Below are 221731 nucleotides of genomic sequence, written 5' to 3'. Positions count from 1 at the left end.
GGCACCGGCACCGGAACCGGCACCGACACCGGCACTGAGACCGGCACTGACACCGGCACTGACACCGGCACCGCCGGGGGGGCCGGGCCAGGCCACGCGGGGCTGCCCCGCTCGCCGGCCCCGCGGGCACCGCGCAGCAGCCCCGGCGCGCTGAGCGCACCTGCGGGCCTGCCCCGATCGCGCCCAGGTGAGCCCGGCCCGGCCCGGCCCGGCCGCGCCGCCGCAGCCCCGGCACAGCCCCGGCACAGCCCCGGCCCCGGCTCCGCGCCCGCTGCCCCGGGGGAGCCGCCGCTGCCGCTGCTGCTGCTGGCGGGGGCGGCCGTGATTGCGGGGCCAGCGGGGACCCCCCTGCCCTTCCCTGCCCTGCCCGTGCCCTGCCCTCCCCGGCGGGCGCCGGCCCCGCCGCCGGACGGAGCGGCGCGGAGCGGAGCGGCGCGGAGCGGGCGGGGAGCGGGGGGAGTGGTTACGGGCTCCGGCGCGACACCCCCGGCCCCCCCGCCCCGCTCAGCCGCCCCTCTCCAAATAAATCAGCACCATGACTACTTCTGGGCATGGAACAAAGAGGATGCTCTCCCGGGGCCCCGCGCTGCTCCTGGCGCCGCTGCTGCTCCTGTGCCGAGGTAACCCCGGTCCCGCCGCCGCGACCCCGCCGCCGTGCTCCTGTTTGTCTGCTTTGCTTGTTGTGTCCGTTTCTGTGTTTGTTTGTAACAATTTGCGTTTATTTCATAGCTGCCCCCTCCCCCGGTGTTATTCGCGGCCGGTTCCCCCGTGGCAGCGCTCCCTCCCCGCTGCCCCCGGCGCTGCGGGTGCGGCGCGCTCCGGGCTCCGGCTCCGGGCGCACCGAGGAGTCCCCATCCAGCTCCGCTGCCCCTGTCCCCACGCGTGCCGCGGGCTCCCGGCCCCCTGCGCGAAGCCCGCCCGCCTGCTTCGGCCGCTGCCGATCTGGGGGCAAAAATGGGAAAAGTTTGGGCTTGCCGGAGCTCTGGGGGGTGGAGAAGGGTCGTGGGGTTTCCCACGGGGCGGCCGACCCCCGTTCCTCCCTGATGCTCCTCGCTCTTTCTGGCTGTCTGTGGGGCGGATGGGGGGAAAGATGTGCAGGAATTAAACCCTTTCGGTTTACAAAATACTTGTGCAACCTTTTTGCGCTGGATCCCGAGAAGGACGGGTTTCGCTGGGCTGGCGGCGAGCGGGGTCTGGCCCTTGATTGGGCTCAGGTGGGATTCCCTCATCACGGCCAGCTGCGAGGCAGCGCGCCCGGGCACGGAGCTCGGCTGGGAGATGCTCTTCCTCTGTTATTTTCTTTTTATTATTATTTTATTTTTTATTTCCCCCCAGCTGGACTTGGGAGCAGCGTTTCGGGTCCAGGTGCGGGTGTTTGCTGGGGAAGGGCTCGGCAGAGCGCTGCCCCTGGGAAAGTCTTTTGCAGGACTTCACTCCGGGCACGTTCTCCTCGGCGTGCTCCCGTGAGCTCCCTCGCAGGTGCTGCTGCTAATAAACAGGGCCTGTTAAAAGCAAATTAATTAAGGTGCATCGGTGCTGAAGTTGCTCGGGGATTCGTCTGCGCTTAGTGCTTTTCTCGGGACGGTGCTCGCGTTTGGCCGTGGCGAGGAGCTTGGGCTGCTGGGGAAACTTCGCGGGGGGTTTAGGAACACGCATAAATGCAAGGATTTTGGGTGAAAAAGGAGCGATCCATGGGAAGGGATAGCAGCTGTCGCTCTCGGGGAGGCCACAGGGAAGGCTTTGTGGTGGGGAAGCGTTTTAGGAAAGGTTCCTACAGGAAGAGCAGGAACGATTTGCCAGGAAGGAGGCACCAGCCTTGGGGACACACTGAGATGGACAGCAGGGGATCCTCGCTCTGCTCACCCCAAAAAGCACCGCTTGCCCCTGCCCTCCATCCGCCTCCCTGGCTGGGCTGCGTGCAGCACCTGGGGATCCTCCTGAGCAGGACACGGGCACTGGGCTGCAGAGTTTGGGGTGCGGACCGTGGGGACCGGGGCACCGAGCACAGGGCGCAGGGCATGGGCTGCCTGTGGGTCAGCCCTGCCCATGGAATGGTGGCTTTTTGTGGCCACTGCCATGCCCTGTGCTCCGTGCAGCTCTTCCTTTATCGAGGAGGGAGTTGGGCGCAGCAAAAGAGCAGGTTTCTGGTTTTTTAAAATCTTTTTTATTTATTGCTTTGACATATTAATGCTTATCTTTTCCCTCCTCCCGTCTCCTCCTGTGTGGGTAGCTACCATGGTGAGATCGGGCTGTGGGTGTAATTCTTCCAGCGCTCTGAGTGCTTAAACATATGGAAACCCACTTTGAAACAGTTTGTGGCTGCGAACCTACCGACGTATCCATCCATCCATCCCTGCCTCCCTCCCCGCTCGGTGTGCGCGTCAGGGGCTCGCAGTGCGCTCAGCCCGAGCTGCGAACACCGAGCGCGTTCCCCGCCCGCGCCTCTCTCCTCTCTCGGCCCTGGCATCCTCCTGCCTCTCCAGCGGAGCCTGTCCCACCCCTGCGGGCCTCGGCCGTGTCTGTGCGGGCAGAGGGGCTGCGGAATGGGGGACAGCTCCTCAGAGAGGGGCGAGCGGCGGCAGAGCCCGGGAACGCCTCCCTCGGGGCTGTGCCCATCTTCCCGCAGCTCGCTGGAATCCGAGCCGCTTTTCTCCTCTGGATTACAGGGGTTAACGAACCGCATCTCGGTTTGGGTTGTTGCAGACGGGAGAGACACCTGCATGAGTCATGCCGCGGTGCTGCCATCTCCGCAAAGCTGCCGGCTCCCGCAGACGCTCGCCTTGGGCTCTTGCCATTTTTCTCTATTTATTCGCCTTCGCTCCCTCCCTTCCCCCTTGCCGGGGCCGGCTGCGTTGCGGGGCCCGGCGCTGCACCAGGCTGGCTTTCTGCAGCCTCTCCCGAGCGGGTGGCGTTTGTTCTCCTGTCAGGCAGGTTCCCTGAATAGCCTTGTGCGGGTCCAATGAAGAGATGAGCGCTGCCCCGGCGCTCGGTGCGAGCAGAGGGAGTGCGTGTGCGCCTGGCAGCCGCGGGCCGCTCACGCTGAGCCCGAGGATGTCTCTGCCTGGCAGCGGGCCCCCGTTTGTTGCTGGCATCCAGGCAGGGTTTTGGCCGCCTTCCTCGCTGGCGGCGGCGGAGCTGTCTCCGAGGTGATATGAATAGGTATCCTGCGAGCGAGCTGGATGAGTTACCTGAATATTTTGTTTTCCTGCCCGGTGCTGTGTCACCGGCTCGCTCCGGTGCGGGAGCGCGGGGCAGGGACGGGGCGTGCGGAGCTCATCCAACAGCTCCTGTGGGATGATGCGCTGGGGCTGCTGTCAGCTGTGCGTGAGGAAGGACCCGCGATCGCTTTTAGATCTGGCTCCAGGGGGGCGTGGGAGGAGAGACATTATGCTTATTTTATTATGTGTCCCTGTATCACTCTACCTAATATGGAGACACTTTTTATTCAGAGGCTCTTTAGGAACAGAAATGAAAGACCTGCATTATCCAGTGTACAATAGATTTGCAGATCACGATCGTACAAACTGTTGAAATGTAGGTTATTTCCCCCAGATTAGTGCAGATCTCAACATTTTATACAATGACCGTTCAAACTGATGTGAAGTGGGGGATAGAGGGCTGGGGGAGAAGTCTGAAATTATTATAGTGCCTTTTGCTCCAGCATCCATTAGAGCAGAATATTTTAGATACCCTGATTTTACTTCCCATCAGCATAAATCTGGACAAGCTGCTCTGAAGCCAGTGGAGCTACTCTGGATTTATGCATTGCTGCTGTGATCGGCATTGGGCTCTCTGGGAATGCAGGAGGCAACTGTGTGACTTACCCTGCACAGCATTTTTCAATTCAAAATCTCCTGTCACTGCTGCTGCAGCCTCCTTTGTGTATTTGAAATGGGGAAGTCTCACTGGTTTTGGGTTTTGATTATTTTCTTCAACATGTGTGCCTTGGTCACAGAACTCTGTTCACTGACTCTGGCTGATCAATAGAGGCTTTTGTGGTTTGAATACCGAAATAGTTACATTAAAATATAAAAATCAATTAAATGCAATTAATTTGCTGTATTTTATAGCTGGGAATGGTAGTCACTCCCAGCCCTATTATCTCTGTGTTTAAGGCAGCTCAGTGTGGTGATGAAGGTACGAGCCCAGGAGCAGCTGCAGGGGGTCAGAACAGAGGGCTGCCAAGGCTGGGACAGGGTTTGTGCCTCAGGAAGGATTTTTTGGATGAAGGATGCATTCCTGAGCCAGAGATGGCTCCATTTGTTTAATTGCTGTGTTGGGTTTGCCGGCATGGATTTGGTTGCTCTTTGAGCCCGGGCAGCAGTTTGGAAGGTGCAGTCCCTGGGCAAGGACTCCCTTGTTTCAAAGTGCCTGCAGAGAGGAGTCTGTGCTCCAGGGAGGTGCACAGGGATTTGGGTTACACAGGGATTTGGGCTGTGCAGGGTTTCCCCTTGGTGCCACTGGGATGGAGATCCCACCCTGCTAACCCCACTGGGATGGAGATCCCACCCTGCTGACCCCACTGAGTTGGGATCCCCCTGCCCTTCTCCACAGCTCCTCAGAAACGTGTTTTGCAGCCAGGCTGCTCAGGGGGCCTGTGCTGGCTGTGTCCCTTTGCTGAAAGGAGGAGGAAAGGGTGCCATTACTCATGATTTTGGGTTGTGGCAGCTCATGCTGCTTGTCCTGACCTTGGTGGTTGATGCTGGTAGCAAGCACAGGTTTTGCTGTGATGGAGAGGTGAATTCATCATGCCCTGCGTCTCATGGAGGTGGCTGCAGACCTGTCCTGTCTCAGAGGAGCAAAGGGGAGCTGGCAGCCCCCTAAGTCCTGTGTGAAGCCAGCAAAACCAAGGTCTTCTGGCCTTAATAAACCTCTCAGTGAAAGAGAAGCCACCCCACCAAAATAAATACTGTCAGCTCAACAAACTCAACTCACTGACCTTGATTCCCCACTCTCTCCTTGCCTGTATATAACTGATGTTAGTTAATGGCAGGCGTGGCTTGGTTTGCTGGCACAGCTTTAGCTCCCAGCCCCGTTGGTGGCTCGCTGATGTGCTGGCACGTGGTGCCTGCCCAACTGTCAGATCCTCTCCACAAAGTGGCTGTGCAGTGAGAGCTACCATGTGCTGCTCTAGATGTCGTGGAAGATGCTTTGATTTGGTGCTGTCAGGAGTTCCCAGGGGCATTTCAGGGGAAGCAGTTCCCACGTGAGGATGGGCAGGCAGAAATTACAAAGCAAAGAGGTCCCTGGAGACAATTTACAGGGATTGCTCAGACAATTTACAGTGTCTGCCTTTCCCTGGGTATTCCCACTGCCCTCTGTGACGTGCAGGGCTGTGATGGGAGTAAAGCCAGGGCTCTGGAGTGTGTGTGTGGCTGAGCTCCTTGACTTTGTTTGGGCAGCACCTCACACAATCAGCTTTAGTCTCGGGTGCAAGGTAAATATTCACGTTTTTAACACGCTTCCCAAAAATTCTCTTGCAACACACTTTGAGCTGTTCTTTGTTTACATAAATGTTTGTCTCTGACAGCATTCAGAAGGCTTCATGAATTTATGATGTGCTCCAGATTAAAGCACACTTTTTCCCTTTTCTCTTCTTCCTTCTTTTTTCTCCCCAAAACCACTCTTTCCTCCCAAATTTTGGAGATGAAATGGCAGGAGGAATGCATATTTCAGCTGGCTACTGAGAGGCAATGTAAACACCATCTTTCATAGAAAATCAGTTTGTTCAAGTCCAAAAGCAGCCCAGCCTCTCCACTTGATCAATTTGCCTGTCATAGGAGATGATTTTAAAAGTGGTGATTATGTCCTATCTTGTCTCTTGCAACTTCAGGCAAGGAGAGAAAATGAAGTGTAGCATTTGATTTTAACTCTGTTTTTTTCCTGATATTTTTTTGGTGATGGTGGCAGTCAGAGAGCAAGCAAAGGGGTGCCCTGAGGGGTGAGGGACACCAGGAACAGAGGAGTTTGCACCAGGCTGCTGTCTGCTGAGTAAACTAATTGGAAACTGTATGTAAACCAGCTCTTGCTCATCTCACCGTGCCTGCACCAGCTGGCCCTCAGGAGCTGCCCTGCCCCATCCCTTCCCCTGCAGTGGCAGGAAATGGGATTTTAGGGACAAAGCTGCTAAATCCTGGGCAGAGGGTGCTCGGTGCTCTGTGGCTGCATGGCCACGTCCTCCAGCCTTGGGATGGTGCTGCCATCTGCTTAAAGGCTCTGCAAAAACCACAGGTCAGGTTATGGGGAGGGATGGTGTGAAACCACCCGTGCTGGGCAGCTCTAGCCTGGCATTGGTGATGGAAGGAGATGATGGAAAAAACTCCACTGATGCCATTCAAACTGGGCCAAGTGGAGAAGCAGGGATCAAACCCTCGTTCTGGCCTAGCCCAGGGGCTCAGCAAGCTCCAGAATTGGTGTTTGCAGCCCATGGGATGTGTGGGAGGTGCTGCCTCTGGCCAAGCCTGTGCTGAGCCCATTTATCCACACATACAATGTTGGGGAGTTCAGTTTTGGGCTGAGGGAGCCCTGGGGGGAACCAGCCTGAGGAGGAAAAGCATTTCTGCCAGAGAGGGGAGAAATGTCATCCTCATTACCCCAGAAATAAATTCCTTTAGAAGGATCGAGAGGTGCATGTATCTTTGGGTTTTTTGTTTGGCTTGTATGGAAACATTTCAAAAACAGATGGCAGAGCAGAGATTTATTTCCCATTAAGTGCAGAGGGCTGGTGCACAGGACCTTATCTGCTTGTGGGCCCTGTAATAAACCTGCCAGCAGGTGATTTAAATCCAGTTTTTCTGATTGGGAGAGTACTGAAAGGAACAGGGTTTATGTTACTTAGGAATTTTATGGCCAATGTTAGACTTTTAAGATGCAGGAATGATCAGGGCATGGCTCTGTAGCACCAGAGACGCTCATTTCTTTAATAAAGGATCCTCCCTGAGTCAGAAAAATGAACCATTTTCCATTATTTAGCAGCTGAGCTGCCGTTGCTGTTTGCATGAGTGACAGACGCAGCTCCTTTATATCTCACTTTAGGAGTTGTTGTCAATTAGCCACAGCTTTTGCTTAGCAGCAAGACTCTCGCCACAATGGGGAAGGAGGGCTGTCTAATGGATGCTGCAGCTCTTGAAACAAACATTCATGCTGCAGCTTCAAAAAAGGATGAAACTCACACCAAAAATAAGACAGAGCCCTGTGCCCTAAAAGGGAGCCCTTGAGCAGATGGAGCAGGGTTCTATGCAATAGGCAGTAATTAGAAACTCAGCAAAGGCTGGTAGCTGCTGACTGGTATTGGCACCCAGATTTCTGGTTGAAAAGGGAAAAATCCAAGAGGAGTTTTGGAAGGAGCTGGTCTGGATGTGTGTGTGGGGCAAGACCCTGGCCAGACTGAGCACCTGGTGTGGTGAAAGACAACAGCAATGAGCCCCCAGTGCCTCTGTCCCCGAGTCTGTGGGGCCACAGCATCTGAAATGTCCCTGGGGCACCCACAGGGCTGGCTGGGGGCAGCAGGGACTGATAGCACAAGGTCTGATTGTCTTTCACTGGGTGCAGGGAGGACACAACACGCACACAGTGGAACAGGCTTTTAAAAGGTTGCCAGAGGCACCCCGAGAGGATGCTAAGAGCTTTCTAGAAGCAGCAGAGCCCTTTCGGGGCAAGCTAAAGGTCAATGTATACCTCAGCCTCTCCAAATCCTGGGAATTAGAGCTGGAAAAGTTGGCAGATGAGCTGCCTTTGCCATCTCTGGAGGTTGGGTACAGCCTGTTCCTGAGCAGGGCTGGTTTTCAGGCACGCAGGGCTTGTGCTGCTTCCCTTGGCAGAGCTCTGCAGCCCAGCAGACCTCTCCTGTGTTCCGCCCACAGCTCTCCTTCTCTGCTTCATTCCATCATTTATGGGCTGGCCTGAGCTCCCCACCCTCCATCCCAACACCCATCCACAGCCAAACCCAGGCAAATCCATCCAACGGGGACAAATGGTTAAACACCGAGTGGGAGATGGCATGTAACTACCCAGCACGCAAATGCATTTCCAGCTGGAGGTTATTTGGAGAAGAGAGGGCAAGGACTTGAAGCACACGTGGTGATGAGCCATAGATTATGCTCTGAAAACACTCAGAAGGCAGTTCCAGTGGCACTATCTAATTCATCTCCCACTAAGACATTCTGCTCCAAGGTGTTGGGAAATAATGGAGTAGCTTAGATACTAACATTATTAAATCCTCATCTCTGACAGCTATGAGAATTAATATACAAAGGTTTCTTCTATTTTTTTTTTTTAATGCAGCACAGTTAGTCATTTCAGGTATTTTGCTTAGGAGTAGCCCACTGAAAGTTATTAGCATGAATATTGGTGCAAAAAGGCTCAACTCCATTAAAGAGGAGAAACAAGAGATAAACAGAAGATAGCATGAATTTTATTACGGTTGAGACATTTTGTTTCCTTTCAAATATTAATCGTTTGTCATTCTTTCACCTGTAGATCTCAAAGGGCTTTAGAGAAAAAGTGAAGCCATTGTCTGTCCTCTGCATTGTCCCCATGAGGTGCCCTGGGGCAGCAGCCCAAAGCCAGTGCTGAGGCTCTCTCTAAGGCATTGGCACTGCTTGGTTCTTGTGCTGTGTTTGATTTGCACCAGCCCATCACAATTTTTATGGGAAGGCATAAGCAGAAAGGAAGAGATGGAATTGTTGTTCTTTATTGCTGAAATCAAAGAGAGCCCTACAGAGGAGAGCCCAGATGGTGGTGCCCATCTCATCACCTCCTTGGTGTGGTGAAGCTGGACAGGCCATGGGGATTGGGGTATTTCCAGGGACTGCACTGAGGAGCTGTTCTCCAGACATGCCTTTTTAAACCCCAAATGTCCATGTTGTGCACCTTATTTCACTTATTACAGTGTCATAATGAGATTACTGGAGTCTGCTGTAAGCCCTGGGGGACAGATATCATCTCCTGGGTACAGCTTCAGCTGTGTCTTCTTGAAGGGTCCTGCTCATCCAGAGTTAAAGCCTCTCCCTCCCTTTCTAGGGAGCCCAACACATCAAACGTGTGAGAAGGCTTTATGGCACATAACCACATGGGGAAAGCCAAAGGGCAGTCATTGCTTTGGTTCCTGCACCGACCAGCAAACTCTCAGATGGTTCCTCAAGCTGCCCTGGGCCCTCCGTCCCCTCCTCAAAGGGCTGAGAGCTGGAGCAGCCCCAGCTCTAATTCATATCTGCCAAAATGCTCATCCCTTAGGTGTGTGGAATGTGGGAATTGGCGTGGCAGACTCCAGTCTGCGGGACTCCATCATCTGAGTTATTATCTCCAAAATGCAGTTCCCTCCTCAGTGGCAGTCTCCTATTGAAAGCACTCTCTTTCAGCAGGGCACTTGCATTTATTTACTGTGCAGCTTCTCCCATTAGTATAATCATTACTCCTTGGACTGGGTTTGAATTCAGAGCATCCCACTGTGGTACTTAAAGAATTAATTACAGTGATGAAAGAATTCCTCTAAAGACTTCTATGAATTGGTCTGGTTGAAGTGTTTTAGCTTTGCTTCAATTGGTGCAGCTCTTGTCAAAGGATGGTGAGAAAATGCATGGGTCAGTGATTTAGATGAGGCAAATTATGTTAGAAAAATTGATTTGATTTAGAAAGTGAGCTTTCAGATCACAGGGAATTGCCTGCTTCTTTCTCTGCCGTGCTGATTCTCCCTGAAGATGAGCAGAGGCAGATAATTCAGGGTTAAAGTAAGTGGCTCTTGTAAAAGGTTTGTCAGAGAGTGAGGAGAGATGGGCTGACACACATCTTTAGATAAACCATTATTGACCCATATATTGCTATCTGTGCATCAGCCGGAGTTACAGACGGATGGGAATGCTTATAAACACACTCAGGCAGTTCATGTGGCTCGCTGAAGAATTGAATCCTTGTTTTTAGGTTTGGCTTTTCTTTTTTCCTCCCCAGGAATGGTTTTCCCATGGAGCATACCTTCAGAGCTGGCACTGATCTGGCAATCAGTGCGCTGTGTGTCTGCCTCAGCCAGCCCTGCACTGCCTGGCTCTGTGCTTAGTCATTCCTGGGGCTGGCACTTTGCTTTTCCCGAGCTTTTTCACTTCCTCGGATCAAACTGAGCGTTTCCTCCTTCTGTCCCTTGTCTTCATCTTAAAGGGGCTGCGGTCCCTGGGCTGCAATGGGGTGATGCTCCATGGGTCAGGCAGTGTTCCCTCGGGGGATTGCTCCTACAAAGCACCTTCTGAACGAGCCGTTCCTTCCCTGCATGCTCGGGGGGTTTTCTGAGCTCTCCTCCTGGCCAGCTCTGTGCTGCCCATGGGAGTGATGGGCTGTGAGTGCAGGGGCTGCTGGCCAGGGACCCACATTGCTCCCACCATCCTGAGCTGCTCTGAGCAGGCTCTCTGTGTTGTCAGGGAAGCAGGGATGGAGCCTGGCAGCGTTTCAGTTTGCACTTTGTAAAATTTGTCTTTTAAAAAAAACAAGTTAAGGAGATGACTTTTGCCTAGCAGTGCTTTTTGTTTCTTTCTCACCTTGCAGAACCCTCTACATTGCAGATTGTTTGCTGGAATGCTGAGAGACCTCATTTTTGGTCTGTCTAGCACTGGTGGTACTTGTCTCCATAGCTCCAGCACCAGCAGCTCCCTTGGCATGGAAATGCAGGAGTGGGCTCTGCTGTGCCTGTGCCATTCCCTCTCCCAGGGTGGGCACGAGAGGGTGCAGAGCCCAGGGGCACCCACACAGTGGGGTCCAGCCTTTGTGTGCACCTTCCTGTGCTTGCAGAGAGCCTTTTCCATAGCCCAGCCTCAGGCTGGGAAGTGAGATGACAAGTGCAAGGAGAGAAATGATGCTGGGGAGAGCTGGAACGGAGCCTCCCGCCAGCAACTGAATTCAAGGCTGCAAAAAGAAGTTGCAAAAGTAGCAATCCATCTGTCCACTTAGTGGGAGAAGCCTAAGATCATTTCACAGTAATCAGCCCCCTGGTGTTCAAAAAAAACCCAACCAAAAATACTGCAGGTTTTTGCTTTACTGTGGCAGAATCTAAAGCAAATTAATGTTCTCAGAGGCTGGGAAGCTTCACCCCCCCTCTTTTTGACAAGTAGGGGCTGTTTCAAGCTAAAAATAATATAAGAAACAATAGAATATCTTTGGGTTTTTAGATAACCATATTTTTGCCATACATTTCAGAGATTTTCTGTCCTCACTGAAACTCTGTGGTTAATTTCCATCAGAGCTATTGGCAAGTGGGTGTTTTTGTGCAGGGTCAGCTGGGGGGTGAGCAGGGTCATCATCACTTGGCATGCTCCCAAGGCGATGCATTGTGCAGATGCACTGCCATGCTACAGCTCCTTGGCTCGATCAGTGTCTCCAATAAAAGCCACAATATTCAGGGATTTTCATTTGGTTGTAAAAACTTGCTCCAGGCACTACAAAGTTCAGGAATGTTTGTTTATTTATTTATTGTAATCTCATTATATTCTTCCTTTCCCCTTAACTGTGAGGGCATAGAGGAAACAGATTCCAAAGATGCCTCTTGATTCTTGCTTATTTGAATTGAGAAGCATTGAGTTGGAGGAAGATCATGGATTTCTGTCTCTGTGTGTGGAGACATTCATTCAGATTAAAGGAGAGGTGGCAAATGGGGAGGTTTGAACATGCCAAGCTTGAAGGTGACCACAAGGAGCCCTTCTTGCAAAGCACTACAGGAGCAAGATGTTGAGGGTGAGTGTTTGCTCATGCCAGGCGTGGGTGGCACACCCTGGAAGGATGTCCCTGCTGTCCCCCACCTTTGGTTTTGGGGTGGCTGGGGCTGTGGGGAGCAGAACTGCACCTGAGCCCACGTGTGAGGCGCAGCAGGACCCAGAGCTGCTGAAATGCAGCAGCTGCTTTGCTGCTGCACAACAATTCGTAATTAAAACACAACTTGCCATCCTGATTAGCTTAAGCATTTAAATTCATTTGCAACTTTTCTCCCCCCTGTATTGTGTAATTAGCAATGTGTGACGCTTACATTAGCTGAGTTAAAAGTTATAATGATTAATTTGCACATCAAAGCCTCCCCATGAATCAGCTGGTGCAGAGAGCTCCAGTGCCCACTGAACACATCCCTGCCTGCTCCAGGGGCACCAGGGAGGCTCCGGGAGCTGGTTCCTGGTGTTTCAGTCCTCCTGCAAGGCAGCAGTGTCCCTGTGCCCCCAGTCACTCCACAAATGACCCTGTGACCAGGATGTGGCCATGCCTTTCGAAGCCAGGCTGATGCATCCTGCAGCACCTGACTGACCATGCACCTGGGAGCACTTCAAAGTCATAGTGTGAAATTACTGCTGGTGGTTTTTGTGGATATAAACATTGCTCTGAAGTGTCTTGGCCAAATTCTGATTGTTTTTACCCAGGTTAATCTTTGACTATGAGTTTTGCCTGAAGGTTTTTCTAAGTCAGATTGGAGCTCTAACTAGTAAAGAACCTTGTTCAAGCAAGCCAAAACCAACAAGAAAACTACTATAAGCTAATTATAAAGAATGTCTTCTTTCTTTCTTATCTAGTCATAATATTGTCTTTCTTTCCACCTTCTGCTGAGCTGTGAAAATATTCTGCAAAATGATATTTTTGAGTAGATGGAAAAGTACACCCCTGTCAACAATATTTTTCTATTGTTCATCAGAGACAGGCTTCATAACAGAAGAGATCCGTGCTGGAAAAGTACATCAGCTGCAAACAGTTTATTCAAAGTCAGCTCAAATAGCAGGGAGGGTTTTTGAGTTCCTGCTCCAGCAGAATTTGAAATGCAGAATGCAGCTTCTAATATTTCAGAGACATGAATGGTGCAGGTCATAATAATGTATAGGTATTTTCACAAAGGACAGGTTTTCTGTTAAAGCTTCCAGTGGAAAAAGGTCTGGAGGAGTTAAAATATTTACCTCCTGTTTGAGTTCCTGTGTGAGGGTGCCATGAGTGCAAAATGAGTTCCCACCTCTTTTGGTCCCTGTACCTGTGTGTGTCCATGCACATGGGAGCACTGGCGCTGAGTTGGTGGGGTGTTAAATGTTTCACTTTTCCAACCATCAGTTTCAATTGAATTTCATAAGCCATTAAAGTTCTCTGCTGCTTCCTTTGCTCTTCCAGTCATGTGAGCTCCAGCCATTTAGCTGTGGGTCCTGAGGCATCATTGCTCTGTGGAGCAGCAAAAGCAAATTGGTTCCTGATGTAGAATCTTTTTATATATATGTATTTTTTTTCTTTTTTGATCTCTCTAAGTCACTGTGAGTGGTGTTACAGTGTTGGGCTGATGATGGGAATCTTCAAGCTTGGCTTTTTCTGGTCCAGTTCTGGTTCCCCCCCACAGCATCTTTGTAAAAGATTTTGTGCCTGGCTTGAATGGCAAAAACATAGAGGAAGAGTTGGGGTTTTTTTGTGCTGTTGTTTATATATTTATCTGTAGAATCATGGTGCAAAGATTGGACTGGGGCTTTGGGTTTCCTCCCTGTAGAAATGTTTATGAGGATGATAGTTATTTGGATCAAAAGAGATCTTTTGGCAGTCCTCTGACTTTGATTTGGTACTGGCAGTGCAACAAATAATGAAAAAGCAATCATTTCCCCTTCTCCCACTTTTATTCTCAGGATAAATGAATGGTTAAGATCTCTGTGCTCAAAAATAATTGCTCATGGCTCTTACAGAAAAAATGAAAATCCATAACACTCACCCGTTAAATGGATTATTTGATCTTTCCTGTTGGTTTGTGTTTTGCACTGCTGAGTGTCTTTGCTGCCAGTCTGAGGCTGAACTGGACAAAGCTGATGTTCAGGCTGTGCAGATTGAGTCTGGGGAAGGAAAAGCGGATAAGGAATTTTACTGCTTTGGGAAGCAGCTCCCATGGTGGGAGTTGAGCAGCGGGGATGCAGCAGGCTCTTGCTGTCAAGGTCCACTGGTAGAACTGTTCTGCACAGCATAAAGTTAAAGAATTTGACAGAATAAAGAATGAATGGGAAAAAAGAGTAACTTTAACTTGCCATGTGATTTTAAAGTAGCTCAAACATCAATAAATCAGAGTGTGTGTGGGTGATGGCTGGGACCTGCTGGGCAGTTCTCAGTGTGCTCCTCCTCCAGCTGCTGGGGCTGATGAACAGATGGAGGTGTCCACCAGTGCTGTGCCAGGCTTTCTCTTCCTTTCTCTCCTTGTTTCATGGCAGTGGATGTGAGGGTGAGCTGTCATATTTTACATTTTCCCTCCCAGCAGCCAAATGGTGCTGAGTGACCATTCCCATCCCCAGGACTGTGCACTGCCCCTTCCTGAGCTTTAACCTCCCATCCTTTCCAGCAAAGCCAGGCATGAAACATTAGGCTGAGCCTGTATTCTTTGTTTGGGCATAACTGCAGCAGTTCCTCTTTTTGTTTTTAAATCCTGCTAATTGGTGCTCTCAGCCTCAGCTCCAGCTTAATGAAGGCTGCTGTCTGGGAATCATCACAAACAGTTATGGAAATGCATTTAAATGCTTAAATCTGTTGTACTTCTCTCTTTATGGGCTTATTCCTTCAAAAAGCATAACTATGCCCAGGGTTCCTCCTGCCCAGGATGATTTCTCTCCGTGAGCCCTGTGCTGGGGCTCTGGCACGGAGGGGTACGCAGGAGGTTTGTGCCAAGGCAGAGAGGGAGCCCTTGTGCTGAGGGAGCAGCATTTTCAGTCTGTCTGCTCCAGATGGGGCCTTTGGATGCTGGGCATGAGAACTGAGAGAGCATCCAGAGGGGAGGAGAGCACCCTGCTCCTCTGACCTGCCCGAACATCATTGACTCAATCCAGTGAAAGGAATAGAGCTGCTGTGGCTGCGCTGCTCGTGTCCCTCTGTCTGGCAGTCAGTGCATGTCTGTCCTTCTGCTCTTCATGGTGAGAACCCTGCAGTTGCACAAGGTTTAAGCTAAAGCAAAGGAAAGGTCACATTGTGGGTTTTCCCATCAGGGCTGTGGTTGTAGCCACACATTCTCCAGCTCTGGAGAGGGGTGGGCCAGCTAGTCCTGGGGGGATTTGCACAAGGGTTTGTGGTTTCTCCAGAGGCAGGGGAGCAGCATGCAGTAAAACAAGGGCTTGTACTGCCATTTTTCACAAAACATGAGGTATTGTTTATTTCTGCTCTGGTTAGAGGGAGATGCAAGTGGTCCAATTCCTGTGTTTTAAGAACAACCTTCAGCCCATGTGATGGACAGGGAAGATGGGGAGAGACTGCTACAAGCCAAAAGCAGCAAACCCATGAAGCAGAGCCTGAGACAGCTTTAAAGCTATGAACATAATTACCTGAGGAGTCTGCCAAGGAACCAGATGCTGTAAATGAAAGAATAACTTCCATGGCTTGGCATCTGTCTGCGATCCAGGGAGAGGAGGAGAAGCAGGGAACTGCATGCAGGGCTGGGAAATGGTTCCTCCAGTTGCAAAATGAGCACCTTCAAAAATATTTTGTCTATACTGGCATTTTTGTAGGGAGGAGAGTGAACCTGTTGGAAAGGAGAGGAGAGGTCAATGTGCTTGTCTTGTGGGCAGTTTGACCGTGTTCTGCAGGTTGGATGTCAGTGTTATGTGGTTGGTTGGCTTCTGGGAAGATCTGGGTGCTGTGGCAGCTTAAGCAGGGGGTGATAAATGAGGAAGATGTGGCTGGGCTGAATTCTGAACCTTTTGGGACCCGTTTGTGCCCAGAACCCTACAGAGCACTCTGTTTTCCATGCATGGATGAGCTCAGTTGATATTTAAAATAAGTGGCTGCATGTGACTTGTTTGAGGTCAGGTCACTCTTGGCAGTGCTCTAGTTTCAAAAACCAAACTAGGAAGTTCCTGCTATTTCCCCCCCCCCCCCCCCCAATTTATTTTTACAATTACTGTTAAAATAATTGCAGTCCTAGCAAAGGTAAACAGCTGGGTTCTACATAATCAGTACATAAACAATATCCATCATTTCCATGGTACAAAACCTCTGGCACACAACATGTTCCTGAGGCTGCATCTTAGGGGAAAAATAGAAAACCTTTATGGGAAAGGGAGCAGAAAATCAGCTGGGGTCCTCGTGGATTGAGTACGTGTGGATATCAGCAGCAGTGCAGTCTCCTTTCTGCTTGTGCTGGAGCCAAACACCCCAGAAAAAGGTGCTGGTGACAGAGCTGCACATGGGGCACCTTCAGAGCCAAGTGAGTGGTGCTTCCTGGGCTGCAGAAACAGAACCTGCCTCTCCCAGCTGGGAAATAAAGGCAGGGAGCAGTGATGAGAGGTTACAGGGGAAGTTCTTGTGATTTCAGGCCAGGATAGCAGTGTTTTCAAACCAGGAAGAGGAACAAGAGCTTTGCTTGTGGGTTAGATTTACTAAAACAGGAAATTTTACTGTTTTAGTAACCTTATTTTTTACTCTTATTTGGCTGTAATCAGTAGAAAGTATGTTCAACATGCACCGTGGGTGCACAGGATGGGATGGACATGGCAGTGTGATGGAGGGCTTGGGAGTGGGGGACGTCACCAGCATCCCAAGGAGCCTGGCAGGGAGCAGGGAGGTGACTGGGGATGAACTCAAGCTGCTGCCTCTGCACACTTAAAACCTGCTCTATGTGCATCCTTGTAAGCAGCTGTGGTCATTTTCCCTCAAAATAACAAACCTTTTTTGCAAGAAGGAGTTGGGGCAGGCCTCTGTATTGCTGCAGCTTGGGGACACAGTCATGTGCCAGTCAGAGAGCCACATCATGTTGAGTGCTGAATGACTCTGCTTATTAATATAATAAACCAGAGGAGCACTGTCATGACAGTCTCTGCAGCGAGAATCCAGGGGGTTATTTTAACCACAGCACATTAAATCTTCCTGTCTCCTGAAAATTGCACCCTGGAGATATGGACTCAAGGATAGGAGGGGTAGGAACATTTAACAAGGGTTTGCAGGAGTTTTTATGCATATTGTGGTCTCCAGAACAGTGCTCTGCTGTCTGGGGTTTTATATCTTCCCATCACTGTAGTTAAGTTCCTCAGACATGGAAGGGAAACATTCTCTCTTTTATTTTCTTCTCCCTTCATTCTCAATTTTCAAGATGAAATTTTCTCTGCTGTAGCACTGCTACAAGACCTTTTCTTCAGATGTGCTATATGAAAACATGCTGTCATCCTCTCTGAAAGCTGTGAAGTGTGTGCATGTATATTCTGTGTAGGCACACACTACACAGAGATACATGTGTGTATACATAGGGTTTTTCCTCTCTCTCTCAGATAAAATAGGCTTTTCTATATCTTTAACAAAATCTGGGTGTTGAGAGCTGATGGAAGATAAAATTCTCACCAGAGTACCCTGATGGGCTCACAGCTGTATCTGCTGGGGTTGATCCAAGGGCACTCCTCCCCTGACTGGCATTTTGGTCCCTGGGTGCCTGGGTAGGGTCACCAGAGCCTTGGAGAAGATCTGCTGTGGGTCAGTTAATGGCCACAGCCCGGCTGCCTCTGTGAGAGCCCACAGAGAGATTTCTGTGCCTTCAGATGGCCCCAAGATCAGGGCTGGGGGCAGCACCTTCCGGGGGCTCCACTCCCAACAGGGAGGGAGGTTAAAGCAAAAAGGCAGGATTCTCAGGGACAGCAAGGTGAGGGGATCCCTGCTGATCCCCTCGAGGTGTTTTGTGTCTCTGTCTGCCAAATGCAGAGCACGCTGGGCTGGTCCTGGTTGCTGTGCTTGGGAGTGGAGCTGCAGCAGCTCAGTGTCTCCCCTTTGCCACCCTCTGGTGAAAAATGTGCCCACGTCTCCCTGGATTTCCTGTGTGCCGGCCTGACACACAAGCAGCTTTCCCTTCTCTTTTTCTAATCGTGGAGAGGGCTCAGCACACTGTCTGAAACAGCTTTTTTGCCTCAACAGGGAGGTTCCTTGAGGCAGTAATTGACTCTTTCTTTCAAGCAATGGCATTTTACCTGGGAAAGCAGCCAGTTGGTATTTTCAGCACAGCAGAATTCTGCCTTGCTTTGAAAGGAGCGGGTTCCAGATCCTCCTTGGGTTTTTTCCCCCCTTAGGATGATGTCATTTTACTTTGTGCACTCTCTGCCATGCTGCACAGTCTCTCCAGCTCCTTGGGAAACACTTCCATTAGACAGGCACTTAATTTTATAGGAGCAGCACCTGCAGGACCAACAGGTGAATAATCTGGAGTCCTCAGCTGCATCATGGGCAACTGAAATGTCCTTTAAGTGACCCTGAAAGGAAGGCTGAATTGGTAGTGATGGCTTTTTCTTTTCCATCAAGAATCATAGGATGAAATGTGTGATAACACAATTGAAAGTGAAGAAGATGCTGGATATAGGCAAGAAAACTGAAGAGACCGGGGGAGAAAGATTTCCAAAGCAGAAACAAACTGTTCTTCACTCTTAGTTTTCATGCCAATTTAACGTATTCATGAAAATTGCCCCAATTTAACTTCAGGGGAGAAAAGAAGCTACAGGGTTGCTGTAGCTAAAAGGCTGCATCCTGTTTTAGTAAGTTTGCTATACTTTAGATTTTTATCTAGAGGGGCTTTTTTATGGTACTTTCTACCAGCAGTTCTCCACACCTGTTTATTTTTAAAAAGCACTCTGCAAGCTGCAGGAAAAGGATGCTAAGCACAGTTATCCTTGTTCTGCAGGTAGAGGGACCTGGCAGGGATGTGCAGTAACTTTGGTCTGTGCCAGGGCCAGGAAAACAGATGAGCCTTTAGCTCCTGAATCCTGCTCAACACCACACAACCTTGCCTGGGGGTCATCCTGCAGTGTGGGACTGGGGCAGGAGTGCTGGGCTGAGCTGCTCATCCTGCTCAACCCAACCTTGGTTTATGTTCCTGCCCTTGAGTTCCCCTCTGTGACAAGAATGAAAGCAGTGGTGAATATTTTGGATTATGTACTCCTTGTATAGCAGAGGAGGAAACCTTGATAGAAACCTTGATAGACTTGGCTGCTTGTTGGTGCTTCCTCTGCAGGGTCTGTGCAGCCACCCAGCAAAGCAGGGCTGCTCCCTGCCCTCTCTGCAGGACAGCCCTGGGCCCACAGGGATGGGACATTGCTGGCATCTGGAGTGAGAGACTTTGCCAAGCCAGCAGCACCACCCCTGCCCGCCCATCCATCCATCCATCCATCCATCCATCCATCCATCCATCCATCCATCCATCCACCCACCCATCCATCATCCATCCATCCATCCATCCACCATCCATCCATCCACCCATCCATCCATCCATCCATCCACCCATCCACCCATCCATCCATCCATCCATCCATCCATCCATCCATCCATCCCTCATCCATCATCCACCCATCCACCCATCCATCCATCCATCCACCCATCCATCCACCATCCATCCATCATCCATCCATCCATCCATCATCCATCCATCCATCCACCCATCCACCCATCCATCCATCCATCCACCCATCCATCCATCCATCCATCCGTCCATCCATCCCTCATCCATCATCCACCCATCCACCCATCCATCCATCCATCCACCCATCCATCCATCATCCATCCATCCATCCATCCATCCATCCATCCATCCATCCATCCCTCATCCATCCATCCATCCATCCATCCATCCATCCATCCATCCATCCATCCACCATCCATCCATCCATCCATCCATCCATCCATCATCCATCCATCCCTCATCCATCCATCCATCCATCCATCCACCCATCCATCCATCCATCCATCCATCCATCCATCCATCCATCCATCCATCCATCCATCCATCCATCCATCCATCCCCAGCAGCTGCAGAAAGTAAGTGACCACAAATCACAGCCTGATTGGTTTTTTAGGAGGTTTTGATGCTTGAAATGCAGGGACAGTGTTTCCCTCCTGGTACCTGCAGGAACACGATGCTCTGCAATAAATTAGCAATGCTGCCCTGGAGACTGTAGTTTCTGGGTGTATGATATCCTCCTCAACATTTAAAAAAATACAAATCCTTAAGAAAAAGAATAATGCACTTCCAAAATTTTGTAACTTCCTTCTTGCAATGTGGTATTGCTGGAGTGACCAAGGTACAGGCACAGATCCTGCAGTGTGCTTAGGCACAGGCACCAAAGTTTGCAGAATATGGGTTATAGAGTTTAAGGTCTTTCAGTCCAAAGTTAGATCTTTTCCACCTTTGCAAATGTTTGTGATGTTGCATAAGGACTGTCTTTGAGTTTTACCAGCAGTTAACATGATCACACACTTCCATTTAAAGCAAAATCAGAGTGCCTCTTTCATATCTCTAAGAGAACTAAGAAAGCTTCTTCACAGCACTGCAGACAAATGGAGATTGACAGTTATTAGCTGATGGTCTAACTGCTCTGACAGGGTTTGATGCAGAGGGATTTTCAGTGATTGACTCTGAGCCATCCCTCGTGCCTGTTCCACAGGGAGGCTGAATCCACTCTGTCCCTGCTGACCATTGATTTGGTCCCCACTGGGCCTTTCTGGCTCCTGGGCAGTGGAGGTGCTGATAACTGAGCAAAGTGGGCAAGTTGCCCAGCAGAAACCTCCTGTTTGCAGCAGATGCTGAGAAGGGGACTGAGAAGCTGGTTTTTTCTCCATGGCCTTGTTTGGGGCCATTTGGAGGCAATACATAAATGGAAGGATTGTGTCATTCACATTGCTGGTCACTTTTAGCAATTATCAGCAGGAATTTAGCACCTAATCTGTGTCTAACAAATCAGAATGAAATCTTTAATTGAAGATTAAAGGACTTCATGTGAGAAGTAACTAAATATTAAACAACCTGCTCACCTGCTATTGCTTGGGTGTTCAGTGTCTCTCCTGTGTGAGGCAAGAGCTGCAGGTCAGAGCTCCCTTTATCCAAGTATGAGCAGCATCTGTGTGGATAAGGGTTTGGGCAGCAAGGCTGCCCCATCTGCAAGCACAGCTCACCCCCCAGCACTGCTGCAGAGCCCTGGCTGTCACTGCAGCCCTCCAACACGATGCTGTTTGTTTGTCACAGCTGTCAGGGCCTCTGCCAATCTCTGGTGCTGTTAATCCATCCCGAGTGCATCCTGAGCAAACCTTTCTGCTAGCTGGGAGGAATTTACTCTCTGCTGATACTTAGCAGCAGAAAGACAGGAAAAACAATTATTGATCACAAATGAGTGGGGCTGTGCCCAAGCCCTCTGATTCCCAGGCTGCTTTTTGTGTCTCTCTCTGGGCACAGTAAGCCTTGCATTGAAATCTGCCAACACCACCCACTGCTTCCTGCGACGCTCCGGAGAACTGGGAGTTAAATTTCCTTAACTCACATAGCAAAAGCAGAGCCCTTGTTTATTTTGCACGTCGTTTTGGTGCTGCTCCTCGTGCCAGTGTTGGGATTGCTGCTGCAATGTCTCTGCCTTGGGAGCAGGGCAGGGATGGGCACACGGGGATGGGCACACAGGGATGGGCACACAGGGATGGGCACACGGGGACATTGCCGAGCAGCCCAGCGGGAGCGCTGTGTGCCCCGCGCTGTCCCTGTCACACACCCGGCCCCTTTGTGCTCCCGATCCCGCAGCCCCATCGATGCCATCGATCCGGGGAGATTGCGGCCATCTGGAGTTAAGCAGGAAATGGCACTGCCTGTTGCTGGTGGCACGGGACTGACTGCTCTTCCCTGGGAATTGATGCTCATGGCTATTGATTGGAAAGCGCTTTGCATTGCGCTGAATGTCAGTCTAGTTAGTTCATAAATTTATGGGTGCCATTCTGCATTTGCCACAAACTTTCCTGCTTTCTGTCACTTTTTTTCAGGAGAGTTTGAAAAAAAAAGGCAACGTGATATGAACAAATGGAGATATGGGAGTAAGATCCTAGGTTTTAAATTTGCGTTTATTCTGTGTCTTGAAGAGCGGTGTTCAGCTACCTCTGCCTTCTAATTTTGCCTTTTAACGTGGTGTGAAGCCCAGGGAGACTTGTTAGATGTTGATATAATGATATTGGTAAAAGATTGGTATTTGGAAATGATTGTCAGATAACTTTGATTTTCCATGCACAAGTGCACAGTAAACACACACATTTATCTAATACTTTGGAGACAGCTTTAGTCTTTCAGATATACACTGGGTAATTGAAAACAAATGTTAGCTTCTCTTTAATAGTGCTCCACTCTAGTCACAGTGCAGTGTGACCGAGTTCTCATTTTAGTATTCTTCAGAGACATTTGAAGTATGCAGCTTCCTAAATCCGAGCTGACTTGGAGCTCTCTGCAAATGCATTATTGCAGCTGTTGGAGGAGAGTCTGTCGTGTTTGCTCCGCCAGGTAATGCCTGACCTGTTTGAATTGCATGCCCTCCTCGCAGCCGATAACTTTCTGGGCTGAAATTTGGTAAAAACTTCAGCAGAGGTTCCTGTGTGGCACTTCACAGCTTCTCCATGTGGGTACAGGGTCTGGCTGCCCCAGCAGGGCCACACTCCCTGCAGCAGGCACTGTTCTGTGCCAGTGTTGTGCAAGCAGCAGAGAAGGGGCTGCCCTGCCCTGGGAGCCAGGCTGGAGCTGCTGTGCCAGCACTGACCCTGCTCACCATGTCCCCAGGGGCTCCAGGTGCTCTCTCAGCAGCTTTGTTGGGGACAGCACCCCAGAGACAGCTTGGCCTGGCTCTGCAGTGAAGACCTATAGTAGGAGTCCTAGTAAATATCTGTATTGTATTTGAGTATCTGTACATTGCCTTGCCCTATATCTGCCTTGCCTTGCCCTGATAAGCCCCGGTTGTTCTTGATGGGCTGCAGCTGTGATGGCCTTAACTGGGCTGCAGCTGTAGCTAGTGAAGATAACTGGGATAAAAGGGGGTGGGCTTGGCCAGGTAGGGAGAGCCTGGAAGGAGCAACAAGCAGAAGTGTGTGCTGTGAAGAACTGCCCCCAAGAAACATCACCGAGAAGGTATGAGACTTTAGAAATATGTTTGTGACAGTATGGGACTTTAGAAATATGAAATATAACAAGGTAATAACAAAGATCCATCCCTGGGTTGTGTCCCATGGCTTTTCACAGGTAGCCAGAGACAGCAGTGCCTTTGCTTCCCTTGCATGTTGAACTGGGGCTGGGATGCTGGGGAGGAGCGTGCCACGTGTGGGATGGATCCTGTCTGACAGTTAGTCATCCTGAAGGGTGTTTGGTTCTCTGCTCAGTCGCTGCAGGGAGTGGGCTGCTTCAGAGGCAGTTTGTCCTGCTTTGACCTGGTGTCTGTGCCCAGGGGAGCAGGATCCCTGTGCTGGGTGGGGAGGGACAGCCTGGCCTTGCTCTGGACAGGGCTTTCCACCCCAGGGGTGCCCTCACCCAGCCCTGGAGCAGGGAAACATCCTGCCCTCCCCTGCCCTGTCAGCATGGGGATTTTCTCAGGGGGGAAGGGACCCTCAGACTCTGCTGAGTGGCCACCTCAATCCTCTCCAAAGCACAACAGGTTTGCTCTTGGCAGAATAAACCACTGCTGAACAATGGAACTAATGAAGAGATCTGAAGTGCATTTATCCTTTGAAAACTGAGTCTAAATATAGTGCTGTGGAGTTCAATATCTCTCTTCAAGACATTTAGATCAAATGTACCTATTCTGAGACTTCTACATTTTCTTTTTTTTTTTTTTTTTTTGTCTGTAAACCCAATGGCCTACCCTGGGAATTTAAATTCCAGTTGAGGTCCTTTGGACTCATGAATCACTTCCAGTCACAAAGGCACTGTAGTGCACTTGGGACGTGGTAATTATGTTCGTGTTCAGCAGGGCAAAGTAGAGCCCAGCTCACCTCCCTCCTATTGTAGCAGCTTTTGGTGCTGTCTTGGGAATAGTAGTAGTAATAATAAGAATAATAAAAGGGCTGCCACGAAAGCCAGGGAATCTGACTCAATGCACACAGGCAAGAGAGGCTGGGGAAGCAGCAGCCCTTCCCAAGTGCTCCCCTGCCAAGTCTTTACAGCCCTCAGCCTTTTTCTGGATGAGCTGGGGCCATGATCAAGCAGTGGCTTCTTTTGTGAGACGGCTGTATCCAGAAAGGCCATTCTCATACACTGAATAAAAATGGAAATTCGTCCCCAAACATCCACATTCATTTGTAAAACAGTTAAGAAATGAAAACTGTCAACACCTGAGACTGAGAGCCCATCTGGCCCCCTGAAAGAGCTCAATTTTCCCTTTGCTGATCTGGGCCAGGTATATAAATGTGGTTGACAAAACAGCAGCAGAGGTGCCTGGGCTCATTTCTGCTTGCATCCATCCACTAGAGACTTCTTTTTTAAGGATTTGCTAGGCTCCTGAATTGTCATCTTATCATAAAAAGGGAAATAAATCCTCCTGTTTTCCCTGTGCTGCCATTCTCCCCAGATCTGTGCCAGAACTGGGAAGTTCTCTGCCTGTTGTGGTCAAGTTTGGAAATCAACTTAACCCCTGCCTTGCCATGCACCCTTCTGAATTGAAGTGCTGAAGATTTGTTCTGTTTGTTCATTAAATAAAACTAGTAGAGAGAAGATCTCATTCAAATGCATTATTTTCCAAGAGTGACATATGCTGTTGACTCACACAAATATGTCTCCTCTGGAGAGTCCCTCGTATGAGAAATCTCAGCACTTCAACTTCAGTCCTTAATGAGAATTTTTCTTCTAGCATAGCTATTAAAGACTCCGATCTTAACTCTCAGAAAACCACAAAAGATGTCAAATTATACAAATCCAATATTTGATATGTTAATAACCAAAGAGGCTGCAAGAGGAGGAGTGAAAACACAACGTGAGGAGAGGCATTGCCTTCCTGGTGGTGTGCTTCCCCTGGCTGCTGTTTATTGCCACCGTGTTACCTTGGCAGCAGCTTCTGATGCATCCCTGGATAATAAGATGCACACACTAATATGACAAATGTGTGATGTACCAGAGCACGTACAGTGCATGCAGGTGAAATTAGCTGTATTTCTCTTTTTCCTTCTGGTACTCTGGAGGCTGTAAACTCCTCAGGAGTAATTTGCTGGCTGGTGTTGTCACGAGGGTGGTGTTTCTGTAGCACTGCCAGGATTTACCTCTGAGGGCTGTGTTCTGCTTCAAGGTGCAGCACTTGTGGTGTAGGAGCAGGAGTGGCATTTTCCCTTTTATTTCAGTGGACAACTAGCAGCTGTTGTGGCATGTGGTAATTGTGTTTTTCTTCCTCTGTGTCAAGGGAAAAAAACCTCTCTGAGGTGATATGTGATCAAGCCTTTGCTGTGCAGGGTGTGTAAGGAATGGATGACTTGGAAATCCCAAGTTTTGGGGTTTTTTTGACAGTCTTTTGAAAGATGCTCTGAATTGCCACATCACATGGTTTTCATACTTTGTTTCAGCAAAAAACAAAGTGTGTTGTGCAAAGTGTTTCCTCCCATCAATATGTGGAGCCAGGCCCTGAATGGAGGGATGGGGGCTTGATAAACTGGATTTATCTTGGTGGGCATGGGGACTAAACGAATCTGGAAGGTTTAAATCCTGACCCAAATCAACTTTTCTTCCTGCCGAGACAGTTCCCCTCTCCTAGCAGAGGCAATCACCCCGTCAGCTGGGCAGTTTGGAGCTGTCTGAGGTGCTGCTGCCAGGCCTGCTCCTCATGGGGCTGGTTCAGTGTCACGGTGATGCTTCTGAAGCTCCCAGCTGTATTTCTAGTGTTTTACTGGGTTCAACAGCACAGCAGTGGCAAAGGGCAGCACGAAACCAAAAACCCATTGCTGGTATGTGTGTAATTCCAGCTGGGTATTTATTTGTGCTCAGCAATGACACACTGCCTCCCTATTCCTCTGTACCCACCACGAGCCATTCCCTCCTGGCAGGAGGTGCTTCCTGCATGTATTTTATAAATCCTGGGTTATTCTGTGATGTCACTCACAGGGACAGTGGTAAATAATGGAGTTGGTGCTTTTCCCACAGGCAGGATTTTCCACATTGTGCCTCCAGCCTGATTTGAATTCCTCAGCTTGCACACGTCTCTGATCTGCCACCTGTACATTTCTCATGTTGCCCAACTTATTCCCAGTGAGCAGGAGTTTGAGTCCAGGAAAAATGCAGAATTTTGTCTCTCCAGTGCAAATGAGCATTGGGTGGAGATTGCCTTCTGGGATTGGTTAGGGATTAGTGGCTGTGTTTTTTTTAAAGCTTCCTTTAAAAAATTATATAAAAATTTGGATTTTCTTCTGGAAAATTTTATGGGAAGCAGAGAAAATAATAAATCTGCCAGGCTCTGCTCAGGGAAGTCTTCTCTCCCTGCACTCAAATATGGCAAAGCTTAGCTGCTGGCATTTCTGAGAATGAGTGCTGGATCTCCAAAAGCTCGTGTAGCTCTGGGATCAGCTCAGTCCTGCAGGATGCTGATTTTCCTTGCCTTGCTACCAGAGGATCCTTGCAATGTCCTCACAGATGCTCAAATGCTCCGTGTCATCAACCAGAATGTTTCAGGCTGATATTTTTTACTCCCATTGTGAGAAAGGAGAGGCTGCTTGGAGCTGAGGAGGGAGGCAGAGTGTGCCCAGATTTTGGTTTTTAGGGGTCTGAGGGCACAACGGTGCTCTGGTGGATATTTAGGTGGAACCCAGCTGTTTTCTGTGGCTGGCAATGGATGGGAAATCTTTGGGCATTTGATTTCAAGATGCTTTAGTTTGCTGCTCTTGTGGAGTTATGAAATACTGTAGAAATGCTGACAAATTAATGGCTTGGAAAACAAGCTTTCATAATGAAAATGTCAGAGTTTGGAGACCTGCTTGGTGGCTTGGGAGAGTCTGGTGGTTTTTTCCATTGATTGTGAAGGTGCTGGAATTTGGAGCTTTCCTCTGCAGTATTTTGTGGCACTTTATATACTTGGCATAACAAATCAGGTCAGTGCCTTCACTATCTGCTTGTGCAACGTGTAACTCCTTGGGACTGGAGGGCAACATTTAAAATTTGCACAGAAATTGGAATTTAGCTGTGAGGATTTGAGACACTTATTTTGCTGGGATTATGCTTCTGTTTATCAGCATCGGAAGGTATTTGAGAGACTTAAAAATTGAATTCTAGGTTTTGCATTAAAGAAAAAAAAAATCTGTTAGAATGAGTTTCTCTTTGGAGAAGTTGGATACTGAGTATAGATCTGACTCTCCTGTGTCTGCAGGAAGAGGATAAAGCATAAACCAAGCTTATTCTTGAAAGGCTCATAATAAAAAAAGAAATAAGAGTTTAAAAAAGTCTATTGGACTGCTTTGAATCAACAACACTGAATTGAGAGCTTCAGAAACTTTTAAGAACAGGTTGTGCTTGTTTCTTTTTATCTCTGTAAAAACTAAAACTTAAAAAAAGGAAAAAGTAGCCACTAATGAAAACATTGAGTCAACTGCTAACTATTATTTTCAATTAAACCATTTAGAGAGGAGCCTGTTGGAGCTGACTTGAAGAAGGATATTAATATTACATTGCTTTATAGCAATATCAGTTTTTGACCACAGAATCTGTTCTTTAGGCATTAAATACTGGGGAGAGCAAAGAAAGTGAAGATTCTGAATTACACAAAGCTGATAAAAATACATTTATGGTATGATCTTTCTCTGCTGGTGAGAGAGTAAATGCTAATTTACTCTTGCTGTCCAAACTGAGCTGGAGTAACAGGCACACCTGTGGTGAATGTTATGACCTTTTTGTTGTGCTGCTTGCTCCCTCCCACAGCTGGTAGTGTTTTGTGGCTCAGCAAAGCACTTTCCATTTACATAAAGACTTTTCAACTCCTCTCTTGAATATGTGATTCACTTTGGAGATGTGCAGTTGTCTAGCAGAGCAATGGCTGTTGCACTTAGTAATGTATTTTGAGATCTTTGAGGCTGGAAGATGCTATCAAACTCGATGATGTCTGTTACTTTAATTTTATGTTCTGCTCTATACAGTCCTGGAGCCTAATATATCTTCTATTCTGCTGGAGGGAACTGGCTTCTTTTTAAGCTTTTGCAGGCTGTTTCTGTTGTGCAGCGGAATTCAAATGAGGAATTACTCTGCTCTGTTCAGAAGAGAGAGAATCTTGTGTTAGGATGGAAAGCTGGGCAAGGCTCAGTGGCAGTAAAACCTGAGGGAAATATGTCCATGGCAGTTAGATATCTGCTGTAAGGTCCTGTGCATAGCTGGGAGTCTCATTCTGGGTCTTATAGAATTCAGGCCCCTTTCAGATAATTTGGTGTTCCTTCTAAACCAAAAGGTTTCTCTCCAATCCTCCTTCTCCACCATTCCTGGTGGTTCAAGCCTTGGCTTTGCACTGAAGAATAAGGGAAGGTTCTGTGCTCAGAGCCCTGTGCTGATGCCAGCCTTGGGGTGATGGATTTGTGCCTGAGCACTGTGCATTGATGAATATTGATCTCAGAAAAATGATGAGGGACCAAGGCTTGAGTGGTCTGTGTGTGTGGAATCAGCTGCAGTCTTATCTCAGTTTAACCGATTATTGGAGCTTTGTCTGCCTTGCAAGGCAGAACAAACTCTTATTGAGTTTGGTCTTTGATGGCAGTGCAGTTACCTGAGGGCAGAGCTGCAGTGTTACAGCCTCTGGATGTTTGCTGGCTCCTCCCTTCCCTCCTGCATGCTGCTCAAGGTGACTGACAAATCCACAGGCTTTCCTAATGAAATGTAGAAACTGTAAATCTGTCTTTTTTATTTTTCCCCCTCTCTGTTCTTTTTATCCAGTAGTAATTATTCCCCTTAGGATTGGCTGCATAATATTAAAGAATCTTTTCTTGTTGTGCAATTAGTTTCCAAAAGGCACATTCATCCTGGGCACCAGTCTTGTGCTGGGGAGGCCAGCAAAGACCTTGGCACTGCTGCTGGGGGGGCTACTTTTGAAGCCTTGCTGGTGAGGATGTGCCATGTACCCAGTCTGTCTCCCACCAGAAAAAGAAACCCACAAAAAAATATTGTGAAAATTTGTGCCTGGCTGCTCGCAGGTGATTTTTTAACCCCCATCTGCCCTGGGAAGTGCAGGTGTGCTCACATGGGATGAAGCAGCAGCATGGAAAAAAACCAAGCTCCAATAAGATATTTAAGCACCTAAACCCTCTTATGATCTTTAGCAAGCCTGTCTTGGTGAAGCCAAATTTACAGTATTTTACCAGAGTTGGACATGAGTCTGCTGATATCAAACTTGCGTGTTCAGCCCCAAATCCAGTTCCTCTCTGTTGCATCACTGGATGTGCAGCAGGGCGGGTGCTGGGTGTGAAGTTTTCTGTCCATTTGCTCCTTAAAAATTGGAATTTGTGCTCTGTGGAATTTGTACAAACCTTTCTGGGCCTCTGACTTACCTGGATTTAGTCTGGATGGACTGAAGACAGGAACTGCTGAGTGAATTTAGATGGATGTGCTTGAGTAATCAGGGCTGCTCTACCATTTTTAATAGGTTTAGAATGCTTGCAAGCTGTGGACTTGTTGCTTTTGTTGAGTGTATCCTATCTGTTGTAAAACAATCTAACCTTGTTTAAATAAATGCTGCAGAAAAGCAGCATTCCCAGAAAAGCTGGGAATAACCATTTTTTTTTGCTTTCAGCAAGCCTGCAGACACTGAGTGGGTCTTCTTTTCCAAAGCTGCAGCAGCAGTGATAGGTAGAAAAGTTCTTTTCAACTCTTCCTGTGGTCCATTCGGAAAAGCAAAATTACTAATGTTGTGTTTTTAAAGAGTTTTTACACTGGTGTTCAGCCCTGACCTAAAGTTTGGACTGTCAGCCATGGGAAAGAATATTTATTTAATAAGCCATCACTATCATGAAATCCCTCTGGACTTAAGGAAAAGTGTGCAGAATAGAAATTAAATGCAACAGAAGTAAACAGAAGTTTAATAAGATTCTATAGGAATTCCTGTACAAACCTAAGGAGTTTAATAGAAAAGGAGAGGTTATTTTTAATCATCCTCTGGAACTCTACAGCACGTTTTTAATTAAATTACCTAGGATGGATAGGAAAAAACCTAAGGAAAGATGACTAATTTCCTATTAACCTTTATTCAACTTTTTCATAAAGTGAATTAAGTTAATGACTCATTTCTGTGTGTGTTGTCCTGGTGAAAGCTCATGTTTACAAAGTTTAAACTGTCTCCAGTGTTTCCGGTCAGTCCTGTCCTTCCACCCCTCATTTGGTGATTCCCTGTCCCAGTGTGGGCACTCAATAGGAAGATGAATCTGTTAAAACAAGACTGCAGGATACTAAGCCATGCTCAAACTTTGATTTATTGTGGAACCATGAGAGTTTTTAGCTTTTTTTTTTCTTTATTCTGATTTGTGTGATTCTCCTGGGGAAGAGGAGATTCCTGAATTCCAGGTTCATCCTGACTGGTTTGAAATGGATGTCTAAAAGAACAACCTTGGTTCTGGCCATCAGCAACTCAAGAGTGGAGCCATATGGACCCTTTGGGTTTTTTCTTCTTTTTTTACCTTTTGTGGCCTTGTTGGATTTGATTTGCTGTGCTGCTTTAATAACTGTAAAATGCAGTAATTAAGGAAAACCTGAGAATGTCATCACCTTTTGGACACTGATAACTTTTTGCTAGGCTGGGTAAGGATTGCACTCACATGGGCCATTGGTCTCTTAAATGAAATTTCATCCTATTCTTTGAAAAAATGCTTTGATGTTTGCTTTAGTATGAGAGAAACCAAGCCCACAGGTGCCCCTTGAAAACAGCTTTATTAATTAATCCCACGTGGCTCATCAATGTTGCTGGTGTCTCCATTACTTACATGCAGAAATAAAGACAAATGGCTCTTGTTAATAGCCCCAGGAATGCATAAATCTCGCTTGTTTATGGAAGAAGGCAACACAAGGAGACATTACGTTACAAGGCTTTCTCGATTTATGGCCTCGCTGCCTATGCTGGCACAGATTTGGGTCAGGAATGTGGGGATGGGTGCAGAGTCCTGCTTTTATTTGCATTACCTGGAGATATTTCCATTTCCCACTGCAGCTTGGGGCTGGGAGATGCCTCAGCCACGGGATGGGGCTGGAGGAGGCAGCTGGGGTGTGGGAATCTCTGCTGGTTGTGTTTGTGGTGAGGGGGGTTTGGAGCCTCCATCCTCACAGGAGTGGGAAGGGACCCCTGTGCTTGCTGTGGGTCTCAGCTTGATGCCCTGTAAAACATCAGACTGTTTCCACAGCAAAGCAGTTTTGGTAGAAAGGCATTTCATCTTCTGGGCTTCCCACTCCTCCTCTTCTTCATGGCCTTTCCTGCATCGTGCCCCTGCCTAGTGCAGCTCATTTAACCTCACACAGGGTGTGCCTCATGCCACTGCAGAGATGGCAGTGGGGAGGATGTTCTGGAGCTTTCCAGGCTCCTGCTTGGAGCACGACACTTGCCCACATGAGCAGTGGTTTTGCTGAACTGAGTGGGAAAGCCTCTTCCTCTGGGATTGGGATTTATCCCTTCCCTGGGGCCTGTTCCTGCTCTCTGAGGGAAAACCTTCCTGACCCCTAGATTAAGTCTCCCAAACTGTAACTCGGACTGTCACTGCAGTTTTCCTGACAGATCCTCTTTTGGTATCCCTCCATCTGTTATTTATTGCACTTCAATTGAGCTGATTGTGCTCTCTCTGGTCCTTGCTGCCCTCTTACCACCTTCTCTCCTCCCTGCTGGGGCTCCCCAGTCCAACAGTGTCAACAGTACATAATTTCCTGAAAATATCTTGGGTTTTCAGCAGTCTCAGCTCACACCTCTCTTTGCCCTTCCATTTTAGCCCTGCTCATCTTTTATGGCTTGTCTTAGGAGAGCAGTGGTCCCTCTCTGGGCAGGAGCTGCCTGAGGGTGCTCACGAGGGCTGTGTTCACCATCTCACCAGAAGGATGGATTTTTCTGAAAGGGTGCAGATGGGTACTTTGGAAAACCCGTTTGATTGTCTGTCTAAGAAAATTTTGGTTTAATATTTCTCCACGACTGAGCATTGCCTTATGGAGTCAGACCTCCTGGAAATCCATCATGCACTGGGAGGGGACTGTGGCTGCTCGAGTCATTGATCCTTCCCCAAACAGTGCAGCAAGGAATTTCCTCTTAATTTTGAAGTAGAGGAACAAGCACTTTGTGTGGCTTGTTTTAACAGTTGATGTAATTAATTCTGCTCTTTTAGCTGGGGTTTGCTATTTTTATCAGCCCTGGACTTGCATACTGCTGTAGTAACAGCTCTGGGGCAGACCTCCTGTTCCTCCCAGTCCCGAGTGTGAGGTACAGCTCTAATTATATTTACAGTTAATTCACAGTTCAGCGAGCGGAGCTTGGGGCCAGTTTCACAAGTGCTTCACTCTGTTATCAAACTGCTAATAAATGTGGGGAGCCGTTGTGGGAGAGCACAGGCAGCAAAATCCTAACAAGAGTGAGAATTCGTGTGTTATAAACCCCATGCTCCAGCAGCTGATGGAAAGCAGAGCCCCACAGAAGGAGCACACAGGATATCACAGAGCATCAATCACATGAAAAGTGATTTACTTGGTGTGTAGGCTTTGCTGCTCCCTTCTGAATGTTTAATGGTTACTGAGGTATTTGGGTGGAGGAGAGCAGGAGATCCCTTGTGTTTTAAGTGATTAGACAGTGATCGAGAGAGGTGGGATAAGTTCTGCACAATGAACTTTTGGCTTTGAATTTCAGCGGGCATTTCCTCTCTGCGTGTCTCAACTCTCCAGTCCTAAAGCAGGATCATGATTGCAAGGTTAGGCTGCCATCCTCAGTCCTGCCTGGCTGTCCCCAAACCAGACTGAGGTGACTCCTGCAGCTGATGGCTCCCTCTCCTTTCCTGTAGTTGCACCTGGGCATGGCAGCTCCTCACTTGGGACCTGATTTTGTGCAACTGTTTTCAAAGCAAACTCTAGGAGCAAGGAATAATGGGAGAAGAGGAGGTTTGGATGGTGGAACACTTCTGTGCACATCTGCCTTCCCCATTGACTTAGCCAGCTTTAATCCCATCCCTGCAGACTGAGGTTTCTTCCTTCTTGTGTCTCCCCAAAGCTCTTGGTACACTCTTCCATTAGGTTTTCTGTTTTCCAGGCTCAGCAGTTGGAGCTGATGGGATTTCAGACCAAGCAATGCCAGGGCTGGCCTGGGGAGCTCCCTCAGGGGGTGCCTTTATTCTGAGTTCTGCTGTTGGGGCTGGGGTTAAATGTGAAATTTCACAACAAACCCCACAGCTGAGTCAGGTCACCAAAGGGGTTCATTTTGGTGTGGAAATATTTCCAGGCTAATGGAGAGTCCTGTGCACCAGTAAGGAAGAAGGTTGTGGTACAGCCTGGCCTTTGGCAAAACCATGAATTATTGATTTGTCTGACTAGGATAGTTGATATATAACATGGCTCTGTTTTGCCTTGCTTTCCTCCCAAGGATAGGCTGGGTATTGATTGGAATCATCTGTGTTTTCAAATGTCTTAGCCAGGCTGTAGGTGTTGAAGAGTTTTTCAGTGAGTACAACAAAATGTCAAAGTTATTTTGTGCATTAAGTCCTCTCCCTCAACTAAAAATTCCCTCCTGCCTCGACACTGTGGTGTAGATGTCGATGTTTATATTTAACTTTATTTTTAGACTACTGGACCAGATCAAAGAGAGAAATTGGACATAGGTAGTGGGCAAAAGCTGCCCATTAAGAGATATGGAAGTCGTGCAGCTTCTCTGCAGCAGGGCTATGCAGGAGGCTAAAGCCCTGTGGTAACTTATTTTCCCCCAAATCCACTCCTGGCTGCTTAGAGTGAGCATGTAATTTAGGTCAAATTGTGCAATGAGTGAAGAGCAGCCCCCTCTGTCCCTGCTTTTTGCCTTCTCAGTTGAGTTTCATTTTTCTCCCAAGGCTGTTTGGCATTTCCTGGGAAGCTGAAGGTGGTGTGTCCATGTGCAGCAGGTCTGTGTGTCCTGTGGTGATGGGGTGGGGTTATCCACTGTGCAGAACTGAACACCAGGCAGCTTTCCTGCATTTTGGGGTTATTTTTGTCTCTCACTAATACAGTAGCTGGCTTAGCTCGATAAAATAGCAAGGTCTAGTGGTAGGGAGGCACAAACACTGAATTCACCTTGTACAAAATTGCTGCTCTGTGTTTATATTTCCATGCTGGTTGCCAGCCATGGGTTCCCTACTAGGTTTTATCCAGTCATTATCTCTTGCACCTATTTTGGGTTTGGATTGGAGGCAGGGTTTCTTTGCCCTGCATGTGCTGACAGAGGAAGGGAGGGAGGCTGCCCCAGGTGCAGTGCTGTCCCATCTCTGGGAGCCCTGGCTGGTGCAGGTGTCCCCCTGTGAGTCAGGGCAGAGCTGGAGCTGGAGCAGCTGCTGTTGGAGTGCTCTGGCTGCAGGCAGCTGGTGGGGCTGGTCACCATGTGTTATTTCCCCATGGACCAGCTCTCAGCAGCTGTCAGAACGAGGAGTGACCTTTTTTCCTCTCTTTGCCTTTTTTTTTTTTTTTTTTTTAATAATTTTCTCTTCCTTTTTCTCCCCTAGCCTGCTCTAGAAGCAGATCACTGTAAGTCTCCAAAAGGATGGGGCTGGTATCAAGTGTATCACTAACTATAATTAGCTGTTACAGCAGGAATTATATTGGGAAGGCAAGTCCTGAGCCACTGAGTCCACACTATTATTTAAACTCTTTAGGTGCTTATGTTGCTCTTGAGAGTCAGACTTGAGCTCTTAAATCACTTTGAATCCTTTTGGACAAAACAGTTATTGGAGCTGAGGGCTTTTTTACAAGACCTTGTGTACGTGAGGTTTCCCTGTGATGCACAGAGGTATTTGTAGAGCTGTAGCTGATATGTTTTAGTGGAAGAGACATGGCAGTGATTAATAACTTGGTCAGCCCTTGCTGGCCCTTCCACTTCTGAGGCAGCAGAGAATGGAAAATGCTGTGCAGAGAGACATTTCCTCTGGGGTGCTGGGCTGGGAGTACCTGCTGAGGCTGGACAGAGCAGCATGTGAATGGTGTAATAATGTCATAACGCTGCTTAACCGAGGGGTTTGTGCACCTGCAAATAACAACGGTGCAGCTGAATGGAAGCTTGAGGTTGGGAGCTCTTCCCTGACTTCAGAGGTTCAAGCACACAGCTGAGCTCTTCAAGAAGCTCAGGTCTCTAATTGTGAAGCACCAGGACTGTCCTCATGTTGTTCCAGGTCACATACAGTGAGAGTGACCAGGTGTGACAGTGCAGGAGGGGACAGTGACCAGGTGTGACAGTGCCCAGGTGAGTGAGTGCTGGAGGGGACAGTGACCAGGTGTGTAAGTACTGGAGATGACAGTGACTGGGTGTGACAATGACCAGGTGTGTAAGTACTGGAGGTGACAGTGCTCAGGTGTGTGAGTGCTGGAGGGGACAATGACTGGGTGTGACAATGACCAGGTGTGTCAGTGACTGGGTGTGACAGTGCCCAGGTGTGTCAGTGTTGGAGATGACAGTGACTGGGTGTGACAATGACCAGGTGTGTCAGTGACTGGGTGTGACAATGACCAGGTGTGTCAGTGTTGGAGATGACAGTGACTGGGTGTGACAATGACCAGGTGTGTCAGTGTTGGAGATGACAATGACCGGGTGTGACAATGACCAGGTGTGTCAGTGCTGGAGGTGACAGTGCCCAGGTGTGTCAGTGTTGGAGATGACAGTGACTGGGTGTGACAGTGCCCAGGTGTGTGAGTGAAGGAGGGGACAGTGACTGGGTGTGACAATGACCACCAGGTGTGTCAGTGCTGGAGGGGACAATGACCAGGTGTGTCAGTGTTGGAGATGACAGTGACTGGGTGTGACAATGACCAGGTGTGTCAGTGCAGGAGGAGTCAGTGACTGGGTGTGACAGTGCCCAGGTGTGTGAGTGAAGGAGGGGACAGTGACTGGGTGTGACAATGACCACCAGGTGTGTCAGTGCTGGAGGGGACAATGACCAGGTGTGTCAGTGTTGGAGATGACAGTGACTGGGTGTGACAATGACCAGGTGTGTCAGTGTTGGAGATGACAATGACCGGGTGTGACAATGACCAGGTGTGTCAGTGCTGGAGGTGACAGTGCCCAGGTGTGTCAGTGTTGGAGATGACAGTGACTGGGTGTGACAATGACCAGGTGTGTCAGTGTTGGAGATGACAGTGACTGGGTGTGACAATGACCAGGTGTGTCAGTGACTGGGTGTGACAGTGCCCAGGTGTGTCAGTGTTGGAGATGACAGTGACTGGGTGTGACAATGACCAGGTGTGTCAGTGCTGGAGGCCACAGAGCTCCTTGGCATGGACAGAACTCAGCTGCAGGAGCTGCCTGCCCCAGCCCTGCCCCTGTGAAACCACAGTGGAGGAGAGTTCTGCATCAGAATTCCAGAGAACACGGATAATATCAGGGATTGTGGCCTCTATCAGTGGGTAGCAATTAAGGGGTGTCAAGATCATTAATGCATAATTAATCTTAATCTTTCTGCTGCTGTATGTACTTAACAAACTCACACAGAGGCAGGGATCCGTGGCCTCGCTTTGACACTCCAGATAATAGAGGCCAGCAATAAACCTGTTCACTGCATACTTCTGCTTTTCCTTGCAAGTAAATTCTGAGCTCAAGCAATTAAAAATTACCTTAAAAAATGATTGAGACCACACAAGGAAATGCAGCATTGTCTTTTGGGCTCTGCCTGCAATAGTTGTTTTCCTTTGAGCTGCTAATTGAGATGCAAGGTAGATCTTTGAAAGGAAATACACAAGTTTAATTTCTTGCTCATGTTTGTGAGCATTCCTGAGTTAGCAAATCACCAGGAAACTGGCTAAAAAGAAGTGATTTCTTAGCAAATGAATTGTTAATTATTGAGCTCCTGTAAATTCCTGTAATTTTAAAATCGTGTTGGCAACGGATCAAAAGAACATGTGGTGCCACAGTGTTAGAGTATTTTTATTTATATCTGATTCACAATTGTCTCCATGGCAATGTGAGAGATGAAGGCAGAGGAAAGAAATGAGTTATCACATTATTAAATGACCCAGTGGAAAAAAAATTAAGACATGTTAAGGATTAATTTTACATTATAGAGCTGCCTAGCAAGCCATTATCATTATAGTTAAGGATTTGTTAGCGTTTCTATTATAAACGTGTTTTTGAAGTGTTTAATACTGTTTCAATTTGCATCAGGTTGCAACTTTGCATACAGGTCCTCTGAAAAAGGAAATCTAATTTTAAAATGCACCAAGTAGAGCAGTTTATTAATTTTAGAACATTTCAGTGCTCTGTGTCTCATAGAGAGAGATTTCTCCACTCTAATGACTAAGTAATGGGTTTTCTTCCTTCAAAAAAGAAACCCCAGCCCCTCAATTGGGGAAGCAGCCTTTATTAGTTTTTTTTAGTGGAACTTGGGGCAAATCAGTGTATGGCTTTTGTAGAGGTGAACACAGCCCAGCTCTTTGCAAATTGAGCTTTTTCTGCCCTGCTTTTGTCAGAAGTATTGTCAGTAGATGTATGACTCAAATTGAACAAAGAACTGGTAAAAGTCTCTTGGAGGACAGAGGTTTTGTTTGTTTTGTGTGGGTTGGGGTTTTTTGCCCCTTGGCAGAGGGGGGGAAATGCTTTTCATTAGAGCACACAGCTTATGCAAAAATCCCCTGCTCCCGGTGGATTATTGCATAATGCACTATAGCATTTTCAAGCTTGGCTAACTGTGATTAGGAAGCTAAATGGAGGGAAAAAAGCAACAATTTCTGTTCTAAAGCCAAAGCTTATTTGTGCCTTTCACCAGCCAGAGTGCTGGTTCCCTGGCAGGGAAAGGCCAGAGGTGCCAGCATCTCCCAGCCAGGGCAGAGCTCCCCATCCACTGGGGTTTGGGGCATTTTCAGGGGTTTTGGGAGCTTTGGGTGCCCCAGCTGCAGCGTGGCAGTGCTGAGGGACAGTGTGTGTGTGGGGTGGGAGCTGCCTGCAGGACAGAGAATGATGGAAGTGCTTCTGGGGTTTAAAACAGAGGGAACAGATGAGGGAAGGCTTTATGGTACAGCCCATTTATCTTGAATTCCCAGAAAAATCTGTGAGGCTCTGCAGGGCTGGCTCCTGTCCATCTCCGTTCAATATTTTCATTATCAATCTGGGTAATGGAATGGAGAGTAGGTTTGTTAAACTGACAGGTGATGTAGAGTCAGGAGAGACTGCAGATGCTCGGGGAGGAAGAAGCAGAGTGCTTTCCTAAAATACTTCATTTCAGTCTGGGCAGATTGGAATGGTGATCTGAACAAGGGATGAAGGGGCAGGTGACAGCTTGGGGCAGGGATTGCAGCAGGGCAGGTGAGCAGCACTTCAGGCAGAGGGGCTCAGTGGGCTCTCGCAGCTCAGACATCAGCGTGGAATGGAATGACAAAAACCCCATTCTGCAGGGCTGGCATTGGGGAGGCTCAGTGGGGTGTGGGACACTGTGAGGGACTGGGAGCACTGACACCCTGTCTGTGAGGAATAGAGAGAGCACCTTCCATCAGATCTGCCATCTGAAAGCCATGCAGGGAGTCTGGCTGGCTGGGGTGACAACACACGGGGAGGAGTGCTGCTGCTCCAAGGGGATGCACTGGATATTCTGGGAACACACGGCCACTAAACCTTGGCTGGTAATTCCTCCAGCAGCTCTGCTGTCTGCCTGAGGTGTTTATGCAGAAAAAAGAAACAGTAATGCACTTTTTTTTGGTGGCTCACCCATTTTTTTAAGCTACTCTTCTGAGCACTGGCCTAACTTGACTCTTCTTAGTTTTCATTCAACTTTAATTTTAAAAGAAGTTATTAACAGGCCCACAGCACTGAGCAGGATGGAGCTAGCTGAATTCCCTCTATGAAATGCTACTTTACTTGATTAAGTCCAATGACATCTTTGCATTCAGCTAACTAGCTCTCGGCAGGTGATAGAATAACTAATCAGAGTAAAAACATCAGATGAAATGAAATATAGACTGTAAACACCATTCTAATTAGTAGCTTTATGGGACTCTGTCAGTGAATGATCATGGAAGAGATTTCTTGTTTTCCATCTTGAGAATATTTGGGTATTAGTCATGGCTGAATGCCTGTTTGTGTCTTCCTAGCTGGGATTTAGGGGATTTTAATCCTGGTTCTCTGTGCAGGCCCTGCTGTTAGGAAGTGCCAAGAGCTGTCCTTGGCCTCTCACTGACCTCTGGCTTTGTGACAAGCAAATGAAGCTGATGGAGGTGGCCTGGCTGTGGTGGTCCCAGTTTCTGGGCATGAGTGCCCAGTGCAGCAGTTTCATGGGGTTTATTTTGGGCACAGTTGGTTGTTCCTCTCTCTTTGGAGGCAGCTCAGCCGTGCTTCACTTTTGGAGCCAGCAGCCTTTGTCTTGGAAGTTCATCAAAGGTAATTGTCAGTAATTAAATTTCCAGCCTGGAAAAACCAGAATTTCTTGACTGCAGAATTTCTGCCTGTTATGCAAGCAGAAACATTTTTATACAAAACCCCCAAACACTTCACATCTCTGTCTGTATATATAGCCAGGAACAGGTGGCTGTGGCTGCACCCTGCATTTCAGAGCTAATGGCTCCTGAGCTGGGAGGGGATGCACCTCTGAGCACCAAAGGGCTGTGGCATCACCCTGAGGGGGTCTGGACAGCATCCCCTGTGCTGGGGCCCAGAAATTCCCTGGGTTGGGTGGGCAGTGGGAGAGGAGCATCCCCAGAGCTGGGGTGAGCTGGGAGAGCTGCCCTGGGGTGGCTGATTGCTGGAGGGGTGGAAGAGCAGGGGGTTGGTTTTTTAAAAGCCTTTCAGAAAGATGGAGAGGAGGAATGATTTCCATGACAACAATTCAGTTAGGGAGAGAAATGATGGCTCTTGGAGAGGGAATGTGAAGGGAAAGGTGTCACTGCTGTGAACCTGGAGGGGGCTTAGGGGAGAGCAGGAGGCAGAGCACAATCAAAACATTAAAACACAAAAGCATGATTATTGCTTGAGAAACAGCACTTTCCAAAGGAAATAGGGATGTGCAGCAAGGCCTTGGTGAGGAGGAGGAGGGCAGAGTCCTCCCAGCTGGTTCCTGGCTGTGGGAGAGTCCACACATCCATCCCCAGAGCCCCTGGCCTTCACTCCAGCGCTGATTTTGTCAGATGTGCAAGTGAAAACATCATCTCTGCTTCAGTGGGCATGGCTGGAGTCCATCTCTGAGTGCCCAGGCAGAACACAGTGTGCTCTCTGGCTTTGGGCTTTCTCCTCTTGCCCTGAAACCCTGTAGTTGTGCATGTGCCTTGTAGGTCCAGCAGTCTGCGTTCCTGCCTGCTGCACAAAGTCAGTTTCTAACTATTCTCTTTTCTTTTGTCACTCTTCATTAGCTGATTTTCTTCCTATATCCTTGTGGCTGATTTTCTTCCTACATCCTCCCTTTAATGCTGACTAGAAATGGCCTATCATCTCAAAATTTCTTGGACCTTGATTATGATTATTCTTTTTTCGGACACTATAATTTTGGGTGATATGTAGACTGGGAACCCTGCTTCTGGCACTGACACTGTCAATTTTGAAAAGTTTGCTTTGCCTAAAGAAGCCCATCCTAAGACAATGCTGATTAGCCAAAAAAACCTCAAACAACCCAGAAGCAAAATGTGAACAATATCTAAGCTAAACTTTGCAAAACCGACATTCATTGAGCTATTTGAATTCTATGCAGCCACAGCAGGCTTGGAAGACACTTGGATACATTTTCCAGCCATAAAGCAAACAGGTTGTCAACTTGAAAGGTACTTGGTTATTGCTGATAAAAGACGTGGCCAGTAAAAGGTAGGAAGATACACTGGGAATAAATAACAGAGTCCATAAACAGTCACTATTTGTTGTATGTCTTTGTAATGCAGTGTTTTTGTAGACAAGTGCACTGAAATTTCAACTTACCAGATAAAACCAAAAAAAAAAAAAAAGGGAAATAAATTGTGCTTGGGATGGGCGAGATAGTGCTGCGCAGGGTAATCACTCTCCTCCAGCAGCACCGTGGGTGTGTGTGGGCATGAGGTGCTGCCAAGGGCTGGGTCTGGCCAGCTCTGAGTGTCCCCCCAAGCCCCCTGCCATGGGCACACCCTGCCAGGGCCTCGGGCAGCAGGGGCTGCTTTGGGCTGGAGCTGATGCACTCAGAGCCCCCTTGCCAGGGCAGTGCTGGTGGCCCCGTGGCTGCTGTGCTGTGACCTGGGGCTGGACAGTGCCCCTGATGGAGGAGAGTGTTCCCTGTGCCTTTGGGAAGCCCAGGTGTCCGCCAGATACCATTCTAATGTTTGTATTCAGCACTGCCTTCCCCAGGCAGCTCCCCAGGGTCTGTCAGCAGCGTTTAACGCTGATGGTCATTAATGGTTTGGGCTGCCAGGATCCACGGGTCTGGGGATTGCCCCTGAATTATGGATTGGGAATCCTTCACCGTGGGTTTGGTGGGTGCTGCCGGGGAATAGTGCAGCCCACGCTGCCTTGGCCATCCCTGCTGCCTCTCCTTTTCTCTGGGGTCCCACCTGGGCATTGCTGGCTTGCAGCAGAGCAGGAGGCTCCTTGGGAAGGGAAATGCAGGGCTGTGATAAGAGCTGAGCTTGAGGCACCCCAAATCCTGCACCTGGGCTGCTGGGTGCAGGCTTTTCCTTGTTCCCGGCTTCTGCCTTGCCCCAGCTCTGGCCTTGAGCCCTGGTGCTCCATCCCCAGTGTGGTTGTACAGGGAACCCCAGTTCTCGAAATTTTTCGATTGCTGACTTACGTAACTGTCAGCTTGTGGGGGTTTTTGGTGTGTGTTTGATTTTTAAATGTCATCTTATGTGAAATAATTATGCTGCCTTAACTGAGGAGCAAACATTGCCCTGTGATAGAGTGAAAGCCCTGGATTGATGTGGGTTCTTCAGTGCAGTGTCTGCACACGATGGTGCCTGCCTTTTATTTGCACTTTGGCGCAATCCAGCAGTATCTGAAATGAATGCCAGAAGGAGAAGTCAGTGCATGGCTCCCCTTTTTTATTTTTAGCTGATATTTACACATGAGGAGGATTTCACAGGCCCCTCTGTCACAGCCTTGCACAAAATAATCTGCTCTGTAGTGGCTGTCTGTGGAGAGCTGCAGAGGAGGGCACACACCCATTTGGAGGGGCTGGTGTGCAGAAAGGGATCTGTGCAGGCTCCTGCATGTGGGACATCAGTGTCTTCCTCATTTGTAATTCAGGCTTTTTGGGGTAGAACAGAAAGGAAGGAGAGCAGAACCAGATGATTCATGTTGGAAATGCTCTTCAGTGTTGATGGGAAAAGCAAAATTGTGTGCATGAGGCATTGGGAGTTACTGATGAAGCACTTGGGCCTGACACAGTGTCCTGCTTCTCTTCCTTTAACAGATGATCTAGCTTTGGCTTCCTGACCTCTCTGGGTATTGGGATCCATCCATCTACTGGTTCCTACTCTGTTGCTGTTCTGAGTCTAGTCCCAGGTCAAAAAGTCCCAATAATCCTGGCAAGAGAGGAAGGCAGGAAGGCAGGATGCACTCTCACATTCCCCTGTACAGCTTAGCAGCGTTTTTCCAAGGGGTGGTGTTAAAAAGTGGATATGCTTTAAAAACAAGCACAGTGCTGAAGCCCCAGTTTAATTGCTGGGTACAGATGCTGCTTTTGATCCAAGCTAAACTTCTGAGCCAAGCTGAAGTTCTTACAGACAAGAGTTCGTGAAATTCTAAAGAGGAGGAAATCAGCATTAAAATAGCATTTGTAGAGAATCTTAAGCAAAATGTGCACTTTTCAGTGAAGGCCTTTGCATCATAAATTAGCAACATCTGTCCTCCTATTCTATATGTCATTTCCTCTCCAAATCCCCTCCAGAATCTGCCATTTTTCAGAAGTATTCTTGGATACATTGAACTGAGTTTGAAGATGCTTCATAAAATATGCATAAGCACTTGTCACTTGGATAATGCTTCTTAGTACTTTGCCATTTTGCTGTATTTTAACACATTAACCCTCCAAACATCCCTGATGCCCATGGTGAATATGGGCCAGTATCAGGATGAGACTACCCTGGGCTCAGGAAATACTGTAGGAAATGGGTGTGCAGTTGTGAGAAGTGGCTGCTCTGTTTGTTCAATCCATAGTGGTGACTGGTAAGACCTGAGAAATTCAGATTTCCTTACAGATAAGCTCTGAGATAGCTGGATTTTCCAGGGATGACATGAAGGAGGATAACCTCTTTTGTTCCCCACTGCTGAGGTGCTGCTGCTGTCCCAAAGGGCAGGTGAACTCCTTTGGTTGTTTCAGGTGCAGAGTGTGCTTTGGTGGAGAAACGGGGCTGGGAGGGAACATAAAGGATCATCCCGTGCATGTCCCTGTCCCAGGAGAGCTCAGCTCTACCCATGGAATTCCTCACAGACAGCCTGTCCTTGGGGTCTCCCTGTGATGAAGACCTTGTGGTGCTCCCAGGCAATCTGTTCCAGTCTTTCAGCAGGTAATACTGGAGAATAAAGTCCAATCTTGGAAAGCTTCTAAGTGTGAATGAAAACATGTAAAAATCAATACTGTGCTTTACAAGGAGAAAATAGGTGTGCGATGACACAGGAAAGAGATACCAGGCAGATTTAATGCCTGATCCAGGGGACCTTACTCAAGCAGAAATTTCATTTCATTCCTAAATTCTTTTACTTCTCTTTAAAGCATTTAATGGCCACTTGGTAGTGGTGCATCCTGTGCTTTGGGATGGACTGACTGACCTTTGGGCTGGTCATTATGAAACCACCAGGCTGGATTTGTGTGGATGGAAGCTGGCACCATGCTGGTGCTGAGCAGGACAGAGACTGCACATCCTCAGTCCCTGCAGGGATGATTTTCTCTGTGTTCCCCTGTACCCTCAGGAGTGCCCGGGCTTTGCTTGCCTCTGTTCTGCAGGTGGAATGGTTTGGAGGTGTCCCTGTGCTTCCCTGCTCCTTGGGCCATGCAGGACTGGGCAGACGTGCTCAGGAATTACACGGCAGGAGGGAGAAGGCAGCTCTGAGCTGCAGTGGAGAAAACAGGCTTTGCTTTCTGGAAAACGTGTTGCAACTACTGTAAATCACAGAAAAGAGGGCAGAAAACATGAAGTGTGTAATGAATGCGACACCCGTCACCGAAAGGTCAGCGGCTCCCTGCACAGGAGTAACGTGCATCAAAAATTAATGAGGCTCTCTAATTAGTTTGTTGTGGTGGAATTTTATTAACGAGACACAATCGATTTCTGGTTTCTGCTAAAAACATAATGAAGTGCAGTGAAAGCTGGTCTTCACAAATTCCTGCTGCTCATTGACAAAGTGACAAGAGCTGCAGGCGCTGTGGGAGGCGGCACAGGCACAGTCCCAGGGCTGGGGATGGAATTGCAGGGCTGTGCCAGGGCAGGGATCCCACCCCCAGTGCCCATCCCACTGCTGCCCCCCTCATGCACCCCTGTTCTGGGCCCTGGTGCTGTGAGAAACCCAAACTCCTGGGACTCAGCTCCCTGCTGTTGGGGATATCTTTATATTCAAGGTGATGCTTGGCTTATTTGTGCTGCAGGTTTTGCAATGTGTCTTGCTTAAGGAAAATTAACTTGTTTGGGTCTCGGTTGCTAGCTGTATATGCTGGAAACATTTTGATTAAATACTGAGGAAAGAATAAGATGAGACTGTTGATTAGTTAGAATTGAACTTTTTTCCTTTTACTCCTACACTCAGAAAAACCAGACATTTTTTTGTTTTTATTGTGGTCTATGTAATTAACTGCATGAATAAACATACAGCATTTCTGAAAACTAATACTCCTGAAAAATCCTCAGACACGTTCTGTTTAAAATACTGTAATCTCTGGTGAATCCTGCAGTTATTGATGTTCAATGGGACTCTAAGGCAGGAGTGTTACAGGGAAAGCAGGGTGAGCTTTATACCAGTCTGTACTGGTGTAAATAAACTGGTTGAGACAAACCCTGCTGGCAGTCCATGTCAGGATCCACTTCTCCTGATATGGAGAGACAAACCTGAAACAATTCAGCTCTGAGCCAAGAAGAAGAGGAAGCATGTTGCCTCCTCAGGGCCATTCTCCATACACAGACACCTCCTGGCCACGTGCTGGGGAGCTCCCTGGTGTGTGGACCTTGCCTTCCTGCGTGATAGTGCTTTAAATGTGATGGTAAATGTGAAGAACAACGTGATCTCTTCATGTGCAACCTCATACCCCAGCCAGATGTGGTTATACAAAAGTGCTGTGATTTTCCTGAGAATTGCTGTGCCAGGAGCTCTGTGGAGTCCCAATGTGTATGAATCCTTTATACTGCACGTTTTTAGTCTCCATAACTTCCTTGCAACTTGAGAATTCCTTTGGGTGCAGACTTTGGGAAGCCTTGCTGGCTGCCCACAGACAGGTGCATTTTCCCTTGCTGAGTTCCAGGAAGGTTTGTGCATCATCCTTGCTTTTGAAAGCAGGTCACTGATGAGCGCTCCAAGTGCCACTCTGTGACAGGTGGCCGCTGCTGAGGTTAAACCCAAGCTTTCCTGTGGTCCTGCATTAGCAACTTTGAGTGACAAGCTCCCCCTCCTGAGCTGATTCACCCTCCATCTCCGTGTTTCTGTCTGCCCAGCCCTGCACTGAGGGCCAGGAGGGTGACATCAAAAGGGAGGGTCCTTGTTACACTTGGCTGCCTGTAAATATTTGGCTCTAAGTTTCATCCAAAATTCAGTAGAGATGGTGAGGTTCAAAGGTGTGTTTAAAAGGGAACAGCTAGGAGTTTTTGCTTTTTATTAAGTGGGTCTTTATTTCTCTGTGATTTTTTTGGTTTTTCCAAGCTTGCAGTAGGCTTTTATAAGAATTCTTGAAAGTTGAGGCTCATGGAAGGGACTTGTATCAGATGGGATCTGGTGATGGGATTTTCCACATCAGGCAGCAGAGGATACTGGTCTGAACCCCTCTGCACAGAGCAGTATTTTCTTGTATTTGCAGTTCTTACACATTTTCTGTATGAGTAGAAGAACATCCCTTGAAGATTGGCCAGGAATAGATCTGGAATGGGCTGCCTTGGGGAGGCAGTCCTTCCTGTTGATTAATTTCTCATCCCACCTTGGTGATCCAAGTGTGCTTGTTGTGGATGAGAGGATGGGTGAGTAAAGATGGCAAAATAAGCTTTTTTGCCAGCAATGGATTTTGCAGTGTGAGATGCATTTGAGGCTATTATTCCCATGCCTGATTTCCCATTCTGGCTGAGACCTGAGCTTGTTCCTCAAGGAGGAAGGAAGGAACACAATTCCTTGCCATGAGACCCAGCTCTACCAGAACAGTGGTGGTGAGGCTGGCACAGGACAGGCTCTGCTTAACTGGCCTGACATTTGTCATCAGTCAGATGTTGACTTTTTTGCTCAGGCAGATGTTGAGGCCAGCAGATAAATATGCTGCCTGAGAAGTTATCTAAGTAAATTTTCCAGATCAAGGCACTGTGCAGAAGAGCCAAGAATAATTAATCTCAGAGTGCCTGGGAGAAGCAGCTGTTCTCCCAACACAGGGGGAGAAGCAGGGGAGGTGAGGAGGGTCCCAGGTACAAAGAGTGCAGCTCCTGGGGGAGGATGCTGGGCTGGAGCAACCTTTGAGGCAGGAAAGCTTTTCTACCTGACCCAGCTGGGTTAAGGGCAAGACACCCTCATCTCAGAGGAAAAATAAAGATTTCAAAGTGGCTTTTAGCTGTTTGTACCAATCATTGATGGCTTGGTGTTTTTTAAATGGAAATAGTGAGTTGTCAGTCTGTGTACAGTCACTTGTGCTCCTGCCACCTCCTCTTTGCTCACTGCTTCTCCATCACTCTCCTGGACTGCTGCCTCCTGCTTTTCCTTGGGAGTGTTTTTCCTGCCTCCTGCTGTCTCTCTTGTCCCTGTGCTGATTCACCAGGCCAAAGCTGTCAGCCTTGGAGGGTATCTGAGCTCAGGCTCCGTGTGTGCCTCTGTTGGCACGTTCCCTGTGGCCTCACTCTCACCATGGGTGTCTCAGGGATGGGTCCTTCCTTGGCATCCAAGCCAAGCCCTCCATTAGCACAGGTGGGAAGCACCTGCATTTCCTTCGGTCTCAGTGGGAGCTGTGAGTGTTCAGGCCCTTTGGAGAACAAGGAACTTTGTAAATGTGTGCACAAGTGTTGGATTTGATGCGCCTTCTAAGCGCTGGCATTTGAGATGTCTGATCTTGCTGCTGTGGGTTTGCCAGTAGGAATTAGTGTAGATGGAACTGGGATGGGACCAGTTTCCCACTGAGCCTAGGGTGTCTGGCTTGATGGATCCCAGATCCCTTGTTAATTCTGAGAACCAGTCTGGAGCAAAGTCCCACACCAATGTTTGTCTGAATCAAGATTCAACACCTGATGTCATGTTAGTAGATCCCTGGCAGTTGCTTCTGATAGATATCTGAAATGCTGATGTTCCAAATGAGCTCTATCCAAAGTGCTCATCCTGCAGCTGGAAGTTTCACCTCATAAATTCATTAATTGTCAGATCACTACCAAAATCATTACTTTTTACAATTTTTCCTGTATTTATTTAACATTTACTCTAGACTTGCACTTCTGATCCATTGTGGGTGCTTGTATTTTAAGTTCACATGCTACAGTGCAGCTCCTATCCCAGCTCTGAAGGAAAATATGGGACCAATTTTAATGACAATGTACAATTGTACTGGCATGTCCCAAAGCCTGGGGAAACCGGTCCATTAAAAAATAATGGAGTAGGAAGTCCTGGCATAAAGTAAAGCCTAGAGTGAAATTCCACAGCTTCATGGACTGTTAATTCTTTATTAGGTTTTCCTAAGACTGAGATAAAAGGCATTTTATCTTTTTTAAGGTTTGCATTAACATGTCATTGAGTTTTATAGATACATTGATCTTCATTTGGCTAATCGAGAAAGGGTACTAGAAATGTGTGTTAAATGCCAAAGCAAAGATAACTCTGTAACACTTCAAATTTTTGTGTTATTTTTATTTGTTAAGTTTTCTTCAGATACAGAACTGTGGTCAGTTGTGAAACTCCTCTCACTGTATATTTTTATTGGCTGTCCTGTCTAATTTTTTCTTTTTTCCCCTCTTTTAATCTGCCTTTGCTTTCAAGTTAATTTGGCAGTGAAATTGATGTGTGATCACTAAAAACTAACAGAGACAATTGACAAGATTTTTAGAAAGACTGTTGTGTCTGATGGATTCTTGCCTCTCTTGGCTGAGAGTCTTTTTACCCTGTGTTCCATCTGAGACGGAGCAGTGAAGTGTGTCTTTGGATTCAGAGACAAAAGCTGAGCCTCACTCATGTCAATATTGTTTTGAACAAAGATTACGGTGTTTATCTCCTTCCCCTAACAGTGGAATCTGGGTTTGGGGAGGCTGGAGGGACTGGGACTCCTCTCAGGGCTCCTCTCTGCTCTTTTTGGGTCAGAGGATTGTCGGTGATGGTGGGTGCCTGGCTGGGCTCGGGAGGCTGCGGCTCCTCCCGGGTGTTTAATTGTGCCTGTCTCCAGAGAAACTCGTCCCTCACACCAGCCTCACTGTGTGCATCTAACGAGGAACTCTCTGTGGATAAACTTTATTAACAGCTGTCATTGCTAATGAAGATTGTGCAGTGCTCGGTGTATGAAGGCACATGAGAGGGAAATGGAATGAAAAACTATTTTTGCCTTCTCTGTGTTGAAACTGTCCATCCTCCATCAGTTCTGCATGTGCATGAGGGAGGGCTGGGGGAAGCATTGGATTGTTGAGGCTCTCTGCAGCTGGAGAGGGCTCAGCCCCAGCTTGGGTTATTGTCCCCAGCCCCATCACATCTCAAGGCACCCTCCTTGACAAACAGGGAATGAATGAGTGGAGCTCTGAATCAAATCCCCGGAGCAGCCCTGGGGATGATCACCTTCCCAGCTCTCAGGGGGAAATCTTCCTCTCCTGCTCTAGAAAGCTCTGCAAGGACTTCACTGGCAGGGAATGGCACAGGCTGGGTGCTCTCAGAGATGGTTCCCTTCATGTCCAGGGTTTGTTCCATCCTCTCCTTGCCAACCACTCTTGCCAAGCCAAAGCATCAGAGCAGCTCAGATCTTACATCTCATCCTCAGCTCCCAGTCCTGCAGCCTCCAGCAAAGGCTTATTTTAGCACCAGCTGGCTCTGATCCCTTTGAACTCTCTGATATGAGATTAAATGTTAATTTATTACATATCATTATAGGATTATATGTTATCTCTAGGATAATGGAATCCAAATGTTAGAATAGCATGTTTGAGATTTAGTGCTTGTACACATTTCCCTCCACTCAGGAAACAAGAATAGCTAAAGGCACAAGACTGAACAAGAGGTGAATTAATCTCTGATCACAGCTAGCTGAGAGCTCAAGCTCTGGAAGAGTAAAACCAGAGGTTCATAATCTTTTTGCAGAGTTCAGAAGCAGAGGAGAAGTTGACTGAATTTTCTAAAAAATAAATAAGTATGAAGAAATTGTTATCTGCTTTGGCTGTTCCATGGGCAAAATCCCATGGATAAATTATGCAGTGAGAATGATGTGCTTGGCTTTAGATATAAATGCCAGACAAAGCAGAATGCTGAAGTGACCTGGATGCTGAATTTCTGCAGAATTTCATTCCCTGGGCTGTGGGTAGGTGAGCAGTACTGGATGTAATAAGATCTGACTTGAACTTGAGCTGCAGTGGTGATGTTTCCACACAGAGGTTTAGAGGTGATGCCACGAAGCAGAAGGTGAGCAGGGCTCTTTTGCTGTCCCTGTCACTGCCCATGATGGCATTTCCAAATGGGCAGATGCTGATGCTGAGCTGCACCCAAATGCTGTGCCCAGGCACGCTGGGCTGTGATAGTGATGTCCTGTGACTCTCATTCAATTTTATAATTTCCCTGTCATTGAGAAAAGAATTAGATCCAGCTTTTTGCCTTCTCCGGCAATCTCAAATCTGGTCTAATTTACTCCTCTTGACTCTTGGAGAGTTTGAAAATGCTGTCAGCTAAATGCTCATTATCTTTTATTGCATTAATACATTGACATGAGTGAACCACACAGCAAGTATGACCTCATCCAGATTTGGGTTTTGCTCAAGAGTTTTTATTCTTTGCCTGGAAGTTAATAATTGTCTGTGAGCAAGGTAACTGTACTTGGTGCCTCACAGCATGAAAGTCACAATAAGGTTTCACTCTACACACAAATATTTTGACAAGATCTCCTTGAACTGCCTCCTCCAGAGCTATTGGGAATTTTCATTGTGCTTAGAAAATCAAACTCTAAATTGTGAATTGGCAACAGAGAAACAAACACCCAAGAAGTCCTGGGTGAGGCTCTCTGCTGGCCCCAAGGAGTCATTCTCCACATGTGAGTGACAAGCTGCAGCCTTTGATTGCTGCAGTAACAGAAAAGTGCTACTGGGGGAGGGTTATTTTGTCCTTTCTGACAGCAGCTGCCGTAAATTTGTAAAATATGTCAAATGTGTATTCATAAAGTAAAATAATGCATTCAAGCATGAGAAATTATGCTTTGTCTGGTTCTGGGATGTGCTCGAGCAGGGCTGTTTCAAGAAGCAAGGGAGCAGGGGAGCAGGTCAGCAATCACACTTGGAATGCAAAGCTCTCCCACTCTGTAACAAATTAATGGAGTTGCTTGAGGCTGTTGTCATTCCAAAAATAAAATGTTGAATTAAGTAAAGAAATCTGAGACAAAATAGAAACTTTTGTTCTGGGTATTTTGGGCAGGGGAAAAGAAACAGGTTGTCGTTAGAAAGGAAGGATTCGCGTTCTCATGTGCTGTTCCTCGAGAGGCAGACATGAATTGATAACTCAGTGATGTCTGAGCTGCAGAACTCAGCCTGTGTGCTTGCTCCTGGGGCAGCCAGGGAGCACAGACTGCTCTGGAGTCTGCTTAGCACAATGGTGGTTACTGGTGAGAGCAATGCTAAGTGCAGGCTGAAGCCTGGGTTCAGAGCAAAAAGGTCCAGACATCTCTGAACTAATAGTGGGGAATCAGTAAAGCCACGGAGCTTTATTTAAAGCAGCTAAAAGGCTGCATGCCCTCACAGGTCTGTGTCCTGGAACTTTTGTATTTGTGCTTCAATTTCCCAGTGGGAAATCTCCCTGCTGTAGGCAGGCTGCACAACTTGGGATGATCTCTGTGTTTGCAGATGGGGACGCAGATCCTGCTGGAGGCAGCTGCACCTCTGGGCTTCACCTAAGGGAAGGATGACTTCTTTCCACAGACCTGAACAGTGCAAAGGCTGAAGCAGGAATTTACACCACTAACAGTGCCCCAAACCAGCGTGGGTAGTCGGTGATGCAGCAGGAATGGGGAGGGAGAGGAGAATTGCTGCCAGTGCTCAGGCTGTGGGCTCAGAGCTGCTGCCCCAGCTGCGTTTGGCTCTGGGTGCCTCTGCGCTGTTTCATCGTGGTCCCCAGCAGGGCACAAACTCCTCCTGGGACTGCAGCCCCAGTGGGATGTGGATGTGGGCTGTGAGACAGAGGATTTTCTCTGCATTCAGGACAGATCTGTGTTGTTAATAACTTTACAGGGGGTTTATTGTAAGCTGCTTTTGTGGTTTCACACAGCTCCCTGTGCCCGTCAGCTCGGAGCTCATTGCCTCCAAGAGCTTTGAATCAACAGGGTGGGGAATCCAGTGAAAGCCCATTGTTCTGGAGAAGGGCTTTGGACCAACCTGCCTGCTTTCTGACAGTGCCTCTGGACAAATTTTAATATCCTGTAATTGTCAGCTCATGCAAGGAATTTTCCAATATCTCAAAGAGAGATGCTTACATGGGGAGAATCACAAGTGCCCTAAAATGAAATACCTGTGTGACCCGTGGGTGCAGGGATGTAGGAAATCTGTAGAATGTAGAACTTCTCATTCCTTTCCTTCATTTTGGGTTTAGGTGTAACGCACAAGGCCACTGACTACAGTCACAAGCTGGGGCTTGTAAAGAGAAGCACAGCCAAAAATCTGTGTCCTCCAGAGGCTGAGGGATCAGCCCAAACCAGGGGAGAAATCATTGCCTAGAGGGAAAGTGGAAAATGCTGGAGCAGATTTAGGGAAGGATCCCTTTGAAATGACAAAATTGCTCCTTAAAATGGGAATGCAAGACATGCATTCAGCACTGTATTGCTTTGATTTAATGCTGAACTCAATGTGGAGCAATGGCAACCTGCCTTAGTGATTTGGGGAGCAAAATAGGCTTCCTGGAAATTCGGGAAGAGTTGTTGAGAGGGGCTTTGTGGTTCCTGGAAGGCAGCAGTGCCATGGTGTTGTGGGGTGCTGTTTGTACCAGCGCCCCTCGCTCCCTGCCCATCCTTTGGGGGTGAGGGCATCCACCCCAGTCCTTCCCTGCTGTGCCAGGGAGGAACTTTGTGAGAAATGGGGACTCACTTTGCTGTCCAACTGTGGCTGCTGAGATCAATATCTGCAGGCAGAGAGTGATTTTAATAAAGGGACTCTCTCCCAGCTTTGCTATCTCCATGACGGATAGACCCCAGCTCACATAAATCCTGCCCTTTCTCCTGTCAGTCTCTTGCCTTTGTGTGACTTGTAGGTGTTTTGACACAGAATACAAATATTTCACACTTAGCTAATGGTTTCGAGCACATATTTAAAAGATTTACTTTTTCAATCACCTGGTGCCTTTAGCGAATGTGTTTGCCTTGTGAAGCCTCTCTGTTATTTGGAGAATATATCCACACACTCCCATACGTGTATTCATTTTCTGTTGTTTATGAAATATCTCTGAGGGAAAATGAGTTTTTCTTTGGGTAATGGTAGGAAGCCCTCTCCTAACCTTCTTTTTAGCAATGAGAACCTCCAGTGGCCGTGACAAACCTTATTTCTCATGTGCTAGGGGGGATGCACAGGGCTTGTCAGTGCTGGCAGCTGCATTAGCAGCTGTTTCTCCTCTCCAGGTAACCAGAAGATTTTTCAGCACCCTCCCTGCTCTGAGTTGGGCAGCCAGAGCAGCTCTGGTGGTGCCTGCTCCTGTGGCCTGGGCTGTGCTGATCTGGAGACAGAAATTGTGTTCTGCAGGGAGGTGGCACAGGAGCCTCGCTGCTGGGGCCGCACGTGTGCCCTGCTGGGCATAAACACAGGGGATAAATGCAGGCTCTGTTCTGATCAACAATCTGGACCTCCTCCTTCCCACTAATAACACTGGGAACAATCATCTGCCCAGACAACACAAATAATGAGGTAGTGCCTTAACAAGGCAGCTCCTCAACCCTTTATAAGTGGAGCCTTGTTTCCTTGGAAAAGGATGAATCTCTGATCTGCTGCTCTAAGGGGTTTTATTTTCAGCTAAGTAAAAAGTCAGGGTAAACTTTGCTTATTTGTCTGATGCATTTGCCTCACCCCATTTTGTTTTCTGGACTGTCCTTGTTTAATGTTGTGGCCTCTTGTTTTGCAGCTGCTTTGGGGTCACCTGTGGGGTGTTGCAGGTGAGGGAAGGGAAATGGAGAGTGGCTGTGCCAGGTCAGGGCACAGCCCCACCTGCCCAGCAGCACCCAGAGGCAGGAGCCTGCAGGGGAGAGCAATCCCAGCCAGTGCTTCCCCAAAACGTGCTCTCAGCAGAGCTCCTGCACTGCCCAAGCCTGATTTGGGCAGCAATATTCCCTCTGGAGTCCAACACTTCACATTTTCCTTGGCAGCCTAATGGCAATTTTAAGCCTTTTTGTTTTTCTCCAGCTTTCCAAACTTTTGCTGATAGAGAACCCTGAATTAATCCTCAGGCCTTTTGGGTATTGGATTACACTCTGTCCCAGTCCTTTCTGTGACAGCAGTGCTGGAAGTGGCATGGGATGCTAATCCTTCTGTAGCTATTCACTCAGTCGGAGAGGAAAATGCATGAAAGCAAATTGCTAGTCCAAGCTAAATTTAGATTTATTCAGTTGGAGTTAATTATAATCTTTATTTAGTCCCAAGCGATGCCTTCTTATCATACACTTATTATAGCTGAGAAAATTAATTTTTATTCTACCATAAAGGTGAATGTAATAATCTGGGTTCAGGGAAGGGATTACTTTAATAAGATTTATAGGCAGCCTTTCAGACAGCACGGTATTATTACTATCTGTAGGTGGCCTTGCTGCACATATGTCTTTCAGTATGGGTGACTGTGCAAAATGCAGGCAAGCTCAAAACTCTGGAAAGCACCAGCTCAGAAACTTCACCATCCAACTGAATCTGTTATTGTGTTCCAGAGCACTTGCCTTGTTTGGAACATAATAACACAATTTATGGCTGAATGTGTGGCCTGATCAGAGGTTTCATTCATATGCATGGTTTAATTTTGCACTTAAAAATGTATTTTAGTATACAAAAGATTTATGAGGCCCGAGATGTGCTTTAAAGCTTTTTTGGAATCTTTTTTGCTGGGTAAACATAGGCATGTGGTTTCTCTATTACTCCAGCCCATAAAACCAGGTGCCTTAGTTAAACCCCACTGTACAAGGTTCAGAGGGAGCAATAAAAGCCTCTAAAATTTTGGGCAGCAGAAGTTTGACTCACACATTTGGAGATAAGGATGTGAGACATTGTCCCAAGCCAACAAAAGTTAATTAACCTCTCTTCAGTTTTAGATGTTTGGATTAAGTTGTTTTTTTTTTTTCTAATTGCATCTTTTTTCTTGTCTTTCCAAACAAGCTGCTGGTCCAGCAGTGTTTTGCAAAGCAAATCTCTGTCTCCACAAATGTGTAATCAAGATTGAATGGAAGGACTGTGAATTGGTTGCAAGCCCTCCATCAAGTTCTATCCTTACATCAAATTAGGATAAGAGGAAGAGTGAATAAGAAAAGCTTCAAGGGATTTTATCACATTTTCCTCAGACTATTATTTTTTATATCTTGACAGCTTTTTGTCTGACTTTTAATGTTAAAAATGTACTGGGAGCAGTTCTTAACTCTTCCTTGCAGTGTCATTTGTGTTTTCAAATTGCTCTGTTCCAGCTGGAAACTCTAATTGTCATTATGGCTCTTTTCCTGTGCAGTGGGGTTCACTGGGTAGCCAAGTCAGCAGTCAGTGACTGGGGCTTGCTTGTGAATGGAAGGCGATGGAATTTTTCCCGCTTCAGTTGGGTGATGGAATTTTACCCCTCAGGGCACTGTGGAGGGTTCTCCTCCTTTTGCTCATGAATGTAAAGCTGAGGAGATGAGTCACAGGATGGGCTGTGAGAGGAGGAAGCAAACAGTGCCATCCTCCTTTCCTGGCCGCCTGAGCGCATTCTGAGTGAGTCAGGGGGAGCACGGGGGGAGTTCACCCCCAGATCCTCACACAGCGCTCAGAGGGTGAATAAACCCGTAGCAGACTTGCACACTGCAATCATCCTCCTCCCTTCCTCCTGCCAGCCCCACGAGTCAGAGTTTTCCTTCCCAGCTGCGGCCAATTCACCTTGGGCAAACTCTCAAGGCAGCATCCCTGGCAGTCTGAGAGGAACTGACCCACACAGCTGGCCCAGAATGAAATATTCTCCTGTAATTTATGAGTTCCAGATTGGCTTTCCTCGCGTACACACCCTATTCTGGGGTGCAGTGTTTTCATTCAAGGCCAATGCCTGCAATTGCAGAACAAAATCATTATTATGAACAGAGCCATTTTTATAGTGGGATAATGTACATGTGTAGTTTGATCTTTATGGGGTTTCAGGGAGGGCTGGTGGGAGGGGCTGGTGATTTTTCTCCTGTACAGACAAGCCATTGATTGCCTTGTGAGTCATGGATAACATCACAGCACTTACTGGCACCACACTACTTGAAATGATTCCTCTTTTACAAAGAGGAGTGTCTGTATGAGCTCGCTCTACAGTTCTGATGATGCTGCAGGAAAGATGAATTTTAACATTTTCACAGTTTTTCCACAGGTGCAGGGTTGGCTTCTTGTTTGTTTTCAGAGAAAAAGGATATTGAAAGAGTTGCAATTTTAAACAGTTGTTGTTCCTTGCACCTTCAGCTTCAGAATTACTGATGGCTTATGGAAGACTTGGCTCCTGTTAAATAGTTTGCTAAAGCAGAGAGAATATTTAGATGTGAAATTTGGATTTATGTTCCATCAGGAGCTATTTTCCTTTTTAGCTAGAAAATGATGGTTTTAAAAGACTTTCCTCTTACTACATATTAAATAGATGCATTGTTGCTAACACTGACCTCCCACTGCCACCACTATCTTCCAACAGGATACTTGTACTTGTTTTGTTTCTTATTAAAAAGTATGAAATCTAAAAATTCAATAAGAATTCAATGAAATCTTGAGTTCCATGAATGGCAGAGTTTTGCTGCACAGTCTGTCCTGCAGCTGTGGCTTTGTTCCTCTTTCAGTCCTGTGCTGCTTTTTGTGGTGCCAGTCCAGGGTCAAGGGAGATTAAAACCAAGAATGGTGGATAATTTTATGATTAGATAAAAAATGCTCAAGAGAACAGAACAGGAGCTTTGTTTGAGGCCTGAGCTGGGCAGGGCAAGGACCAGGAAGGGGCACCTGTGATGCTCAGCACTGCATTGCCTGCTGCTTTCCTCCCTCTGTGCCTCAGAACATCACAGGGAGTTTTCTTTCCTGTGCTCTGAGTTGGCAGCGTGAGCTGGGCTGTGAGGATACTGCCCAGCTCTGGAGGGAAGGATTTTAACATAAAATTGCAGTGCTGATGCTTTACAAGCTGACCTGTTGCTCTAGGGGTCAGTAGCTCCTCAATCCGTGTGAGTGTCTTGGCAAAGCGCCTGCAGAGAATCTGTGAAAGGGAAAAGATTTTCCAAAATTCCGACTAAATATCTCAATTCACATCCCCCAGTGTGTTATCTGCACACGTCTCCCCTCAGCACCCCCAGTGCCCAGAGACTGTTCTGTCTGAGAAAGCTCTGGGGAGGCTCATTTGGTCTCCATTTACTTTTCCTCAGCTCTTGCTCCCTTTTGGTACCTAATTAGAACTAAGCCACGTTCTGCTCTAATGTTCTGCCCTCTTTGATCTTGCTGGAGTGCTTATTAAAGGAGCAGGTGATTTTTTCATGGCATTATTGCACACCAGAAAGCTCCAGATGTGTCTGGCTTCTGATTGTTGCTCTGAGGAGATTGATGCTTGGTGCTGATGTGCTGAATTAAAAAGGAGGGGTGCTGGCCTGCCATCGTATGAAGTATTTCTTTTTAGGTCTTCCTACAGCATCATAAAATGCTGCTAAATTCAGATATCATATTTTGTTGCAGGCTGGTTCTAGGACAAAGCCCAGCCCTGTCGACTGATGTTTATGGCTTCCCATATAAGCCTTCAGACAAAATTTGTATCTCATTTTGCTTGAGTTACAGCAGGATGATATCCCGGTCCTCACACCAGTTCTGAGCTGAGGCACTGAGAAGTTGCCACTGTAATGAAATGGAGGAAAGGGAGAAACATCCCTTTTAAACTTCCTGTAAATCACTGCTTGAGAGAGATAAAATATCTGCATAAAGCCTGTGTGGGAGTCCTGTAATGTAAACACAAATGCATTTAAGCCTTGTCTTGTTTCTGGTTTGTAACTGCCTCAGTGTTTAAATCTCCTCTGCAGGCCGGTGTGCCTTGGGAGGGGATTTAGCTCCTGCTCCAGGAATCAGAGGGCACTCTTGCTGCTCTGGCTCCTTGCTTATCTGCTTGGCTGCTTATCTGTATGGCTGTAAAGTTTTCATGTTGAATGCAACTTCTCAAAAGCATTGCTTTCAAATGGAGTTCAATTTATTTACAATTAATCCGGAAAGGGGCTTGTCTGCATTTGAATTTGTAGCACAGAAAAAATACTCCTCCTTCTATTCTGCCTCAGCTTTCCCAGGACGAAAGTTCACTTTCTGCTCCTGAGTTGGGAAGTTGCACAATGGCAGAACATGTCAAAGTGCCCTGTAAATAAACCACAGAGCAGAAATGGGGCTGCTAAAGCATCCCTTGGTGACTTTCTGCCCATCATCCACAGAGGGAGGGAAGATGTGGCAGGGAAGGACCAAGGTCAGTTTTCCTCATGAGAAAATCAGTTGTCCCATGTGTGATGCCACTGCCAGTTTCTCATTATCTGGGTTTCTGCATTTCACCATGGGCTGTGCTGGTGAGTTCCAGAGCTGGGCTGATGTTTATGATGAGAGCAAGGCAGGGCACATTTCCATTTGCCTGTGAAGCTGAGAGGAAGCCCTGACCTGATCCCCAGGTGCAGTGCTGAGAGAGGAGATTGCTGGCAGAGTGTTTCCTGCTGAGAATTTTTTTTTTGCTGCTTTTTGTATATTTTTTCATGTTTACTCATTCCCACAAAGAATATTTCAATGGCTGAAAAAACCTCCTTGACACAAGTAAATATACAGCAAAAGTTAAGGCAAAAGCATTGTGGTGAAATGAGAGGCATTTAAACGAGTGTAGATAATATCAGACTATCAAAAACAAATGACCAGAATTTCAACTGAGAACAAGAGTGGAGCAAAGTCAAATGGATGGGATTTGCCCTAGAATCTGTCTTTGATAAATGTAGGCTTTAAAAATACACAACCAGAAAAAAAATAGCTTAAATATTAGAGCTTTTATCTCTGCTAAGTCGTGGCTGCAGGAATCTGAGTCATCTGGCTTGAGCAGGTGTAATTGTTTGTGTGCTGTGTATCTGCTCTGGGCAGCCCTGACAAACAGTGAAATCACCACTCAGCTCCAGAGGGACAATGAGAGCTTTGACCTCAGGCTCTGTCACTGTGCCTTTGTTATCTCTGAGCGTTATGGAACTGCTGCATTTTAATTCCTTGGTTTCTGTTTGTTTCCTCTGAGCAGTCCCAGGAGCTCGGATTCACTGGCTTTTTGTTAGTTATGAATTGTTAGTTTGAAAGAGCCACTGTTTCTGGTAGGATCACAGCCCACACTGAATATACCTCACTATTAATTAGAGACCAGCCCAAACCCAAGATGTCTGTTTGATCCCTCCTTCCCTCTGGAATCCTTTCTTTCCTGGGAAAAATTGCTCAGTGCTGGCTGGAGGATTGACCATTGTGTTGTAGAGAAACTTCTGTGGTTTCCAAATGTGTTTTATTCTCCTCAGGAATTAAACCCAAAAATCCTTCTAAGTGTCTGAGATCCTTCTGTGTGTAAAGGATTTCTCCTTCTCTCAAGTTCACTCTTGCCTGTAAGTCCATCCCACTGAGATCTCAATCAAACCCCATATATTTTATCGTGAAAAGTTTTGGTTTCAAGAACATGAAGCTTTTATCAGGTTCTCACTAATCTCCAAGCTGCTGACCTGGCAGAATGGATTGGGAGTGATGCAGATGTTCAACCCCCGTTGCTTTGTGTGTTAGTGACGGTAGATTAAAGGAAATGTTCCATTTTTACTGCTTAAACTGTTCTGTTTTACTGCTACTAATATTCAATATGTCAGTTCCTTTGGCACATTGAAACATGGGCGAGGAGAAGCTGAAAGTTTGAGCTGATGATAAAAGGAAAAAACAAAATAGACTGCCAGTAAAAAGTTTGGGAAGTTAGTTTGGGATCTGGCCAATCGATCCTCTCTTGGTGGTACCAGTATCTGATTTTTTGATTCATGGCTTTAAGCAGATAACAGGCTGGGGAAGGTGGGAAGGGAGCTGCACAGCTGGTGCACTGCTCCAGCCTGAGCTGTGAACACGGGTGTTGTCCATGGTACCTGTGTCAGATTGTTCTGGAACTGTGGCCAGCAGGGCTGATCTCCTGCAATCCATTGCTTTTGTCAGAAGCTGAGGCCTTGCTAAGCAAACATCTGAGTTTTTTCTGTTTCCTTTTCTCTTTGGCTGCAGTGGTGGAGAGCCGAGGAGGGATCATGGACAGCATCCAGAGATTCTCCAACCTGCCAACCTATCTCCCTGCAAACCCCCACATCTCCAATGCTGATACTTTCTTCTTCCTCAAGGAAGCCAACCAGGATATCATGAGGAACTCCAGTTTGCAGTCCAGGGTGGATTCATTCTTTATATACAAAGCCAAACAGCCACCTGTCCTAAATGCCACGTACGGACCCTTTTCTGTTGAACAACCCGTTCCCTTGGACCTCATGCTGACTTCTGCATCTTTTGGTTTCACAAATAAATTCACTTTTAATTGGAAATTAAAATCCCACATAATCAACAGCTCAATCTATTCCAACAAACCCAAAATACAGACCCTGTTCTATATAGCAGGGAAGGACTGGGATGACTACGACTCCGAGGAGATGCTGCCTTGTGTGAAGATGTTTGCTTTCCTGGAGTCCAGAGAAGTGGTGGCCAGCTGCAGATTGACAGGCCACCTGGGATTATGTGTGGTGGAGCTGGAATTGTCTCCCAGCTGGTTCAGCTCCCCTCCACCCCTGCTTTCAGAGGAAACAGCCTCCCTGGAAGGGATTACTGTGGAGCTCTTCTATAAGATTTATGCAGTGGATGGGGAATGTTCTCCAGAGGATGCAAAATGGGAAAACAATATCCATGCAGGGGAAGAGAATGAGCACCAAGCTTTGTCAGCCATGGAGAGGATTGGTAGCATCGTTGTTTACCCAAATCAGGACAAATTAAAGCAGTCTTCGCTGAGGGTGGATGAAAATATCCTTATTCACTTACCACTCAGCCCGGTCAGAGAGGGGGACATTGTGACCTTCCATGTTTTCCTGGCTGATTACTCGCTAGCAGACCAGTTTGTATTAAGGTAAGAGAATTTTTTAAGTGTTGTATGCAAAACAAATATGAGCAAATCAAAACTGGGTGTAAATCTTTGGTTATATTTACTGTATTCATGAGAGAACTGCATTTCCTCTTCAACAGGTGAGAACTATAGATAGTCTGGAATTATCTGTGTGAATTATTACACTTTTTGGACCATGGGCATTGATTTTAAAGTATGGGCCATGAATGTTTGATTGATTATTTTTTAATTCTGTTTGCTTCTAGTTGTAACTCTGCCTATTAAATTCTGCCTCTGTAACTCAGCTAGGGTAACTGCTGCAATGTGTTTTGCTAAAGAGTTTGCAGGAGGGTTTTCTGTTTCTTTGGTGAAGTTCCCTCTGTTTTTATTGACTTTATCATCATCATCTTTCCAAAATGCATGGCCTACATCCTGCACAGGTCAAACGTGGTGAGAACTCTTGCTGCATTGTACAGAGGGGAGCTGAGAGCTGAGGAAATGAGCTCAGCCTGTGTAGGGATCCTTTGGCAGAGCCAGGATTTGGGGCTAAACTTTGCAAGTTGTCTTCAGTTTTCCTGTAAGATCAGCCCTTTCTGCTTCTTCAGGCTTTTGACTGCTAGTTTCATGGCCCATTTTTGTTTTAAGTTTGGGGACTCTCTGTTGACCTTTCCCTGTGAATCTGCCTGTAACAGGAGAACTCAGGCATTTCAAACCACCCCGAGGGTTAGTGCTGCGTATTTGTTCTGTCCTTAGCTGTCAGACTCCGGGCTCAGAGCTGCACAGGGACCAAATTCAGAGAGAAATGTGAGCCAAACTGGGGGAACAAAAGGGCCAAAAGGTAATTGGAAAGTGTCATCTGCTGTAAGGATGTGGGACTCTCAGGAAGGGGAAACCTCAGAGCAGATTGGTGCCTTACTTCCAACTTTTGATCCGAGAAGGATGGGAGCAGAACATGACAGAAATGCACTTTGGGGACAGATGTTGAGAAAACAGACAGCAAACCTTATGCAGCACTTTCAAATCATTCAGCATTTGTGAAATAGCACATGCATATTAATAAACTTAGAGATTGCTGCCTGAATAGGGACAAATGATTCACAGCACAGCGCTGCTAACGGGGGGAAAGTGTGACAAATATAATGGGGTTTAACCAAACTTGAAAAGGTTTGGATCAGGAAGGGGCTTCCTTTAAACACAACTTATTGGTGCTCTTTGTGGATTTAGTGTTTTTAATTTGTCAAACATGGATTTGGCCAGCATCCACCGGCAGTGGATGGCCTGGCCTGGCGGAGCAGCCGGGTTTCAGCAGGCGTGTATTGATCCTCGGTGCCATAGCACAGAGATTATAGAATTTGCCTAAGGCTCTGCAAGGATTTAACATCAGCTCTTAATTCGCAGGGTTTTGTTCTCTTCCCCACACCAGAGATAAAATTCCCAAGGTATTAGAGCCAGCCTAAGACGAGGATGTTTTCTTTCCACTGGAACTTCTAAAATAGCATTTACCTCGTGACAAATGGTGCAAGGGTTGAGTTTTGATATTTCTGCTGGCCAGGAAATAACAAAAAACTCCTTGCAGAGGCACTTCTGAAATGGTGTTTTTCAAAAGCAAAATAGGTCCTGAAGCACTGAGCAATAACTGAGCTGGGTTTTCGGGGGAGCAGAAACTGGGGGAGCAGGCAGATTCCAGGCTGGGGAGGCCCAGGATGACCCACAGGAGCCTGGCTGCTGCTGAGCCCTCACCTGTCCCACAGCCCATGGGGCGTGCATGGCCCCAGCTGCCAGCTGTTCTCCCAACATGTGGAACGTCCATCGCAGTGCTCCTGGGAAGGCAGTCAGGTTTCCATGGGGATTTCCTTCTCTGAAAAGTGCATGGAATCTGTTCATCCCCAGGAAATGCTTCTGGTACAATAAATCAGCATGTTTTACGTGCACAGAAATATTTCCTTGGAAAATTCACTGCTGGCTCTCTGTAGTCTAGCCTGTCTGGGCTTTTATTTGGCTTTGCTTGCACTGTGCTTTTCATCAGAGAAACTGAAAGTATTTTTATTTACCCTTCAGTTGGATGCTGAAAGTGAGGGGCAGAATGCAATTCTGCTGGTGGTTCGCCTGCCCTTTAGAATGGGAAGAGAACCTACAAGTGTTGCTGTGATTGTGTTGAATGATGTACGTTGGGTCCATGGAGAGATTTTCAGCTGAAGTTTACATGGAAGGCAGGGAATGATGCTGAGGGAAATACAAGCACTACAGTGCCTACATCTCATTTATGCAGCTTCCCTCACCAGCTTTCCCTGGTTTTCTGCTCAATGTTAATGTCTGTGAAAACCCAGAAGGTTCTTCTATACCTAGAATTTCTGTGTGTTATAGCCAGAGAAAAAGACATGGGAGTGAATGTTTGCCTTGGGAAATATATTTTTGCCTAATATAACTGATAGTTTTTAATCATATGTGTTGCAAGTGTAGCAGGGTCTGGCTCATATGAGAGGATAGATCAAACCCAAGTCATTCTCAGCACAGCCTTGAGCTCTGACAGGATGCAAAGGAGCAGATATGCTCAATTTTATGCACTTCTTTACTATTTCATGCTGTGTGGCATAGTGTTTTATTTTATGCTGGATTTTTCCTAGCAGAACTGACTTCAATTCTCATATGGGAGTTGATTCTTTTTTGTTTTGGTGAAATCTGTGATTCTTGCCCAAGCTGGGGAGCTGAGAAGCAGCTGGGAGCAGTTCCTGGCCTCAGCAATGTGCTGTGCTGAGAGACTCCCCCTGTCAGATCCCCATCCTCCAGCCCTGTCACTGCAGGGTGACACTGCAGCCTTTTTGTGAGCTCCAGCTCTCACTTCCAGCCCCTTCCATCACTCCTAACTGGCTTTGCTTGGCTTGAGCTTGGTTATTTTCATTCAGTAACTTGAATTTCAGGTGGGGCTGGAGCTCTATGGTGCTGTGTTTTAAATAAAATACATTTATTTCTTTTCCTACTGGAGTGCAGCCAGCGTGGCTTGGTGTCAGGGAAGGGCACGGATGTGTCAGGGGGCAGAATTTGGGGACAGAGTGTGCATTCAGTGCCTTTGCTGTGCCTTTGTTGACAGTGATCCGTACGTGTGTGATGAAATGCTTGTGACACTGGAGATTAATTTGTGGCCTTGCTGCTCTGGTCTGGACTGCAAAATTCACCATTTGGGAAGATAAATTTTGCCCATTATGTTTGGTGGTTTGTCACTAAGCACAGTTTGACTGTAAAGGTAGGTGAAATGGGCTATGTTTGCCATGATTAAACTCTTTTATGGCCACCTTGTTAAAAAAAATAAGGGTAAAAATGAAGGACAGGTTTGAGATGCCAGCAGGACTCATACATACGTCAGTGTCACAAATTTTCAGGGCTTTTTGTCCTTTGATGTGCTGGAGTATCTCTGTTTCCCTCTTCACTAACAAACTTAGATAAAATGTAGTAAATGGGAAAAGAAAAGATGGAAATCGTGACTACAGAAGGGGTAACAGCAACTTGAGTGCTAATTGCTAGACAGAAGAAGTCTCCTGATACATGGAGGAGTTATAAAAGAGACAGGAGAAAACAATTCCTGCTCAACTGGAAGAACAGAAATCTCATCTAATAGCACTGGGAATGGCTTCTATTGTTTCTGTGGTGTTTGTTATTATTTAACTCCATCTTGAGACTCAGAGGATGAATTGAAAAGAAAAATGGGAGTCAATTTGTACAGCAGGAGAACGTTTAATGAAATAAATGGACAATTGCCCCTTGGTTATAGGGAAGAAATGAGGACACTCTCTTTAGGAGTAAACAATGGATTTTTGGATTGTTCTCCAAGTCTCCCCATCTGAGCTGTCAGTGGGGATGTGCTGCCCCTGAAAGCTGAGCATTAGCAGCAAACATCACACACAAAATGTGGGTTTGCTGGCATCCCTCACCCTCCCCAACAGCAAGGAGCCATCCTTCTTTGTGCCTGCAAAGAATGGAGCTGGAAATGGGAGAAATTTCAGGGTAACAGCGAGGAAACAGGTCATGAACCCAATCCAAGGTGCTACACACACCAGGAGACCCTTCCTGACTGGTCTCACTAGGCAAAATGATATTAAGGATTTATATTAATAAACATATATCCATATGGAGGAGGTGATGTCTCCTGCTAAGGAATAAAAATTGCACAGACCATTAAAAGTGACTTACAAGGCTTCTGTGTTAATAATGAAAGATCTGGAGAAGTCTGAGCAGTCGTCTAGAAGGCCAGAAAAAGATCATTAAGAGGATGTCTCCTGCCAATAGCTGCCAAGAGCAAACAAGGGAGAGAAAACAGAAGGTTTTGGATCCGGAAATGCATAGAAAATGAGAGTACAGGCTGTGGGGAATGCAGCCTGGCTGCCTGTGAGGAGGAGGCTCCACATGGCCTTCATCCCTCCCAAGCAAGCTGCTGGGAATGGGGAGCTCTGTCACTGGGATTGTCACTGGGGAGAGAAAGAAATGATTCACTGGAACATCACTGCAGGATGAACATTCAGCAGAAATCAGTGTTGAGAAAGGAAAAAGAATATAAAAATGCTCTTCTGAAATCTGAAATGCTGGTTCAGATTTAGAAATAATCACAGAAATAAACCATTACTGGTGGATTTGGAATAATTTGGGTTTTAGTCCAAAATTTTAATAGACCCAGGATGAATGTTGAAATTTTTGGTTTCCCTTTCCTCTCTGAATGTACATGGAACTAAATGTAAATATGAAATAGTGATACGTAATGTTAATAAAAATATCAAGCACTGCTAAGTCTGGAAATGCCAGATCTGCCTGTGCAACCTTTCTGCAGTCCCCAAGTACTTCTGCACTATTTCATATTCCTCCAAGACAGATTCACACTGTTTCATTTTTCCAGATCTCCTGCTTCATTTGATGCCTATATTGTCTTCCTCCCACTACTTTCTTTTCTTTTTGTTACTGAATGGAAAGGGAGTAATATCCTTTCAGGACACTCCAATGAGGCCTGGGGGAGCTGTCACCAGAATGGATTTTTTGGCTTGAATGAGCCATTTCTATAAATCCTCTTTCAGAAAAGGTTGAAACATTCTTTTATTTTTCCTATTTCTGTTTGAGACCGGCTTGTGGCCCAGAAAAATTGGCTGCAGCTGATGAAAACCTGACATGATGGTATGGAGTAACAAATTTCACAAGGATGCTGTATGAAGTACTTAGACCTGAATCTCTCTTGGCTAAAGGGAAAAAGGATTTTTTTCCCTGGGAGCTGCTGGATCCATATCTATGAACCAGCCTGGAAATCATTGTGCCATCCTGGCAGCTTCTCTGTGCTCCTCACGTGCCTTAAGATAACCTCCTCTGCCCCAGAAACCACCCCCTCGTACTGCCTTAAAACCAGCTCAAAATGACAAGAAAAAATAACTCCTCCTTAGAGCTGGAGCAATTCTAAAAGCAGGGAATAAATGGCCCAGTGAGTCCTGGAAGAGCCTGCAAGACTACAGTCAATAAAGCTTTTTAATGGAATTTTAGATAAAGGTCAACTATGTGCTGCAATAATCAGCTGTCCATGATCACTGCTCAGCAGCTCCAGTGACAGAGGGAGGCCCTGGGAATTGTTGGGCATTGGCTTGGAAGCGCTTCCAGATGGGATTGCAGCCTTGTGGTGATAAAACAGGGCTTTAATTGAGATGTTTCCTGATGGAAATGCCTGTTTTCCTGCAGAAGGGGTCCTGGGCCTGCTGCTCTGTGACAAACCAGGCCCCTGGGCTGTGTGGAGGTGCTGGTAGGGCAGGGAGGATGGGGCAGGTCCTGGTGACTGTTCCCACTGTCTGCTCCTCCCTGGGCCTCCACAGCCTTGGCTCTCTTCTTCATGGGAGTGGGGAAATGTTTGTGAGAGTTGGAGGGGAGGGTGCATCAAAATGCAGAATTAATTACAAATATTTAGCCTGTGCGTGTATTCCACCAGTGTTTTTCACTGAAGAGTTTGCCAGTTATTTTTAATTTTGGTGCTTTGGGAATGTTTAATGTGAGTGTTAGAACACTGAGTACAGCTGGAATGAAACAAGGATCCACTTCCCACCGGAGAAGGTGTTTGGTTTGCCTTGAAAGCCTGCTTCTGCTTCCATTCAAGCCCTGAATTCCAGCACCTCAGCTATCTCATTCATCTGCACCTGGGAGCAGTAAGGATCTGGCAATGTCACATAAATTAATTGGCGTTTCTCACATCCAGAACCATAAAGTAGGAAATAAGAGAGGTGGTTGTTTTTATTTCAAGTTATTTGGTGTAAGAGCAGGTGTCTCGTGGCTGCTCTGTGAGTGGGGTCCTGGTGCTGTGTGTCACTGGTGGCTCTGCATCTTGTTTGACAAACAGGGATTGTGAGAGGAGCCCTGGCAGGTCCTTGTGTGCCCATGTCAGCAGGCACTGCTGTGCCCTGCAAGGGGAGGGATGTGTGTGAAGGTGCCAATGCACCACGTGCCCTGACACAAACTCTGCCTTGTTGATGGTAATGGAAAGAGATTTTACATTTCCAAATGGATCGGGCTCTACAAGCTGCTTGTAAGCCGAACCCCGTCTCCAGAAGCTTTGACATGACAGCTCCTGCTAATTAACTGCAGGCAGCTCCTGCAGAGCTCAGGGCCTGCTGCAGGGCCAGGTGTGGGTGTGCAGAGCACTGGGGCAGGGACAGGCTGTGCTTCACCCTCCCCTGTGCTGAGCCTGCCTGGGATGGGGCTGGGGACCCCAAAGGTTCAGCCTCTGCATCACAGGGACCCCAAAGTTCAGCCTCTGCAGCCAGCTCAGGGCATTGCCACTGCTCTCCTCCAGAACTTGCTTTTGCTGGGGGCTATCCTGTCTTACCTTTGCTGTGATTAATGTTGGTGCAGCTCTGAAATGGGAAGGGAAACCACAGAAGATGGAATTAGAAGCTGAGTTTTGCCTGTGAGCAGCCAGCTCTGAGTTGAGTTACCTCTGTTAATGAACACAAAGCTGCCTTGGGGTGACAAAACTGCTTAAATTCACAGTATCACAAAGGGCAATTTAATGTTTGTCTTACAGCTGTCTTGTTTTCCTTCATCCATTCCTTTTATTTTTTACCTTGTACTGAGGTTGGGAACACAGGTCAGCAAGGTTCCTGTCTGTGAGTGATCATTTCAAGTTTGGGGCACGCTGAGGCTCTCTGCAAACCGTGTGTCCTCGTAAACAAGTCCCTGGCGGGGAGCTTGGGGGGAGCCTTTGTTTTGGACAATATGCTGAGTAGTCCCTGCTTTGTGCTGCCAGACAATGATGGCATTGATCAGCTTCTTGTACAGCTCTTCATTAGCTGGCAGTGCAGTAAATCACAGTCTTGTTTAAACAAGTCAGACACAACAGTGATTCGCTCCTTGATGCAGTTACTTCTCCTTCTATTCATTACATTCACTCTAATGAATAGTATTAAAAGTAGAAAAATGCCACTACTTTGAAATTTCCTTTTTTCCTGAGATGTTTCAGGCCATGCATTGCTGTCATTTTATCCTGGTAAAAATGAGATTACTCTCCCGTGAAGCTGATGAAGTATTGCTTTGAGGGAGCACATTGATCTCAATTTCTTCACGCTCCCCCTGATGCAACAGAGAGTTGCTTTTGTCCTTGTGTTTACCCATGAGTTTTTGCATGCTCTGATAGAAGAAGGGCACTGTGATAGTTGGCTGGCAGCTCCAGGGAGAAAGGACTCTCAGAAAGAGCAGGAAACCAAATATTGCGAGAAAATTGTCAACATATCTTCTTGTTTTGGGTGCTGTTCCTGCTCCCCATGCAATTTATGTCAATAAAAGACTGGTAAGAAATGGTTTTGGGCAAGGCAAAGCACGGAGCTGTGCTGTGTGAGGTATTTAATGCTTCAAATAGCTGCCACGGCTGCCTTGGATGCTGTACCCGGCCAGGTTATGAAAGAAATCATATTAACAAAGTTATTGGATCCCAGATGAATCCAAAGAGCTGCAGGAGAAGAAAACAGTGACAAATGAGTCTGCCATTCCGAGGCACAGCAAATGGTGCTTACAGTTAAAGCTATTTCACTGCTTGCACCATTCCTGGCAGCCCCGGAGCTGCGGGGGCAGCAGAGGCTGTGCCAGGATGGGGAAACCTGGGGCTGGCAGAGCCCCCAGAGCCCCTGGGCCAGTGCTGGGTGGCACTGGGGGCACCATCAGGGGCTTTACAGGGCCCCCAGAGCCCCTGCCCTGGGGCCAGTGCTGGATGGCACTGGGGCACCATCAGGGGCTTTCCAGAGCCCCTGCCCTGGGGCCAGTGCTGGATGGCACTGGGGCACCATCAGGGGCTCTTCCTGAGCTTTTCAGAGCCCCTGCAGTGGGGCCAGTGCTGGGTGGCACTGGGAACACCATCAGGGACTCTTCTTGTTCTTTCCAGAGCCGCTCCTGAGCGCTCTGGCTCTCCTCTCCCCCAGCTTTTGGTCTGGCACCAAGCAGTGCTGGCTGTCAGTACCCTGGGTGCAGCAGTGCTTCACCTTCTGTTGGGGGTTACAACCCCTAAATAAAAGGGAAATATCTCAATTCTCCTCAGGATCCCCAGGGAGATGCTGTGGGTATTCCCAGCAGAGGAGGAGTTGCTCTGAGCAGTATTTCCAGGGATATCCCCTCAGGAGGGTGCTTTTAGGGGAGCCATGCTCACTCAAGCAGCCCCAAGTTTGTGGGGCAAACCTGTCACCCTCCCTCTGCCCCAGCATGCTTCCCTTTAAATGGCTCACCAGGACCAAAATGTCCTTCCAGTCCCCCCACTTCATCCTTCTGAAAAATCTCCTGCCAAGAAAACTTTCTCAGTTCCTTTTTCCTCATTGTTTGGCCTAACCTTTTGTGGTATTAATGAAGGAGCCCTCCAATGCATTTTCACTAAATCCCCATCTCTAATTGTGCTGGTCCTAGAGGAGAACAAGTGGGAAAGGCAGAGAGGCAGAAGTGTGGGAGAGGCAATGCCTTGTTCATGAGCTTTCTCAGCATCTGCTCAAGTTAATGAGGGTCTGGGCAAGAAATGTGCCAAGCAGCCACAGGCAGTACACACGTGAGCACTTTGGTGCAGATCCCTGGTGGAGGATGCTGATAAAATGAACCAAGTGATGCTTGGGGACAAGCTGAAAAGTTTGTCCTGGCCTGGGAGGTGAGAGAGAAGCAGCAGCAGACTGTGAGAATTTGGAAGTGGATCCAAATGCATTGAGCTTTGGGTAGTTTTGGATCTGGGAATTTGGCCCTGGCCCATCTCTAATTTAATTTGCCTGGCCAGAGTCTTCTCAGTGCTCCCCAGAAAAGAGGGGTGATTTAGTTGACTTCCGTAGAGCTCCTTAGGATTAGTGCCAGTGAAGCCATTGCAATTTGGTCGTGTGAAGGCACAGGGGTGTGAGCCAGTGTCCTGGCTCCGTGTTTCTCTGGGAAATTGGTTCGGGACAGTGGCAGACACATATGGAGAGGGAGCGCTCGTGTGTGGAGCTGTGTTTGTAATGGCACACAGCACCACCAGCACAACGCTCCTAACCGCGGCATTTCCTGCACTCATCTCCATCATGTGGTGTAAGTACCTATGCTCCTCAGCTAAGATGACTTTTGACTCGTTTGCCAAAGGTAATAATCCTTTAAAAATAATTTAAACCTTTTCAGAATGATTCCCCTGATGCTCTAGGGACCAGTAGTCCTTTATTTGCCATAGAGCAGCCACAGAATGAATAGCAGCACTGTGGACTCCCTCAAACAGCGACCTTATGTGAGATGTAGCGATTACAGCAATTAAATCCTCTTTGCCAAGGCAACCAGGGCTTTATTTCTAACTGAAGTTACATTTTTTTCCCCCAAATGAATCTCTTCTGCATGCATTATTCATTTTTCTTTGGAACATTTAGCCTGTGCAAATTCCACGAGCTCAAATTCAGTATTATTACTTATTAATTATTGTGTTGAGGTAATGTCTAGGACAGAGTGCCCCAGGGGGTCAGAGGGCACTGGGTTCCCCTGCAGCCAAAAGCCATAGACTTTGTCTTGAGATGGGGGCTGAAAATTTAACAGCATTTGTAGAACCACCCATGAGAGTTTGCATTTGCATTTTGCTTGACTCAAAAATCCACGTCAAGGAATTTGGGGCATTTTGGTCCAGTGGATTCTTAGGGCAGTACAGTTCTGACCATACCCTTAAATTGTTTGAAGAAGGTTGGTCTGTCAGCTCAGACATTTGAATCCAACTGCATTCTTCTCATTGTGGCTCCTGCTTGGAGAAGGGAAGGTCAGTGATCAAAAATAATGGTTAAAGTGCAACATTTTATTTAACAATTTTGGAAATTCTAGCTTAGGACAATGCTTGGAATCCTTTGTTTTTAAGGACATGTGCTACACTCTCCTTTTAAGATTACGTGAGTTCATTGTCTCTTTCTGATATTACATAAATAGCCTCTTGACTGACAAGGAAACGAAAATGATTCTGTTTAAATCTGTACTGCTCTCCTAAGAAATCTACATTCATTATTCCTGGGATGACTGAAAGATTTACAATAGTTTATAATCTGGTATCATTTCATTCTTCTTCTTGGTATTATTAATCACCTTGTCATGAAACGTCAGGAGAACTTTGTTCAGCTTGCATGATTTGGGCTGAGAAAGCCATCCTTTAATATTAATGTTTCTTAGGAAATTGGGTAGATATCTTTGCATTCTGGGAACCATAAAATGGATGAATGATGTCCTCTGACTAGACATTAGATGCTTACAGGCTGCTGAAGCTGAAGAATGGTTGAAAAAGCCCTGCAGCTGTACCACAGTGGGAAGAAAAATGACCTTGCAGAGCAGATCTGGTTCAGGTCAATGCTTGGTGGTAGGATCTGCAGGCAGGATGGAGTTTGTGGTTCTCCTGGAACTCCACATCAATGGTTGTGCTTCACTGGGGACATGAAACCCAGGGCCCAATTATTTGGTCATTTAAAGATTCTGGGTTGCATTTCCTGAGCCTGGAGGCAGTCAACCAGGATCCTGGCTGGCTTTCAGCTGCAGTAATTACAACTTGCCAGCTCAGATTTTCTCTGCCTCTTAAATCACATCCGCTCTTTTTCACTTCCTTTGCTAAACTGCTGTGTCCCCTGTGCTGTTGTTGGTGATAATAGTTCTAATGCTTTGCCTATTTATGTAACGTTACTTTATCTGTCATGTCTCACACTGTTTGTACAAGGAACGTCTGTCATTGCTTTCATTTTACAAATCACTGTTTTTATTGCTCGTGTTGCAGCGATACACCTCAAGGAGCAGATGCTCTCCGAAAGGAGGAAGGCAATGCCTCCCCTGCCCTCCAAGCGTTGTTTTCCAGTGAGCAGAAAGCTCCTGCTTCGTCCCTTGGCTGTGTCGGCAGGGCAGATGGGTCTGGGATGGCACAGAGGGTACCCAGGGATGGTGAGCTGGTGGTGGGCAGGGAGGTGCCGTCCTGCGGGTGCCCCCCAAGGGGGGATGCCCACCCCTCTGTCCCGGCACGGCTCGGCTCCGAGCTCAGGCCAGGAGAGGGCAGAGCGGGCTTGTGCTGCGGCAGGGGAAGCGCTCGGGAGCCGCTGCCTGTGACCGTGTCAGGGAGGAGACGAGGAGCTGACTCCACGTTCCACAGGGCTTGATTTATTGTGTGATATGCATTATATTGAAACTATACTAAAAGAATAGAAGAAAGGATTTCATCAGAAGGCTGGCTAAGAATAGAAAAAGAACAATGATAAAAGCTTCTGTCTCGGACAGAGTCCAAGTCAGCTGACTGTGATTGGCCATTAATTAGAAACAGCCACATGAGCCCAATCCCAGATGCACCTGTTGCATTCCACAGCAGCAGATAACCATTGTTTGCATTATGTTCCTGAGGCCTCTCAGCTTCTCAGGAGGGAAAATCCTAAGGGAAGGATTTTCCATAAAAGATGTGTGTGCCACTGCCTTGGTGCAGCTCGGGTGCCCGCTGGGAGCAGAGCCGTGTCCGGGCTGTGATCCCCGCACAGGGCTCAGAGCATCCCTGCCCTGAAATGCCTCCACGGGGGGATGCTCAGGAACTGCTCCATCTGCGTGAGCCCCACAAAGAGCAGTGAAGGCAGCCCAGGGATTATCTCCAGTGAGGAGGGCAGGGCTGTGCACACACACACACACTCTCCCTGGGTGCACCCAGGCTCGGGGCATTGCTCCTGGGGTCTGTGCATAAATCACCAACAGGACAGGACTGCTGGGAACTGCCTTGAGCCGTTGTTTTTTCCAGCATCAGTCTCATTCCATGGGTATGACAATGGGAAGATGCCACCAGCTCATATCTCAGGCAGCAGACACAGAACTTAATGCTGCAACTCACTTTATAAGTTTTTTGACCAACCACACAAAGCAAAAGCACACTGGCAGTATTTATGTCTGTATAGTATATATCCTATATTGACAGTAGTTCTGTCCAACCACTGTAAGCACAGGTACCTTTGGTTAAAACACTGCTTGCTTATTTCTAATACAATACCTGCTTGTAAGCCTTAAACACAATGCACAGAGCTCCATTATTAAGCTTAAAACTTCCTAATATCTTGCTAGATGAACTTTTCTGCAGCTTAGGGAGTTATTCTAGGCAAGCATTAATACACAGACCATTCCTCTATTTGTCCCTGTCTATCTGTCTATCATCCTCTATTTGTCCACATCGGGGCTCATATCTGCAATCTCCTACCCCAAATGAAATGCTGCACTGTGGTTCATCCCCTTCTTTTCCCCCTCCTCCCTTCCTTAAACGCTTTCTGAGAGCTGTTGCATTTTCTCTTTATGAATGTACTGTGCCCGGTGTGAGGTGGATATTGCAAATGCATTTCATAAAGCAAATTTCCCCTCTGCTCTGAAGGTTAAGAAGCTTTAAGTGAGATTGTCTCTTTGCAGAACAGCTTTCTTTTTCAGACTTGAAAAACAATGGAAGTGTAGTTAATGTTCAGCCTGACAGAGTCTTAGCAAACATATTAAGGGTTTCATTTAATAAAATCATATTTCACTTCCATAGACAAGAAGCAGAATAGACTTGAGTCTTTTTTAATGAATAAAGTCCTTAGTAAGGTACTTGCAATCTTTCTTTATGTAAGGCTCATTCTCAGGTTTTTTTTCTTTTAGGAGCTAGGAAGATTTAGTGCAGCATTTTCTAAATTGTGTCGTGCTTCCTTTGGAACAGAATGTAAAGGGAAATGTATCTTAATGTTAAAGAGACGTGAAACAAAAATGTGGTTTTTCCCCAAAGAAAAGTTAAACATTTGCAAGAAAAATGTTCTTTACGGCAATTTCAATTCTGTTAAAAACACAGTTACTGTCAGAAAATAATGGTGCTGGATGAGCTCTAATAATAAACCAATTTGTGTGTACCAGGGGAGTGGACTTTTTCAGCCTTTTGTTGTAAGTCATGCTGCAAGGGCTGCCACTGGGCTACAAGAGCACGGATATTTTCACACTGGGATTTGTGTCTGCTTGAATTATGTGAATAACTCCATTGAAGTACAACTGGGGAACAATTCATCATGTGACTTCTTATTAAAACATTGCTTTTTTACTCCGTTCAGTGATGTTTGAGCAGCTCCATGTATTTTTCTCTCAGATTTCTCTTTTTAATTCTTTTTTTCTTAAATGTTCTGTGTGCACAGTGCCTCTATTGTACAACCCAGAGCACGTGGCAGCAAACTCCTGATTTCTGGGGAGCTGCAGCTCACAAGTGCCATTAATGGGCTGCGTGTGAGCTGCATTCTGGGGGCCCCAGGCTTGCACAGGGCTCCCCTTCCCTTCATCAGCCCATTTGTTGAGATCAGCAGGTGCACCAAAGCATGCAAATTTAAAATTTGCTTTGAGGAAAATGGAGTGGTGTTTTTTGCCCTGAAATGAGCTGTTTCTCTGAACACCGCTGCCAGCTCGCTTGCTCGGGAGGATATTTGCAGAAATGGAATGCAAAAGTGGTACAAATGCAGCCAAATTGAATACATTTACAGATGTAAAAGGCTCAGGCTTTTGCAGGCTTGTAAGTCTCTTTGGGGTGAGGACTGTCACTCGGTGTGGATTTATGGAGTTTTGTGTCACAGGTCCCTAAACACATCAGCCCTCAGGTGGGTTTGGTGCTGGTGACAGTGACAATGCTGCTCCCACCTGGCTCAGGCACCTGCAGGGCTCCCTCAGCACAGGTACCTGTCATCCTCCCTGGACCCCAGTCAGTCGTGCTTGATAACAGCGTGGAAATTGGATTTGTCATCTAGTAATCCCTCAGTGATCGATAATTAGTTGTAATTACGCGCTGTTTAAGAGCTGAGGGGAGAAAATTGAAGTTTGTGGCCGGAGGAGGAAATGAAGAGTGGCAGGCACACCAAGGTGTTGGGCATAAGAGAAATGCAGTTAAAGAGCTGAATTTTCACAAAGAACAGGGAGTCAAGCTGCCTTCTCTGCCAGGCCAGGTCACAGGGCTGGAGGGGCAGGAGCTCAGGCTGAGCAGGATAATGCAGACCTCGGTGAGCTTGGTGTCCATACAGCATCATGACTCGGACAACAAGGACGTTTGCTTTTGTTTGTAATCTCCCAGAAATGTGCCCAGTGTGAAGTGTCACAAGCTGTTATTTGTGAAGTATTCCTTGAAACTTCTCCCGTGTTTATAATCAGAGCTCCTTCCCCCAGCTCAGTTTGAATTTTTGTCCAGTATATGAGCTAGGAGCAACTGAAGTCCTTGAGGGTTCACTCCTGGGACTGTGCATCCTCTGCTCTGTCTCCAAAAAGGCACAGCCTATACACCTGGTTTGGTTTCAGATGGATGAGAAAAGGTCTCCCTTCTCTTCTTTGTGCTTTCTTCTCTGTTCCAAAGAGCCCAAGAGCTCAGGTGTCCAGATGGGCAGGGATGTTATTCCAGCTGTCTCTGAAAATCTAGTTGTGCTGTCCTGGGATTTCTGTACCAGCTTTGCAGTTAAATCTGCCACTGGTAATTCTTGTCAGCCACAGAGGCAGAGAGGGTCTGTGTGCTTTGGAGTTGTACCCATGGGTGATTGCCTCGTGTGGCTGATTGTCACTCTCTAAATAGACATGCAAAATGGAGCTGTTTAACTGCAGGAGGTGGGAGGGAAGGAGCTGGAGCAGACCTATTACCCAGTGGTACGTGAGAAAGAGCCAGCAGAATTTATGGTTTCTGAAGGAGCAGTATATTTTTAAGCTTCTTGTATTCCTACACTTCACAGCCCAGATTAGCAGATTGTTGACAGCTCCATGATATATTTGCTGTCACCTGGCTGGAGTCCGAAGCAAGTGATAAATTTTTGGTTTGAATGAGCTCGTGTGACATGCAGTGACAGATATATTTTTTGTTACTACAAGTATGTAGCGTGTCCTGTGCTTGGGGACTTTGGTGCTATTCTTGCTGTGGTCGTGAGTGACTTGCTTGTTTTCCTTGTGCTTCTGCCTCACCATCCAAGAAAAGGTGGGGAAAATGACACATTCCTCATGTGCTGTGATGGCTCCTTCCTTTTCTGCCGTGTTGTAGCCTGACACAGGCTCAGATCATCTTCTTTGGGTTCAGCAGAGCCCATGTGCTGGCTCTGTGCAAAAGAATCCAGCACTTCCAGTTGCTATTGCTGGATCTCACTTGTCTTGGATATGTGTCACAGGAATTTGCATGCAGAAACTTGGGGTGTTTCTGAAGTGATACTACAATATTCTGGGAAGACACACCTCCCAAAATACACATTCAACATGGGAGAAGGGGCAGCAGGAATCACTTTTGTCTTCACGTGACTGAACACTTGGAGGAGCTGAATTTACAGATTCTGATTGTGGGTAAAGCCTTAGTGCTCTATATTGGTGAGCTCTACTCTGACAAAGCTTCAGGGTAGAATAGCAAAGAAAAAAATGTGAATATACATAATTAAAATGCCTACTTTAAACTTCATGTCATATTTTTAACACTAAATTTGAGTTAAGGAGTTCAGCTTTCCTACAGAGTTTTCCTGAGGTTTTAAACCCTGGATGCTTCGAGAGAGCAAGAGACTTGGTGCCAACAGTCCCTCAAATTATAGGGCCTGTGTAATTTTTGCATACCTTGGGGTGAAGGCTATGATAATTAATGGATTGCAGGGATTAATATTGTTTCTTTTAAGTGTAAGTTAAATATTTTTGGAACAAAAGAATTATCCAGGTCCATAAACCCAGTTTGCTTTGAAGCAGATGGTAGAGACTGAGAGGGATCGAGGCAGGGAAGCTGCATCTTTCCACATCAAGGACATGTTTTGTTTTTGTGCTGGCAGAGCAAGGGATTAAGCCTGGGCAGAAAATTTGAGGGTTGTGTCCACTCATCAATGCCTTGAGAGGGCTCACACGTGGAGCTGACACTGCCTGGTTTGCTGGGGCTGTGTTTCATGGCACACAAGGATCCGTGTCCAGCCCAGCAGCATCTCTCACCTGGCTCTGAGTCTGCCCTGTGACAGCTCTCTGCTGCTGCCTCTTCTCAGCTCCTCCAGCAAGGGTGGAGACACTGAAGCATCTCCAAACTCTGATGTGCTTAGACATCAAAAAGGGAAGGTGCACCTCTCTCATGTGAATGCCTGCCTTAGGGGGGAGAGCATATGCACAGCAAATGGACACTTACATAACCCTGTCAGCTTCCACTGGCTGATTTCAACTGTTGGTTTGCCACAGGGAGCTGGAGGAGAAGAATTAGGCAATATAAATAGAAAGATGACATCCTCCAAAAGAGCACCATTCAGCACATATTGCTGGCTGGCCTCATGGTTCAGAGCTGATAAGCAAATTTGGCCTGGATCCTGTTGCAGCATTTGAGGATGGCACCAGCAGAGCAGAATTGGCAATTTCAGCAGAGGTGGACGCTGTGGATGTGATCCCTGCCCGCAGAGCTGCCTGCAGGAGCTGCTCTCTGTGGCAGAAACCTAGGGCCAAATTAATTGTGATTAATTTTGATTACAGACCATTCTCTTTGAAGTGACTCTCGAGATGAATTTGTCCCATGCGTACTTTAAAGGGCAAGTTGCTCACAAGTGCTTTGGCTAATGCATCCTCCAGGTTTATTTCAGATATCCTTTTTTTTTCTCTCAGCAATTGGTTCCTGGTGCAAATACAGACACTTTGCATTAATTCCCTGCAGGGCTTCTCTGCCATATTTTTAGGCTTTTGAGTGGCATTGTGGAAAACATGAAAGCATTATGGAAATGATCAAGTCCAATTCTTCTGTTCTTTATTCAAATATCAGTTGGGGGGGAGGGGGGGGAAAGCCTGTGATGCTTAATCATGCAAAAATCCTCCTAAGAGCTCATTTAAGTGAGGGTTTGAGTGGGGACCTCAAGATTTGGCCCCTAGTGCATGATGGATTTTAACAGCAGCGAGGTAATGATTAGGTGGAGGAATGTAAGTACAAGTGGTTGAAGTGCTGGCATGAAAAAGGAGTGAAGAGTATTGTCCGTTCAACACCACGAGGAGCTGTTGCATATGATTATATTTAATGAAAAGAAAAGTACAATGAATGCACTTTAAAGTGAATTCCTCCCCCTGTTCTTTTCATTTGTTTGGGAATATTCTGTGGGACTGACTGAAGGCTTTGTCTGGTCTAGCAGGAGCCCCTCAGCTGCCTAATAGCAGTGCAGAAAGTGTGGCACAGCACCTTTTCTTACTTATTTACTGATCAAAAGGAGTGTTTACAGAAAGCTGTGCTTTGCCCCCATTTCAAGAAAAGCCACCTGTGCTGCACTCCTTGAGGTCTTCTGAAAGCTCTGTAATGGGAAGCATTTCCCACTAGGAACAAACAGCCAAATGTATTTGAAATGGAAAATTTCTGATTGAAATGGGCATCTCAGAGCTTCCAGCTGCTGGCGACCGTATGGCAGAACAATTGCAACGTTTGCAATCTCTTTGCAGAAGCTGCTTATCTAACAATCAGGACAGCTTTAAATATTTATTTGAAACTGGTTGGTTTCAAGTATTGAAAAGCACTGGTTTTCCCCCTCTTTGCCTGATTGAAACAGGGTCATGAGTGCTCAAGGTCACTTCAGAGCCTTGCAGGTCTCTGCAAAGAGGGAGAGGAATTGGGAAATGCTTGGGTTCCCTTGGAAGCTGTGTTTTGAAGACCTTTCTGAACAAATGTGAAGATTTTGAGGAGGGATCAGGAGCAGAGCAAAACTCCCCAGATGTTTTTCCATTCATAGGTAGAGACTGAGAGGGACAGGAAGCTCTGAGGCTGGGGCACTGGCCAGGGGCTAAACTTGAATTTAATTGGTTTTCTGTGTCATATTTCCCCATTTTCAGCCAAGGTAGATGCTGACCTCCAGCTCTGCTGCCTCCTGTGCTCTCTGCTCACACCTGAGCTCTTTGCTTGGGTGGTTTGTACTTGGGGCACCTTTTGGTGGGTTCCCCTCAGCTGATCTCTCACTCCTCTCCCTCAGCTTGTTCATGAGTCTCCAGCAAAGCTTTCCTGAGTCCATTACTGTGAGACTCAAGTGCAGGACTCTGGAAAAAAACATTTTGTGCAGGTGCTGGTGTGGCTGCAGCAGCTGCCATGTCATGAGCTGATAGACTGTCCATCTCTTTGTACCAGAAAGTTCTGTACATAGGTATGGAAAGTGCAGAAAGTCCTCTGCCAACTAGGAAATGTGATTTTGAAATTTATCCTTACAAGTCCTTCTGACAGCTGTTCCTATTAGGAACTCAATCAGTACAGCATTGTGAATTCAGTCAAGTTTTCCCTTGACATGCTATAAATGTATTAAGTGATGAAATGTCATAGAATCAAAGCAAATTTGCACTTATTCCAGAAAGAAATCTGAATATGTAACTGTTGGAGCAGTGATGGGGTAAGCAGAGATTTGCATTCTTTTCCTTCATAATGGAAGTTCTGAATAGTTGGGTTGACCTCCCAGTTAATGTAGTGGTAATCCTGCTGTGGCTAAATTACTTCTCCTTTCTAACCATTTTTGATCAAGTCTGAATCCGCATGTTTGTGTCTGGTAGGTTGTGGTTTGCAGACGATGGATTGACAATAGTGAGGGCTCTGACTCCACTGTCCTACTCCTGTGTATCTCTGCAGAATTCTCTTCTGAGCCACAGGAACTGATCAGGATGAAAAGGGGGACCTCTGGCAAATCTCTGATTGTTTAAGCAAACTGCCTTTTGTCTTGAGTCACCTTGAAGAAAGCAGCTTTCCACTAAACAAAAGGGAAAATCTGCTTAGCACATTTTTGGTTTTGATGAAGAGCGCAGCTTCCAGCCGGCTGTGCCGCTAATCTGCCTGATGTAGGAATGGGCACCTCTTAAGAAGCTGCAGCCCAAAATTAATTTCAGCAAATGCATTCGCTCCTTGAAGAATCCCTGCTGAAGGGTTTGAAGTCTGGAGATGCTGCAGCTGTTGGGAAGCTTGTCAGGCTCAGGAGGCAGAGCTGAGCTGTGTGTTGGACGTGTGGTGGGGTCGGTGATGGGTGGATGTGGCGGCTGAGCTGGCGCTGCTCGTCCTGCTGTGATTTAGATTTAAAAATGTGCCCTGTGAGACTCACACCCGCCTTCAAGCCTCCTCAGGTCCTTCCTGGGACAGAGCCATTCTCCTCTCCAAGCCCTGAGCCTGCAGGTGGCTGAGCCATCAAGAATACACGTTGTCGTTGCCCAGACAGAGCTCTCCTGTCCCCTGGCTTTGTCACAGGCCCGCGTTTGTCGCTGCCACCTCGGCACAGGTGCTGGCTGTGGGAGCCTTTCAGAGCACAGCGCTTTGCAGGGAGGGACAAAAAGCCACTCAAAGACATTGAGGTCTCTCCTTGCTTTGTTTCAAGCCTGCACATCTTGAGATTTTTCTTGTTCAAGCCAAAGAAAACTTCCATGCATGGGGTAATCCTAAGATTTGGCTTTATAACCTAAATGCAGCCAATTTTGTACATCAGTAGAGGGTGGCTGGGCTGAGGGAGGGCTCAGTGTTGTCTCCTTTTAGGGGCTTTTCTTCTCTCTCTCCTCCCTCCTCTTCCACAGTGTGTAACACATTTGGAGTTCTCCAAGGCCACTTCCAGAGTGTTGTGATTCATCAATAATGATACTGCTTTAAATCCATTGTTTGTTTACTTTTATAAGAACTCCCCAGCTTTAAAATCAACTTTTCAACTTTTATTTCATTCAGATTTATATTGGTCTTGGAGAAAAAAAATCCTGTGCTCTTTGCCTTTTAGCATCTGCTTCATTATCCATTATATTTCAATACTTATTTATTCCAATGAAGGAATATAAATGTTGAAGCATTCTGCAGAAAGTCAAATGAACTGCCAGCAGTAAATAGCATTTTTGATCAATTTATTCATTTTTCTTTCTGTTTGTAAATTGCTTGTAAATATGCCTCCATTTGTACAACTTGGAATTATTCTGCAAACAGATTACTTGAGTTGTCTCGTAGGCAGAATTTCATCTGATCAGCTGTAACTTTGTGTTATTTATTTTCAAGAGTAACCCTCCTGTTTATGCAGTGCTTTGGCAGCACTGTCCTGATGCATTGGCTTGCATGCTTTCTCTAGATCAACTTTTAACTAATTTGTAGGAGTTAAATAAACACCAATGACTGTGCTGTTTTATTCCTAGCTTTGATACATTTCCAGCCCTTTGTCCTTGTGTTCATTTTAGTATTCAAACTCTTGCTCTGCATTCAGGTTGCAATTTGCTTTCCCCCCAGTATTTCCTAGCAGTTCATAATGGGTTTGACCTGCCCTATCCATTTATTAGCCTGATCTTTATAAAAAGTCTTTATCATAGCACTCTCTGAAATATCTACAACCCACAAAATCCTGAAAACTCCTCTGCTGTGAATTTCCAATCAAATTTCTTTGCTCCACAGAGCAGAGCTGACTTGCGCAGGAGTTCTTAAGGTGGGCAAAATTGTTCCTTGTGACATTTAATGAAAACGAAATCTAAAATCAATGGTCATCTGCTGAAACAGCATCTTCCTAGAAATTTAAGATTTTTTTACTGGTACTTCATGGCTGGCATCTTTGCCTGATGGTGCTGGGGAATTCAAGTGGTCACAGAGCACTTTCTCCCCTTATGCAAGGCTCTACCTGGCTGTGTAAAAGTAGTCTTACATCAAGTGTCATGTTCAGCATAAATTGAGAATGTGGAGGAGGCTGCACTTTTAAACCTGTGGCAGGAAATCACATTAAATTCAATGTAATTACATTGTTCTAGAAATGTGATTATGTGTTTCAACTACCAGCCTCCCACTAAATTACTTCAGATCAGTCTCAATCTGTGGAATGAAATCTGCCTGATTTAGATGTAAAAAATGCAATAAATATGAGGAAATGCATTTTGCATTTATATTTTATGTTCACCTGTGACTGCTTATTACATTCTCCAAATCCAGCCTTTCCCCATCTCACCTGCTGCGTGCAGGGAAATTAAACCCTGACTTTGCTTAATATCAGGATTTAGTCTTTGCAGCACCATGTGTATGACATTGGCTACTTAATTTCACATAAAGCTGCAGAGAGAGCTTAACTGCAGGAATATTGAGTAAAGAAAGGGGTTCCTCAAGTGAAAATAAGATAAAATATTCCCAGGACTAAGCCAAAACTTGAACGTAATGATACTTCTGAGGTTTCAAAGAGTAGAAAGGATGGATAATATTGGTGTTTCTGATAGAAGAGTTTGAGATTACAGCTTGCAGACCCACTTTTGAAACCCACTGCTAGTCTGGTGGGCAGAGTGTCAAAGCTGACAGTAGTTGTGCCTGAAATTAATTGAGGATGATGTCTTGACAGTGAAGATTCAAGCCAGGAAGGCAACACCACCAGGAAGGAGCAGAGTGCTCTCAGAGCCACTGAAAATCAAAAGATGTCAGCCTTATATTTTGTGATTTTTTGAATGGTGCCTTTCTAATTTGAGCTCTTCATCAGCAAATCAGATCATTTGTAGCCCAGGTGTCAGATTAGAAAGCAATCTCAGCCCAGGAAAACACTGTCTTCACTTTTAATGCCCACAAGTTATTGACACTGGTAATTGGGAATAAGGTTTTGTATCAGCAATGACTTCCTGGGAGGACACTGTCCCCGAGTGCCTCAGCACCTGGCTCTGGGATAAGGTCTGACACAGTGACAATAATTGCTGGAGGAAAAAATTACAGCCACAATCAGGCAGGCATCAAGAAACATCACCAGTGCAGGAAAGTGCCCTGAAAGGTGAGCTCCAACTCGTGTTAATGCTGTAATTGGAAAACATCTGTGACTTGGAGGTGCCAAACTGTGTCCACAAAAACACAGGGCAGATTGCTTTGCTTTTGTTTCTTCATCCCACGGATCTTCTGTGGGAATAAGCAGAACCATTGGATCAGGCTGCATTTCTCAACCTTTCAGTCCCACAGCGTCTCCTGTGTGCAGAGCCCACGAGAATGGGTGACTTTTTGAAAGGGGAGAGCTTGATTGATGAATAAATCTGCTCCAGCTGTCTCTGCCTAACTTAAGTAGAAGATGATTTTAAGCCTCCCACCCCTCCTCCTTTCCACACAAAGTCTCAGGGAATGGGTTTTCCCTTTGGTTCAATGGGTCTTTGAATATCTCAGCAGTGCAGTCACGAGGACCATGGACATCAAGGCTCTGCAGCTCTAGAAACCACTCAGATGTTCTGTGAAGGTGAAGTAGGGAGGAGCATAATTAATCTTTCTGTCTCTTTCAAGATGTTTTAAGATCAGAAAATGTCATTTTCTGAGAAGAGATGGGGAGGAGCTCAGGGGGGAAAAGGGTTTGTCTTTAGGAATGAATTCCCTGGTCTCTAGGACTGGGCTCCTGAAACAGGTCTGAAAGTGCTCGATGTAGGAGAAAAGGAGCATTTCTTCCATCTTGGTGAATTTCATAAACCATTTCAAGTATAATTAAGGTCCCCCCCTCCACCCCCCAAATTGTTATGAATATTCATGGACACGTGATGAGCGATATTATTTAATGAAGAATTTTATCTTTTTGTTTTGCACTGCTGTATCAGATGTTTCACATCCTGAGAAATACATTTTTTTGCTGGAGTCAGCAAGGCTGGCCTGCTGAGGGCCCTGTCTAGCCCTGCTATCAATCCTGCTGTCCCCATGTCCCCAGCTGAGGAGGAAATCTGCTCCTCTGGACACCCTGGCAGCTGAGGGCTCCCCAGAGACAGCTCTTCCCTGCAGGCACAGGCAAGAGGAGCCACCCAGACACTTGTTTTACACATCCCTTGGAGCAGAGAGGAGCTGCTGCTGTTTTCCTGCTCAAGCATAACAAGCAGTAATTAGTTTAGCCCTGGGTGATTGGTCCTTGCTGCACAGGCTCAGGAGATGTGTGTGTGCTCATGTTCCTCGTAGTTAAGGATTCTGGTGTAAAACCTCGCTGGCATCGCCCTCACTCCGCTCACAGCCGGGTTTGACCGGCCCCAGATTTACCAGCAGATGTTAAACATCCTGAACACATGAGGATGCTTTTGCCCCAGATGCCAAGCTGTGAGACCATCACATGGCACCACGGAGCTGAGAGCACAGCGTGCTGCCCCTTGTTAGCATGACTTAACAGCTGATTTCCTTTATTGGAGGGTTGCAATCCCCCCTAAGCACAGCAGATTCCCTCGCTGAATTAGATTGTCTTTCTGTGGTTAGAGCTTTCTGGGTATCAGAGCAATTGCAGATTCACATCCTCTAAACAAGGCTCATTAATCAAGAATTCATGACTAACAGGGTTAGGGACTAGTGAAATTGGGAAGGCAGAACAGAAATGGGAAGTGCTCAATGCTCAGTTGGATGCAGTGTCTCACTGTGAGCGTTTTTCTCTGAAAATCACTGAATTGTTATAATGGATTGTGGATTTTGAGGGAGCTGATTCTATGCCCCACAACCCCCCTCGGTGGGAAAGCCTGGTTTTGGAGTGTTATTGCAAACACAGTGTTTTATTTGACATCTGAAAGTTTAAGAGGCTTCTTGGTATCTAGCACCTAGGCCTGTGCAGTCTTTGTAAAACTTGAATTGTTCCTCCTCTCCCTTTTTGACTGTGACCTTCGACAGAGATGATTTTTCCTCTGTGTTTGAGGATGTGTAAGGAGCTTGAATCATAAAGATGGTCAAGAAAACAGGCTATCCAAAATCAAAGCTGTGAGAATGGCTCGTTCATATCCTCAAAAGTTGGGCTTTCCTTTGCTTTTTGTCCTCCAGAAACTCTCCAGGGCAGTGCTGAGTGTTGGAGCCACCTGTGGTTCTGCCTGTCAGAATCAGCTGCTGCTCAAGGAGCTTTGTTCAGTCCTTCCCCCTTGGCGATCTCCTGAGTGAATGCTGATTGCCCCCAAACTGGAGAAATGTCTCCTTTAACAAGGGTGATGTGACTGAGCTGTGCTGGAGGATCTGCTGTCCTTGCAGGGGCAGTGCTGGTTCTGCAGCTGAGGCCAAAACAGAGGAGTCCTGGTGGCTACAGCTGCAGTGGTAAAGGAAAAATGCTACAAAAGGAGGTTCTAGAATAATGTTAGGAAGGAAGGGGAAAGCTACAGAGGGAATGGTCCCATCCCTCTACTGATTCAGGAAGTAAATGAATCCCTAATTCTGGAATACTCTTCTGAACACAGAGACAAAATGGAGCACGTTCCTCTGCCACTGAAGCCTCCAGCTTTTGGTTATGGCCTCTTTGTCCTGTTCTGGCCCCAAGTTTTTATTTCGTGCATGTGTCCAGGACTTAGTTCTTTGTTAGACATTAACGATCTGGAAATGGATTTGGCCTCCTGAAATCTGCAAATTAAAAGGAAGTCAGGAGCAGAGTGTGCAGCTGCCTGTCACCCTGCCCTTGCTGTGCCAGACCTGTCTGTCCATGCTATATCATGTTGGGATCTATCCTGAAGCCAGCTGCTGTCTGTGACTGATCTTCAGCCCTATGAACACTTGAGCTTAATTTAAAAATCGCTGCAAGGATTAAAGAATCCTTCCCCAATCCTGCTGGTCCAGGCTGAGTAATTTCATTTGACAGGCAAGTAAAATGCCATTGGTTTCTTGCATTACCATCAATCACTCTGGTAAATGGCAAGTAATTTTTGTGTGGTGGCTGGTAAATTTTCCTGACAGCTTTGCAAGGCTGGATAAGCTTTCTAGGTTGTGGCAGCACTGTGAGCAACTCACTTTGGAGGGCTGAATCCTCCTGAACTCTTTCCCATCTTTGGCTCTGGAGCTGCTGGGCTCTGTCTGTCAGGCATCAGCTTGCAGAATGATGCTTTGGCCAGATCTGAAGAGCAAAAGCTGGGACTTGGAGCTTCAGGGTGTCCAGAGGCAAACAACTGTCTGTTCATCCTCATGGCTGGGAACATTGCAGGCAAATGCAGGCAGACAGGGGTTGGCACCATCCATTTGTGGGGCTTTCCCTGGACTTTATTGCAGTGGATTGATTATGGACCCAGCCTGCCTCTGCTGCACAGCTGGGCTCAGGTGAGAGACCAAGCTTGGCACTTGCAAAACTGCAAAAAAGATTTGCAGAACTGCAGAGTTCCAAAGGAGGATTCAATGAGTCAATGTACCTGCAGAGTGTTCAGGAAGCTCCTGAGAAGCACCACTGGAAAAACCAAACTGGGCTGCCAGAGATAAAAGCTGTTGGCACCATGGCCAAAGCGCTGACTGGGGCTACCTGAGCACCAGAGGGAAGTGCTGACTATTGAGGAAGATCTTGGAAAATTGTCTGCTGGTTGGGAAAAAAATCTTATAGTGAAGAAAGGAGAATGGAGGGAAAAAAAACCAGGGTGAAAAAGTCTTTGATGTTTTGTCCCAGCTGGAGGGCTGTTCTCATCAGAACTGGCTCGTTATTAGCCTGCTCAGTGGTCATTGGTGCCTGGAGTACAAACCACATAATCATAATGCTCACTAAAGTTTTCACTACCAGCAGAAAAATGCTTTTCTGCTGTAATATATGGTGCCACCTTTTCAGGAAAACTACTGGCCTGAGCTATGCTGGAAATTGAATTCCATCTTGTGGAAAGGGAGATTATTTCCTGAGGTTCCCTTATTCACCGTCCTGGCACACAGTGCTCAAGGTAAAGGTGCACTCCAGGATGATTGATTGGCAAGCGTGAGAGCACTGCTGTTCCATGTGACAGGGATATAAAGAAGGATATTTTTATTTTTTGACAGTGAAGGGGAAATGGCATTACTAGCAATATTCAGCAATGTACTCTGCAGCCCCGGTTAGCTCTGCATATTTTATGGCATCCATTTTCTTTCTTCGATTAAACAACATAAAACCCCATAAAATACTCCAATAAAAACAACAGCTACTAGTTCAGGCAAAGTTCTTGTGGCCTTTTTAATTCTGGGAGGATTTTCATTGCTGTGTTGGGTTTTTTTTTCCCTTCCCTCTAACTCCATCCCTTGTGCTCAGGTCAGTGTCTCCTTGCCACAGCCTGGGTGTAGGTCTGGTGACAACCTGTTCTGTGCTGCTTTCATATTCAGAGTGCTGAGCAAGCATGGATAATGCAGGATAGATCCCCTAAAGACCACCCCACCCTGTTAAACAACTGCTGGATGTGCCAAGGGTTGAGATGAGTTCAATGGAATTCGAAGATCCGCTCTTTTGAATGATCATTTTTAGTTTATTTTTCAGCTTGAAGCAACTCAGGAAGGTTCTTCTGGCCCTAAGTCATATATACTGGCGTCTGGTCAAAGAGAATTAATGATAATAATATATTATAGGATTTAATAAACTTTTAAAAGGAAATGTCAGAGAGTCCAGGATGGTGAGGAAATTCAGCTGCAGTGATGGAGTGTTTTAAATGCTGTAAACCCTGCTCCAGTATTGACCAGGACATGCCATGGAGCTCGTTATCTGCTTTGGCAAGGACAGGGATGGAAAGTTTTTATTTTGTTATTGTTTAGTTTCTTCCAGAGTCTCTGACCTTCAGAGTTTTTTTTATTTGTAGAGGCAGAAAAATGACCCTTTTATAATAGTGCTTTGTCTCCCAGGAGGCCTGAACTCTGTTCAGGCTGCAAATGTTTTTGCAGTGATGATCTCTGGAAGAAGCCTTTCAATAAAAAGAAACCTGTAAGTAGCTTTGTCTTTGCAGGGGGAAACTTCTGCCTTACTGTGATTTTTTCATTATGGTTTCCAAAGCTTTGTTTCTGCATGATTGCAAGAATTCCAAGTTCAAATGCTTTGAACTCCTTCAGGCTGGTAATGCATATTCTCCCTTAAAACTTGTGGCTTTTAAGGAAGAGTTTCATTTCTTAGAGCACTGCATTGGTTTCAAGGTAAAGGACATGGTCAGAGCCTTTTAGATGTCTCAGAGAAAGGCTGAAGAGACTGGAGGGGCTTTGATTTTTATTCTGTAGCTGTGTTACAGAAAACCACTGCAGCTTTTCACCTCTCCTCTCAGCAGAGAAGGTTCAGCACAGATTGTTGTGTTGGAGGGAGGAGGGCAGGGCTGGGATGTCTGAGGGCACTGCCAGCACTCCCAGCTCCTGGCACCACAATCCCAGCTCAGTTCATCCCTCAGAGGCCCTGGGATGGAGGAAAACATCTCTGTCCTTCAGGGCAGGCTCTGGGCGCACCCTGGGGTGGGAGGGATGGCAGGAGCTGCTCAGTGCTGCAAGGATCCTTAATGCTGGGAAAAAGACCTGTCTGCTACTGATTTATAGCAGAATGGTTAATTCATGTTTATTGGAGATTTGAATGTGCAAAGTGCCCAGTGAGTTCTAGGAATTGTGTGTGTTTATAGGCAAATTCTGGGCAATTTTTCCTGCCCTCCAGGCAGGCAAAGGACAGAGGATCTGCTCCCTTTCCATGCCGGTGGAGCAGGATTCTCTGGAGCTGGGCTGGTGGTTCCAGGGTTGGCCACACAAACACCAGGCCTGTCCCACTGCTGTCTCTGCTGGAATTCAGGAGCTTTCAGCACGATACAGACCCACACTTGTTTATATTTTGATTAAAGTCATTTATACATCAAAGGTACAGCAATGTTTTCAGATAGACCCCAATAAATTGTGACTTAGTTTTACTCAGAACAAGGCAATTGTTACAGAACTTTTTGACCTGCAGTTTGAAGTACTACTGGAAAATTACAGGAATACATTGAAATTCAGTATCTGTACAATTTTTAGGAATAGAAGTACATGGTGTCTCCATAGAAATAATAGGGTTTTTTCTCCTTGCATGAATTTCCAAGCAAAGGTGAATAAACATCCTTATTTTGAAGTTGCCCAGTGAGTTAAATGGTTAATAGCATGTCTTGAGTCAATAGATTTGGACCTGATGTCTCCTGTCTCCGTGCCTGGCAACCCTTTTCTCCCAGAGGGACAAAATTCCACTGTTGACATATTTCAAAGGAAACAGTGCTCGCTGTGGGAGACGGCGTTTTCATCTCGTGTTACATAAAGCCTTCAGAACCTCTCAGGTTTCCATAGCAGTGTTGGAAATCCATATAAAACAGGTCTGGTTTGTGACAGGAATAAATAAGAATAAAAATTAATAGCTTTAATTTCAAGCCAATTAGGATGCCTTTCTGCTGTTTTTCCAAGCTGTGTTTGCTTACCTGAGAGAGAGAGAGAGGGAGAGCAGTTTGAAAAATGGAGTTTCTGCTGAAATGTGAAGATGAAATCTTAAAATGTCTTCTCTCCTTTAAAGAAATGACAAAACTTGGGAGTTTTCATTTGGATATGGAAATATAACATGATGCTTGGCTGCTTTGAAGTTGATCACATCCTCTTTGCTGATTTTATGAGCATAGTCTTATGCCTAGAAAATGTTTCTCAGACACCTTCCCTTTCAAAAAGATTCCTAAGGAGGGGTGACACCTCTCCTTCTGACCTTGCTTCACAGATGTCAAATTTAACATCTCAGTGTTAAACAAGCACATTAAAATTCATCAATCTGGTCATCTAGAGCAGCTGAGGAGCTCTCCTAAAATGTTGAGTCATTCTTAGGAAAAATGGGGGGCTCTTGAGAGAAGCTGCTGCATTTTTTTACAAGAGAAGTTATATGCAGAGTTTGGTGAGAAGAAGGAGGAAGAATTTTTGGTAAAATACTCCCTCCATCATCATATCCTGTTTTTCATCCTGCCTTATTTTTATCATGCTTCTGTAAAAGCTTCCTCAGAATCATAAGCCATCATACTCAAGGGGTGGTTGTGTTAATTTGTCTTCCCTAATAGTTAATTTATCACATGGAAAGCGCCTTACTGTCAGAATCCAAATTAAAATCCTGTTTACTCTTTTCATTATTCAAAATCCAATATGCTAGTGAGCTCAATGTTTTACATAATTTGAAACATTTGATGGGCTGGAAAAAAAGAAAAGGTTGATAGCTTCACCTTTTTGGGTAGAAGAGTGGTAATTGTGTCATTCTAAATCTTTGGCATTGATCCCCTCCATGATTTCAAAGGGTTTTCTGTCCTCTGAGTCATTGGCTTTTTTCCTGTCAGCCACCACTTGTGTTGAGCAGATTTGTTCCTGCCTTGCCCCCCTGAAGCTGTTTCATCTGCTGTGTCCTGCCCAGAGCTCTGGTGCTGGACTGAGATTTGTGACACTAATAGCTGCTCTCAGGGGAGACGCAGCCCAAATGCTTGGCAGGGTTAAGCACAGCACTACAAAAGGTTATTTAAAAATAACGGGTGCAGGAGGAAGTGAGGTGTGCCAGGGGGAGGGAAAGGCACATTTCCAGCGAGGTGTGAAGGTGGGAGCAGAGCTCTGAGCCTGCACGGGGGCACGTGGGGCCGAGGCAGGCACAGCCAGCACACCCAGCTCTGCTTTGGGAACACATTTCACCCACTGAGCACTGAGGGCTCAGCCACTGCCGCAGGTTTAGCATGGAAGAAATTCACATTTCACCCATTGTGCACTGAGGGCTCAGCCACTGCCGCAGGTTTAGCATGGAAGAAATTCAGATCAAATCTTAAGCACAACTCCAGGTGGCTTTGGAAGTTTTCTGCCTTTCTCTGAGTATTAATTTGCCTTTAACCCCAAGGCAAACCTGGGGGTTCTGTCCCACCTTTGTTTCACTGGTAACACTCATTGGCCCTGGCTTTTTCCCAGAGCCACGCTGAGCTTTTTGCCTGCTGGTACCTCCATCAAACCCTTTTACCTGGGGTTTCCTTCAGTTTTTGGAGCCTGGCAGTTGCTGTTTCCAAATTGCCATCTGCTCACCATGTACTTACACCTCTCTGTGGGGCTGTGTAGGCTGCTTGTTTAACTGTGCTGTAAAGCAGAATATTCCTTGTGTTTCTACTCTTGTGACCTCTTTGGAGAGGGCTGGGGTCTTTGCAGGGTCTTTATGTATTTTGAAGGGTATTTTACATACTTGGAAAAATAACTTTGCTTGTAGTGACATTAATATGGAATTGCAGAAGCAAACACAGCTGGCCCAGTGCTGCTATTTTAAGGAGAATTTGATGGGGAAGTAATTTGAACATAAATCTCTGACAGGTCTTTTAAAATATAAAAGAACAAAGAACTGAAGTTCTTGGGAAAATATTTTGAAAAATAAGCACTTGCTTGGCTTGTGAAGGTTGAGGGCCCGATCCCCTGAGCTGCTGTGAGTTCTGTGAGAGGTGAGGCAGTGCAGGGCTCCTGATCTCACACCCCAGGGCCACAGCACAGAAAGGGCATTGCTGGGACTGGCAAATTTGGCTGCCTGTTATCAGTGGCTCTGATACCAAAATATTCCTTTGCAGCTCTGGGTCCAGCTCCTGGTTCTGCCATGTGTTTTCTGGGTGACTTTACATCACCTCATTCCCTCACATTTCTGCATTACCCATGAAGAATTTAATCCAGGAGGCTCAGGAAGAGAGGAGAGGGATGGTGCCTCTCCTTGGGGGAGCTCCCTCTGCTATAATTGCATTTCCAGGAGGTTTTGCTTTCACACCCTGTGAGGGATGAACTCCTGACTGTCTGTGCCTCCCTCCCAGAAGGCACAGAGTGCGCTGGAAGTGGGAGCTGTGAATCACAGACCTTCTTCTCTCCCAGCCAGCTCCCTCTCCTTCCTTCCTCCACCTCTGCAGGAGTCCTGCTATTCCATCCTTTATCCAACACTGCCCATCTCACCCACACCCACAAGTCCCCAGATGTTATGTCTGAGTTCAGTGGTGATTTTAATTTCTAATGCTTGGTTTAATGTAGCCTAAAACACATGTATTTTAACTAGAAACTCCCCAGGGACCTTGTTCAGAACTAATTGCTTGCTGTTTGTGCAATTCTTCAAATATGGTAAATGCTCTGTGAGGGCTTGGAATTACTCAGCTGTGCTCTGGTTTGGTCTGAGAGATGGGGAGGGGTGTCTAGCTGGGAATTGGGAGGGATCAGCCCTCATTCTGGCTCTGCAGAGAGTATAATTTTGGGCAAGTTGACTAAACTGGTTACAGCTTGGATTTCCTGTAGGGAAAGGATAATGGCTTTATTTTTAATTGGGCTAAAAATGTGTGTGGAAGGGCTGACTGCAGAAATGGTTGGAAATTACAAATGAAATTTATCATCACTGTTATTATTAGTACGTCATTGAGAGTGAATTTAGCTCAGATCATGCTTTCCCCCCTAATGGAGTGGGGGGGGGGGGGGGGGATAAGAAGATTTCTAAAATAGCTTTGAAAAAGTCATTTTTCACATCATTTTGAGCATTTCCCATCTGCTGTGAGCACATCTCTGTTTTATTTCCCAAATATCTTTCCCTTCTGTTTCTATTTTAAAGTTCCTTTTGCCGAGCCTTTACCTCCCAGTTCCCAGTGCCAGGTTGGGGCTGGGGCTGTGTGAGAGGCAAAGATTCACCTTTCAGATTTTGCACTGAATTCAGTGGGAGGCTGTGGAATTCCCAACCCAAGTTCTGGGTGCATAAACCCCTCCTGCAACTCTGAGTTTTTTCCCCTCCCAGCTCTTTGTCCCGTTTTCCTTGTGCTGGGAGAAATGAGAGAAGAAGTTTAGTTAGCCTGGCTCATTCACAGGGTCAAATACATTTTGGGCTGGGATTGCATTTTAAAAGAGTTGCTGGTTCCAGGTTGGCAGGCTGGGAACGCTGCTCCATCCAGCCCAGCACGTTTGTGTCTTTACATTCTGCAATAAATGGGGGGCACATTGTTCAGGGGAAAGTCCTGCCAGGGCTTCCTAATGTGCCCCAAAATCCACATTTCAGGCAGCTCCTCTGTGCCCTTGGAGCCGCAGGAGGGGCTGTGCTCACTGTGATGCATCCTGGCAATTCTCCCTGGAGATCCTGCAGGGACAGTGGCACAAAGGCAGCGATGGAGGGGTCACCTTTCTGTGGGACCTCCCTCACCCCTATGGCAGGGATATCCCAAATACTCAGGCCCTGGGTGATTTCTGCCCAGCTCCCATCTCACATCCCTGCTAGCTGCATTTTCAAATGGACACTGCAATGTTTTAGAGGTGGGTTTTCAACAGGACACTTTTCTGCCTGACAATTCTGCTTTTCAGAAAGCAAATATTTCATATTTCATGGGAACCAAGCATCAGTTTTGCTAAATTTCCAATTGGTTGTCATGTTTTGCTCCTTTTTTCTTTTTTGCCCCTCTCATTTCAAAAATTATCTTTATAAAAAAATAATTAAGCCATCTTCGTGGTAACAGTTGGTTATTGGGTCACAGTTCTATGAAATACTTCAGCAGCTCCTTTCCACAGTTTCATGCACAGAGATGGCAGAGTTTTTGTCAGCTGGCAAATTTAAAGGACATCAGATTTTTTTGCAGGCAATTCCATTTATCCTTACAGCTCCCTTTGAGTTGGCAGAGCAACACTTTCCAGTATTTTATACGTGGGGAAGGGAGGTATGAGAAAACGAAATGATCCACCCAAGCTTCTAATTGAAGCCTGGCACAGAGGAGGGCCCACACACGTGCCATTCACCATCCCTTCTCCAGCTGATGGCAGCTCTGCTAGGAATTTCTTACTCCTTTTTGAAGCCTCAGTCCCCAACACTTGCATTAATTTCTGTGCCTGTGGAGTTTGGGGGAAGATTTAAAGATGTGAATCACTTATCTGAGGAACAGTAGGCTCAAACTCCCATATGTAGGCTGGTTTCATTTGAATTTCTTGACTTTTCCTAAGTGAGAAGCCGAACGTAGTTTCTTCCTTCTTTCAACCTTCCTGGCTCTACCGATATCCAAAAATGCAAAATGACATCTTGTCTCAGCCCACCAGAGCAGATGCAACGCAAGGGATTAGACTGGAATTTTTCCTAAAATGCAGCATTCTGAGACACTTTTGGAAAAGGTGCCCGGGGAGCAGCGAGCGCTGTTCACTTGCTGCTCGCCCAGAGAGGCAGAGGGGGCAAAACCCACAGGGCCTCCTCTGAGGGGTCACCCTGAGGGGCAGCCAGCCCTGGGCCAGAGGAGAGCCTCACTGGTGGCAAAAACCAGCTCAGACACAGCAGGATGAGCAGCAAAGCTCCCTGCCTGAGGGCTTGGGCCAACAGGGGGCCGGTGGTTTGGGGTGCAGCGTCCATGAAGGAGGCTGGGACAGCTGGATGGGGAGAAGGAGGGGGATCTTGGAGCTCCTGCATCCTTACAGTGTGTGTGAGCACCACTGATGGAGACACAGGGGAGCAGCTTCAGGAGGAGCTGCGCAGGGGTCCTGAATCCTGCCCAGGTGTGCAGGAGATGGGTCTGGAGCTCCTCATTCTCATTGTGGCTCCTCATCCTCATTGTGGCTCCTCATCCTCAGTGTAGCTCCTCATCCTCATTGTGGCTCCTCATCCTCATTGCAGCTCCTCATCCTTGGTGCAGCTCTTCATCCTCATTGTGGCTCCTCATTCTCATTGTGGCTCCTCATCCTCAGTGTAGCTCCTCATCCTCAGTGTAGCTCCTCATCCTTGGTGCAGCTCTTCATTCTCATTGTGGCTTTTCACCCTCGGTGTAGCTCTTCATCTTCATAGCTCCTTATCCTCATTGTGGCTCCTCATCCTTGGTGTAGCTCTTTATTCTCATTGTAGCTCCTCATTGTTGTAGCTCCTCACCCTCATTGTAGCTCCTCATCCTCATTGTAGCTCTTCATCCTCATTGTGGCTCCTCATCCTTGCTGTAGCTCCTCATCCTAGCTGTAGCTCCTCACCCTCATTGTAGCTTCTTATCCTCGGTGTAGTTCCTCACCCTCAATGTAGTTCCTCACCCTCATTGTAGCTTCTTATCCTCAGTGTAGCTCCTCATGCTCTTCCTCCTCATACGTGGTTCAGGACAGACAAACGGAGCTGCTGCAGAGTGAAGCTCTCTGCAGTGCAAAGCTGTGTAGGAGGACACAACGAGCTTCTGGCAGATGGGAAAGGCTGATGAATCCTGAAATTGTGGATAAGTTCCAACTGTCCTGGTGTGCCTGTCCCCCCAGCATCTCTGCCCTTCCATTAACCTTTAATTAACCAGGATTTGACCTGGGTGAAAAGTCAGGGTAGAAGTTTTCAGACACATTGAAAAGAAAAGCATGGGAACTTGAGAGGATGGTGATAGGAATTTCTCAAAAAAATACAAATTTGGCTGGGGAAGAGAAAATTTAAAAACAGGTACTTTGTTTTGTTTTTTTTTTGGTTTTGGGTTTTTTTTTTGCCAGGTCCTAATGATTTTTTTTTCCAAAGTGGTTTACTAATGAAAGAAAGCATTGAATCCATTGCTGAGGGCCCAATTCTCTATCTCATATGAATTATAAGCCAGTCTGAAATGAAGCCATGCAGGTGTCTTGCAGGAATTATTTGGTCCAGTGCAATTACTACAGAATAAGTGAATGTCCCTCTAAAAAAGAAGAGGAGGTGATAGGAAAGGGCACCTCAGCTTTGAGGAATGCTGTTTGGAGATGTGAATGCCTGTGGGAAAGCAGGAAGGACACAATTAGAAAATATCAGGTACAATCCTGCTTCAGAGAATATTTTTCATCAGCTTGGTTATGCCAGGCATGGATTTGACCCATCGAGTCACTAAAGGCTCACAGGCAAAATAAGGATATCATGAAAGCAGGATGAATTAATTCCTTCTCAGAAGAACAGGCCACCCATGGCGCTGTGAACTCACTTTGATCCCAGCCCATGGACCCAGCCAGAGCTCCAAGGAAGTTTTTAATGGTGTGACACGAGCACCAACTGGCCATGAGGCATGGGGCAAAGCCATCACAATTCACTGTTAAATAACACACCAGGTCCCAGCAGTGCTGTTCCATTCCACCACATAACTAAAAGGTCCCTCTTGGCTTTGCTTTTAATTAATTAAGTCACAGCAGCGGCGAGCGTGGCGCTGCAGCAGTTTCTCTCTGCCTAATTGTTCTCCAGGCATATTTGCAGCACTCCTGTTGTAATCCCAGGCTTGTTTCAGGAGTCAAGCTGCACAAATGAAGTTCCTGCTAATAAAAGCAGTTTGTTTCCTATTCCTTGGCAATCTGTTCCTAACGCTGAGCCTCGCTGGAGCATGGACTTTTTATTTTTGGCAAGTTTTATTTTCTCTGAGCCAAAACCCGGCGACATTTCCCAGCTACCACACTGCTCTCAAACTCTAGCCATTCTCAGGAAATCAAAGTTTTCCATGTCAGCATCATATTATTTTTGGCAGCAGCAGTCTGATGTGCCCAGTTTGATAGATCCTGCTGCAATGACATAACTGTTTTCCTCCCTCAGTCTAGGATAACTTACTCCTTTTCTCTCCTTCCTGCATTATGGTCTTTGAGCAATGAAACTCATTTTTTTCCATGCGGGCATCCCTAATATCAGAAGATACCTCACTCCCAAAGGTTTGCAGACAGGAGGATGTATTTTATATCCCATTGCTCTTATTTCCCATCTCAAACTGCAGGACAGACACAGCAAATTAAATCAACTTATGCTTCATCACACCTTTTTCATTTGTATCAGACTGGGGCCACAGGAGCAGAAACCATTCTTAATCTCTCCACATTGCTCAAGCTAAAGTTGACTGGCTTTGCACATAATGAAACTCATCCCTCACCTCTGTAAATGACTGGACCTGGTTTAAGTTTTTAAAGCAGAGTGACTCGTGGCTGCAGCCTGCTATTGATGGGAGAGGGAGTATTTCCTTTCAGCTTCCTGTTCACCTCTCTGGGTGGATCTGTGGCTAAGGTGTTTTGTGGAGGCAAACAAAACTCCACAACTTTGTGAAAGTTGTAAAGCTGGTATGTTTATTACAGCATGTGGAGATTCCACTCTCTAAAAGACATGTGTGCCTCTGGGAATTCCAGATCCTTCTTTATCCCTCTCTCAAATCCATATGCATCCAATTTCACAATAGGCTCATACATATTCAATTTTACAAATTTTCTTGGTGACATATCCTGCTAATTCTTTATCAGAAAGAATTCCTAGGTCAGGTTGACCTGCTCTCACTGCAATCCCTGTCCCTCTGTCTGTCCCCCTTTATTTGTCTTTCACTGAAGCAGTTTCTCTGAGCCTAGGCTTTTATAAGAACAGGCAGTCAGACCAAACAGGTGTGTTTTCAAAGATGTACATTTCACCTAAACCAAAACGGATTTCTAAAAATTACAGAATTGTTTTCTCTGGAAAATTTCCGCTGTGCCTCAAAGGCAATCAATGCTTGGTGTCCCCACAGGATCAGGACGGCCCCGGGCGTGAGGATCTCGGACATCAGGGTGAGCGACGCTGACCAGTGGGGAGTGCAGGAGGAGACGGACAGCGCGCGGAGCACGGCCACGCTCACCTGCGTGCACAACGACCCCGGCGCCATGGACAGGTGGGTGAGCCCCGGGCTGAATCCTCACACACGCTCACCGACCCCGTCAGCGAGCTGCAGCGCGGCTCCTCTGCCTCCCCGCAAAGCTGGACCTGCTCCTGCGACAGCTTTGTTCCCTTTGCGTCACTTCTTGGGAACAGATTATTGAATTAAACTGGAGGCAGCCCCCCAGCCCCAGCTCACCTCTGCTGCTCGTGGCCCTTCAGGACAGCAGAATTCCTCTTGCCAAAGAGCCAACAAGAAAAATATGAACTAAACCAGAGAATTGGGTTCTTTGACAAGAATTCCCCTTGCCAAAGAGCCAACAGAAAAAATATGGACTGAACCAGAGAATTGGGTTCTTTGACAAGAATTCCCCTTGCCAAAGAGCCAACAGAAAAAATATGGACTGAACCAGAGAATTGGGTTCTTTGACAAGAATTCCCCTTGCCAAAGAGCCAACAGAAAAAATATGGACTGAACCAGAGAATTGGGTTCTTCGACAAGAATTCCTCTTGCCAAAGAACCAACAGAAAAAAAAAAAATTAACTAAACCAGAGAAATATGGTCCATTTTGGGTGTAGCCCCTGGGGGGCTTTGTCTGCCCCTTTAATGAAGGCACTGCAATAAATATAACTGCTTTTTATTCCCTTCATTTTGTCTGGTTTTAGGTAGTTTTTAGGTAGTCCCAAAAGGCAACAGGTGGCTGGGCAGGGTCAGCTCCCTGTGAACCCCGTCAGGTTCCTTCCTCTAACAAGCACAACCTCTGCTCCCTTTGGAGCAAAGTGGAAAACCATCAGTTTAAAAGTGAAATACTGAGGTCAAGGGAAGATTGAGGTCATCTGATGTTACTGAAATCAAAATGAAGGGGCTATTTTTAAAGTTGGACCAAAAAAATAGCCTGAACATTGAAACTTATTGCCTTGTATGGGGTTTCACTAATCCATGAAATTATACCTGTCACAGTAACTTAGTTTTTATTAAAACTGAGTTTTGCTTTGTGTTGAACTGTTAAATTGCACAAAAGCAATGCATCTCAAGTTAATTAATACTTTGACCCTTTCCTTTGTGAGATTAGTTTAATATTTTTGGATTAATTAAAGTATGCAAATAGAAACTGCTGAAAGATCACTTCCAGATTTGCAAATATTGTAGTGCTTAGAGTAAATATTTAACTTTGATCTTTCCTTTAATTTGTCTTTTTGGTCATAATGATGGCTCTCCTGTTTCTTCTGAAGAATGTCAAGTGTTTCTGTAGAAGTTCTGCTGTTTCATTTAGATGATGGGAGACCTGAACTTGCTTTTATTAATGTCAGGGTGATGGAATTGTCACTAGAGCTGGTTCATTTTAGAATCCAAGGAGTTTTATGGAGGGCAGTTCGTGTCTGGGTGAGTGTGCAGGATCAGCCTCTCTTGTGGCAGAAGCTGTCAGTGAACAGAATGGTTCATCCACCTCAGAGGAGATGCTTTTTTCTCTCTTGGAATGAATTTCCCTTCTGCTGAGTGGCCCAGCTGGTAGAGGAGCAGTGGCTAAGCCAGGACTGAGCCTCTGGGCTGAGCTTAGCTGATTCCTGGGTAAGATTTGGCCGAGTTCATGGTGGGTTTGAGCCTCTCTCAGGCTTTGTGCAGGGTGGAAAGCCCTGTCAGCCCCTGGCACAGCTCGGGGAGCTTTGGGGACCCCGAGGAAGCCCAGGAGTCACAGGCACCCTGAATGAGTGGGATCTGTGCCCCCCTGTGCCCTTGAGCCCAGGCAGGCCAGCCTGGCACTGGGGCTGTGCTGAGCCAGTGCTCAGCTCTGATAAGAGCCCCTGAGAGGCAGAGCCTGCAGGGAGAGCAGTGACTCTGGGCTCTGACATCTTCTAATCCCGGCTGCGTTCCTTTCAGCCCCTCTTATCGGCTGGAGCATTTACAAATTTGCTTACTTTCCTAATCTTCCTCCCTCTCCCCTCCGCAGTGCTACTGCTATCAGGAGGTTTTCATCTCCATTTCTCACATTTCCCTACGCAAATTGAGTGTCCCTTAAAATGCTTTAAATTAAGACCTTTCCTCCTTTCATGCAGAGTGCATCGTTGCCTTTTTTGTGCATTGCTTAAAAAAAATTCCTTATCACAGTGTTTCAGGCAGTTTACATTATATTCTATTAAAAATCCATTTTGTCCAAGGTTGTCACAATTCATAGATTAAAGCCTTCAAGAGTGTGTTTTGTTAGGAATACATTCATAAATTCACCTCTTTAGTAGTCCCATAAGCTTGTATTTAAAACCTCTTTTTTGATAATGCAGTTGAACAAAGAGCATAAAAAGAAGAGATTTATTTTAAATATAGACACACCAGTATATTTGCCCACATCTTTTCTCATCTGTGTGGAGCCTTGCTTTGCCCTTGTTTTTGCTATCTCAAAGGAGGTTTTTGTCCCTCATTGAGTGAGGAGATTGGTTGTTGCCATCTGCACCTCTTCTCCCTCGAGCTCTCTCCTTGGGGCAGAGCTCTGAGAATCTCATTTTGTTGGGCATAGTTGAAGCAGCAATGTTTTGGTCCAAAAAGACACAGTTTATTCTTAAAGCACAAACAGTTCTGCTCTGTGCCTGCAGCTGGGACCCAGCACTTCCAACTCCTTGGGGAAGGATCCGTGTGGATTTCTGCTCTGAGTGCAGGGGAGTGGTGGGCTTTGCTGAAAATCAGCTATTTCCAGCCCTCTGTGCAGAACAGCTGAGCTGCTGAAGGGCTGGGATCTCACCCAGCGCTGGATCAGTGCAAGAAATGCTTTTGAAATAGCCAAAATCTGGGAGTTTACCAGCCACGAGTCCTTGGTGGTTTCCTGCAAGCAGATCCCACTTTGTACAGACCATGCAGGTTTTTTCCACTGCATTTGTCAAAAGATGGATGGACCCTTGCAGTTCCTGTGTCCTTTGCTCCTGAGAGTTCTCTGGAAGCATTTCAGAACATGCCACAAATTAGCCTGCAGTGGGACCAGGGCAAGAGGGCTTGAAAAAATGCCCTGAGAGCCTGGTCCATCCTGGCAAGCTGTGCTACCCCATAACTCAAGGCTGGTATCCTGGGGAGCAGGACTGCAGGAGCTTTGCCAGGGTGATTTAGCATTTTACAGGATTAGGTTATTTCAAATCAGTGCTGAGCAGGAGCTGAGTTTCCATGGTCTCATTGAAAGGCTCCAGAACAGAACATATTTCATGGTGCTCAGTGTTCTCCTTGCTGCAAAGCTGAAGAACAAATTCTGCATGTGACCCAGCCTGTGGCTCAGGACAGAGGAGGTGGCACCAGCACAAAACTTGGGCCAGAGAGTTTCAACAGCTCTGAGAGGGAATTTTCTACTGAGAGATGATTTTCCTTCCTCAGGAACAGCCATTAAATTGGATTGGATTATAACCAGGTAAGGAGAGTCTGATCCTTGACAAACTAGTATTTTAATCAGGAAGGTTATATTTATGCTAACTAGCAAAGTTAATCAAATTGATTTAACCTGCAGTGCTGAGTAGAGTGTTATTGAGACCAAACTGGTGCTTCTCACCTTGGGATTATTTTATCTTCATGTCTTTAATACAGCTCCTGTCTCTCAGGATATCTGTCACTGCATAAATTAAACTTGCATGAGGGGCACTCAGTATGCAGAAGCAGAAAGAGTGAAATCTTCAGAAGGCTTTTATTTTCAGGTGTCCTCAGAAGTATTTATTCTGTTACCTGGAAGTTTATGTATTTTTTAAATTGATGCAGTCCAACTCTAACATTTTACATCCTCTGCCTTTAAACTTGAATGAAAAATTAAGATTCTCTTATGATCATTCAGTTTCTTTACTGTTTTAAGAGGTGTTTACAGAATTCAAATTATTAACTTATTTTATAAAACTGCAATTTTAATGTATCTTTGAACAGGAAAAGCAGTTATTTTATGTATTTATAGGCATGCAAATACATCCTCCTGTTTTAAAATAATTCACTTCTTTTCCTATGCTTGTGAATACCCTTTGAACCAGGAATATCAGCCAAAAGAAAGATGTAAAATTTGCTGCCAGTTAAGATTTGTGCATATATTTATTTAAATTAAATATGTGTTGCTGGCATGGATGATCAGCTGAGGAAAGATCATTTGGTTTTGTTTTCAAAGCTTTGGGGATGTCTTGAAAACGAAAGCTGGGGTTCTTCCCTGTCTGTGTTCACTTGGGCAGGGTTTGTCCTTCCCTCTCTGTGCTCACTTGGCAGGGTTTGTGGCAGGGTTTGTGGCAGGGTTTGGGGCAGCGTTTGTTCTTCCCTCTCTGTGTCACTTTGCAGGGTTTGTGGCAGGGTTTGTCCTTCCCTCCCTGTGCTCATTTGGACAGGTTTGTGGCAGGGTTTGTCCTTCCCTCTCTGTGTCACTTTGCAGGGTTTGTGGCAGGGTTTGTGGCAGGGTTTGTCCTTCCCTGTCAGTGCTCATTTGGACAGGTTTGTGGCAGGGTTTGTGGCAGGGTTTGTGGCAGGGTTTGTTTTCCCTCTCTGTGCTCACTTTGGTCAGGTTTGTGGCAGGGTTTGTCCTTCCCTCTCTGTGTCACTTTGCAGGGTTTGTGGCAGGGTTTGTTTTTCCCTGTCAGTGCTCACTTTGGTCAGGTTTGTGGCAGGGTTTGTCCTTCCCTGTCTGTGCTCACTTTGCAGGGTTTGTGGCAGGGTTTGGGGCAGGGTTTGTCCTTCCCTCTCTGTGTCACTTTGCAGGGTTTGTGGCAGGGTTTGTTTTCCCTCTCTGTGCTCACTTTGGTCAGGTTTGTGGCAGGGTTTGCTCTTCCCTCTCTGTGTCACTTTGCAGGGTTTGTGGCAGGGTTTATTTTTCCCTGTCAGTGCTCACTTTGGTCAGGTTTGTGGCACAGGTGACAGCTGTGACAGGGATCCCGCTGTCCCTGCCCTGTGAGCTCCATTCCCCCTGCACCTTCCAGTCCCCCCTTCCTGGGGCAAGAACCAACCTGGGCCATCCTGGTGTGCTCACCCCCTCTGCCAGATGGACATGGAGAGCTCTCTCAGAGCTCTCTGGAGCTGTTTCTGTGTTGCATTCCCTTCCATTCTGCCCCAGAGTGACAGACTCGGGTCTGGTGTCCCCTCCAAGCCACCAGGAGAGGGGCTGTGGGGCAGAGGTTCCCAATCCCCTCTCCAGGCTGAGCCTGCCCTTTGCTGAGCTGATTTGTGCAGTGCCTTGGCCTCCTGCAGGCTGAGCTGTGCCTGTCCCCAGTGTCAGCTCAGCACAGGGCAGGCTCTGGAGCTCCTGGAAGATAAATAATGCCAGAAAGATGGGCTGCAGCCAGTGTACACACACAGAGTGCTGTTCCCCACCCTGGGGAGGGCATCAGGCCGCGCACTCAAACACTTCCTGATGTGTTTATTGCCACAGGAACCCGCCTGGCCCCAGGACAGCAGCGTGTAAAGTGCCAGCAGCAGCAGCAGTTGTCTGACAGGAGATCAATGGCATGTGTTGCTGTGCACAAAAGAGCAGTAACTGCTGCAGGCAGCCAGCCTTGCTGGGGCTTATTTCAGGCCGTGCACAGGCCGTGGGCTGGGTGCCATGGAGTTCACAGAGCACCAGAAAGGGAATGAGTGAGAGGAGCAGGGGGAGAAAGGAAACACAGGGAGGTGTGGAAGGCAGGCAGCAAAGAATTGAGAAGAGATGAGGGAAAAAGCCAGGGAGATGGGGAGGGATAATCCAGCAAGATGGGGAGGGAAAATCCAGCAAGATGGGGAGGAAAAGCCAGGGAGATGGGAGGGAAAAAGCCAAAGAGATGGGGAGGGAAAACCACTGCTGTCACCCCTGCCAGACTGCTGTAGGTGAGGACATTGGAGTTCCTCAGGAACTCTTGCCACTATGAAAGCCGTATTTCCATGAAGCCAGACTTCAGCTGGTTTGGAAAGGAAAGCTTTGAGTTAAAAATTAGGGGTGCTTAACGTGTGGGAAGAAGCCACAAATGCTGTGGTGCTGTGCGCTTGGGTGTTTCCCTCCTCTTCTTAGGCGCTTTCCTTGGGTCAGAGGTGTTCTGGGCTGTGGCTGTGGGATGCCCATGGCCTGCAGGTCCTGCAGGAGTTCATTTCCTGGCCTTTGGCCACCCCAAGACAGCTCTGAAGAGGATTTTATCTTTAATGCAGCAGTTTTCAGGCTGTGACCTCTGTTGTGAGTGATGGAATTGTTCTTTGTGTGAGGAGTGTCCAGTGAGGAGCATCTCCACACATTTTCAAACGTAAGCAACTCCAGTGAGTCACAAAGAAAACCTGAGTTAGAAGAATTTTAACCAACCTTTATTCTTTACATCTCAGCCTTTTTGTTGAAAGAAGCCAGGCCAGCTTGGCAATGTTCCTGTTAGATGAAAGCACTGCCTCCTCACAGCAGCTTCGAGAGGACATAAAAATAATAGACAAATTAACAGCAGTAGGAGGGACAGCTTATTGTAGAAAACTGTGGTGTGAGGATCAAATAGCATTTCTGGAGGGTCTATTTTCCTCTTTCATTTTTTCCCTTTTTTCTCCATTCAAGGCCAAGAGCAATGAAATTGTCTCCATCTCCTGTAGGGAGCCCAGTATCCTGGGAGCCACAGGGATTCCTTCCTGGCCAGGCAGCCCTTTGGGATGGCTGTTCCTGCCTCTCGCTTGGCTCAGTGCTGCTGTGGCAGAACCCCAGCAGAGCTGGGTCAGAGGGAGCAGTGGCTGCCAGAGCAGATAATTGTTCCTGCCCTGTTTCACCAGCCCGGGGAGGTGATGGCTCAGCCACTCTCCTTGTTCCATCTTATTCCATCCCGTGTTATGACCCAAAAGAATCTTTTTGAACAAACGCACCTTTGGTAGCTGGAGCAGCCTGGTGTGCAGTGTCAAGTCAATGTTCTGTTGGCTGGAAATTTTGGAAAATAAGGAACCTCTTGTTGGAAGAACTCAATACAAACAGAGGCGTGAAAATGACTTAGAAAATTGATGTTTGATAAAGATCTCTGGACTTGCCAAATCAGTAAAAAGCTTTGTGCAAATCCAGAGAAAGTGCAGAAAATTTCTTTTGGCAGATTTGTTTAATGGGACTACAGTAAATTAGAAAAATACTAGGGAAAAAAAAAAGGCCACAAAACCAAATATTGGAACTCCAGACCCTTTGGTCTCTTCCTTGGTGCAGAGGGGAACATGCAAAGGAGTGGCTTAAATGAACTCTTCATGATTTTACTCCATAGAACCTGATCCAAACCCTATTCTGAGCAAGAGAAAAGCAAACCTAATCATTCTGAAATTAGTCTTGTTTTTAATTTGACCTAATTACCTCGGTCTTGGGTGTATCATTCCTCAACATGAAGCTTAATATTGATGTAACAGTTGGGAAAGTTTAATTTCAGGCTAGGGTGGTCTGTATAATGAGGACTGCAGGAATGTGGCAGGGAGGCTGGGAGCCAATTTGCAGTGCATGCAGATGAGCGAGTGGCTGCTGAAATCATTATTCACCCACTGGAGCTGCAGGGTTCCACCCTGGGTGCCAAAGGGAGTGATGGCACGTTCACAGTGAATGGGGCTCTCCAAGGCTCTGCCATGGGGGTGATGGCACCTGGGCTGCCTCAGCAGGTCCATCACCAAAATCTGCCCAGTTGTGGGGAATTTCCAGAGCTTTGCAGAGATCTGTGGCACTTTGCAGCTGTGCTAATTGATAGCTGAAGTGTGTGATAAAGCCCAGGTAACCGTGGCTGCTGAACTCAGCACTCAGAATTCTGAGTCCTGACTCCAGGAATAAAATGGTTGTGGGTTGGATTTTGGGTTTTTTTCCCCATAATTTAATCAACTTTTTCCCTTGATGAGTTGAAGTAGCCTTTTCCTTGGTGTTTGTTGGGGTGAATACCCAGGAAACACAACTCTTAGTACAAATCATCCTATAAATGCGGGGTCTGCATAAGTTTAGCTTTCTGTGCAGCACCTTGAGGTACTTTCCATCCCCTCATTGATGGGAAATCCTCATGGATCCTTTTGGAAATCCCAGAGGGAGGGAGGAGACGTGATCCAAGCCCTTATGGCACAGAAGCATGACCTGATTGTTCTGTAAATATTGTACTTTTTAACGCAGTCCCAGCTTGCAAACCTATTCCAGGCTCAGGAGAGCCCCTTGATGTAGGGTGCCACTTAAGTACCCACTTGCTCTGAAGTACCTGTCTGGTTTGTCATGGCAGGTGTGATGATAAAGGAGGTGCTCAGAGCCTGCAATTAGAGACACCAATCTGCAGAAAATATAAGTTTTGATGGTGAGCCACGTTCTGTATAATGACAGGCATTAGTGTGTCACACCTGAAATACTGTGGAAATCAGAAACTGGAATTTTCTGTAGTGCAGGAACATTTCTGGGGATATTTCAAGTGTTGCTAGGGAAATTATTTTTGGCAACTGTGCATAGGGATTTAAGTACCATAATTGGATTGTTCTTTGATATAATAGACTGGAAAAGATTATTGAATGAATGTGAAATTGGGGAGCTGGTGTTTGAGGTGTGTTTAATTCCCTCTTATACCAGTTTATGAGTTTGGCTTGAAGCAAAGCCTAGTGCACACATTTGGATTCCATTCGTGATGTGTTGACTTGCTTACGTAATAGCCAGTGCATTAAAGTACAAAAGCTAACAACTCATTTATTAGGCATTTAGCCAAAACTTAAACTCATTTTATTGTTAGGAGGTGCTGTTGCTAGACAGGCAAATATTAAGTTTGTTACATTGATTTATTTGAATCATCTGTGCCAAGCACATTATAAAACAGCCCAGCATTAACTTTGCATAATTTAGTTTTTGCTTTAGTTAGAATTTTTCACTCATTTTGCCATTAATATGCCTCACCTGTGTTTACAACTTAAATAGTTACTAACTTTTTATGTTTATGTTTTTATGGTTAACTTGAAAAGTTATAAACTCTTGTAAAATGAAAACATGAAAGTTGGCTGATGCTTTTGTCAGTGTCAGCGTGTGATTTTTGTTTGTTTCTTGTAACACTGGTGTTTATTTGAGAGGAGCATTAAATGGGAGTTAAGCACTTTGCACAGGGCTGTTCACCAGCTCCTCTCCCTGGGCTGTAACAGGGGAATGAATCTCCCCTGGCACTCGGCCGAAAATGCCATTTTATTTGGGTATGTCATTCCCGAAGTCCTCTCTTTGGGAACTCACTCAGAAGTTGGGTTTATTCTTTCTCCAAGTTGGTCTGTGTGGATTTTCCCAGGACACTTGTTCAGGGGTTTGCTGTGAAATATTGCAGTCATTAAGGCAAATCACTAAAGCTTTAGCAAAAAAGTTTTCCTTAAAACCAACTGCCAATAACTTGATCTTGCAAAAATGCCTTTTTAAAATTTTTTTTTTTTTGGTGTAATTAATGAACTGGTTTAATTCTTCTGGAGTTCTGGGGCTCACTGGGCTCAAAAGCTGGGCATGGACAAGTCCCAAGAAGAGCTTTGTCGCTGGGGGTTGCTCTGCTGCATGTGTGCTCTGGGTGCTGCATTTTTGGGCTCTTTGCTTGTGCTGGCTGGGGGGCAGCAGCAGCATGGCAGAGCTCAGCCCTGATCAGTGATTTCCAGCTCTGCTGGGTTCTCTGAGCTGTGATTTCCCTGGGAAATATCCCTGCCTGCCCCAAGGCTTCCCCCACCTCAGCTCCTCAGCTGCCACCAGCCCTGCACAAGCCTAAAGAATTATTTTGTCTTTTCTCTCGGGAGTTTTCAGTGCAGAGATTTAAACTGGAAGTATTGACCTTGGCAGTGAGGGGATGGTGGAGGTTTTTGGATATATGGGTTCCTGTTTTCACTCTCCCTCTTGGACAATTTATGTCCTTGCTGGTTCTCGAAGTGTCTGACTGGTGTATCTTTTTGTTAGACAAGCACTTCTTAATGGTGTACCAGTTAATTTCTCTAGTAACAAGAGCAAGAAATAAGTTATTCCTCTTTTAAAAAGAGTCATTTAAGTAGGGAATAATGAATGCAAAATGCTGTCATTAAAAATCAGCAGATAAGCTGATGGATCATCTGTCATTCCCAAGCCTTGCCATAAAGGAAAAGTAGACTTTTTTTTTTTTAATAAAAATGATAATGATGAGTATGGAACATACTGACTATGAATGCCTTAATAATGAAAATTGTTATTTATTCAGTCAACAACACCTTGTGACTGCTGCTTAACAACACCTTGTAGGAGAAAATGACTTCTTGCATACTAAATATTTTCATTTGATTACCAATTGTCATCCTATTACTGTTATGAGCTGTTTATTAGTCAATTCCACAGGCTCCAAAAAGCCATCTCTGGTACCTGTGGCTGTGTGGAGTCACCTGCAGGAGGCTGTGCCCAGGTCCCTGTGGACTCGTGCTTGTTTCAGGGGCAGAATTTTGGGGAGCTCAGCTGGTGCTCAGGGAGCCAGAGAGCAGCTGTTCTCTCTGTTTTGCACCCCTTTATTCAGGATTTCCTTTAAACGGGGGGCCCTGCCCCTCTGCAGTGTGGTCAGCAATGTTTACCTCAGCCTGAGAGCTCCCTGGGCTTCAGCAACACCCAAAATTTGGCACTCGCATGAAATAAGAGCTGTCCCAGCCCAGCACCTGCTTCAGGCAGGACCCAGAGCTCTGCTCCTCCCTCCACACCCTGGAACATTTATCCTTCCTCATCTCACTGTTCTCCATCCCAAAGCAGCATTTCCAGTGCTGTTCTGCAGATCTGAGCTCCCTTTGAGGGGCTGTTTGTTGCTCCACAATGAGCTCAGCTCTTCCAATCACTCATGTTTTACATGGATGGCAACCCCAAGCCCGATGAACGTAGACATGTTCTGTGGTGGAGGGGAAAAAAGTGTCCAATGTTTTCTCAGAAGCTGAAAATACCAGCAGATGCCTGTTGATTTGGAGCTATCCAGGCATTTGTACCTTTATTCTTTGCATGAGTGTTGAAAGCCACTGTAGGGCTCCTTTCTTGGTGTTTTACGGAACAAACTCTGTGATCTTTTTACAAAATAGATTTATATATATATATATAGCAATAAATGGCATAAAGAGCTGGAGAACTGGATGGGTGGGAGCAGGAGTTGAATGGAACCAGAAGTTTGATCACCTGCAGTGGGACAATTTGTGGTTTTGCCTCTCGTGATTGAGTGAATTGGTGAAGCTTTGGGGCTGGCACCAGTTAATCCTGCAGTTTTCCCCTTTTTTGATGAGGGGATGTGTGCTGGGCTCCTTCCCTCACCTCTCCCTCCACCCCGAGGCTCCAGCAGTGATCAACAGCAGTGCTGGGGCTCTGTGAGCTGTAATTCTGCTGCAGCCATGGTTATCTGTCAGCCTGCTGCACTCTGCAAGTGCTACTCCTGGCTTCCTGCTGGGAGCACTTGATTAGATTCCAGTACCTTTTATGCTGTAGATAAGGATTCTTTTAACAAAGCATAGTAACACACTAAAGCCCCCATTTGTATTTTACTATTTTTCTTCCCCCCGGCTCATAACTCATGCTTAAATACAAAACTTAAATGTTTTTTGGCAAGCCTGACCTTCCTTAACCCAATCTGTCCTCCCACTCCAAATAAAATTCAATTGCAAGGTCTATTGTGGCCTAAATTGTAGGATAAGTCTTTGACCTAGGTAGAAATTTTCTACAAAATGTGAACCTTAAGCTGAATTTTGGACTCTCTCTGACGAAATGAATGCTAACTGCAAGTTTATTTGTAGTCCCACTTGTTACATTTTTCATTGTCAGCACAAGCTTTATTCCTCCAAACACATTATTGAATGAAAGAAAGCAGCTATTCTTTTATCTGTTACTGCTGATGCCTGTAATTCATCCTGTTCATTTTCTGTGCTGCTATTTTCTTTGTGTGGTTCTTCTCCTGCTTATGTAGCACAGAAAAACTTAATTGCTGAAGTCTGATGTAGTTTTCTATTCCTGGCAGCAGTGTAGGTTGCTGAACCATTATGTGGGAGCTGCCTTCTGGAATGTGCAGAGTGTGTTGCAGTGGGGATGTGGCAGGGCTAGGCCCAGTCCAGGAGGAGCCTTTAATTCCTTTTTGGAGGTTTTCTCTCATGCAGCCAATTCTGCTGCTGTTTCCTCAGCGCTTTTTGCAAGTGGAATATTTTATTTTTGGAGGTCTCATGCTGCAAGGCTTTCCTAAACTTTATGGAACTTTGATTTTGGGAGATCAAGAGGGGAGCTCTGAATTCACACCAGCTGCTGGTGTTTGCCAAAAACCAGGAAACAACTCTTTATGTGATGACATGAAAGACATTTCCCGTCATAGCTAATCTAGTTTGGTTTCCTGCTAATCAAAGCTTTATTTGGTTGCTATTTCAGCTTTTGTTCCACCCATTTGCCATAGAACACCAGGACAGGGCTGGTACTCATGCACAGAGGGGTTTTATTAAGCAGTGATGATGATGCATATTGACAAGTCACTTTTTCTATCATGTCTTCTCAAATATTTACATTCCAAATCCCAGACTTCTGGAGTCAAGTGATTCTGAAGAAGGATTGCTCTTGCATTTGAATGTAAAAAAGTAAGATTCTGCTTGTTTTGACTGATGAAAAGTCTTGAAAATTTCATGAGACTCAAAAATGAGAGCAAAGAAAGAGCAGTTAGAGCTGTGGGAATCCTTGGATGGGCTTTCAGTGTGCAGGGTGGGATTTCCATGTCTGTGAGCTGCTGATGCTCTCTCCCTTGCTGCAGGACCACACCAAGGCAGGGAGAGCTTCAGCTCCAGGCATAAATTATCTGTGTGCTGCAAGTGCTCATTGAATTTCCTGTCGTGGTGATTAATGATGGAGCAGACAGTAATTTTAGTGTGAGCATGGTTAGTGTACCTGTTAATACCCCCTGAACACAAATGGGGCGGGTCCTGAGGAGCCTGCCCTGCTAATTAGTATTTCTGTGCTCTCACTAATCACTTGGACTGGGAACTTGGCCAAGACCAACAGAAGAGACTTCCAGTACAATAAATTGTTTTAATTTTGTGATCTGATCTTACGCATGGCTCAGTGTTTCTGAAGGCAAAGGCAGAATAAAATCTCATTTTGCATGATAACATATGCAAATCAGAACTTTTTGGTCCCAGATGAAGCTTTGCTTCTATTGACATGGTGCTAGGAAAATGCTGCTAAGAATAAAAAGCCACTAAAACTTTATTTTGCTGATAATATTCCATTATTGCTTTGTAAGCTACTTTATCCATAGGGCAAAATCTGCCAGAGAGATAAGATCCCATAATTCCTGTTTGCTTGTATCATTCCCTTTATGATTTATAGACTGCTGTAGATGTTCATGGCATTTGCAGACATATAAAAGATTGACATGTTCTTGCCTCAAAAGAACTTAAAAATTCTGCAGTTTAGCAGCACTCAGCAGTTCCTCCTGTTTGAATTTTACTTTTAATGGCACTGTATGAAATCACTATTGCACAGCCACCAAATGAAGTGGCATTTTATTTTTAGTTACAAATGTGATGTTTTTCACATATTTGCTGTAGGTCCTAGACTGTCTGTGGGATGGGCTGGAAAGTTCTGTTCCAAATCCCCTCCTCAACTCTTTGCTTGTATTTAAAACCTTTTCCCACCATTGGCTGGAAAGAATTGGAATAAGATGCCATTTTATTTACCAATATTTAAAATGTCACTTTGCTGCTTGACACATCTTTACTTTCTGCATTATGTCCTTGCAGTAAAATGTGAGTGAAGTCCCTCCTCTATACCTGCAATTTTAGGATTTCCAAGCAGTTGTGTAAAGCAGAATCCTTCTATATCCTGCCCAGGTAATTTTACAGAATTACATCTATAAACATGACATTAAAAGCAATTTTCTGAGCCTCATGATTACACTGATTTTGTTTGTCACACACCTGCATGTCCTGACTTGCCACGTTCTGTCACTCACAGCAAACTCTGTCTCTGGGTGTAATGTGACACATGCTAATGAAGATGATACCAGACCAGTTTTAAAGGCAGAGATACTTGGGAAGGTCTTACTTTCACCTTCTTTACAGGCTTTGAAAAAATAATTTTGTTGAAAATGAAGTAAAATTCTGGGGGGTTTAAGGTGCCACACACTTGACCCTAAGCCTAAATAAAATTCACTGAAATTTTATGGCTTGCTTTGATGAATCCCAGGATGGATTTGATGAATCTTGAAAGGATTTTTGAGCAGCAGACTGGTGGGAGGCAGGAGTTATTCAGAGAGGTTTTGTTCCTAGGGAGGAGAGTGGAAAAACTCCTGCTAATTTCCCTGGGAACTCGAGTAACCTGCAATGCTCCCATCCAGCTCCATTTGCTCAGTGCAGCAGCTGCAGGGGTGGCTCTGCCTGGCTTTGTGGCTGCAGGAGGAGGCACTGGAGCACTGTGAGGTCAGCAGTGCTGGGGGCTGGCAGACACCCTGCCTCTCCCTTGGAACACGCTCAGCAGAGAGCGCGGAGGAACAGAATTCACAAAATGCACTTTCAAAGGCAGCAGACTTTGTTAAGGACTTGGGGCACGGAATCCCACTGCTGGTTGTGCTGTCAGCCTTGAATGCAGCGTTGTAGGGTGAAATATTCTGCCATGGAAGTGTGAGGACAGAGATTGTACAGAAATTGTACAACAGCTGCCCTGTAATTCCTGGTACAGGGGTTTAATTCCTGGCTTGCTGTGGGAGCTGAATTGATGTGCTGGGTGAGCGCTGGCTCAAATCTCCAGTTTCTTTTCCTGGTGTTTCTTTGCTGCTTGCTATCCCCAGTTGCCTGCGAGGTGGGATCATGCTCTGGGATGAACTTTTTATGCATTGTTGGGCAGCACCTTCCTCATGGGCTGTTCTCTCCCTCAGCACTGGGGCTGATCTGATTGTTTGGGTTTTCCATCCCATTGCTGCACTGGTGAAACACCTCTTGACTCCTGGTCATCCAACTCATCTCTACAGCCACAACAGCCCTGTTCCCCACCATACCAGTTTCACTCCTAACCTTACTAGTTCTCTTCTTACTAACTATCCTAGAGGCAGCAGTAGTGATAATCCAAGCCTATGTTTTCATACTCCTACTGAGCCTCTACCTACAAGAAAATATCTAATTCTCAATGGCACACCAAGCACATTCTTATCACAAATCAGGACTGCCCAGATGTGTCTTTAGTTGAGGAGGAAACAAAACAATTGAAATGGATTTTAGCAACCCTTCTGTGGCTCACCAATGCTTTAACCAGCAGCGGGCTGAGGTGAGGAGGGCAGGGTGCAGGTGAGGGGAAGGCACAGAAGGTTCAGGAAGGAGCAGCCCTGCTCACACAGGTGCCCTAAAGCCCCCCGTGGATGGCAGTCCAGCCTGGGACTGGGGAAGGAGCACCAGGGACCCCAGAGCAGGGGATTGTGAAGAGGTGAAGGGGCGGGCACTGCCACGCTCCCTGTGCCATCCCTGGCTACCCTCAGCATGGCATGCACCGTGTGAGCATCTCCCTGGAATGCACAGATGTTCGTCAGGCCTGCTGTAACTGCAGGGATGGTTGGATTTGTGTGCCGTGCCCTGCTGGGTGAGTTCCTGTGCTCCCTGGGCAAGGGCTCTGCCTGCAGGAGCTCCGTGTGTGACACTGAGACTGATGTGTGCGGTGCTCAACGGGGCTCTGCAGGGCCCTGTTCATAAAGCACAACAAAGTGGCAACAAGTACAAACCTTGTCAGCTAAAGGATCTGCTGGGAATACCAGAGAGTACTTAGTGAGTAAAACAAATCAAATTTTGAAATCCTCCCTTCCGAAGGGAAGCGCAGAGGGGATTTAACTGCAGCGAGCAGTGTGTTTGCAGGGAAATGGCAGCAGGGCAGGCAAGGGGAGGCTCAGCTGGGCTGGGACAGAGCTCTCTGAAAAGCAGGGCTGCCTATGGGACCATCCTGAGCAGCAAACCAGGCCTGGCTGTGCCTGTGCCCTCTGTGCCATGGCAGGGGCTCTCCAAAGCCCTTGTGAACATGGTGAGAGCCTCCCTGCTCAGTGCTGGAAAGGGTTAAATATACATTGGGCACCGCTGCCCTATTTGTGTACGGGAAGATTCCTTTTTAATTGTAATTAGGCTGTCCTTGTGTTGGTGGCATGTTTCCATGTGGGAATTGTTCCTGACAGAAGCTGTTCCAGGAGTTTGGCTGCTGGCCTGTGCTGGGAGCTGGGCTGCAGCTCTCTGCTAAACCAGATGCTCCCTCTGTGGTCTGGCCAAGGCACTCAGAGCCTCTGTGCCTCAGTTTCTAGCCATAAAATGGGAATGTTAACATCTGCTTCTCAGACAAGGGGCTTAGGAACAGTGATCAGAGGGAGTTGGGAATGGTCCCTGTTCCTCAGCAAGGCAGGGAGCAGCACCCATGAGTCTGGCTCAGGCCTGGGCCATGTCCTCAGATGAGGGAATCTAAAGCACCAGTTCCAAGTGCTGGCTTCAGCTCCCCAGCAAAGCTCCAGCTGAACCTGAGGGCTCTGAGAGCCAAGGAGAAGCAGCCAGGGGAAGGCTGTGAAATGGAAACTCTCTTCCTCTGCCTACAAATGAGCATGGATTTTAGAAATGTTTGTACCTAACTCAGGTTGAAGGTTGCAGCAGTGTGACAGAAAGTTCTAGTGGGCCCTCAGCAGTTCTGTCTTCTGGTCACTTGGGTCATTCTTTCATTTTTACTGAAGGGCTGTTTATTCCCTTGCAGTGTTGCCTCATTTGTACCACCATCAGTCACCCCTGGAGCCTGGCTGGAGAACTTCTCAGTCAGCACAGCCTGGTCACTGGTGGCCTGTGCTCTGGAGATGCAGCACGTGCTGTGCAGGCTGGGTCACTGAAGCCCTGCCAGGATCCTCCTTTCTTTGCATGGGCCACAATGCTTTGTCTTTACTTGTGTATCACTGACTAGCCCAAAATGCTGGGCTGGAAGTTGATTTGTGTCTTGCTTTGATTTATCTTTTTTCTCTTCCATTTTTTTCTCTGAACTATAGCATTGTTTCCCCTGGGGACAGGACAGGGCCATTGCTCTATTACATGGAGCATTATTGAAAACTTGTAGGAAATTGCTGCCTTTCACCATTCTCTACCATTGCATGGAGTTGTTGAGAGCTCCAGCAGGGGCCTGAGTTTCCTCCAGCAGAGACTCTGCTGCCTCCAGCCCATCCTCTTAATCTCCCCTTAATTAGATCCTTATCCCATTCTCAGGAACAGATGGGAGGCTCAGGGCTGTGAAATGCTTGGGATCTCCTGGGACACCCGAGGAGGCACCAAAAGCAGAGATGCCCACAGGGCTCCTGTGAGGCTGTGCCAGGGCAGAGGGTGCTCCCTGCAGGCTCTCACTGCCATGCACTGCTCCCAGCTCCCTGCACCTCAGCAGCCCTGGGGAAGTGCTGAGGTGTCCCACACATCTTTCCTGCAAGGATCTTTGATTTAAAGTGCATTTTGGCTTAGCAGAAACACATCTTTGTGATGAGGAATCCGATGAAAACCTGAATTTCTGGCTGAGCACTCCAATGCTGTCCCAAAGAAGCACATGGAAAATGTTCTGCTCAGGATATCCCATGGTAATCAGATTTCCCATCCGCAGTGTGGGCTGTGCAGTGCCATGCAGTGTTTCCAGGGAGACACTGCTTGTGGCCTGGCATCCACAGGCCGGGGAATATCCTCTTGTAGCACAAAGCAGATGTCCCTGTGTCCACACACAGAGCTGCTGAAAATGGGGATATTGAGAAGGAGAGGAAAACAAAACAAGAAATCTGAGCCCTTTTCTCGTGGCTGCTGTAGAAGATGATGTACTGCTATGTGCTAGTGGTGACAGTTCCTCATTGACATCCCTATAACCTGTTTGCTTTCCTGGCTGGTGAGCCCAGGTGTGCTGGTCAGCAGGCAGCCCTGCCCCTGCATCAGTGCCTGCTGCAGCTGTGGTGTCTCTGACACAAAACCTCTTGTACAGTCCTGTTATGCCCCTCCTTCCTTCCTTCCTTCCCTGCTCCAAGGCTCTGGTTCAGCTCTGCAGTGCCAAAGGTTTGCAGTGAAACTCCTGCATGCTTGGGTTTAGTCTGGAGCAGAGCATTGGGAGCTCTGGGAGGTGGTGCAGGCACTGAGCTCAGCCTGGGCAGGTTGGGCACATGAGGATGAGGAGGAAGCTGTGAGTGAGATCCCTAAATGGAGAGGTTTGATCTGTTTTGTTTGCTGAGGCTTGGAATACAGACAAACCCATTAAAATGAGACCATAAAGCAAGGCACTGGTTTTGGTCTATGGACAAGTTTGGCAAGACTCAAAGCACAGAGCAATGAGATTTAAAGCAAGAATCCTTCTGAAATTATAGTTGGGAGCAGGGAGCTCCACGCCAATCGATGGGAATCTGCTTTTGTTATGGTCACAAAAAGTGCCAGGCTGACTCATGCTATTACAGTGATGCACTGGGTTGTCAAGGTAATGGATTTGGGCACTTGGCAAAGACAGGGAGGGTGTAAAAGGCAGGGAGCTATTCTGCCAGACTCCAGGGGGAAGCTTCATATTAAGGATTATTTTTTTCAAATGGCTGAGATGGAGAACACTCAGTTTTTGTTGTGGAAGTGAGAATTTTATGCCCTGGCCTGTGGCTGTTGTGGTGCACATCAGCCATGGGAATGGTGCTGTTTCCCAAATGCAGCAGGGTGTGTGAACCTCTGCTGCTGCTGCCTGAGGAGCTCCTGTCCACAGGGCTGGAGTGGAAACAGAAATGGGAACAAAGGGGGGAAGGAGGGATGTGTGCATATTGCAGCTCCTTGGGGAAGGAGCTTGGCTGTAAAGGAGTTGTTGGGCTGAGTTCTGAGGAGATTGAGGTAAGGAATAAGCCTCCAAGGACCATGTCTGCAACCTAGCAAGGCCTTTTTTCCTTTCTCTTTTTTTTTTCCATAATAGCAACAACATTTAAAAGCACTGTTTAGGGACAAGCTTGAAAAGATCAACCAAAAGGCAAGAGAATTGGAGTTTCTCTTACAAAAACTTTGCAAGCCAGTCAGGCTGCTTAACTGTACTTTGATAAAAAGAGAAACTGATAGGAGGAGGGGGGGGAAGAAAAAGAAGAAAGCAACTACCTGTTAAAAATTATCAAGATGAGGGATTGCTGTCTGCAGAGCTTCTGAAGACAAGTCCTCCCTTATGTAACTGCTTGGCTTTCTCTCACTTGCTGAAACAAATCAGAAGCTGTCAGGAGAAGTGAAATGTCTGCACTAATGAGATAATCTGACTTACCAGGACCAGGAAGGCAAAGGACGCCTTAAGAGTTTGAATAATGGAGCTGGGGATGTGTCTGGAGCAGGGGATGCTGTGGGAATGTGATGGGAGAGCTGGCAGGGCTGTGTGTCCATGTGTGTGCCAGGGTCGCTGGGGCCTGGGATGGAGGGACAGTGTCTGAATGACCAGCTTGGTCTGCTCTGTAGCCTTCTTTCTCCTAAAGGGACAATGACAGGGATAGGAAACCCAGAGAGAGAGCAGAGAGTCCATCCTGTGGTTTGGAAAAGGAATGTTGTGGGTTTTAGAGACTGGACATGAATTGCCAAGAGAAAGTGGCTCATTTATCCTCACTTGATGCGTTTGGATCTTCTTTCAAAGGTCTCAATCCAACCTCCAGCCAAGCTGGTGGGAAAGCTTCCCTGAATTCTTGGTTTTTTGGATCAGGTGGTGGAAATCTGGAGTCACACTTTGGTACAGGATAGGAGCAGGAGAAAGGAATTTTGAGGAAAACACTCCCATGTTTAACTGCAGGTCTGCAGCTATCATGGGCATCAGGGCCCAGTGTTTATGGAGCTCCCTGAACAAAATCCAAGGCAGTGTTTGTTCTTGTGTGGTACCAACAGCATGCAGACAGCTTCTCTAACAGCCTCTGGTTTTGCCTGAGGTGAGAGAGAGCTGGGGCTGGCATTTGTTGGAGATTTATCTTGTGAGAGGTGCACTTGCTGCAGCTCAAAGTGAACCAATTCTCCTGCAGTTTGAAATGTCAACCTTTTCTTGGGTGTTTAGGATTCACAAGCAGTTTTATACTGGAACACCACTTTGGGGGGAGTTTTGTTGTATTTTGGCTACAGAGCTGAAGCCACTTTGGTCCAACAGCCTTGTGCCTGTTGGCAGCGAGGCTCTGGAACATTCCCTGCCCCTGAAGAACAGGCACAGCTCCATTGCTGAAACACAGCTCACAAATGCAGCATGGCAGCCCAGATGATCCACTGGGTGACCTCCAGTCCTGCTTTGTCCTTGCTTGTGCACGAGGAAACCTCTGAGTCAATTTAGAGTGTCCCAAACTATGCTGGAAGTGACAATATTTCACTTCTCCAATGACAACGCACAATGAAGTTGGATTGTACATGTGACAATTCACTGAGGCTAAATGAGCTGCTGCTTAAAAATAGTATGGTGGTAGGCATTTAATCATCCCAATCTAACTGGAAGATATGGTGATAATCCTTTCGTTTCAGTAAATTAAATGCCAACAGGGCATTTAAGCAAAAGAGAGAGAGGCTCTATGAGAAACATGGCACAGTACATTAAAAATAACTGTGGAGAAAGGTGATTCATTAAAGAAAATGCCAACCTTGAAAGAAGGACTCTAACAACCTATTACTATAAAACAAATAATGGATTATACGTGGCCTTTGCCATCCCATGTTCTGTTATTTCTGTTTTCTTGGGGAATACAGAGGTCTGAGGTTGAGGGAAAAGCTCATGAGTGACAAACTTTGGACTGATTGGACATGACAGCATTTTTCAGCTTAAGTAAAGATATTAAAAGTCAACACCCTACCTGTAGAGGTAAAACTTTGGTGTATAGGAATCACTGAGCTCAGAATTTAGCCAGACACGCCAAGTCTGGGTTATGTTGCTAATTAGGTCTGCAGAGCTGCAGGGATCCACCAGGATTAACAGCAGTTGTGGAAAGGCAGAGATTTATGTGATGTCTTTCTCTTGTCAGCATTATGTTGTGCAGGAATTCTATTTTTGTTTACTCTAGGTTTGAATCTTTGGGTGAAAGCTCAGAACAGCTTCCCTGATGAACCTCTCTCTGTGAAATTGAATCTCTTGTCCTGCTCAAGCAGATACAAATTGCTGATTTAGATGCTAGCACCTATGAGGAGTCTCTCAGCCAAAACTAATATCCTGTGGAAAGATTTTTTTCTTTCTTTTTGAATCTGCTTTCCCTATCTTTGATGCCTTTATTTCATCAGCTCTACTATTACTATATTTGACAGGTAGTCCAGGCTTTTCAAAGCAAGGAATATTAATTCTTGGTCATGCAAGAGATTTTTCCTGATTCACCCAGGGCATGTGGAGCACCACAGTGAGCCTTTCCTGGTTTTTGGCTGAAGGGACAGTGGGAATGGCCAGTGAGGAGGGAGAACAGTCTGTGCTGTGCTGCCAGCAGGCAGACCTTCCCTTTCTGCCGCTGGGAGGAGCAGGGAAACAAGGGAAAAAAGCACATCCTCCTCCTCAGAGCAGCGCTGCAGCTCCCAGGCTGCAAGGACTGCAGTTGGCCCCTGGATTCGTTTTCCCGCTGATACCTGGGAATTACTGGTCTCACTGTTGGGATGTTGGTGAATACAATTATTTGGTGTTGAATACTCTGATTATCAGGGCACTGTGCTTTTAATTCCCCTTTCCAGCCTCACAAAGTGCACAGAGATGTTGGGTGTTTGTCTAAGTGTGCCATTGAAAATGGGCTGATTGTCACCTTGGCTGTCCCAGCCCTTCCACAGCTGCTGGGCTGGGATGAAGCTGCAATCCTGCCAGCCCTGCTCTAGTCCTGAGGCCTCCAGAACAGATATGTGCCTCCTGCATGACCTAAAACCTTCAGGGATAGGGGGAGAGTTGAACAGAGAATTAATGTTTTAAACAATTATCATTACCTGCCTCTCTTCTCTCCAGCTTTAGTTAAATTAGGTATGAGCAGGCTGTAGAAAACTGGGTGTTCTCCAGTGGGCTGGTGAGTCCTGATGAGATAAAAAGGTTGCAGGAAGAGCCACACTTGTCAAAGGAGGAGTGGTGCTGGAAGTGACTGTGGTCACATTTACATTTGTGACTATGGTGACATTTACATTTCTGGACAAAAAATGCCCAGAAATCCAGAAATGCCCAGAAATCCAGAAATGTCCAGCAGGGACACAGCCTGTGGAGTGGAGGTTCAGGAACCACTGCAAGGGCTTCTGCTGATGCTACCAATTACCAATCAAGCTCAGGGGCACGGTGTAATTATTTACTTTGCTAAATAACACAGAGGAGCTGTGGTTTAATTACCCCAGTTGAGCTGTGCCATGGGATGGCAGAGACTGAGGCCTCAGTGCACTGCCTCAACGGGCCCTGCTATCTGCTACTTCTAATGTTGGATAATGCTCCTTTTGTTTTAAATCATCCTTTCTAAACGAGTCCCATGCAGATGAGAAGGAACCTTTCCAAAGCACCACAATGGATTGTTTTTGTTTCTAAAAGACACAACCCAACAAGGCACTTGATGCTACAATTATCCTCAGTAAAGCCAGATGCATTTGGCTCTGCTCTTGTGTCATTGACATCCCTTTTGTGCTAGCTTTTGATGAAATTTAAGCAAAAAGGATGTAACAGAGCATCTTCAGATGGCAAGAGTCTGTATTTCTCAATCCTATCATCATTTCAATCAACTTTCATTTAAAGAAGATTGGAGAGGGGAATAATGCACTTTAAATAATAGCCTTTTCTGAGCATTTAGGGCATACTAATTAATAAGCAGTTCATTGCAACTTTAAGGCCAAATTTTATTTTTATTGAAGTCAATGTTCCAGCCCCTTCATGTGACCAAGAACAGTGTTGGCCATAGCTGTGTAGTGCCCCATAACATAAATTTCTTCTCTATTGTTATTCCCCCTCCTCTTTTCCAGCCTCTCCAGCTTGTCCTGCCTGCTTTAGGTTGATCTTTCCATAATTCCAAGCCTGAAGGCCCTTCCTGAGGTGCTGCATCCCCCTGGCAGCCCAAGAGTCCCGTTTCAGATAATAAATTTTGTGGTCCGTGCTGCAAGATGCCACCCAGCCCTTTGTCCTGCTGTCACCGTGTCACTTTCAAGGCATTTTCCCATTCTGCAGTCATTTGCAGCTCTGTGGTTTTACCTTAAAGCCTCTCTGACTTTTTACACTGAAAGCTCTGCTTGTCTCTTGTTCTCTGCTCCAAAGTCTCTTGCAGATTGCTGTGCATCAGTTCAGCATCCTGTAACAGATTTCTGAAAAAGATGGTTGGTTTGCTTTTCTTTGCCCTCTTCACTCAAATTTTCATTTTCATTATTATCAAATACTTCTTACAACCTCAGAGCCTCCCTGCCCTGCTGCAGCCTTGACCAATTGTTGGAGATAATCCTTGATGAGAAGCTGCATTTTTGGTGCTGTGTGTGGTACGGGAAGTTTGGGTTGAGCTGGAAGCTGGTTCCTGTGTTTGGTGCTGTGTCTCAGTTTCTGTGCCCCATTCCCTGTTTTTCCCACTCTCCCAGAACATTGAGCTGTTCCTGTGCTTGGTGCTGTGTCTCAGTTTCTGTGCCCCATTCCCTCTTTTCCCCACCCTCCCAGAACATTGAGACAATGCCAGTTTGGGTGGGATTGGTGTGTGCAGCTCCCCCTGGGCAGTGCTGGGTGTCTGCATTCCCCCCATGTGGGGCCTGGGGCAGTGACAGGTGAGGCTGTTCTTGTTCTCAGTTTGCACATTTTTATATTTATTGTTGTAGGCTTTCCAGTGGCTCTCAGAGGAACATTCTGTATTTCCCCCAGGTGTTGCAGGGAGGGGACTGGACTCTGATTTGGAGGAGGAGGGAGTGTGGTCAGTGCCTGCAATCCACCCCTGACAGGCTCATTCCATCTCAGTTATGGGTGCTGTGCATCTCAGCCGTTCATGGGAAATTCACATTGAGGCAAAATGGGCTTTCCTTCTCCTTTTATAGCTCTGAAAAGATTGAATGCTTCTCACAGACAAACTGATAAAACACCTCGAGTGCTTTGTGTCGAGCAGGGTGGTATTAACATGGAAATCTGGGCTGTTCACTGATTCAGCTGTCCAGGCTTAGTTAAGTTTCATGTATCAGGAGCTGATATTTTTCAAACTGTCAATTTTGAGGGTGGATGAGTGACTAAAACAGATGTATTAATGTCTGGCAGTTGAAGTACTGTAGCCTGTGGTTATACAGACTAGGTTAGTGTCTTGCCAAGATTCAGAAAATCAATGGAATAAGTGCTAAAAAGGGAAATGCTGTGTACACCAGGAAAGCTCTGGCATTTCCTCACGGGAAGAAAAGGAAATAAAACACTGGTTTAGTGCTAATTTTTCCTGCCAGAGGTAAGCCTGTAATACTTAGAGGTACAAGAGAGGTTGTTGTCATTTTCTTCTCAGAAATGTGGCTGGAAGTGCCCAGCTTCTGGCCCAGCTGTGGTTTGGGGAATCACATTTTGTAGAGCAACATTTCCATTGTTGTTTCAATTATCTGAAGCTGTTAATGAAAGCTATGAAGTTAATTTTCATTTCAAAATGCCAGTGAATGACACTAAATATCTTTCTGCTCTTGCTATTGTGGTTGCAAAGTTTGGCATGGAGAGCATGGCAGAGTTGGGAACTGCTGTGCTGGAGAGAAGACACAAGTTCAGTCTCATTTCCTTGCTTTTTTGGGTTTGCTTGCTTTGTTTTGAAACAGTCTCATCAGTTCTCAGTTGTCTGTAGTTATTTGTGGAACTGCAGAAAAAATTATTCCCTGAAAAAAGTGAATTATTGTGTCAACCAAAAGTCATTATATATTTAGACCATTTAGGTTATAAATAAGGAAAAACTTTTGACCCGTGTTTTCTCTAGACCTTGGAAAAATACATGAGCTGTTTTTTGTTTTGCTCATTTATTTTCTTTTTAATATCCTCGCTTGAAGCTATTATTTCCTTTTAAAATATTTTTACTGTGGCTTTTTAAAACGTAGGCGTTCTGACCTTGAAAGAACGATACAAAATTTTTAATTTTAGCTGTTCTGATCTGAAGAAATATTGCAACTTTTCTCTTTTTCAGATTCAATCACATTTAAAGAAAATCTTTACACATCTCTCTGTAGTTGGGACATCATGGGTCTGTCTTAAGATGAGCTTAGGAGGCATCTAGGGAGGAAAACAAGGGCACAAGAGGAAATTGAGCGCTGGTGTTTCCGTCGGGTTTGCCCAAGGAAACCTTGCACAGGCAGGCAGGAAGGGCACTGAATGCACTCTGGCTCAGGAGCAAATGCGGGCACCAGCAGGGCTGAAAATGCAGATAACTGTCAGACAAGGAAAGTGCAGCAGCAGCAGAGGAGCCCCCCAGTGTCCCCTGTGTCAGAGGAGCCCCCCAGTGTCCCCTGTGTCCCCCCGGACACCCCCAGAGCCCCGGCTCCTGTGGCCAGCACGTTGGGCTGCAGGAGTGATGGTGCAGAAAATGGATAAATATAACAACCTCAGACAGCAGCAGCAGGGCCAGGCAGGGCTTGTGGCACAATCTGCTGCTCCCCACTGCTCAGGACGTGTCACAGAGCTGCTGCTGATGTGCCTGGGACAGGCAGGGATGTGTGCATGCTGCACGGAGCATATGCTCCCCTTCCCTGCACGGGGCTGGCACATTGCTGCCTCTGTGCCATCCTTGCTGCTGTGCTGTTCTCTGCCCCAGAGCAGGCTCAGACCAGCCCAGTGCTTTAAAATGATGCTGGTCTCTCAGAGGACTGCAAGTTAAACTAGGAGAATTTGGGGAACTTTTGGGGAATAATTGTATTCACCAACATCCCAACAATGAGACCAGTAATTCCCACATATCAGCAGGAAAATTAATCCAGGTGTCCACTCCAGTCCTTCCAGCCTGGGCATAAAAGATGCCCAGGATACAGAGAACCCAGAAAGGTTTGGTTTTTTTTTTTTTTTTTCATTATTTTGGGCTTGAATTTCAAGGGACTATCTTAGCAGCTGAGTAAACATTCAGCCTAGCTCTGGTTTAGCTTAAACCCCGAGTTCTCCCCTAAAACAGATCTTGATGCTGAAGACAGCCCTCTCTATTGAGCAGCACAGTGTGTGATATCTGAGCAGTGTTCAAGTGTGCCCTTTGACAGCAGCCAGATGAGAATTTCTGCCCTACATGGGCAGTGCCAGGAGCCCGGGGTGCCTCTGTGCCCTTGGGAGCTGCTCAGCCCTGCCAGGTGCTCCCTCTGTGCCCAGAGGGGAAGGACAGGGCAAGGAACAAGGGGAAATTGCTGAGCAGTGTGTGCTCAGCTCCTCTCCTCTGCACACTGACACACTCTGTGTTTACACTGCTGAGGTGTTAACCCACTTTCTGTATTGACAACTCCCCTTTCCCTCCTGCAGAAACAACTCAATATTTTACTCTCCTTGGTTTGGTTTTTTTTTCTTTCCCACTTCTTCTTTTTTTTCCAGTGGCCATATGGGCATTTTGGCTTTGAGTTGAAGCACAGGACACCGCAGTGCAAATAAACAAACTTTGCATATGGGCTGCTGCTTTGTTTCAGCAGCTAATGTCTGTTCAACTGTGAGCAGAAATCTGTTTGGAGGATATGAGGCAGGGATGGAGCTGGGGAGACAAAAGTTTCCACCTCAGAAAATTCTTTAGGAGAATGGGGTAGGTGCCAGAAGAACAAAAGAAGTGGAGCAGGTGCCAGGAGAACAGAAGAATGATCCTCAGTGACATTGTCTGGGATAAAATCAGTGTTTGTGCTTTACACAGGTGCTGATGGATGGGGAGTGAGCACAGCCTAGATCTGCCCTGCCCTGGCTGCTCCCTGCCCAGGGATCCCTGCTGCATTCCTGGCAGCCTCTGCTTACCTGTGACAGACACAAATGCCACCTGCTCTGGGACCCTTCTCAGACACTTGGCTTTCTGCAAGTGCCACCATCACATTTTCTGAAAAATCCCTTCGCCAGGATTTCTGCTCCTGGGAAGCTGGGAAACCTCAGAGAAAAATGAAACCAATAATTATCCAATTGCTTCTCCTGTGTTTGCTGCTTTGGGATGTGGTTTGGACATTGTTTACCAACTGGCCATTGTTTGATTGGTCTCATGTGAATTGTTTTTACTTAATGACTAATCACAGCCAGCTGTGTCAGGACTCTGGAAGAGATCACGAGCTTTTTCATTAGTATCTTGTTGAGCCTTTCTCTATTCTTTAGTATAGATATAATATAATATAATATAATATAATATAATATAATATAATATAATATAATATAATATAATATAATATAATATAATATAATATAATATAAATTTCTCCTTTATATATATATATATATATATATATATTCTACTCCTTTTCCTGAATCTCCAATTCTAAGAACACGGAGTCAGATTCATCCTTCCTCCGCACAACAGGGGACCCTGAAAATACCACCTGCAAGTATCTCTGTCTGCCTCAGAAGTTGAGGGCACCACAGGAAGGGTGTGTGGAGCCCATCCAGAACATGCCCAATCTGAATTCTTTGTCGCATTCCTGCCTTGGCACCTCCAGGCAAAGCCCTGCCAGGCATCACGTGAGACTGAAATAATCTGCTGAATTTTAAACAAATCCAGGCCAAGATTGAGGCTCTTGTCCAAGTGAAAAGCACAATTATCTCCTCTATTAAATATGGTAATGAAGCCAAAATGGGGGCGGGGGGGGGGCAAAGCTATTGTTTGATTTTAATGAAACATATTTTATTTTAATGAGAGATGTCCTATTAAGCTTAATACAGTCAAACTTCTGATAAAGCCCCTTATCAAAAACCATGCCACAGGAAAATAAATTAATTTAATTGTGGCAGCCAAACAAAATGAACCATTTTCTTGGGTTAGAAGCAAAATGGAATGTGATCTAATAACACCACACTTATTAGTATTTCTGATATGTAAATTAAAAGCATTAAGTGAATAGCAAGATGATCCATAGCTTCTCTAGATAGAGTAATAAGTGCGAGCCAGTTTTTTTTAACACAGAAAACTGATATAATTAGAAGACTGTTAACAATTTTTTTTAGCTGCGTGAAATGAACAAGCCACAGGAGACCAGTTTGTCATAATAATTAAAGTTCAGAAATAGTTTTCTATTACCATAAGTGAGATTTGACAGTTATCTTTTTAATTTACTGTAAATAGCAGCTTCTTTTTTTGTTTGGGGTGTTTTTTTAGAAACTTAAAAAAAATGAACAGAATTTAATTAACATCACCCATCTTTGGGTCGTAAAAGGTGCCGTAAAGCACGACTGTCGTAAAAGGCGCTGTAAAGCGCGACTGTCGTAAAGACGGCCGTAAAGCGCGACTGTCGTAAAAGGTGCCGTAAAGCGCGACTGTCGTAAAAGGTGTCGTAAAGCACGACTGTCGTAAAGACGGCCGTAAAGCGCGAGTGTCGTAAAAGGTGCCGTGAAGCGCGACTGTCGTAAAAGGTGTCGTAAAGCACGACTGTCGTAAAGACGGCCGTAAAGCGCGACTGTCGTAAAAGGTGCCGTAAAGCACGACTGTCGTAAAGACGGCCGTAAAGCACGACTGTCGTAAAGACGGCCGTAAATCGCGACTGTCGTAAAAGGTGCCGTAAAGCGCGACTGTCGTAAAGACTGCCGTAAAGCGCGACTGTCGTAAAAGGTGCCGTAAAGCACGACTGTCGTAAAAGGCGTCGTAAAGCGCGACTGTCGTAAAAGGTGCCGTAAAGCGCGACTGTCGTAAAAGGTGTCGTAAAGCGCGACTGTCGTAAAGACGGCCGTAAAGCACGACTGTCGTAAAAGGTGTCGTAAAGCACGACTGTCGTAAAGACGGCCGTAAAGCGCGACTGTCGTAAAAGGTGCCGTAAAGCACGACTGTCGTAAAGACGGCCGTAAAGCACGACTGTCGTAAAAGGTGCCGTAAAGCGCGACTGTCGTAAAGACGGCCGTAAAGCGCGACTGTCGTAAAAGGTGCCGTAAAGCACGACTGTCGTAAAAGGTGCCGTAAAGCGCGACTGTCATAAAAGGTGCCGTAAAGCGCGACTGTCGTAAAAGGTGTCGTAAAGCGCGACTGTCGTAAAGACGGCCGTAAAGCGCGACTGTCGTAAAAGGTGTCGTAAAGCACGACTGTCGTAAAAGGTGTCGTAAAGCGCGACTGTCGTAAAAGGTGTCGTAAAGCACGACTGTCGTAAAAGCTGTCGTAAAGCACGACTGTCGTAAAAGGTGTCGTAAAGCGCGACTGTCGTAAAAGGTGCCGTAAAGCGCGACTGTCGTAAAGACGGCCGTAAAGCGCGACTGTCGTAAAGACGGCCGTAAAGCGCGACTGTCGTAAAAGGTGTCGTAAAGCGCGACTGTCGTAAAAGGTGTCGTAAAGCGCGACTGTCGTTAAAGGCGTCGTAAAGCGCGACTGTCGTAAAAGGTGCCGTAAAGCACGACTGTCGTAAAAGGTGTCGTAAAGCGCGACTGTCGTAAAGACGGCCGTAAAGCGCGACTGTCGTAAAAGGTGTCGTAAAGCGCGACTGTCGTAAAGACTGCCGTGAAGCGCGACTGTCGTAAAAGGCGCCGTAAAGCACGACTGTCGTAAAAGATGTCGTAAAGCGCGACTGTCGTAAAAGGTGTCGTAAAGCGCGACTGTCGTAAAAGGTGCCGTAAAGCACGACTGTCGTAAAAGGTGTCGTAAAGCGCGACTGTCGTAAAAGGTGCCGTAAAGCGCGACTGTCGTAAAGACAGCCGTAAAGTACGACTGTCGTAAAAGGTGCCGTAAAGCGTGACTGCACGAATTGTTCCGTAGAGCCAAAGAAAGAAAGAAAGAAAGAAAGAAAGAAAGAAAGAAGCCAAAAATAAAAAAAACAAAAACCAGGAGGGCAAGGGGAAACCTAGGGGGAAAAAAAAGAAAAAGAAAAGAAAAAAAACCCAACAAAAAACAAACCCACAGAAAAAAACCTCGAGATGGGCGAGAAAACCGCCCCCCCCCCAAAAAAAAACCAAGATGGGCAAGAAAAATCCCAGAAATACCACAGGAAAAAAAAAACCAGGAAAAAAAAAACCAAAACCAAAAACAAACAAACAAAAAAACCCAAACAACAACAACAACAAGATGGGCAAGAAAAAAACGCAGAAAAAAACCCCAAGATGGGCAAGAAAAAGCCCAGAATAGAACCCCAAGATGGGCGAGAAAATCCGAGAAAAAAAAAAAAAGGGAAAAAAACCCTAAGAAAAACCCAGAAAAAAAGAAAACAGAAAAGAACCCAAGATGCCAAGAAAAATCCCTGAAAACAGACCAGGGAAAAAAACCAAGATGGGCAAGAAATAAAATCAGAACAAAAAACCAAGATGGGGAAGAAAAATCCAGAAAAAAAATCCAACCCAAAATGGCAAAAAAAAAACCCAGAAAAAACACCAAAATGGGCAAGAAGAAACGAAGAAAAAGCCCCAAGAAATGCCAGAAAAAAATCAAGGAAAAAGGGAGTAAAAGCCCCAAGAAAGAGAGGCAATAAAGGCCACAAAAACTCAAGACAAAAAAAACCAAAAACAAGACATGCCAGAAAAAGGTACGAAAATGGTTCTGCCAGGTGCGATCAGGGTGAACGGGTTCAGATTCAGGTCCAGGAGATGAACAAGTGTCAGATTAGCTTGGGGCACTGCTGTGCAATGCAGCCGTGACAGGATTTATGTTTAAATAAAATAGCAAGATGATCCATAGCTTCTCTAGATAGAGTAATAAGTGCGAGCCAGTTTTTTTTAACACAGAAAACTGATATAATTAGAAGACTGTTAACAATTTTTTTAGCTGCGTGAAATGAACAAGCCACAGGAGACCAGTTTGTCATAATAATTAAAGTTCAGAAATAGTTTTCTATTACCATAAGTGAGATTTGATAGTTATCTTTTTAATTTACTGTAAATAGCAGCTTCTTTTTTTGTTTGGGATGATTTTTTAGAAACTTAAAAAAAATGAACAGAATTTAATTAACATCACCCATCTTTGGGTGATGGCTGTGTTTATTTCAGATGCTCCATGGTTTATTTGCCTGGCAGTGGAAGTGACTTTGTGCAGTGCCCAGGATTGCTCCTCCATCCCAAGAGATGTGGTTTCCTTCACCCCTGGCTCCCAAACCTATCTTCCCCCCTGTTCTCTGGGCTCCTCAGTCCTGTCTTGCCCTATTCAATCCTAAATCCTTTTTGATATATTTACAGGCTTTCTTTGGTTGTTCCTGCATGGGTGATTTAAGGCCAGCAAATAACTTTTCCCCAGAGCATGGAAGTGTCTTCTCCAATAAATAAAACCCACATCTCACATCAGTGGGCACCTTGGGACTTGTGCAACAATTCCAGGCCTGTTTAGCTGAGATGGGATGGAAACAGAGTCCAATTGTGCTGCATGATGCAGAGGCTGCTGTTTCAATGCAGGACTGATTTTCCACTTTATTTGTAATGGACAATAGGCCATCACTGTGTTGGTAGGGAAAAAAACAAGAAACCATTGTAATCTGCTTTAGCCTGGGGCTCTTCTGCTCTTTATGGGTCTCCTGCAGAGTTTAAGTGACTTCAGTTATGTGTGCAAGAGGCCAAACCTGGAGTTAAAAGGATTCCTGCCCAGTCAATCAGAACAGCCGTGGGTGCTGGGACCCCATAGCAATTCCCTGCTCCCAAACACTGACATTCCATTTATTCTGGCCTTCAATCTTCATTGAGGAAATAGATACGTGTGTCAAGAATCCTGTTCTGTCAGTGATGGCCAGGGCTGCAGGTTGCAGCACTGGGACCTCGAGCAATCCCTCTTGGTGACACTGGGAACTCTGAATTCTCACTGAGCAATCCTTGGTGACACTGGCAACCCTAAATTCTCACTGAGCAGTCCTTGGTGACACTGCCAGCTCTGAATTATCCAGCAGCTCTGTCCCAGTGGGCAATCCTTGGTGACACTGCCAACCCTGAATTCTCTTCTTCTTTTTATCAGTGGGTCTGGGAGCTCTGCTGGGAGAGGGAGAGCAAAAAATGGCAGTGAGGGACCATAATAAGAGAGGAGAGTTGTTACTTCTGGAGAAGTGAGCATCTGGAGAAAAGGGTAAATTCAGGAGTTAAAGCAAATATTACTGGCAGTCAGAAACTTTATCTGAATGCATTGATTTATCTGTAGGACATAAATAAGCTGGCAGTCTGGAGCTCATGGAGCACTTCAGACCTGTTACCCTTGCGTTTTCCTAATTCCCAGAAGAGGAGCTCAGAATTTCTCTGGGCTAAAACTGCAGAGAAAAGCTGGAATTATCTGGATTAAATTGCTGAGTGTGTTTCTTTAATGCTGTGTGAGTCCTGCTGCTCAGGGCAGGGTTTCTGAGGGGGTTCAGGTGTGTTACAGGCTCATATTTCAGAGGGAGTTCAGAGCACCAGGCTGGGTGATTTGTTTGCAAGCCCAGCTCAGTTTCCTGCCAGTGCTGCTGCTCCCTGATTCAGGACGTGATGGGGAGATTGAAGATTTTCTTGTCATAAAGATTTGGAAGTTTGGGATAACAGGTGTTCTCCAATTACAGTTGATGGGATTAAGAAGAAGTTTGATTGATAAGGATGTGTTTGAAGGGTAACAGTTTGCTTCTGAGCTCCCGTACACACCAGCCTTAATTTCCACCTGCCATCTTGAGGCGTGCTAGGGTGGGGAGTAAATTCCTGCAGTCACACCGGGAAAAGCATTCCTATAATTCTTATTTAGCACCACTTCCTATTAGTCCCAGCCTCTCATCAGCTACACTCAGATGATAATTTATGTTTTAATGGGCAGAGCACTTTACTGCCCACAGGCTTCTAAACCAAGCCAGAATTTATGTCCCATGCCTCTAAAATACCATATATTTATTTCCCTGGCACTCAGGGCTGCTGGAGTTGAATCTTTAAAGAGCCCAGCTCTGTCCCTGTACTTGGCTAGGAGGGGCCTCAGATCTGGGTTTTGTTTGAGATCAGGGCCAGAGCAGTGAGATGGGATGAGGATGGAGGGGTAACCCTGGAAGGAAGCACTGCCTTGGGGAGGCTCTGCTGATTTAGGCACTGATTTCTCTTTCCACCCATTTTGGGGCTCAGCACATCCCAATGCCAGAGATCAGGGAAAGCAAAACTTGTGCCTTGCCTTGGTCTTTGACCTGCCAGTTTGCTTCTCTCCGAAAAATTAATTTGCTATGCCAAGAGTCAGGTTTTCCCTTTCCCAGAGAGGTTTTTGGGCCGCTCCCATCTGAATGCTGCAGTTTTCAGCACTGCTCAGGGTGCAGGGTGGTGGCAGCAGGAGGGGTTTGGCTGCAGTGCCACAAGTCCCTGACATCTGTGACCTGTGCCAGCCACAGCCTGCAGCTCTGCAGCTAAAAATGAGTCTAAATTATCCACAGGCCTCCTTTTCCTGAATCTCCAATTCTAATAGGTCTCAATTAAAAGTTGCCACTCAGGCTGCCTGACCATTACTGCTTTCAGTAAATCTGCTGCTGCTTTGCAGTTAGAAAGCTCCACTGGGCATTTCATTTAAATATGTGGCAGGCAAATTTCTTGGTCTAGGTGTGGGATGGGATTCTTTTATTAAACCTATAAAGATAAGTTAAATAAAATCATCTGTGGCAGGTTTTTTCCATTTATTACATGCAAAAACTTCTCCCAGCATTCCTGTGTTGGAATTCCTGTCTTGTGCTGCTTGGTTGAAGGATTACTCAGTCATAATTTCTAAATTTGAAAGAAAGTATAATTTTAACAATTTAATTTACAGCTAACGTAATTTCAATTTACCTTAATGGGTATTTTTCTAATAGTTATTAATTAAAGAAATTTACCAACTTTTTTCAGCTGAATTTCTGCAAGCTGCACTATAACCAACATATGGGACATTTAGTTATAAGATTAGGGATGCAGAAGGTAATTTCAATTAAGAGAAAAGATAAAAATTAGCAGCTAGGAAGGCAACATCTGTGTTCTCCTGCAGGAAAGGGAAAGGGAAAACATCCACAGGCATGGAGAGCCCATCTCAGTGAGAATGAGGTCTGGAGAAATCACCAGTGTGGCAGGTGAACAGGGAAATTACTGTTTTTTCCAAAAAAGCATTGCTGATATTGCTTGGAGCTGGCAGCTGGCAGATTGACAGTGAAGGGAGGAGCTGCTCCAGCAGCTGCAGCCCAGAGGATGCTGTGGATTGCAAAAGTTTGTGTGGGTTGGGAAAGGGAAGGGGCATCTTTGCAAGGGAAAAATCCACTCAGTAATGGTAAAATTCCCTTTTTATGTTGAATTTCCCTTTTTCCCCCTAAGCCCTGCACTGTGGGCTGCCTCTGCCTGGCCAAGGGTGTCTCTGTTTGCTTTCCCTGGCTGAGCTCTCCCTCAGGCATCACCCCCGGGACCCCAGCAGGGCAGGCACAGCACCAAAACCTGGATAGGGCAAAAGGAATAATCCCTGTTCCTTCCTCTGCCCAGCAGGGCCTTTTCTTCATTCATCCTGAGGTGCTGGAGTGAGCTGGGGCTGCCACATCCACAGAATTTCTCATTTCCAGTGTCTGCAGAAGGAAGGAGCAGCTCAGCAGTGGGGAGGCTCTGCTCCATGTGGGGTTTTTCCTGCTCTCCCTCCCCTCTGCCTGGGTACTGGTTATTTATATATACACATATATATAAATATATATATATACATATTTTTATATATACATATATTTATGTATATATTTATATATACATTTATATATACATATATATATGTATATATAAATATATACATTAATACATACATTTATATATATACATATATATATTTATATACATACATACATATATATATATACACACACACATACATACATATATATACATACATATATATACACACATATACATGTATATATAAAATTTATATGATTCATATATTTATATAATATATAATTTTATGTCATTTATATATTTATAATATATAAAATGTAATTTTATATAATATATATAAAATATAATGTTATATCATTTATATATTTCTATAAAATATATATATTTACATATATTTATGTAGGGGGATAGAATATAAGAAAATAAAGATAGTGTAGAAAGCAATCTCACCCCTAAGGAGTTGCAGCTGGGCCAATTATCAAAGATCAGGAGCAGGCCTGACTTTAACAGGCCACAGCTGTACCCAATGAGAAGAAGATGCTCTAAAAGAGTGGGGTGGCTGGGTGAGAAGGGAGCTGGAGTCAGTTGGTGCTTTGTGAGGGACAGTCAGTGCTGTGAGAGCTGCCCACCAGAAACACCAAGAAGGTGTGGAACTTTTGTGATAAGGAGACAACAGCGTGGAACCCCTGCAGTAAGGTGACAACATATTTATAGTTACATTTATATTTAAATTCCATTTATTTATTTTATTTATATTTTTAATGTGCAGGTCTCACCCACCTTGCATCCCAGTTTAAAGCTCATTTCCATTTGTTCTGCTGCTCCCTGGGCCTCTTGACTTTATTGTAGCAGAGATGCGCCACCTTTATTTCTGTTTTTCCATGTGATTATATATATATATTCTATATATATAGAATATATATATTCTTTATGTGTATGTTGTATGTGCATAGAATATTCTATGTTCTATATATAAAGAACATATATATATTCTCTCTCTATATGTTCTATGTGCATTATATGTATTCTATGTGCATTATCTCTCTAGGTGCTTTTTTTCCTGATTCTGTGCCCTGGCTAATGTTTGCTTTCCCTTCCATTTTAGTACTGTACATTTAATTTAGACATTTTTACAGTAGAAAAGAAAAGGCCATGCTAAAATATATTACTGATCTAACACCAGTCCTGGTTTGTTTTTCCCCAGAAATGAAGCTGGTCTTTAAATACTGAGTTTATCAACTGAGGTTGAGTATCCAGTTTATTAAAGGTCTTCTACTTAAATAATTACATACTAAATATCCTTACAGTTCATGTTTCCGTATAATTTCAATTTCTTTTTCCCTTTACAGTCTTCAGAAGCATCTTTATTTCAAATAAGTAAAAGCAAATGTCCATTTTTTCTGTTCCAAACACAAACTAGAAGGAAGAGGCACTTTCCCAGCCAGTGCCTGTTTTTAGGACAGTTTAGAGAGATCTATATTTCAAACAAAAGGGATCATGGTCTGTATCTCACCTGTGACCTGCACCTGCAAACCAGAGAAAATCACAGCTGAAAGCGGCTCTGAATGGGTCACAGTCCTTCCTCAGCCTGGAGTTTTGCTGCATTGAGAGAGGTGACAAACCAAAACACAGCAGAGAGTTTCTTTCCTTGATTTCTTGATGTGAATTTTGTACCAAAAGCTTTGCTTTGCTCCTGCTTTGCTCTCAGGCTCGGTGGGATTTGACCACTTTATTGTAATTTGAATTATTTGCCAAGTAACTTTCCCAGATTCCTTTATTCTGTAGGTTTGTGGGTAAATAAGATACTCAGAGTTTTCTCACTGCATGGAATCACAGAATGGTTTGGGTTGGAAGGGACCTTAAAGATGATTTTGTTCAACACCTCCCACTACCCCAGGCTGCTCCAAGCCCCATCCAACCTTGAATTCTGCAACATGGCATAAAGATATTAAAACACATAAAATAAAACATAAAAACCACGATGAGTTAAAGATAAAAGTGCCATGGGACTGTGTGATTTGTAATGTATGCAGATAAATTTACTCTGGCAAAGCTGTCCTAAATTTTTAATTCATGAGTTTGTTAAAATAGAGAAAGGTAATTATCCTTTTAATTATAACAAAACAGTTTCCTGATTGCCATGGCAATAGTTAAATGTATTTCCTATAAATTTATCATGGTGATTGCAATGACTGTTAGCTTTAAATTATTTTTTCCTTTTCTTTTTAATTATAATGCACATAATTTTCCCCCCCTAATGTTACAGACCAAAAGTGGAGGTGGAGGAAGGAAGGACCCACCTCAGTAACATTGCCAGGGTAACTTGAGCTGCTCAACAACAGGATTTCCAAGAGGAAATCCAGGATTCCTCAGCTCTCCTCAAAGTGTTTAGTGTTCAGCTAGGATGGTATTAATGATATTAATTTCAGGGAAATTTGCTCTGAATTGGAGTATTTCATTTTATTGGACTGGAACTGTTGGAATCCTGTCCGTGAGCCCATTACACATTGCCATGTGAGCAGGGTGTCAGAGGGTTTAGCTGAACAGGGACTTAATGGAAAGTAGATAAAAATATAAATATTAAAAAATATAAATGTAGAAAATATAAATATATAAGTATATAAAAATACAAACTTTATGCACCTGTTCAGAAATGGGAGCAGCACAGGCCCTTCTCTGCTTGCCCTGTTTGGTGCTCACCTCCTGCACCAGGCTCTGGCTGCTTTTTGGGCAGCCAGGGATGGGAATGCTTCCATGACCAGAGCCCAGCAATGGCTCTGGAGAGACTCTTGGTGCCTTTACCTTCATCAAAAGCAAGCCCACTTTGTTAAGCACCCAGGGAATGCAAAAGCAAGGGGGGAAAGTGGTTTTCTTGATGAGATAAACACAGCAGCATTTTCTCATTTTACATAAAATAGCAGCACATGCCTCGTGTTCCAGGGGCTCAGGCTGCAGGATGTGTCACCACTGCCATGTTCCTCTCATTTCCTGTGCATTCATCTCAAAGGTACTGATTCAGCCTCTAATTGGCTTGTTAGACACTTAAAAAATAAAAAAAGCCCCCAAAATCTGCAACAGAACCCTTGAAAGTTCTGCACTGAAAGCGGTGCTGTGCTTTGTGTGCTTCAATTTGAATTTGAATCAGGAGAATTCGATGGGAGCTTGAATTTGCAGTGCTCTGAGGGGGAGATGAATAGGTGAGTGAAGGGAGAAAGAGGAGTAAATAAAAAGCTCTAAGTAAAATAAAAGGCTTGTAATAAACCTCAGTTTTGTGCCCCTCTCTGGCAGCAGAACCATCTGTCCTTTTGCTTCAGACACCTTCCCTTTTATCCAACTCCTCTCAGTTTTAAATTAAATTGAAAAAGGAGAAGAGTTGTGAGGGATACCTCATTATCTGTATTTTGTTTATGAAAACAACTCCCAGAGCAACTGGATGTTTAGTTTATTGCCTGGTGTCTCTGCAGGGCTGGGTGGGAGGAAAACCTTAGGGATGCCTTTTGCAGTTTGCTGTTTTAATTAGAGTATGATCATCTCTTGGCTGCTTGCAGCTCTCCAAAGCAGCACTGTGGCCTGCTGGGTTATTCACTGGACCTTTGCATGATTGATCCTCTTGCAGCTTTATCCTGTTGTGGTTCTTTCATTTCAGGGAGCAGATTTGTGATCCTTTCATTCCTGGGAGCACGTTCCCACTTGGGCTTTGGATGCTCAGTAAATAACGGAATGAGATAATGGTGAAATGGAGGGGAGGAACACACGGGCCTGTTATCCATCATTTCAGTCATAATGAGGATGAGGAAGGGAGATGCTGAAGATAACCAAAATCAGAGAAAGATGGAATGGGCTGGGTTGGAAGGGACCCTAAAAATCACCCAGCTGGGGCAGGGACACCTCCCTAGGCCAGGCTGCTCTGAGGGATTTCCCCACTTTCTCCCAGTACTCATTGGAATCTTTATCAAAGTAGTTAATCAACTGATCTCATTCCCAATTATAACCTGCAGAAGCATTCACATAATTAGCTGTGCTCCTGTAATCCCCTGGAAAAGAAAATATGGGCATGGAGCTGTGGATAAAGTGATGTAGTAAGGAATGACTAATTTATATTTTAATATGCATTAATTTTAAATTGTGTGTCTAATGTATTTTTTTCCCTTAATTTTTAGAAGTCTTTAAGGTCCCTCCCAGGTGAGGGCAGGCTCTGCTGCAGCCAGGGATCTCCAGGTTAGCTGGGAGTGAGCATGGAGGGCTTGCCTGCAGCGACCCCAGTCTGGGCAGGGCTGTGTACACTGCTTTTTATTTCCCTTCTGTTTGATCCACTTGCTTGGAGTTTTCCCTGTTTCATGTTACATATTCGAGGTTCATTGCGATGAAATCTGCCTTTATTTGAGCTACAAAGGCTTCTGGTCTTCTTTAGGGAGCTCATTATGAAGAAAAATCTCAGGCAGCAGATGTCAGAGCTCTGGCTGACCCAGGAGCTTGTTATACCTGGTTTAAAAAGAGTAAAAAAGTGGTCACAGCACGAGCTCTCCCTGCTTGGTTCGCAGGGGTTGCAAGGTTCTGGAATTCCCTGCAGCACAGAGAATGGTGCTGTCCCTTTGGGCACGGGCAGCCTGAGCCCTTTGCTTTCTCTGCCCTCTCCCCAGCGGGAAGGGCTGAACAGAGCTCCCGCAGGAGCCTCCCAGTGAAGCTTCAGTCAATAAATCCTGAGCAAACATCAACACCTAATTTCCCCTCTGGGGGTGGAGTGTGGGAACAAGAGCGACGAAAGCTGAGACACAAATGAATTTCCTTCTGCAGCCGCGTTATTTGCAGGGCCGTGGGGCTCCTGCTCTCTGCCCAGTGCAGATTATCTGGGAATCGCAAACTGGCTGCTTGGGGAGCCGGCAGGAGGTGCCAGCCCTGCGCAGCCCTGCTGGGTGCAGTCTCAGGCTCTGGCCCTTCCATCACCCTTTCCATCCTGCTGAAATGCTGGGTGCCCAGCCAGGCTTGCTCTAGAGTGGGTTTGGTGCTCAAGAGTTTCCTGTCCCCTTCTACAACCAGGCTGCCCTCTGGATTATTTGCTCCCCTCTTAATCTACATTCAATAGACAACTTCAAGTTGCTCTGTCCTGGTATTTAGCAAAGAAAAATTATTTTGGAAGCGGAATTCTCCCAGTTCAGAATAAAATTATAAACACGTGGCAGAAGATTAATAAAAGCCCCAGACTGCTGGGTGGATATTCCCATTACTGTGTGCAAGCCAGACAACATCCTCCTCCTCCTCCACTTTCCTGGTTTGATAAATGCCTTGAGCTGATGTAAAAATGTGGAGGTTATTTTTAACCGTGGTAGCAGAGCCATCTGTATTGTATCTGATGAAGTTCTGTGATAGAGCAAATTGATTTATTCTATCTCCTTACAAGTTATACTAAGCTTTATGTTATAAATAAGTTGGTTTGAAGTACATGATGTCATTGAGCTTGAAAGTCTCTAGATAAATTTGTGCTTAAAGGGTTTGTGCCTTCTGTGTGAATTTAAATTGGCGCAGATTGTTAAATCTCTTTTCTCTCTCTGTCTTGTGGACTGCAAGCTCTCTGGGGTCATGACTGTGTCTGTAGCCGTGTTTGTATGAAATACACAGGGGCCCAAACAAGGCTGGTGCTCTTTTACATTACCGAGATGAAAATAAGAGCAATCAAAAAGCCAGAGCCGTGCATTGCATGGCAGGATTGCACGGAGCTGGGTGCCCAAATCCTGCCCTTTGCTGGGATAAAAGAGAGGGAATTAATGAGGAGCTCGTTTCACTTGGAGCAAGGCTGAGCCTCGTGCTGTGGTCAGTGTGAGCTGAGGAGGATTTGAGGTTTGTGGTTCAGTTCCAGGACAGACCCTGCACTTCTCCCCTTTGCCTTGCTCCGAGGGTGCTGGGGCTTCTGAGAGAGTCCATGGAAAAGGAGCCTGCAGCTGAGAGAGGGGGGATGAATCAAATCCTGGGAAGAATACACTAAATCCTCTCTTAGTTATCTGCTAACAGAACCAGCAAAAATAAGGCAGAACTTCAGAAAGAGAAGGACTGAAATCCTGTCCCTGTGTTTAAGGGTAGCTTTGGAAAGACCAATACTGAAAATGAGATGATGCCTGATGAGAGCCACGAACAGTGCGGATTTTGGTGTAATTAACAAGAAAATGAGCAATGGTCTAATTGAGATCTGAGATTAGGAGTTAAAAGCTCAGTATCCTCTATTCCTTACTGTCAGATAAGAATTTACGTGGCATATGTGTAACAAGCCATTGCATTTTAAAAATGGAGCCATAAAAAAGTCGCTGTAATTTAAAAGCAGCCAATTTACCAGGAGTACAGTTTGCAGCTCTGTCACTTGCTAATCAGTCTGTTAAACATAATAGCCATTCTTGTCTGCAGGCAGTTAATCATGTTGTGAATGCACTTATCAGCACATATTAGAAATACAATACAAGACTTTCCAGCAGAGGAATGGATGCAATTACTGCAATCAGTATACATTTAGCTACGCTCTTCTGTTTCTTCTTTCATTCCCTTTTTCCTCTTTTTTAAAATAGTCCAGCAGTGACAGATTTCCCTCTTATAAAAATATGAAATACACACTTGAAAGTGTTGTTAAACAGCACAGAGGTGCAGGAGGGTGACCTGTCCCACTGCTGGAGCCAGCAGTGCTGGAAGCTTTGAGTGTTGTGGTGATGCTTTCCAAAGCCTTTGAGCATCTCCCCTGATGTGCTGGGACGTGGCTGTGGTGCCATTCATTGGTGGTGGGGAGCTGAAGTTGCTGCATTTGAATGGGACTAAAGGAGCTCAGCATATGGATGAACTCTCTTTTTTATTTTTTTTTTTTTACATTTTTTTTCTGTGCTTCTCTACATCTAAATGGATAGAGATGAGGGATCTCAAAGTTTTTGAAAGGCAATATTGAAAAAGCATGAAAGCTAATTGCTTCCAGCATGACTACCCAGCAGCCAGGGGTGTAAATACAGCTGGCCAAAGAATGCCAGGCCTCGACAAAATCTCAGGATTTCAGCTGAGCAATTTTCCAGGGCTGAGCACGTTCTTGTATGGGGAGGAAGGGAAGGGATGATGAAATCCCGAAGAGACTCAGAAAAGAGAGGAATAGCAGGAGAATGATTTTGTGCATTCTCCTTCACATTAACCCGTGATGTTGGGGATATTTTCTGTAGTTAACATGAATTGCAGCACTTACAGGAGCCTGCCTTCTTTTTCTAGAAACCCTTTCATCTGTCTCTTTGTGCTTTGTGACAGCTGGTATTTTTGCTTGGGTGCAATTTTTGATAGTAGCAAGGAAAATGAAAAAGCAGAGCCGTGCCCAGATTGTGTGACTGTCACAGTGGGTGCAAAGGGAGTCAATGGAACACCCCATCCAGCACTGCAGCGTTTCTGTCACTGGGATTTTGGGTCATTTTGCCACTTTGGGTCATTGCTGACTCCCTGAGAGCAGGAGGGATGGAATGTCCTTGGTGTGATGGTTCCACATGTGCAGGTGTCTGCTCAGCTTGGACACTCAGCCCACCCCATCTCAGGTTGTTGAAGGCTTCATTGCTGAGGAAATTCCTTTAAATGAAGTTTTGGGACCATGCTTTGGCTTTTGCCATACAGTGGGTGGGACAGGCTGGGTGGAACACCATTTCTCCCTCTTCTTTTCTAATTATTCCTTGTCAGAGGCTGAGTGAATTCACCTCCCTCGTTCCTCACTTGTGCCTGCGCTCATTGCTCAGGTGTGCCCTTGAGGGATGTCCCAGCAGCTCCCCTTGAGCTGTCAGTGTTGGGGAATTGTCTTGGGAGTGTGCCAAGGTCCTGGCTGCCCTTTGGAAAGGTGACCTGGAGATGTTGTGGGGTGCCTGTGGTGCTGACCTTACTGTAGTGCCATTAAAAAATAATTGTGGGATGATTTTTACAAGGAGAAATATTAAATCCACCCCTCTGTGGTTTGTTATTTGGAGTTATCTTTGCATGTCTAGGAAAATTTGGATTCATTTTTAGGACAGAAATGATCTTTTAATAGGGTGGCTTACATGGGAGCTCTTTGCTTATCTCCTGCTTTTAGCTCTGGTGTAAGATCAGGACTTTGAGCTCAAACAGCAAAGGGTGGAGGTTCAGAGCCTTGCTGCAGATGGCTCTTTCTGTTCATACACTGAATGCAGACCCTGAGCCACCCTCTGTTTGCTCAGCTGGATAAATTAATCTTGTTTATTAATTAAAACACGGGAAACTGATGTTTCTGTGCCAGTTTCACTTTCATGTTTTTACTGTCTGTTCACTGGGTACCAACAGTGAGTGGAAGAGCTGAATTCTTGTGTAAAACATAATTATCAGCCTTTAAAATAAACCAATTTTGTGCCCACCATGTGTCTGTCAGGGAGTGGGGAGAGAGGAGGTCCCATTTTGTTGATGTTAATGTGCTGCCCTGCTCCCTGCCCTCTCTGCTTTGAGGATATTGCCATGGACATTTATTTTATTTTTATTATTATTATTATTATTATTATTATTCCCTCTCCATCCAAGAACACTGCATTCAAGGAGAGCCAGGTCTAATTCATTAGGTGCTTAAACTTGTTTGGAGCTGAAGGGAATGTAGGAGCAGTAAAATAATTCTTACCATGTCCCCATTTTGATTTTTTTCTTGAATTATTTAATGCAGGTGGCATCACAGCAGACCTATGAGTTCTGTGCAGCCTTAGCAAGCTGTAGAGAGAAATACATGGACTGGTTTTAAATTTCCCTTTGGTATTATGTTATTTAGTAATTTACACAGTCTGGATTGTGTAAATTGAACAAAGGATTAAATTCCAAGTTTTTAATTTTTTCAATTAAATGTTGAATGAAACTTTTTGGATGCTCGTGGGGAGAGCCCCGTTTTTCTGTCCTGCATCCTGCAGCAGTTCAGGGGTGCTGCTGGCTCCCTCCTGCTTCCCTTCAGGAACTCCCTGCCTGGGGAGTTTCCATCTCCAGATCCCCTCTGGCTGATTTGCTCCCCAGGGAGATTCAGCTGTCAGCCTCAATTGTAATTCTGAAATCAAAACAGCAACGGGGTACCAAGGAGCTTCCTCCTGCCTCTAGGAGGGATTTTCTTTCCTAGTGGGGTCGGTGCACACAGAAAGGTCTGATCACCAGATGCTAATATCACATTAAAACAGTTTAAATAGTGTTAAAATGGCAAGGGATCTTGCTGGAGGGGTGAGCTGAGCTGTTAGGGTGGATCCAGGTCACTTCCCAGCAGGGATCAGACCTGGGGGAAGGTGAGGAATTGTGAATATTGGTCAGTACAAAACTCCAGAGCCTCATGAGTGTGCATGTTCAGGAGAATCACTGCTCCTGAGGCTCCCAGGGCATCTGGGAGAGGCACAGATAAATTCAACTGTGCCTGCCTCCCATTTCAGATCTGGCTGGAGAAGGCAAGGCTCTGATGAAGCTGTGCTCAGCTGGTGCTGCTGAGGAGGAGCTGGGTTCAGAGGAAATGCAGGTTTGTGCCTGTGTGGTGGCAATGTGCACAGCCCGGTGCCACCAGGGATTCCCTAAATAGGAATATTCCCCATCTCATGGAGCCTCTGGGTGCCCCTGTCCCTCCCCTGGGGTTTCCCTGAGATGTTTTCAGCTTGGCTGAAGTTCCCCATGCCTGGGGTCACCCAGAGCTTCACTCTGGTTCTTGTAAAGGCCTTTGGAGAATTTGCAGAGATCTCTGTGTGTGAGTTCCTGCTCTGCAAAGAGCTTCTTGTGCCACTGAATTTATTAGCTTTAATTTCAGTCACTGGTTATTTAAAAATTCATCTCTGTATTTTGATGTATTTAGCTGCTTTCACAGCAATGTTGAAAATAGACCGTGTGATTATGGCATGTAAAAATGTAAGGATTTCTCAATAGTTGAAGAAAAATTACAAGCACCATTTGGGGCTGTTGATATTTATTAACTGGATAGGTTCCAGCATGAGTCTTTCATCACAAAATCATTCTTATTTTTTAAACAACAATAGCTCCCTCTATATTTGCCTGGCCCCAGTTTCTCACTGGATGTGTTTGTTGTTTCCCAACAAGACTTCCTCCTGACAGAGAATCTTTATTTTAAGAAATACACAACACAGCAATAAAGAAGTTCTAAATAGTAGTCAGGAAAATATCCCAGTGCAATCAAAATGCTTTTTTAAGCCCCAAAAGATTGCATGCTGTTCCAAAAGGGGGGAGTAATGACAAAGGTACAAATGGGCTCGCAGTGCCCAGCAAGTGGAGCTCACCAATTACCCCAAACCAAGTTCTCTCCTAAAAGTTGTTTTGTTAAAGGTTGACTTAAAGAGTATCTAAGGGCTCTTTTAGCAGAAGCATTTCTGTGCACTGTCACAAGGGTGCAAGCGAATAAAAATAATTGAAGCAATTGTCTCAGTTGTCTCCAGGGTTGTCATGATGATGTTGATAAAATCAAATAAAGTGGAAGTTATTGCACATTGTTAGTGAGCAGCACAGTTGTGAATTGGCAGTGGAGAAGCTGAAGAGCTTAAAAGGTTTGCTCATTATCTAGATTTATTGTTTTCAGTTGTGGGAAGATGTTGGCTAAGCAAAATAACATCATAATACCTGGTCTTGGTGGTGTGTTTTGAACAAAAATATTTTCTTGTTGTTTTTGTGGCTTTTACTGGATTATTAAAACATGCTGTGTCAATCCATACACTCTTAATGGATTTAGCAGCTGGGGTTTATCCTCTGTAGCCATTTTCTCTGCCTGTACCTCTGTGGAGAGCATGAATTTTTATGGCAGTGAAAGACAACCGAGATCAGGCACCCAAAAATGTTTGGGAAAACGTGGACAGCAAAGCAAGTTCTGTGTTAGACAGCAGCTCTGTGTCCTTCCAGCCTCTCCAGAGCTATTCATGCTGGGAGGGAAGGTTTAGGCTTTGGCATCCTTTATCAATCAGGGCTGTGTGCCATCCCAGGGTTTGGGGTGCTGTGCCTGGGGGGGCTCACCCAGGTTTTGGGGGTGCCCTGGGCAGAATGCTGTAATGTGCAAATCTTCATCATTCACAGGCTGCATGCTGCCCTTGCCTTCCTTTCCTCATCTCAAACTGCTCAGGTCTGCATTTCCTCGGGGGCAGAGGGTCAGGACTCTCAGTCTGGAGGTGTTCCCTGAGAGCTCCCTTCACTTGGCTTCAATGAGGGTCTTGAGCACCTCCAAAAGGCTCCTCTTGTGTTGGCTCTTCAGTAAAACACCCTTACAGAATTAATCCTCTTGACATAGAGGAGCGAGACCTTTTCCACTCAAGTATTTGATAAACTAATGTACCTTGGTAATGTGAGGTCACTGAATTCTTATTGGATTTGGTTACAGTTTGTCAGAGTAAGAATTGGCCATTATCAACCTAGAAAAGACTCTCAAGCAACATGATAACCTCACATTTATTATTTTCCAATTTTCCCAATACCTCACGTCTGCTCCATTTTTGAGGGTGTTGTTTACACTGCTGTGCCTCTCATAAACAAATTGCCATTTACTGAAAGCATTATTTTATGAGTGAATGGAACTTGTGATTTCCTGTAATAGCCAAGTGCAGCAACAGAAGGCTATGACTTTTATCAGCTCAGTTGTTGCTGACCCATGAGTGGGAGCCAGCAGAGCCTTGGTGTGGCACTGCAGAGTGCCCAGAAATGCCCCCCTGCCTCTCATTCCCTGCCCATACACACAGGGCAGCCCCTCAAGCTTGGCTAGCAATGCTAATCTTTCCTAGTAGTGAATAATTTTGTTTATTTAAGGTAAATACAAACCAGTTGTGCTGTTGCTGCCGCATTAATATCAGTCAGAGTGTCATTACATTAACTCAATAATTCTTGTTGGGCTCAGACAAATTGAATTCATGGTTATTTCAGTGCCAGGTGATTTTGTGGTGCTGATTAAAGAGCTGTGCTGGACCCTCACAGTGATCTGATATTTTATAAAAATAAACTGCAGTTCCTTTTTGTGGATGTATCTATGGGGAAAGCTCTGGGACTGAGCAGCACTTTCCTGTCCTTTGTTGGGATAAATAACTCCTTTATTGGGATAAATAACTCCTTTATTGGGATAACTCCTTTATTCTGGAGCTGGTTGGAGCTGAAGTTGGCTTTCTGTGGGATGGATTTTCCACTCTGTGCTCCAGGTGCAGACTGGGATCCCAACCCAGCTCCCACCTGGGTCTGGGATGGGGACTGGTGTGACGAAGCTTGGCTGGGCTGTAAATGCACCAGACAGGTATGAGGGCAGACAACAGCAGATTGGGCACAAATCCCGAGGATTTGGGCATTTTTCCAGCCCCCAGCAGAGGCAGGATTGTGGAAGTACTCAAATAGGATTATAAATCGCCATTTGAAGATGAGGACCTACTTACAGGAGTTTGTGAGAGGAAATAAATCCAAAAAGACCCATGGGGTTCTTTTTTTCTCCTCTCACCAGAGAGAAAAATGTGTAATGAATGTCTCATGTCTGAAACACTGGGCTGGATTCATCAAAGGGAGTTAGTAATTACCAAATTGAGAGAATCATGAAGCGCTTTTCTAAATTTGAAAGGCTCATCAAGAATAGATCAGGAGCAGGCAAAATTAATAGTTATGAACTCATTTCCATAGAAATGGACTTATTAGCAAGCATGCCAGCTGCCTAAAATTATAAGGTCTTTTCCTTGTGCTTGCAGGAAATAATCTTTTTTTATAAAAGTAATTTTGACTTTTTATTTTTTATTGCTTCTCTAAACTAGAGTTTGGCAAAATCCTAAACTGGGAGCAAACTTCACTGGACAATTGAAATGTTTAACTAAAAAGAGAGAAAAGATTTGGAAGGGAAAAGTGATTTATAGTCCTTGGATTCCATCAGACTCTCCCCAAGAGTGCAAACTTATTTAAGAGAAAAATGAAATAAGTCTCCAGGAAAAGCTGAGAAATCTTGATAGGATAAAGTTTGGTTTAACAGGATTTAATGGCTGATAACAGCATGAGTTACAGTCCTTGTCTTCTCTGCTGGTGCATTTTCCCTCTGGTGGCATTTTGTCTCCACCAGGCAGATGGACAGTGGCCACCAAGAGCAAACTTCTGCCCCCAGTTCCAAACCAGACCAAAAATTGAAGGTTTGCCCAGGGTGGAACCCCTGCTTTTAAAAAACCCTTCAGTGGTTATGCTGCACAGCCAGGAGGGAAATTGAAATGCAGGTGTTGGGATGGGAATTTATCAGCTAATGGAGCTGACATAAGTAAATGCTGACATTTGAGGTCTTGATTATGGTTTAATTTATCTCTGGTTTTACTTTAGCAACCCCCATCAATTTCAGCAGAAAAAGGCAGTGGTCTCCCACACGGTATTGCAGAGGATGGTTAATAAATTGCAGGAATTATGAATGTAATACCAGCCTTTCCAGCAGGAAACCTCTGTAGGATAAGAGATGAAGCAGCCAGTAGGTGAGCACTAGTCTGAACATGAGAGAAATTCACTTTTCAGGTTTTATCATGAGTTTGTACCAGCTGTAACCTGGGAAGAGGCTCAGAACAAAGAGTGTGAATTCATCCGTGGGGTGCTCGGTGTCCCAGATACCACAGCCCTGGCATTGCTCCAAGGCTCCAGCTCTAAAGGGGACAAAAACCATAATTTCAGAGACAATTCATTCACCTGCTGGGGAACATGAGAGCAGAAAGCTGAATCCTGGTTTGCCAAAGCTGCACACAGGGGAGGCTCTGCAGGTGAGAGATGGTTCAAGGCCATCTCCTGCAGCAGAAGCCCAAGAGGGAAGTGGAACCTTCTTTAATCAATATTCATGTGTCGTGCTGCTTAATTGGCTACTGAAACAAAGCAGAAAACCTCTGACAAACGTTTGGAGTTGTTTTTCCAAGTGGTGCTAAGGATTCTCTTTGGAACCAGGACTGAGACCTAGGAGGGAGGATGGTTTTGTTTGATTTCACCTGTTAATGTGGTTTTGTTTGAATTCACCTGCTAATATCTTTATTTTGATTTGCCTGTTAATGTGGCTTTGTTTGAATACACCTGTTAATGCAGCTTTGTTAGAATTCACCTGTTTATGTAGTTTTTATAAATTTACCTGTTAATGCAGCTTTGTTTGAATTCACCTGCTAATGTAGTTTTGTTTTAATTCGCCTGTTCACGCAGTTTTGTTTTAATTTACCTGTTAATGTAGTTTTGTTTTAATTCACTTGCTAATGCAGCTTTGTTTGAATTCACCTGCTAATGCAGCTGCATCTGAGGAAGGTTTATGTATAAGATCCAAGCCCACTGTTGTGGTTTCTGGATATGTGAAAGGAAAACCAGGAAAGGAATAATTGAAGGTGTTGTGGGCTGAACTCAAATGCCAGTCAGTGGGACCCATGGATTGGATTTGTCACTGCAGACTAACCTATTATTTAATTAGTCTATATGTACCCAAATCCTCCACTGGTGGTTTTGTTCTCAATTTGAACCACTCCTGGGTGGTTTTGAGAGTGGCAACTATTGGCCTGAACAGGCTGAAGTGAAATTGCAGACCTAAACAAACCTTGACAGGCCCAATATCTAAATCCATAGTTAGTGGAAAGCTCATATCTGAATTTCAGTTCTGTGTTGTGAGTATATTAATTGTATGCAGTTTAGATAAAACAAACTGCTGGGGGTGATACACAGAAAACAATGAAGTTCAGTTTATGTTTTTAGCAGAAATAGTTTAATTACATCCCTATTATTATGTAATAAAATTTATCTTAAAAGGTTTTTGCTGGTTGTCTGCTTGGCCACACAAAAGATGCCTTTATAGCTTCTAGTTGTGCCTGGAGGTGAATATTATCTTCTGTCAGCATGGAAAATATTTATCCTCCAGGCATTGAAGCATATGTTTAGGTTGTTTGTTGTCAGAAAGAAAACATGAAAATCAATAATTCCAGCTCAGAATTTTTTCCCCCTTTACAATTCTCCTTCAGAAACATATGGCAAACCCAGATTCTGCCACTGTGCATTTGGGGAGAGGAAAAGGATGTTTGGAGTCTCTGTTCTCTGCAGCAGCAGCTGAAACTGTGAGCACAGCTCCTGGAATGGCTGCTTTGGGGAGGGACACACAGACAATGAATGTGCCACTGGCCTGGCACGCAGAAAATTCAGATTTTACCCCAAAACTTGAGCAGTGTTGGTAAGATCGGGCGTTTCTGCAGCAGAAGCAGCAGCTGGCTCTGCAGTCAGAGCCTTTCCATCCTCTCCATGGCTGTCACCTCCACCAGGTCCCCTCACTGTCTGAGTCTGGAACTTGCATTCTTTGTAAATATTTGTGTGTAAACTTTGCATGATTTGTGAAACAACTCAGTTTGTGGGGAGTTTGGATGAGCAAAGGTTGTTTTCTAAGCAGATCCCTGCTGAGGATGTTCTGAGTGCTGCTGGTTAAAGCTTGGTGTCTGTTTGCTTCTCTGTAACACAAAAACAAGCTCTGTTTTTCTAACCTGAGGATTAATTATTAATATTTACATAGCTTTGGACCTGAGGAAAGTGATAAGAGTTGCTGTTGAGAAAAGAAGCAGAAGTAATTCTTAAATCCATTTCTGACTGCTGTGCATTTACATCCATTTCTTTACTTTTAAACTTTTATTTCCAGATGAGAAATATATGATTGCCATATAATTACCAGTCTGCACCACTGACGAGGAGAATGTTGTCATGAATTCAAAATAGGGATAATCTACCCCTCATTTATTGTCATGTATAATTTCTGCAAATCCATTTTTTCACTGAGATAAAGACCAGTTTGGGTTTGAAAGGCTTTTTTTCCCTCCACAAGAGCTCATTTCTGGTAGAACATGAGGAATGGCCAAGTATTCTGTTGTTTTGCAGCATCAAAATTATAATAATGTTGTATTAAATAATTTAGCAACTTCTGTGCACTGCCTTTCCAAGGGTTTGTGGCTTATTCTGCAAGTTCATTGTGATTATGGAGAATGAATGCCTGAGTTTAATGGGAAAAATTTCAGGAAACTAAAAGATGAAGTTTCACCTTATTTAGAAAGTTCTGCAAATGTCCATGTGCAGTTTTATCTAGGTTTCTGTCAGTGTCTCAAGTCTGAGATGCTGAACTTAATGTGAATTTAATGGCGAGTAGGAAAGAGAAATGCAAATCCGCTTTGCTATCAACACCCCAGTGACGATGTGGGGAATCTGCCTTGTTTTGCAGAGCAAACATGACCTCCTACGAGATCCTGCAGATGGATTTTGAGGTGGACAACGGCAGCAGCCTGGCAGGGGCCCAGCAGATCACCTGGCAGGTGGAATACCCGCGGGACGACTCGGTCAGCGAGCTCGTGGTGTCCGAGATCTTCGTCAGCCGCACCATGTTCGTGGGCATCGTGCCCCTTGCCATGGTAAGGACCCGTTCCTTGGTCTCTTTTTTGAGTGTTCTTGTGGGAATTGTTTCCCTTGCCATGCTAAGGACCTGCTGCTGATCCCTTTTCTGAGTGCTTTTGTGGGAATTGTTTCTCCTTGCCGTGTTAAGGATGTGTTCTTGGTCCCTTTTCTGAGTGTTGTTATGGCAATTGTTCCCCTTGCCATGGTAAGGACCTGCTCCTGATCCATTTTCTGAGTGCTGTTATGGGAATTGTTCTTCTTGCCATGGTAAGGACCTGCTGCTGGTCCCTTTTGAGTGTTTTTGTGGGAATCATTCCCCTTGCCATGGTAAGGACCTGCCCCTGCTCCCTATTTTTATGGGAATCATGCCCCTTGTCATGGTAAGGACCTGTTCTTGATCCATTTTCTGAGTGTTGTTATGGGAATTGTTCCTCTTGCCACGGTAAGAACCTGCCTCTGATCCCTTTTCTAAACGTTCTTATGGGAATTGTTCCTCTTGCCATGGTAGGGACCTGCTCCAGATCCATTTGCTGAGTGTTTTTGTGGGAATTGTTCCCCTTGCCATGATAAGAAGCTGCTGCTGATCCCTTTTGCTGAATGTTTTTGTGGGAATTGTTCCTTTTGCCATGGTAAGGACCTGCTGCTGATCCCTATTTTTATGGAAATTGTTCCTCTTGCCATACTAAGAACTTGCTGCTTCTCCTTTTTGCTGAATGTTTTTATGGGAATCATTCCCATTGCCATGGTAAGAAACTCCCCCTGCCCTCTATTTTTATGGGAATAGTTCCTTTTGCCATGGCAAGAACCTGCCCCTGCTCCCTTTTCTGAATGTTTTCATGGAAATTGTTCCTTTTGCCATGGCAAGAACCTTCCCCTGCTCCCTTTTCTGAATGTTTTTATGGGAGTTGTTCCTTTTGCCATGGCAAGAACCTGCCCCTGCTGCCTTTTGCTGAATGTTTCCGCTGATCCTCGTTAGTATTCCAGGAATGGGAGCCTTTTTATTATGAGCTCCTTCCTATGCACCTGCTGCAAGCGATTTAAATGCAAAAAATCCATTTCAATAATATTTTATTTACCTGATGCGCCGTAATGGCTCCTTGGAAACCATTTGGGCCTTTTGTGAAAATCCTTTGCCGTTTGTGGGTTATTGGGCTGGTGCATGGAAACGGCTGCTGTGTCCTCTCTGCGTGGATGGCACTGCCAGGCTGAGCTCTGAGGTGGCTGCTGTCATTAGTGGGGACGTTTTCACTGAAATAAATTAGCTTTGCACGTGTGGGAAGCTTCATTGCTAAACCAAACAACTGGGCTGTTCGCTGCTCTGCTTTCCCCCAAAAGAGCCAAACAGTCCAGTGAGCTGCAAAGTACCGATTTAATAAAAGATTTAATAAAAGGCCTGGTTTGAGTTGCACAGAAAGGATAAAATGCCTCCTGAAGGTGGAGGTGTCCAGCAGGTTGAGGTGTATGAGAGCAGGAAGCTTGAAGCTGATGTTTTATTTTCAAAATGCAAATATCTCCTGGTAAAATCAGAGTCACCTTTTCCAGGAGGAGCTCTGAGCTGTGTTTGGCCTGATGGACTTTTTAATATCAGAGCTTTGCACATGAACAAGGATTTCATGGGGAAATTGGGTGTAAAACCAGAGCAACAGCCAAAGTGAGGATGCTACAGCATTTCCTCAGAAGCACCCACCCTTTTTTACTTGGTTCCTCATGAACATTTGCCCTTCATCCCATACCTGCCAAAGCATTTTCTGCTAAAAAAGCTGGAAGGGATGGGATGGGCCTGCTTGCACAGGGGAAATAAATAAATAAATGCTAATTCCTAAAACTGTGCAAATTAACAAATTGGCTTTTCCTTCAGTACTCTGTTATTATTTGGTATTTATGTAGTGTTTTATATTTTTGGAACTCTTTGTAGACATTAATTAATCAGACCTGAATAAACTAAGCTTGATGAGAATAGAAAATGAAATGGAAATGAAGTCACTCTCATTTAGTTTTACCTGTTTCTGAATGACTTCTAAGTCCCTTTTTATATTCTTAAAGGTACTTTTAAAGCACTTACTCTTACAGAACTCTTGCTTATTATCTCTAAAAACTATTTTGGTTAGAAAAGAGGAAGAATTTATACCTTTAAGAACAAGTGACAGCCGGGATGAGTGGCTTTGAAGACTGTAAATGCTGTTTTGTCACCTAAACTCTTGTTTTGTTTAGGCTTTAATTCAGCTAAAAAAGCAGGGATGCACCAAGGGAAATACAGGCTGGGTATTAGGAAGAAGTTTTTTACAGAAAGGGTGAGAAAGTTCTGGAATGTGATAAAGTTCACATTGGAGTCACCATCCCTGGGTGTGTTTAACAAAGCCTGGATGTGGCACTGGGGGCCAGGGGTTGGCTGAGGGGTTGGGGCTGGGTTGGGCTCAGTCTTGAAGGGCTCTTCCAACCCAGTGATTGTGTGAGTTCTGTGAATTCTGGTCATTCTGGGAATTCATTGAATTGATTCTCCCAACACCTGGTGCCCAAATGGAACTCACACCCCCCCAGTAAAGGTGATCCATTCCCCTCAAACACAGCAGAAGAACAGGTCAGGGTGAGGAAAGCACAGCAGAGCTCTTTTTGGTGCCTCTGTTATGCTGCTGAATATCAGGGGAAAATCTGTTATTCTGTCTTCTGCTGTTAATTCCCATTGCTGACTGCAAACACAGCAGGTGATTATTTTATAATGTTTATGGCACTGATATAGGCTGGGAGCTGTGAGTCTGGTTGGTGTCTGATGCAGCAGAAGGTGTGTTTTAGCATCCAGAAGGTCCAGCAGAACATTCTAAACTTGGATCTAAACTAGACAGCTTGATTTATCTTAATATAAAAATGTGATATAATAATCCCGCAAAGTGGAAGTGCATGTCCTGCTAATTACAGAAACTGATAGCACAGATAAATCTGCTCTGTCCAGCGATGATATAATCCTGTAATTCTCAGTTATTGCTCTTGATCTAAGCAGACATCATCTGCAAGTGCCATAGCTGTGGAAAGCTGGTGGTAGCAAGGTCGTCAGTGGAGTCTGGCACTCCTGGGATGCAGAAACAAACACTGCCCCAGCCTTCAGTCTGTCACCAACACCTGGGATTTGGTTAACCTGTTACCTAACTAACAGTTGGCAAAAACATAAAGAAAAAGAGAAAAAAAAAAATTAAAATCCAGGTCTTTTAGAGAGTTTCTAGGCAACCAGGACTTAGTTAAAGTAAAGAATTAGACATTGAAGAGATGTATCTTAACTGGTTTATGTAAGCAGGCTCCAGTGGGGTTGAGGGCTTGAGGAACAAAGGATTTATGAATAGAAAAATACCTGGCATTGTGTCCTTATCTGGGGAAAGGATGGCTTGGTCTGTGGCTGGCAGCCCTGCTCTCTCAGAGGCCCATGCTGAAATCCTGTCTGTGCAGGAACGGAGCTGAGTCCCAGGCTGGCATTGCTCCAAAGCATTTTACAAATGCAGCAATCAATATTTCCCCAGGGCTCTGTGCCCCTCAGCCCCAGACATTTCTGGTTTTTTACAAGTGTCTGAACAATGTTTTCAGGAAGTTTGTTTTCTCCCCAAAATGGGAGCTGTTGGTGAAATAAATTGTTTCCTGAGGTTGAGTCCCTTACACACGTGGCTGTGCCTGCTCTGCTGAGGTTCCTTTCAATGGGAGCCTGGAGAATTGCATTTCTGGTTGCTGCCAGACAGGAGCACCCAGGAAAATTGTCCTTAAAGTGCCCATTTCTGTGACTCAGGCTGAAATTGGATTGCTGAAGGCAACACTTGGCTGATTTGTTTGAGAAAAAAACCTTTATTATTTATTTTATTTTTTATTTTAAATGTTTTAAAATAGCTTAAATATATTTATTTTAAATAATTTAAAATTTTATTTATTATATATTATTTTTTACTTAAGAATTTATTTTTCCTACAAAAATCAGGGTTTGCTAATGGAATTTCTATTCAGACAGCGGTTAAAGGAGCACACTCAGTCCAAGGTGGAAGGTGACCCAGGCTTAGAAAGCAGCACCTCAAACTAAACCAGAAAATGTCACTCTTGAGCAGCTTTTCCTTTGCCTGCTCTGGGGTTGGGTATAAAAACCAAACCCATTTCATTCTGAAGTATAAAAAAGCCAGGGCAGGATCAGTCATTTCTAGCAAACCCAGATGATTTATGTATCTCTCAGAAGTTGGTTAAATGCATTTATGTGCAATAATGTCCCCTATGTGTTTATCCCTTGCACTTAATGCATATTTCTTACTTGAAATCACTTTGACCTTTGGCTTTGCAGTTCCTTTGTAACAGTGCCTTTGTGGTGTACTCTGCATGCAAAGGAACCTGCCCAGAATGGGATTTTGTCCTTCCCAACATTCACTGATTTATTAAAAAAATTAAATATAAATTCAGTCCAGAGTGGATCTTCATCCCAGAAATATCAGGGATTATCAACATTGTTTTAAAATCAAACTGGAATCTGTGGCTCCCAGATCACGGATTTCAGTGTGAATTTTAACACTGATTAATGGCAGCAGGATTGAAGCCTTGAGCTTTCCTCAAGTCCCACATTGGAAGGATTGATTTTATACTCCGAGCAAATTAACTACTGTGGAGAGAGTACAGAATAGGAAAAAAGAGATTCTTCTTTTGTATTACTTTATTTCCCATGCCCATAGCAAGTGTTTTATGTCTCTGCAGCAGAGATAAGATCTTGTGCAATTATTGCCATCTCCAAATTAATTGTCATAGAGAATTAAATGGTTTTGTTTTGTCAGGCTGCTCCTAAAACCACAGGGTGAATTTTATGGAGAAAGATGAAAATTCAAAAAGATTTCTTGGAACACATCAACCAAAACAGTGAAGGTTTATTGAGTTTGATCAGGGCAAGGCTTTGAAACACTGAGAGGGGATTTGTGGGAGCAGATGTGAGGAATGTCCTCATGGGCTGGGACTGGGCAAGGCCAGAATTATCCCCCTGGACCTGCTGCCCACACTGCTCTGGGTGCAGCCCAGCACAGACACAATAATGTACAAATATTCTCTTCTGGGAGAAAAAAAAAAACACCTTTTATTTTTTTTTTTTTTTTTTCTGAACTGAAAATGTCCCATTCTGAATATGGCAGATAGGAACATTTTGGTCATGTCAGCATTCTTCCTCAGTGAGTTAGAATTCTTCCAAAAATGAAATTCCAGACAAATCTCTTCAATTTCATCAAGTGTTTCATTTTTAACTGGACTGTGTTTTCCAAAGGATATCATAATTTTTTTTCCTCTTTCAGTCTAATTCTGGGCATCTGAAGTAGGTTTTGGAATGGCTCAATGTGAACCATTATCCCTTTTTTCCTCTGCTCAGTTAAACATCCTCTACCATTTAATTCTGAGAGCGAAAAAGAAAGAAACTAAAGGAAAATTTCCTATTGGTGGGACAAAAATAATGGCATTTTGAGTGTTTCCATGAAAGCAATGTGACATGACAAATTTTAAGAAGCTCTGTGAATACTATTAATATTTATGATGCACTCAAGAAAACAGCTATTGTGTGCCACATCCATCAAAGATAAGAACTGTATTCTGCTGTGTTGGGTGATAAACATTGAATGACAATAGCTGGAGATTATGTGAGGTTTTCATCCTCGTGTTGAGTAAAGCACCATGTTATTCCACTGAGAACCAACAATTTGCTTTCATGGAATTTGATACACTTGCTGATACTCCTTACAATCAGAGTCCAAAATATTAACGAACATGCAGAGAGGGCTGATGCCAAATGCTCCAGATCCTTTGGGACCCAGGCAGCGTTTCCCACCAATCCACCTCTTGGAAATCACTCTGGATCTCCCCAGATCACAGAGATTTGCCCAATATTGTCAGCTGGGTCAGTGCAGGGAATGCAGCATGGCAGGCTGGCTCCTGTCCCATGTTTGTCCTCAGAGCATTCCCCACACAGGGATGGATTGTCTGTGCCATGGAACCCTGTGCTGGTCCCACAAACCATTCCCAAAGCGTGGCTGGGGTCTCCTAAGCCTGGCCTGGCTGTAAAATGCAGGTTTGGAGCTGATTTATGATCACCTATGGACAGACAAAAGGGATTTTCCTTTGCTTGCTCTGGGGTTGGGTGTAAAAACCAAACCCACTTCATTCTCAAGTATAAAAAAGCCAGAGCAGGATCAGTAATTTCTAGCAAACCCAGATGATTTATGTATCTCTCAGAAGTTGGTTAAATGCATTTATGTGCAAAATTGTCCCCTATGTGTTTATCCCTTGCACTTAATGCATATTTCTTACTTGCAATCACCTTTGGCTTTGCAGTTCCTGTGTAACAGTGCCTTTGTGGTGTACTCTGCATGCAAAGGAACCTGCCCAGAATGGGATTTTCTCCTCCTCCTCCTGCTCCCAGCACATTTTGCTGTCCCTGCTTCCACCCGGAGCTGTGGCTGCTCCAGGGATGGATCCCCTGGCACAGACCCTGCTCTGCTCCTCTCCTTCCTGGGGATGAGACTGTGCTCCCTCAGCTCTGCCCCTCACAGGCCTGTTTTGGAAAGAATCCCTGGTTTGGGATCGATTGATGGGGATCTGGAGCAGCTTTGGGCAGCTTTTGGGGTTTCTAACCAAAGCTGGGTGTGGAAGAGGTGATGTGCTGCCCATACAGCAAGGGTAGGAGGACAGCAGCCAATCCTGCACCAGAATGAGCTCAGGGCTCTCTGATCCATGTGGACACTTAATGTTCTTAGAAATTCCTCTCCAGGGTGCTCAGGCACTGAATTCTTGTTAGAAGTAAGAGTTTCCAATAAGAAATGTGCAGAGAAAATGCTCAGAGGTGGCTTCTGCTGAGCTGGGACACCTCTGGTCCATTAGATTGGTTTCCTTTAATGACAGATTTTCTGATGGGAGCTCAGGCTCAGGGGTTCCTGGAGAGGATCAGGGGTGGTGGGAGCTCCTGCAGGGCAGAGTGAGGGCACAGGGCCCCTCCTGAGGGGGTGATGGTCAGAGGGATGAGCCGAGCATGAGCTGAGCCTGCCTCAGGGGCTCCCAGCACCACCAGGACCCTCCACTCTGCTGCAAAGCTTCCCCTTTGTCTGCCTTAAAAAACTCTTCATGTTCCTTAACAATTCCCCAATGATCTGGCTCATCTATAAGTTTTTCCAGCGTGCTCACTCGGGTTTCATTGCCAATTAGCATTCTAGGCTTGATTCACAGCTGATTGGGCAGTAATTTGAACCCAAGCCCTCAGCAAAAGGGCATCATTTGTAAAACAGAGAAGAAATCTTGGAGATACTGAAATTACTGTTAATTAAATCAGCACGTGAATATAATGGACACACATGAACAAAATGATGTTTGTTTTTGAGCTGTTCTGCTAGCTGGGCAGGAAGCATTATTAGGAATATTTAGTAGCCTGCATTTATTAGTTGTACAGCAAGATGAGTCCTTTCTGCATAAATTAACTTTGTGTATTGTGTATATATGTATATATAATACAATATTTCTTCTGTACAGGCTGTAGTGAAAGCTTTCCTTTCTAAACAGTCATTTGTGTTCTGCACAGCTCCTGTGCAAAGTTGTCACTGACCCCAGTGTAGTTTTCTGATTTACATGGTCCCAGTACAGTTAGGCTCAGGAATTATTTTTCATGTAATTTCTATTTTTTAAATTATATTTCAATAGCAGCATAAAGATGGAGCAGAGCAGCAATCCAAGAGCTTTGGCCTATGAACAGCTATTGTGTGTGAAGAGATTTCTTGCAAAGGAGCCTCAGCTTTACTGGAAGTGCTAAACTGCAGCTTTATTAATATGATCAGGAAACTCCAGCCCAGAGCTTTGGGATATTCTGCATTGCTCAGTGCTGAAGTTTGGGAATCAGCAGTCCCAGCCCTGCCTCCTGTGGGGCTGGAGGTGCATTTTGTGGGGTTGGCAATTTTTGGTGAGCTCTTCCAAAATCCATCAGAGGCAGAGGAGAGCACTCTGGGGAGGGCAGGGAGAGCAGGCACTGCAGATTCCAGGGGTTCACAGGGAATAAATACATTTATTTATTTGTCATAAATGGAGGGGAAGGAACAGGCCCAGAGAGTGTCAGGGGGTGAGATGTTGGCATCACAGGAATGTGGGAACAAGGACAGGGAGGAGCTGACAGAGTTTTGCATCATCTCTGGGACCTTGGGCTTTGGGCTGGTAAATGCATTGGGATGGCAACAACTCTGAGCATTCCAGCTGGGCATGTCACTGCCCAAACCTCAGTGCCATGAGAGCAGGGTTGGTCAGGCTGCTGTGCTTGGGAGAGAACCCAAACCCGCCCTCTTCAATTCCTATTATCCTCGACTCTTTCTCACCTCAATTCTTTCACTCCTCAATTCCTGCCCCTGCTCCTTAATTCCTGCCCTCCTCAATTCCTGTTCTCCTAATTCCTGCCCTCCTCAATTCCTGCTCTCCTAATTCCTGCCCTCCTCAATTCCTGTTCTCCTAATTCCTGCCCTCCTTAATTCCTGCTCTCCTAACTCCTTCTCTCAATTCCTGCCCTCCTCAATTCCTTGCCCTGACACTCTGCTCACAGCCAGTGTTTGCTGTTGCTGCCTGTGCTGTGTCCCTGTAAGGTTGTTGTAAAGAGTGAAAGGAAAAGGTAGACATTCTAACCCCAAAATCAAGCTTCATTCATCCCCCTTCCTCCCCTTGTTGTTTCCTTGTGGTCAGGAGCATTCTTATGGTGTTGGCTTGGCCCTGCAAAAGAGGAGCCATGAGAACTGAGTGTGATAGACAGAAAATGTGGGGCCATTTGAGCCCTGCAGGGCCAGGAATGGGTTAACAGCCTTGATGCGCTCCTCATTGCTGGGGCCTGAAGTGCAAACAGAGCATTTGATCTCGGTGTCTCATTAGTGTGTCATTTATCCCAGTGTGTGCATGGCAGAATGCATTTGATCTGTGCAGACTCAAAGCCCCTCATTGTTTCAGCTCCATTTTGAAGCTCACCTAATGAAGAGCAAATTTCAAAGGGAAAACCACGCTGTTAAATTCCGTGTCAGAACAGGGAGCTGCAATGGGTGTGGAGTCTTTGGGTTGCCAGCCCAAATCCACCTCTGCCCGCAGAAATCAGAAATATTTACCTGTGGCATTGCCTGGTTTTGGAGCCCAGAGTTTCTGTGCGAGCAGCCTCAGCCCTGTGGGCTGTGATGGAAACCTTCATCCAGGGCTCCCCAGCTCAGATATTTCTGATGTTCCCTCTTTCCTTGTGGGCTTTTAAACTCAGAGTAAACATGGACTTCCCACTTCATCTGTCATTTAAATTCAAGTATTACCTATTGCTTATCAGTTGCATAAGTTCTCTTTATTATGTAGCTTACACAACAAAATGAGCATCAAGCTGTTTGGGTTCTGTATTTGTAAAATCACTTCAGCATTGCTGCTGTTTCCATGATGATCTGCTAAAGAGAAAGGAACATTCCCAGTGGTCTCTAGTTCCTATCCCATAATGTGAATTTCAGTCCACAAATAAGAATAGTTTGTTTTGTGAAAAAATGTTCAGGCTAAGAATTATTCACAGAAAATAACTCTGATAAATGAGTACATTTTCAAGTTTTCCATGGTCATGATCAATTCGCAAAGAGGAAAAGGAATGCAAAATTAATCAAATAAATTATTCATTATATTCACTCAACTATAGCTAACAGTGAATTGTCTAGACAGTAATTACTAATTTTTAACCTATGCATGTTCACATAACACTATTGTGTGAATAGGTTTTAGTATACAGTGACTTGAGATAATAGTAATGGATGTAAGTCAACTAGCAGGTGATTTTAATTGGGAAATTATATTGGATTTTTCTATTGAACTTCCATAAAACATTACATAAATATTGAATCTCCTCACTGTTTTTTTCCAGCTGAATATACAGGCACACAGAGTTCTGTGCTAGTTTGATCAGTGCCTAAGCAAACATCATTTTTTTAATTATTATTATTTTAATTCTGCTGTAAAACTCTCAAGAAAACCATTAAGTTCAGAACCCAGCAGGAATCTACAAGGGGCCTGCTGCAGGAACATTTTCCATTTCAGTGATGATTTTCCAGCAGCAGCTTTGGCTCTTGAGGAGGGCTGGGGTTGCACTCAGGGTCAGGTTGCTGCAGAGTGGGTCCTCCCGCTCCATTGCTGTGGCAAAAATCAACATTTTGGGGGTTTCCCTGTGTTTCCCAGGCAATGCAGGAAGAGATACCCTTGCTGGGATTTGCTGGGTGGAGCTGGTGCTCCGTTCTGTGGGTGTGACAGTGCAGAAAACTGGGATTTAGATTCCCTTGACTTCTATTTTTATTTTTTTCCCAGAAATCTCTATTACTGTTTCAGTTAATCAGAAAAGATATTTAAACGAAAAGTAGAGGAATCATAATTTCAGGTGGATTTGTCGCTGCAGCTTGTGCCCTGTGGACTAATTGGGAGTTGGGAATTTTGTGGCTCTGAGCTGATCAGAAGCTGTCATTTACAAAGCTCTCCCATCTCGCTTCAGGTGACTTGCCTGGAGAGGAAAATAGCAGGAAACCCACACAAACAATTGGAAATGGTGCAAAAACTAGGACATTGTGAAAGGATGTTTGCATAAAGTGTTGGTTTTGTGTGTGTCAGCTGCATCCTCTGGGATCTGGCTTATAGACATTAAAACCCATCCACGTAGAGCTGCCATTAACCCTAATGCCAGCTCTGATTCTGACTTCCTGTGTGCCTAATGTTATCTTAATGCAATTTGATTTGGTATTTAATTGTAGTAATTTAATTAATGGTTCTGTAAATAAAAAAGCAAAGCTGTGGCCTCCTGCACGCACAGATATGCACAGCAAGCAGCTCCAGGCTCCTGGGAGATTTGAGTTTCTGTGTCTTAAAGCAGAGTTTAACCCTAAGGGTGTATGATAAAGTGCCCAAATCCCAAAGTAACCCTGTAATGGTGTTTGGAATGTTTCAGTGTTAGTTCAGGCTTGTGGGAGGAGGGTGGCATTTAAACCCTAACCCATGGATTTCTCCCTGATGCTTGTGGTGGAACAGGTCACCTCTCACACAGGAACTGCTTCCTTGTGTGACTGCATTACGTTTAAATTAGTTCACAAAGACTGGGTTATTAATGAAACTGCTACTAATTGGATAATTGCTATTAATATTGCTACAGAATCCTGTTGGCCCAGGGGGTTATTTGCGAGTCAGAGCTCGCAGGTGTTTCTAACCCTGCTATTGATGTGCCTTTGACCTTCTCTAACACATGCTGCTCGTGTCTGCTGCACACTTAAAATGTCTATTAAATATTGATTAGTCTCCCTTATAAACCATTTATAAATAGAAGCATGTAGTATAAATGTAACCTAAAATCATTAAGGCTACATGGTGTGCAAGTTAATAGGAGCAATGTTGGAAAGTTAGGGAGTGCATGAATTGAGGGAATTGGGTTCATAAACTCTTTTCTTAGTGCAGGATGGTGGAGTTCCCATGGCAGTCAGGGATTTCTCATAGCCTCCACTGAAGATTTTCCTCTTTTTAAAAATTTATTTACAAACAAGAGCTGACATAAAACTCAAATCTTTTTCCAGAGTAGAGCTGCATAAAGCACAGCTTCAAATACTTATGCAAAGGAGGAGGAACATCCTGTGTTCACATATGGAGAACAGGTCCAGGTTCCCCAGTGAAATGCAAAGGTGTTCTGCTGATGTTAATGGAATTCTGCTGCATTCCCTACACCATAAATCACAGCCAGCTGTTTCTAAATCAACTCCAGCCTAAACTGAATTCAGTATAAGCAGCGTCCCATTGCAGCACAATTGCTGCCTCTTAAGCTTGGAGGTAAATCACATTTATGTCCCTTCAAATCCATTGCTGGTATAAGGAGATCTGAGTAGGACCCTTTGCCTGAGCTTGCCTTGCCTTGGGATTTGGTATTGCAGAATTTCCCTGAGGTGTACTGTGCCTGTGGGTTTATTTTGGACATCACCACTAAGGACAGAGCAGATTCTGTTGTCATTAATGGGGTTGTCATTATTCTGTTGTCATTAATGGGGTATTTAGATAGGCAAGAGCCAACTCTGATGTTGTTCAAGGCCTGATGTGCTCTGAAACCCCACAAAGCAGGGTGGGAATGACAGGTCCAACCTCCCAGGCAGTGACATCAATCACCAGGCCTTTCACATGCCAGGGGAAAAATCAGAAAGATGGAAACGACAATGAACCAACAACGGTTCAAATGCTTTCTTTGAAAGCATCTCTTGCCATTGCAGCTGCCTCCCTTCTGTGTGATGAAATCTCCTGCTCAGATAAGCACAGGATCAGCCAGGCACAGGCTGTGCAGTTTTCACTCAGCACTCAGAGCCTGTACCTGACCCCCAGCTCTTAAAAGCAGAACAATTAAGCCAATCCCAAAGAGGATTACAATTGAGAATTAGAGGCTATAAATGTGATTTAGCATGGAGTGCTGAGCATGACAAATCATTTATGTGCCCAGGCCTCACTAGTTCTGCAATGAGTTTTATTTGGAAGCGTGGAGCAGGCTCAGCTCTGGCCGGGCTGCAGAACGTCTCTGGAGCACAAAACGCCACCAGTTCTGTCAGCTCCTTATTCACGGGAGGGAATCCAGGGCATGAACGTGCCAACCAAGCTCCCAGGTTATTTCCCTCTTTGGAAAAGCTCGTCTGAAAGCCTGATTGTAGCCCAAGGACAAGGCAAGGTGGGCTCAGGGTTTTGTGTTCATGTGGCTGTAGGAGACCTTGATGCAAAACCTTGTCAAAACTTGCACTTTAGTGTACTCAAAGGGAAGAGTTTCTTGATTGTTTTCCTGCTGTGAGTTCCTCTGGGAGAAGTTTGTCTGAGTGTCTCACTCCTCCAGAAGCTGTTGAGTGTTTCATTGATAAATGAAGATATTTCCCCATGCAGAAGGAGCATTAATAGCACGCATGTGTGTTTGCATGTGTCTGTGTATTGAGTTGCCTTGGAAACAAGGAGAGAAAGCTCCATGGACCAGGACATGCTTTCCATTCAGGGAACACTTGTGCTATTGTAAAACCACATGCAAAAATAATCCCGTTCATTCATGCAGTCGGGGAGGCTCTTGCTGCAGGGAGCAGCCTGTGAGTGTGGATCCTGTGTAAAGATGACAGAAATCCTCTGTGATAGTGTCCCCAGGATGAGGGAAGAGATGAGAATGTTGACTCCATGTTTCAGAAGGCTGATTTATTATTTTATGATATATATTATATTAGAAGAAAATGATATATTTAAGCTATATAATATTTATATAGTTTTAGTATGTAAAAAATTTACTAAAAGAATAGAAGAAAGGATTTAATCAGAAGGCTTGCAAGGAATAGAAAGCAATGATAATAAAATCTTGTGACTGACCAGAGTCCCAACACAGCTGGACCTGTGATTGGTCATCAAGTAAAAACAATTCCCATGCTGGGTAAACAATTCTCCAAATCACATTCCAAAGCAGCAAAACATGGAGAAGCTGAAGTTTCCCAGCTTCTCAGGAGAAAGGATCCTGACAAAAGGATTTTTCATAAAATATGTCTGTGACAGAAATCCACTTGACTCTGCTTTTGAGCATATTGCTGAGCAAATTAGTTGATGTTGTTGAAGCTGCTAATAAGGTGGGAAAAAAAGGAATGTATGTGAGTTATGCAGAGCCCTGGCAATGCTCCAGGTGTGAGTTAAAGTCACCAAGACACAGAACAGGCCTTGAGTGTTCACATTGCAAAACAAAGCGGACAATTTTACCTTATGTGTAAGAACAGCTGCTTCAGCATATTGCCCGCAAAGACAGCATGTTGAAACAGCTGTCCAAGTGTTCTGGAGGTTAATCTACTCAATTAATCATTGCGGGTTTATTTTCAATGTATAATCATGTTTGTGCTGTTCCTTGTGGGCACGTGAGCAAAATATTGAGTATAAAGTTTTAGTCATCGGTGAAACGCCTGTCAGAACACTTTGAGGGAAAAACTCTCTTTAAAGTGACTCTTGGAGAGATAAATGGGGGCTTCCCTTGGAGCAGCTGGAGTCACACATTGCCCCCATCCCCGTGGTGCTGCAGAGGTGAGGATATGATATAAAATTAACAGGTGTGGTTGTTGTGATGCCCAAACAAGCTGCGGTGAGACCCTGCCCTGGACAGAGGTGTGCTCTCAGGGTGCTGTGCTCTGAAAATCACACTCTCACAAAAAGGCCACAGCTCCCACCTCAGCTGAGTTCATTGTGCAGCATTTTGTGAATGAAACCCCAGGACCTCACACGTTTTCTGCATATTATTCACTGCCACGGAATTGTAAACAGCCACTGTCAGAAAAATCCTCTGGCAATCCATTTGACCAGAAATAAATAAGATCTAAACATCATTCCCAACCTTTCTAAATATCACTGCACATGTAAAAATAGCAAAATCTTTATATATCATATCCCAGTGCACCTTTCATGTCAGTGTTTTTTCAGTCAAAGGCAGGGTTTTGTTTACCCCAAGAGACCGTGCAGAACAAGTGGGAAGAGCTGTGACAAAAGTTGGTGAAATACAGACTAGAGCAGCTACACACAGCTAATGCTTAATGGAGTCCTTTCCTCTGCCTTGAATTTCCCAGATTATATTGGTTTATTCCCCTCTGGACTGGATAGCAGTGCGTGCTGGAGTGAGGCTTTTTAGATTGAAACTCTGCTTTGGGATTCTTGTCCAAAAAGGAGAAAAAGCAAAGGACGCTGCAGAGGAGGAGCTGCTGCTCCTGGCCAGCTGTCCCAGGCTGGCTCTGTCCCTGCTCTGTCTCATTTACCTGGCCAGGAGCCCTCCTCCTCTCCTCCACCCCTTGTCCTTAGGGAGAAATGCAGGTGCAGTTTTATTCCAGCCTGTTCTCCATAACAGCTCTTGTCAGATTGCATTGGGTCTGTGCACCAGAATTAATTGCAATGCTGCTGGGAGAAAAATCCCAAACTAAATCAACAGCAAACTGCACAGCTGCCTTCATTAGCCAGGAGGAAGGAAAGCAGCACTGAAGTGCCACGTCTGAGAGTGCAACTGGTGGGCAGGGAGCTGAATGCCAGTGCCATTGGACAGAAAATGAAAACCTTTAAATGGAAAGGTGAGTTTGATGTAGTTGTGACTTCAGGAGCTTGACCTTGGTTGAACACTTTGTATTGGCATGAAAAGAAACTTGCAATAACACAAGAGAATGCAGAGGGAAATGTTTGATTACCTTGTGTCACTTTTTGCTAGAGGAGTTTTCTGGAAGTAGTTTTTGGGCTTTTGGAAAATTCTTGCATAGTAACAAATGAACAATGATTTTTGTTTCAAGGTCCTCTTTATCCGTTGTTGCCTGGAAAAATTGAAAATGCAGTAGTTTAAATGAGATATTTGAGTCATCATGTTGAATTTGATTTAGGTAAGAGTCTCCCTTTTTGGAGGAACACTTTGAAAACAAACTTTAAGAATTATTGCCCCCCATCTGTGCTGAGTGTGTGTCAGCACCAAGGGGTGAAATATCACCAGGAGGGGAGGATGTGCCTGAGTATTCCAAGGTGGGGGAAAAAAGGAGAGAAGCCCAAGTGCTGAGAAGGGGAAGGTGAGGAGAGCTTGCTCTTTTCTGTGTGATTGTTCAGGGGTGCTTCCAGGTACAAGCACTTTGCAGCTGGAGTTTTGTGTCAGGTTCACGGAGGCCTTTAAGTGCAGCACTTTTCCCACCTTTTTGTTCAATTCTCCGCTAAAATGATGTGTCAAAATGCCAGAGAACCTCCTGTTTTGTTCAGCTGTGTTTTCTGCAGAAAGCCTCTTTTCCTGTGCCCCTCTCTCCATTTAGCAGGAGGATGTGCAGGGAGGGCCAGAAAGGACCTGGCCTCACTCCTGGCCTTCCTCCCACCTCACAGCTGTCAACAACCTGAAATTGCTAGTGCAAAAGGAGAAATAAATGTATTATCATGAAAACCTGCCAATTTTTAGAGGGAAAGTAAAGAATGAATGGTTAACAGAGGCAATTTTAAGGGAGATAAATTTCCTTAATGGAGGTGAATAGCAAATATTCCTTTTATTTGAACAGTCCAGCAGGGCTGACCTGATTTCTTTCTGCAGCTCAGGTGTATTTTGTGTCTCACATTAGGGAAATGGCAGAAAATGGGAGAGGCTTTCCTTCACTTAGATTGCTCTTGGAGATGAGTCCTTCAACACAAATTGGGTAATTCTCTTTTACCTCTCTTGCTGCACCCAGTTTATCTCCCTGGAAAATCAGAACTTTCCCCATTTCTCATAATGGAACAGGTTCTGAAGAAACAGATGGGGAGGTTTGAACTTAAATCATGTCTTAATGACTTCTAAGGGCTAATTATGAATACAATAACTTGGAAGCAAAGATAGAAGTCTTTTTTCACTTTCCTTCAGTGTCTGTTGTTGGAAACCCAAGCCAGCCACTCTTTCACAAAGTTTACAAACAATTTAAATGAAAAAAATTAAATCTACTGGTGTGAGTTTGGTGCTGAGGTGTAAGAACAAGGGACCAGTTAAAACCATTTCTCAAGGAAATGTGCTGTGATTTTGATATTTACTTGCCTTTATAGAATAGTAATGGGAGACCTTTGTCTGTTTACAGAATAATTCTATTGAAAACCAATAACTCTGTCACTTCCTGTTGCTGAGAAACATTGATGTCACCCCCGTGCCCCACCTGTGAGGTGACACTGGAAACCCCTGGCAGTGGAACATTTTAAATTGTTTCAGATTAAGAGATTTTCAGTGATTTTCCCCTTGAACTCCTGCAGCTGCCAGTGGCATTATAAACTCATGTGCCATTATAAACGTTGGATATGCCATTATCCATTTAAGAAGGATGGCAAATAATAGTGTAATACTGCATTTCTTCCTTTCCTTTCATCTCTGCTGCATTTGGAGCCCTCTGTAGTTCCTTGCAGTCACTGATGTTTGTTTTGCTGCACAGCTGAATTTCAGAGAACCTGCCAATAAAATCCCCTTTTTTTTTTGTTATGCATAAAGGCCACTTAATAGGAAAGGTGTGGAAATTGGTGTTTAAATTGGTCAGAACCAACAGCAGGTTTGAGTGTACCCAAGAACAGGCAAGGACCTGGGACTGAGGAATAGGGAATTTTCCTCATCTGCCCCTGGCCTGGTGGGATTGCCTCTGCCTCAGTTATTTTAGATGTATAATGAAAATAACTGCAATAACTGTCCTGTTGTGTTTGGCAGAGCTGAGAACTGGCTTGGAAGTCTTGTGGATACTAGAAGCAGTAGTTTAAATAAATCATTGTATACCTAATTTATAGAACAGATGAAATAGAGATGGGAAAAGATGAAAATTCAATAGCTTGATGCTGAATTCACAGCAGTTTTACATTTCTGTGGATACTTGGTCTTTATTATAGTTACTACCTCCAGTCAGTCTCTTTTTAAAATTTTTTTTATTACCTTCCCACAGATTCTTAACACATTCTTTCATTTGAGGGACTGTGTTTCCTAAAATCTGATGGACTCTGGAAAAATATTGATGTTCTGACAGCAGCAGCTCAGCTTTTGAAACCCAGATGATATTGTCCTAGTCTGCAGGAAATAAATACACTGCACAAGAGTTCACTGGGAAATTCAATCATGAAAACAAAAAAGGGATTTTGTTCTGAACTTGAATAAAAAAGAGTCTGTTCTTTGTAAAAGTTGTGCAGGAAAAGAAATAATCAGACACAGGGGCATGTCAGAACAAGGTGGAACGTCACACAAGGTGAGCAGACTGACAAATTAAAGTCAAGAACAAAACTCAAGCCTAGAAGAGGCAGAGGAAGGAAGTAAAAATCCTCCAGTAGTTCTGAGATCAGTCAGAAAACTCTCAAAAACTCACCTCTAATAAATCAAGGTTCTGATTTGAAAAAAAATCCAATTTTTTAATTTTAAGGGTTTTTTTTTTTTCAAAAGAAAATATTCTCAAAGTTGTCTTCTTTACACTTGATTTTCATGGAGAAGCTAATTTGTTTTCTCCAAACCAAAAGCATTCCCAGGCAGTGCCAAGCCCAGGTAGGTGAGATTTCCCTTGGTGTTTGTTTGACAGGAGCTGGGAGGTGGAAGGCAGCTCTCCCTTGGGTGCAGTGCCAGGGCAGGAGCTCCCAAAATCAGGGAACAGAGCAGGGAGCTCCCAAAATCAGGGAACAGAGAGCAGGGAGCTCCCAAAATCAGGGAACAGAGCAGCAGGAGCTCCCAAAATCAGGGAACAGAGAGCAGGGAGCTCCCAAAATCAGAGCAGGGAGCTCCCAAAATCAGGGAACAGAGCAGGGAGCTCCCAAAATCAGGGAACAGAGAGCAGGGAGCTCCCAAAATCAGGGAACAGAGCAGAAGGAGCTCCCAAAATCAGGGAACAGAGAGAAGGGAGCTCCCAAAATCAGGGAACAGAGAGAAGGGAGCTCCCAAAATCAGGGAACAGAGCAGGGAGCTCCCAAAATCAGGGAACAGAGCAGGGAGCTCCCAAAATCAGGGAACAGAGAGCAGGGAGCTCCCAAAATCAGGGAACAGAGAGCAGGGAGCTCCCAAAATCAGGGAACAGAGCAGCAGGAGCTCCCAAAATCAGGGAACAGAGAGCAGGGAGCTCCCAAAATCAGGGAACAGAGCAGGGAGCTCCCAAAATCAGGGAACAGAGAGAAGGGAGCTCCCAAAATCAGGGAACAGAGAGCAGGGAGCTCCCAAAATCAGGGAACAGAGAGCAGGAGCTCCCAAAATCAGGGAACAGAGAGCAGGAGCTCCCAAAATCAGGGAACAGAGCAGGGAGCTCCCAAAATCAAACAGAGAGCTAGGAGCTCCCAAAATCAGGGAACAGAGCAGCAGGAGCTCCCAAAATCAGGGAACAGAGAGCAGGGAGCTCCCAAAATCAGGGGACAGAGAGCAGGAGCTCTGGGTGTGCAAGGATAGAAGGGCTGATGCTGCACTGGCCACAGATGTGATGTTTTTCTTTTCCCTGCATCCCATACAGCAGCAGGAGACTTTATGAAGTGAAGCAGACCCGAGGTGCATCGAATGTGAGTCTGTGTCCCTGCATGGATTGTGCAGGGTGTAAACTTTCACTCCCAGGGGTGAAGGAAGCAGCAGCTGTGTGTGATACTGACTGTTTGCAGTTCTGAAAGCAAGGGGGGATGGAGATTCTCTCCCCTAATTGTTGACTTCAAGCATAAAGAGACATGTGAGCCCTTCAACAGGCAATGGAGAGAGAGAAATGTTCCACAGAATCTCTGGTGCTGGCCCTGCAGGCACTCAGGGCTCAGGAGAGGCTGAGCCAGGCTGTGAGAGCCCAGAGCAGCTGTGAAATCACCTGAACAGGTGAGATCAGTGAGTGCAGCAGCCTGGCCCGGGCAGATAACACAGCCCCTCTTCAGGAATGAAAGCAGTAATTCTCTGGGTGAGGCACAGATACTTCCTGCAGATCCATGCTGGTCAGAAAATGGAATCCTCCTTGTGCAGGACAGTGAGTGAGAGCCTCTCCCAGGGCACGTTTAACCTCCATAATGCACTTCTCAAATACAGCTAATGCTCATCCTGCTCTGGCCAGGCCTTTCACCAGTGTTTGAGCTGTAGTCAGGGAAGACATAAACCCCACTTCTCCTGCCCCTGCCCAGTGACTGCTGTCTGCCCTCAGGAGATCCCAGAGCACTTTGCACAGGTCGTGGCTGCTTTCCCAAGGATCTCTCCCTGCTCATGAATGGTTTTCCCTGAGGCACAGCCCTGGGAAGGGCTGCAGGGAGCAGGGCTCTGTGTCCAAGGCAGGGAGAGGCAGCATGTTGTCCTGCAGCATGTTGGGATGTGGTGCAGACACGCTGTAATGAATTTGTGCATCCTTCTATAGCATTAAGCAGCTGTTGTTACAGAAGGACGTGGATTCCTGCCCAGGTAGGGCTGGTGGAAGGGGATGAGCACACAGATTGCAGTGCTAAACTCACGTGATACACAACCTTATGTTTCAGTGCCTGCAGTTCTGCTCTCGTGAAGCTGAAGCCTTTTCAAGCCATGAGAGATGCCAGCTCTCCCCCTGCACCAGGGGCAGAGAATTCCCTCTAGAAAACCCTCCCTCAGCCCAGTCTGAAGGAAATATCAAAGAGTTAGAGAGTGTCTGAAGGAAGCTTTTCCAAATGGCCATCCCTGATGTTGTTAAATATTATTAAGCCTATGGGACAAACACACAGAGCCAGAAAATTGTATCTTTGACTGCTGATGGTGCTCAAGTGAATCTGATAATTATGTTCCATGGCAAGGCATGGCCTCCTTAGACTCCTCTGTGGAGAAAACAATGCCTTTGAGGAATGTTCAGATTAATTATTTCATGGCCATTTGAAAACAACCATTAGTGTATCAGTTTGTACACTCACTGCTCTCGAGCACAGAACTCTGCCCATTTTGTGTCCACTTGCAGGGGGATATTGTTTGATTCCAGTCAGAGGGGAGCCACAATTTTATTAAGTCAGAACATGATTATGTTCTTCTGGAACAAAAAGGGAAAAAACCAATATCTTTAAATGAACTGAGAAACTCTAAATATGCTTTAAAATGGTTCCCAGTCACCTGCTGCTGGGAAGAAATGGCTGGAGCCTGTCAGGAGAGCGTTCAGGTCCTGCTCAGATTTCTGAATACAGCACAAATTCCAGTGCGAGTGGCTGGCAGAGCTTTCCAGATTTTGAGGCTGACTTTAGGCCCTTTGTTTCTTGGCTAAAGGGGCCTGAAACAGGAGTCAGGAGCTCTTGCTGCCTGTCCTCTGTGCAGACATTCAAAATCAGTCTCACAGCATTGCTGCCCAGCTCTGCAGCCCCAGGTGGGCACTGGGAGCAAAGGTGCCACCAAGCAGGTTTGGGCATGATGTGCTGAGCAGAAATGACCTGAGCCCAGGCTCAGAGAGGGCTCTGCTGGTGCACAAGGCACAGTGAGTCTGCTGACAGGCTGCAATTACTGCTGCCAAGTGCACCAGGCTGTGTTCTGAACCTTTGCTTAATGGGGGCAGATCTGTTCTGAGCTATGAAAAAACACAAACCCCAAACTGCCTCAGGTCACAGAAATGACAGGCTCTGTGTGTCTAATCAGGTTTCACCTTCAGCAGCAGGTTTTGCTTGTTCATCCTACATAAAGCTCACAATGAGCTGAATTTCCTTGGTTAAAAAACATGAAGTGGAGTAAATCTCAGCTTTGGTTTCCATGAACCCATGAGAGAGCTGCTCTGTGTGCCAGGTACACTCTGCTGAGATCTGAGCTTCCTTCAGTGGCTCCACGGCAAAAAGACAAGTTCAGAAATGAGACTCTGCTGTGGAGTCTCTGCATCGTGCTTTTTTGAGCTAAAGCAAATTGTTTTTGCAGCACTGATACACATCTAGAATAATATTCAATTAGGCTAATGGCTGCTGCTCCATTGTTCAGTGAGAAGCAGTGATTGGGAACCTCTGAGCATGGCTCAATCTGCACTAATTCCTGCTGCACAACACCTGCACCTGCCTGGCCATCCCACAGCAAATAAAACCTTTTCAGAGGTTTTATTTCTATATATTTATATATATATATTATTTATATATCTATATATTATTTATATATATATTATTTCTACAAATTTCTATTTCTATTTTATTCTATAGGTTTTATTAGGAGATAGAGGATGACCTTTAGCTTGGACAGCAGAGGCTGCAGGGTTTGTGATGTCCCTCTGTCAGAACTGACCCCTCCAGCAGGGATGGATTCTCCAGGGATGAGGAAACAGAGCAGGGGATGGATGTTGGAATGAGTGGGATGGAGACTTGTGCTGACACCTGAGAACCTGGGGAATTGCTGATTCCACAAGTGCTGCACTGAAATGGTGACTGCAGAGTAAGGAAGCAGCTGAAGTTCAGCTCTTTAGTGGGAGGGAGGAAGGAAAGGAAATGAGGAAGGAAAAAATGTCAAGGAATGTAATCTCTTTGCAAAATTTTACATTTTCTAATCTTTCATAAACACATAATCCCAGCTGTTTGTTCTTGCCTTTGGGTGATTGAATGGTGTATGTTACCTGACAGAACAGTGGAAAATGGAGTTTTCTCACAGCCAGGTTTCATTAATATGTATTGGAAACCTAAAACGGTGTTCAGCCACGAGGGGTAAAACTACAGAATTGCTGTGGATTATAATAATTTCAGCAAAGCATCTAATTTATATATTAAGCTTGCTTAATGGATTTATATTGCCTTGCTCTTTGATCTGAAGCAAAAGGTGGTGAATAATTTATCAAATAAAAAGCCCTCCCCTAGCCCAGCCCACACGTCACAATCTGCCCTGTAATTTACATTTTTTAAGAGATGCCGTTTCCAGGCAGAAGAGCTGCTTCCTAAAAGACTCCTTCTAATATTACAAATGTATTTTCGTGAGCTACACTCAGGGGAAAGAAATAATAATGAAGGAATGCAATTCTACAGACAAATGTTCCAGCTCTCTGCCTTCCTCACTAAAGACAGTCATTTCAGCTAAATGCCAAAAGGCATTTAACTGTAGCATTTGTCAGTGGAACAGGGCTGGCTTTGGGTTTCCCTCCTGATTTACAATGGAGTGTTTATTGGGTTTAGTGTACTGTAGCATGTTTTGTTAACCTCTAGAAAAACGCAGGCAGCTGGTGCATTAATCCCAGGGATGATTCCTGTCAGGGGACAGGGCTGCAGGGCTCTGGGGAGCTTCTGGCTGCTCCACAGGGCAGCAATCAGCTCTGCCTGACCTGGGCCAGCTCCTGAGGTGCTGCTTGAGAGATGGATCACCCATGCCTCCATGGCTTCATTTTTCAGCAAAAACAGGGTGAAAGTGCTGCATGGTGGGAGCTGGGGGAGCTACCATAGCCACCTGCCCAAGGAGCATTTAGGTCACTGTTCAGTTGGGTTTGAAGCACAGTTCTGGGAGCTTTGAGCCTGGAGCTCCTCAGCTGATTTGTGCTTGTCCATGGGAGTCACTCCTAAACATTCCCAGCTCCTGGTCCATGCCAGGGACAGCCCATGGGAGTCATTCCCCACATTCCCAGCTCCTGGTCCATGCCAGGGACAGCCCATGGGAGTCATTCCCCACATTCCCAGCTCCTGGTCCATGCCCAGGGACAGCCCATGGGAGTCATTCCCCACATTCCCAGCTCCTGGTCCATGCCAGGGACAGCCCATGGGAGTCATTCCCCACATTCCCAGCTCCTGGTCCATGCCAGGGACAGCCCATGGGAGTCATTCCCCACATTCCCAGCTCCTGGTCCATGCCCAGGGACAGCCCATGGGAGTCATTCCCCACATTCCCAGCTCCTGGTCCATGCCAGGGACAGCCCATGGGAGTCATTCCCCACATTCCCAGCTCCTGGTCCATGCCCAGGGACAGCAGTGTTTGCAGTCACAGCCCATGGCAGTCACTTCTCAACAATCCCAGCTCCTGGTCCCTCCCCAGTGTTTGCAGTCCCAGCTCTCTCAGGGCTCCTAACACTTCTCCCATTCACTTTTCCCCCTCATTTGTCCAAACCCACCAGTTGTCAAACATTTACTAGGGCTGTGTGGCAGCGTTGATTCATATTTAAATAAAGCCATTATGCCAGCCTTGAGTTCCAGTAGTTTTCTGCTCTTCCTCTTGAGTATTTCTCTCAGTAGTGCCATCTAATCAGCTTTAGGTTTTAATTAAACAGCTGTCATTTGCTTCCTAGTTCTGTTGCGACCTGATGTTGTATTAAATTTTAATTTAGCCTGGGCTGCATAAGAAGTAGATTCCTTCAGACAACAAAGAAATGCTATTAGCAGGTTACAGTTGTAATTAAGAGGAGCTCTGCTGAAGTGCTAATGCAGTCAGGTAGAGAGCTGCAGACAAACACACATAATAATAATTATTATTATTATTCAGGGATGGAGCCTGTGATATGAATGTGTAGATTCCACCCCTTCAGGATGCTGAGCTGAAGGAGTTGGTCAAGATCTGATCCCAAGAAAAGAAATAGGAAAGGATTCCCACTTTTTCACCAGGGCCTTGCAGTGCCCACAGTCAGAGGGTCCTGGCTGATGTTCCACTGTGCCACATTGGAGAACCATCAGCTCAATGAGCCCTCTCTGCATCCCAGATGCTACCAGAAATCAAAGGGAGCTGAAGTTCAGCAGCTCTTTTCCTGCAGGAAACTCTAGCATGGAAATGCAAACCAAGCTTTACAGAATTTAGATGAAATGTTATGACTTGTTGAAGAAGCACTAAAAGGTTTGTTTATAAATCTACTGGACAGTCAATTAGTTCATATTTCTTCCTCAGGGGAAATATATTTTTGCAGTCTATAAATAGCCAGCCCTTAAGAAGGCTTTAAACAGCCCATTATATTTGTGCAGCACTCAGTGCAGGCATCAGGCCTGTGGGATATTGATTTTGTGGTGGAGCTGCTCACAGAGGAGAGCAGGGTTTGTTTGGGAGGCTGCCCCAGCTAATTAGCACAGGGGCTCCTGTGTGTGCTGGGCAGCTCAGCAAGGTCCTGTGCTTGTCTCATGCTCATCTTTTATGGGAGGAATGCAAATGCCTTTAGAACTTCTCATTGTCCTTCAGTGCAAGGTCTGAGTGCAGCTTTGGCACTGAGAGCTGCAGAGGGGACTGGAGCCTTGTGCTTTGCCAGCCAGCATGGCCAACACCTGGGTGATGGCACAAACAGCACAAAACCCAAATGGGAATGGATCAGGCCTGCTGGGAGCTGGTTCCAGTGCACCAAGGTGCAGAGAGCCTTTAATCCTGGCTCAGTGTTTAATCCTGGCTCGGTGTTTAATCCTGACTCAGTGTTTAATCCCGACTCCCTGGTGCTTTGGTCAGGCTGTGACTGACACAGGCCCTGCCTGCCTGACCTGAGCAGCTCACAGCTGTGCTAACAGAGAGGCTGCAAGTGGAATTTGTTGTGTGCTCGCTGTTTGTGACCTTGGCCAAAATAGATTTTCCCCAGATGAGTTGAAGAACACCGTCTATTGTTGGAGAATGTTGGAGAATTGCTCCTCCCGAGCCCTTTGACCCAGGACCACCGGGTCTTCATCAAATATCTGATATCTGAGGGCTTAGGATATGTGGGGTGTTTGCAGTGGTGAAATCTAACTGCCTCTCCTCTGGCCTGTGGATGAATTACCTTCTCTTTGCTGTCTTATAAAACCTTTTTCCACGTGAGGTGCCCCTAAGTGCTTTCTTCCACCTGGCAGTGCATTTTCTCCTCAGCCTTGTTCAAATCTCAGTCTTTGCAAAGGATTTTCAGTTGTTTTTTTCACACTTCCACTTCTGTCACACACTCCTTTCTTTGCCAGTGTCCCTCTCTCCTGGCTGGCAGCTGGTTATAAATGATCCTGTTCAGCAGAAACAAAAACCAGACAGTCATTGACTGGTAGAACATCTGGTTTGTGCCTCTCAGAGAACAGAACAAAGCCTGCACTTATTTCCTGAGGTGTTATCCAAAAAGCCTCTCTGCTCAGGATGACTCTTCAGTCACACTGGAGTGTGATGTGAGGCTGAGCACGTCCTTTCAGGGCTGTCCTGAGCAGAAATGAACTCCAGTGTGTGCTGGATGCCTTTGTGCTGCCCATAAACCTCTCTGGGGCTCTCAGAGGTGCCTGGCACTGCTGGTATTAGTGCTGCAGCTCATTTAATTCAGGCTGCTTTCTGTAGAAGGTTCTGAATATTGATTAATAATACATCTTAGCTGCAAGTATTTATTGGTCTTCTCCAGCTGTCCTTAGCTTGTGGTCAATGCCCATTATTCTCTATCAATCTAGCCAGCAGCCAGAGCAAATGATAGTGAATATATCTCCCTATGCAAGCTGCCATCAAATTTTTCACTAAAATCCATTCCTTCTTCCACCAATTCTAATAATGGAATTTAAAGTTAGATTGGTTTGAAGCAACTTTTTTATTTTTTCTCCTGCTAACTGGCAAGCAATTAGTTTTATGGAAGTTGCAAAATGAAAAGGGGATTGATTCAGAGCAGTATTTCCTATTGCAGGTTTTTTGAGGGGGGCAGAATGAATCCCTGTGAAATCCCAGATCATTCCTTGCCCCATTTGTGTGTCATCTTTTGGGCTGGCAGTCAGCACTGCTTCTGCTTCTGCTGCTCCCCTCCAGCCTGGACCTGCTCATGCCAGGCAGGAGCCTCTGCAGCAACTCATTTGGAGTAATTAATCAACCTGAGACAGAGAGGAAGGCTGTGAAATGGAGTCATTAGAGTGCCAGCACTGTGAATTCATCAGGGTTACAGATAAACGTGGTTAAGCATCTCTAGGTGGGGAAATACTAAAACAATCGTGTATGGATGTTTTTCTCCTAATGTGTTTATGGAAGGAAATGGTCGACTCACAGCAGAGTGAGCTGGAACAGGAAGGAAGAAATGCTGTTGTGGTGGGGGATAATCACCTCCCAAACCACTGGCACCATTTGGGGCAAAGGGCTGGGAGGTTTCTGGTGATGCCCTGGAGATCCTGCTGAGCAGTGCTGTGCTTTCAGATCCCTTCCCTCAGCCAGAAATGTGTAAATGGGCTCAAAGGGATAAACCCAGGTTTGTCAGAACAGGCCTTGGTGCTCCTGATGCAGCTTTTGGCTTAGGAAGCTGCTAAAACATTGCAGGGAGCTGGGAGGGTGGGAGGTCCCATCCCTGTCACTGTCACGACCCCTGTGCCATTCTCGTGCTGTTGTGCCGCTCCAACACTCAGCCTGTGTTTGTGTGTGCCCCCAGGACACAGAAATCCTCAACACAGCCATCCTGACGGGCAGGATGGTGGCAGTGCCAGTCAAGGTGGTGGCCGTGCAGGAGGACGGCTCCGTGGTCGACGTCTCTGACTCCGCCGAGTGCAGATCTGCTGATGAAGACGTGGTCAAGGTGAGGCACCCACAGGAGTTTGCTGCGCCCAGTTCTGGGCCCTCAGTTTGGGAGGGATGTTGAGATGCTTGAGTGTGTCCAGAGGGGGCAACAGGGCTGGTGAGGGGCTGGGAACACAAACCCTGTGAGGGGTGTTTGAAGGAGCTGGGGGTGTTTAGCCTGGACAAGGGGAGGCTTAGGGGTGACCTTATTGCTCTCTTGGAGGTGACCTTATGGCTCTTTTAGGGGTGACCTTATTGCTCTCTTAGAGTGACCTTATTGCTCTCTTAGAGGTGACCTTATTGCTCACTTAGAGGTGACCTTTTTGCTCTCTTGGAGTGACCTTATTGCCCTCTTAGGGGTGACCTTATTGCTCTCTTAGAGTGACCTTATTGCTCTCTTAGAGTGACCTTATTGCTCTCTTAGAGTGACCTTATTGCCCTCTTAGAGTGACTTTATTGCTCTCTTAGAGGTGACCTTATGGCTCTTTTAGGGGTGACCTTATTGCTCTCTTAGAGTGACCTTATTGCTCTCTTAGGGGTGACCTTATTGCCCTCTTGGAAGTGTCCTTATTGTCCTCTTAGAGTGACCTTATTGCCCTCTTAGAGGTGACCTTATTGCCCTCTTAGGGGTGACCTTATTGCCCTCTTAGAGGTGACCTTATTGCTCTCTTAGAGTGACCTTATTGCCCTCTTAGGGGTGACCTTATTGCCCTCTTAGAGGTGACCTTATTTCCCTCTTACAGTGACCTTATTGCTCTCTTAGGGTGACCTTATTGCCCTCTTAGAGGTGACCTTATTGCCCTCTTAGGGGTGACCTTATTGCCCTCTTAGAGGTGACCTTATTGCCCTCTTACAGTGACCTTATTGCTCTCTTAGGGTGACCTTATTGCCCTCTTAGGGTGACCTTATTGCTCTCTTAGGAGTGACCTTATTGCTCTCTTAGGGTGACCTTATTGCCCTCTTAGGGTGACCTTATTGCCCTCTTACAGTGACCTTATTGCTCTCTTACAGTGACCTTATTGCTCTCTCAGAGGGCAATAGAGCTCCTCCCAGAGGGGTTCTATGTGTGCCCTGCCCATGGTTTCACAGCAATGGTACAGAATGTTGGCACAGGGGGCAGGCAGATTCCTTCCTGCTCTGGCTGCATCGCCAGTCAGGAGTTTCTTATAATGAACGATCCTGAACTGTACCAACACCAGTAGAGAGTGACAGGGATAAAGAATAACAACCATATTGCAAAAAGTCTTAAAATGAGAGCTGTGAGCTTTTAAACAATGTAGTGCTGTGTTTTACTGTTTTGTTTTTTTTTTAAATATTGTGTTCAAGTGGTTTTGTCTCCCTGACATAGTGATGAAAATTGTGTTGATGTGACTTTCCCAAGACCCTGCCTGTCTGACTTCTGACACCATTGCATGGCTTGCAGCTTTTAGCTCATTAGTGTTATTAATATTTTAGACATAAAAGAGGTGCTTTTGAATATCTTGAATATATTAATTTGTTTTATTATGTGATTTGAGGGTGTTCTTGTTTCAAATGAACTTAAAAATTAACTACAGAGAATTCTGTATGAGGTGGGTATTTTGGTATTACATATGGGTTCCATATTTTCCCTTAGGTATCAGATAGGGAAAGAAAAAAATCCCATTTTCTTTTTCTGGAAACCAGAATTCTTTGAAGGTCCTTACCACAGGAACATGGATGAATATCTTTGTTTATAACTAGATTAATTGTCAAAGGAAAAGATTGCCTTGATAAATGTTGCTATTCTTTACATTTTTTCTGTGTAGCATACAGCTATTATCTGATTAGTGACTATTATTTATGAATTGATAAACATGAATTGTATATTATAAACCCAAGCATTGAGTTCTAGATCATTAACATATTGCTGGGACTGTTTTCTTTTTGCACCTCAGAAAACCAGATCTAAAAGATGAGGTGTGGAGACTTTTATTTTTATTAATTGAGCTTCTAGGACTTGCTGTACTTGGAGAATACTGGACTGAACCAGACAGGATTTACAATGTTTTGTGGGTTTTTTTGGTAGTGACTTGATATAATTCAGGTCTTCATTTGTCTGCTTTAGGAGATTATTTGGGTCTCAAATCACTGACACTGGGCAATGCCCCTGTGACCCTCTCCCAGGCCTGGTACCCATCTCTCAAATATTTAGACATGGTGAACAAACCCATGAGGTCTCGATGTGGTGTTTGTTGAGTTGATATTGCTTCATCCTGGTGGTATAAATGGGGAGTAATGTTATTTTTGTGAAAATTGCAGCATACTTGCATGATTTCACTCACAAATTACTGAGACTGAATGCTGTTCAGGCATAATTTTTTAACTGCAAATATATGTATTGGTTGCAAGATTGAATCCATAACAATTAATTAGCTGAGTTAAAATTTAGTACAACGTTTATGTGCCTATATTTTTTCAGAAAAATGCATATTCCGTTTACAAGCCCCTTTGGTAAAGTCAATATTGACTTTGCTTCTGAATTTCTGTTGCCTTTTCCATATAGGTTGTAGTGCTAAACCCTCTAATGAGAGTTGTCAGGCATTTTGGATCTAATTGCCTTATCTTAAGCTTCTTTTCACTCTTAATTCTGCCTTTATTGTTTCTTTGATGCTGGAGACATATTCCTATTCTTTTGGGCAGAATAGAGTGTTGCGTTCTTAACCTTTTATTTCTGTTTAATAGCTAATGATTTAATAGCCAATTAATGAGACAACTCTTTGATCACTGCTCTAACATCATTATTTTCAGTTAAGGCAGTGAATTGAAGCTAGATTAAATAAAAACAGGCTTCCACCCAGGCTCTTATGTGTTTGTACAAAATGAGTTTTTCTGGGCAGGGACCTGGTGCTGCTCAGAGATGGGCAAAGAGATCAGAGATGAACAAGGGGTTTATTTGTGTGCCAGAGCTGGGAATGTTCCCTCTTCTCAGCCATTTCACAGTTTAACAGCTTCCCAAGGAGAGAATATTTCAGCTCCTTTTTCCAAAGCCTACCTAATTAGTGGTAAATACAATAAAACACACCCAGGGGTTTTTGACCTTGCATTTTCAGCATGTGATCCTCAAAGGAATCTGACAGCTGAACTTGCTTTGGTTCATCCCAATCTCTGCTTCCTAGATTTGACATAAATCCTAATACTGACCAAGCCTCCCACTGGAACTGGCTGCCCTCTAAAATATTTGGATGGAAACATTCCTGTAAGTTAAAGGAAGTCTTGTGCTTATTCCATGATTTAAAAGGAACGTTTAATGCTGTTGGCATTTGAGGGAAAAGATTGGCTTTATGATTAAGGCACTGAAATGCTCCTCAGCATTAATTTCCATATCTCTTGCTGATTTCCTGTGTGACTGTGGGTAAATCACTCATTCCCCTCGGAATCTTGCTTCCTTATCTGCTCACAAGGAGAGAAATTCATCCTTCCCCCTCCTCCACCTGCGTTATATGGTTTCTAGAGTTTCTGTTGACTCTGAATGGCCAAAATCCTCATCTTGACCTCATTCACCTCAGCGCTGTCCTCTCCTCCAGGACCTGTGTGCCTGCTTTTCCTGCAAACCCTAAATAACTAATCAGGCTGTGAAGCTGAGAAGAAAGGAATGGTGTGAGCGTGGCAGAGGTTGATTACAGAGGGTTTATTGCAGGAGGAAATGGACCCTGAGGGGCTTTGGCATGGCCAGAACTCAGTGAGGAGCTGCAGGCAAGGTTCATGCCCTCCTCTGGAACAGTGCCTCTGAAAGCCTGAGCTGCAGTAATTCCACATGAAGGGAAATTCTGGAGGCTCTGGGGTCCCATGGTAGTTGTAAACATCACCATCAGCATCAAATGAAGGAATTCTAATGAGGACAGCTTCTTAGTCCAAATGTTTATCTCAGTGGTGTTCGATTGAAAGAGAGACAGCTGCCCAATTAATTCATCCTTCCATTAGTCATAACTCTGTGTCCTTTGCAAGTTACACACAAAGTGACTGATTGTTCCAATTAATCTCTGCAGTCACTCAATGCCTTACACCATGGACTAATTTAGCCTGATTTCTTTTATTTTATTTTACTTTTTGGTAGGAGAAAAGGCCCTCAGTAGAACAGCAGGGAGTCAGGGCCTCCCCCTGCCCATTTGTGCCCACACATGAATCAGGAGGAACAGACAGGCTCCCCGTGCCCAGCACAGGCACACTGGGAACAATGGTGCTCAATAACTCCCTGTGAACTCCATCTGTGCCACAATGTGCCTTCCTTGTTATCTTGCTAGAGGAAAGCTCTTCAATGAATTATTTTTCACCTTTTCATAATTTCCTGTCTAATTATAATGAAAGTAAAATTCAAACCATTCCTGCCCTCTACTTTTGGAACACAAACCTTATCTTGAACTCTCCATAATTAATGGTAAAACAATAGAAGACCTAATTTTCCTGGCAGCAGCCAGCCAGGCTTTATCTAATGTGCAGAAAAACCCAGTGTAACAAAGGCAGAGAGGTAATAGCTGGAATAGATTAAATCTGAGGAGAGCTCTTCCCTCTTGCAGACAAAGCAGATGAGTGACTGAGGACCTCATCCAACAGCCCTGGGCACAGGGATCTCCAACCCCAGCACAAAAACTGCAACAGGGACCCATGGGCAAAACACAAACAGGGAAATGGAGGGATACTGAGCTTCTCCAATTTAGATGGCACTGAATTTTTGAGAACAAACCCTTGCTGCAGGCTCACAGCACATTCTTGGGACAATTTACAGAAAGAAGAGCCTGCCTGGAGTTGTTAAATACAGCTATTTATGCAGCAGCTCTGAAAACAAAGCCAAAGCTTGTAATTTGCAAGTTCTGCAGCTGCTTTGCCATTAAAGTGTGTGATCAAGAATGTGATGGACTTGTACATAAAGCAGAGCTAATCTTGTTCCTCCATCTATCACATTTTTGAGTACCTATCACTGTATTACCTAGCAGCTTTATTTTGTGGTCACTTGTGCAGAAATTACCTTCATCCAGGAGGCCAAACTCTTCCTGGAAGCAGTGAAAATCCTCTCTGCTTGTTTGTATGATGGATTTACTTTGGTGCCACTTGGCTTGTTGCACTGTGAATTTTGAGCTGGATCTTATTTTCTCAGTGATCTTTTTCTTCAGTGGAGCATTCAGGACTGGCAGAAGGGAATGGACCCTGCAGGTGTGAGTGCCCCAGAGCAGGGCCAGGCTGGGGCTGGGGGCTGGAGATATGTGAGTGTTTAATGTGTGAGTCCTTCTCCCTGACCCTCCTGTCCTTTCAATCCACCTGGCTGCTGCCAGCAGCCCCATGCCCTCAGCTGTGAGCAGCTCCAGGAGGATTCAGTGGCCACAAAGAGTTGTCTTGTTAAACATCTTGCCTTTTGTATCTGTAGGTAGATATGCCTGAGTTAGGGCAATAATGAATTATCATCGAGCTGTTTGCAATTCATCAAACTTCTAAATTAGAGCTTCTTGCAATTTCTGGCCATTTTGGACAAAAAGTCCGTTCTCTTTGTCCCCATACAAAGCTCATCTTTATGAGTCATTAGGGGTGGGCAGGGGAGCACATCAGATCTCTCTGCAATATGTCTGCTGTTGAATTAAGGATTTTGCTCTTTGCTGAAATATCAGAGGTTCTGACATCCCGGTCACCAGATTCTGCTAATTAGTTTTCTAGCTTGACAAAGTATGATCAGAACAGAGACCACAGCCACTTACTGCATATTAAAGATTTAGCTTAAAATGTTCTCGCTACAACAGGTGGAAATCTGTATTGTTTTAGGATCGTGCCAAGATAAAACTTTGTGTTTGGAGTTATATTTGCACACAAACCAGCTCCATGTAGAGCAATAAGGATGCCAGCGAGGCAGTCGCACAAAATCACATATTGAGGCATTAATATTCTGTATACAGCACACGTTGTACACAGTTTATAGCAAAATATATGTGTGTGCCTTCCTGAAGCTATATTTGAACACACACAGCCTTCAAAGCCAGCTTGAGAAAACAGTGTTTTGTCTGGGAGAGGGATTCGCTCAGAGCAGACCACACCGACATGTGCAATTACACACATTTCGGCAGAGATGCTTATGGTGTCTTCCAAGGCACCAGCTGCTACTTCAGAGGAGGAAAACAATTCTATGGCTTAGCATTTGGCTGCTCTGAGAGCAGGAATGCAGAGGGCACGGATCCCAGTCATGGGAAACAATCATCACCCAACCATGGCACTGCTCAGGATAAACTCTGAATATTTTATAGTAAGAAAAGCACGAGTAAATGAACAACTCAGTCCACGCTCAACAAAGGCAGCAATAAGTAGCTGTTGTTGGGGGAAAATGACAAAATTTTACAGGCTTTTCCTCCAGATTCTGTAGGCCATAAGCTGTACTTTGTAGACTTTATCCTAGCTGCCCATTTAAATATTCTAATTGCAGCTCTGTGAACCTCATGATTCCAAGGCTTTTACACCTCTTGAACTACCATTCTGGCTGAGCAAATTAATTCAGATTCCCATTGTCATCAAAGCCCCGGGGCCAAGCTGTGCTCTCAGCAAAGTCCTGGCAGCGTGTGACGGGCAGGGAGTGATGGGGGCGTGCAGAGGGCACAGTTTGCTGGTGTCGGAGTTAGAGCAGCCATCAGCTGTCAGCCCTGCATGGAGCAAAGCCTTTCTGTGCTGCCCTGCCTGCCGTGGGGCTGGGCACACACGGGGCAGCACCGCCTGAGCGACAGTGCACACCCAGCACTGAATCCCCGACAAGGACTCCATTTCTTCATGCAGAAAAGCCAATTCTTTATTCACAAGGCTCATGGTTATAGGAAATATCAGCAGGCACCGTGTTAAATCTAGTTGGCTAACAATACTCTGAAACTCAGTTTACTCGGGCCCATGTGTATATCCATCAAATCTCTCTATTTTTGGTTAGTTTACGTATTTTCTTCATGGATTCTCATGGGACAGATCTTTTGTTATTACAGGTGCAACCTGTTTTTCTCTACAGGAATAGATTGTTATGCAAACTGGAAGTCATTCCTCTCATTTTTCCACATGGGGACTTACACACTGCCTGCTAGCTTAGCTAGAGCAGCAAGCCCTGAACCCTATTTTACAAAGCCTTTCTTTTATTCTGTCTCTGCCTGTCTGCAGCACTGAGGCAGCTCAGCAGTGATTTGCACTGGCAGAGCCAAAGCTCTGCATTCCCCAGCTCTGTGGGTCACAGTGGGGTTCTGAAGGCAGCTTTGGGTGTTTATTTTTGTGGTTCAGCTCACCCACACCTGTGTTTCAGTAACGTGTTCCGAGATGCTCTCCCCTGAGATTGGGATTGGAGTTGGAGATGGAGATGAGGAGGCTGACATGGCACCATCAGTTTGAAGTACAGTTAATTTATTTGACAGAAGAAGCAGCTCCTGTTGACAGTAACCAGCTCCCTTCCTCCTCTGTGGGCAAAGGCAGCTTTCTCTTGCTAGGTTTTCAGTTATTTATGGGTTTGCATTCTCATTATATGGAACTGGAATTCAGAGTGAAAGCTAGTTTGGTGTTCTTCACAGGATCAGGAACAGGAGGAGAATTAACACCTGGGTTGGATTGGGATTCTGAGGGGAATGGGGAAAACCAGCCTTAAAGAATCGTACTTAATGCTGAGTTATTGAGTCAGACAGCTCATTAAATGAGGATGAAAGAACAAAGTGAAGTTATAAATGGATTTCTTTTTCCATTTGCCTCAAGTATGGCAGAGTTGCACTGGGGTGTGGTTTTTCTCTTCCAATTAATTGCACACTCTGGGAAGAGTGTTCCTCAGCTTCAGTTTGAGCAGTGGCTTCAATGGTTAACTAAATGTCAAGATTTTGCATTTTGTTTTGTTTTGTCAATTATTAAGGTCTGATTTATACTCATGGCACTGTACCAAGACATTTACTCCCACATCTAAGACTTGAATTGCTAGAGTTGTTTTTGTGAGTCGAGCCAGGCTATTGGAGAATGGTCCAGGTAAATATTTTAAAATATCAGAAGTGTTAAGTGGCAATTAAACTTTAAAGTTTGCATCTGTTCAAGAAGAATTTGAGGGGCAGATTTGGAGCTCTGTGATGCTTGGCTGGGGAATTGAGCAGCTTTCCATCAAATTCACTGTGAAAATGAATCACTTTTTGTTAATATTAAGTTGTTGAGTTTTACTCCTTTGATGAATTTCTCCTGAGGAAAGGCACTGGAAGTGCTCCATGGTTCTAGAACAAATGGGCATTGTGTTCAGAGAGGGCAGTCAGCTCCCAGCCCTGGCTTGGCAGGGCCATCCCTGCAGCCTCAGTCACCTTGGTGTTCCAGACACTGATCAGCACTTGGGTTTTACCTCTGCTGCAGCTCCGGTCACAATGGAATGGCAAAAACCTGGTTTCATTTAAAAATGTGGCAGTTTAGAGTCAAACCCAAACATATGGTAAAAAACCAGAGTCTGGCAGCAAAGGGGAGGCAAAAAGAGCATCCAAGGCCATAGGAGTGGATATGGAAACTGCTGGGCTGAGGGTGAAACCTCTCCCCAGTGTCAGCCTGGCCCAAAATCCCTGGTGAGCCTGAGGGGACAATGAGCAGAGAGACATGAACTGGAGCAGGTGTCAGCAAGAGGCTGGGAGAGGAACATTTCCCTTCCTGGCACAGGTCTGGGTGTTTGTTTGATGGATTACTCACAGAGTGCCTGCAGTGCACACAGTGCCCGCCTTGCAGCTCTGTCCTGCAGCTGCACAGGAGCCCCCAGGGCTGGCTGCAGCACAGACAGGAGCTGCAACAGGACAGCAGCTGCAGCACAGGCAGCAGGGAGCAGCAACAGGAGAACAACTGCAGCACAGACCCCAGTGCTCCCATCCTGTGCAAACCCCAGTGCAGGGGTACCAGCCCCAGCCCAGCAGGGCACAGGGCTGGATGGGACTGCAGGACTGGCAGCAAGGGCACTCCTTTGTGCGAGAGGCATTGTCACCACAGAGGAGTTCCTAGCAGGAAATGCTAGCTCCTATTTCTATTGTTTATTTATTTGCTCCTTTCCAATTGCTGCTTCTGAGATTGCTGTTAGGATTTAATTTGCCATCCCCCTCCGGTGGCTCTCAGGTTTCCTTCTGGAAGCATAAGAGGAAATCCTTAAGACACACAGTTCTTCCTTAGATCTCTTACAATCAGCATTATGCACTGCAGAGCCAAATTAATGTATGCCCTTCCTCATTGTTTCCCTTCTTAATTCATTTCTTTCCATAAAGGCTCAGCAAGCAGCAATTTTCCAAGTGAGTTTTTAATCGCCTGAGCTCAGCATGATTACTGTCTCACAATCTAGTCACCATTTGATGCAATCAGTATTTCAGAATACAATCATCCTTTTTTTTTTTCCCCAAAAACTGAATATTACATGGCCAGCTGATAACACTTGGCTTCAAAGAAACATGAAATACTTGCAGTGCTGTGTGAGAGAACAGAACCTGTGATTGCAGGGTCTTCCCCAGCCAAGTGCATGGAGGTGATGTGAAACACTTTTGTGAGATGGGGCACAAAGAAATTCATTATTGCAATGCAAAGAGCTCAGGCTGGGGAGGCGGGGAGGGAAGGAAGGGGAAGATGGGAATGTGGCACGCTGAAGTATTCCTTACTGCTGGGACGTTTGCTTTGAAAGGGCCTTTCAAGAGTACATGTTGCCAGGGGAGATTTTCTCTCCACAGCTTTTATTGCCACCCCACAAACAAAAGATTTCAAAACAGCCATACAGGAAACCTGCAGACTTAAACAGTTGCTGCCACACAGAAGCTGGAGACTTCCAGATTTCCCCAACCTGCAGTGAGTTTAGCATGAGAGATTATCAGAGTGAAATGAGAAAATCCTGCCTCGGAGGAAATGCTTCATTGCTGTGTTTTTAAGCACAGTTTGTGTACTATCAATGCCAAGAAAATGTTTTCATAATTGCTAAGTGGAGATCAGGATCTGAGGACAAAAAGCAGAGGCAAAGTGGCACTGAAGGAGAGAAAGGACAAAGGGGAAGAGCAGCTGCAGGTGCTGTGCCCTTAGGGCAGGGCTGTGCCCATCCTGCAGCTCCTGCAGAGCACCAGGGCTGGCTTTGGTGTCCTCATGCAAGGTGACACAGGGAGAAACCCCCGGGGCTGCACTGGACCCTGGGTGCATTTCCGTGGGCAGGATCCATCAGCAGGGCTGCCACGGAGAGCTCAGAGCCTGAGGGGCTTCTCCTGGTGCTGTCCCTGGAGAAAGGGAGAGCCCACGGGGTGTGGGTGCTGCCCAGCCCTGCTGGGGATGCCTCAGCACTGGAATTGTTGGAGTTTGTGGAATTGTTGGGTTTGAAATCTCCCAGACAGCCATTTGCTGAGACCTTCTGTTCCTCACAAACGTGACAGTGGGGCTTGTTTCATTGCCTTATGCTATTATTGATATTTTCATCTTGTGTAACCAGTTCTGCTGAGGGAAAATCTATTATTGCCAACTTTGATCCCCTGAATTCCTGTAAGGAGATGCCTCCAAGCTTTGGCCCATTTGAGGCAAGCACAGATGGTTTTGTACAGGAGTGTGGCTCCTCAGAGAAGGCTGCTGACCTCGTGTGAGTCAGGGACCCTGTTCTGAAGACTGAAGACATCCTGAAGGGGATTGCTGCTGCCTGTCTTTCAAATAATTCTTTCTGTCTGTCGCTGGGAGTTCAGGAAGAGCTGCAGCAAGCTCAGGGAAAAGCCTGAGGTACCTGAGAATGTGTGGTCACCACAAACTGACATCAGAGCCCCTGCTGCAGGGGTGTCCTGCCATAAGGATGAGATTTCTGACAGCAGAGAGAATTTCCCTAAAACTCAGGAGCCCTCCTTGAAATCCTGGCAAGAATATGAAATTATTTCAGAATAAGCCAAATGGACAGAAAAAAATGTATGGGTTTGGGCAGCAAGCATGGTTAAAATCCCAAACAGAACTTCACCAAACCCTCCTTTGCACAGAAGTGGAGATCAGAGCAAGGAACTATTTGAAGATTTTGGGATGAAATAGGAAGTGAAGCTGCAGAGGAGGAGATGACAGCTGTCCTACCACAGCCTCCAAAGTGCACCTGCAGCACAAACACTGGGAAAAAATCCATGTGATGTCAGCTGAGAAGCCACTATTAAGAGAAACTTAAAAGAAGACAGGGAGCATGAGCCTCTTACAGAAAATAAAGGGAAAAATCTATTCAGCCTTCAGTGCTGATTGCACAGAGAATAAAAGCAGAGTGCAGCACCTGCAGCAGGGATGCCTGGGATGCAAATGCTGCACAGGACTTGTGCTGTGCTTGGGCAGAAATGGGGCAGTCCCAGCACTGGCTTGCACTTTGGTTAGTGTCCCCAGAGAGCAGCAGCACAAAGGAAAATTGTGCATTAATTAAGAAATTAAATCTGTCCTTCACGTTAACTTGTTCTTTTGTAGCTCTAGCAAGGAGGAGATGAAAGTAAGAGAGGGACTTGGGGTTTCATGGGAAGGAATTTCTGTGTCTGTGCATGGGATGTTCACATCTGGGTTGCACCTCTGGGGCTGCTCTCTGATCGTGTCCCTCTGAGCAAACCCCCTTGGGCCTGGCAATGTGACTGAAATTCAAATAAATCTCTGCTGCCTGAACCACTCTGGGTGGCAGCCACAGCAAAGAATGGACCAGATCCTGCAGCAGTGGAAAACTGCAATTTATTTTTACCCAAACCCAGCCTGAGCAATGTCCAGTTCATCCTGGTGCTCTCTGCCTGCTTGGTTACCTGATTTCTTTGCTTTCATTTGCTTCCCCTGCCTCCTCTTCCAGGCATTTTCAACGCTGGCTTTTCCCATCCATTTTTCTAGGGATTTTGAACAAAGCACCATTTTTAATGACACCATTTCCTTTCCAGACACAGTCTGGAAGAATTTTCTGTTTGTGTGGCACCTGTAAATTTTCTGGTTAGGAAAGAGAACTCATAATTTCTAGTAAAAGAGCCAGATTTATACGTTTTCTGTGATTCTGGGGATGTATTTTTATGTCTCACATAGCTTTTACATAAACTTCTCTTGTGATGAAATGAAGAGAAGGTAGAAACCTTTTCCCACTCTTCCCCTGTTTTTCTCTTCTTTCACTGTGGCATGTTTTTCTGTATCTACACAGCCCTAAGGGAAGATGTTGAAAAACAAAAGGAAAGAGGAAAAATCCTGAAGTACAAGAGCAAACTTATGGCAGCACTCTGCAGTTTGTCACTTGCCTTTCATGCATGAGCTGGAACAGTTGTTTGTGCCCAGATTCCAGGGGAAACTGAAGAACTTTACAGATCTGTCTTGGCATTTGGACAGGGTTCATGCCAGTCCATGGCAGAAAGACTGACAGATAGGGAGGCCAGCTCGTCTGTAAATGGATTTTAGCAGGGTGTTGTTGGATGAGAGAGAGGCCCAGTCCACATGTGTCATGCAGGCTTTGGATCAAAAATGCTCCAGTGAAGAGCACTCAGGTAGCTCTGCACTGCTTTTTCTGATAATTCAATCTCTGCCTGTAAGTGAGAGTCAATAGTGAAGTATTGATTTCAATAAGTTGTGGTTTCTGAAGAGCTCTGTGAAGAAAGGCAAATTTTTGTCATCCAGAATGTGGCATTTTGACATTTGTTCTCACTGTGATTAGGTTTTTTAAAAGTTCTCCTCAAAAGAGGAGAATACTGTGGTTTGGTTTGTTTTCTGCCACGGGGTCTGCAGAATCTTTTTGCTGTGATTTTGGGGGTTTTGGACCTGCCACTCCTGTGCTGCCAGGGCCACTTGTGTCCCTCGGAGCCCCTCCTGACGTGTGTCCCTGCAGGAGGAAATGGGGGTGTGGAAGATGTTGGAGATGTCAGAGCCCCCTCATTCCTTCAGGCCTTTGGGAGGAGACCCAGCATCAGTGCCCAGCAGTGCCAGAACATTCAGTGCATTATTCACTGTAGCACTGCAGCAGCCAAACATCCCTGTTGCACCAGGCATTTGTAATTACCTCTGTATAATTACGTTTGTAATTATAAATATGCGTAATTATAAATAATTGTTTGTAATTATTAAGATATTCTGCTCTGCAGAGGCTGGGATGTGCCACTTTCACCCTGGTTGGAGTTTGGATTTCCTGGCACAATGGAAGTGGAGGAGCAGGGAGGGCAGAGCAGGGGTCGCCCTGAGCTCTCTCCCTCAGCAGCTCCTGCAGGATTGGTTCTGCTCCATTCTCTGCTCCTTCCTGCACAGAGGGACCATCCACTCCTCTCCTGCCCCCGGTGCAGGGCACAGAGGCAGCTGCTGGTGTGAGCAGCACATTTTCCATATTTTTGGTACACAGGGACTTTTCCTTTCCAGTCTCTGGTCCAGGGGAGCTCCCTGTGTTTCCCTGAGGAATATTCCCTGTGAGTGCTGTCCCTGGAGCTCAGGCCTGGCACAGTCCAGAGGGAAATTCCAGAGCCCTTTCCTGACCCTCTGTGCCACCCTGGATTAGATGAACAAGGCAGTCCACTATAGTCCAGTCTCAGAAGACCAGAGGAGAAAAGTAATTTTTAGGTAAAAACTCTTGATCTTCTCTCCAAATAATTCTATTGAAGCACTTAGCTGAATGAATGCAGTTTAAAGGCTGCTTTTCTTGGCTGTGTTGTCTGTCCTAAAGTCCCTTTTTCACTAATAATGAATTATTTGTGGCTCAGAGACTAAAAACTAACTGGGAAGACTTATGAATGTCGATGCAGCACTGTCTAAGCACAGGACCAGAGTTATCTTCACAAAACAAAAGCGTGCTGTTGTGTATCTAAGAGCTTTCTGGGGATTTTTGCTGGTTTTCTGTTGATCCTTTGGGATAATGATGGTGTATCCTTGTGTTACTGGGAGAAGATTAAAGGCTAGATTAGTGTGGCAAATATTCATGACTTAAGACATTCCTCTTGATGCTGTTAAGCTCCCAAGCTTTGCAGCCTGTCTGTCTGCTCCGGGGGGCTGTGCAGTGTTGTTGTTGCTGCCACACTGCCATGGCAGCCCTGGGGAAGGGATGCTCTGTGCCATGGCAGGAGAGCAGCACCTGGGGCTGCTTCTCCTTGAGGGATGCCTGGAGAGGCTCCCTGGGACAGAATTGGGCAGAGTAACAGGAATAAAGTAGGGATTTATTAAAAGGCTTTCAAAGGATGCACCTTGGGCAGTGCAAGAGCCCAGCCAGGGCTACACCCAAGATGGGCCCAAGATGGACAATGGTCTTGAGTTTTCACACTTTTATCAGTTTTGGTTCATTTCCATATTGGGTTCACTGTCCAATCCCAGCTCCAGGTTGTGCAGTCCCACCCTCCCAGTTTGCTCCCCCTAATTCCCTGCTGTTTGCACTTTTTTGGCTGAAGCTGCAGCTGTGCCCTTGGTTCTGGGGCTGGAAAAGGATTGAGAGTGACTGAGGAGAGGCAAAGGATTGTGCTGTGGGACTGAGGAGAGGAAAAGGATTGTGCTGTGGGACTGGGGAGAGGAAAAGGATTGTGCTGTGGGACTGGGGAGAGGAAAAGGATTGTGCTGTGGGACTGAGGAGAGGCAGAGGATTGTGCTGTGGGACTGAGGAGAGGAAAAGGATTGTGCTGTGGGACTGAGGAGAGTAAAAGGATTGTGCTGTGGGACTGAGGAGAGGAAAAGGATTGTGCTGTGGGACTGAGCTGTGAGGAGAGCTGCTGACACTTCATATGGAGGTCAGAAATACACACTAACACAGTACAGAATGTGGAAAAGATGAAAGCTCAGCCTTCAGGCCTGGTGAGGGCTCCTGCAGGAGCAGCTCAGGCGTTGATGGGCACCTGCTCTGCTCCCCGTGCTCTGTGCAGCTGGGGAAGGCTGAGCTCTCCTGCACCAGGGCTCTGCTCCCTCGGTGCCCTGAGCTTTGTGCACTCTGTGTTGTCACTCCTATGGAATATTTGCACTCCCTGGCAATGTGGAGAAGCCAGCAGGCGCAGAAGGGTGGCTGGCTTCAGCAGTTAGAGCTCATCTGCTGGGGTTTCTCAAACACAGTCTTTAGAAACCTCTGTTTCCCTCGTTAATTTTTTTTTTAAACTTGAAGGATACGCAATACATGAAATTGAATGAATATGCATGTAATTGTTTCTTTTTCTTTAATTTCATGGAGCCTTAGATCTTAAATTTCAGTCACAGGGATTAGAGCCATGAATCATGAACATTTAGTTTACTTAGTGCTCAGAAAATGACTTTTAAAGCCCATTATTCTGCAAAGAACGTTACATCTGATGCTGCCTGAGTATTTTCCCCTCTTACTTTTCTCACCCATCTGCAAATTATTCTGTCAGTTTCTAACCCCATTTGTGTGAGCAATTCAGTTGGGGGAAAACAGAGAGGGGGGAAAACCCCACCTTAGCTTGTAGCTCAAACATATGTGTTATTTTCACCTAATTAACAGCTTTTGCAGAGCAGGTTCCGTGTTTGCAATTAGATGGGTGCAAGAAGGAGCTGGTACCATCTGCTGGGGTTTCACCACAGAAACAGCTCTTGAGCCCTTCTGGGATAGCAGCTGATGAATATGAGAAATGTGGATGTTTACATAAACTAACGAGTGCTGGTACTGCCTTATCTGCACAAGTGGAAGGATCAAATATTTAAGCAAATCCACCTCAGACGAGAGCGTGTGCTTGGGATTGGTGCTGGGGAGAGATGCTTTGTCTCATGCTGGGAATGGAGATGTCTGATGGAGATGAGCAGCCTGGCTGGAAGGATGCTGACAAGGCAGCAGGAGCCAGGCTGGCCTGCACGTGAGACTGCTCCAAAGAAACAGAAACTCGTGGCAGTGGGACTGACAGGATTTTGATCACAAGTGGATAAAGGAGATCCTGCTCTAAGCTCTGCTCCATGTGTTCTCATTACCAACAAAAGGAGTGATTGAATGGGAAGAAAAAAGCATTCCTAAAGCTTTCCCTAAACACAAACTGTGCTGAGACTGAAATCAGCTTGAACTTGCTTCATGTGCACCTGCTCTGCTGCATCCTGGCAGTGGAACTGCTGCTCCATCAAGGGATGAGTGCAGTTGGTCCAAACGACTTGAAGTGTGACAGAGCAGAGAGTTTGAGCCTCCATAACCACACTGCCTTTGTTCCAAGCTTGTGTCACAGTTGGCTGTCACTGCATTACAATAGACAGTGAAGTCCTCCCAGCCCTGAAAGCTCCTGGTCCGGGGCCAGTAAAGCAGGAGAAAGTCTCTCACTTGCTTCAACAAGAGCTGGATCGAATTTCAGAGGCAGGCTGTGTCCCTGCCATCCCGTTCTCTTTCACACATCTCAGCAGAGCCCCTCTGGTTCCCCATCCCCTGCAGCAATGCTGTGCTGTGAGCCGAACCAACTCAGCCACCTCTAGCATTTGGTTCTGGATATTGAGCAGCACCAACACAGCCACCTGTAGCATTTGGTTCTGGATATTGAGCAGCATTTCTTTTCCTGCAGGGCAGGTGACATTCCTGGGGGACCAACCACTGCCTGTCCCAGGCATTCTCTTCTCTTCCAAAGGCACCAGCACCTTAACATGGCCATGGAGCTCACCTGATGCTGATAATCTCTCTCTCTCAGTCTGCACATGGTGATGAGAAAGCAGAAACTTTTCATTCCAACACAATTCCTCAACTTGAGGAATTTTTATTAATTAAAATCTCAGCTGATGGGTAGAGGATCTCATTTCGTGAAACAGAGAACATTTTGGCAGCTCCCATGTACTGCTTTAGCTGCTCCCCATTTGCTCTCAGTGTTCCCTCTCCACAATCAATCAGGAGGAAAGTGGAGCAGCTGTCCTTGCTGTGTGCTCTGGGTGCCCAGGGGTTGCTGCTGAGCTGGAATTCAGCAGCAGGCTGCAGAGTGAGTGCTCACCCACCTTTCTCTCCAGAGCTGTGCCCCTGCCAAAGCTCTCCTCTCCAGCAGGAACGCCCCTGCACTGTGCTGGGGAGAGAAGGGGAGCAGCTGCTCTGCACCTGGGACTGCAATCCTGGCACATCTCAAGTGTTGTTTAATAATTTTGCACAGATCAACAGTTTTTGAATAGTGCACACTCCGTTCCGTTCAGCAGGTTTTTAAACTCTCATCGTGCATTCATGGATCAGTGCACCTTCTCTAAGGCTCAGCAATTGTCTGCATTGTTAAACCCAAATGTTAATGTCTGCCACGCTGTCCTTCCCTCTAGTTCAGTGCATTTCAATGGGGGTTAAATGCTAAAACCACTCTTAAAACTTCAAACACCCATTCTCATCAACACAGGCTATACCTGGCCTCATCTCCCTCCTCCCTCGGCTTCCTGCTTAGGATGAAGATCATTGGAGCTGCTTCAGGCTCACCTTGACATATCTCATTTTTTACCTTTTCTCCAGTGAAAGCGGGTGGCTGGGAGAGGGAAATCCTTCTAATCCTGTTGGTAAGTGTGGCTGTTGGAGTGCTGTGAGCCAGGCAGTTTGTGTCCCGTTCCTGTGGAACATTATTATTCAGTGGTAAGATGAAAAACAAACACAAATCGAGCACATAGGATGGGGAATACTCGGCTTAAACTCTGGCTATCGTTTCTAAGTAGGAAAGAAAGCTCAGAATGTATCTCAGGGGATTCCTAAAAACAACACTCCTATCTGAAGCTACAGCAGCTATTTCAGAGAACAGTACTTGGAGACCTGATTTGCCAATAAAAACAAATTAACGGGAAAAGAATGTTTCAAAAATGACACTTCCAAGACTGTTCTGCACATGTGGAAGATTAAAAGGGAATAAAACCTCTTGTTTTATTAGTTTAAATTCCAGCATCATGTCATTTGCCATCCTTTACTCTGGTATTCTTAATCTACCATTTGCCTCAAATTGCTTGCAGGCAATATCTGCAGACCCCAGTGCACAAGAGGAGCTGGGGCAGGGGGAGGCAGAGCTGTTGTGAGTTTCCGAAGCACTGGTGAAGGCTCTTTTGGCAGCAAGCACTTCTTTTCATGGGTGAATTTGAGCTTCAAATTTAAATTATCTGGGGACATGACTGGATAACCAAATGCCTGAGTTTTTCAGCTGAAAACACACTGTCTTAGACCAAATTCTGATACACATGGTGTCTGCCTCAGTTTTCCTAAAATGTGTTGTAAAATTAGCACCATTCCTTTGGGGTTGGTGTCAAAAACTCACAGGTGAGAAGTGCCACAGGACAGCTTTGCACCGTGCTTGGTGTCACACTTGCATCCTCTTAGGCAGTGTTGCTTTGCACTGAATTAACTGGAATTCATTCCTTTGGGTAGGAGTTTCTCCTTTATAATTCATTGCCCGCGTCCATGCACAGCTGTGTGTAAATACCAGTGAGAAGTGTTTGCCTGGAGGTGAGAAGGGCTGACCTTGGGCCTCCTGAGGCGCTGCAGACAGGAGAGGGATGTCCCTGTGGCTGGGTCTCTGCTGGAGCAGATCTTGCCCTCCCCTCCCACGCTAGAGAGTGTGGAGGGAAATGGTTGTGCCCAGCAGGGTTTCAGCACTTCAAAAACTCCTGAATAATAAACAGCCAGAGGACTGTGGCTGTCTTGTGTCTCCTGTGGGGCTCCTTGCAGGGTGACCTGCCAGCTGAGGGTGAGGAAGGAGCTTGGAGCACACCCTGCCCGCAGAGATGAGCCACAAGCAGGCATCTCTTGTTTTCCTGTCAGTTCACGTCCCCTCTGTTTCACCTGCTCCCCCAAAGGGTGCAGAAGCCTTTGTGACCTGAACATCAAATGGTTTCCCAATTACTCCTCCCAAACTGCTATCTTCCTCTGGTCGGGATTAGCCTGAAGTGAGGAGGCTGTCACACTGAACAGGGCAAATTGAGCTTTTTTACAATTACTTGTGGGGATTGGAGCCAACCACCTGCTTCAAAGCCCTGAGAGGTTAATTGCAGCTCTCTTTCTCTTGACCTGCACGTGGGAGCACACGGTGGCTGGCCTGCTCCCCTGCAAAGTGTCTCAAACAGCACTTTCTGGGGCTGCCAGGCAGCTGACAATGGATGCTGACAGACTGCTTCACACAGCCTTGCTCCGTGTGTTTTACATGAGAGGGTGGCATTCTAAGCTTTTGCTGATTCTTCTCACTGTGTAGTGTTTGTAGGAGAGATTTAAGAGCCTTTTCCCTCTTTGTTCCCTCAGAAGCAGCAGCTCAAAGGGATTCAGTGTGGAAGTCACCTGCTCAGGCAGCTCTGATGGGAACAGGCAGCACTGGGACCAGTTCCCCTTCCAGCAGCATCCCTCTGACAGTCAGAGAGTGGCTGCAAGGTTTAGGGGGGACTGAAAAGGAGACAAAGTGCAGGGGGACATTGCTGCAGGGCCCAAGGCTCACAGGGTGTCCATTCCCTCTAGAGCAGTGAGAGGGAACAGTGCTGCTGCCATGAATCACAGCTCCAGGATGGAATCAGCTCTTTGTCCTGGATCTCTAGTGGGTCCCAAGGGAAAAAAGAGTGCTGGACATTTCCTGTCCATACTCAAGGCCCTCATTTCCTTCAGATGAGCCAAGTCCGCTTTTTAGCACCAATTGTAGTGAGGTGGGTGAAAGGAACATGGCAGTAATGAAAAATGTGTGAGTGAAACAGAGGCTTCCTCATGAGAGCTTTAGTCTATCCTGCTTGTCATGGGATTCAGCTGGATTTTCCTGTGAATTGTCTGGTATGCTTGTACTTAACAGAGTAAACTCAAATTCTAGATAGAGAACTGAAACAACAGCGGCTCTTTTCAAGTTTTCTTATCCAGGCTGGGTTATTTTCTGGGAGATACACCCGAGTGAATGCTGAGCTCTGAACGCTGCACTGGGTGAACCATAGCATAGTTATATTTCCTGCTTTGTACTTACCTTTTGGTTAGTATATAAATGACTGAATGTTTCTGTCTAAAAATAAAATCTGTGACATTTGTAAGCCTAGATGTGAAATCCACCCCCCAAGGTTCCCCTGATGGGGAGACTCCTAAAAAGTGCTGTGTCAGAATTAAGAGACGAACGGGACTTTTGGTTTTTTCGGTCTTCAGGCTGTTTATTTTTCTCTTATCAACAGTTCAGCATGCTGTCTACATACCAGACCTAGCCTACAAAGAGAAGGCACCAAAAAGTCACAAAACACACAGGTTCAAGATATTTTAAAACTATTTTGTCCAATTAACCCTTAGAACGTATTTTATTTCTACTCTCTACCAATAACGAATTATTCTTGGACCACCATCTGCATTGTGGTTCTTTCTAACCAATCACACCTTGATGCACGCCTCTAACATTTCAGCCAGGGTTGGTTGACCAGGCATGGCACTAATTATACGTTTGCACTGTGCATTGGCGTTTTCAAAAGCGAGGTTTTGAAGCAGATATTGCTTTGCCACTTCGTCACTCACTTGTCTGTCCACTGCCTTCATGAGACGGTCGACGAACGACATGAAGGGCTCAGAAGGACCTTGCTTTACTTCTGTGTAAAAGACTTCTGGAGTTCCCTCTGGCTGGATTTGCAGAATTGCCTTCCGTGCCGCCCCTTTGATGTCTGCAATCACGTCTCGGGGCAGCTCTGCTGCCTGACGTTCGGGGCTGTCGTGGGGTTCATCCCCTGCCAGCTGTGCCAGGGTGAGGGCTGCGTGGGGCCCCCCTGCGTACCCGCTCCTCAGCTGAGCCAGAGCCCTCCGCCACCTCGCATCCCACTCCTGCAACTGCTCCTCTGTCAGAATTAGCGAGGCCAGACTTCTGCAGTCATGAGGTAGGAGGTCGTAACAATAAAAGGTGATTTTTATTAATTGCTGGAAGTAGAGAGAGCCTAAACCATACTCTTTTACTGCCTGTCTCAAGTCTCTAATTGCGTCATATGTCAGTGGTCTCCATTTGGGATACTCATTTTGTCTGCCATGTTTTGTTGTCTTTGATTTTGTTGATGCCATGTCAATATCTCCTTCCTTTAATGTTTTTTCTTCTAATCTCTGCCCAGTTGGTAGAATTTGCTATGTCTCTTGATGGATCTTTTGTATTATTATTTGAGATGGCTTCTGGAATCTAAGGAAATGGGACAAAATCTGTTTGTATTTTGTGGGTTTGTGTCCTGCAAAGATGTTCTTTCTTTAAGTTTCGAGGCTGTATTCACTCCTTCCCCTTGTGAAAAACACGTTCACTCTCCTGTGAAAATTTAAAAGGTTAATTAAAGGGCAATAAGAGACAAGGAGCATAGAGCAAAGGTTATTTGCTCTGGGGGCATTTAGAAATAAAAACCATATATTTATGATAAAGTTACTTTAACATCACACATAAAAAATCAATTTTCATATCTGTGAAAAGCCAATACTATAATATGTATTATAACACATACTTATATGTGTTATAGTATATATAGCATACTATAATACTAATATATTATATTATATTATATTATATTATATTATATTATATTATATTATATTATATTATATTATATTATATTATATTATATTATATTATATTATATTATATTATATTATATTATATTATGGTTTATGGTATATATTATATAGTATATAGTATATATACTATTTCACTGCTATGTCTAAGCTAAACTAACAGTAGAAATGGAAGCTATATCTTCATAACAAAGTGATTTTAACATGACACATATAAGATCCATTTCAATATTTGCGAAAAGCCACTATTATAATGTGTATCCATAACACCCCTCTGTATGAGGAATTGCTGGTTGCATTTATTGCTGTGTATTAGAATTGGAGGGTGCAATAATTGATGTGGCCAGAGGTGGCGCTGCAGCAGGAAGTTTAACGTCTTGTTTTCACAAAATGACGTCAGCGGAAGTGCTTAGCATAAATTACGGAAGTGCAGGGCGCCGCCATTTTGCGTACGGAATAGGTATGACGGGCGCCGCCATTATGTGGGAAGGGCGTGTTTCGTGCGCAGCCTCTGAGCTGCACTAATGAATCAGGGGGACTCCCGCGGAACAGCCATGGAGAGTGATTGACAGGCCGGGAGGCGGGGCCACGGGCGGGGCCGGAATGGCTGGAGGGAGCTGCGGGCTGGGGAGCGTTGGCTCCGAGCTTGGGTGTGTGAGAGAGCGGGCGGGGAATGGACACCCCGCGCCGCAGCTATGGGCAGTAAAGAAGCGCTGTTTGCGATCTCTGGGTCTGTGGGCAGTAAAGAAGCGCTGTTTGTAATCTCTGGGTCTGTGCTTGCCACCGCCTTCCGAGACTTCATCCGCCCGTCCCGAGGGAGCCCTGTCCTCCCGCAACCTCTGTCTGCCCCGTCCCCGCCGGGCTCTGCGCACTCCCTGAGGCCAAAGCCACGTTTGCTGCTTTTAAAAACCGCCGCAGGTCCCGCTCTGCTCCCTCCGGGTAGAAGGGAACGGCGTTTTGCGCTGTTTGCGGTGGTGTTGCGTACCCGGGGCGGTCCGTGCGGTCCCTGGCTGCGCAGGTTGCGTACCCTGCGCCCTTTCCGCGGTCCCAGGTGGCCGCGCACCGGGACGGGCCCTCCCGCTGCAGGGCTGCTCCTCGGCGATTCGGGGCGTCCCCCGGCTGTGGGGAGCGCCTCGCAGGGCTGGCATGTCCCCTGTCCCTGGGGGAGCCGTGGGAAGCGATCTGTGCAGGCGCTGCTGGAGCGGGGCAGGGGGACTGCCCCATCCCGCCGCTCTGGGCCGCACGGGCCGAGGCCGGGCGCTCTCTGGGGGCACTAATTATCTCCTGAGCCTCTTGTGCCGCTTCTGTGCCTGACTTTTCTGCTGGCTAGAGCCTCACAGATCACCCTACATGATGGAAGAAGTTTTGCTGCTGCTGTGTTAAGCGTAGCAGCATTGTATGGTCTTAGATTCACAGAGTCCCAGAGAAGGGGATCGAAGAGAGCCCCTGGGTCTGCGTTTGGAAACTGTTCCTGCACCCAGTGTAAAAGATCTTTTAGTTGGGACAGCCCTGGGATGTTCCCTGCCCACTGAGTGTAGGAGGTCTAAGGTGTCTCTTTGTGATCTGGAAATTAGTTTCCCGCTATCAGTCTGTGATTAACTCCAAAGAACATAAATCATACCTCACTTCTCGCCGTCTGTTTCTCCTCAATTCCCGTCTCGGTCTCCAGCATCCACGTTCTGCTCCAAACCGTTTCACCAGCGTCCAGGGATTTCCAAGTTCTTTTTTTCTTCCTTTTTTCTTCTTTCTTTTCCCTGGGGATTTTCCAGCTCACAGCTGCTGTTTCTTCAGAGAGGTCCCAACCTCCACAGGTGTCCCCACACCAGGGCACCCCTCACTGCTGGCTCTTGGCTTTGTGTTTGCTCTGCCAAGGTCAAGATTGAGGTGCCCCAAACGGTGTTCTGTGTTCAGACTCAGATGTTTATTATTTCTTATCTACATTACAAGTCCTGACTTCTACAGCATTCTAGTAACAAGCTACAAAATGGCCAACTGTCTTTCTCTACAAGGTCTTTTAAGGCTAAACTATCCAATTAAGAAATGACACCTAAATTGTTTTCACTTTTAACCCAATAACTAATCCCTCGTGTCCCGCACTGCGGACTTTTCTGTCCAATTACACAACACCACCCAAACCCATGGAGAAGAAGGGAGAAGAAGGTGAAGGATCAGCCTCCTCCCTAAAACCTCCATCTTGCTCTACATATATTGTTATATTCTAAACCCTTAAACTCTAAGTTTTCCACCCTGTGATATTACACACTTCTAATCAAACTCCACACCCACAATCCCAGTGCTATCAATTTTGGAAGCCTTCTCCACGGCCTCAGGTCAAATGCAGTGTTCTCTTGTGGGTCTGTGCCTTTCAGCAGAGAAAGTTTGAAATACTCAACATCCAGCATTCCTAGACTGATATTTTTATAGATAAAATTAATGTCCATTTTCAGTTCCCTAATTTAGCACCTTTCTTGTCTGCTGACAAGAACGTTTGATGCAGCAAGAAGAGAATCTGAAAAATTAGCTGCTGTCTTGTCAGATATTAGTTATTCCCCTGATCCGGCCTTGATGTTTATCCCTCCCTCTTTGAGTTTTCTTAATTATTTCTGTCTTGTATTAATTCTCACATAACTCCCTGGATGTAAGCTTTATGGTTTAGAATCTCAACTGCTCATTCAATTAATGGGCTTGCTTAATGTGCTTAAACTTTCCAGAGACGCTCGTGACACATTATGAGGGAGGGAAAAAAAGATTCCAAGTCTGCTCCATCTCATTTGTGGTACTCCTGAGCCTGAAGTCCATTTTAAGCTCTTTATCAGATTATCTAGATTTATTATTTTTATATTCTTGTGTTCATTAAGCATTTATGTGGAGGAGTATTCTCTCCAGAAGAGGGACTGTGTTTCCTTTGCCCCATCCCTCATCACCTGGCTCAGCCCCTCTGTAAATGAGCAGTTGTAGTTTCAGTACATTGAAAAGGATCTGAGAGGCTGACTTGAATATGGCAAACGTGGAAGGACAGATCTTTTACTTCATATCTGAAAACTGGGTACTTTTTGAGCAAAATAAAGCATCTGCCCGAGGTTTTCTCTATTTTTTCTTGGCTCAGTAACCCCTAATTCCTGTTAATATCTGAAAAGATTTGAGGTTGGTTTGCAGAGGGAACCCGGCCTGTTCCCCCCTGAAGCCTACATGAGTTATCTCAGTAATTCCAGGAAAGCAGAATTTAAACACGGGCTCAGCCAGGCTCCCTCTGTGCCAGAGCCTTGGACAGGTGACACAGAGCAGCCCTGACAGGAGAACAAAGTGCATTCCAGGGACACAGCCACATCTCATCAGCTGTGGGCTTCAAAGATTAAAACCACTCTGAAACCATGGGCTCTATGGGAAATGAGCTCCTCTCTGTCTTCAAGGCAGAATGCAAACCAGATAAAGATAAAATACAGGTACACATGCAGGTATATAACTCATTATATATGTATATAAACATGAATATTGTACATGAATAATATACATGAGTGTTATACATGGCTGGGTGTTTGTGTATCTAAAACTACACTGTTTGTATAGCTAATACCACACACACACATTTATAAATATATTAGAAACCCCTCCCTGACAAAGGAGTCCTGTCTTCCAGGATGCAGATTGAATTTGTTGCTACATCATGGTTTTATATAAATGAGATCTGTGCTCAGGACCTTGATTTTGTGCCAGAAGATCCCTGGAGCCAAGAGGGCAGATGAGTTGCAGTACACAGCCCACACGCTGCTTTTAGCAGAGATTTCATGGAATGCCACGGAGCAACTATGAATACATTTTGTTAAAACAATTACTGAGAAGTCCTAAAAAATAATGCTTCTGCTGCACTTCTGCTCATGAGCCATAAGGGGATCTTTGTCTTTCAGCATTACAGTGCTCAAGGAAAAGGGAAAAGATTCTGGTTTATGGTTCTGAGTCAGTCTTTTTCTTACTAACATATGGCCCCATTTTTCCTGGTTCTTTAAGCAAGTGGTAAACATAAACGTTGATGCACATGGAGTTTGATTCATGAAGGGTTTAATTTGCCTAATATAAAAGATTCACGCAGGTTATCTAACATCATTAAATTATTTTTGTAGTTTGAGTAGTATCCTTTGAGGAAAGCACAACTCTTTCCCTGGGGTCCATTTATCACTGTTTGCTTCTAATTAGAGAACTGGAAATGCAATATGCATGACTTAGATTTGCAGTGTTGTCTTAGCCCTCATGTATCATCCTCGTTCTTCCTCAGGAACTTTTATTCATCTCCTAATTTTTTATATATATTTTTTTAAGGTTTCTGAGAGCTGTGACTCCATCTTTGTTAACGGCAAGGAGATGAAGAGCAAAGTGGACACCATAGTGAATTTCACGTACCAGCATTTCACCACGCAGCTGGAGGTGACGGTCTGGGTGCCGCGGCTGCCGCTGCAGATCGAGATCTCCGACACCGAGCTCAGCCAGATCAAGGGCTGGAGGATCCCTGTCACCTCCAACAAAAGGTGGGTATGTCCCCAGCATGTGCCTGGGGCTCTGCTCTGACAGCTCAGCCGTTTGAGAATGAGCATTTCAAAATTGCTGTCAGCTTTGCAGCCTGCCTCAGCCTTCACTCAAACACTGGACAGTTTAAAAGGCAGAGCTTTGCCTGGAGCATTAATCAATCCCACACAATCTCAGGACATTCGATCACACATTGCTGAGGAGAAGGATCTGGACCTCTCCTGTAGGTGTAACACGGCCCTGTGTGTGTGTATGTGTGTGTGAGATATTCAGCACTGCCAGAGGTCAGTTCTGTCTGCTGGGACAAATAACGGGGCCAAGGAAGGGTTCAGGTGTCACTGTCTTGGACCAGGTGACCCGGGTGTCTTCAAACCCAAACCCTCTGTGATTCCATGGCTTTGGGTGGTTGTTCAGTCTGTGCAGGCTGCTGTATTACTTAGCAACTCTGAATTAAATAAGAAACAATTCCTACTGAAGACCATGTTTCCCCAGGAAGAAGTGGACAGGGAAAAAGGAGGGCAGAGACAGTGGGGCTTCTGAGCTCTGATCCCATCATTCCCTACTGGAAATGCCCATTCTGTAATAACCATCATTTGCAAGATAGAACTTCCTGTGTTGGTGGATTTCAGGTGAAATTGGAAAATATTAGTGGGGAAAAGGCGTGCCACCAGCTCAGATTTATCACCCAGTGAAAAAGCCCTGCTGGCAGCAGCAAGGGGAGTGCTGAACACTGTGGCAGCTCCAGCTGAAGCTCTCCAGTGCCCAGGAGAACATCTCAGCTGCTGAGGAGCCTGAAGAGCCCAGACAGCAGTGGAGAGAACTACACACACTTCATAAGAGCACAGAACCAAGGGAATGGCACACAATTTGCAGGGTGATCAGATCACAAGCTCCAGAGAAGGGCAATGACTGACCTCGTGATTATGTGGGTATTTTTTGGCTATGACAGAGGAGGTGATGAGAATGTGGCACAAGAGAAGTTGCAGTGTTTGCTTCAGTGACAAAGGCAGGAAGAGCTGTGCTGGGTGAGGAATGAGTGGATTTAAGCTGACTGCTTGAATCTTCACTGAACTTCCTCAGCTGCCTGTGCTGTCCCAGCCCCGAGGCACAGCTCCTGCTGAAAGCAGTGGGATTTTGCTGAGCACACAGCTGCAGGATTAGGCTGGTGTTTATTGAGGAGCAGACATTCAGCCCTGCTTAGCAGTCGTGGGCATTCTCAAGTTAAACCCATTACAGGCAGCGCTGGAAATTTCCCCCCTGGTGTCTCCTCCTGATTTATTTGGCCAGCTGAAATAAAGAGAATGGTCTGAGAGTCTGCTCTGCTTGCAAGCTGGCAGCCTGTGCAGAGTTGTGGTGCAAAGCATTTGCTGCTGCTTGGATTGCTCAGGAGCTGCTGGCCCACGTCCTGCAGGCATTTTCCAAAGTGTGGACACTGTGCCATCCCCCTGGATGGTCCATGCCCACATGAGCAGCAAAGGTTTCAGCAGGAAACAAATGATCTCCCCTTTTATTGACCATTCATGGGGATTTTTAACTTTGCAGGGCTATTCTGAATCAATAGTTCAGAGCCAGCATTAGTTGTGCTCACGCTGACATTTACTTTGCACATAAGGTTTTTACATTTCCTTTATTTTTAGATTTGGATGGTTTTTACCTGAGATTTAGTGGCTTTTCATTTTGGCTCTTTTTTATTATTATGACTTTTCTCTTTACTTTTTAATCTGCTTATACCTCTACCTCCTATGTGTTTCCCCAAATCCTAAACATGGGGGAGGTTTTATGAGTTTTAGGTGATAAGCTGAAGCACTCAAGACACTTGGACTGCAGTCAGGAGCTGTGGGTTTGAGAGTGAGCAGAGTGCTTTTATCTTTGCAAAAACCCCAAATCCAAGCATTTCCCAGCAGGTGAAGCCATAGCATTGTGTTGTTTCAACTTCACCTTCATGTGAGAGCCAATATTGGCAATTTGCAGGAGGTTTTTGATACCTGTCCTTGAAGGAAACTCAAGGATTCTTTCCAAAGTCGCTCACAACAGGCTTTGGCAGCCTTGGACTTAGCCCAGAAATAAACTGAAACTGTGTCACTGTTCTGGTCATGGCAGGATTGCAGTGTGGCTCCTTGTAGCTCACCTCACCACAAACAAAACAATTTCCCACTTTGCTCCTGTCCTGCAGGGTTGGTGTCCTCACACCACCGCTTGTGTTCTCAGCAGGAACTGCACATTGCTGTAAAGTTATTCATCAACATTCAGCAGGCAGAATGATGGAATATTTACAGGGATTGTGCAGAGACACTTCAGCAACCTCCAGAGGTTCTTTCATCTCCTCTGGCTGCCCCAGGGCCTCGTTCCCACCCCCACAGCGTGGCTGGCTGGGCCAGATGGCAAAACAGAGCTGGGTTTACAATAATCCTAAACGTGTTTATTGGTGCTGTTAGCAAAAGAAACGTTTGTGCATCAGCATAGCTGTTCTTCTTCTGATACAGCTGCTCTCCTTCAGACCTCAGAGAGTTTATGTGCCCCAGATCACATCTGTTCTTCCCAGGGAAGGCTCTCCAGCCAGTAAAATGTCTTGCTGCTCCCTGTAAACCCTGCCATGTTTGTAATTGTAAAACACATGTGATTACAGACATGTTTGCCTCTCTGACTTTTGAATCATTTCCACAAAGCCATGAAGAAAGCAGGGTCTTTAAAAACTTTTACAAATGTCCCCTGCACATTGAACTGTGTTGGTTTGTAGCTGGTCTGAACAACTGCAGAAGCAGGAACTTGTCAGCAGAAAGGAAAAGACAGGCTACTTTTATGCCAAAAACTGGGAAAAAAACCCAATTCCTCTCCCCTGTGTAAGAGCAGCAGTACAATTTACCAGATCACCTGCAAATATATGGCAAATCTTTAATATTATCAGGAGGAGAACTTGATCTCTGGTGAGTGCTGCTGCAGACAGGAGGAGCCTCCCTGGGCAGGTGAAATTCAGCTCCACCACCAGCTCCTGAGTGGTGCCTGAGCCAGCACGGGCTGCACAAACCCCCAGCCTCAGCAAACAGCAGGTGTATATTTAAATTAAAGTCAAATATTAGAGTGTAGAAGAGGTCCAGGCAGACTCTGCTAGTCTAACAAGAACATTTATTTCTATTCCTCATGCATCTGCAAAATAATTACCTTGTTCTTGAGGTTCCTGCACCAGCTCTGTGCACACATATTTACATGGCATGAGTGGCTTCAGCTTGCATTAATAGGAATTGCATGGCTAAAGTCCCACAGAACAAGCTGGCAATTTAATTTCAGTAAATATTTGCAGCTGGGATAGGACATTGTTTTCAGGAGGCTCCCAACACCACCAGCACAGGCTTCACTTCAGGCAGGGTTTATTGAGCTCTGCTTTGGTCCTGTCCAGTTCTGGAGACAAAAGCAGGAAAGCTGGCCTGGGTTAAAAGCAGGAGAAAAGAAACTGCCTTAGTTAAACCCTCAGGGAGTGCTGCCCTTCAGAAGGAAAGCTGTGAAATTAAGAGACACTGGATTGAAACCATTCCACTGGTGGGTAACAGCATCTGCACAAAGCTGGAACACGCTGTAAATTTGCTCCTTTGGTTAATTGACTTTAATGTCCTTTGGAGATAAGGCCTTGGAGATTTTTGTTAATAGGTAGGCTGTATTTTCAAGATCTGTGAAGGTGCCAAATTACATTTCTTCTTGAACTGTGAGTGGAGTTATGTGCAGCTTTATTTCTGTGGCTTCCACTAAATCAGCTTCTAGTGGTTTGTAATTTGTATCTGAGAGAGATTTCTTTTTCAATTAGGGATGTTGGAAATGTTTTTTAAATATACGACTCTTTGTAATGAGTATTTCAAATCCAAACCCAGCAAAACTGATTTCTTTAGGGTTGTTTTTTTTTTTTTAAACAGAAAATTAGCATCTGGCCCAAGAATGTGATGCCTGGTTGGAGAGGGGTGCAGATTAAAAGAGACACACTTCAACTGCTCAGAGACAAGGTCTGTAACGTGGAGCTGACAGATCACTGATTAGATCAGTGCTTGCAGGCACCCTTGGAACAGGCTGCTGCTTCAGCTCAGCTCCCTGGCAGAGCCTTTCCTCTGTGAAATGTAAATTAAATGTGATTCTGGCAACCTTGGCTCGCTCCAGAAAAGCACAAAGCCTTCCAAGCAAGTTTGCCAAGCAGCAAGAAATAGGCTAAGGAGGACTCTGAGAGATTTTCAGAGATGACCAAGGGAAAAAAAGCACAATATGCAGCAGTAGCTTATGTTCACCAGGACTTGTTTTGAGCAGAAAATGAGCTTCCTGCTTAATGAAGGATTTTAAGCTTACTGAAAACACTTTAATGAGGAGTTTAAAGGGAACTGTGCAATTCACAGGATCTCAGACACTGACTTACTGCCTAAATCTTGATTTTGTGGTTTTATAGTGGAAAAATTATATCCTTTGTTAAAAAATAAAACAAAACCAGAAAGAACTTGAGTTGAGACCTGGCAAAGCAGACTTGCAAAGCTTGTACAGAAAATTCAGACACCTCCCTCTCTGCACTGAAAGAACATGCCTTGCTCATCCCAGGCTTTGGAGAGGCTTTTCTGGTGCTCCACATTTGTCTGCCACAGAAAACATGTTTCTGAGCAGAAGTATATCAACATCTCTGAATGTTTTTGTGCTGAAATGGAGCCTTTGCGTTTAGGATACCCCAGGGAATGGGCTGGACTTGAATCATCGTTTTGTTGTGGTAAATGCTGGCTGCCCACACGGCGCCAGTGCTGGAAATAAGGACAGGAGTGCTCCCTCTGTGCCCCTGAGCAGCATTCCTCCCCTCTGGTCATTCCACAGCTCATATTTATCAGCTGGGGCTGGAAGAGAATTCCCTCCAGTTGTTTGGAATAGATTTCCTCTTGGACAACTCAGCAGTGCAAAGTTTTAAACAGTGAAAGTAGAAATAAACAAGGACATAAATAAAGATAACAGCAACCCATTGGATGTGAATAAAACATCGACTCACAGAATTGTTTGGGTTGAAGGAAACCTTACAGATTATCTTGTTCCAGGCCTTGCCCTGGGCAGGACAAACAGGAGCAGGCAGGGAGTGTTGTGCATGATGCTGGGGTGGGTGTTGAATGTGTGAACATCTCCTGCCAGCCACACCACGCTGCCTCTGGGTCTCCTTTCCCCTAACAAGGCTGGTTCCCATCCGTTCTGTGCTCTTTTGCCCCACATCCCTCAAATGCTCCTCACCTGAGCAGCTTTTGCACGTTTTTCTGCAGTTCTGCACAGGCACTAATGGTACTGCCTGCATTATTAAGAGAGGGTCAGATCCCCAAATCCCAGAGCTGAGCTTGGTCCTGCCAAAGTCTGAGATTGCTCAGAGCTGGGTTATGGCCTGGCTGAGCTGGAGAGGGTCAGAACAGAGGAATAAATTGAAAGTGGGAACATTAAGGAGTTCATGAATTTGTTTACAGCATGGATGGATGTGGACCACAGAAGCCCAATGAACATTCCCCTTCTAGAACTTTCTTTGTGGCTGTTCTGCCAGCTGTGAGCTGACTTCAGACTGACACCAGTGCTGGCAGGGAGAGAACAACTGAAAGTTTCCCTGAAATACCCAGCTAGTCAAACTCTCTAAGACTAATTTCTTTGGGAAATAGAAATCCTTTTTTGTAGCCTTGCCCCTAACAATTCCACTGTTATTCAATGATGTTTCGCTCAGCAAGTAATGATGGACACTTGTTTTATACACACAAAACCAAAAGGCACCACAGACCATTTACTTGAGGCTGAATATAAATATTCAGCTAACAAGTGATGCATTGAAAATGTATTTCCAGTGGATTAGGTTCTGTAACACTGGGACTTTCAGTCATTTTGAAGAGCACAAGGGTTTTTCTTAGATATGTTTTCAGCTTACTGGCTGCCAGCTTTTTCATAAAACAATTTATAACAAAAGCAATTCTGTTTTATAATAGTTTTTCATAGCTGCTATTTCAAAGGAGGAGATAAAGGGACACAGTAACCACAAAACTACCTCCTGCAATACTTTGAAAAATGAGAGACTCATCCTGTATTTCCCACCCTTGATATAGAGGTGGCTTCAGGCTCAATAAATACAGGAGGGAGGGAAATTATTTCTGAGCAATGAATCCACAGCATGGGGGCATAATGAGTAAAAGTGTGACCACCCACTGCTTAATACCTGACTTGGAAGAGATAAGAGGATCCATGTGTTTGTGCCAGGCAATGAACAAGAGAAAAAAAATATAAAATATTAAATATTGGTGGTAAACTGTCTCTTCAAGCAGACAAAAAAGTCTGTGAGGTGTGACAGGAGTGCTATCATGTACAAATCACTGTGATGCCTTCTCTGAGCTCTAGGGAAAGCAGTTTTATTTCACAGGTTCTACTTTGAAAGGGAGACAGATAGCAAATGTGGAAGTGTGTCCAATGCTGCAGGTGTCCTGCACGGTGTAATCTGAGTCACCCTGCCTTGAGGGGGAGCCCAAATGTTCTGTTAACAGCAGCTAAAGATTTTTTTGTGACAGAGCATTTTGAAAACTTCTTAGCTGATAGCATATTGCTAAAGTTACAGGCAGCTGTTCTAGCCAGTCCCTGAAAGCACACCTACACCTGCTGCACACATTGCTGCCTTGTCTGCTTTCTGTTAACAAACCACAATACTTCATTATTAAGCTTAAAACCTTCTACTGCCTTGTTAAACATATTTTTCTGCAGTCTTGAAGTCAATCTTAGCCTGAAACTCAAGCTGATGTTTTATGTCCTTGCTTGTTATCCCACTGTAACTTTTTCTACCTTCAGACCTTGCAGCTGCACCTGGCTCTGAGTTTCTCTGCTCTGCCTGGCTCTAAGCTTTTCCAGCTTTGTGGGAATCACTTCCCTTTGCCATGTCCCCCGGAGGAGGTGCAGCTGGAGCGCTGCAGGGCTGGGGGTGTAACCAAGCTGGCTGTGTTCACAGGCCCACGCGGGACAGCGAGGATGAGGAGGATGACGAGAAGAAGGGCAAAGGCTGCACCCTGCAGTACCAGCACGCCCTGGTGAGGGTCCTGACGCAGTTTGTGGCCGAGTCCTCGGAGCTGGGGGGCCACCTGACCTACCTGCTGGGCTCGGAGTGGCAGTTCGACATCACGGACCTGGTGGCTGATTTCATGAAGGTGGAGGAGCCCAAGGTGGCCAAGCTGCAGGAGGGCCGGGTGCTGGCTGGGCGAGAGCAAGGCATCACCACGGTGCAGGTACAGCCCCTGCAGCCCACAGGGGGCTCAGCCTCACACCCCTGGGCTGGCAGGGCTCGGGGCTGGGCTGGGAAAGTCACTGATCGCAGGGGGAAAATAATAAAAACCAGGAAGCTGGAAAAATGGGCGTGCAAAATGGAAAAGGAAGTTTGAGCGGGATTCATTGTGGCTGTTTGTCACTTCCATAAAATGCCCTTAGGTGAAGCTTTTGGAGGGATTTGTCCATCTTAGTGTGACTGGAACACAGGGGGATTTCTCTGGCTGGAGAAAGAGGTGACATGAGGCACACAGCCAGCTCCTTCTCCCTTCACTGGGACCGTATGAGCAGAACTGTGGGGAAATTGTACCAAATATCTACGTGCACCTTTACATCCTTGAACATATCTGAAAAATTAGTTCTTTTATGTTCACAAAACCGATCACAAACCATGGACACAAAGATAATCTTCAGATGCCTTTTGGAGTGTTCATGTTCCCACCTAACCTCTGCCCAAATTCATGCACCTTCCTTAATCAAAATAAATGAATGGAAGCCCTGGGGCTCTTCTCAGGGGCTGCAAACACCTGCAATGTTCTGGTCACACTCTGGAGTCAACACAGGGATTTTAGGGCTCAGCTCCCTTCAACCTGAATAAATGGGGTAGAGAGGTCAAGGGATTTCTGCCCTTAAAATGTCTCTTCCTCTCCAGTGACCCTAAAAGAGCAGGGAGCTCCAGTGCAGGGAGCTGTGCTGCAGGTTTCTCGTGTTGGATTAGACAAATCACACCTCAACTATTCTGGGCTCAAAGCAGCTGTTTCTGTCACCAGGATAAAGATGAGTCTCTTTCTGAGCATGCTGGAAACAAGGTCTTAGAGCAACTGGCAGGAATGTTTTGGCATTGAAAAATGCAGGCAGGCACCCAGTGGGATTTCCAAAGTTCTTTTGCAAGTCTCACTTTCATTTCATTCAGGTCCTGTGCCCCTAGAAAGGCAACAGGCCAAGTTCCCATCAGCCAGGCTTTGAGCACTTATTTATCCCCTCACTGAGTTTCAGTGTTAATCAGTGTCTTACATTCTGTCCTGGGCTGCACTGCATTAACAGGGAGTTTTATAGACCCCACAAAAATGACTTTCAAAAAACCCCAAAGATCCATTTAATTAATTCTATATCATATATATTTTGTCGAGATCAAGCTGCATTTTTGAAGTGATTTGTTGTTTTATTAAATTATTTTTTTAGATAAAGTAATTTAGCAGCAAATGAGTGCAATATCTTGGGGGAAACATCAGCTCTGGCTTAGACATGGACGTGACAAACCCAGGATTAATGTGGTGTGCTGGTCAGAGGCCAGCCTGGCTTTGAAACACTTCATTGCTGTTTCATGCAGGACTTTTCCTCTCTCCTGCCAGGTGCTGTCCCCTCTCTCGGATTCCATCCTGGCAGAGAAGACAGTGATAGTTCTGGACGACAGGGTGACCATTGCTGACCTGGGGGTGCAGCTGGTGTCAGGCCTGTCCGTGTCCTTTCAGAGCAGCAAAGGGAACAAGAGAGCCATCCTTGCCACCACCTCTGCCCACGACATCCTGCGCACTCCCAAACAGGTACGCCCCAAAAATGCATCATTTCATTTCATGCTCCCTCTGCTCTGGCAGAGGAATTTGCTGTTCATTTTAGGCAGCAAATATAATGAATATATGGCTGTGAAAAGCAGTAAAAAAAGCTGTTCATCTTCCTGACCCCTGCACAGTGACCCCTGCACTCTCTTCCCAGGGCAGCTCACAGCACAGGGAAGGGGATGCACAGTGCCAAACAAACATGGATGTGACACAAAAATCTCCTTTTCTGTGGGGAAATGCAGCCTAGCTGTGCAAGCAGGGCTGGAATGCCAGTCCTTAATTGTCTCACAAAGTCAGCTCAGCCAAAACGACCTCTGGCTGCAGGTGCAGAAGTTTTCATGACCTGCAGTGCTGAAAACTGATGAGTTTGTGCTTACTTTGAACCATATAATCTGAGGAATTAAATAGCTTTTAATGAGACCACAGAACAAATTCTGGATGTGGTTTTTAATAGAATCCATAGAGCTGAGGTTATACATCAGTGCAGAAAGTGTAACTATATTTTTTGCACTAGCAGTTCGCAGCAAGAAGACAAATTGGTTTGGTCAAACATAAAAATGGTGGTTTTTTATGAGTGTTTCTACAGTTCCCAGGAAAGACCACAATCCCTTTTCCATATTGCAAGTCCTGCACATTTGAAAGCATGACAGAAAATATAAAGTACTGCACTGAGATGTGTTCTCCTCCCAGTTTGTTCCATGGGCTGGATGGGCTCGCTGACACATTGCAGCCCTGCTCATTGCATTCCATGAGGCCCTGCAGCATTAGAGAAATTCCCCATTATGGGTCCTTTACAAACCTAATTGACCGTGATGTTGGAAATATGATTATTTTCATCATAAGGCTCCGGCATTCAAAAGAAGCTTCTCTCTTCAGACTGAGAAAAAAGAATCATCAATTGTTTTTTCCAGCACTTTTATTGAATTTACATGAGTGTTTCTTTGATAGTTGCTGAAGGTGAGGTAAATGCCTCAGTGGTCTAGAGAACACGAGCCTGCAAGAAAATGAGCAGCAGAGTAGACATTTCCATTTTCTTTAAAAAAACAAACCAAAAACAAACCCTGAAGTTAAATCTGTATTCTTTTCAGACTTTAACAACAGAGTGTCTGATTTGTGCTCTCTCTCTCACCTGTTTTCCCCCCATCCTGTCCCACCAGGAGGCTGTGGTGAGTGCTTGGGTTCTGTTCAGCGACGGGGCGGTGACGCCCTTGGACATCTACGACTCCAAGGACTTCTCCATGGCCATCACCTCCCTGGATGAGATGGTGGTGTCCTCACACCAGAGCCTGCAGTCCCTCTGGCCCGTGGTGGTGGCAGAAGGGGACGGGCAGGGGCCCCTGATCAAAATTGAGATGGTGATCAGCGAGCCCTGCCAGAAGACCAAGCGCAAGAGCGTTCTGGCCATGGGGAAAGGAAACGTCAAGGTGAAGTTTGGTCAGAAGGATTCGGACCAGAAAGGGAGCACCAACGACATCGAAGATGTGGAGAAAGATTTTAAAAGCCATGCCAGCAATGCCATAGAGAAAGCTGCAGAGCAAGAGAGGACAGCACAAGACTGGTCCAAAAACCACGAGGACGTGTCCGGTCCTGAGGACAATGCAAACAAAAGCACAACTTTCATCTCTCCCATTGATCAGGAGTCCCTGGAGGATGGCCAGCTTCAAAACAACCCAACTGCCTTCACAGGTTTCCCTGCCCAGGTAGAAATACCAGGAGAAAGCAATCCCAGTGACCTCTCATTGACTTCCAGAGGATTGACAGACCTGGAGATTGGCATGTACGCTCTGCTCTGTGTTTTCTGCTTGGCAATCTTGGTGTTTCTGATTAACTGCGTGGCGTTTGCTTGGAAGTACAGGCACAAAAGGTTTGCTGTGAGTGAGCAAGGCAACATCCCCCATTCCCATGACTGGGTCTGGCTTGGAAATGAGGTGGAGCTCCTGGAAAACCCAGTGGACATTTCGCTCCCATCGGAGGAGTGCACTACCATGATTGACAGAGGGATGCAGTTTGAAGAAAGCAACTTTCTCCTTAATGGGAGCTCTCAGAAGACTCTTCATAATCATATCCTCAGATCTTCTGAGTACCTTTGTGAAAAAGAAGTTAAAAGTGAACCTATAAATCCTTCTGGGCCAAAGCAGAAGCGAGTAAAATTCACTTCATATACAACAATACTGCCAGAGGATGGAGGCCCCTACACCAACTCAATTCTATTTGACAGTGATGATAATATTAAATGGGTATGCCAAGATATGAATCTTGGTGATTCCAAGGAACTTAGGGACTATATGGAAAGACTGCAAGACAATATGTAAAACTACTTTCTTATGTTTGTAATCACCTTTATGCCTTCTGTTTATGGATGGTGGAGCAGTCAGTCCAGTCAGCAATAGGAACAAGACAGCCCAACCCTGGAGGTCCTGAGATGATAACCTGATGGCAGAGAGCAGGTCCAAGAGGCTGGCTGAGTTAATCCTGTTTCACCACAAACCAGGATGTGCCCCTAAAGCAGCTCCCTGTAGGTGCTGGAGGTGTCACACACGATGGCTGTTGCTGTGTACTGCCTGGTTCGAGCAAAATGCTGATCCACCTGCGCTCAGACTCAGAGGAGACTCCATTTGTTGGTCATCTCTCATGAGAAATGGTCAATCAGAAAAGAAAGGGATGTTTGTTTGCATTGATTTTTTCTAGTCGTCGTCCTTTGTAAAGCACAGTGGACATTTCTTGCTCACAGCCTGAGAGGAGGCTCACGGAAAAAGGGATTGGAATGAATCTCATTTTATTGCCTATGTGCAATGCAGCCAAGTAGTCTTATTATTTTTTACAGATATAAAAAACCCCATGTGGTTAATTTCTTCTTATATTGTTTGTGAATTTTATTTGACTTAGGGAACATTAAATATTTTCTTTGAAGGGGTTTGGTTTTTTTTTTGGTTGTACCAAAGTGTAGTACAGTAATATTTATAATGATTTGAGTTTTTTATTCATCTGCTTCAGCCCCCAGAGATACCTCCTTCATCACTGATTATCTTCCTCCTTTCCATATGGGTCGTTAGTATTTGAAACATAGAAAGGAATTAGAACTCTTACTGGGAAAGGGTTGTGTCTTCTTACAGGGAACTGTAAATATAATAATAAACCCTGGAAAATAAAAATCAAGGAGTAGCCCTGGGTTCACTTTTGTCATTGCTAATATGAAAAAATAGCCTGTAAAAAAACCCAGTACATACTTCAAAGGGAAATGCTTTGCTAAAACAGTAGCTTGGCTGACAATACCTGTTATTATCTGAGTGGGAAAGTCAAATGTGGCACTGGAATGCATAAAGTGGGAAGGAAAATGTCGTAGGAAATAAGCAAAGCTTGGAGTCACAGTTTCTCTATGCTAATGAATCCACTGGGGGTAGAGTTCAGCAGGCCAGAGAAGTTCATGCTCAGCAGCCTTGTCTAAACATCCCTGGCCATGAAGCCATTAAAGAGAAAAACTTGACACCATTTCCATTAAAAAGGGAAGAAAAGACACATGGGGACTGCAGCCACACAAGGGACTACCCAATTTTATCAAGGAGAGCAAAGCTGCCATTTCATATGCATCACATCTATTTTTTACTGAAGGATGGCTCAGATAAATTGAAAATTACAGTTAGGAAGAACCTGAATCTACAGAATACTTAAACCCCCCAAATAAATCTCATGTTCTTGTGATGGATCCTGTGCAACAACCACAAGAGCCAAATTCCAACTGCCTTACATACTGGAGCTCCCATCCTTTAGGCAGATCAAAGCAAGATTTGAATTTCTATATAAACCAGAAAATGGTAGGAAATTCTGCATTTGGGTCCTAACCACAACTGGGAACATATTTAATGTAACTGTAGCAAAATACAGGAATTTTAACATTGAGACTAGAAGCGAGGACACCAGGCTTATATAAGTGATTAGAGACTTGCTTTTGCTGGCACTGAACTGCACAGGGAGGAGATGGCATCTGTTAAAATCTAATTTTGAGGAGAGAAAATAATAGAGCACAGATATGCTTCTGTTTCATAAGGGATGCAGCACTTGTGCGTCAGATGAAGTCTTGGGTTGTTTAACAAATGTTCTCTCCCCTTTCAGTGATCCAGGAAATAAGGAAAGATGAATTCCTACAATGATCCTTATCACGAACAACATAAAAACCCTTTTTAGAATCTAACTTCTCTTTCCAATGCATTATTTGGCCCAACCAGAGAGCAGAACAAAAACCCCCTATTTACTATTGTTTGCACAATACACTGACCCAAACTGACCTCAGATTGATTGACTCTTGAAATCAGAGGAACCAAGCTCTGCTGGCAGGTGCAGAGGGCAAAGCGCCCGAAGAGCAAAGCCTCAGTGAGCCAGCGAGGCCGTGGCCTCACAGAGAGCTGTTTCTTCATGGAAGTGTTTCCTTCCACTCCCTCTGAGGCTCTGTCTCCTCATGGAAACCTTTCCTTCCATTCCCACTGAGGTTCCACTTCCTCATGGGAACCTCTCCTTCCATTTCTGTGAGGCTCCTGGTGGAAACCTTTCCTTCCAGCCCTGTTTTGGGTTCCATTTCCTCATGGAAACCTTTCCTTCCACTCCTGTTTTGGGTTCCATTTCCTCATGGAAACCTTTCCTTCCAGCCCTGCTTTGGGTTCCATTTCCTCATGGAAACCTTTCCTTCCAGCCCTGTTTTGGGTTCCATTTCCTCATGGAAACCTTTCCTTCCACTCCTGTTTTGGGTTCCATTTCCTCATGGAAACCTTTCCTTCCACTCCTGTTTTGGGTTCCATTTCCTCATGGAAACCTTTCCTTCCAGCCCTGCTTTGGGTTCCATTTCCTCATGGAAACCTTTCCTTCCACTCCTGTTTTGGGTTCCATCTCCTCATGGAAACCTTTCCTTCCAGCCCTGCTGAGTTTCCATTTCCTCATGGAAACCTTTCCTTCAACTCCTGTGAGGCTCCTGGTGGAAACCTTTCCTTCCACTCCTGCTTTGGGTTCCATTTCCTCATGGAAACCTTTCCTTCCAGCCCTGCTGAGGCTCCATCTCTCAGCTGGAGACTGTCCCTTGGAGGATCCCAAAGTTCAGGGGCTTCCTGCTGACACCCTAGGGTGTCCCTGATGCCCAGCCCCTGGCTGTCCCTCATGCCTGGGCACTCAGGGAGGGGCCAGAGCCACCAGGGGACACCTCTGGCCTTTCCAGAACTTTCCTGGTGCTCCTGGGTCTGGCTGACCCCAAACCCACTGGGGCAGGAGGTCACGGGTGCCTGGGGCTGTGTTCCATGTGCCACTGAGGGTCAGCTCCTCAGGGAGGTCTGGGTGGCTCCGTGGCTGAATTTGGGCTGGTTTTAGAGCCACAGAGGTGGTGTCCTCCTCTGCCCAAGCTAAATGACAATTCCTGCCCATCAGGAGGAGCACAGCTGCTGCTGGGAACCAGTTAAACACTGGAACTGGGGACAGCTGTCCCCAAAAAGACCCCAATCTTCAAATCTTGCAATAGGGGGAAAAAAAGAAAGGTCTGCAGGTTCATAAATTTTCTTTTTCTTTTCCATCACATGTCATCACATGAAAGCTCTTACATGGAAAATGGCAATACAACCATGGAAAAAAGCAATACAGAAAAAGAGAGAAGAAGTGGGAAGAGAGAACTCTCTATTTTCAGTAAAACTGGGATAACACCAATAAAGTGGAGTTATTTTATCCTGGTTTGAGCCTTTATGCTACTTCTCGTAAGATGAAAGGAAAATCTATTCAACATGAATGTATCTGATGCAAAACAGTTCTGAGTTGATAATTTCCTTTTAAATTATCTCAAATTTTAATTTCAAAATTATGGCATACTCTATAAATTTAAGCAAATTCAATTTTAAATTATTTTAAACATCTCCTCCCCCCCGATTTTCCCACTCACCTAAATATTTTTCAGTATTGCTGTTAAATAAAATATTTTATTTATGGAATATATAATATTCCACTTTGCTGTTAACTGAACAGCATTTACACATTGATGAAAGAGTCTCTGCTTTTGAGAGAACAAAGCAATGGTAGCCAAGTGATCAAAAGGCACAAAATGTATGTATGTAAGTACGTGTGCAGGAAAGTAGAATTGTCTGCAAATAGGAGCAGATGAGTTAGAATGCTGCTTCAGTAGGTGCCTAGGGAAGCAATACCTGTGATTCAAAAATACCAAACCAACGCCATCTCTGACTGCTGGGGGTGCAGAGGGGGCTCTGCTGCCCTCAGGCTGTGTGAGAACATCCCACAGGAGAGCCCAGAGCAGCCCTGTGGGCACAGAGGGGTTAACGGGACATGCAGAGCAGCCCCGTGGGCACAGAGGGGTTAATGGCACACGGGGCGCTGCCAACTTTGAAAACAAAGCTGGTGGCAGCCCCCAGCCCTGCCAGGGCAGCAGGGACAGGGTGTGCCCAGGACAGGGAAGGGAGAGCTGCCAGTTCCCATGGGCAGAACCTTTTGTTTCCTTCACCCCACAGTGCCCAGCCAGGGCTCCCTGTGCCCCTTCCCCATACTTGGGGTCCCTGCCAGCTCCTGGGGCTCCTTGTGCCCCTTCCCCACCCTTAGGGACCCTGTCCTGTTCTTGGAGCTCCCTGTTCCCCTTCCACACCCCTTAGGGACCCCTTAAAGACTCTGCCCAATTCTTAGGTCTCCCTGTGCCCCTTCCCCCACCCCATAGGGACCTTTGGGGCTCCCCGTGTCCCTTTTCCACCCCATAGGGACCCTGCCCCACTCTTGGGGCTCCCCGTGCCCTTCCCCACCCTTAGGGACCCCTTAGGGACCCTGCCCCACTCTTGGGGCTCCCTGTGCCCTTCCCCACCCTTAGGGACCCCTTAGGGACCCTGCCCCACTCTTGGGGCTCCCCGTGCCCTTCCCCACCCTTAGGGACCCCTTAGGGACCCTGCCCCACTCTTGCCCCCCTGTCCAACCCCCCACGTTCATGTTTGGAGCTGCTGGTCCTTAACTCATCCTGGGGAATGTACAAGCAGACCTTACAGCCATAGACAGTGCAAAGAGTCCATCAGAGAATGGAGAGACCCTTGTCTGGCGAGGTGGGGTGAAAACCCCCCCAAGGAAATGCAGATTTTTCCTAGCAGATGTGCTCTTCTATGGGTTATAAATCATGTGCACTACATTGAAATACACAGGAGTGTATTGTGAACTGCATACATTAACTGCTGAATGATAACACTGGAAATGTATATACATCACACCCCAGATATTTATACAATATAATAAGTCTTAGATGTATAACATAATGAATTCTGTACAAAATAAACTGTAAGTTAAGACAATGAAACAGAACTTTTATATCTGTGTAATTTGTATGCTGATTAAGTTATTCAAGCTTCAGTTTTCATCTTTTAATGTGCCCTTTAAAAAAATACTTATTTTCTATAGGCAGATGTCTGAAATAAAGACTTGAGTCTTCAGAAGAGAAGCAAATGAAAGACTGAAAGAAACAGATTTTGCTGGAGAAATAAAAATAATGTTCATGTGGTTGTTTTTTTTTTTAAAAACCATTTGGTGTTGGTGCTGGTCAGGGTGAGCTGCTGGCTGGGCTGAGGGTGATGTGCCCCTGCCAGGTGAGCAGAACCAGCAGTGAGGATTTCTCAGGTGTTTCCTTCCCCACAGCAGCACAAACCCTTCCCCAAGGCAGCACCAGTCCTTGCATTACCCAGCCCAGGGTTTGTCCCCTGCTCCAGCCCCGTCCTCCTTCCCCTGCCCCAAGAGTGAGCCTCTCATATGAGCAGAGCCTGGCAAACACCGTCAGATTTAAAGGAAAAAGGCACAAACCAAACCTGTCCTTGAGCTCTCCAGTGGGAACCACCACAGAAATTGGATTCAGCCCCCTGAATCCTCTGAAGCTCCCTTTAGACTCCAAGAGCCTCGAAATTCTTGAGTGACCACTGAGCTCCTCATGGGAGCTGCAGGAAAGCATCTGGCTAATGCCAAAAAAGGGAATTTGAGCCTCAGGATTTTGCTGCAGGGGTTGGAAATTCTGGCAGAGCCAGAAACCCAGAGCCCCCTGAAGGCTCGGGAGCTGGGGCTGCTCCAGGGAATCAGCCCCAGGATGCTCCTGCATCCCCCTGCTGCTCTCAGCTGCTCACACCTGGGATCTGGCTGTCCCACTAATGGCAGCAATTTAACATCACCTGGATGGTTTAATGAGCACCATTGTAATTTCTAATGCATTGAAATGTGGGTTTGTATGAAGTCAATTGGACAAATGGATTGAAAAGTGTGATTTAGGAAGTGCCTCAGAGAACCAGCTCTGTGCTGTGCTCTGGGCACAGATTCCACTTGGTCCCCCCTTGGTGTTCCAAAGCCTGAAATAATAAATGGATTTTATAAATGACATTTTTGTGTCCTGGCAGTTTGGCCATTGCTGGGACACCCATCCCTCAGCAGCATCTGCATTCCTTTTTCCTGTCCCAGAGCCCCACCTGGGCAGGTTCTGCAGCGCTGCTCACTGGGGGAACAGAATTGAGCTGTCTCACTGAGAGGCAGCTGGCTTCAGAAATAAAGTGAGCTGGGGATGTTTTACACCTGTTCTGCAGCTCTCAGAGGGCAGCATGCTCCCAAAACCATTTGTGTCAGCATCAGTGTGGATGAAGGCTTGTCTCCTTCCTCCTGATAATCTTGGGTTAGTCTATTTAAAAAACAATGGGATCTGATGGTACAAAACCCAAATAAGCAGCTTAGGATTTAGTGGAAATGAAGAATGGATATTTTAATCCTCCAATTTAAACCTGTGGTAGGCAGAGCAGAATGCACACTTTATACCATGGAATTATCTGTAGGATTTTTTTTTAATCAGGAGGGTCCTACAGCACCCATAAATCCGTTTAACAAATCCTGTGAGTGGGGAGCAGGTTAAACCTCCCTGTGACATATTCTACAGCACCCACAAATCCCTTTAGGGGATCCTGAGAGTGGGGAGCAGGTTAAATCATCCTGTGACATATTCTACAGCACCCATAAATCCGTTTAACAAATCCTGTGAGTGGGGAGCAGGTTAAAACCTCCCTGTGACATATTCTACAGCACCCAAATCCCTTTGGGGGGTCCTGAGACGGGGGAGCAGTTAACCTTCCTGTGACATCTCCTACAGCACCCAAATCCCGTTTAGGGGGTCCTGAGCTTGAGGAGCAAGTTAAACCTCCCTGAAGGACCCTCAGGATAATGTCCCCCAGAGCATCCCCAACGTTTGGTGGCCTGTGCTGCCCATCAGGTGGCACAGCTTGGATCAGAGTTTGGATCCAGCACTGCAGCAAGAGGCTCTCAGAGCAAGGACAGACCCCTGGCACTCCCTTTGTGCCCACCCTGAGCAGCACTCACTTTGCACCAGCAGCTTTGCTCTGTTTCCAGCAGAAAGGGCCCTTGTCCATCCCCCTGCATTAGGAACACATGCTCTGTCATTTCCACAGCTTAGTGAGCCATCCAATACGAGCCAGTTCACTGGACAGAGAAACTCGAATGACAAACAAACTCCCATATTAGCAACAAATAATAAAACCCAAAAAAATGCTCTTGGCAGCAGCTTTTTAACAGCATCTCAGTGAATGTGTCTGTTGGTTTCAAAGCCATGCATCTGCCTCCTCCTCATGTGTTCTCTCTCTCCTGGAATGGAGACACCTCTGTAAAGCCTGGAAAAGCTGCTTAGCCCTGGAGAGAGAGAGAAGATGAGGAGGAACACGTGGGGGTCTGCTCCAGCCCTGGGTGCCGCAGGGCCATTCCCTGGCCTGGGGGTGCCCCAGCGCTGCAGCCCTGGCACGGGCAGGGGGCTCAGAGCTGCTCTGCGGAGCCCCAGGATCCCAGAGAAACCTGAGCAGGGCCTGTGGCCGCTGCAGGGCAGGGAGAGAGGGAAATGGAGCCGGGTTTGCCTCCTGTCTCTCAGCAAAAGAGGCAAAGGGCACTAATTGAAAGTGAGGAAAAATGAGGCAGTGACCAGCTGACCCTCAGGGGGCCGTGCAGAGCAGCAGAGCTGGGCTTTGGTTGTCCCCTAATGAACCAAACCCTGTGCAGAGCCGAGGACTGGGAGTGACCCCAGCTACAGGAGGGAAAACATCATTACCTGAGCCTGGCAGCACCCCTGCCACCCATCCTGGCACTGGGGGTGGTTAGCCCTGCCCAGGGGCTGTTTGTGCCCTCGTGCTGGGCCGGGAGCAGAACACAAATGGGACTTGTTCCTAAATCACCATCCCACAGCAAAAGGCCACATTTAGGCCTGGATGGAGGCAGGAGAACTGCTGGGAGCTGAGCACGGCCCTGAGCCCAGCCCAGCACAGCCCTGAGGCCCAGCACAGCCCTGAGGCCCAGCACAGCACAGCCCCGAGGCCCAGCACAGCACGGCCCCGAGGCCCAGCACAGCACGGCCCCAGGCCCAGCCCAGCACGGCCCTGAGGCCCCAGCCCAGCCCAGCCCTGATCCCAGCACAGCACAGCCCATTTTGGGCCATTTGAGGGCTTTGGGGCAGCTGGGGGGTGAAGCTGGCAAGGTCCCAGCCACATCTGGCCCTGCTCTGACCCTGGAATGTCCCCTGGATGTCCCTCTCTCCCTGGGTGTATTTCAGGATAAATTAGAGGAGGTGAAGTGCGCTGAGGCTTTGGCAGTCCTGGATCCCTGTGCCACTGGCTGAGCTCCTGCTTTTCTGCTCCCCATTCTGAGTGTCACCACATCCCCTGCACCCTGCAAAAGCTCAGCAGCATTTCTGGCATCGTCTTCTCTTTGCACTTTTGTAGTTGAGCTAAGCTCCCTTTCACTTTCCCTCTGCAGTTACTGTAAAAGGCACAGCAACTTTACTAATTTATTTGCAGAAACCATTGAAGATTCCATCTGCTGTGATCAAATCCCCTTAAGTAAAATATAAACTGCTGCTCCTCTGAATGTAAAGCCTAAATCAATAATGGACATGAAATCATCAAGTTTAATCTCAAACACAGCGTACCCAAGTAATCACTCTTCTTGATATAAAACTAATTCTGTTTGACAATAAAATACTACTAGTCTGTGCCATAAACCAATGGAACAAATAACTTCTTAACCCTGACAGTTGCTGTCCAAAATCATTACATCTCCCTCTCCCCAGCAATCAAGCATGTCACTGCAGGAAATTCCAGCTCAGCTCCTTTCCGCAAGCTGCTCCCATGCACTGGGAAACAATTGCTCTTTAAAAAGTGTGGGGCTGCTTTGGCTTCTCCTCCTCCAGCTGCCCAAAAATGGGGATTGCCAGGGCACAGGGCACAGGCAGCAAGGGAGAACTGCAGGGGACAGAATTCCACGAATTCCCTTCAAGGGACAGAAATCCACAAATTCTCTTCAAGGGACAGAATTCCACTAATTCCCTTCAGGGAACAGAATTCCATGAATTTCCTTCAGGGGACAGAATTCCACAAATTCCCTTCAAGGGACAGAATTCCACGAATTCCCTTCAGGGGACAGAATTCCACTAATTCCCTTGCTCAAGAGTCACTGAATACAGAATACAGTCACTGAATACAGTCACTGAATACATATTATTAATTAACTCAGCATCACCAAAGCATTGCTGCACTAAGGAAGCTTCTCAAAACCAGAAATTTTTTATTTAAGATGCAAATACTCACCAGAGTCTCAATTATTTACCACTACAAGAGGTACCCAGCACCTTTTGGCTGTCACCTTTTAACCACTGGGTTATGGATAACCCATGGAGCCAGAAATCAGCTCAGGAAAAAGACCTGAAAGAACATCTGCAGGAGTTCTCCCCACTGCTCTTTGGCTCCCAGCTGCCAAATTATTTCAATTATTTCATGAATCTTCAAGTTCTGACACCACCTTCCATGGCTGTGATCCATTTTAAACCTGGAGCCCCAACAGTTTCTGGAGCAGAGCAAAGTCTGGCTCCTTCCTTTGCTGCTGGCAGAACATCCCTGTTGGGATCAGCACCAGGGAGATCTTTCGGCCCCCAGATGTTCAAAATTCTGCATTTCCAGCAGCTCTGCTTCCCTTCAGAGCTCACAGAGCTAATTCAGGATGGGGATTTTCCTGTCCCACACAGCCCCTGCTCCTGGGGTTATTATTCTTACTCCACATAACAGCAGCCAGGCCAAAGCTCAGAGCCTGATCCTCTCTCTGCTGAAATCCTGGAGCCAGGGGCTGGTCTCATCCTGTTCATGTCAAAGCTTGGAGTTTCCCCCCTCCTTTCAATATTTCTGAACATTTAAACCCTCTCACAGTCCTTGATAACAGCTTGGCATCTCTGAAGCTGAGAAGTTTTAATATTCTGTGGGGTTTTTTCCCCAGCACTTCTGTAATTTCAGGGAAAAAGGTATTTGATATGGTGGTTTTATAGTGAGAGGAGGAGCAGGAACATTTGCTATTGTGTGAGAAAAGACATTTCAAATAAGTGTTATAATTTTATAACTCCCTTTTTTCCCCCCTGTAACTATAACAGGAATGAATAGCTGTGAAACAGAATGGGCTTTGCTT

General features: G+C 45.7%; 1 protein-coding gene across 1 annotated transcript; it reads left to right on the top strand.

Annotated features, from left to right (window-relative positions):
- The first annotated feature begins 501 nt into the window (after nt 1–501).
- TMEM132B (transmembrane protein 132B) lies at nt 502–216043 on the top strand. The gene is made up of 9 exons (XM_058036938.1): nt 502–620; nt 59546–60425; nt 96879–97019; nt 147611–147797; nt 174453–174596; nt 200211–200416; nt 207379–207652; nt 209042–209233; nt 210406–216043. The coding sequence occupies exons 1-9, from the start codon at nt 536–538 to the stop codon at nt 211558–211560; spliced, it is 3264 nt and encodes a 1087-aa protein (XP_057892921.1). The 5' UTR covers nt 502–535; the 3' UTR covers nt 211561–216043.
- Nucleotides 216044–221731: the final 5688 nt, after the last annotated feature.

The sequence above is a fragment of the Melospiza georgiana genome, chromosome 18 (assembly GCF_028018845.1).
Source record: "Melospiza georgiana isolate bMelGeo1 chromosome 18, bMelGeo1.pri, whole genome shotgun sequence".
NCBI classification, from domain to species: domain Eukaryota; kingdom Metazoa; phylum Chordata; class Aves; order Passeriformes; family Passerellidae; genus Melospiza; species Melospiza georgiana.
Note: the sequence above shows the minus strand (reverse complement) of the source record. Positions and strands in the feature narration are given on the sequence as shown.

Bases quoted from the DNA above. Each gene is read 5' to 3' on its own strand.
- TMEM132B (XM_058036938.1), top strand. From the start codon at position 536: ATGACTACTTCTGGGCATGGAACAAAGAGGATGCTCTCCCGGGGCCCC. The intron at 621-59,545 runs GTAACCCCGGTC...CTTTGGCTGCAG, and splicing joins GCTGCTGCTCCTGTGCCGAG to TGGTGGAGAGCCGAGGAGGG. The intron at 97,020-147,610 runs GTGGGTGAGCCC...CTTGTTTTGCAG, and splicing joins GACCCCGGCGCCATGGACAG to AGCAAACATGACCTCCTACG.